Source organism: Aotus nancymaae, unplaced genomic scaffold (assembly GCF_030222135.1).
Source record: "Aotus nancymaae isolate 86718 unplaced genomic scaffold, 86718_ANA_hifiasm-v0.15.2.pri h1tg000033l, whole genome shotgun sequence".
Taxonomy (NCBI): Eukaryota; Metazoa; Chordata; class Mammalia; order Primates; family Aotidae; genus Aotus; species Aotus nancymaae.
The window spans coordinates 1,669,656-1,958,013 of NW_026988447.1; the positions used below are offsets into that span (position 1 = coordinate 1,669,656).

General features: G+C 39.3%; 2 protein-coding genes, 2 long non-coding RNA genes and 1 pseudogene across 11 annotated transcripts; 2 read left to right on the forward strand and 3 right to left on the reverse strand.

Moving 5' to 3' along the window:
• Nucleotides 1–7,829: 7,829 nt before the first annotated feature.
• LOC135277781 (uncharacterized) lies at nucleotides 7,830–231,263 on the forward strand. Of its 2 annotated transcripts, none has more exons than XR_010345351.1 (3): nucleotides 7,830–8,972; nucleotides 9,487–9,604; nucleotides 225,641–231,263. It is a non-coding gene; the product is annotated as an uncharacterized LOC135277781 (long non-coding RNA). The 2 variants fall into 2 exon arrangements; XR_010345352.1 differs by having other exon boundaries at nucleotides 226,551–231,263.
• Nucleotides 17,231–18,491, reverse strand: LOC105704542 (transcriptional enhancer factor TEF-4-like). The gene has a single exon (XM_064383713.1). The coding sequence runs from the start codon at nucleotides 18,203–18,205 to the stop codon at nucleotides 17,246–17,248; it is 960 nt and encodes a 319-aa protein (XP_064239783.1). The 5' UTR covers nucleotides 18,206–18,491; the 3' UTR covers nucleotides 17,231–17,245.
• LOC135268135 (rap guanine nucleotide exchange factor 6-like) lies at nucleotides 61,882–203,085 on the forward strand. 7 transcript variants are annotated; one of them, XM_064383761.1, is made up of 8 exons: nucleotides 61,882–61,962; nucleotides 62,547–62,703; nucleotides 82,343–82,442; nucleotides 139,716–139,786; nucleotides 145,963–146,019; nucleotides 163,640–163,723; nucleotides 192,905–192,980; nucleotides 202,458–203,085. In XM_064383761.1, the coding sequence occupies exons 4-8, from the start codon at nucleotides 139,749–139,751 to the stop codon at nucleotides 202,830–202,832; spliced, it is 630 nt and encodes a 209-aa protein (XP_064239831.1). In that variant the 5' UTR covers nucleotides 61,882–61,962; nucleotides 62,547–62,703; nucleotides 82,343–82,442; nucleotides 139,716–139,748; the 3' UTR covers nucleotides 202,833–203,085. The 7 variants fall into 7 exon arrangements, with proteins under 7 accessions (XP_064239831.1, XP_064239832.1, XP_064239830.1 ...); XM_064383762.1 differs by lacking the exon at nucleotides 82,343–82,442 and adding an exon at nucleotides 159,818–159,866; XM_064383760.1 differs by lacking the exon at nucleotides 82,343–82,442.
• On the reverse strand, nucleotides 165,956–166,733 carry LOC105720461 (transcription initiation factor TFIID subunit 9-like; annotated as a pseudogene).
• LOC135277782 (uncharacterized) lies at nucleotides 196,909–198,722 on the reverse strand. The gene is made up of 4 exons (XR_010345353.1): nucleotides 198,052–198,722; nucleotides 197,420–197,537; nucleotides 197,175–197,310; nucleotides 196,909–196,922 (listed from the first exon to the last, which is right to left on the reverse strand). It is a non-coding gene; the product is annotated as an uncharacterized LOC135277782 (long non-coding RNA).
• Nucleotides 231,264–288,358: the final 57,095 nt, after the last annotated feature.

Below are 288,358 nucleotides of genomic sequence, written 5' to 3' on the forward strand. Positions count from 1 at the left end.
AAACACCAAGCAAATGAATTGGACAATGCAGATCAAGTTATTATCAACACATTGGGATTACGTGTGTTAGAAGCAATTATTTTTATTTCTTTCACCTTTCAAAAGTTGTAATGTAGTTAATGTAATGTATATTGTATTGAAATTTACAGTGTGCAAAAATATTTTACGTTTGCATAAGTGTTTGATAAAATTTAACTGTTCTAATATTTATTTTTATGGCATCTTATTTTTTAATACATGCTGTTTTGATTAAATAAATTTATTACTGTTATCAGTGGAATTCACACACACACACAAATGTAGCACCATGGAAAAGTTTGTTTTCTAGAAATGATTCATCTTTCAGTTTCTCTGCTTTTGGTCAAAAGTCTAAGAAATCTCTTCAGAAATAAGAAGCTGTTTCATTAAGTGTGATATAAACCTCCTCAAACATTTTACTTAGAGGCAAGGATTGTCTGATTTCAATTGTGCAAGACACGTGCCTTATAATTATTTTTAGTTTAAAATTCAACAGATTTTGTAATAATGTAACTTTGTAATGCAGTCAATTTGAACAAAAGTGGCATACACAATATAAATCATATGTCTTCACACGATGCCTATATAATGACAAGCAGCTCTCTGAGGGTTCTGGAATCAGTGTGGTCCCTCTCTTGACCACTAAACAAAGATGGTTGTCTGGGGTTTGGAATTGACACTTGAGACAGATAGTTGCAGAGTTTGTCTAAGTTTCCCTAGCTGCCATTTAGCCTCTAACTATATTAGTATACAAAGAGGTCTTGTGGTTGAGACCAGGTGAATAGTCACCATCAGTGTGGAGATAAGCACAACACACAGACATTTCAGGAAGGAAAGGAACCACAAAATTGTGTGAAAATGGATTGGAACCCATCAGTGACCACATTTTCATTGAAGAGAGTTTGCTTGAGATAGAAAACGGTGGGTCCTTTCTGTCTTATGTCCTAGTTTCTTCAATGCTTGTACCTTGATCTTCTCAAGAGAGAGTTGTAACTGTCTGGTCTTCATATGTCCCTGTGCTCCTTTTAATCAAATAAAGAGTTCTTGTTTCTGAAGAATGATCACTAGTCCTGTCTGAAACTCTTATGTGAAAAAAGTACAGATATGTTTGCATCGATATATAAAGTTGAAAACAAATTACTCTTTAAGTGTGCTAAGAATGGAAGGCATGGTTATGTCTAATATTTTCCCTATGAATTCTTTTCAGTTACATAATAAGGTACTTTCTTTAACACAATTCACAACTAACATTGGTTGGCAAAGCTAGGAGGCAAAAGAGAAATCAATGAGCATTGCCTGTCTTCAGCTGCTCATAGACTGAGAGAATAAGCAGCTGCATTTGAAGCTGAGATCTGCCAACATCTAGCACTCCTCCTTCTTTTCTTGGCTACCTGTCTTTCTGGGTAGAACTGGAGACCAGCTGCTGGGACCTAATCTTTTTCCTCCAAACTACTATCATGGATTTCTCCCTCTTGTGTGGACACCGTGGAGGAAAACCAGGTGTTCCCCCTTGTCTTTGCCGTCATGACTATAACAGTTACAAGAGAAAAACAGCAAATCAATGCAGATACGCCTTGCTTTTGCCCTTGATCTTTATCTAGGTCTGGGTAACTTTTCTGGTATCAACAACTAAACCTATAAGCGACTAGAGGTGAAACAATGTTGCTGACCTCATCTGAGGGGCTGTCCTGCCACTGAGCCCCAGCCAGAGCTCAGTCTTGGTGGGAGCTGAGGAGCAGCAGGAAGAGGGAGGGAAGGGAATCAAGGGATGAACATCTGGTCATTTTTTTTTCATTGAATAAATGTCACTTTTTGAGCCAAAAAAAAAAAAAGAACTCTTTTATTAGAAAATGGTAGTGATGCTGTCTTAACAGTTTCTTAAAATTTTAGCTAATCTTTGAAAAATGAAAAGAAATACATGCTGTATCTGTTTTAAGTGTTAGCATTTCTAGAATATATTTTTGCTATATGTTGGAAATGGAGCAGAAATATGGAACAATCTTCAGGTACTAAAAACAAACACCCTGCTGGTAAGTCTGTCTTCCCCAACTGTTAGAATCAGACCATTGGAAAGGTGAAAAAGAATAGTGTGTTCAGTGGTGATATGGTTTGGCTGTGTCACCACTCAAATCTCACCTTGAATTGTAATAATCCCCATGTGTCAAGGGCAGGGCCAGGTGAAGATAATTCAGTCATGGGGCTGGTTCCCCCATACTGTTCTCATGGTAGTGAGTAAGTCTCAAGAGATCTGATAGTTTTATAAATGGGAGTTCCCCTGCAAATGCTCTCCTGCCTGCCTCCGTGTAAGATGTGACTCTGCTCCTCCTTTCCCTTCCACCATGATTGTGAGGCCTCTTCAACTACATGGAACTGTGAGTCTATTTAACTTCTTTCCTTTATCAATTACCCAGTCTTGGGTATGTCTTTATTAGCAGTATGAAAATGGACTTAAACAAGTGGCTTCTGATTTTTGTCCAAATAATGAATTCTACAATTCCTTAACAGGAATTTACAGTCTTCCATCATCTGGCCACATCTTCATATAACACTTTTTCCCCTTTATCTGACTGTTTGCCAGAGAGAGAGTCTTTTGGTATGACAACACATGGTTCTCTATTGACCCCTTTCCCTTAACTGACTCCCACCTGCACAGTGGGTCCCCAATATCCTCTTCAGTGCCTCTGTAATAATTATTCTTTCCCGGTGAAGTTCAAGTATCCTTTCTTCCATAAGGCCAATCCACACAGATTAGTCCCTTATTTCAACTTCTTTTAACCTTACGCTCTCTTCTATTATATTGTCCATGCAAGAATGTGTGTGTGTGTGCATGTGTGTGTGTTGTTTTGTATTAACTAAGTATGAATTTTTTCTCCCCAAATACATCAACAGACTCTGTATGGTGAGCTAAATTGAAGTCTGCACTTACTCTGGAGATGATCCAACAGATGAAACAAGCGAAGCAAATTCATTTATTACACACATTTGACCTTCTCATGGGCAATTCAGCTGTGTCTAAATAAGTTTTTCACATATTAGAAATATTCACCGGAACACACATAAACCAAGACCAACATTTGCAATAGGTGCATTTCTTTGGTATGTCTGATTATTTTGGGGGGGACTTAAAAATACTAGCTTGAAATAAATAGACACTATACATAATCCAAGTAAAAATTTATCTAATATATAATGACCATATTAATTAATTTATCTTTTATTTAATTTGCTTATTTAAGAGGAAGGTAAAGTCAATTCAGTCCAGGCCTGTGATATAAGCTTACAGTAAATATTTTCAATTAGTGGGGAAAATATTAAGGTTATGCATATGTCAAAATAAGAATGCATTTTGATAGAAAAAAAACAGAAAAGTAATTGAGATGAAAACTATTGAGATTCTGCTAATAGCAAGCTAAACTGGAACTAGAAAATTTATGGCAGTTTATTTCCAACAGTGACATACCATGAGCAAAACATTTTATTTTCATTCTTTTTTAATTACGCTCAAAATTTCTTAAGTATATGGTATATGTTTTAAAATAGCACCCCTTTAAATAACAGTAAATAATAAAAATAATGATTAAGAATTTAAAAAATGAGATCTGTGAAGAAATAACTGTTCACAATGAAATAAAAATGTATTTAATGGTATTTTAAAGTTACTCTCTATTGCCAAGATGAATTCTATTATTTTTAAAATTTTGCTTCCCTGGCCCCCTAGCATTTAATTGGCATAGGTAAGAATACTTCTGGTAACTTTTTAAAAATTTTGTACCAAACACTTAAATTCCATGATTTCTAGAGTAGAATGTGAAAATAACCTGACTTTCACATTTGGTTTAAGAAATGCTCTAATGTAGAAAACTTTGGATCCATTCTGCAGACCTTGAGACTCTGGCGTACGCTCTGGGCGATCAGGCAGGGCACACTGGAATCCAATGAGGTCATGCCAGCCGGGAACCATCAGTTGTTTTCTTGGCACATCAGTGGTCCTCCTGAATCCCCCTAAAGAGTGAATTGCAAAGCAGAATTATAGATATGCGGACAACTGATCTAAACATATAAGATTATTTGTATCAAATACATTTTTTAAAAAATTAAAAATATGATTTAATTGCAAATCATCTGTATACATTTTCGCTTTCAATCTGAGCCAAGAATGAGAACCTCAGTAAGGAGACAGAGAAACGGTAACTAAGAAATAATTTATCATTTTTGTGGTGCACTTTTATAATAAGAGTTTCACCATGTTAATTAGGCACTTTGGTGGATACTAAGAAGTTCTTTAAAGCACAACTATGAAGAGCATGCCAACCAAAATATATATTAACAGCCAATTGTTTTATATAAGGAGATATGCTGTAAGTGTCGCAGAGCACATTGTGGAAAAGACAAATTATTTGACAATAGGCTCTTCAGAAAAATTAAGAACTCACTCATGAAGTTGATTTTGTTCTCTTGGGTAGCAGTATCTTTTTCGTACTCAATAAACACCATCCAATTTGAAAAACATTTTAACTGAAATAAGCAAGCCTGTGATATCATTTTTAATGATAAGAACTCATGTTTTCATCTGAGATTTCAAATGAAGAAATGTTTTTAATTTTTATGAATATTAATTCCAGCAGACCTAGTAAATTATATACATTTTATTTGCAATGGTAATACAAACATATCATTATTTAATGATATAAAATGGACAAGCATTTTTCCTGTATTAATTGGACAAATATTTTTAATTAATTTGTTTTTTATATTTATGAAGACATTTAAACTTTTATGTTTTTTGAAATCACTGGTATAATAGAAGACTTCAATACCAGCTAGATGCTTGAAATATCCTAAGAGACTTTTTGCCTGATCCTTTATCATGTTTGGGCCCTATATTTAAAGGAAAAAATGTAGTCTATCAAATCACCTTTTTTCCCCTCCATACAGAGGGACATATATTTCACTGGCGTCCACAAGTTACCAACATTCTAGTGTAACAGATGTGTTCAAGCTGTTTAAAGCAGGGACTGTGATTTTTATTTTTGATGCTAAGCCCTTAACCTGGAATATAGATTCTGAAATATTTATGGAACAGTATATATTCAAGGATCAAAATACATTTTATATGACTTGGAAGTTATTAAAAATAAACTTCAACTGTTTGGGTATTTTTAAAAGGAGTCATCTGGTTTTTTACATATCTTCTAAAATAATTTAATTTTTTAGTGGGAGGTTCCAGACAAAACAAGGATTTTTAACTTACTCAGTACATACTGGGTTAGTTGCAGTTACTCAAGGATCATGCAGCAGACATGTTGCTTATCTGCTGGGTAGTCTATCTGGTCGGGAGACTTCAGTCAGTTTCCATTACTTCCTGTCATCTAAATATACCACATCAGTTTAGCTATGTAATTTCTCCTTACCTTAATTTTCTTTCTATTTTTAAAAAAATTTTACTTTAAGTTGTGTGATACATGTCTAGAATGTGCAGGTTTGTTACGTAGGTATACATGTGCCATGTTGGTTTGCTGCATCTATTATCCCACCCTCTAAGTTTCTTCCCCTTTGCCCCCCACATACCCAACAGGCCCTGGTGTGTGTTATTCACTATCTTGTGTCCCTGTGTTCTCATTGTTGAACTACCACTCATAAGTAAGAACATGCAGTGTTTGGTTTTCTGTTCCTGTGTTAGTGTGCTGAAGATGATGGCTTCCAGCTTCATCCATGTCCTGCAAAGAACATGATCTCATACCACTGGGTATATAATCAGTAATGGGATTGCTGGGTCAAATGGTATTTCTGGTTCTAGATCCTTGAGGAATCACCATACGGTCTTCCACAATGGTTGAACTAATTTACACTCCCACCAACAGTGTAAAAGCATTGATACTTCTCCACAATCTTGACACATCTATCGTTTCTTGATTTTTTAATAATTGCTATTCTGACAGGTGTGAGATGGTATCACATTGTGGCTTTGATTTGCATTTCTCTAATGATCAGTGATTTTGAGAGTTTTTTCTTCATATGTTTGTTGCCTTACCTTATTATTCTGATTTGTTCAATTAAGGTATTAATATTTCCTTCTTCACTGTCTCAGAGATATATGAGTACTTGAAAAATATGCATGTGACTGGGTGCAATGGCTAAAACCTGTGATCTCAGAACTTTAGGAGGCTGTGAGAGGTGGATCAAATAAGGTCAGAAGTTCGAGATCAGCCTGATCAACATGGTGAACCATCGTTTCTATTAAAAATACAAAAAATTAGTCAGGTGTGGACGAGGGTGGCTGTAATTGTAGCTACTCAGGAGACTGAGGCAGGAAAATCGTTTGAACGTGGGAGGTAGAGGCTGCAGTGAGCCAAGATAGTGACACTGCACTTCAAACTGGGTAATAAGAAAGAAACTGTGTTTCAAATAAATAAATAAATAAATAATTTAAAAGCCATGAATTTCCAGATCACAAAATATTAACTTTAAATTTATGTTTCTAGTGACAGTAATATTTATAAGGAAAAGTAAAAATCAGTACATTCTTGAAGTTTCAGAGTGCAAGGGCTGGTGACCATTTATGTCTACAATATTCTAAATATTTTTCTATCCACAGGACAAGTTGACAAAGAGTCTTTGAGTATAGCCCATTAAAGCAATTTGATCGAAACACCTGGTAGCAAGATGATTCTGTTTTCTGTGAAACCAATAAAGTGACTAAGATCCGTTAGCATGCTGTGCTTGGCTTTCGTGGGGGTCCTCAGCAGAATGCCTGGACATCCGTCTCGGGATTTGGCTTGGCCCCAGAAAGCTTCTGAGACGCTGTCTCCACCCGATCTGCCCCCAGGGGAGGCCCGATCCAGGTGTTGAGTCCTCTGCTGCACGCTGCGCTGCGCTTGCCGCCGCTTTGTCGTTCTTCCCGCCTTCACCGGACAGCAGTGATGAGAAGCAGGGGTCCCTGGGATTGGAGAGCCAGGCAGGGCCCCTTGGTGGGTGGCCCAGGTCGAAAGGGGGGCGGTGAGCTCAGGGAGCTGTGGAACATTCGCCGACACCCTCCCGGAGGGTCTCAGCCATCTTTCTGGGCTCCGGCGACCCCCGCCACACCTCACCAGAGTGAATCTGCAACCCAGTGGGACCCGATCCCTGCCCACGCCGTCCGATCCGGAATGTCCTGGGGAGAGCATTCCCGAGTGCCCACCTCGCGATCTGAAGCGCCCTCCCCTTTCAGCGGACCCGAACAGGAAAGGAGGTTCGGGAGCTACTGAGGTCAGGAGAGTCGGGCTCCTGAGCTGCATGTGGCAGTCAGCCTCTTTCCCAGTGGCCGTCTCGGACACGGCCACCAGCATTTCCCCGTGCCGCTGCGGCCGGCCGGTGGCGGACCCCGGATATTGCGGCTGGCCAGCCGGGCACGCCAATGCGCATGCGCGAGCGGCGCGTCAGAAGAGCGACCTCCCAGCCAGGGCTCGCGTCACAGTGACCGCTCCCGTGGCCTGGGAAACCACCGTGTCAACGGCTTGGCCAAGCAGGGGCCCTCCGTGGCAGTGCCTCGGCGTTGGGCGACGGCACCCCCTCTCCCGGGCGGGGATCCTGGCCACGGTGCTGCGATTTCACGAGTCGGGCAGGGCGGAGCCAGGCTGAGAGAAGCTGCAGCGGAGCTTCAGGGATGCCCAGGGCGATGCCCAGGGCGATGCCCAGGAATCCCCACGATGCTTCCGTCCTGCTCAGACGCCGTGGGCGGTGCGCCTCCTCGAAAGCTCTCTCTGCTGGGATTTCAAGGTACTGCCAGCCTGTGTGCCGCGGGGTTGCTCTCTCCCCGAGGGGCTTCCCGGCAGAGAGCAGAGCTCCGCAGCCTCAGGAGCTGCCTGCGACTGTTGGATGTCTCCATGTGTCTTTTTTCTGTGTGTGTGTGTGTGTGTCTGTGTGTGTCCATGTGTCCGTGTCTGTGTATCTTTCTGTGTGTTTTCATTTGTGTGTGCGAGCCGTGGATGCTGGACAGAAGTGTGGCCAGTGCACTCCAGCGCTGTTTGGAGTCTGTCTAGCTTGTGGTGCACGTGTGTCCTCGGCTAGCTGAGGGGCTGTGGGACCCCGCCTTCTTTGTGTTGCTCCTGGTCTCTGAAGCCTTAGTGTAGTGGGGGTCTGGCTCCCACCCGCAGGCCTCCTAATCACCTGCCCATCCCGAGGGGGGCCAATCCTCCTGAAAGAAGAGGAGCACAGCACACCCAAAAGGAAACTCTTCCATGGGCCCTTGGTCGTGCGACACATGGAGGGCTGGTGCTGTCCTTGGGACCCCTTCGGGGACTACACTCTTGGTAGGTTTCCCACTTAGGATTCTTGTTAGGAAAGCAGATTGTCATTCCTGTGTCAGAGTGAGCCTGAGATTCTGCATTTGGAGTAGGCCCTCAGGGGATGCCAGTGCTTCTGGGACATGATCGATATTTCCAGGAGCAAGTCTCACTATTGCTCTTTGGAAGTCATGATTCTAGAGGTAGGGTGTGCATTTCAAGGTGTCTTCTGGAGACAGTTTTCACTTTTCTTCCTAATTTCTTCGGTAACATGATTCAAACACACTGATTGGCAAGATTGATGGAAACAGAGAGATAGGTCCTAAATTGTCTTTTCTTCAATGACTCATTTAGTGGACTCTTTGCTTTTGTAGGGACAGATGAAATGGTATGCAGTTAGCCATGGGACGAAATCACAGTGGGCTTGGTATCAGGAAGAATTGAAATGACAGTAAGGTAGGAAAACGTTTCTAGATTTCCACTATCATGTCATTGTGTTGAGAATGATTTGGTACCTCCTCTAGCTTGGGAATGATCCTTGATCTCAGCTGTCCAGGTAATTCTGGGGAGCAGTGCCCGCGTTCCCTTCCAGTGTCTAAGGAACAGTGGTCTGCACGTGTTCGTGGCAACATCTACACAGAGGCTGTGCTGTGGTTGGTGGAGATTTCTAACCTATTGGCTGCAAATACTCAGGTACTTATAGTTCCTTTCAACATCTGTATGCCTTCATTGAGATGGTCAATGTCATCTGAACTGTACGATTTGAATTTTAGCTGAATTAGTTTACAGGGATCCTTTCTATGGAATTCTAAGCGGTTTGACCTCAACTAGGACTTAGGAGCTGTGAGGCCTTTTCCTTACATTCTTCTGCTGCTGCTGAAAAACCCTCTCTTTCCGTAAAGACGAACGCACCTGCCTACATGTGGGCAAACAATGTGTGTAGGACGATCCCAGGTTTAGCCTATCAGCTGTAGAAGTCACACCAGACAAGTTAGGAAAACTGACACACTCTGAGTCAATCCTAATCAGGGACATTTATTACACTATCTATAAAGTACATTGAATTGGGTCCCTTTTATTTCCCATGGCATCAATGGTCAGAAAATGTAGTGGTCCCATAAAATGGGAATGAGAACTAGATAATGTTCCAAGAGCCTACCTTAAGCGAGCATGTTTGACAGAGGAAACTTCTTTTTTCCTTAAGCAGTAACTGGATATGGTCTGGAGTTTTGATGTTGCTGTGGCGGTGGTTGCTGTTCCTGTAGTTTTCCCAGAGAAGCAGAGGAGGAAAACAGAGTTTCGTTCCTGAGGGAGGAAAACATGAGGTTGGTAGAATTTACGCAGCTTTCCACAGCCTTACCTTTGAGAAGTTTTCTTTCTGAAAATTGTTTGCCTTCTAACCTTATCCGGTTTTCTTCTGTTTTCTTTGATTAGCCCTTGTATGGTAGGAAATAGTTCCTAGAGAGAGAAGACAAAGATGGTCTGTGTTGCAAAAGAAGCCCCAGGCTGAAGACTGGAGATCGGAATGTGCAACCTGCCAGGGAACTGGAAACAATGAAACTCCCGTCAGGTAAGTTGGATGCTACAAGCTTGTGTGGAGGGGATGAAGGTTCCATGTTTCTGACTTGCTCATCACGGCAAAAATGTCAGACCAAATGGCAGGGTAGGACCTTCGTGAAAAGATGATTAAGTGGAAACGGTCCTTCAGAACCAGATTTCATCCACTGATGAACCTCCGACACCCGGTTACACTCTGGACTCTGGGGTCGGGAAGAGTGAGAATCTGCATTTTTAACAGCGGGAATTCTTTTTCTCTCGACAGGACAAGTTGACAACGGGTCTCTGTGTATGGGCCATCAAGGCAGTCGGATCGAAACACTCGGTAGCAAGATGATTCTGTTTTCTGTGAAACCAATAAAGTGACTAAGATCCGTTAGCATGCTGTGCTTGGCTTTCGTGGGAGTCCTCAGCGGCATGCCTGGACATCCGTCTCGGGATTTGGCTTGGCCCCAGAAAGCTTCTGAGACGCTGTCTCCACCCGATCTGCCCCCAGGCGAGGCCCGATCCAGGTGTTGAGTCCTCTGCTGCACGCTGCGCTGCGCTTGCCGCCGCTTTGTCGTTCTTCCCGCCTTCACCGGACAGCAGTGATGAGAAGCAGGGGTCCCTGGGCTTGGAGAGCCAGGCAGGGCCCCTTGGTGGGTGGCCCAGGTCGAAAGGGGGGCGGTGAGCTCAGGGAGCTGGGGAACGTTCGCCGACACCCTCCCGGAGGGTCTCAGCCATCTTTCTGGGCTCCGGCGACCCCCGCCACACCTCACCAGAGTGAATCTGCAACCCCGTGGGACCCGATCCCTGCCCACGCCGTCCGATCCGGAATCTCCTGGGGAGAGCATTCCCCAGTGCCCACCTCGCGATCTGAAGCGCCCTCCCCGTTCAGCGGACCCGAACAGGAAAGTCGGTTCGGGGAGCCACTGAGGTCAGGACGGTCGGGCTCCTGCGCTGCTTGTGGCAGGCAGCCTCCTTCCCAGTGGCCGCCTCGGACACGGCCGCCGGCATTTTCCCATGCCGCTGCGGCCGGCGGGTGGGGGGCCGCGGACATTGCGGCTGGTCAGCCGGGCACGCCAATGCGCATGCGCGAGCGGCCCGTCAGGAGAGCGACCTCCCAGCCGGGGCTCGCGTCACAGTGACCGCTCCCGTGGCCTGGGAAACCACCGTGTCAACGGCTTGGCCAAGCAGGGGTCCTCCGTGGCAGTGCCTCGGCGTTGGGCGACGGCACCCCCTCTCCCGGGCGGGGATCCTGGCCACGGTGCCGCGATGTCACGAGTCGGGCAGGGCGGAGCCAGGCTGAGAGAAGCTGCAGCGGAGCTTCAGGGATGCCCAAGACGATGCCCAGGGCGATCCCCAGGAATCCCCACGATGCTTCCGGCCTGCTCAGACGCTGTGGGCGGTGCGCCTCCTGGAAAGCTCTCTCTGCTGGGATTTCAAGGTACCGCCAGCCCGTGTGCCGCGGGGCTGCTCTCTCCCCGAGGGGCTTCCCGGCAGAGAGCAGAGCTCCGCAGCCTCAGGAGCTGCCTGCGACTGTTGGATGTCTCCGTGTGTCTTTTTTCTGTTTGTGTGTGTGTGTGTGTGTGTGTGTGTGTGTGTGTGTGTGTCTATGTGTCCGTGTGTGTGTATCTTTCTGTGTGTTTTCATTTGTGTGTGCGAGCCGTGGATGCTGGACAGAAGTGTGGCCAGTGCACTCCAGCGCTGTTTGGAGTCTGTCTAGCTTGTGGTGCACGTGTGTCCTCGGCTAGCTGAGGGGCTGCGGGTCCCCCCTTCTTTGTGTTGCTCCTGGTCTCTGAAGCCTTAGTGTAGTGGGTTCTGGCTCCCACCCGCAGGCCTCCTAATCACCTGCCCATCCCAAGGGGGGCCACTGTTCCTGAAAGAAGAGGAGCACAGCACACCCGAAAGGAAACTCTTCCATGGGGCTTTGGTGTTGTGGTACATTAAGGGCTGGTGCTGTACTTTTTTCTTTTTTTTTAAGTAGCATCATTTACTTTTCTTATACCATAATGATACCTTCCACATTCTGAAAGAGAAAAATGGACACTCCACTTTCTTTCAAATTTGTCCGGACACAGAGTTTTGAATGAAGTACATAACTGATTAACGTCGTTGACATTCAGTATAGCTGAGGATCACAAAGAAATAAAAGACTAGATAAAATAAAAGAGTATACAAAACAACTCCTAGCAGTTTGGGCTCAGGGGGTGAGGATGTAGCTGTGATTCTGCTTCTGTGGGCACAATACTCCCCAAACTCTGAGGAAGAAGGGATTCCTTGTAGATTTGGGTCTGAGAAGCAAGATATGGCTGAATTTGTGAACCAGAGCCAGTAGGTCTCAGCGGTAACTTGAGTACCAGGAAATAAGGCACCATTTTGTAGTGAATCTAGAACCTGGAACTGTAGGACTTGTCAGTATCTCAGAGTCTGAGGCCTGGTGCAGTAGCAGCAAGGAGTCCAGAATCGGTGAACACAGCTGTTGCCTGGACCCTGTGCCAGGGGGCAGGTGAATAATTTTACTTCCTAGAGAGAGGTTATATCAGCAGCTTGGACTCAAGAAGCTAGTTGAGCTTTCGGGAAATGGAGTATCAGCGTTGTTTGACCTATAAGGCAGGGTTTCAGCTCAGCCATTTTTGTTTCCCTGGGGACCTGGGGTACTATGACAGCTCAATCTTGGGATGTGCCACTGTTCTGCTCAGCCAAGCCACCAATTCCCCAGGTTACAAAGTGTTGCTTCAGCTCAGGATCATGGGTGAGTGTGTTATGGTTCTAGGTAGCCCAGGAACTGTTTCTCTGGGATGGAGCGTATCACGTCAGCTTAAGTATTGTCATGCATGACCACTGTGAGTGGCCATAGCCTCATTTCATAGGAGTCAGACTGCCGCTTTAATTTAGGCACTGTTGGGGTGTGACTATTCTGGCCGACCAAGGTACAGTTTGGTTTCCCAGGAGGCATGATGCTGCTTCAGCTCGGGCACAGGTATGTGTTACTTCTCTGAGAGGCCAAGGAACTGTTTCCCTGAGAAGCTATGCATTGCTTCAGCTTTAGCAAAGGGGCAGAGTGCAGCCAAAACTGGGAGTATATGGAGTGGCTCCACCAAAGCATCATTTCTGTGGGAGGCAGTTCACAGTTTAAGCTTGAATACCATGGGACAAGTCTCAGCAGCAACTGGGATGGACTTTTGGTGTCTACCAAGGTACTGTTCCCTCAGAGGGAGTGCTCAACTCCAGCTTAGGCCCCTAGGGATAAGTGCAGCAGTGGCTAGAAGGCATAGATAAAGCAGCTCTGTCCAGGCACTGTTTTTCCAGGAAAGGGTGAGCAACTTTAGCTCCACCCCGTATTTGCTGAGCTCAGCAGTGACTCTTGGTCATATATGGGATGGTTCTGCCAAGGCACTGTTTTCATGAGAAGAAGTGAGCAGCTTCAGCTCAGGCTTCCAGGGGCAGGTCTCAGCTGAAACTGGGAAGGGTAGGGTGGAGCAGCTCCACCACTGCGTGATCCCCTGATGAAGAAGGTAGCAGCTGCTTGTGGCTTGGCTTGTGGATGTCAGGACATTGGCAGGAGTGGTTTGGCAGCAGCTTAGTCTCAGGGATAAAAGAGTGCCATGGCCATTCACCCCTGGAGCCACATACACTCCATCAGTAGTTGCAGTTTCAAAATGTCATAGCAGAGAAGTCATGCAAGGTACAGGGAGTGGGGCACAGGGTCAGTTCCTTCTCTGTGGGAAGCATGGCTGTGTGGACTCCAGGCAGCTCCCTCAGCTGGGCTTGGTGCCCGGGAGGACTGCAGGGGTCCCCAGTGGTGAGGACTGTAGGTGTCCAAGGTGTTAATGGGAACTACTGGGATCCTTTTGCTTACTGTTTCCCCACGGGGAGAAGTTCCTTCTGACTCTCAGCTTATCCTAGTGGAGGTATAAAGTGGTGAAGGCCAGGTGTTTCTTTCAGTTTTCTATGTGGCCATCCTGAGTTTTTCTGCTCACTAGGGCTTCTGTTACTCCTTTGATGCACTCTCGTGCTCTCCTTTAGCTATTTTCATCAAAATGCAGTTGCTTATTTGTTGTTTTGGTTGTTTTTGTATGGGAAATGAGCATTAGGGATTTCTTGTCAACCATCTTGCTGATGCCACACTCCCTTGCTAGTAATTTTAAACTGTGCAGAATTTCAGATGAAAAATATATTTTCTTTATAGGTAAATAGATTGTGATGTAATTTTAAAAAATGTAAATAAGTAAAATTTCCAATATAGTGCGACATCTGGTAAATTTGTGCCATTTTTTATGCAGAATATTAATATAAAAATGAAACATGTTTTCTAAGTGTAAAAATTGAAAAATCTTAAATCCTAATTTTCAAGCATTTTATTACTACATGGATTAAAATATCTGTGGCCAATAATATAATCTTCAAAAAATTATAATTCAGAAAAACAGCATATAAAACAAGTTTCTTATGAGATATATTAATTGTATCCTTTAAATTTTCATGTAAAAGTTTACCAATGTGTGTATATATACAAATAAATATGTAATAAAATAAAATTTATATTATATATCAGTATGTAATAAATAATTAGAGGAACGTGGAGTATATTTGCCATATTCTTTAGGATACTTTTTTTTTCCACTTAGAGCCTAGAGTGAAAAAAATCTGTACTTCTCAATGTGTTTCTATTTTTCCTCTGAAAATTGAAATTAAAAAATCCTAAAGTAATACTGTCTCTTTAGATTGCAGGTAAATCATATCAGTGTTTCTTGAAAAACACACCTTAAAACTATGCAAATAGATCTTTCAGGATATCAATGTTTCTGAATAACATGAGTGGCTTTAAGTTAGGCTAGAATGCTAAAACTCAGTATACCTTAAACTCCTGTACAGATTTAATTTGAAATACTTTTATAACAAAGAGAGCTTCTCAGAGTCTATTTGGTGCCTTGCTTCTTCTGATTTTTAATTAAACTATATGCGTTACAAGAAGTCCTGTAATTCTGCATATATTTGTTTCCCTGTTCAAAAATTTTGCTTTTTAATTGAGGAAAGCCATTGATGACTAGAATAAGAAGATTTCAATTTTTATTCTGTCATGGTTAATCATTTTGGAGGTCAGGAGAATCTCTTAGTATTGAATGTCAAAGAGCTTTAAATGACTTTTTTCTTTAGCATAAAATTTTGTACTGCTTAGGTGAGTATTCATATTTTAATGTTTGCTTTCTGAATTTTATACACAGCAGTATTGAAAATAAACTTGATTAATGTGTGCGGAAAATTCTGATACCATTTAGAAATAACATTTATATATTTGATTAAAATGGTTTTTAATTCTATTAGAAAATCTGAAATCCAAAGATTATCTCTTAGTCTATGTTATTTTATGTGGAAACAATATATATTGCTGAAGTAAATATCTAACGGACTTTTCATTTGCTACCAGTTCTGAAAAATAAGTTAGGAAAAACATTTCAGTTAGGCCACATTACAAATTAGTCAAATAGGAAAATCTTAGTTCAGGAAAACTGAAGGATGTAAGGACAGTTTATCTTGTAATCTGGCATTGTGTTTATCTGATCAAATCTTCTATTACCCAATTTCAATCACATTCAAAGTCATGTATTCTTTGAATAAAATTCTTTTTCAATGAAAGCAAAATGTACTAACTATATATTACTATCACTGGAGAGATAAATTATTGATGCAACAACTAAAAGAGTTTTCTCTCCTTTTTACCCTGTGTACTCCTCCCTCCCATCAGGCTTGCACTTGTGTTAGTAATGGAGAAGCATCAGAATTATGACTGTCAAAAGACAACAGACCATAGGCTTCTATCTGTCTAATTCAATCCATACATCTTTCTCACTTCTGTCTATTTGGTAAAATATGAATAAAGTATGTACTTCTTTATTTAAAAGACATTTGGCCTGGATTAAGCTATAATAAGTAGTCACAATAGCTTTAAAACTCTTCTCAATGTTTTGTTTCGAATGTAATTCCAGATACATTCAATACGGAAAGCAGTACTCTTAGCATTAAAGCATGATTGAATGTCCTATAAAATGTTGGCATGATGAATCAATTTTCTCATGAAATCTATTTGATAAAAAATATTCCATTTTCTGAGTAACACCTTGTTCTGTATGTATAAATCAATAGAATGACACCAGTAGATGGAAAATTGGCTACAATATTAGAAGACAGTAATCTGCTTCCTCAGGCTGAGCTGTACAATTGTGAACTCTCAGACTGCTTTCCATTTCAGATTAGTTTTGCCTCCTAAAGTAATGTTTCATTAAATTTTTTTAAATTATGGCAAGTAAAAGAAAAAGTGTTTATATAACTTGAATTATCTAAACAATAGATGAATAAAATAGAAAATATCAAATTTTATTTAATGGGACTTTTCACTATTAATAATCGATATTATCTCTCCAACTATCACTTTAATAATTTTATTTGAAGCCTTGATTAGACTGTGTCTGTTGTCTCACAGCTCGGGGTGTGTGTGTGTGTGTGTGTGTGTGTGAGATAATCATGGATTCATGGATTAGATATGAGAAATTTGAGTTCTATGTTTAGTTCTGTAACTTAGTGTTTAATATTTAAGAAAACACTTTGAACACAGTTTCTTGGTTTTAAAAATGTGTACCATGTTATGCCCTGGAGTTGTTATTATAAACTAGTAGTAATTTAAGTTCTTTGTCTTACATTTAAATTTTTTTACTTAATTTTACTTTACTTTTTTTTTTTTTTTTTTTTTGGTAAAATAGCTTTATCTTCTGTCAGAACACAAATGAAACTTTGAGAGGGGAGGGAGGAAAGAGTAGCTGCTTGTGCAGCTGAGATAAAGTCAAGCTTCTAGCACCCACTTATAAATATCTCATTATATTAAAAAAAAAATACTTTCAGGGCCCACCTGGCTCTGCTCCTGCACAGAAAGGGTTAATCTTCACTTTGTGATCTCACAGGTCATGAAGTGGGGGTGGGAGGGAGAGGCAGAAATTTCAGGGGGAGGGGTGGCTGGGAAAAAGTAAAGGGGACAAGCAAATGTGTAACTAGGGCCCTCTAAGACATGCAGAGGAGGGCAGGGGGGCCCTGCCAGGGGCTGAGAAGCCAGTGCTGTACCTGGGGGTTGTCTCACTCCTGTCCCCACAATCCCTGATACTCTGGAGTGATCTGTCCTATCAGACACCCACTGTGAGGGCCCAATATCGGGGTTTATCCTTTCCTCAGTCCCAGCCTGTTCAACTCTCCAAGTTTTGGGGGCCCCTCTAACGTATAGGGGCCCCTATTAAGGAAGGACCGCCCCAGTTGCTTAGGCCTCTGAGGTCAACCCCTTCACATCACAGCCCCCTCCCCAAATAAGAAGCCTGAGGTGAGCTGAAGGACTTCCCTGGGAGGAAGGTGTTCTGGGGGTGAGCCAGTTCTGGGGTCCCCCGTCAGTCCCTGACCAGGCGGTAAATGTGGTGCTGGGCCCCACGCTCACTGGTGGAGACCTCGAAGACATAGGCGGTGCACAGCAGCAGTTCCTGGGTGTCTCTGTTTGTCACCACCTGGAGGGTGGTGAAGTTCTCCAGGACGCTGTTCGTCATGTATCGCTCAGGTAGCTGCCGCAACTTGTGCAAGAAATTCACCAGGTACTCGCACATGGGCGAACGTAGCAGGCGGTACACAAATCTCCTGTCCTCCAGCTGGGCCCGTTCCGTCTCCACCTTCTCCACCACCTGCTTGCCAAAGGAGCAGACCTTGGAGGAACAGGTGAGGGTCATGTGTTCCAGGCTCTCATACTGGCTGCTCACTCCGTAGAAGCCACCACTGCTGCTGCTGCCACCGGCCCCCGCCTCCTCGCCACTTGGGCCCCAGTTCAGGTCCGCCCAGAACTTGACCAGGAAGAAGGCGTGGGGGGGCCCACGATCATACAGCTCCCGGAGGCCACCTTTTTTCTCGGGGAATTTGTCGTAGATCTTCTCGACATCCACGCTCTCGAGCGGCGGCGCTCCGGGGCTGGGGCAGTGCTGGCTGATGTGCACGAACAGGTGCCTCTGGTAAGAATAAGCTGCATCTGGCGGTTCCACAAGGGCTGAGAACTCTACCAGCTGCAACTGGGCAGTGCCCAGGGCCCGAGCCTGCCAGGCTGGGGGTGATGGGGCAGGTGGGGGCAGGGGTGAGAGGGTTTGGGGGGGCTCGTACCCTGGGAGGTCAGTAGATGGGGGAGTCAGTGACAAGGAGAACGGTGTCTGTGAGAATGGCTTCACGTCTGGAACATTCCAGGGGGGCCCAGAGCCCCCAGACCAAAACTGGAAAAGCTCAGAGGCCTGGACCACCTGAGGCCCAGTGGGACCCAGTTTGGCCTGCAGGGAAGGTGCAGAGATGAGCTGGGCAGAGGACATGGTCGCCATTGTCTGGAAAGCCTTGTCCTAGGAAACCTGGTCCACATCCAGGGCCTTCAACTTGGACTGTATTTCCCTCAATTTCCTTCGGGCCAAAACCTGGATGTGACTAGAAACCTGTTTTCGAGTTCGGGTCTTCCCCGTTCTCAGCTTGATGTAGCGGGTGATCAGTTCGTTCCGACCATACGTCTTGCCTTCATCGGACAAAATAATTTTCCGGCGGCCGCAGGGTGGGTAGATGGCCAGGGCCTTCTGGAAGCTCTGCTCAATGTCTGGACTCCACACCCACTCTGCATCCGGGCCCCCGTCACCCCCGGCCCCCTCCCTGCCGCCGGTACCCTCCTCACTGCCTTCCTCACTGCCGGTCCAGCCGCTGCCATCATCCAGGGGGGCGCCAGCCCGGGGTTCCCCAATCTAAGCCCCAAAGCAGGATCCCCGACTTACTTTACTTTTTAAATTAAAAAAAAATTCTCAGCTGGGCACAACGGCTCAGGCTCGTAATCCTAGCACTTTGGGAGGGTGAAATGGGCAGATCGCTTGAGACCAGGAGTTTGAGACCAGCCTGGTCAACATGGTGAAATCCTGTCTCTACTAAAAATATAAAAATTGGTGTTTTGGTGCATGCCTTTAATTCCAGCTACTCAGAAGGCTGAGGCAGAAGAATCACTTGAACCCAGGAGACAGAGGTTGCAGTAAGCCAAGATCACTCCACTGCATTCCAGCCTTAGTGGCAGAGCAAGAAAATGTCTCCAAAAAAAAGAAAACAAATAATTATTAATCTAATGTGCCAATCACCCAGCTTTAACACTTCTCAACTTATGGTAAATTTTGTTTGCTAAACAGACCCACCAACGTCTAGTCTTTAGATAATTGTGAAGCAAATCTCAGACAGTAAGACATCGTATCTGTAAACACGTTAGTTTATGATAGTGCATGTTAGTTACACTAAACATGTTGTAACCAAAAATATTGTTTTTATCAGTTATGATTATTGCAAAACCATTATTATATTTTAAAATAATGGTTCCTTAATTTATCAAATATTCAGTCAAAATATTTGCAGTTGTCTTTTAAAAATCATTTTGCATCATAATTTATATAAGATAAAGTCACTAAACTTTTAAAAGTCACTTTGAAAATATATGGAGTCTTATAATCACCACCACCACTAGATATTGTGTTCGCTTTTAGATTTTTTTTGTTTTTTTGATATTCTTTATCAGTTTGAGGAAATTTCCTTTCATTTCTAATTTGCTATATCTTTTTATCATGAATCAGGGTTAAATTTTGTCAAATACTTTTTCTTTTTTAAAACTATTTTTCTGTTTTTTTAATTATACTATAAGTTCTGGGGTACATGTGCAGAATGTGCAGCTTTGTTACATAGGTATGCACTTGCCATAGTGGTTTGCTGCATCCATCACCCTGTCAGCTACATTAGATATTTTTCCTACTGCTATCCCTACCCTATACCCTGACCCCCTACTATCTCTCCCCTAGCCCCCCACCCCTCAACAGGCCCAAGTGTGTGATGTTCCCCTTCCTGTGTCCATGTGTTCTCATTGTTTAACACCCACTTATTAGTGAGAACATGTGGTGTTTGGTTTTCTGTTCTTGTGTCAGTTTGCTGTGAATGATAGTTTCCAGCTTTATCCATGTCCCTGCAAAGGACATGAACTTATCCTTTTTTTGGATGCATAGTATTCCATGGTATATATGTGCCACATTTTCTTTATCCAGTCTGTAATTGATGGGCATTTGAGTTGGTTTCAAGTCTTTGCTATTGTGAACAGTGCCGCAATAAACATTCGCGTGCATGTGTCTTAATAATAGAATGATTTATAATCCTTTTTATATATGCCCAATAATGAGATTGCTGGGTCAAATGGTATTTCTGTTTTTAGATCCTTGAGGAATTGCCACACTGTCTTCTACAATGGTTGAACTAATTTGCATTCCTATCAACAGTGTGTCAAATGCTTTTTCCGCATCTGTTGCAAGGATCACATGTTTTTCTGGTTTATTTTGTTTATATAGTAAATTATATATATTTTTAATATTAAAGCATTCCTGAAATAAATCATACTTAATAATCATGTATTATTGTTTATATAAAGTTACATGAAAATTACTAATACTTTGTTTAACATATTTACATTGATAGCCATAAGATATATTGATATATCATTTCTTTTCTTGTAATGTCTGTTAAATTTAGGTATTAGGTTACCCTAGTTTTATAAATGAATTGGAAAGTATTTCCTCTTCTATTTTATTGAGGAAGTTTATGTAGGTGTTATTTTTTCTTTATTTATATGAATTTATATTAATTATTTGAGACAATTCATCATTGAAGCCATCTCATTCTTTCTTTCCTTCTATGGGGCTAAAAGGGCATGATACCTTTCCTCTTTATACTAGACTCACAGATGACACTTCTATAACAAAAGACAGGCTAACAAGAGAAGAGCATAACAATTTGTTTAATTAAAGCTTTATGTGACATGGGAACCCTCAGAATGAATACCCAAAGACACAAGGGAAATGATTCATTTTTATATTTAAGTTCAATGAAGAATAGAGAGCCATATAGAAATATGATTGGCCAAAAAAGATATGAACTAATGCCAGTGGACTGAGGTGAGAAAATCCGTCCAGGCCTGTGTGGTCAGATTCTTTTTGGATTCTCTGTGTCAGATTCCTTCCTCCTAGGTATGGGGCAGAATTTCCAGGAAATGAGGGACTTATGACCTACTATAGGACAAGGGTAGGATAGCAAATTTCATGACCAGCTCCTAGACAAAAAGATGGGAAAAGTAAGCATTCTAGTTTTTATGGCTGGCTGTGAAGAAAAGGAGTTTTAGTTTTAGCTTTTATGACTTGCCTTGGGGAAGAGGAATTACATTTTTTGTGGTTTGCCTCTGGGAGAATGAGGGGTCAGCAGAAAGTCAGGGAGAAACTTTGTTCTGAGGCTGCTTCTGAGGTCTTCATTTTGGTTATTTTTTTCTGAGCCCCAGTACATTCCCCTGAACTCCATTTCTCTTTCTTTCTGTATGTACACAATCACAAACGAGTATATATATATAGTTGTTCCAACTTCATTTATTGAGGAGAACCTTTTCCTCATGTAACTGCCTTTCCACCTTTGTCAAAAACTAAGTATAATGTGTGAGCTATTTTGGTTTCTTTTCTTTTTTTTTCTTTTTTTTTTTATTGCATTTTAGGTTTTGGGGTACATGTGAAAAACATGCAAGGTTGTTGCATAGGTGCATACGTGGCAGTGTGATTTGCTGCCTTCCTCCCCTTCACCCATATCTGGCATTTCTCCCCATGCTATCCCTCCCCAATTCCCCACCCCCCCGCTGTCCCCCCCACTCCCCCACAACAGACCCCCATGTATAGTGCTCCTGGTTTCTTTTCATTTTCCTATACATTTTAGAATTAGTTTGAGAACTTCAACAAAAACTTCTGCTGAAATTTTGAATGGTATTTTACTGTATTATAGATAAGCCAGGGTAGAATTTGTATCTTAGTTGTAATGAGTTTTATGATTGTTAAATATAGTAAGCATATAATAACTTATTTAGGTCTTCCTTAATTCTGCCATCAATATTTGTTAGTTTTCAGTATAGAGGTCTTGTACATATTTTAGTAAATGTATTTTATATTTATTGTTATGAAATTGTTTTATTTTTAATGATTTAATTTAAAATAATGTTAGGCTTACAAAAAGTTACAAAATAGTAGAGAGAGTTCCTATACAACCTTGTCCAACCTTCCCCAAATGTTAACATTTTAGATACCTATAACACAGTTATAAAAACTGACATTGATACGTTATTAATTAATCTACCAATCATTTTCAAATTTCTACAATTGGATTAATAAACTCTATTCTAAACCAGGCTCCAATCCTGGATTTCACGTTATGTTTGTTGACCAGATTTTCTTGTTGAACGTTAATATTAGACATTGCTCCAGTCCTCCTTTCTCTTTCTTTAACTTGATTAATTTGAGTTGTATTGGCCTCTTGTTTTTTAGCCTGTCCCTCAATTTGGGTTTATTTGATATTGCCATGTGATGAAATTCTGGTCATAAATGTTGGGAGAGAGACTATAATAGTGATGTTTGCCCTTCTCAGTAATGTTAACTTTGATCACTTGGTTAAAGTGACATTTTATTCCACTGTAAAGTTTCTATTTATTCCCTATGAAATTAACTAATATTCTTACAGGAAGTTTTTGAAACTATGTAAATTTTGTAATCCTCATTGTATTTTGCCCACTAATTTTAGCTTTTTTTCATGTTTCTTGCCTGAAACAATGATTTAATTTGAATCTTGCCAAGATAATTTTTTATTTCAATTACTTTATTCTATATTTATTAATCAGAAATCTTCCTTAAGGAAGAACTTTCTCTTGTTTAGTTATTGATTTATTTATTCAATTATTTATGTCAGTGTGGAATCATGGAAATTTATTTTATTTATTCCATGGATTATAATCTAAAACTATTTGTATTTGTTTCTCCAATGTCTCCCATATGGCCATTAACAGGTCCTCCAAAATGTCCTCCCTTGTCCTCTTGACATGCCCCATCAATTTTTCAACAAGTTTTTACTTCCTGGCTCCACAAGATATTCCAGGATGGTATTGGACTTATTTCTGCACAGAGTACTTAATATGTTTCTATTGTTATTACAGTTTGCAGTTGATTTAATTTTAATTTCTAATTTTTCCTTCCTACAAATAAAAAGGCAATCCTCACGTTTCTTCTGAACAACTTCCAACAATGTCAATAAAAGACACTTTGGAAGGTCTAAATTGCTTGATAGATCTTCAGAGTCCTTCGACATTTTGTATTTGTATGTGTTGTTCAGGATATTAGGAGTTATTTCATTCCTTCCATTACCCAAATTTCTCTTATCAAACAGTTACAGATTTTTAAAAATCTACTCTATGTAAACATGGTAGTCACGAAGTGATTCATATAGAACAGAACACCCTCTGACTTAATTTACTTTTCCCATTTTCTTATGAAAATAAGAAAATACAAAAATGAGCCAGGCGTGGTGGCATGCATCTGTGGTCCCATCTACTTGGGAGGCTGAGGTGGGAGGACTTCCTAAGTCCCTCTTCTCAGAATAAGGTAGTTGCCATGAAAACAATGACAATGACTAAATTCAACTAGAAATATTAGCTGTTTATGCCACATATATACAGTTCTTCCTTCCTTCAAAGTAAGAGAGAAGTAATCTGGAGAGTGAGTAACAATCTTAAGACATTGCAATACACTCACATTGATTCCAATAGTCATTGAGATTTTGCTACATGTCAGACCTATTATCCCCATTTTATCAATAAGAAAGTTAAGGTTATGAGAAGTTAAATAACTTTTCCAAGGGTCACATAGCTAGGATTCAAATTGAGACGTGTCTGACATCAGAGTCCTCTCTGCTATGTGGCTGCCAATCATTCGTGGCTATGTATGTATCTTTACTTCCCTCATTGTTCACTTCTTTCTCAATTCTCCTAAATAGTTTCCACATTTATAATTCCACAGATATTGTCTAATTCAAAATTCTCAAATTGTTCTGGCAACATTTTGCAGTTCTCCAAGATTCCACTTACCTTTTACCCAACTTTCAATTCCCAGAAATATGACATATTACCTAACTTGAGAAACATTTTGCCATAAAACACTATGAATGCTGGAAAAATAACTAAAGCATATCTGATTTTCAAAGTGATATCAGCAGGGGACAAAAATGAAGAGTGGTGAGTATAGGAGTTCTGGGTGCTGCAATCCTTTGGAAGATGTGCTGGTGCCACAGGGAAGTATGCTTTGTTAGATATAGAGATGTGGATTTCAATGTCCTCAGAATATGAGACTGTGTGTCCTGGGCTCACATAAGACAGAGAGCTAAAACCAACACCTCTCCATAAATTCAGAGTCTTCAAAAAGCTATGTCCTGAGTGAATGTGTAGAATGTATATATGTGCGTGTATATATATATGTATGTATATATGTATTACATATATACTATATATGTATGAGATTACATACATATGTGTGTGTGTATATATATATAAATGTATATAATCTTGAAGGGTTGAGTTTTATATATCTCAACTCTTCTCACTAACACTTGCAGTCAACAAAGAAACTTGTCAGTTTGGACCCTTTCTGGAAGAAAATTGTTTCCCTCAGAATTTGTAACCTTATATCAGCTCTTATCCTGGTTTAGGATTTGAATTTATACCAGGGGTTGGCAAACATTTTCTGTAAAGGGCCAGAGAATAAATATTATCAGCTTTGAATATGTAGGCTCTGTTGCAGCTATTCAGCCCTGCCTTTGTAGAGTGAAGGGTGCTGTAGGCAATGTGTAAACAAATGGGCATGGTTGTGTATCAGTAGAACTTTTATAAAAGCAGGTGGTGGTTTGTTGATTTATACTATCTGCATAGTCCAGGAACCCTTAAGTCGAAAAACTGATCCCAATAAAAATTGGTCTTTCACATATTTCTGAATATAAAGCATACAAGAAAGCAGTTCAGCATGCCTGGGAGCCAGAATACATAGGAGGAATGGATTCCCAGAACATTCAGATAATAGAATGACTAGATAGGAAATATAAAATAAACATAAATGTGATTGAGGGCACAGAAAGACTCTAAAGCATGAGAACACAATGAAGAACCTATTAAAACAACAACAACATATATTTTTGAAAGAAATAATTAAATAGAACTTTTTTTTTTTTAGATGGAGTCTCGCTCTGTCACCCAGGCTGGAGTGCAATGGTGCCATCTCGGCTCACTGCAACCTCCATCTCCTGGGTTCAAGTGATTCTCCTGCCTCAGCCTCCCGAGTAGCTGGGACTACAGGCGCCCTCCACCATGCCAGCTAATTTTTGTATTTTTTTAGTAGAGATGGGGTTTCATCACGTTGGTCAGGCTGGTCTCGACCTCCTGACCACAGGTGATCCACCCACCTCAGCCTCCCAAAGTGCTGGGATTACATGCATGAGCCACCATGCCTGGCCAATGAAATAGAATTTCTGTAAATGAAAAACAAAAGTAATTGAAATTAAATAGAAATAGAAAATTTAAAGAGCAAAAGTGAGACAATGAGCTAAAACTGACAAAACTACTTGTAACTTGGAGAAAGGAAGAAATGGAACATAGAAAAGGTAAATTGGAATGGAGAAGAAACCAAAAAGACATATTACTTACAAAGGAATGATAATTAGAATTGTAGTCTAACTTGAATCTTCCACTTGAATTAAAGTAGATCCTTTTGGGAGCTACCTGTTTAGGGCTAATAATGCAACATCTTTGAGCACATCTTTCATCTCCTAGATTACCTCTTACATTGGTCCCTTCTAGAATTTATTTTCTTCTAAGAAATAATTAGGCATTAGGCTGGGTGCTGTGGCTCACGCCTATAATTCCAGCACTTTGGGAGGCTGAGGTGGGTGGATCACGAGGTCAGGAGGTCGAGACCAGCCTGACCAACATGATGAAACCCCATCTTTACTAAAAAAATACAAAAATTCATTGGCATGGAGGTGTGCACCTGTAGTCCCAGCTACTCAGGAGGCTGAGGCAGGAGAATCTTTTGAACCCGGGAGGCAAAGGTTGCAGTGAGCCAAGATCACGCCACTGCACTCCAGCCTAGGTGAAAGAGTGAGACTCCGTCTCAAAAACAAACAAGCAACAGACAATTAAATCCTACTTCAGGTCCTTTTCACTTTCTCTTAAAAATGCTTCTGAAATTAAGTAATGCTAAAAGTCTTTAGGAAGTGTGCATTCAGGTTTTTAACTTGTTTTCTTTTTTCTTTTTCTTTTTAGAGACAGGGTCTCACTTGACACCCAGGCTGGAATGCAGTGGCACGATCATGGCTCACTGCAGCCTCAACCTTCCCAGGCTCAAGCAATCCTCCTACCTCAGCTTCCCAAATAGTTGAGACCACAGGCATGTGCCACCACACCTGGGTAATTTAAGAAAAAAAAAATCTTTTGTAGATACCGGGTTTCCCTTTATTGCCCAGGCTGGTACTTATTTTCTGTTAAACATGAATATAACTTGATGCAATATTAGTGTTTTTCTCATACCCTTTAGAAACTCATTTGTACATGATACATATTTCTTTTCCTCAGTTCTTTTTGATTCCTCACGAAGCAAACATCTAGGATGTTTAATACAAAGTGGAACATTCTTGACTAACCATTTAAATATTCTCTCCATTTTGTTAGACTCTGACATTAACAAGAATGGCTTCCACCTGTCTCTCTGTCTATTGGAAGCTTTGGTATCCTAATAGCGAAATTGCATATTCAGTGCCACAGAGAACTAAGCATGTAATATTTTAAGCACATTATTGTAAAAGAAGGGAATGACTAGTAACCTCTCGCAAAGTACAAGCAAGGAGGTGGTACACTTTTTTTTTTTTTTGTAACAATTAATCATGACAGAAGGACTCAGATGGGGAAGAGGACAGATGGTTCTTATTACACTCTGCCCCAACTTGAATTAGCATTCTCTACCATAAACAGAATGTGCCGAAACTGTAACAGAAAAAATCATGAGATAAAAATCTGCAATATTTTGTGCCATGAAATTGTTTAAAACCAGAACGTAATGACAAGTACATTTAATGAATACAGTGATGTCAGAAAATATTTCACTATAATAAACATCAACAGTCATCAACTATTTAATTGATTCAAAAGTAATATATATACTGGCAAGTGATTGCATACAAATATGTTTTAAAGTGAATTTTTAAGTGTCCATCATATTGACTAGTATAATCTTTAAAACTCCACTGTAAGCTTTTGTGGCTTTAATAGTTCACTAAGCTTTGACCTATATAAACTAAACTTTTCTGAGTGGTGATTAAGTTTTAATGCCAGGTGATGCCTAGACATTTTCAAATGTAAAGATACACATATGGTTTGGAAGAGCCTTAAATTATTAATATCAACCAAGTGGTAGCTAAGGGGAATATTTTTCGAACTTTGTAGGTATTTCTTACCTTCTTTACACAGAAATCTTATTAGATTGTCCTCAGTATGGCAATTCATAATGCAATCTTATTAGGGAAGAGTGCTATGAAATGGAGACATGCTTTTTATCACTTACATGTGTGCAGAGCCATATACATAGAATTTTCAGGATTCTGAAAGATATGAGTGAAAACTTTGTGTCAGAGAATATACGATTATGTGGCACTTACTTGATTTTATGAATGTTTTGGAGGGAAAGTTGCCAGGCAAGGACTCATCCTCTAAGGACGCTTGATAGCATGCTGGAAACATTTGTTCTGGATCTGCGCCAGGCCTCAGTGGTCAGCAATGAGGTTGAGCATGATTGGCAACATGATTTTCAGAAAGAGCAATAAAAACAGATACTGTTTGTCACCCCGTGGATTTGTTCCAAGAAACATCTTTGTCTCTGGATGATCAAAGCATTGTCTGATAGGCTAAGAATGTAGTAATTGTTATAATTAGCCAATAATTTTGCAGCAAAAAATTTATTAGTGGCTGCTAACTCTCTTGCATGTTAATGTCTTTGGAGGGAGGGGAGAATCTTTTGAGGCTTAACATTTAAAAAATGGATCTCAGAGTTACTTTTGGCTGTGGTTGTTGTTAGAATAACAGAGAGGAGATTGTATTTAGTTGATGCCTTCAGAGAATCCTCTAGAGTGGCTGGTAGAACCTCTGTGTGGTTTCTGGAATCCCAGGTAAAGTTGCCCAGAGTGAGCTTCCTCTTGAGGACAAAGGTCAAGAGAAAGAACAGGAGGAACCTTGGATTTACATATTCTATCATTTATTCACAAGAAGAATAAAAATTCAAAACACCTGCCATCTCTTAGGATAAAAAAGCAACACAGTGATTTCTTTTAAACAAAAGCAAACACAGGGCAGCAATGAGAAATTCATTATGAAGGAAAATGAAGCAAGTATCTGGACTTGGGCCCTTCGCAAGCCCTGAAAACTAAAGTCTGAACATCCTTGATAGATGAGTCACTGCCTCCTTCCTGCTAACATTTGTACCTGAGAATTTTTTTTCTTTTGTCATCATGAGGGAAGGAATTGTTTTTTCCTGTTGGCTCAGTAGAAGAGACTGGAGGATTCCACTCGCGTGTCTCGAGCTGTGGAGATGTGGTGGATGGTGATGTTGGAAAACAGGGAGATATTCCAGAGTCCTGGGTTGCAGGTTGGCACTTCCATGCTTTCCCACAGGAACAGCAGTGAGCCGGAGTTCTTTGGTTCAGCTGTCTGGGGATTAGTAGACTTGCAAGGCCTTCTAGGAAACTAATTACCATTTTTAGCGTTGTTTCCCTAGGAATATTTTCTTCTAAGTTCCAGATGAATTTACAAATATTTGTTTTGAGAGTAAAAAATAGCAGTTTGAGCCAGGCATCAGTAGCTCACCCCGGAGTCCCAGTACTTTAGTAGCCAAGATGGGTGGATCACTTGAGCCCGGGGAGTTCGAGACCAGCCTGGGCAATATGGCAAAGCCCCCTACTATACAAGAAATACAAAATTTAGCCGGGCATCATGGTGTGTGCCTGTAGTCACAGCCACTCAGCAATCTGAGGTGGAATGATCACCTGAGTCCAGGAAGTAGAGGCTGCAGTGAGCCGTGATTGCACCACCTGCACTCCACCCTGTCTCAGAAAAAGAAAAAATATATATAAATAGAAGTTTGTAGATTGAAGACAACTTGGATTTGAATGCCTCCTTTGTGCTTATTTCTTAATCTTTTCCATATGATGCTCATTGTTAATCTTATGAATTCTTTTTTTTTTTTTTTTTTTTTTGGAGACAGGGTCTCACTTTGTCACCTAGTCTGGAATGTGGAGTGCAGTGGTGCTAACACGGCTCACTGCAGCCTCAACCTCCTGGACTCAAGTGATTCTCCCACCTCAGCTTCCTGAGTAGCTGGGACTACAGACGCGCACCACCATGCCTGTCTAATTTTTGTGTGTTTTGCAGACATGGGGTTTCACCATGTTGCCCAGACTGCTCTTGAACTCCTGGGCTCACGTGATCCACCTGTGTCAGACTCCCAAAGTGCTGGGATTATATTAATCTTAGGATTTCTTTTTCTAGTATCCCAAATACCTCAGAGAAACTACTTCACCAGTAAAAATATAATTGTTCTAAAACTAAATTTAGAATATTAATGAAAAGATGTGCTTTGATTGATAAGTATAACAAAAATGGTAAATTGTGTTGGCTTCCTATGTTTAATTGTAGGAAGGTAAACTATTATTAATATTTATAGACTATTTCCTATCTTTTCAGAGGTTTTGTTAGTCTCACAATGCTGCAGCCAGAGAAGCAGGTGACATGTATTGTTAATGCATATGCAAATTATTCTAATGAAGTGTAATCCCATTTGCCTTTTGTGCTGTGTTTGTGCTTTATTGAATCCACACAATGTCACACCTATGGAGGGAAGCTATTCTGTTTAGGAAGAATACATTTTTTTTCTTTTTTTTGTTTTGTTTTGGAGACAGGGTCTCACTCTGTCACCCAGGCTGGAGTGTAGTGGCGCAAACACGGCTCACTGCAGCCTTGACCTCCCAGGCTCAAGTGTTGCTTCTACCTCAGCTCCCCAAGTAGCTGTGGCTTCAGGCGCACACCACCATGCCCAGCTAATACTTGTATTTTTTGTAGGAACAGAGTTTCACCATGTTGCCCAGGCTGGTCTTAAACTCCTGGATTCAAGTGATCTGCCCACCTCAGCCTCCCAAAGTGCTGGAATTACAGGTGTGAGCAGCCGCACCTGGCTGGAAGAATACATTTTCCTCTATTATTCTACCTACTCTTCATTCAGGCTGTCTTCAACCAAAAAGAATAAATAAGTAAAATTCCACAACAAATAATAAAACCAAAACATCTAACCATGCTTGTACTTTAAAAATAAGAAGAAATGAGGCTGGGCACGGGGGGCTCACACCTGTAATCTCAGCACTTTGGGAGGCCAAGGCAGGCGCATCACCTGAGGTTGGGAGTTCAAAACCAGCTTGACCAACATGGAGAAACCCCATCTCTACTAAAAATACAAAATTAGCCAGGCATGGTGGCACATGCCTGTAATCCCAGCTACTAGGGAGGTTGAGGCAGGAGAATCACTTGAACCTGAGAGGTGGAGGTTGCAGTGAGCTGAGATCCACCATTGCACTCCAGACTGGGCAGAAAGAGCAAAACTCCATCTCAAAAAAAAAAAAAAGAAGAAAAAGAAATGGAAGCTCTCCTCTCTGTCCACCCTGCTGCCATCCTCTCTTTCCCAATCCAGTCATTATTCCCTTCAGGAAATAATTTGGACTAGAAATATGTCCAAAATATGTCCTAAGAAAAACTGAATTCCAGCCGGGCATGGTGGCTCATGCCTGTAATCCCAGCACTTTGGGAGGCAGAGATGGGTGATCACCTGAGGTTGGGAGTTCAAGACCAGCCTGGCCAACATGGTAAAACACCGTCTCTACTAAAAATACAAAAAAATTAGCTGGGCATGGTGGCCGCCATCTGTAATCCCAGCTACTTGAGAGGCTAAGGCAGGAGAATTGCTTGAACCCAGGAGGTGAAGGCTGCAGTGAGCTGAGATCATACCACTGCACTCCAGCCTGAAGGACTGAGTGAGATGGTCTCAAAAAAGGAAAATGAAAAATTGAATTCCAGTGGAGGCTTTCTGAGGACTCTTGGTGATAAGGAGTACTGTTGATTATGGTGAATATGCGGGTCAAGACTTTTCTAGTGCATTTCTTGCCAGCACCACTGAATTCTTCAAAACAACCGGGGTTCAAATATTACAAACATATCGGTTTACACTTTTTACCATTATTTCAACAGCACTTTTTTTTTAGTTGCATATGACAGAATCTTCAACTAGTTAGAGCACAAAGGGCATATACTATAGACGCTGTATGCTCATATAGTGGTGAAGGCAGTCGTAGAAGAAAGCTGCAGGAACAAGGAGCCCAAGGAATGAACTGGGCACAATGACTTCAGGACGCTCTCCTTGGCACCATCTTTCTCTTATTCCTAGTTGTCTGCTTAGCTCCATTCTATAGAAGGCTCTATTTGAGAAGATGAGTTATGGCCACAGAGAACCCCAAGGTTACATTTATCAGTTACTCATTCAAGAAGAGGACAAGCCCTTTCCCTCCAATTTGGGAAGTTCTGGGTGAAGAATTCTTATTAGTCTGGCTTAGACTGCAGCTTCACCTTGTGAAATTATCCTTATTCTAGGGGAGAGTAGGAATACAAGTGACCCACCATGATCCTGGGATGGTTGTTGCAGTGAGTGGGGCAATGTGCAATGGAGCACATATTTTACAATATCAACAGAAGCAGGAGGTTGACCAGAAGAAGGAGTATGTTGAATCTGGGAGGCAGATGAAAATATTAACTATACAGTCCATTATATCATTTCTCTTAAGAATTTGTATCAACCAGAAACCCTAAAAACATGAGGTAAGATGAGACACTCATATTGGGGATTTTCAAGAGACCTTAATAAAGAGACTATATACAAGGATGCAAGGAGGATGTGGAAAAACCACAGTGATGCAGTTTCTTGTGGCTGGTAAGAGCAAGGGCCTTACTAATCCTAAGTCTGGTCAAGGATGCAGCCCTTTCCCTCTCACAGTGACCACCTTAGGGAGGGATATGGGGAATAAATACTTCAAACTCTTTCTGTCCCTCTCTCCCATCTCCTACTGATGTACTCTATTAGCTGAACCTGCCTAGAAGCAAGCAGACAACAGAGTCCATTGATGTAGTGCAAAGGTCAGTCTACCAGTGCAGGGACCACAGTGGAAATGGGTGGTGATCTAGAGGGCCAAAGAGAAAATTCACAGCATGGCCTTATTTACATACAGACAGATACACATGCATATATATGTACATTTCATGTAACTGAATATTCAATATAGCCATATACATAAATATGTCAATGAGATGATATTATCCACGATATTCAAAGATTAACTTGTCATCAAGTATTGGGTAAACAAAATTTAAAGGTTATTATTTTCCTTTAACATTTTTTTCTAATCACACTTTAAAATACCACTGCATTGCATTGGATCATTTTGTAATTATGTTTTTATAATGATGAGAGATTTCTAGTAGATGAGTGTCCTGGAAAAAATTCAAAGAGACAGCATGGCATAATGAGAGCTTTTAGAGGCAGGCCAACTTGGATTTGAATCCTGTGTGATAATCTTGGTCATTTTAACTTCATCTGTGCCAGCAGCATGTAGGACAAAGCAATCATTTCTGGTGACAGGATGTCATAGACCAACACTCAGGGACTTCCATTATGCATAAATCACCAACGTTCATTTTTTTAGATCCAATTAAAATAGTGATGCCATGACTATCAAGCATCAAGAACATAATTTGACTCATCTTTTTTTTTTTTTTTAATTTTGAAAGTTCTTCAGTATTTTGTAATGAGGGCTCACAGTTTATAGTTATAAACATCCATGAAGCACTAGATAATGCTAAAACTTTTGCTTGACTATTGACAGCAGAAAAAAAAAAAAAACCCTGGTTGGTGACACTAATTTTTTTCAAGTTATCAAGAAGATTTTGCCACTAACTAGGCCTCTAAACCAATAGTTGGCTTTCAGTTTCTTTAATGATGAGGATGATGGTGATGATGAGGCTGATGCTGTCATTTATAGGGTACTGTGTACTATGTGTTTCACACGTTAATAATTCTTCCAACAATTGGGTGAGTCAGGAACTATTGTCCCAATTTTACAGGTGAAGAACTTGCAGCTCAAAGGGTTATTAAAACAAGATCACAGTTTTAATAAGCATTAAAGCTTATTCTCAAATTCTGATCTGTGTCATTCTAATGCCTTCCATGATGACTAAAGAATACTGACTCCCAAAAGATTGTTCTTCTGACCTATGGTTTTAATTCTGGGTGACAGGTTTATTCTGTTATTAGTATACAGCATACAGCAAGCTATGATTAATTTCACAGTTACTTCTATTTTTGTAACTGCTGTTTTGATTTCTATTAGTTGAAATACGTATCTATGTAATGTCTCGTTACTAGAATAGTAATGGGACAACCAGCATATTATGAAAAAACCCAGCATATTATGAAAAGCATTTTGTTTTAAGTACTTAATAAAAGCATGTTATTTTTATCTACAGTTTGAATACAAGCTCACAATTTAAAATACGGGAAAAGTAGGGGTAAAGTCCTGATGTCCATTTTTTAAAATGGTAAACAGTAATAAATACTTGAAACAGACTTAAACAATTTTTTCCTTTCTTTTCTTCCTTTCTTTCTTCCTTCCTTCCCTCCCTCCCTCCTCTCTCTCTCTTTTTCTTTTTCCCTCTTTCTTTCTTTGATAGAGTCTTGCTCTGTTTCTCAGGCTGGAATACAGTATTGCAATCATAGCTCACTGCAGCCTCAAACTCCTGGACTCAAAGGATCCTCCCATCTCAGCCTCCAGAGTAGCTGGGATTACAGGCATGCATTACCATTCTTGGCATTAAACAGATTTTTCTTTTTTCTTTTTCTTTTTGAGACTGAGTCTTGCTCTCACCCAGGCTAAAGTGCAGTGGTGCAATCTCAGCTCACTGCAGCCTTCTCCTCCTCCCAGGTTCAAGTGATTCTCCTGCCTCAGCCTCCTGATAGCTGGGATTACAGGCATGCACCACCACGCCTGGCTACTTTTTGTATTAGTAGAGATGGGGTTTCTCCATGCTGGGTAGGCTGGTCTCGAACTCCCAACCTCATGTGATCTGCTCGTCCTCCCAAAGTGCTGGGATTACAGGCGTAAGCCACTGCGCCCAGCCCAGATTTACTTTTAATGTGTTTTTCTTAGGAGGGTTTTTATTGGGAGGAAAGATTAGCTTCTTTGTTTTCTAACCCAAAGTTTGAGGTTTGTAATACTTTCTTATAAATGATTCTCATTATTTAATAAGCTGAAATGGTTTATAAACCCAGCTGTATTTGAAATTCATAATCAAATTTTTCTTTCATACTTTTAAATTTTATTTAAAAATTGCTTTCATTAAAACAGATGTTACTATACTCAGAAGACCAAAGTCCCATTGCTTAATTCATTTCCGACTTAGTGTTCAAGCATGATATAAAGAGATCTTTAATTACCTGGAAAGATCCTCTTAAGTAACAGAGTGATGATGACTAATATACTGAAACAAAATAAAAACAGAGGCCTTCAATTTAATGGAACAAAGTAATATTCTGTCAAATAAACTACTGAAACTGAGATATGTAAACCAATGCTATTATGGTAGCAAACAGGTGGCACTTTCATTTTCTTGTTCAATTACCAAAGAGGGGATGTAATCAAGAGTCTCAAGTTTATGCATAAATAACAAAGAAAAAAAGCAAGCTACCTCTAAAAATCATATTTTAAATGTGAAAGAAAGCAGAGGACTGGGGAGACAGATATTTGGAAGTTAAATCTAAACTTTGATTTTATTTTTGTCTTTGATTTTGCTTCAAAAATTAAATGGAAAGTAAAGGGGGAAAATCGGAATGAACAGCATACAAATAATGTTTATTAAAGAAAGTTTTCAGTGTATTATATATTTTATTTCATGATTCCTGTAGTCAGGAGCACCAGAGTTTGCTCTGAGATCCAGAACAGTGTCTGGCTTTGTAGTAGATCTCCAATAAATATCCCTTAAATAAATAAATGCCCAAGAAATTGGCAGGAATCCAGACTAGAACTTGATAGCCCTAGTTCAACACCAATTTTCTGAATTTTGAAAACATGAGGGTGGGGAGTTCCTACTGGCATGGAAATGGCCCCATCCTAAAGGCAAATAGTGCCCCAGTGGAGAAATACCAGGGGCCTCAAGACTGTCCTACTCAAATGCAAATATTTTTCATAGAAGTACTTCACTAAGTTGGTCAGCACTTTTTATCTTAGGCTGAATAAATTTGAGAGAACCTTCCAAAGCCTGGGTATTTAATGAAGGAGAATGGCTGAGGGTTAGAAGGTGAAGAAAGCTTGAGGATTACATGGGTGGATTGTAAAGAAAGACATAGGATTGTGTGGGTGAATTCTAAGGAAAGGCAGGAAGTAAAAAGACAAATTTCTCACTTTACGTTGGGGATAGAGGTAGTCCTACACAACTCGAACGTTACCTAGTTTCCTAGATCAGTATTTCCAATGGATAAACTAATTTCTCATCTAAAAACCAACTGCAAGCTGGGTGAGGTGGCTTATGCCTGTAATCCCAGCATTTTGGGAGGCTGAGGTGGGTGAATTACTTGAGGTCAGGAGTTCGAGACCAGCCTGGTCAACACGGTGAAAACTCGTCTCTACTAAAAATCCAAAAATTAGCTGGCCATGGTGGTGCAAGCCTGTAATTCCAGTTACTCAGGAGGCTGAGGCAGGAGAATCACTTGAACCTGGGAGGCAGAGATTGCAATGAGCTGAGATTGTGCCACTGCACTCCATCCTGGGCGACAGAGTGAGACTCCGTCTCAAAAAAAATAATAAAAATAAAAAATAACAATAGTAATACAAACTGGAAACTTTAAAGCACTGTAATGGTCTAAATGTTTGTGTCACTCTCAAAATTCATATGTTGACATCCTAACCTCCAAGGTGATGTTTTTTAGAGGTGGGGCCTTTTGGGAGGCAATTAGGTCATGAGGGCTCCACCCACATAAATGGAATTAGTGGCCTAAAAAAGAGACTCCAGAGAGCTTCCTGGCCCCTCCCACCATGTGAGGACACAGCAAGAAGGTGCCATCTAAGAAATCAGGAAACTCATCCTCACCAGACACCAAATCTGCTGGTGCACACCTTGTTCTCAGACTTTCCAGCTTCCTGAACTGTGAAAAATAAATTTCTGTTTTGATAAGCTACCCAGTTTCAGGTATTTTCTTATGGCACCCTGAGCAGACTAAGACAAATATGCTGATTTCTGTTCAAGAAGAGTTCTAGTCAAGGAGACGGGATTTTTGCAGTTGCTGTTTGCACAGTAAGTTATTTGGTTTTACCAAGCCAGAGATCAACCATATATTTAAGGCACAAAAATTTGGAATACTGAATTTCATTTTGATTTCTTCTTTAATTTGGTGTTCTATGTGAGTTCTGTATTTGGCACATGAAAATTGTCACAGGATATTACTTTTTACTTTTAATCACTTTTTGTTTTTGATCATTCTTTCCTGTTTTAAATTAGATTTTTAATAATAGGAAAATGGGTTTGAGAAGAGTATATTTAAAACACAGTAATGCATTCTCAGGCTGAAAAAATAGTGATGCATTTTCATTTTAATTGTATTATTTATGTTGCTTATGAAGCACTTCTCTAGCATTTAAATCCCACCTACAGTCTCAAAATGCTTTTTTTTTTTTTTCTTAAGTTTGAGATGGAGTTTCGCTCTGTCACTCAGTCTGGATGCAGTGGCTTGATCTCTGCTCACTGCAACCTCTGCCTCCCAGGTTCAGGTGATTCTCCTGCCTCAGCCTCCTAAATATCTGGAATTACAGGCATGTGCCACTATGCCCGGCTAATCTTTTGTATTTTTAGTAGAGATGGGGTTTCATCGTGTTAGCCAGGATGGTCTCAATCTCCTGACCTCGTGATCTGTCTGACTCGGCCTCTCAAAGTGCTGGGATTACAGGCGTGAGCCACCACGCCCAGCCTCAAAATGATTTTTGCTTTATTCCATCATCACCCATTATTTTCAAATAATAAAATAATAATAAAAATATCAAATAGTAGTAATGTGAGACGGGAATAATAATGAGAATCCCAGTTGTCTATTGGCATGTCTTGATGTACAAAGTGACAGTATAGACTTTTTCTCTGGCCTCTACAAGCTTACAATCTAGAAAAGATATATGTGTTCTGATACATAGGCAACACAGACTTAATTTTTTTATTTTTATTTTTTGGAGATGGTGTCACTCCATTGCTCATGCTGGAGTGCAATGGCACAATCATGGCTCACTGCAGCCTTGAACTCTTGGGATCAAGTGATCCTCCCACCTCTGCCTCCCAAGTAGCCAGGACTATAAGCACAAGTTACCACACCAGGCTAATTTTAAAATTTGTTTGGGAGAAACAGGGGTCTCCCTATTCTGCCCAGGCTGGTCTTGAACTCCTGAGCTCAAGCAATCCTCCTGCCTTGGGTCCCAAAGTACTGAGATTACAGGCAAAAGCCACCTTGTTGAGCCCCTCAATTGATTCTTGAGCTATTTCATAAACGGGTGGTAACTTAGTGTGACATATAGATTAGCTGTAATAGGAGGTTACTTGGAAAATATTGGTAGATAATAGAGCAACTATGGAGTTCTACAGATCTGAAAGGTTTTCCCAGGTGGTTTTGAGATTGGAGTCTATTAATATCTGATTGAAAAGCCATAAACATACATACACATGCTTACATATAAACATATAAATGTATGTTTGAAACTTCAAATGAGAGAAATAAAGCAGAGATTCCCATCGTTAACACTTTTTGGTATTTCCTTATAGTGGGTGCCCCTCACCATCTATTTCTATACATATATGTATCTATACCTCTTTTATAAAAGCAACAAAATTGGGCTATCATTGTAAATTCAGGTGAGAAATATGATTTTTTTCTTACTAAGTGTATTGTGAGCAATACTCATGTTATTAAGTAATTTTGATAATTTAATTTTAGGCTGGTCATGGTGGCTCATGCTTGGAGTCCCAGCACTGGGGACCCTAGGCAGGAGGATTGCTTGAGCTCAGGAGTTCAAGCCTAGGCAGCATAGGAAGACCATTGTCTCTACAAAAAATACAAAAATTAGTGGGGTGTGGTAGTGCACTTCTATAGTCTCAGCTACTAGGGAGGCTGAGATGAGAAGATCACATGAGTCCAGGAGGCAGAGGCTGCAGTAAGCCATGTTTGCTCTGCACTCTACTGCACTCCAGCCTGGGTGACAGAGTGAGACTCTGTCTCCAGAGAGAGAAAGAGAGAGAAAGAGAAAGAGAGAGAGACAGAGACAGAGACAAAAAGAAAATGTGATTTTAAAGCTGTATTTTATTTTATTGCTTTAACATAATTTAATAAGCCCTTGATTGTTGAATATTAACATTGTAACCACCTTTGCATTATTGTAAACAGTGGTGCAGTTAACTCTTATTTACTTATAACTAATTTTTAGAAGTGAAATAATGAGTCAAGGAGGGCCTGGAATTCCATGTACAAATTATTGGATTCTTGATTTTCTCCTCTTTTCCCATCCAGACTCTGTTGAAACTCAACACATATTCATGTAACGAACCTGGTTTACGTGAGAGTTCTTTAAAAGTTGTGCTTCTAGGCTGGACTCCGTGGCTCATGCCTGTAATCCCAACGCTTTGGGAGGAGGAGGCGGGCAATCACCTGAGGTAAGGAGTCCGAGACCAGCCTGGCCAACATGGCGAAACCCTGTCTCTACTAAGAATACAAAAAAAAAAAATTATCTGGGCATGGTGGCAGGCACCTGTAATGTAAGGCCAGTTACTCTGGAGGCTGAGGCAGGAGAATTGCTTTAACCTGGGAGGCAGAGGTTGCAGTGAGCTGAGATTGCACCATTGCACTCCAGCCTGGGTGAGAGTAATACTCCATCTTGAATAGATAAAAGTTGTGCTTCAACTATGACTAAGGAGATAAAACCATAAAGAAAAAAAAAAGCAGAAAAAAAGAATAAATCTAACAATTCCCCTTTTCTCTCTCTCTCCGTGTGTGTGTGTGTGTGCATGTGCGTGTGTGTGTGTCTGTGTGTGTTTTGAACCTGAAGGGTTTATCAAATATGAGCCTGGGAAAGATGAATGGACTGAAGACTGGGAATCGGAAGTTAAGAAAGACATTTGGTGGCAAGCGGGGAGTGCTGAAATATTATCTTCAAATAAATATTGAGCAATTTTAGAAATAAAAGGTGTTCAGTTATATTTTCACTAACGTAATTAATCTGATAATAATTAAAAATGACACTGCAAAAACCATTCTGGTTATATATTGGCAGGTAAATAATAAATTCAATTCAACTGCTTATGAATTTCCTATTTTTGAAATTAAACTTTTGGGGCCAGGTGTGGTGGCTCATGTCTGTAATCCCAGCAGCACTTTGGGAGGCTGAGGCAGGAGGATGGCTTGAGCCAGACTGGTCTCAAATTCCACAGCAAGACCCTATCTCTACAAAAAAATACACAGATACAAAAAGAAATTTAAGTTTTGGATCTCTCCAGTCTGTTTGGTTTGTCTTAGTGCCTGACAACATAATCAGAGCTGAGTTTATTGGCTCCTAGCATTTTATTAGATTTCTATTTAAATGTAATTTTTGGTGTTTATTAATCATTTGGGAGACAGAGTCACAATGATGCAATTTTCCCATTTAAAATGTATGTTTAACTCTTGGCAATGTTAATACATATTAGGTGTGCACCTCAAGGTAAAACTATTAATAGGCCATGGGAATAGGGAAATTAAATGCTGTCGATGTCTCACTGTCAGAAATTGCCTTATTTCTTTCATATTTCACTAATTCAGTTGAGTCCCCTGTGTATCCTATTCATACATTATTATGTAATTTTTTGGGTAAAAATGCTCTGTTCTTCTAGAAATCATCTTTTCTGAAGATTCATTCAACTTTGTTTAAAACCATAGCCTTGGGGAGCAGTCATATTTTGAAAATATGTCAGTTTTGCCATACTCATCATCCTTTTCACTTCTGGAGAAACTATAAAAACTAGGACAAGTTGATTTTAATTAATATTCTCATAATTCTCTCTAGAGTGAATTTTAATTTCCATTACTTTAAAAGTGCTTCTGGAACCCCAGGAGACAACGTTCCCCAGCTTAACTACAGAGTTACCAGTAAGTATAGTAAATATTAGTATGGTATTGTGATTTAAGGAAATTGTTAGCTAGGCAGGGTAGTTCACGCCTGTAATCCCAGCATTTTGGGAAGCCGAGGTGGAAGGATCACCTGAGCTCAGGACTTTGAGACCAGCCTCAATAAAACCCTGTCTCTACTAAAACTACACACACACACAAAAATTAGCTGGGCATTGTGGCACATGCTTGTAATCCCAGCTACTTGGGAGGCTGAGGCAGGAGAATCACTTCAACCTGGGAGGTGGAGGTTGCAGTGGAGCCGAGATCATGCCACTGAACTCCAGCCTGGGAGAGGGAGGCTGACTCAGTCACAAAAAAAAAAAAAAAAAAGAAAAGAAAGAAAAGAAAATTGTTAAAGTTACTCAAAGCTGTTTGATTAAAAAACTAAGGATTAGGTCCTGTTACATGTTGTGTTTTATGAATTTGTTAGCAATCTACAAATTTAAGAATACGAATGAGGATGTTATTCTTTTGTATGAGATAATAAAGTGTATTTAGAGGAAAGGTATAATTACAAAAGTTACTGGACTACCTCTATAGAGCAGAGAGCAATTGTTTAATTTGGATATATGTATTTGTGTTAAAAAAAAGAAAAAGAAAAATGTCCTGCAATCATAGAAACCAAAATAAGGCTTGATACCTGAGTGTTAAACAGGTTTGCAGTCACCCTGAGGGATCCAGGAGACAATCCACCATCCATCCTATCACATAAGAAATCATATTTAGTTTTTTTTAAAGCATACATTTAAAGTTAGACACTTTTTTGGCTGATGCACTCTTGCAAAGTGGTCCTTGAATAAGAAAAAGTGACTCATGATAGCCACAGCACACAGCGGATGTTCCTGGTTACACACGTTGTTCCAGGCTGGGGCAGGTGCCCCCAAATTCTGCTGGATTGTCTTCCCATGGTCCCCTCACAGCTGAGCAGGCCTGGATACAGACTCTTAGAAATCTTAAACACTGACAAAATTATGGTGCACCACCCCATATTCAATTCTCAATAAAACAATGCCAATTTTTTTTTTTTGAGATGGAGTCTCGCCCTGTCATGCAGTGGTACAATCTTGGCTCACTGCAACCTCTGCCTCCTGTCTGCAACCAATCAAGTGATTTTCCTGCCTCAGCCTCCCAAGTAGCTGGGATTAAAAGCACACACCACCATGTCCGGCTAACTTTTGTATTATTAATAGAGACGGGGTTTCACCATGCTGCCCAGGCTGGTCTCAAACTCCTGACCTCAGGTGATTCACACACATTGGGCTCCCAAAGTGCTGAGATTACAGGTGTGAGCCACTGCATCCAGTCAAACAATGCTAATTTGTATGGTAGAGTTTAACAACTTCTGATTTTTCTTTTAATGGTATTATTTATTTCATTGAATTTCTTAGGAATCATACCGTTATTGTGATTAGATAAAAAATGTTTTCATCAGTAGGAATTACATGCTGAAATATTTTGAAGTTTAGTGTCATGATGTTTGGAACATCCAAATTCTTTAGCAATAAAACCCTGTGTGTACACACACACACACACACACACACACACACACACACACAGGGAGAGAGAGAGAGAGAGAGACAGAGACAGAGACAGAGGGAGAGAGACAGACAGATGGACAAGACAGACAGAGACAGAGATGTGCCCAGAGACAGAGAGACGGACCAAAATATGTTAAAATATGTATGATTTTTTTCAAATTTTCTGTAGGGGGAAAAAACACATAATCACTAAAATTAGAATGCCAACTATCAAAAGAAGCATAGTTGATATTACAGTTAGTTAAGTATTTTGTGGCTTTTTTCACAGTTTGTAAAATATTTGGGAAGCTACAACTTTGATTTATTAGATTTGTCAGAGAAATATTAAAATCTTAAGATCTTTTTTTGTCACTTAAAAAAATTTTTGTTTTTGAGGCAGGGTCCCCCTCTGTTGCCCAGACTAGAGTGCAGTGATGTGACCACTGCATGCTGCTCACCGCAGCCTTGATCTCCCGGGCTCAGGCAATCTCCCACCTCAGTTCCCCAAGTAGCTGGGACTACAGACATGCACCACCATGCCTGGCTAATTTTTTTTTTTAAGTTTTGTAGAGTTGGGGGGTCTCATTATATTGCCCAGGCTGGTCTTGAACTTTTGGGCTCAAGCGATCCTCCTGCCTTGGCCTCCCAAAGTGTTAGGATTATAGGCGTGAGCCACTGTGCCCTGCCAAGTCACTTATTTTAGATAAATGGATTTACAAACACACACACACACACACACACACACATACAAACTCATTTAACCTCAGAAGTCATTGGCCAAATGCCAATTACTTTCTAAAGGAGTCCAGCCTTTAGAAGCAAACTAGTTTCTTTTGATGAATGTTTTCTTCTACAGCATTAGCTTTCCACCAACTCAGAACCTAAGAATCAATAAAGCAATATTTATTACACTATCTTAATCAATAATAACTATTTTCTTTTTTCATCCAATTAGTAAAAACTTAGTGACTGTCTATTCTATGCCAGGGCTAGTGTTGTGCTCTCAACATGCAAAAATAAAAAGACATGGACCCTGTCCTCAAGTTCACAGTCAATTGGAGAGGCAGTTGTTTTTTTTCTTTTTTGAGACAGAGTCTTGCTCTGTTGCCAGGCGCCAGGCTGGAGTGCAGTGACGTGAGCTCGGCTCACTGCAACCTCTGCCTCCTGGGTTTAAGCAATGCTCCTGCCTCAGCCTCCCAAGTAGCTGGGACTACAGGTGCATGCCACCATGCCCAGCTAATTTTTGTATTTTTAGTAGAGACAAGGTTTCACCATGTTGGCCAGGATGGTCTCGATCTTTTGACCTCGTGATCTGCCCACCTTGGCCTCCCAAAGTGCTGGAATTACAGGCATGAGCTACCGCGCCCAGCCGGAGAGGCAGATTTTTGACACATGATTAGAGTCTGAGGTAAAAAGTATTATAATAATGGAATTTATAAACTGCTATGGGATCATGGTTTAAGAAGCCTTAATTTATCTGATGAGAAAGGGAGGAGGTGATGAATCAGGTAATAATGATACAATAATAAGTAATAATGGTAAAAACAACGATAACAATAGTTGTCATACACAAAGCAAGTCCTAAATACAATAGTTATACTTATAGAGGGGTGGGTAAGGGTTGAAAGTTGGCATAAGCCAATACAAATTACCAGGTAGGGAAGAAGCCCAGGATATGGCAATACAAATCTTGGTTAAAAAATGTTAGCAAGTCCACCTGGATAGAACATTTTTGCCATTGCCACAAACTCCCTTCACATGTATTTCTCATATGTCATCTAGCTAATATTGTCTCCACCCAAAAGAGACCTGAGGCTCACAGGAGGCAGGTATGCGGTTTGCCTCTGGACAAACAGCTGGTGTGTGGCAACATAGAATCTAGGTTAGAACTCAGGTGTCTCAGACATTTGCTCCATTTAGTATATAATGCCACCTGCCCGCAGACTTTTGCCTAAGAGAGTCTTTAATAAAAAAGGAGTGGGAAGGCCAGCATCAGGGCTTGTACCTGTAATCCAAGCTACTTGGGAGAGTGAGGCAGGAGGGTCTCTTGAGCTCAGGAGTTTGAGGCCAACCTGGGCAGCGTAGTAAGACTGTCTTAAAAAAAAAAAGTTGGAATTGGAATTGGGAGTAGGAATTTCACAGGTGAACCAAGGAGAAAGGAGAACTGTAATCAGGAGGTGCATATGCAAAGCATTAAGGAATTAGAGAGTTTGGCAAATTCTCCTAGGCTCAGTTAATTAATAGGCATAATTGGGGTAAAAGGCATTGGAAGAAAAAACTAGATAGTACTACCTGGGCCAGAACACAGGGTTCTTGAATATTATGCAAAGAGGATTGTACTTTATGGAGTAAGTGTTGGAAAGCCACTGAAGGACCTTAAGCTTTGGTATTACATGATCAGATTTGCTTACTAGAAAGAGGACTGTGCAAAGGCCAGGCAGACTCTAATAAGAAGGGAGTCAGCCAAGGGTAAGGGCCAGGCAGGAGTTGAGCCTGCAGTGTGACTGGAGGCACCTGGCAGAATAAAGAGGTCTTACTCTTTGCCTGTGTTCTCTATATAATTTACAGTCCTTTCAACATGACAATATGTATCATTTTTCCAACATAACCGTAAAAACCATCATGCCAACATGCTCTTTTAAATCGGTGGTGTCACATGCCTGCAGTCCCAGCTACTCAGGAGGCTGAGGTGGGAGGATTTCTTGAGTCTGGGAGATTGAGATTGCAGTGAGCTGTGATCACACCATTGCATTCCATCCTAGACAACAGAGCTAGACCCTGTCTCCAAAAAATAAAATAAAATAATAAAATAACATAAACTAAATACATTAAAAACATAACATAAAATATATTTAAAAGGTATCATTTTTGCAAATGGTGCCCAGGGGAACAGTGGTTTCCTCTACTACTTCCAGCAATGCGTCTCCTCAAATGGCATTTTGGAGGGATTAAAGACAGAAAATAAGGTTTAGGAGAAAGAGTGCCTGAACTAGGTCAATGAAAGTAGGAATGGTTGTGGGGAGGACTGGCTATGTGACTCAACATAACTTGATAACTGATTGACTATGGGGCTAAAATTGAGAAAGTGTATCAAAGATGACTCCTGGTTTTGCCTGAGCAACTGGGTAGATGGTGGTGTCATTCTCTAAGATATGGGAATATTTGGAGAGAAGATTTTGGAAGACAGATGCTGAGCTTAAATTTGAACAGGTTAATTTTGCATTTGGCTGCCAAAATTGTTTCAGCACCACTTGTTAAAAGATTGTCCTTTCTCTACTGCACTTTTCTAAAAAATCAGCTGACCATATTTTTTTGTGGATCTATTTCTGGCCTTTCTATTCTGTTTCATTGGTCTATGAGTCTATGATTTTGCTAATCATGCACTGTCTTGATGAATGTAGCTTTGTAGTAAATCTTGAAGTAGGGTGATGTGGGTCCTTCAACTTATTCTTTTTTATCAGAATTGTTTTCCTGGGGGAAGCAAAGGAGCAGGGAAGGGCTGAAAAAGTAACTGTTGGGCACTATGCTCAGCACCTGGGTGGTGGGATCGTTCATACCCCAAACCTCAGCATCATGGAGGTAACAAACTGGCACATGCACCCTCTGAATCTAAAATCAAAGTTGAAAAAGAAAGAAAAATGTTTGCCCTTCCATATGAATTTTAGAATTGGCTCGTTAATATCTATAAAGAAACTTGCTAGAAGTTCGATTGAGATTGCACTGATTTGATAAATCAAATTGCAGAAAACTGAAATCTTAATAATATTGAGTCTTCTAACCCATGAACATGATATATTTTTCCATTTACTTAGACATTTTAAATTTCTTTATAAGGGTTTTATAGTCTTCAGAATGCAGATCATGCATTTATTTTGTTATATTTACCCCTAAGTACATCATTTGTTTTTGCTGAACTTTTTGATTTTGAGGTGTCTGTGTACATCTATGTGCAGATGTGGGAAAATAAATACAGAAGTCTGGAGGTCTAGGGTGTCATTTAGGACAAAATTCAGGTTTAGTGTAGTCATACTTCTCAGAATGTATCAGATTTTTCAAGGACAAAAAATAGAGAAGAAGATAGGGCTGAGGACCAGGTCACCTTAATCACCAACAAACAGTTAATTATGACACTTGATGTTCTAAGTTTAAGAAATGTGTCAAGGAAGACTCAAGAAGCTCCTAATGAGATGACACCAAAGAGTATGGGTCTAGATCCTGACTGTGGGAGCTTGGTAAGTCTCTGTTCACATATCTGTAAAACAGGTATAGTAATAGTGCCCCTCTCATAGGGTTGTTGGAATATCAAGTAAGACAATCACGTGGAGGACATGGAACAATTCTTGGCCTACAGTAAGCACTCAATATCTGTCAGCCATTTTTACCAGTTGTATAAATTACTTTCTGGGAGCTTACTGTGAGAATGTCTTGGAAAACACACCGTGGCTTTTATGATTCCTGGTATTTTCTAGTAATGACTGTTGATTTTCACAAGAAAAACTGGGATTCATTACTGAAATAATTTTTCTCACATCAGATATGCCCAGGTCTGGGTACAAAGATAAATTGTATATAATAAAAAAGTTTGTGGCTGGGTTCAGTGTCTCATGTCTTTAATCCTAGCACTTTGGGATGCCAAGGCAGGAAGCTCATTGGAGCCCAGGAATTTGACACAAGCCTGGGCAACATAGTGAGACCTCATGTCTACAAAAATAAAATAAAAATAAAAAATTAGCCACATATGGTACTGCATGCCTGTGGTCCCAGCTACTTGGGAGGCTGAGGCAGGAGGATTGCTTAAGCCCAGGAGGTTGAGGCTGCAGTGATCACACCACTGAATTCCAGCCTGGGCCAGAGTGAGACCCTGTCTCAAAATATAAATAAATAAATTGTAACATCTGAAATTCTCTGCTAAAAGCTCTTCATTTAGAAACTATGCCTGCTTGCATTTTTAAGAAAATTAAGACATAATTATTGTATATATTTATGGGATACAGGTGATATTTTGATACATCCATTCAATGGGTAACAATAAATCAGAGTATTTAGGATCTTCATCATCTCAAACATTATTTCTTTGTGTCAGGAATATTTCAAATCTTCTATTTTGAAATATATAATAAATTGTTATTAACTGTAGTCACTTTACTGTACCATCAAACACTAGAACTTACTTCTTCTAACTGTATGTTTTTTGTTTGTTGTTTATTTATTTGTTTTGAAACAGGGTCTCTCTCTGTCACTCAGGCTGGAGTACAGTGAAGTGCAGTGGTGCCATCTCATCTTACTGTAATCTCCACCTTCTGGGCTCAGGTGATCCTCCCATCCCAGCCTACTGAGTAGCTGGGACTATAGGTACACACCACCACGCCTGGTTAATTTTTGATAGAGATGGGGTTTCACCATGTTGGCCAGGCTGGTCTCAGACTCCTGGGCTCAAGCCATCCACCTGCCTCAGTCTCCCAAAGTGTTGGGATTGCAGGCATGAGCCACCATGCCTGGTCCTAACTGTATGTTTATACCCATTAACCAACCTCTCTCTCCATCTCCTACACTCCCTGCTTGCTATTTTTGATATGTGTTTCAAACATCTCCCAAATGAAGTATGAGAAATGTGACTAGGTATCATCGTGTATTAGATATACCAAGTTTCTCTTCAAAGAATCAGTATGTCAGTATATTCAGCTCTCTTATTTTAATTTTTTTTGAGATGGAGTTTCACTCTTGTTACCCAGGCTGGAGTGCAATGGCGCGATCTCGGCTCACTGCAGCCTCTGCCTCCTGGGTTCAGACAATTCTTCTGCCTCAGCCTCCTGGGTAGCTGGGATTACAGGCACGCGCCACCATGCCCAGCTAATTTTTTGTATTAGTAGAGACGGGGTTTCACCATGTTGACCAGGATGGTCTCGATCTCTTGACCTCGTGATTCACCCGCCTCGGCCTCCCAAAGTGCTGGGATTACAGGCTTGAGCCACCGTGCCCGGCCCAGCTCTCTTATTATTTAATTCTCCATTTTAAAGTTTAACTTCCTTGTAGTTTCAGTAAACAACTTATTCCACCAGTTCTAATCAGTAGTTCACATCTGTTCCCCTGGTCCCCTGCTCTGTCCTGACTCATCCTGGTCACCTGCTCTGGTCATCTGTTCCGGTCACCTGCCCTGGTCACCTGCTTTGATCTTAGTCACCCTTAGTCACCTGCTCTGACCTGTCCAGTAACTGTTCTTCTGGACAAACTACCCACCCTGCCACTCTGGCTCATACCCCTGCTCTCTTTAAAATAGCCAATCGGAATTAGTTTAGACTGTGCAGTCTAACCCTAGCCAATAGGGGAATGACACAGCAGTAGGGGCTACCTGCATCAGGAATAAGAACCCCTTCTCTTCCCTTGTTCACGGGTGCACTTGCCATTGCTCCATCTGTGCGATGCACCCTTCTATAGAAGTAAATTACCTTGCTGAGAGAATTTATATTCAAGTGCTACTTCTTTTGCAGCACTGAAAATTTTACATATAACACATGGTCTCAGAATTCATATTTTTCTTCTCTATCCCTCCTCTTCCCAATGATTGCCTTGCTTTGCTTAGAGAGTTTATTCCAATGGTTTAGTCTGTCTCCAGCTTTGCATGAGACCAGAGTTCTTCAAAATAATCTCACTTTAGGGCAAGGACAGAAATTGGACAATAACAACTAGATGGTCTGGACATTGTTTGGCCCTTTGATGGGGAAAAAGAGATCATTGAAATCCTTTACTAAAGTTATTGTTTCTCCAATTTCAGTCTCACTGTGTTTACAAGAAAAGCCAAAGAAATGTCTCGCTCAGAAAGGGGACCACTCTCTAATATTGGCAGGTACCAGGATAGAGGCCCACAGCTAACTGTGCTTCTGAGATAGTAATAGAAAATATAGATTCTCTAATCAGACAAAAGTGCCTGTACTCCTCTGAGATCTCTTATAGTATATTGTCAGGAAAAAGCCAACTGGTCTAAGACTCAATGCCAATACTCCTGCTACCATTCCTTCCAGAAATTCTTGGGTGATTTTGTCTTCACAAGTTTTCCTAGTTTTTGATGGTTGTGTTAGACTATATAAAGTATGTCTTGCAAGTATTTAAAAAATGGCCATCAAGATAAATCAGTAGCCATTGACATTCTTTACAGAATTAGAAAAAACTTTAAAATTCATATGGAACCAAAAAAGAGCCAAAATAATCCTAAACATAAAGAACAAAGCTGGAGGCATCATGCTACCTGACTTCAAACTATACTACAAGGCTACAGTAACCAAAACAACATGGTACTGGTACAAAAACAGACACATAGACCAATAGAACAGAATAGAGATCTCAGAAATAAAACCACACATTCACAACCATCTGATCTTCAAAAAACTTGACAAAAACAAGCAACAGGGAGAGGATTCCCTATTTATAAATGGTGCTGGGAAAACTGGCTAGCCATATGCAGAAAATTGAAACTGGACTCTTTCTTTACACCTTATACAAAAATCAACTCAAGATGGATTAAAGACTTAGATGTAAAACCCACAACTATAAAAGGCCCTAGAAAAAAATCTAGACAATACCATCCAGGACCTAGGCATGCACAAAAATTTTATGACAAAAATATCAAAAGCAGTTGCAACAAAAGCAAAAATTGACAAATGGGATATAATTAAACTAAAGAGCCTCTGCACAGCAAAAGAAACCATCATCAGAGTGAGCAGACAACCTACAGAATGGGAGAACATTTTTGCAATCTATCCATCTGACAAAGGTCTAATATCCAGAATCTACAAAGAACTTAAACAAATTTACAAGAAAGAAACAAACAACCCCATCAAAAAGTGGGCAAAGGACAGGTGAACAGACACTTTTCAAAAGAAGACATTTATACAGCTAACAAACATATGAAAAACAAAGCTCAACTAACTGACCATTAGAGAAATGCAAGTCAAAACCACAATGACATACCATCTACACCAGTCAGAATGGTGATTATTAAAAAGTCAAGAAACCAGGTTGGTCTGATGGTAGTGGGTTATTAGAACATACTAACATCACTAAAGTTAGTGTACAATCACCCACTGCTAAATTTGACTGGCTTAAAAAAAAAGTCAAGAAACCAACAGATGCTTGTAAGGCTGCAAAGAAACAGGAATTCTTTTACACTGTTGGCAGGAATGTAAATTAGTTCAACCATTGTGAAGACAGTGTGGTGATTCCTCAAAGATCTAGAACCAGAAATACATTTGACCCAGCAATCCCATTACTGGGTATATACCCAAAGAAATATAAATCATTCTATTATAAAGACACATGCATGCATATATGTTCATTGCAGCACTATTCACAATACCAAAGACATGGAATCAACTCAAATGCCCATCAGTTATAGACTAGATAAAGAAAATATGATAAACATATACCATGGAATACTATGCAGCCATAAAAAGGAATGAGATCATGTCCTTTGCAAGGACATGGTTGGAGCTGAAAGTCATTATCCTCAGCAAACTAACACAGGAACAGAAAACCGGATGCCACATGTTCTGACTTATAAGTGGTAGCTGAACAATGAGAACACATGGACATGGGGAGGGGAACACCACATATCAGGGCCTGGTAAGTGGTGAGGGGGAAGAGAGAGCATCAGGATAAATAGCTAACATAAATAGCGGGGCTTAATACCTAGGTGATGATGGGTTGATAGGTGCAGCAAACTACCATGGCGCACATTTACCTATGTAACAAACCTGAATGTCCTGCACATGCATCCCAGAACTTAAAATAAAAAGATAAATTGGTAGAAGAAATGCCTCAGGTCATTTTGCACAGATTCCTCTTGGTTTATCAGATTGTAATGCTACAGCTAACGTTGGATAGAGGGATGAGAAGCTTCTGAAGCATCATTCTTTGTCCTTTGGTGGGCCAGGGTATGGCACAGATTGATTTTAAAATCTTTTGAAAAACTAGGAATTGCAAATGTTACAAGTAGCACTGTGACTATTACCTTTGAATATAATTAAATTGGATCTCTCTAATTCATTTGACTTTATTATATGCTTCTTAGATTTAGCCTTTTGAGTGCTATGTTTAGATTTGTACATGTTAATATCTGAAATAAATAATTTTAAAATGGGACAATAACACAAATTAATAGATGACAACTATCTCACGCTTTATAAAATGAATATAAACCCCGTAACAGATTAGATATTTGTAAGAGTAAATTCTAATTTTTCATTTATTTAATAAACACAGAGATGCCTCCAGAGTCCCGGTTTGACCTGTCTGCAACACAGCTCCTGTTCTGTCCTGTGGAATACTAGAGGATTTCTGGGGACTGCCAGCTCTGTCTACCTGTGCCAGCACACTTAGCACTGCGAAGATGCTGATCACCTGCATCTAGAAATCACTGATCCCGATGGAAATTATTTCTATTTCAGGCTCTGGGTTGTTTACAACAAATCAATTAAAGCTTATTTTAGTTTCCTAAGTTCAAAATTCTGTAAAGTTAATTAGACAAGTTGATAACATTTTTAGCCTAAGTTCTTTCATAGAAACTGGAAGGGCCATATAAATAGCTTACGACTAATGCAATTTCTTTTTGGGAAAAGGAAGAGAAGAAAAAGATTTTTTAGTTTTTATTTAGTCTGTTTTATTTTATTTTATCTTGAAATTAAGCTTAGATCTTGTCACCCAGGCTGGAGTGCAATGGTGCGATCTTGGCTTACTGCAAACTCTGCCTCCCAGTGATTCTCCTGACTCAGCCTCCCGAGTAGCTGGGATTACAGGTGCCCACCACCCCACCCAGCTAATTATTGTACTTTCAGTAGAGATGGGTTTCACTATGTTGGCCAGGCTAGTCTTGAACTCTTGACCTCAGGTGATTCACCCGTCTCATCCTCCCAAAGTGCTGTGATTACAGGCGTGAGCCACTGCGCCCAGCCAAGATATTTTTTTATTAATCCTGCTTTGAGTCAAAGTCATATCAATATAGCAAGGAAGATATTTATTTTTTTGTTGAGACAGAGTCTCTCTCTGTCACCCAGGCTGGAGGTCAGTGGCACGATGTTGGCTCACTGCAACGTCTGCCTCTGGCGTTCACGGGATTCTTCTCAGCCTCCTGAGTAGCTGGGAGTACAGGTGTGCGCACCATGCCCAACTAATTTTTGCTTTTTTTTTTTTAGATGGAATTTCACTCGTTACCCAGGCTGGAGTGCAATGGCGCGATCTCGGCTCACCTCAACCTCCGCCTCCTGGGTTCAGGCAATTTTCCTGCCTCAGCCTCCTGAGTAGCTGGGATTACAGGCACGCACCACCGTGCCCAGCTAATTTTTTGTATTTTTAGTAGAGACGGGGTTTCAACCATGTTGACCAGGATGGTCTCGATCTCTTGACCTCGTGATCCACCTGCCTCGGCCTCCCAATGCATTTTTTTTTGAGATGAAGTTTCAGCATATTGGCCAGGCTAGTCTCGAACTCTTGAGTTCAAGTGATCTGCCTCCATCAGCCTTCCAAAGTGCCAGGATTACAGTTGTGAGCCACCTGCCCAACCACAAGGAAGATAACTTCTAAACTCATTTTACAAAGGTGGAAATTTAGGTTCAGAGAAGTTAAATTCTTTACACAAGGGCACACAGCTAATGTATATCACAATAACCTTTCAAATTCAGGCTATCTTATATTGATCCCAAGGTTTTTCCATTATATCACTTATATCATATATTCTATTATAACCTTATAAAGCTGCATTTATTGCCTCCATTGATAATGTAGATCACGTTTCCCTCCCGGTAGCAGTATGATAAAATTCTGTTACTTCAGTCACTTCTATGCTATTTCTTTTGTGTCAACAGACCCATCTATGAGGCACCTGGCCAGGTTGGGGTGGAGTATTATGGGCTTTCTTTGGTCTATGACTTGGTTTAATTATCACTGGATTCTTACAGAGAGGCTTTGATGACATAGACTCATTCCTTATAGGTGAGATAAACATAAGGTGAAACTGAGCCCTGATTTAAATGCCGTATCAGAATTGATCACTGGTACTATTTATTTTATGTGATAAGTAAAACATTACTAAAAGAAAAACACAGAAGATGTCCAGGACCAATTGTGATATGGCTCTCAAGGGTGTAGGCAGTTCTATTTCCTTCGGAGCCATGGCTCATACATAGTATCCCATCCAATGCTGACAGTTGCTCTTTTTGCCATTTACTTTTGCTTTCTTCCTTTAGGTCTCTAATTTGATACATGTTGCCATTACACATTTAATCCTTCCTCTTTGAACTCCCCAAAGGGCAGTATGCTTTTCTCCTTTGATTTTCCTCCCTAATTTTTGTGTTGCAATATAATGGACTTTCTGATAGTTAAAACTAAAATAACAATCCGGTTGGGCGCAGTGGCTCATACCTGTAATCCCAGCACTTTGGGAGGTTGAGGCAAGAGGATCATGAGGTCAAGAGATGGAGACCACCCTGACCAACACGGTGAAACCCCGTCTCTATAAAAAATCCAAAAATTAGCTGGGAGTGGTGGCGCGCACCTGTGGTCCCAGCTACTTGGGAGGCTGAGGCAGGAGAATTGCTTGAACCCAGGAGGCGGAGGTTGCAGTGAGCCAAGATTGTGTCACTGTACTCCAGCCTAGCGACAGAGCAAGACTCCGTCTCAAACAATAAATAAATAAAATAAAATAATAATAACAAACAATTAAAAAAAAAAGCTTCATTTTCTAAACAGGTCCCCAGTGCGTGTTTCCCACACCCTTGTTTGCCCTTCACTTCCTTTGCCTAATTTAGATTTGTAAGCTCAACACATAAGCACTTTGTCTTTGTTTGTGTACATATGGTGCCTAGCACTCTAGTCTTGGATTTAACAAATATTAAATAACCATGACTTCAGAACGATTATTAGTATTGGCATTTAAAAAATCACAGCTGGCCAAGAATATGGTTTTGGTTTTTTTTTTTCTCAAATGACCTTGTCTGATTTTGACACTGCTATGGTAGACATCTGTACCATAGCACACTTGCATTTACCCTGAATACCACCTGGAGAACAGAGTTGGCAATAAGTGTAGCTGTTTTGCTTTTTTGGAACACTTTTACAAATTCTGCACTGCATACCAGTTTGTGTGTGGATGCAATTTTAGCTGTGTATAATCACCTTAACAGAACTGGGAAAACCCAGATACCATCCTGTACAATGCTCTATTATGACAGAATTATCTCAATGGGTTAACTCTGCATGTTTGAAATAGGTGGGTTTTTTCTCCTTCAATTACTAATGAGCATTCATGATATCAAGTGTAATCTCTAAAAAAAATCTATGCATTAAATACTCTTATGGATTATGTAGTGCCTTTATATTGTTAGATTTTAAAATAAACTTAATTTTACCTGCTTTAAGGCTTAAAAAAACAAAAACCTTAATCTGTATCTCTTACCTAAACTCCTTTACGAGTCCCCTTAAAGCTGGCCAAATGATTTCGGAACGTCATCCCATGGGCCAACTTATAAAAATAAATGCCAAATACATAACAATAGAAGGAATTGATGGTGGATTAGAAGTTTAACATGCATTTCCTTTTAGAAATGTCAGTATCAGCTTTCTCACAATAAGGGAAACACAAAGGTTGTTCTCTGCCACTGGCCCTATATTTCAAGTGCAAACAAATCAATGGAAGAAAGTAGTTATGTCAGTGTGAGGAATACAATAGTGTAACTGAATAGAACAGTTTTGTTTGTGTGTGTATTTTTTATTTAATATTATGTCCAGGGCAGAACCTAGGTAATAATATTGATAAATCCCAGGGAGATGGTTTCCTTTTTCTGAATCAGTTCCAAACTGTCTAAACATCTACCTGACCTCTATGTTAGTGTAGCTCTGTGGCAGCATCCTCAACTCTGAATTTGTTATGTTCCTGTACAACCAAAATGAATAGTCTGATACTCTACCTGTGCTTCTGATACATTTCATCAGGAGGTATATGCTATGAACTCACTGTATCTCTCCCTGAATGTCTGTAATTGTACTCCCCATTAGGGACTCTCTGGAATGCTACTTGCAGGTGAATACAATATTTCCTAGTGGAGTGTGCTCACTGAGAACGATACAGTGTGTAAACGACAACCTTCTACTCTCCTGAGATTCTTACTGACTTGACTACAGAGGTAAAAATAATTGCAAAACAATGCTTTTTAAGAGTTTCTAGGGAAGGGCGAGTGGTGTGAGGAATGTCTTTAACAGAATTCAACTTCTCTCAGTTGGAAATCTTGCCTTGAGAGGGCTGTAACTGGAGAAAGCAGTAACAGAGGAAGCTCTCATCTTGGCGGAGGAGGGCAGCTTCCTGGATCCTTTCTATTATCCTCACCCTCCTTGTAGGAGAGGTGAGTAAATTAAACCAATGCCTGGCACATGGAACAAGCTCCCAGGAGTCCAGGGAAGGAGCCATATTTGTCTTATTCATTATTGGTATTCCAGGCATGGAGATCAGTACCTGGCATACAATAAAACACATAATAAATATTTATTGATGGAGCAGTAAGGGCTCGACGTGTTTTTAAAACAAAATGACTATGTATGCAAAATCACTCTAATCTTGTATATAGCTGGACTAATGGGAATTTAAAACAAATTATTTTGACTCACTTTTAAAGGTGACCCTAAATGCCTAACCCACATGATATATTTAGGGATATATTAGATTTTACAGTTGGAAAGATCAAAGCTTTTTAAGTTACAAGTAGAATGGTATTAAGGCCAGAACTTGAAAAGTATTTCTGAACTTAAAACCCAGTGCTCTCTTTTCCTATCCCCTAATGATTTTCCAGATAATATGATGATAGTAGAAACAGAACAAAGAAACTCTCATTTTTATACTTGCCTTTATGAGGCAGCATAATAGATGGCTTACTTAGATTATGGTTTGTTGACACAATTTGGTTTAGACTAATTGGCAGAGTGGCAGATCTTTATCTAATTCTGTCTTCCTGGTTGTACCTAGCACATTACTGGTGCTCAAATGTTAATAAAACAGCAAGGGATGCCAAGTATCAGATGTCCTCGATGCTGAGTGGTGATAAGCATTATTGACATATGTAGATAAGTAGGTTATACATAGTGTGAAAATTAGCTTTAATTGAAGTTAAATGATAGCTTAGAAGTTGACAGTGAGTTAGTCATTTTGTTGGTGGATAAGACATTCTATTATGCCTTACCTGAGGTGATTGATGTAATTCAGTATCACAGTAGAGCACACAGAGAAAAAAGACCTTGGTTTGCAAGTGGAATTCATAACTCTGGCTGTGAGATCTGGCTGAGAGGCATTCCTATCTGGTGCAGAGGGTCCCCTCTAGTATCCCCACCCCCACCATGGGGCAAGGAGTTTCATACTCTCTGACTTCCTGGAACCCTGGTCCCGACTGCCCTGCCACTTCCAGACCTCATCTTTCAAGGCTGGCCCTTAGCCCGAGGAATCGCCAAGGGGTTTTTTGAGGGGTGTGATGTCACTTAGATGTGCAGGCTGGGTTGCCCTCTTATGGGTGAGCCATTCCATGGGATAGGATAAAGCTGAGATGGAAAGAAAATGGGATTCCAGCTGCAGACCAGACAACAGTACTACCTGCATCAGTGCTCCCTCAGTTAATTTGTAGCTTTTAGTATTTATGATAGGGTATATTGGTTAGCTGGCTCTGGATCTTTCTAAAGTTAAAGGCAGACTGGGAACTAGGGCAAGTCATATAGCCTATGTTAGTGTCAGTTCTTCATCTGTAAACAAGATGATAACACTGTCCCACTAGCCTCAAAGGGTTGCAATGATGAGAATAATCGTGAATATAATTACCATTTGTTGAGTATATATTGGTTAAGCACTATGCAAGGCACTTTGCATGTATTGTATTATATCTTCACAAATCTTCAGGGTATGCAATTTTTTCTTTGCTTATTTTTCTTTTTTTTTTTGTGACAGGGGTCTTGTTCTGTCACCCAGGCTGGAGTGCCATGGTGTGATCATAGCTCACTGCAACTTTGAACTCCTGGGCTCAAGAGATCCTCCCACCTCAGCCTCCTGTGTAGCTGGGACTGCAAGTGAACCCCATCATGCCCAGCTACTTTTTTTTTTTTTTTTAAGTTTTTGTAGAGACAGAGGTCTTGCTATGTTGACCAGGCTGGTCTTGAACTCCTGGCCTCAAGCTTTCCTCCTCTTTCAGCCTCCCAAAGTGCTGGGATTACAGGTGTAGGCCACTTTGCTTGGCCAGACTACTCAATTTTTACTCTCATTTTATAAAACAGAAAATAGGCTCAGAGAGGTTAAGTTTCCTCTCCCAGTAGTTTCCCCCCAACCAGAGACACAAGTGAGATAATGTATGTAACAATCTCATACAAAGTAACATGATAGTTACTCCTTCCTGTAGCCATTTAATACAGGTTTGTTGGTTAACCGGCAACAAACCATGTGTTGAGGATATAGCAGTAAATAAAAGGGACAAACATCCCTGACTTGAGGACCTCACAACACAGTGGAGGGAGAAAACAGTAAATAAAATAAATAAGTATAGATGGTTCTCAATTTATGATGGTCAAGAAATTGACTTTCGATTCTTCCACTTTACAATGGGTTTATCAGGGTATTAAGTGCATTTCTGACTTACAATATTTGAGACTTACAGTGGTTTATCAGGATGTAACCCCATCCTAAGTGGACGAGTACCTGTAAAATATATAGTATGTCAGGCGGTAGGTAAAGTAAGGAAGATAACCAGAGTATATGGTGTTACAGGGAAGGTGACATTCAAATAAAGATATGACGAAGATGAGGTATATTCTATATTTTGGTTGTTGTGTGTGCATTTTTCTTTTTGTTTTTGTGGGTGCAAGTGGGGTGGGGAAAGGTGGAGAGAGAATCCAGGCAGTAGAGGGAACACCAGATGGAAAGGCCACGAGACAGGAATTTGCTTACTGTTTCAGAAACAGCATGGAGGTTAATGTGCTTGGGAATAGAGTAGCAGGAGAAGAGGTCAGAGAGATAAAGGTCCATAGGCCATTCAGGCCGTGGTAAAGACTTTGGCTTTTACCTTGAGTGATATGAGGAGCTAAGCAAAGGAATGATTCGAGCCGGAGTGAAAAGAATTCACACTTTGTCTGTCGTGTTGGAAATGAACTGTAGCAGGCAAGGTCAGAAAGAGGGGGACCAGGTAGGCAGTTATGATAAAGTGCTGGCGAAACATGATGCTGGATTGGACCAGGGTCATGGCAGTAGGGGTGGCAGGTAGAGGTTAGCGCTCAGATATGGTATTTTGGAGGTTGAGCTGATGGTTTTTACCGACACTTTTGAGGTATAACAGAAAGAAAGGAGTCAAGGAAGTCAAGGTTTTCACCTGGGGAATGAGAATGGGGATGGGGAAGACTGGGTGTCTGAGACAGGAGATCTGGAGCTGGTTTGCACATATGAATTCTGAGATGTCTATTAGACACCAGGTGGAGGTGTCAGTGATATTTTTTCACTTCATTGGGTCTGAATTCTTTTATTCCCCCCCTCCTCTTTTCAGAGCTGTATTGGCACTTACTCATGTTCCTTTGCTTTCAAGGTGGTGGCCTATGTCATAGAGAATTTGATGTTGGGGCTCAACTAAGAGGTGAGAAAGAAATACAGAGAAGTAGTTCTAGCAAGAGTAATATAAAAAGGTCTATAGATATAATTTGTAGCTCAGATTCCATTTCACAAGGTTGGGCAGGGACAGTCCCTTCGCTAGAAGTCACACAAGCTGTTTAGTGCACACAGGTGACTTAAGGAACCCCAAAATGTTAGCTGACAATCTAGTCCAAGTGTTTAAAAATGAAGTAGATGTTGAAAGGCATGTTTGGGAGAGAGATCCAAGATGGCTGATGATTAGCAGCTCGGGCACGTACCTCCCAGTGAAAGCGCAAAGAACGAGAGGACGCCACACTTTCAGACGAATATTAGTTGCTCACGGACCAGGAGATTCCCAGTGGAGGAGCCTCACGGGTCGCCAGGGCGACTCTTGTGGCTGGCGTGGCGGTTTTGCTGGTGCCTTAGCACGCCAGTTCTTGGTGCAGAGTCCGGAGATTCCCGGGCAGAAAAGCACCATCAATCTTAACACCGCTGTTTTGGCCGGCTCAGTGGATTGCTCAGATCTCGGCGCAGGGAATCAACAAGTTGGACGTCAGAGACCCAGTTAGAAAGTCGGTAATTATAAAGACGACAGACGGACAAATATATAATGAAGGGAAGAAACCAGCGTAAAAAGGTAGAGAATACTCAAAATCAGAATGCCTCTCCCTCTACAGGGGATTGCAATTCCTCATCAGTAACGGAACAAGGCTTAATAGATTACACGTGTGTTCCAATAACAGAAGCAAGTTTCAAAACGTGGGTGATAAGAAACTTCTGTGAATTAAAAGAACTTGTTCTAACCCAATGCAAAGAAACTAAGAACCTTGAAAAAAGGTTTGACGAACTGTTAACGAGAATGGACAATTTAGAGAAGAATATAAGTGAATTGATGGAGCTGAAAAACACAACACGAGAACTTCACGAAGCATGCACAAGTTTAAACAGTCGAATTGATCAAGCAGAAGGAAGGATATCAGAAGTCGAGGACCAGCTCAGTGAAATGAAACGAGAAGACAAGAATGCAGAAAAAAGGATGAAAAGGAATGAGCAAAGTCTCCAGGAAATATGGGACTATGTGAAAAGACCTAATTTACGTTTGATAGGTGTACCTGAATGTGATGAAGAGGATGAATCCAAGTTGGAAAATACTCTTCAGGATATCATTCAGGAAAATTTTCCCAACCTGGCAAGGCAGGGTAATATTCAACTCCAGGTAATACAGAGAACACCACAAAGATATTCTTCAAGAAGACCAACCCCAAGGCACATAATCGCCAGATTTATTAGGGTTGAAATGAAGGAGAAAATACTAAGGGCAGCCAGAGAGAAAGGTCAGGTTAACCATAAAGGGAAACCTATCAGACTTACAGCAAATCTCTCAGCAGAAACCCTACAAGCCAGAAAAGAGTGGGGACCAATATTTAACATCCTTAAAGAAAAGAACTTTCAACCCAGAATTTCCTATCCAGCCAAACTAAGCTTTATGAGCGAAGGAAAAATTAAATCTTTTGCGAACAAACAAGTACTTAGAGAGTTCACCACCACCAGGCCTGCTTTACAAGAGCTTCTGAAAGAAGCACTATACATATAAAGGAACAACCAATATCAGTCTTTCCAAAAGTATATCAAAAAGCAAAGAACTTTAACACAATAAAAAATTTACATCAACTAATGGGCAAAACAGCCAGCTAGCATCAAACACCGGTATTAAACTTATATATATTTTAATTGGATAAAAAGCCAAAACCCATCGGTATGCTGCATCTGGGCCCATCTTACATGCAACAATACACAAAGACTCAGAGGGAAGGAGGAAGATTTACCAATCAAACAGAGAGTAAAAATAAACTAATAAACAAAAAGCAGGAGATGCAATTCTCGCCTCTGATAAAGTAGACTTTAAAGCAACAAAGATCAAAAGAGGTGAGGAATGACATTACATAATGGCAAAAGGATCAATGCAACAAGAAGAGCTAACGATTCTATAGATCAACGAGATGGAAAATTAACAAGGATATTCAGAACTTGAACTCAGACCCGGAACAAATAAACTTAATAAACATTTATAGAACTCTCCACTTCAAATACACAAAACATACATTACCACCTCACACCTATTCCAAAGGTGACTATATAATTGGAAGTAAATCACTCCTCAGTAATCGCATAGCATTTCATAGGTTTAAATTAAATATTGGTTGGCTGTTTGTTTGTTATCTTCTTCCCTTATTCCTTCCTGACTACATCATTAAGTATAATTATCAGTATAAAAGAGGTTTTCAATACTCATTACTAAATTGCATTCTAGCCTGGGCAAGAAAGCAATACTCCCATTCTCTCTCCCTCTTTCTTTTCCTTCTCCCTCCTCCCCATTCTCTCTCCCTCTTTCTCTTCCTTTTTCCTCCTTCCTATTCTCTCTCTTTCTCTTTAAAAAAAAAAAAAAAAAAAGAAAGGCATGTTTGAAAATTTGATAAAAGTTCAATGTAGTAGCTCATAAATAAAACTAATTGTCTCTATAGATATCAAAATATGAACTTGTCGGGGGTAGGGGTAAACAAAAATAAATCCCTGGGACCAGAACAGCAGAGTGGTCCCAGACGCTTGGATTGACCTTACACATCTCCACGTGGCTGGGGCGAGTGTGTGTGTGGGGGGGGGGGGGGGGCGCTGAGTGAAGCAGCAGGAGCAGTGACATCTTGAAGGACCAGGTATTGTTTCTGGACCAAGTGAATTTGGTTTGGAAATCTGAGCATCTAGAGGAGGCTTGTTCTGCCCAAGGCAAAGCCAGATCTACCAATAAATGTTTCTGATTAATAATCACAGAACTTGCCATCCTGCTCTGTCGCTAAGGAGTGATCAACTTTATATCTGGAGTGTTTGCTGGTCTAGGGGTGGTAGTGGGTCTGGTGTTGAAACCTCTCGCCCTAATTTCGTGGTCATTTTAGTGTCTGAGGTGCCAAAGTGGGCTTGGAAAGCAGGGGAGGGTGCAGCAAATTACAAACAAGCAAAATAAATCCTAAGAGGATTTAACGCCACAGAAGCAACTCGGGGCCAACTCCTGGGCTCAAAAAGAATGCCCAGTATGGCCCGAGCTGGCGGGCCGGTCTTCTGCCCGGGGTTAGCTTTCAGCCCCCAGGCGGCGGCTTGGCGCCAGGAGCGGGCGGGGAGCGGCGACCCGACGCGGCTGGGTCTCCTAGGAGCCAGCGTCGGGTGTGGGGAGGAGGCGCGGCGTGAGACAGCGGGGGACACTGCGAGAGAAAAGCCCTGCGCTTCTCGCCGGTGCACCGGGACTTGCGCCCCCTCCTAGGGTTCAGGCCGCGCGAGGGACCCGCCGGCCCGGCCGACGGCTCCGCGACCCCCTTGCCTACCGAGCGCTGCTCACCTGGGCGCCGCCGAAAGTGCAGCTCAGACGCGAGGGCGCGGCCCGCGGGCGGGCTGGGAGCGGGGAGGCGGGAATCAGCGCGACGGAGCTGCCCCGCCCCCCGATGATGCGGCGGCCGCCGACTGGCCCCCGCGCTGTCACTCACCCCTCACCATGGTTTCGGCACAAAGCAACAAGGCCCGGAGGCCGCTTCCTCCCTGAGGAGCTGCTCGGGCGGCCGGAGGAGGCCGGCCAGGGTGCCGAGCGGCACGGCCCGACCCGCAGCGGGGAGATGGCGTCCTACGTGGATAACAGCTTCCGCCAGGCGGTAATGAAGAATCCCCCCGAGAGGACCCCCCAGGTGAGAACGCGGCGGCCGCCTGCACTTGACCGGATTTCTGCCTCGCAGGCTGCGTCTTCCCCTGTTCCCCCACCCACTTCCTGACACAGTTCGCCCCGAGCACCCCACTTCTCGCATCAGGACCCCTAATTCCAAAGGCATCCCACCTCCGAGTCTTTCACTCCGCCTATGCTGGTTTTAGTTTTCCCTCTCCTTGACGTTCTCCTCAACGCTCCCCTCCCCATGACTGACCTTCCCCCCATGTTGTCCGGCAGTGAGAGAGAGAGTGAGTGTGTGTGTGTGTGTGTGTGTATGTGAATGAATTCTCTAGCTTTCCTTCTCCCCGGCCGCCCTTGGGTGACTGAATCTCAGGGGATGAGGTCCTATCTCGCCTCGTCCAGCGACTCTTGCCCCCCGTGACTGCAGGTCCATTCCTCCCCTTGCAAGTGACCCTTCTACCTTAGAAGTTCGTGATGTTTGAAAGGTACGGTAGGAAACTCGTACGGTTGTGCTAAAGACAAATCCATTTTGACTTTCTAAAGTAAAACATTGAGGTGTTTGTATGTTTACTATTTTTCTTTTCTTTTCTTTTCTTTTTTTGGAAGGATGCTGCTTTCAATTGAAGAGAAACAAAGTTGAATAGCTAGGCTAGTGTTTTTAGTTTAAATTGCAGACCTAGCTGCAGAGCAGGCATGTTCAAATACACCCCCGGGAAGGGCACCCTGCGGATTCTTTGGTGTTGCACAACCTTGTCAAAATTAGGTAAGTTTGTTAACCTTTATACATTTGTTTACCTTCAGGCTTATTCTCTTACTTTTAGCGGCCAATAGGGTTGGATTTGATTGTCTCAAGTTTTACTAGAGAGGGCGAAATTTTATAAAAATGTGGTGGCTTAATTTTCTCCACTTTTAGTTGCTGACCCGATAGTGACGCATATTCCTAAGCATTGGGATGTTGACTACAGGAGCTCCTGCCTGCCTACCCTTTTAAGACAAATAAGCCCTCCTGATTCTTGGGACCATCAAACATTTAGGATCTAATGCTTGAAAGTGTTGCTTCGCTTGTCAGGTGTTGGATGCCGTCTGTTCAAATCCAAATGCTCTCGTTCTCTGATGTCGATTATTATTTAGTGTGGGGAGAACATAATAAAATAGAGTCTTCCCCTGGCTGCCTTTGGACAAGCCCCAAGAATGGCACCTGGTACCGTTTTTTGATTTTTCATTTTCCCTGATGGAACTGTCACATCTGGGAGATCATGGATAGATTGCACATGTTTATCAAACGTGTGGAAGATGGCGGTAGTTTTACAAGAAAATTTGTTTCAGTGTCTCCAGAAAGTTCCCATTCTAAAAGACTATTTTTATCCCAACAAGGAATGTCCTGCTTTGCTCTTTCCCTTCTCTTGGTGTTGCACGCGCGGCCTCTCCTGTGCCTTTTTCATCAATTTAAAATTGTCAGTTGGATCAGTTTTCTGCATCTGAAAATGCACATTCCCTCTCGCAGTGTGAAGTAAAAGCAGATTTCAGTGAAATATTTCCTTTTCTTTCAAGAATATCGTTTTAAGTGCCAAGTGAAATTACGAATGCTGAGAGTGTTAGAACCTAGCAAGGCTGGTCCGAAAATGATGTCAGAGGCCTTTGGTGGAAATTAGAGAGGGGGGAAGTGGTGCATTTGGTTGATTAGTTAGAAGAATAACAATGACTAAAACCTGCTATCAGGTTAGGAGGGTGGGTCACCAAACAAGACTAGAAGAGGCAAAACCTCCACTGTGACTGCGGGGTGACTGTGCCCAATAAATGAACTGTTAAACTTTATTGTTCCCCTGCCAGTTGTGTAGAATAGAGTAAAAACTGACCCAACACAGAATCTTGCCTGAGCCAGAAGTAAGTGGGCCAGCTACTGCTAACCCTACAACATGAGAGCTCCATTGACAGTCGGAAAGCCGCACATTTGCCCCACCAAATCTTCCTAGAAAAACCAAACATCAGGAAACCTAGCAAACATTTCAGACATTCCTAAGTGTCAGCCCTATTGACTTTGATGTTCATTTGGTTATTACTAGAGCAAACTCCCCTGTTTATTTGTTTACAAAAGTTGTTTGAAATGTGAACGTTTTCCATCTTTACTTGACTGGCCAAAGGTAATTGTCTAAAAATTTAAAATGTACTCAGAAGTTATTTTTTAAAAAGCTTTTGTTGTAGAAGGTACTTTTTATATTAAGAATGCTTTGTTAATGGAATGCTGGAAGATTTTCCATAGTCTTGTCTTATAAATGTTTGTGATTAGAGTTTTGTAGTATAAGTAAAGCAATGTTGTTAAATAAGCTTGATATCATGAACAGAAGGACAGGAATTAGGAAAGTTTTGCTGTTGTGCTTCCTTCTGTTTCTGAGGATAGACTTGATAAAGGAGTTTGTGTGATTCTTGTTATAGGCAAAAGGAAAGCGCTTTAAAAGAAAATAATTGGAAAACATGTAATTTAATTTTCCTGCTGTTCAATTCTATTTGTTTTTTAAAGTCTTGCCAGCCTCATTCATTTCCAAGCTCCGTGAAAACATAGGTTTGTATTTAGGTCAATCAATTGCCTAGAATTAATCCTGATGTCATTCGTGTAACCTAAGAAGTTGACCAGAAGAGAATCTTGGGGTGGGAAGAGCACCGGGAACTTTCATAAATTGGAAGCTTTTCATGTCCAGCTGGAAAATGAAAACACATTTCATTTGGGTATGTCTTTAGAGAGGGGGAATAGTAAGGAGAAATACCAAAAAAGTTATCGTCTGAGTTTTAGCCAGGTTATGCATATTCAGTTTCAAGAGACTATCACTATTTCACCTGATATTCTTGAGAAAATGAAAAAAATCTTTAATCCAGTGTGTGTCCTGTATTGTGTGTCTGGAAACCTGGCTGAGTTCTGGTCAATGGGGCATTGTATTCTAAATAACAAACTTCCTTGAAAATAATGAGACCTGAAAACATTATATTGATATTTTTCAGTGCACCTCTGTTGAAAAACAGGACTCTTAAGTAATTGCTTTATTTAAGTATTTGAGTTTCTGTCTTTAATCACTTAAATGAGAAGCTTGGTCACCAAGGCAATTTGGTGAAGTAAAAGATGTAAATAAATTAGACACAGCTTTTATTCCCCAAGGCTTATACAATAAAATGATTTTTCTAAACCATTTTATTAACTTGTTTAGGCCCTTTGAAATTGCTTCTGTAGAGTGTTTAAATGCATCCTGTTATCAGTTTTTCAGGTGAAACATCTATTGCAAAATTGTTTCCTCTACTTAAAAGACCTAATGTAATGCACTTTTAGTTGTAAAAGTTACTTTAAGAAATGTTATATGTAAAATAACCACCACCTCAACTCCTCCTAGTTAATAATCTTACCTCTTTTTTTGGCTATTACAACTTTAGATATAGTTACTAACCCATTACTGTGTCATAAAGAATACAGGACTTAATTTATTACGAAGTCACTCAGTAGAATTCATCTTGAGTCATAATGAGAGGGCTGAAAACAGTAACTTTAGCCCAGAGAACTGTAAATGATGAGAAACGGCACAAAAGAGTATCTCTGACAAATACGTAACTTGCAAATCTAATGGAAGAATTGTATCTGTTAAGTTAAATTTTCCATTTGAGTTTCTTTTTACCATTGTTTATAAGCAGACTCATATTTTCATTTGTCAGCCTATACTTTGATTATATTTTAGCCCATTTTGGGGTTCTAGTAATATTTGCTTCTCAAGTAGTTTTCGTTCATAGAACACAGGTAAACTATCTGTATGCCATTTAAAAAGCGTGTCTCATAAAGAAATGATTGGTCACCAGCAGTTAGATTTCATAACGATGGTATTTTAATTTCTTGGTAAAAGAAATACATTTATAACAAATATTAATGTCAAACTAATAGCATGTGACTTTGAACAAGTGAGAACTTAAGTTTATGGTAAAAAATGTTAACATTACTTGCAATATTGATAGAACCTTAGTCGCCTTCAAATAACCTTTTAAACATTTAGTAATTAATAGTTCCATAATTAGCTTTGCATATCTTGGCTGAGGGTCAAAAATGAAAATCTCTCCAGCTGCAGTGCTGTATGCAGATACTGGTTTAATGCAGTCACAGTCATTCCCAAATGCTGGAACCTTTTTTTTTTTTTTTTTTTTTTTAAGGAGAAGATTACTACCTTGGTTTTTCCATCAAGAAGGGACGTAAGAACAAAACTAGTTTTAATGTTACTGTTTTTAAGAAAGGAAGGATGCACTGTTACTCTAAAGCTCAGTCTTGAAAGAAAATAATGTTTGCTTCATAAGAAAATTTACTGCATTTTTAAATTTAAATTTTACTTTGGACCTGAAAAAAAACTTTTTTGGGTAGATTTTGGATGATTTAAAGTATCACAACAAGGTCTTCTTTTGGTGATATTTGATGAGATGGGGTGCATTCAGGATGGTATGGCCATAGATAACGTTTGGTGATATATATATATGTATTTGGAACAGGATCTTGCTTTGTCTCCTGCCTTGGCCTTGTGAGTAGCTGGGTCTGCTGGCTGATGACAGTGTGCCTGGCTAATTCAAACGATTTTTTGTAGACACTAGGGGTCTCACTTTGTTGCCTAGACTGGTCTTTAAGTCCTGGGCGGAAGTGATCTTCCTGCTTCAGCCTCCCAAAGTACTGGGATTACAGGTGTGACCCGCTGCACCTGGTCCATTGGTGATATTTGAAGTTCAAGTTACATAAAATTGTGATGGGATGTGCCTCAGATGTAAATCGACTATCCGAAATAATGAATTGATAACCTTCTAGAAATAAAAACTCTGATTTTGCTGGACTCATATACTTAATGAAAAAAAATTATTCCTGCTTTTAAAATTTTATATAGAAGTAACTTTGGCCAGGAGTGGTGACACACACCTGTAATCCTAGCGCTTTGGGAGGCTCAGGTGGGAGGATCTCTTGAAGCCCAGATGTTCAAGACCAGCCTGGGCATCATAATGAGGCCTCATTTCTATTTTTAAAAAAGTAAATTTGGTTTAGGCTTAGGAGAAACCACTGAAAATCATTGGTCCTTGATACCTGCATTTTATGGGATATTCCTTCTCTTCACTCCATTTTTGGTAACAATTTTCTTGTCCTGTAAAATGATAATAGCTTTCTGAGGTTTTGTGGATTATGTGAAAGTACATTAACTATTTAGTGCAATGCCTAATGTTAGTCCTCTTTGTAGCACATTTTATAAAATACCTATTATTTAACAGGCCTTGGGAATTCAAAGATGAAATGTGCGTCCCTCAAGTAACTGACTAATCCATTGTTATAAGTAGGTTGTAATTCATTAGTGCTATAACAGCTATCCTATGACAGCACTGAAAAGGATATGGACTTCCTAGATGAATGTATATTAAGTTGTAGGGGAGTAAGAATTCACCCACCAGTGAACTGGGGGACCTGAAGTGCATCCCAGATTGACCTACTGTCATATGATTAACACACATGGTAAGACAACACGTGTAGATCTTTGTTCAGTGTGCTGGGAACCAGGGATGAGGAATGATTACAGGTGTTTGGAAGCTTGTGATTTGTGAGGATAGTGAGAAGAGACCAAGAGTTCTGTTAAAGACTGACCTTCATTCTCCTGGCTTGAGATGTTTGGGAGGCTGAATTACACAATGGAGATGGATTAGAAATATTGCAGGAGTAGAATCTGCTGGACAGGGTGGCTGAATGTGCACATTTTATATCTCATTATATTAAACTATGCTTGAGTTACACCAGTGCAGCCTGAGTATGGCATAGGATGATCATGGATATTTTGTAGTTCATAGGAAAAAATCCAAGTTGTTGAATCCAAGTTGTTGAAAATAGTCTTATACTATTTTTTCCCTTAAACATTAGTGTCTTCTACCATATGTATGTTTTGGGAATCTAGTTTGAAATATCTCGTTAATTGTAAAGTTATACTAGGCCGGGTGCAGTAGCTCACGCCTATAATCCTAGCACAGCATCATTAAGGCTCATTACCTTTTGGTTAAAATGAATTTCTGTTGTTGTTAGTGAGTTTGGCCTTGTTCTTCTAAATACCAACAGTGTCTGAGGATTGGGGGGTTGATGGTAAAAGGTGACATGGATCTAATAGTGATACTTAAGAGAAAGCTCTGTGATAATGTGTATAAAATATAGAGCAAAGAGGATAAAGGTGTTGAATGATCAAGAGTTGTGATGGCGTACCACATTTGGAATGTTTCAATATGTGTGTATTTTTTTGTAATAATTTTTTTGTCATAATGGAAGTAGTAAGGTTAGCCTTAGCCTTCATGATCCCTAATGTAAAGGAATTAGTCAATATTCTCCAATTGAAATTTGAAAAATAAATCAGAAGGAAGTGTAATGACTCTATACAAAAGGGAGTCCCAATGGCCAAATTTGGGACACTATGAGAAGCAAATAGTGACAGTAATGGATTATAACCCCTAGGGAAGAAAATATCCATGAGCCCATACTGATGTAAATAAGTATTTGAATAAATAAGTAAAAGCAGGAGAAGAGACAGCTCTTTGTTACTGTAGAATTCTAATTAGAAAATGAAGGAATGATGGAAATAGAAAATCACCAACAAGCAAACACCACAGTAGTAATTGTTACAGGCAAGAATCATCAATGGATGCCAAAATTAGTAGATGAAGGTATGATGAAAAGTATCATAATAGATCATGTCATCAGGATATTTGCACAGTCTCAAAATATCTCCCTCACAAAATTAACTATAAAGGAAAAATCAGTACTTGATAGTAAAGAAAACTGGTGATACCAAATTAACCAGATCATCAAAGTTAACATCATTAGTAATAAGACATGTCAACATCATGGGTCTCCTGATATAATGTGCTGAGAAAGAGACATTTCTGGTATTCTTAATTAAACATCAACCATATCATCAAAGTTAACATCATTTAGTAGTAAGACATGTCAACATCATGTGTCTCCTGATAATGTACTGAGAAAGAGACATCTCTGGTATTCTTAATTAAAAATATCAGACAGACTCAAATTTAAGGACATTCTACAAAATAACTGGCCAGTGCTCCCTGAAAGTATTGAGGGTGTGGAAGATTAAGAAATGCTCCAAAACTGTCACAGATTGGAAGAAACTAAGGAAATGTGATAACCAAATGCAGGGTGGGATTCTGGAATTGATCTGGACAAGAACAACAAAAAAAAGGTATTAGGATGACTGGTGAAATTTGAATATTTAGATAATTTTACCATGGTTATTTTAGATGCTAAATGACGGGAAGCTGGGTAAACACATAGGGGATCTTTGAACTGTTTTTTTACATAACCATTTTTACTCTAAAATTATTAAAAAAATTCAAAGTTTAAAAAAAGGAAGCATAGCTTTTGAAGTATTTTTTTTTGTGATCCTGAGAAAGGGCTATCAAATTATGATTTAAGAAAAAATCTTTTAGGCTGGGCATGGCAGCTCGTTCCTGCAATCCCAGCACTTTGGAAGACTGAGACGAATGGATCACCTGAAGTCAGAAGTTCGAAATGAGCCTGGCTAACATGGCAAAACCCCATCTCTACTAAAAATACAAAAAATTAGCTGGGCATGGTGGCACATGCTCGTAATTCCAGGTACTTGGGAGGCTGATGCAGGCAATCTCTTGAACCCGAGAGGTGGAGGTTGCAGTGAGCCGAGATCGTGCCATTTCCCTCTAGCCTGGGTGACAGAGTGAGACTCTCAAAAAAAAAAAAAAAATTTTTATTTTTCCTGTTTAAAGATTTACTCTTTATGAAGACCCTCATACCTCTTAAGTGATATTTTGTATGTATTGGATCACTAGTAAAAGTTGAGGCAGTATATTTATTAGTTGGAGAAACTTTAAAGCACACACATACATAATAGCTAACAAATAAATGGATGAGAAGAGATAAAATGGTAACTTTTATTTTGATTTATTTTATTTTTACAACAGGATCTCACTGCGTCACCCAGGCTGGAGTGCAGTGATGTGATCATGGCTCACTGCAGCCTTGTCCTGGGCTCAAGGATCCTCCCACCTTTGGCTCCTGAGTAGCTGGGACTGCAGGCATGCACCCATTATGCCCGCTAATTTTGGTATTTTTTATAGGTCTGGGTCTCGTTGTGTAGCCCAGGCTGGTCTTGAACTCCTGGGCTTGAGTGATCTTCCCCTCTCGGCCTCCCAAAGTTCTGAAATTATAGATAGGAGCCACCTTGTTTGGGCATAATTTTAACAATTTATTCACCTTTATTCCCACCTGAATTTTGTTTATATTCCCAAGATGGAGTGTACTTTATCAGTGTTTAATGTTTCATGATTCTGAATTTAAGTAAATTAGAATTTTTGGTATAAGGAAAGTTGTAGGGAATAGAATATTTCATGTATGTTTAGCAAAATAGAAAAATTGTAGTAGTAGCTTAAGGAAGTTAATCTTTGTGAAATTTAAATTGTAGATTCTCTCTCCCCCACTTTTTTCTTTCCTGTGACCTTAAAAATTCTTTAAATTGTTACTTTTGGTAGGAGTGAGGGGGTGGAAGGGAATGGCAAGGGTGTGTTTAAAAGTCTAGTCAGAGCCACTATTAGAGCTATGGATAATAGTGTTATCTAAGCTGAGTATATTCAATACTTTTGTCTTATCTTAAAAGGAATTTATTAGGATTTAAAAAGAAAATAAGGAATTTAAAAAATCAAATTAAGGCAAAAAATCTCTACACATTTTTCCCTCACATGTGTGCCTTTACATTTAGATTATAAAGTCAGCCCCCCTCTCTACTCCCATGGATTAGCTAACTGTCTTTCCTTTTTTTATTTTTTGATGGTAAATACTGGATAATGAATGCTGTTTTTTATATGTTACGTACTTTTTTCATAATTGAAATTGGTGTTAGAGGATTGGATTAAAAAACAGGAAACTTAACATTTTAGATAATTATAATGTAAGCAGGAAGGTTTTTGCCGTTTTCAATAATAAAGACATAAATCACTTGTTTTCTGTATTTTAAGATACTTTTCCTGGTATTTAATGTTTTCAATAATAAGTTGCATTTAAGGGCCCAAATGAAAAAGAAAAGAGCAGGCAAGGTTTTGAATTACTAATTTTGTAAAATAAAATGAAAAATGTATAAACATACATGTGTGGACTAAACCTAATTGACAGTCATCCATTTCTTTATATAGAAGCTATTTGAATTCTACAAGGCAATAGTTTCTGATTTTTTATTTCTCTAAGCTGCTTCATGCAGTCTTAACAAACTCCATTTCCTTTTAAACACAGTCAAATTTATTAGGGAATATTTTGTCAAATTGATAAAAGTAGTTCTCTGCTACCTGACTTCAAACTGTACTACAAGGCTACAGTAACCAAAACAACATGGTACTGGTACAAAAACAGACACATAGACCAATGGAACAGAATAGTGATCTCAGAAATAAGACTGCATGTCTACAACCATCTGATCTTTGACAAACCTGACACAAAAACAAGCAATGAGGAAGGGATTCCCTATTTAATAAATGATGCTGGGAAAACTGGCTAGCCATATGCAGAAAATTGAAACTGGACCCCTTTCTCACACCTTATACAAAAATCAACTCAAGATGGATTAAAGACTTAAATGTAAAACCCACAACTATAAAAGCCCTAGAACAAAATTTAGGCAATACCATTCAGGACATAGGCACCGGCAAAGATTTTTTGACAAATACATCAAAAGCAATTGCAACAAAAGCAAAAATTGACAAATGGGATCTAATTAAACTAAAGAGCCTCTGCATAGTAAAAGAAACTGTCATCAGAGTGAGCAGACAACCTACAGAATGGGAGAAAATTTTTGCAATCCATCTGACAAAGTAGTCTAATATCCAGAATCTACAAGGAACTCAAACAAATTTGCAAGAAAAAAAACCCATCAAAAAGTAGGCAAAGGACATGAACAGACACTTCTCAGAAGAAGACTATTCATGCAGCCAAGAAACGTGAAAAAAAGCTCAACATGATCATTAGAGAAATGTAAATCAAAACCACAACGAGATACCATCTCACACCAGTCAGATGGCAGTTATTAAAAAGTCAAGAAACAACAGATGCTGGTGAGGCTGTGGAGAAATAGGAATGCTTTTACACTGTTGATGGGAATATAAATTAGTTCAGCCATTGTGGAAGACGGTGTGATGATTCCTCAAAGACCTAGAACCAGAAATACTATTTGACCCAGCAATCCATTACTGGGTCTTTATAATAGAATATAAATCGTTCTATTATAAAGATACATGCATGCATATATTCATTGGAGCACTATTCACAGTAGCAAAGACATGGAATCAACCCAAATGTCCTTCACTAATAGACTAGATAAAGAAAATGTGATACATGTACACCATGGAATAGTCTGCAGGCTGTGAGATCATGTCCTTTGCAGGGACATGGATGGAACTGGAAGCCATTATCCTCAGTAAACTAACAAAGGAACAGAAAACCAAACATTGCATGTTCTCACTTATAAATGGGAAACTGCACAATGAGAACACATGGACACAGAGAAGGGAGGGGAACAACACACACAGTGTGCGGGGAGGGAAGAGCATCAGGAAAAACAGCTAATGTATGCTGGGCTTAATACCTAGTTGATGGGTTGATAGGTGCAGCAAACCACCATGGCACATTTTTACCTATGTAACAAGTCTGTACGTTCTGCACATGTATCCTGGAACTTAAAATAGCAAAAATATTTATCGATCTAAGTTACATCTTTTAGTTTTTGTATTGAAAAACTGCTTCATGAAATGTATACATTTTCTGAATGACTGGAAATGAGTTTTAAAAACTCATGAGTTTAAAAAATCGAAATACAGCATCATAAAATGCCAAGAATTGAATTAAGGAAGAATTTGATAGCATTTCAGTGTTTCTAATCTTCATTCATATCTGATCCCCATCCTGTTTTTGTGGAGCTGTAAGAAATTGAAAAGCTTTAGGGCAAGCACTTTCTGTGTGTCTTGCTTGCATTTGGGGTACCACAAGCTTCAATTAGAATCTGTGTGCTTAGACATATGGGACCTCCTAACCTAATGGTCATCTGAGACTTAAGTTGGAATGGGTGAGAATTCCTATCTTGATTCTGTTTTCTCTGATGTGGTTTAAATCTACATCCCACAGTTAGAGAAAACTCTGTGGGAAGCAACATGCTAAAATCATTTCACTTTAAATGTCATTGTTTCTACTTTATGTATTCTGGGATGTTTGGGGTTTTTTTTTTTTTGTAATTATAAATTCATATCTTTAATTGTATTCATAGAATGCTTGTTTTGAGTTTAGTATATTTCCTTCATATAACCTCATGGTTATAATCTTGGCTTCTGGTGTCAAACAATTGCAGCCGTGGGCAGGTTACTTCACCTTAACCTTAGGCTTTTGGATTTCACAGCCTTAAAATTTCACAACACAGCGGGCATTGACATTTGTTCATCACCTATTTATTATACCAAGTTAGCATGTTAAAATACACATAAACTTGTGAGGCACTAGCTTCATTTAAGAAAGGATATTTTACTGTCATAAAAATAGGAAAGTCATAGAAACAAATAGAACTTTGTTTTGCTATATTCTGGGTTTGTTTTTTCAAGGATTGATGGAAATTTCACATGGGTGGTTATGGTAATATTACCAACCTCCTATAATTGTGAAGATTAAATACATTAATGTAGGGGTACACAATCCTTGGGTCACAGACTGGTAGCAGTCCATGGCCTGTTAGGAACCAGGCTGTACAGCAGGAAGTGAGTGGTAGGTGAGAGAGCCGAAGCTTCATCTGTGTTTACAGCCAGTCCCCATTGGTGGTGGTACTGCCTGAGTTCCGCCTCCTGTCAGATTAGCAGCAGTGTTAGAGTCTCATAGGAGCAAAATCCTATTGTGAGGTGCGTATGCAAGGGATCTAGGTTGTGCACTCCTCATGAGAATCTAATGCCTGATGATCTGTCACTGTTTCCCATCACCCCCAGATGGGACTGTCTAGTCACAGGAGAAGCAGCTCAGGGCTAATGCTGATTCTACATTATGGTAGGTTGTAGAATTATTTCATTATGTATTACGATGTAATAATAGAAATAAAATACATAATAAATGTAATGTTCTTGAATCATCCCGAAGCCCCCACCCTGGGGAAAAATTGTCTTCCATGAAACTGGTCCCTGGTGCCAGAAGGGTTGGGGACCGCTGCATTAATGTATATTAAAGTTCTTAACACAATTTCTGGCATTGAATGTTCGATAAATATTTACTCTTCTTCTTACTGTTTTTCAGTAGTTGATATTCATTACTTTTACTTTTTCCCATAGATAACTTTTCATCATTAGTTTAATGACTAATTCACCAAAGTGATTTTAATAAGTTGATTTGATAGACTTGTTTATAGCATAGATTGTATTAGGTTTGCAGGTTGCCAAGAACTGCACATATAGGGGCTTAACTCTGGGCTTTTTTTAATACAATAAAAAATCTAAAGGGAGACAGTGCAGATGCTCAAGAATGTAATTTAAAGAAACTGGCTGAGTCTTCTATTTAGCAAGCAGTTTTAGTCTTCAAAGTCACAAAATGGTAGGTAGCCCCAACCAACAGGAAAGGAGAGGGGTGGGTGTGAAATCCTTTTCCTGGTGTTTTGTCTTTTTATTTTGAAGGAAAGCCCTCTCTAGATACTTACTATTGGCTAAGACTGTGTCACCTCGTACTACTCTCATCCACAAAGGAGGCTGGAAATTTGAGTATTTTGCTTTTAAGCCTCTGTAATACAGAAAGGCAGGAAAGAAAGAGATTAATGGGTGTACTACAACAGATTTACAAGAAAAAAACAAACCCATTCGAAAGTGGGCAAAGGATGAACAGACACTTTTCAAAAGAAGACTTATATGAGGCCAACAAACATATGAAAAAATGCTGATCATCACTGATTATTAGAGAAATGCAAATCAAAACCACATTGAGATACCACCTCACGCCAGTTAGAATGATGATCATTAAAAAATCTGGAGACAACAGATGCTGGAGAGGATGTGGAGAAATAGGAACACTTTTACACTGTTGGTGGGAGTGTAAACTTATTCAACCATTGTGGAATACCGTGTGGCGCTTCCTCAAGGACCTAGAAATAGAAATTCCATTTGACCCAGCAATCCCATTACTGGGTATATACCCAAAGGATTACAAATCATTCTGTTATAAAGACACATGCACACGTATGTTCATTGTGGCACTGTTTACAATAGCAAAGACCTGGAACCAACCCAAATGCCCATTGACGATAGACTAGACAAGGAAAATGTGGCACATATACACCATGGAATACTATGGAGCCATAAAAAATGATGAGTTTGTGTGCTTTGTAGGGACATGGATGAATCTGGAAACCATCATTCTCAGCAAACTGACACAAGAACAGAAAATCAAACATGTTCTCACTCATAGGTGGGTGATGAACAATGAGAACACATGGACACAGGGAGAGGAGCATCACACACTGGGGTCTGTTGCGGGGGGCAAGGGAGGGACAGTGGGGTGGGGGGAGGTCTGGGAGGGATAACATGGGGAGAAATACTAGATGTAGGTGACGAGGGTCGGGGGGTGGAGGCAGCAAACCACATTGCCATGTGTGTACCTATGCAACAATCCTGCATGATCTGCACATGTACCCCAGAATGTAAAATACAATAAAAAAAAAGATTAATGGGTGCTGTGAGCTGATGTATTTCTTCAATTTACTTTGCATAGAAAATAGATGATTGTAATAAGCTTATGCAGTGATCTCAGGAGACTGCTTTGAAAGTCTTATTGAATTTTAGAGTTATAATACTGTAGCTACAGTTATGGAATACAGATATATTCAACTTCTTGGTTCACTTATTAGGTGTATGATTATTAATTTTTTTAACCTCAGGCTCATTTACAAATAGGGATAAAAATACTAGTGGGTGAACTTTACATATAAATATTATAAAACACTATGTAATGTAAATATTATCATTTCTATGGTAAATGGGTTCTAAACATCACATCTGTTGATTTAAGCATGTTGGCATATGATATATTTTCTAGATTGGTTCCTTTTGTTTCAGATGTACTCTATTTAAAATATTCTGGAAATTTCTTTTTTTTTTTTGGTGCTCCAATTGTATGTACTGATATGTTTACTTGTTGTAATACTTTGTCATTTTTCTAGGACTTCAGTGTTTCATTTGTCATTACTCTCAAAAGCTGAATCATCACTTCTTTTTAGTTTGCTTGCTTGCTTGTTTTTTGAGGCAGAATTTCTGTTGTCTAGGCTGGATTGCAGTGGTGCAGTCTTGACTCACTTTCACCTCTGCTTCCTGGGTTCAGATGATTCTCATGTCTCAGCCTCTGGAGTAGCTGGGATTACAGGTGCCTGCCACCACACCCAGCTGGTTTTTGTATTTTTGGTAGAGATGGGGTTTTACCATGTTGGCCAGGCTGGTCTTAAAGTCCTGGGCTTAGGTGATCCACCCACCTCAGCCTCCCAAAGTTCTGGGATTAGAGGTGTGAGCCACTGTGCCCAGCCAAATCATCACTTCTCATAAATATATATTTTTATATAAAATATATTTATAAAAGCTAGTTAAGTAGGGTTTTGCACTTTGTCAAATTTATACTTCCATCATAACTTTATGTCTTTAGAAAAATAGCTTCATATTGGTTGTTATACAAGACTAACTTTGACTCTAAAACTTTAAGAATGCGTTATGTGCTGTCTATAAGGTAGGACATGTGATGTGTTATGGACTTTTTCTGATAACATTCAAAATTTATATACATAAATTGCTCTTAATATTTTGTAGTGAGATCAGTTAAACAGAAGCTAATGGCCAGAAATGTTGCTGGTAAGAGTCGAGCATTTATCATCTTTAAATAATCTATGTTTCATAAATTGTTTTCGTGGGACTATAACATATGCCTCAATTTGGAGTCTAAGTTAGGACTTGGTATTTCTTTAAAATCAATTAACTTGAACTATATCTGTCAGTCCCACTAAACTGAGAATTTATTGGGCTGGGACTTAGTGTCCATCTTTTTTTTTTTTTTAATTATTTTATTTTATTTTATTTTTGAGAGGGAGTCTTGCTCTGCTGCCCAGGCTAGAGTGCAGTGGTGCAGTCTCAGCTCACTGCACCCTCCTCTCCCAGGTTTGAGCGATTCTGCAGCCTCTGTCTCCCAATGTAGCTGGGACTGCAGGCACCCACCACCACGCCCAGACAATTTTTGTATTTTTAGTAGAGGCGAGGTTTCACCATGTAGGCCAGGTTGATCTTGAACCCCTCATCCCAAACTGTCTGCCAACCTCAGCCTCCCAAAGTGTTGGAAGAATTACAGGCCTGAGCCACTGCGCCCGGCCCATCTTTAAAGCTCAGTACTTGCTTAACCTCTTAGTGTAGAATTGGAGCTGATAAATGTTTGATGGCTTGATCTTGCTTTCCTGAGAGTTTTAGACTTGGTGGTACGGGGAAAAAGGTACAGTTGAACATTGAACAACATGGGCTTGAACTCTGTGGATCCACTCATACATAGACCGCTCCCCTTTTCTCCCCTCCCTCTTCTCGTCTCTTTTTTTCCTTTCCTTTCTGAGATAGGGTCTTGCTCTGTCTGTTGCCCAGGCTGGAGTTTAGTGGTATCATGGTGTGATCACAGCTCATTGCAGCCTCAACCTCTTGGGAGTAAGCTATCCTCTCACCTCAGCCTCTGAATAGCTGGTACTACAGGTGTGTACTACCATTCCTGTAGCTAATTTTTTTTTTTTTTTTTTAGAGATGGGGTCTCGCTATATATACTGTCCAGTCTGGTCTCAAACTACTGGGCTCAAGTCATCCTCCTGCCTTGGCCTCCCAAAGTGTTGGGATAACAAGTATTGGGATTTTAATAAATATATTGAAAAAATTTTTGGAGAATTGCCACAATTTGAAAAAAAGCTTGCAAATGAACTACATAGCCCAGAAATATACGCTATGTAAAAATTATGAAAAATGAAAAAGTAGGTATGTCATGAATGTAAAATTATGTAGGTACTAGTCTATTTTATTATATATGACCATAAGATATATACAAATCTGTTATAAAACGTTAACATTGTTCAAAACTTATGGACACTTACAGATTTTACATAGCTCCATTTGAAATCTAGAGAAATGTAAACAAATGTAAAGATGCAGCATTAAATCATAACTGTATAAGATTATCGTGCTTATGGTACCGTAGTAATTTTGTAGCCACCTCCTGTTGCTGTTGTGTCATGAGTGTGATTACTCATCTCACAATGAGCAGTTTATCCTCAGTAAATTGCATATTGGAGTAAAAAGTGATCTTTTGCGGATCTCCTATATTTTTCACCATTTTTAGTGCAATACTGTAAACCTTGAATAACACCGTGGGACCCATACAAAATGCCACTGGTGATGCTGGAAGTGCTCCCAAGAAGTAAAGAAAACTCATGATATTATAAGGAAAAGTTGAATTGCTTGCTTTGTGCCATATTAAGGTCTGCAACTGTAGTTACCCAAAATTTCAGACAGGCAGTTCATCATGCAAATATTATTTTTATTATTTATTAAACAAATTTAAGATATTGATAAATACAGTACTGTAAATGCATTTTCTCTTCCTTATGATTTTAATGGCATTTTACTTTAGCTTACTATGTTGTAAGAAAACAGAATATAATATACAAAATATGTGTTAATCAGGTGTTTATGTTATCAGTAAGGCTTCTGGTCAGCAGTAGGCTGTTAGTAGTTAGTTTTATGTGAGTCAAAAGTTATATGAAGGTTGGCACCTCTTGTATCTGAGTTGTTCATGGGTCAGAAGTTACCTACTTCATGGATTAAATTTACTCACTGAGTCTTAGCAAGATGGTTTTTGGCTTTTGTGATGGAACACTTAATTGATGTTTATCTTTTCTTATGCTGTAAGTGTTAATTCCCTCATAGTTTGCATATATTCTATAAAAAGGATCTTGTTGCCTGCCTTGGTGGTTACAGAAATTTGTGTTTCACTGCCTTCTGGTTGGTTTACCAGTTTGTAAAAGTTAGTCATGCCAGGTTAAGTATTTTATTTGAGTTTGAACTCTGTGTGTATGTGAGTGGGATATGGGTTTTTATCATTTTACTTTTGTTGTTGTTTTGTTTTGTTTTGTTTTTTTGAGATGGAGTTTTACTCTTCTTGCCCAGGCTGGAGTGCAGTGGTGCGGTATGGGCTCACTGCAACCTCCACCTCCTAGGTTCAATCGATTCTTCTGTCTCAGCCTCCCAAGTAGCTGGGATTACAGGTGCCCACCACCACGTCAGTCTAATTTTTATATCTTTTAGTAGAGATGGCGTTTCACCTTATTGGGCAGGCTGATCTTGAACTCCTGACCTCAGGTAATCTGCCCTCCTGAGTCTTCCAAAGTGCAGGGATTACAGGCCTTTGTTCTTGTCGTTGTTAGTCGTATTAAGTTTTTCTTTCCTGGATTGTGTCTTGGACTCTCGATGAGAACTTCCAATTGATTTCGGGGCACAAGATCTAATAAGTCAGCTGGACGAGGTGGCTTAAGCCTGTAATCCCAGCACTTTGGGAGGCCTAGTTGGGTGGATCACCTGAAGTCAGGAGTATAGGACCAGCCTGGCCAACATGGCAAAACCCTGTCTCTTCTAAAAATACAAAAAATAGCCCTGTGTGGAGGCAGGAGCCTATAATCCCAGTTACTTGGGAGGCTGAGGCAGGAGAATCACTTGAACCTGGGAGGTGGAGGTCACTGTGAGCCGAGATTGCGCCATTGCACTCCAGTCTGGTTGACAGTGAGACCCCATCTTAAAAAAAAAAATTAAAGAAAAATCTAGTAAGTCTTATGTAATTACAAGCCTGTAATCTTTTTGCTGAAGATGTGTCTTTATGCAAAGAAGAATGAAAAGGAAGAGACTCATTCCAGCCTAGTTTCCCTGTTATTTAAAAACAACTAAGACAAAGCTCTTTTGTCTATCTTGGTTATTTTTTCTTCCTAAATATAGCCAAGCAAGGACTAGGACTTGTAGTAACTCTAAGAAAGTATCTCTTGATGATCTTTACAAATATACTCTGAGGGCAAAAAAAAAAAGTTTATTCCACAAATAGTGTTATTAACATAACTTTGTAAAATTTCTTAAAGATACTATGATATAATAGATATTATTTATTGTTTATCTGTTGATGTTCATCGGGAATGGTTTTTCTGGATCATACACTTTTGCTTATGGAAGGACATATTTTTGTCTAGGTTGTCTTCAGCTTTCTAGCCTAACTTTCTTGAAACTGTGTCTGTGGTCTTTATCTAGGTTTATTTTTTTTAGAAATCTAGAGTTAGATGAGAGGTTTTAATACAGTTTTCTTCCTAAATTAGGCTTTTGTTACTAAACCACACACAAACAACTATGAGATTTTAAAGCCCATCAGATATACCACACCCCAATACTTGGCATATATTAGGTGCTCTGCTCAATAAATCTGCATAATCAATCAATCAGTGAATACATTGATTTAGTTTACAATCAAGAAATATTTTCCTACTTCTTTTATTTAAACATGATTGTAGGCATATTATATAAACCTTGAAATTAGATTCAGAGATAAGATTGTTACTCTTTATTAAGTTGTTGACATTTCCTTGTGTCAAAACAGAAACTTGCATGAGTTTATCATCTGTTTTCTTTGTAATGTGCTATGGAATTTTTTTCAGTAGCTGCTACTTCTTGGAAACCACAAAGATAAACAATTAGCTGTTATAATCTGTGCATCTATGGCAATTAATTATATCAATATATGTTAAGAAAAGAGTCTGTTCCAATTGGATTTTGGTTGTTAGATGTGAAGTTACTTGCTTGAGAGCATTTGCTTTCATTCAGGAGAGACACTGACCACTCAGAATTTGGCTACAGTATCTTGCCAGTGATGTTAAGTATAACTTTGTTGAAAAACACTAGTGAAAAACTTAGTGTGTCTGGTATCAGAACTCAGCACTTCCCAGTAGAAGTGTTGCTAGTGTTTATTTTCCTTTAGCTACTTGTCCATAAATAACTGGGGTGATATTTGAAAGTATAAAAATTGATTATCCTCAATTTTTATGTTTTTTATGAAAACATAATTAATGTTTTTTTGGAAAGGATTGAATACTATTTAAGGCTTCCTTCAAACTTACTACGTAGCATTTTACCCATCTGTAGTCGTGATTTTTTTTATTTTTAATTTTTTGAGCCAGAGTCTCACTCTTGTTGCCTAGGCTGGAATGCACTGGTGCAATTTTGGCTCACCCCAACCTCTGCCTGCTGGGTTCAAGTGATTCTCCTGCGTCAGCCTTCCGAGTAGCTGGGATTACAGGCATGCACCACCATGCCTGGCTAATTTTGTATTTTTAGTACACATGGGGTTTCTCCATGTTGGTCAGGTTGGTCTTGAACTCCTGACTTCAAGTGATTAGGCCTCCCACAGTGCTGGGATTACAGGCGCGATAAAGGAAGAGAGTTAAACACAGTCAATTTTCAGGAAAACAACAAAAAAATAACCTATCTCCAAATTGATTGAAACAAAATACAAAATAGCATAGGAGAGAGTGATTCTGGAAATCTTTGAAAGCCCAGTGTAAAGCAATCCATCATTCTTACCAAGCTGGGTGAAATTTTTCAAAATAAATTAGAAAGTCTCACCAACACAACTTAAAATCTTTTTTTTTTTTTCTTACATATTTTTACAGTTTTCTTATATGTGAAACTGGTGAAATGGTTTTGATTGTAAAATGTCGTTTATTCTATTTCCTGTTCAGGTTAAAAAAAAAAACAACCTGATCCCTCCCTATCATCTCACTCAGAAGATTTTAAGACTTTCTCAGAATTTTCTTTTTAACTTACTGGATAAACATTCCTCTCTGCTGATTGTGAAAATGACTGTCTTAAAAGTGTTTACAGGAACCCACACTTATCCTTTTCCCCCTCTGTTTTTAGGTTAGGTCATAATTTCAATTTCCCTTTAGTTTTACTTTTCTCAGTTGATGATAAGATCAAAGCTACAAGAGGAAAAATGCTGTTGTAGACCTGTGTATTTAGGATGATCTTTTAGAGGAAAACACCCGAGCCCTCATTTCTCAATGTCAAGTTGAATCCCATTCATGTGGATGGTAATTGTCAAGAATCATATTTGTAACCACAAAGAACAATAATCTCACACTGTCTTCTGGGTTAAATGCTCCAGTGTTTGAATTGATTTTGTAGAGGTAACTGGTTCGAGGATGAAAACATTTGTCTGTGTGTGTGGTTTTTTTCTTTTTCTTTCTTTCTTTTTTTTGAGACAGAGTTTTGCTTTTGTTGCCCAGGCTGGAGAGCACTGATGTGATCTCGGCTCACTGCAACCTCTGCCTCCCGGATTCAAGTGATTCTCCCACCTTAGCCTTCTGAGTAGCTGGGGGATTATAGGTGCGTACCACCATGCCCAGCTGATTTTTGCATTTTTAGTAGAGATGGGGTTTCAACCACATTGGCCAGGCTGGTCTTGAACTCCTGACCTCAAGTGAGATCCGCCTGCCTTGGCCTCCCAAGTGCTGGGATTACAAGCATGAGCCACCACGCCTGGCCTGTCTATTTGTGTTTTATGGTATTATATGCATTCTCACTGTCACCATTCTCAGGACTTTACCAATGCCCCATAAAAAACACACCTTTTGATTTCCTCCCTTTTTACCTATGTTAGTAACTCATTTAATGCCATGTTCCCCGCTTCTTGAAGCTTCTTCTAGTCACTTCGTCTAAAGGTTGAATTTTTCTTTATCCTGTCACTGCTTTTAGCTTGTGCATTTCTTTCAGGCATTTATTCCTTGGTAATTCATAATTTCATAGTTATTAAGTATACATATCTCATACTTTTTAAACTGCAAAATTTCTCAAAGGTTAAACTACCTTAATGACCTTTATGTCTCCATGGCATTTTATAATACCTTAGCACTTCATAAAATTCAAATGTATAATGGGAAGTGTGTTTGACATTCTCATAGTAATAGAGTAAGCAATACTAATGGGGGATATAGCTCAGTTTGGTACAATTTTAAAAGTTTAATTCTAAGACAATTATTTTTATTATTTGAATGTAACATTGTTCAGGCTTGTCAACTATTTTAGGAGTCAAAATTGATCTTAGAATTGCCTGGTTAGGTGATAGGAATTCAAATTTTACTTAGTCACCATGATTTGTGTAAGTTACAGAAGCAAGTCAAGAGCAAAGCCCTGGATTCTAGGCACGGTGTTCTGAATCTCTATGCCCTAGACTTCAGTTTATTGCCTTGGATTATATTTAGGTATGTATATATATGTTTGCTTTCCTTGGATTTTGAACTCTCTGTTTTATACATGTACTTTATAACCTTTCTTTTGTTAGGATATAAATGCTTTAAATTGTGCATTTGTTTCATCTAGTAAAATCCAAGAAGAAAAAATACTGAGACTAATAATGTGTTAATTTTTACATTACTGTCAATCTAATAGTACATTTTGGGACCTAATTATAATGAGGAAGAGTAGCTGGGTTAGAGGGACTGGTGTACTATTCAATTACTCTCCATGTGACCTTGGCAGTTTTCATTGGATCTTAGTTTTCTCATCTGCAGAATGGGATACAATGCTTTCCATACCTATTTACAGGGTTAAATAAGTTTAATACATGAGAAAGCACTTCACAGTGGAAAAGTCTACATGAATGTAAAGTATTACTATTGCTGACATAATAAACATATTAGTGTCAGTAGAAATTGTGAGTCATTTATAAAGATAATAGTCTGTGATCTTCTTAATATTTGACTAGTAGTGTTTATAGAATTATCTCTCTTTTTGGTCAATACAAAGCAGTAAAACCATGTTTTCAAATTATTATTTGGTTACGCAGGTTAATACTTATGGATTATTTTAGAAGTATAGGCTTCATGTTGAGTTTTGTAAAGAGCTTTTTCTTTGTTAAAACATTTTCAGACTTCAAAGAACCATTGTGTTAAACTCTTTTACACCTTCAAACTTCAAAGAACTATTGTGTAAAAACTCTTTTACACCAATGTATCTTTAATAGTTTTGATCATTTTATTTAAAGAAGCTGATCCAAAAGTTCTTCACTTTCAAGAGCGGCAAAGTCTTTCCATATGTATGTATGTATGTTACACATATGGAAAGACTTTGCCACTCTTGAAAGTGAAGAGTGTGTGTGTGTGTGTATATCTACATATACACACACACACACATATAAGGGTGTGTGTGTGTGTATGTGTGTATACATATATATATAAATGTTCTATTTTAAGTATGTTTTTTGGCATACATATTTGTAGAAGAAAAGATTTGTAATGGTATGATATGAATGGATACATTCTTGAGTATTGAAATCTGTCATCATTCTGTGTTTAGATTTGAGTGCCAATATGTGATCTTAGATGTGGAGCCAGAAACTTGCATAGAAATGTAATAAGAAATCTTATCGCCATTTCTTTGAAGAATTTAAAAAGGAATTAGAATTGCTTTCATATTATAAATTCTCACCATTGAAAGGTGCAATAGTAAATGAATCTTTATATTATGCCTCTAATTATCTTTTAAGAGTCACTTTTTAAAATATATCCCTTTTGAAAAGTGCCACACTGATGATTTCAGGTGGCCTGTCAGTCTAATAATATATAATACTTGTTTATTTTATATTTAGGGAGCACATATCTCAGAACAGTTCAGGAAAGACATAGAAAAGCAATGTCATTTATAAAGTGTCTGTTATGTGCCAGAAACTCAGCTAGATGTTTTCTCATGTTTTATTTAGTTCTAACATCAACCTAATAAAGCAGGAGGTATTATTATCAATTTACCAATGAAGAAACCAAGATGCAGGGATTAAGTAATTTGCTTAAGAACATGTAACTGTCTGATTTCAAAGTCCCCATTCTGTCCACTCTACTCCCTCTATAATAAGAGCAGGTATAAATGCCTATATTGTTGTTAATAAAGACTTTTACAAAATGAAGTTCTAATTTGCTTAGGATGTTTTTCTCTTTTTTGAGACAGTGGAAAGGGGTCCAGATACAGACCCTGAAAAAAGAGGGTTCTTGGATCTTGGGCAAGAAAGAATTTGGGGTGAGTCCACAGAGTAAAACAAAAGCAAGTTTATTAAGGAAGTACAGGAACAGGCCAGGCGTGGTGGCTCATGCTTGTAATTCCAGCAGTTTGGGAGGCCGAGGTGTGTGGATCATAAAGTCAAAAGATTGAGACTATCCTGGCCAATATGGTGAAGCCCTGTCTCTACTAAAAATAGAATAATTAGCTGGGCATGGTGGTGTGCATCTGTAGTTCCAGCTACTTAGGAGGCTGAGGCAGGAGAATCACTAGAACCTGGGAGGTGGAGGTTGCAGTGAGCCAAGATTGCGCCACTGTACTCCAGCCAGGTGACAGATCGACACTCTGTCTCAAAAAAAAAAAAGTACAGGCATAGAAGAATGGCTACTCCATAGAGCAGCCTTGAGGACAGCTGGCTGGCTATTTTTATGGTTACTTATTGATTATATGCTAGACAAGGGGTGAGTTTTCATGAGTTTTCCTGGAAAGGGGTAGGGATTTCCCCTAGAACTGAAATGTTCTTCCCCATTTTAGACCATATAGGGAAACTTCCAGACATTGCCATGGCATTTATAAACTGTCATGGCACTGGTGGAAGTGTCTTTTAGCAATCTAATGCATTATAATTAATGAATAATGAACAGTGAGTACTACCAGAGGGTTTTGGCCTGCTTCTTTACCTTGTCTTGTTATATCAGCAGGGTCTTTTTGACCCGTATCTCCTGCCGACCTCCTGTCTCATCCTGTAACTAAGAATGCCTAACCTCCTGGGAATGCAGCCCGGTAGGTTTCAGCCTTATTTTACGCAGCTCCTATTTAAGATGGAGTTGCTCTGGTTCAAGTGCCTATGACAACAGGGTCTTGCCCTGTCACCTAGGTTGAATTGCAGTGTTGAACTCCTGAGCACAACTGATCCTTCCACCTCAGTCTCCCAAGTAGCTAGGACTACAGGCATGCACATTTTTGTTTATTCAAATTCCTCTGCTAGGCTACTTTTACTTTAGAGATCAATTGTAGGTCTTAAGTCTAATTTTATTAAAATTTTAAATTTTTAAACAATTAGATTTAGTAGAGTAAGACTGGAAGGGCTTCTTTTAAATTAGACCCAGTCTTAGCAAATAGATTACTCTCAATAAAGGGTATTTATTATTGTTTTATTTTATTTAATTTTTTGAGACAGGATCTTACTCTGTTGCCCACACTGGAGTAGTGGCACAATCTTAGCTTACTGCACCCTCTGTCTCCTAGGCTCAAGTGATCCTCCCACCACAGCCTCCCAGGTAGCTGGGACCATAGGCGGGCACCACCACATCTGGCTAATTCTTGTATTTTTTGTAGAGATGGGGTTTCACCATGTTGCCCAGGCTGGTCTCAAACTTTTGGGTTCAAGCAATCCACCCAAAGTGCTGAGATTACAGGTGTGAGCCACTGCACCCGGCAGTCTATTACTATTTTAACTACACCTTTTTAAATAGCCTGTTTTACTCTCCAGGTTTATTTGAAAATAATACAGGGTTTTGCATGGTTTTAATGACATCTAAGATTTATTGACTGCTGATTTTATAGGCATATCTTGATATCTTTGATTAATTACTATTGTTTTTTTGGTTTTTAGATTTTGCTGTTGTTGTTTTTATTCAGTCAGCTATACTATTCGGGATTTTTACTAGTTGAAGAGCAATATAAGTGCTAAGTCCAGTTAAAGTTCTTTGGGCTTTGGGAAACTTGGGCTAGAGAACTTTGGGCTAGATTGATGTCTTTCAGGTTGTTCTGTACTTGGGAAGGTTATCTGGTTTTCTCAACAGTCCTATATCCAGCCATCTCCTTGTTTGTCAGAAACACAGACTTGGCATACTTGTTACTTCCATTCCTTAAGAAGTTTTAACAGAATTTGTTAATACTTAGCCTTTCTTTGTGGGGACATAGCTGGGAACCTTGGTTCTCTATGTTAACTGAAAAAAGCCAGAGGAAATGTTTGGGAAGTTACAGTCTCTCTATCAAGAGGATCCAGATTCGAATCTGGACACTTGGCAACAAAAATCCAGATTTTAATGGGTATATTGTTTGAAACTGGCAAGTTGGAGAGTAAAATATTCCTTGTGTTTTTGCTTATTTAACTGGTGCCATTAGGATAATGTCTTAGCTTGAGAATGAACTTTGTTATTGGACCACACTATTCAGAGAGGGACTGGTTGGTCTAGAATTGATCAAGAATTAGAAACATTTACTCATAAGCTTGTATCTTACACAGAAATACACTAAGTTATCTTGAGGTTATCTACCTCTAACACAATTTTATTATTGTACTTCACAGTCTTAACTGCAGAATGAAAGACAGAATTACTTGGCTAGATTTTGGAATGTGGGCTCTCAGGAAGACTTAAGTGCTTCTGAAATTTGAAAATAATCCATCCAGATCCTTGGTTGTGATGGGTGTGTGTACCTGTGTTTAATTGATGTTTTTGAGTCCTTTGTTTGTAGAGGACAATATCTCCTTGTGCCTGTGGCAAGGAGTCTTGCTTGTTTCCCTTTGGCCCTTACAAGGCGTAGAAAGGACTATGGCTCCTTTAGGGATAGATGAGCACTGAACTCCAGGACAGAAAGGTACAGGGTTTTCAGAGGAGTGGCAAGTTCTTGGCTTTTTAAAATCAGAGTTTTCTCATTTATGCCTCCTTTTTCTAAATTACAGCTTTTTCTTCCAAACCATTCTTTATTCTCTATTTCTCACACTCCTTATTTGTTCTATTTTTGTGGGTGGTGGGTCAGAAAGAAAGGTTAAATACAGTCTTTTACATTGATTGCTCATTTTATTCTGGTACTTCAAAGTTATATGTGTTTTTAGTATGTATGATAATGTTTTTTCTTTCTGGAATGTTTTTAGTGTTCTAGAAATGTTTATAACTTATACCTAAATTAATGTTTTAAATATTATATACTTAGCTTTTGTTTTTGTTTTGCATCATTCACACATCAAAAAACACAAAAAAGTTACACAGTGCAATCTTCCCTCTTCCACACCCGCGTAATTCCCAGTTCCCTTCTGGTAGTAAGTGATTTTAGTTGCTTGTTTATTCTTCCCAAAATTAAAAAATTCATACACAGATTCATTATAACATTTTTCTTGTCAAGTTATATCTACATACTTGTATACTTGTATCTTCCCTTTTATTTATTTAATGTAAAACACAGTTTGAGGATCTTTCTACATCAGTACCTGAAGAGTTCCTGTCTGCGTGATTAACCATTACAGAGTATCATAGGGCTACAGTGAATACCGCTCACATACCAGACCTGGAAAATTTCTGCTGGGCCAAAGGGTGCTTGCATTTCTAATTTTGCTAGTTGTTGTAAAAGTGACTTATGGTACTACCAGCATTGCATTAGTATATTTATTTTCCTTTATTTTTAAAATATAAACTTGTGATTAAGTTGGATACGACTTTTGCAAAAGTCAGATATAATTTATATATGGTAAGACTCAACCTTTTAAAGTGTAAAATTCTGTGAGTTTTAATGTGTGTACAGTCGTGTCACCACTACAACCAAAATAAAAATTAAGACATTTTCATTGCCCTGAAAAGATCCCTTGTGCCTTTTTTTTGTAGTCAGTCCTCTCTGCCTAGCCTGCCTCTGGCAAGCAGTGATCTGATTTCTATCCGTATAGTTTTGCCTTTTTAAGAATGCCTTGTACTGTACATAGAGTCATATAGTGTACAGTCGTTTTGTGTGACTTTTTCCACTAAGCATAAGCTTTTGAGATTCAGCCATACTGTTGTTATGTATCAATGGTTTGCTCCTTTTTGGTACATCGTATAGATGTACTAAAATTTGTTTATTCTTTCTCCAAGTGATGAATGTTTAGGTTGCCTCTAGTTTTTGGCGGTTATGAATGAAGCTGCTATAAATGTTCATGTATAGTATTAATATGGACCTATGTTTTTCTTTTTCTTGATAGATACCTAAATGTGAGATTGTTAGGATATATGATAAACATATGTTCAACTTTATGAGAAACTAACAAACTCCTTCCCAAAGTAGCTATATTACATTTTCTTTTCTTTCTTTTATCTTTTGAGATGGAGTTTTGCTCTTGTTACCCAGGCTGGAGTGCAATGGCACAATCTTGGCTCACCGCAACCTCCGCCTCCTGGGTTCAAGTGATTCTCTTGCCTCAGCCTCCCTAGTAGCTGGGATTACAGCATGTGCCACCATGCCCAGCTAATTTTGTATTTTTAGTAGAGATTGGTTTCTCCATGTTGGTCAGGCTGGTCTCGAACTCCTGACCTCGTGATCCACCTGCCTTGGCTTCCCAAAGTGCTGGGATTACAGGTGTGAACCACCATGCCCAGCAATTGTATTTTATTTCTACCAGCAGTGTACAAAAGTTTAAATTCTGCATCCTAGTCAGCACTTACATGTGTCAGTTTTATTTTGTAAGCCATCTAATAGGCATGTGATGGCATCTAATTCTGTACTTTAGAAACAACTTTATTGAGATGTAATTCACATATCATACAATTCACCCATTTAAAGTATATAATCAGTGGTTTTTAGTATATTCCTAGATATATGCAACCATCACCACAATCAACTTTAGGACATTTTATCAACTTCAAAAAGAAAATTCCTATACCCTCATCCTCCATCCCTTCTGTCCTAAGCAACTACCAGTTTACTGTCTGTCTATATATTTTCCTATTCTGGACATTTCATGTAAATAGTTTATATGTGGTCTTTGGGACTGGCTTCTTTCATTTAGCATAATGTTTTCAAGATTGATCCATGTTGTAGTATGTATCAGCAGTTCATTTTTCTGTTTTTCCTTTTTTTTTTTTTGAGGTAGAGTCTCTCTCTGTTGCCCAGGCTGGAGGGCAGTGGTGTGATTATGGGTTACTGTAGCCTTGACCTCCCAGGCTCAAGTGATCCTCCTGCCTCAGCCTCCTAAGTAGCTGGGACTATAAGTGTGTGCCATCATGCCCAGCTAATTTTTGTACTTTTTGTAGAGATGGTGTTTCACCATGTTGCCCAAGCTGGTCTCTCATTTCTAGACTCAAGCAATCCACCCACCTTGGCCTCCCAAAGTGCTGGGATTACAGGCACGAGTCACCGCGCCTGGCCTAGTTCATTTCTTTTTATAGCCAAGTAATGTTCCATGATGTAGATAATACTAAGTTTTCTGTATCCATTCATCAACATTTGGTTTGTTTCTACCTTTTGGCTATTATGAATGATTCTGTTATTCATGTACAGGATTGCATTTCCTTAATCATTATCAGTGAAAACCTTTCATATACTTACTTTCCACCCATATCTCTTTGGTAAAGGTCTTTTCAAATATTTTGTCTCTATTTTAAATTTCTTTTCTTTTTTTTTTTTTGAGATGGAGTTTTGCATTTTTCACCTAGGCTGGAGTGCAATGGCACGATCTTGGCTCACTGCAACCTCCCTCCCAGGTTCAAGTGATTCTCCAGCCTCAGCCTTCTGAGTAGCTGGGATTACAGGTGCGTATCACCATGCCCAGCCAATTTTTATATTTTTAGTAGAGACAGGGTTTCACCATGTTGGCCAGGTGGTGTCAAACTCTCGATCTTAGGTAATCTCCCCGTCTTGGCCTCCCAAAGTGCTGAGATTACAAGTGTGAGCCACCGTGCCCAATATTTCTTGTTTTGAAATAAATTTAGATTTACAGAAAAATTCCCAAAATAGTACTGAGAGTTTCCATATGTGTGCCTGACACTCAAGTTCTCCTGGTGTTTAATAATTTGTAGTACATTTGTCAAAAGTAAGAAATTAATATTGGATCAATACTATTAACTGCAGACTTTATTTGAATTTTGCCAGATTTCCCACTAATGTTTTATTTTTTCTTCAGGATCCCGTCCAGGTGTATTATAGTGCATTTTAGCATTTTAAAAAATGTGGTTGTTTTTCCTTGAGTTGTGAGAGTTCATTATATGTTCTGGATGCAAGTGGTTTATTTAATGCCACTTTTTCACTTGGTACATTTCTCCAAAATAATTTTATTAGTGGCAGAATCGTTTTTCATATTAGATTTGTGTGTGAAAGAAAGAGGATTTAAGGACGACTTCAAAGTTTCTGGATGGTTGGGAATATTAATTATTGGAGAAAAGGACTTCAGGAAGACGAAATTTGATTAAGAGGGTGAACAGTGGGTGGTGCTGGTGGTGATAGTGATTAGGAGTTTAGTTTTAGAACAAGGAGTGTTTGGGATGCTTATTTGTAATCCAAAGAGGAGTTGTCCAGTAAGTACTGTAGTTTGGACTTCACTGGGTAGGGATTCAAGGCTACTATGCTTTTTTAACACATATTTGACATCTATTTATAGGTAAATGTCTTTATTTTCTCTAAACAATGTGAATGCTAGCACACTGCCTGACATGGTATAGAAGTGTTTAATGTTGAATATGTTGAATTGAATTGAAATGTACATTTCAGTTCTGTTTTCTATTATTACATATTTTACTTTAATAGTTTCTGGTGTTTGAAGTATACATTATTTTCTTTCAACTGAACTTGAATATAATTTTATCAAGTCATGAGAAAGTTTGATAACCTTTCTTAAGTAATAATTTTTGGAAATGTGTAGACATTAAAAAAGTAGAGCCTGCACTTGAACTGGTTACTGTCCCCTGGAGCCTGTATTCCTGACCACTATGAAAAGTGCCATCCTTGATTCTAGGCTTCCTGTCCTTAATGCCTGTTGGTTTCTAATGCTAAAACTGTGTAAGAAGGTAAATTTATAGTCATCATAGGTTATTTATAAACAGAAAAGGTGGGGTTTTGATAGTAACTGTATTTTGGCTCTGTGCAGTGGGCTAGAAATTCATTTGACTATATCTTAAAATTCTTTTGAAACTTGGTTTAAGAAGTTTACTGTGTTAGTCCATTTGGACTTCCATAACAAAATATCATAGACGAGCTGGCTTAAACAACAGAAATTAATTTTTTCACGGTCCTGGAGGCTAGAAATCCAAGGTTAAGGTTCTAGCCAGTTCATTTTCTGGTGAATGCCTATTCCTGGCCTGCAGACTGCTTTCCTGCTATGTCCTCACACAGCCTTTCCTCTGCGTGTAGGAGGGGAAATGGAGGAGGAGCAGAGGGAGAGGAAGAGCAAGTGCTCTGTGTCTCTCCTCTTCTATAAGAACACCAGTCCAACTGGACCAGGGTCCCTCCCTTGCAATCTCATCTAACCTTGAATACCTCACAGAGGCCTCCATCTCCAAGTATTAATTGGGATTAGGGCTTCAATATGTGAATTTTAGGGGAATCAATTTAATCTGTAACATGTAACCATAGTAGCATCTTTAATAATGGAGTTACTTTGCATTTCTTTTGAATGTGAAAGAGAACAAAGAACACAGCTTTTTAGGTATTTATACGGGAGGTATCATTCTAGGAAATGAGAGTGAGTTTGTGAAAAGTAAGTGCCCCCCCCCACAAAAAAAAAGCAAAGATTTAAATTTACTGGGAAGGGAGGTTTAAATTTCTGAAACGTTTACATGGTAGAATATTTTATAAATTAAAATTACATACAACTCATTACCTATAAGCACCAAAAATAATCTGAAATTCTTTATGAAGCATTTCTTTATCCTGTTTGAATTGATTTAATGAGTTAAAAAATTTTTGACTTGTAATAAGCTTTCAACTAATTTGCTAGGGTTCTTAAATTCTTTTCTTGAGTGGGATAAATGTGTCCACATAAAATTTTATTGCATTATTAATTTTCATGGTATAATTGACTTTCGCATAGACCGAATTACTAATTAGTCTAATGTTAATAGACGTGGTTTAATTTTACCACATCATGTGGCCTGAGACACAAGCTTTCTCTAAGAAAGTATTGGATTGCGAGGTAGCTCCATAGAGATTTTACATTGGTATCAGTTTTATACCACCCCTACGATGCTGAAATGAGCTCTGATTTGGAGTGGATGGAGATACATGCACGCACATGCGTGCACGCACACATACACATGCGTATACGATGGGTATCTATACCCAAAACATCTAAAAGCGCTCATATAGACTGTTTCCTTTTTGATAGAAGGTAGAAAAGTTATAAAGTTCATATTTTAGTGTCTCCAAATTATCCAGCTGAAGTTTTTAATACTGATGCCTTTTGTTTGGTGATAGTTTTCACTGCCACATTGAATACAACTTTACCTCTTTCAGCTTTTGAAATTTAAACAGCTGTAGGGAGAGGTAAGAGTAATTTCATACCTTAGGATGTAGGCCAAATTTTGTGAGAATTCTACTCTGTTCATATCTTTTTGGCTTGATGCTACTATATTAATAAGTGAAATGACCCCTTGTGGTGGGTTAATTGACTTATTTGGGAAGTACGAAGATCCATATGAAAGAATATGATTTCTACATTGGGGGAATATTTTTTAAAAAACGATGTAGACAAGATAATTTTGAAATTATACATTGAGTTTGGAATTATATATTGAGTTTGGGTGATTTAAAGAATTAGGAAATGTATAATAATCTTTTTTTTTTTAAATTGACCACAGCATAAGTTTACGAAGGATGAGGGAAATGTATAATAATCTTAAAGCATATTTTTGTCTGTTTGTTTACCTAACTGGTGCGTAAAACTCTTCTGTGACACCATTTGAACCAAAAATAACAGAACAAGGATACCAATCATGTACTCCTAGGTTATAGTTGGTTTATGTGGACTGAAAGGATACCCAGCTTAACTACCACATGAAGGAAATTTCTGGGGACAATAATGAATTGAAATAGGTAGGGCAGAAGAATAATGTAAATAAATTTTTCATGAAATAGAGTCTCAGCCAACTTGGTACATCTCACTAGCTAACATTTTCAGTGAATGGGTGAATATAGCATTAAGTCATAACTGTAAAACTCAGGAAGGGCACATTTGCACACTTGAGGACCTTGGTCACATGCCAGATATTTTTTTTTAGCACATCTACTGTGTGTATATGGCACTGTGATGCCAAGTACATTGGGATACACACAGTGGTAGGCATAGTGCAGGGAGCTCACAGTCCAGTGAGGGCAGTACCCATAGGTGAAGAAGTCATACAACAGCATGCAAGTGCAATAATGAAGCTATGTGGAAAAGAATGAAAGAAACTTGGGTATGTGGGGTCAAATGACGACTTCATAACTGTTTCTATTAAAAGGATTGTGGCTTCCCCCGCAGCCTCTTCTATACAGTTTCTTCAGTCTCAGTTCATATCACTTAAGGCTTGGAGAAGGGCATCCTATACAGTGTAAGACACACATTTAAAGCATAGAATGAAAAAAGAAAAACCTTAGGCATTTTGAGCAGTATTTCCTTTACCTGTCATATATACAGCATGCTCCAAAATACGTTGAGTGTGATGTTGGAGAAATTAAAACATGGAGCACTTTAAATTTTTTTCCTTAAAGGTTTTTTTTGGTAAGTTTAAATCCTGAAATACAATTATTGCAGTGATATTAAGCTCAAAATTATTCTAAAGTTATCTTTTGTTAAATGTCATTTGTTAAAAGATTTCCCATTGTTCAGTATTATTAAGTGGACGGTGAACAAAGAGGACAGATTTTCGTCAAGCATAAACAACTTTTACATCCTATTTATTGAATAGAAAATACCTCAGTGAGGCCGGGCGCGGTGGCTCAAGCCTGTAATCCCAGCACTTTGGGAGGCCGAGGCGGGTGGATCACGAGGTCAAGAGATCGAGACCATCCTGGTCAACATGGTGAAACCCCGTCTCTACTAATACAAAAAACTAGCTGGGCATGGTGGCGCGTGCCTGTAATCCCAGCTACTCAGGAGGCTGAGGCAGGAGAATTGCCTGAACCCAGGAGGCGGAGGTTGCAGTGAGCCGAGATCGCGCCATTGCACTCCAGCATGGGTAACGAGCGAAACTCCGTCTCAAAAAAAAAAAAGAAAAAAAAAAAAAGAAAATACCTCAGTGAATGTCTGTGCTAAAAATAGATTCCTTCAAATTTTTAGTTTTGTCCTATTAGGGTTGGAGTCATTGAACAGGAAGAAAGAAATCCAGTAAACAGGAATTGTGTGCTAAGAGACAGATTTTGAAAGGGAAATGGAGGCTCATGTGCTTAGAATTTGAGTTATACGATGTCACCATTATGAGTACCTTTTTAAGAATTTTAGATTTAATGGAGTGCCAAATGGTCTTTTTCATTATTGCTATGGATGATAAATTATCTTGACTAGGATTGCATGTTGCAGATTGAAGTTTTAAAAGTTGACAGTTGTATTTTCTCAGATTCATTCATTATTATGCTTAGTGTAATGTTCTCAACATTTTATACTGTTAAGATATATTTTTCCATTTTAGTTAGAAATAGTTTTAGTGTAGTTAAATATGGTTAGTAGAGTTCCAGTAGTTTAGTATAGCCATTTGTTTTTACATTTACATTTATTTATTCAAGAAAGTTTGAAAACGGGAGGTATAGTATTAAAAAATTACTCTCCCCTCCTGGAAATCAAATAAATAAACAGCAAATGAACCTTCCTCTTTTAAAAGCAATTGTTATTGGGAGCTATATATTAATTCCAATGATATTGCCATTGCTAAAAAATATATTCTGAGATGTCTGTTTATAATTGCCAAATGTTAGGTTGCATGTGACAGCTTTAAATTGTTAGAATTATCAGAGAATTCAGGATTTGCTGTGGGCTGGAAAAACAGAGGAATGGATAACCAAGGTAATGTAGAAGACTGTTTTAATTATGGGGGAATCAAGATGAGAAAAGGTTCTCAGTGACAACTCTCTATAGACAAAAAAGTAGAAAATGAAATCAAGAAGACCAGCTTGTTTTTTAGCAGTTGGGGCCTGGGAGGACAGCATTTAACATTTGATAATGCCAGTTTAACGTTTCATGAAAGATTATATAAGCAATGATGTTGAATCTTTGTAAGCCAGATTTTTTTTCCTGAAAATTTTTGTTTTGTTTTGTTTTTTGTTTTGAGATGGAATCTTGCTCTGATGCCCAGGCTACAATCTCAGCTCACTGCAACCTCCACCTCCTAAGTTCAAGCAATTCTCCTGCCTCAGTCTCCTGAGTAGCTGGGACTGCAGGTGCCTGCCACCACACCTGGCTAATTTTTGTATTTTTAATAGAGAAGGGTTGAACTCAAGTGATCCACCCACCTCAGCCTCCCAAAGTGCTGGGATTATAGGCATGAGACATCGTATCTGACCTAAAACTATTTTTTTTTTTTTTTTAATGCAAACACTTTGCAACCCAATCTAAAACAGCATAAGAGAAAGTCTCCCTCCTGTATACCACTGCTTTAAATTTCCTAATTTGTTTTTAATATACTTGAAGAATAACTTATTAATTCTACCAGGATATTTAGATATATTTTGTAAGTTAAACAAATGGAATCATTTCATACACATAGTTCTTGCCTTTTCTTTTAAATATTTCCATAAGATGATTCAGAGGTTAGCCTCATTCTGTCCGGCAGCACGGTATTCCGTTGGATACCTCATCATTTATCTTAGCAGTCTCTAAGAATGAACATTTAGGATGTTTCCAGATTCCGTGTCCCCTTACACATAGTGCTGTGGTGAATATCATTATATGTGTGTGTTTGTGTGTTTTTAGATGCTTTTTGTGAGGAGATCCATAGACTAGGTCCCTAGTAGTGGAATTATGGTCTAAGTGTGTGTGTTTGTGTGTCTGTGTCTGTGTCTCTGTGTGTTTGTGTGTGTTATATGTATATATGCATATATTTTAACATTTGGTAGATGTTGCCAAATGGCTCATTGAAAAGGCTGTACCAGTTTATATTTCCACTAACAGTGTATAAAAGTCCATGCCAGTGACGGATGTTCATTAAACTTTTCCACTTTTGCCAATCTGAGAAGTGAAAATTTGTATCAGTGTTTAGATAACATTTCTTTGATTCAGAATGAGGCTGAACATATTTTTTATATGGTTAGTGGCCAGTATTAAAGATAATTTTAACCAGTTTATATTTACTTTAGTTAGAAATAATTAATGTTAAGTGGAGAGACAGGCTCAACAAACAATGGGATCCAGAAAACCTCACCCGTCTGTAACATAAGAGAAGTATCTCAGTGTATCACTGTTGTTGGGGGCATATGTGCAGAGTGAAAGATAGAGCAAATTCCCCTGTACCTTCTGAGTGTGTGTGACCAAATGTCTTTTCCATATTGTATACCTCTAAGGTTGTAGGAATAACAATTTTATCTTTATTTAAATAATGTTATTTAGAACAATTGAAAAAATGATGTAATTTGGATTTTTTTTTTACTTTGAAAGTAAAAAAGAAGTATCCTAATGCCACTCAGACCATTAAAAATGCTGATAATATATTTAATCTTTCTTCCCTTTTTGTTGTAGTCAGAAGTTAATGGATTTATAGCTTTGACAAAATGAGGAACATTCTTCTTGTGTATAATAAACCTCGATTGATTTCTGACAAAACCAATAAGCAATTTATTTGGAGTATTTGCAAATAAATTATAGAATGTAAGAATCCTACTAGTACCTTGGCAAGTGGATCAGACCAGATGATCAAATATTTCATTTCTATGCCTACATTTCATGAGTCAGTTTCACACAACAGCTGCTGTGGGGGAAGGGTTGACTTACCAGAATACTTCATGGTTTGTTTTTTTGAAAAATGAAATTCATTTGGATATGAATGGGTAAACCAAGAAAGTTTATTGCTAATAAATAAAATTAAAAATATAGAAATGAAATGCATATAAAATAAATAAAAATGTTTAACATATAAATCTAAAGAAAGCCTTTAAAAATTTTCTTTTCAGTGTTTTAAAGTATAGAAAGCAATGATTAATTTTTAAATCTAGCTTATAAATAGTACAAGTAGCAAATATTTATTGGATAGTTTCTGTGTGCCAGGCCCTGTGTTAAACATTTCACCTGTATTATGTATTGGTCACATTATTTCCATTTTTCAAGAGGCTTTTTGAAAGTGCATAGATTTGTCAGGGCTGACACAGATGGCATGTGGAAGAACTAGTGTAATCCAGGGACTCTAGTTCTAAAACTTGTGCTCTTAAGCATTGTGTTAGAATGGCTCCAAGTAATCAAGAAGAATAAATATAATTTGTGAATTGAGCTTATCCTGCATATTTTTAAACCTTAATAACTTCCTTGAGTAATTTTAAGGATTAAGAAGAAATTTGTGGTGGGCTTGGTAGCACACACCTGTAGACTTAATTACTTGGGAGGCTGAAAATCACTTGAGCTCAAGAGTTCCAGGCTGTATTGTGTGATGATCATGCCTGTGCATAACCACTGCACTCCAGACTGGGCAATACAGTGAGACATGTCTCTTCAACAATAACAACCACCACCAAAAAAAAAAAAAAAGAAAGAGAAAAAGAACTTCATTTTTTTCTACAGTAAATTTCCTCTAGTTTTGTTTGTGGTTTGGGTCTTAATCTTTCCTAGGTTGAGTTCCAAAGATCTGTGGAAACTCACACAATAGAAACTCACAAAAGTGAGAAGCACATAAAAATATTTATTTGGTATGTTTGTTTTATCAATCTTTTGGTACCTTCAAGGAGAATATATTTTCTCACACAAAATATTCCACTGGGCCCATAACTGGTCAGTTAATAAAAAGGATTTATAATACCATGTGATATAGTTTATTTTGATTGAGAACTTGGATCAAATGTAATTTTTTTCCTTTTTTTTTTTCTTTTAACAGCTGCAGGGATATATTCTTAAGGCTCTGGGTAAGAGCTTGATCAAATGTTACATGGTTGCTTTAAAGTTGATACTTACTGGGGAGTTGGAAGGAATAGGTGTTTCTGGTGTTTTTTTTTTTTTTTTTTTTGAATGGGCAGGGTGCTTTTGAGGAAAAGTATTTTATCTGACTCTGAGCAAAGGCCTGCCTTTTTGACAAATCATGTTGCCATGGAGAAGTATATAGTCTGTAAAGTGTAACTTGCACTAACGGGCAAGAATATGGCATTGGGTTGTCATATGGGGGTGTGACAACAGAGTCCAGATGTGTATAGTCAGTTTGTACAGAGAGGTTGTTTCACAGTAGCCAGGTGCCCACTTATATTTTTATAATCTCCTTTTCTCATATTGTTTTTTCCCTGTCTATGTGTATATATCTGACACAGGAACAGTGAAACCATGTAAAGAACTTTTCTTTCTTTAGTCTCATAGGCCTCCCTTTCACCTGGAGCAAATCACTGTTGAAAATTTGGTGGCTGTCCTTCCAGTCCATGTTTTAAATTCCTTAATTCTCAGTGTAGCTGCATAACCACAGTTTTGTGTTTTTAAAGTTCATCTTAATACTATCATGCTTCATGCATCATTCTGCAACTCTAGTCTTATTTTTTGAGGTCTCTTCATGTTGACATTAATCTGGTTCATTTATTTTAGTTGGTGGATAGTATTCCATTGTACTGCATTTGATCTAGTCCCTTAGTGACAGATGTTTAGATGTTCTCTTGTATTTCTGTGTAACTCTTCAGATCCATTTGTTCCTGTCCTTTCTGTGGTGTTGCGTATAGGAACTCAGTAAATACTTGCCTTTATTTTGATTTGACTAAAGCTAGGTCATGAGCTATGAAGCTATCCTTCATCTGTTTTAGTTCTTTCAAATGGTCTCAGTTCAGTTTATTTATTTTTCATTGTTTTAGGTACTTTCCAGTAATTCCTTCTCATCACATGTTTATACTCTGGTGAACTGTGATATATGTTACCCACATATTTGTAGCCTGGCTAGGTTCTGGGATGTTATTATCTTTTCAAATTATGGATTTTTTTCAGAAGATTATAAGCAAGAAGCTGACTTGTAACATCTTTGGTGGGTCTAGGAGTTATAGAGAAAGCATAGCTCTAACCTTGTAGGTACTTTTGATCATGCTCCATTGATTGTTTTGCTCATTAAACAACTTGCTTTTTAATTCTCTCTCTCTCTCTCTCTCTCTCTCTCTCTCTCTCTCTCTCTCTCTCTCATCCTGTCGCTCAGGCTGGAATGCAGAGGTAACGATTATGGCTCACTGCAGCCTCTACTTCCCCGGGCTCAGGTGATCAGCCCCCCCAAGAAGTTGGGACTGCAGGCATGCACCAGTACACCCTGCTAATTTTTTGTATAGACAGGATTTCACCATGTTGCCCAGGCTGGTCTCGAACTCCTATGTTCAAGTGATCTGCCCGCCACAGCCTCCCAAAACGCTGGAATTACATGCACCAGCCACTGCACCTGACCTGTTTTTCCCTGCTCCCCTTTATTATCGTAATACTATTCGAAAAGTAGTGCTGAGGACTCAGAGTTTGCCCAATACAGTTGTCAAAATACAGGTTATATCAGTGCTTGCTGTCAGATAGAACATGATGCAAGCCACCTGTGTAATTTTTAATTTTCTAGGAACCACACTATAAAAGGTAAAATGAAATGGGTAAAATAAATTTTATTTAACTGATACACCCCAAAACATTGCCATTTCAACATGTGATCTATGTAACAGCCTATTGAGATAATTTACATTCTTCTTTTCTTACCAGTCTTTTAAAATCCTAACATATGTTCACCAGGACCAGCAGCATGTCAAGCATTCCATAGCCAATGTGCTTAGTGGCTACCATGTTAGATAGTGCAGGAATAGAAAATATATGTTTAAGAGGTTTTAGTAAGGATCAGAGTGGTTGGGGTTGAGCGGAGGTTTCAGGGAGGAGCTGGAGGTACCAAGGGCTGAGTAGATCTAAGCCGTCAGGTGCCATGTGGACTGGTTGGAGGAAACCCCAAGTGCATGGCTTAAGCAAAGATGATGTGGTAGGAGCAACTCTGGCTTATCCCAGAAACTAGTAGCTGGCTTGTCACAGAGGACTAGGTTTCAGAAAAATGGGAAGGAAGCGCTGATAGGTAAACTGTCACCACTTGATAAGGAGTTGTGGGTGTCCGAGTCTTATGCTGTCTATATGTAACATCATCATGGAAGAAAGCGTGTCAGGTTTATGAAACTACTCCCTCCGTATTTCATGGTTGTCCTTGCAGAGTGAATTATGATTTTGATAAACTGTGAGGTCATTGTTATTTAATTCTGTGAAATTATATATAAGTTGGATGTTTATCATGGTAAGGAGAATGACTAAGAGGGATGAGAATGAGTTTACAAAAGCAACAAAAAGTGGAATGTTAGTTGGATGTGTATGTTTACTACTTTGGGTGTAATAAATTATGTCATAAAAAATCAGAAGTTTTAAGTTTAAAACTTTAAAAAGCATGCAGTGTGTGTGTGTGTGTGTGTGTGTGTGTGTGCATGTGCACGCGCGTGCTGTGTAGGGATTATTAGGATAATTCCTGGTAAGTTTTAAAGCCTAAAGGTTTAAAGCTTTGAAGAACTCAGCTGGAGATAAATGTCATTTGATGACTGCTTGTTATGTGCCAGTATTTCTAATTACATGTATTAATTTAACCCTCAGAAGAACCTAACGAGTTAGATGCTACTACTGTTATTACTATTATCATATTACAGATGAGGAAACTGTCTGTAATATGATACTGCCCATATATGTAATAATAGTAGCATGAAGAGGTGACCTAACTTGTTCAAGGTTTACCCACATAGAGGAGGAACTGGGATTTGAATCTAGGCTACCTGGTACCAGAACTCCTGCTATTAACTGTGATGCTTCACTGCCTGCTTGTGGGGGCTGACTTACGTTTCTTCCCTCCCAGCTTTTCTTTGATATCTAGTCATTTCTCCCTTGACCCCGTAATTTTTAGTGTGAAACCATTGGTACAACCTGATTGACAGAAGGAAAGACCTCATACTGTCTGTACTATCTTTGCAGCCTTTCTGTACTTCCAAAATAAAGTTTTTTAAAAAAGAGTCACCATTGACAATATTAACCTATAAATTCGTTTTTACTTTTGTCTTTTGTAGAGATGGATTGGTCTCACTTTGTTGCCCTGGCTGGCATTGAGCAATTCCTCCCCTCTGGCCTCCCAAAGTTCTGGGAATATAGGCATGGGTCACAGCACCAGGCCTCTTTTTTTATTTTCCACTTTACTGTTCTTTAACCAGTCTTTTCTTTTTATCTGAAACTAAACATTAATGACTAAACATTAATGGATAAAATTATTTGCAGCATAAATGGTACTATCCTTAAAAAACACAAGGAATTTTTATGACTTGATAAAAAAGGCAAACATCAATATAAAAAATAAAGGGAAAGGAACATACTAAAAGAAAAACAAATGGTTTAAAATGTATGAAAAAATGGTTTTCACCAGAAACTAAACATGCAGTTTGCACAAAATACCATTTTTTACATTTGTTTATGAAATTGAAAAAAGTTTGGAGAAAAAAGAGGATAATACTCAGTTTTCCTAGGGCTTTGAGGAGACAGGTCAGCTGACTACCCAGGGTCACACAACATCAAGTGGCAGAGGTATACTGCAGCATTGCTTAAAGTTGTAGGAAAAAAGCAAGATCTTTAATATTTAAAATGGATGGCTTGATGGAACAAATAAATTTGGAACAAAAGATTATTTTTTAGTTGTTCCTTAAGATATTTATCGTTAGATGTCAGAGGTGAATGCTGATTACAAAACAAAATTCATTCTGTAGTTGAATATTCATTTAAAATTACACTTATATATTCATATACATGTGAGTAGAAATCGTCTCCACAGACAGATTCCAATTTTGCTTTCTCCTTACTAGGTGTGTGACTTTATTCAAGATACCTAATCTCTTAGTGCCTTAAGTTTTCTTTGAAGAGATTCCTTTACAAATTTACAGGTACTTGAAAGGATTAAATTAAACGAAAAGCAAAGAGAGTTTTCTGCAGTGCCTGGCACATGTGCCTAATAAATGGCCCTGACAAATGTTTAAAAAAATCTTATTTCTGGGTAAAGAGATAGCAGATAATGTAAAATTTCTTATTTTGTCCTATTCATATTTAAATTTTTCAAAAATAGACATATTTTATGAACTTTTTAAAAAAGGCTGGGAACTTTTATTTTTAGGTTAAAGAGTAAAGATGGATTCGATGTTATATTAACATCTATTGGATATATATTGAAAATTATTATTATTGCTTACTGAATTGCAAAGTCTGGAGAATCACTCATCTGATGTTGAAAACAGCCCTTCAGCCACATTTACAGTTAATAATATTCATAAAGAAAAAGTAGGTTTTATTGAATCTTAATGCTAGTTATTTTTAAAGTAGGTAGTTAGGTAAGGTTCAATAACTAGAGAATAGATGTTGAAAATGGTAAATGCCAGTTTCTTATATTTGTTTAAAGGAAAGTTTTAAAAATTATTTCTTATATTTTTGAATCAAGAAGTGTTACGATTCTTTAATAAAGAGAAAATCAAACTATCAGATTATTTCCTAATTTGGAGAGTTGATTATAATGTTTCCAATAATTTTTCCTGATTTTATTTTCATTTAGCTTTAAATCCTTTGAAGCATCTACCGTGGTCCATGTTTAATTACTACCTATTGAATGCCAACTTGTCTATTTAAAATGAATTTTCACTGTGTTTGTTTTCGTGGTTTTCTTGGAAATCACTCTTGGGATTGAGTGTACTTAGGCATGGAGTTTCCAAGTGAATTCAGATTTCATATTACATTTTCTGAATAGTACAGTGTATATTAATCTGCTTATTGGTTGCATTCTGGTGCAACTGTCAAGAACAAGTATGAAAGAAACAAAAGTAAACCTGGTTCTTATGAACACATTTGTTTAATGTAATTTCTCTTTGTAGTCTATTTTCTTAAATTTTGATATTTTATAAATGTTTGTTACTTTGTTTATTGCAAAAAGGATGTTGTGGACAAATTATTTTTGGGTCCAAATTAAACTTGGATTAAACAGGTTTGTTATTTACTGCAAGCATTTTTTGAGCCCTTGATTTTCTAATCTGCATCTTGCCTCTCTAAGGCAGGAGAGGGTAGTATATATGTTTCCCAAACATGGTTGACTTGACTAAGCCACCTTTCTGCATAAGTGTCATGAAACATATTCTGTGAAATACTTTTCTAAATAAAAATACAGAACAAGAGCAGAAGGTAAAGCTAAAATATTTATTTATTGAATAAGAAATATAACTGGCACTCGAAACTATATTGCTTTTAAAGTTTTAGTTTTTTTGTTTGTTTTTGAGAGGGAGTCTTGCTCTGTCATCCAGGCTGGAGTGCAGTGACACGATCTTGGCTCTCTGCAACCTCCGCCTTCTGGGTTCAAGCAATTCTCTGCCTCAGCCTCCCAAGTAGCTGGGGTTATAGGCGCCCGCCACTACACCCGGCTCATTTTGTATTTTTAGTAGAGATGGGGTGTCACCATCTTGGCCAGGCTGGTTTTGAACTCCTGACCTTGTAATCCACCTGCCTTGGCCTCCCAAAGTGCTGGGATTACAGGCATGAGCCTAAAGTTTTACCTGCCTGGCCTAAAGTTTTAATTTTTCTTCTTCCTCTTCATCTCTCCTCCCTCATTTCCTCACCCCCTTTTTTAAAATAAGATACTGTTTTTTGTAAACAGTGAAAAAGAATCAGAGAATTACTTTGGGTATGTAGTTTCCTAAATAGATCATTTCTGTGTGTATAGTACTGTGAGTGCTCACAAACTGCATTAAGTATTAGACTATCCAATCTTGTGTAAGCACTTTATAGAGTGGAATTGCTTGGTACTGGGTAATTTTACCCATTGTGTGTTTTAATGCAGCTATAATCAGTTCTGAGGAGACCAGATTGCTATTATAAACAGATGTGGTGGTGAGAATGTAATTTCAAAACTTTATAAAATGTTGTGGTACTAACACTGCTCTAAAAACAGGCGCAGGTAGAGGTTGGATCTAGAAAATTAGCCCTGTAATCTTAGTTGTTTTACTTAGAATGTTTTGCTTTTCTTGCTCTAGACTTTGCAAATCCTAGTAGAAGGTTCATCAAGTAATATTAATTTATGTTGTTATTAGCAGTATTAATTAATTTTATTTGTGGTAGTTACACACTGTAAAGACACCACAACCACTGAATTAGCAAATAATGAACCATTGCTCCTAGGGGAAATACAGGCTTAAGTTTCTGCAAACTTCTGGTCACATTTTCATCAGCTGATTAATACATAACCCTGTATTATGTGTGCTTTTGTTTAAAAACAGCTTATTTAATATATATGGTTGATTTATCAACGTGAAACTCCTGGTCAGGAGCACTATAACTCAGCTTGAATGAAGATTATCAAAACACGTTTTCTCTGTAAGGCACATGACAGGCTTCTTGTGCTTACGGAACACAAGATGGCACTTCAGCATTTTGTTTGGAGGTCATTTTAAACAGTGTAATCGCCAGAGAAAACACAAAAATGAGAAAAACCTGAGACCTAAAGTACCGTGAAGAGAAACTTGTTTACTGTATAAGCACTAAAACAGAAACGTAGACGGCCACTTGTTCAGCCTCAGCTAGAAATATGTTTGTTGGACAAAAATTTTTTGGTGTTCTCTGCATTCCCTTGAATGACCATGGAAGTGCCAGGAGTGACTGTTAGAGTTAAAAACAGATTTAGCAAGTAGGCAAATTCATAAATACAGAATCCATGAATAATGAGGATCCAGCAGTATATGGATTGTTTTGGAATCAGGAGATGACCCAGAAGCTGAGGTTTTGGGTAACTTAGCTCGTGTTCCCCTGACTGCCGTCCTTTTCTGCTTTGCTAGTGCTGATCCCTCCAGCTTCAGTGCGAAGTATGGGTAGGTTGCTGCCGATCTAGTAAAGCAAGAGAATAGAAGGTGACCAAGTAGTGGGATTGGAGGAGTGAATAGAGCTGGGGTTTGGCTGCAGAAATGTTGCTGATTGTGCCCAAAATTGTTGGATAAGTCAGACTTATATTGTACTTTTCTATTCCCTATACTTTGAGTATTAATGTAATTTATGATGGGGAGTATAAATATTGGTTTCAAAGTTGGATTATACCATATGCCACAAGTCAGTGTAGATGCAGGTTCAACTTGTTTCAAGTACTTTAAGTTATACCATACAGTTGTTTGGTTTTATTTTTTTTAACTTTAACGTGAAAAGAGAATTCACATGCATGAATTTCCATATTGGCCTTTGCACTCACAATCTTAATGATTTTTCAGATACAGAGATATTTAACCTGAGCAGTTAATCATCACTTCTAGAGCGATAGGTATCTTGTTTAATGTTTTCCTAAATAACAACAGATTTTTAATTTTCAGAGTAAAGCAGTTTCCTAACAACATAGTAGCATTAGATCTAAGTTTTCAAAAACACTAGTTTTGAAAGTCATTTATTGCTTGTTATTAAAATTAAATTTCTCATCTCGTGACAAAGAAAGGGAAATTACAAATGAGTTCAGTGTCAACTACTTAAAGTACTTTGTAGAGTTTTCCCCATTTTAAATAGTTAAACTACTTGTGTATGTTGTTTTTTTTTAACAGCAGTATGCAAATAGTCCTGTAAATCAGGATTATTGCTATCTTTCTGTTTCTGGTCTTAATTACCAGTTAGTCCTAAAAACAGGCAGTGAAACACCGTTTCTGGTACCTGTGGATTTAATAGAAATATTTTCAGAATTGTGATGTAAAAAAGTAAAGGCAGAATGTAGTGGAAGTGTTACAGCATATTAGGTGCTGATTTATTTGATGTTGCCTGCCTTTTTAAAGACAAGCTCTATCACCCAGGCTGGAGTGCACTGGCTCAATCTCATTTTACTGCAGCCCCTGCCTCCTAGGTTCAGGCCTTCTTTCCACCTCAGCCTCTCATGTAGCTGGGACTATAGCCACACACCACTATATCCAACTGAGTTTTTTTGTATATTTTGTAGAGATGGGATTTTGCCATGTTTCTAAGGCTGGTGTCAAACTCCTGACAAGTGATTCTCCTGCCTCAGCCTCCCAAACTGCCAGGATTACAGGCAAGAGCCACTGTACCTGACTTCTTTAGCTTTTTCTACTCATGGTGACTGAGTAAAGTTGCCTTGACTTTTTAATACACTGTATACTTTGCTTGAATTTTGTGTTAAAAGGAAATTAAGAAGTTAGATTATTCTATCTCCTTTCATTTTTCAGGTTAAAAAACACTGAACTCAGTGTAAGTTAAGTGGGTTGTCCCCTAAATAATTAATAGCAGAATCTAGACTAGAATCCAGATATCCTGTTACTCCAGTCTTTCTTAGGGCAATCATCTGATTTATATTAAATTTTACTAAATACTTGATTTGAACCTGATAGCTACCTTCTCTCTTTTATTGTTGAATTAAAAGTTTAACCTTTTCTTGAACAAATTTTTAGGGACTATTTAGGGACTAAATTTGATGTGTACTTGACACTGTGCTACAAAGTCTTATATAGACTTTACCCCTGAAGACTTATCTGAATATTGTAAACAATGAGGTTAAGAAGCAGAGTTTGAAAACATTTTTTCTTTGTTGGGGAGTCCCAAGTCATATAGACTATCAGATTTCAATTATCCATGAAATGGAGTGTAATGATGGTCCCAGATAATTTCAGTGTGAGTTAACTGTGGCATTTGTGTTTATTGAGTGATCTAGAATTCACAGAATGTTGTACAAAATTTGTATTTGCTCTAATGTACATAAAACTGTTCATATATGTGCATTTTATAATATGTTTATCTTACAATACTAAAATACACTTATGTTTTCTGAGAGGTATTAGTTAAGAGAGACTGGCTTTTATGTGCCTAATGGCTGAAAATTTAGAGTGCTGTGTCATTTTTACATAATTTGGTTGCTGGACTTAATATGTCTCATTTTGTTTAAAAAATAGTATTAAAACTTATGATTAGCATATAATACATTTTATATTTTTTTTCTGACTTAATGCTTAAGAATCAGCCAGAATAATACATATAACCACATCATGGTTTTAATTTTGTTGTTGCTGTTTCTGCTATTATTTTGAGGTGAAGGGGAAAACTGCAGAGTAACATGAATTAAAAATGAAAGTCCATAAAGGTGTTGAGCTTAACACTAGGGTGTTTTCATATAGCTTTCATATTTGTAAAAAGGTAGGAAGTTTTATTTTGAAGGCGTTATTTTCATTGTCAATCCTGATAGGAGAGATTATTTTAGAGAAAGATTGTTTGGTGTATTATTTTAAAGCACAGTGCTCTGTGAGAGCACTGAACAGAGAAAGATGGGGAAACAGAAATTACTTTGTGAATTCATGGATTCATAATTAATTCTAAGTGTTATGTATTTTACAAGTGTTCTTAGCTCAAATTGTCTTCTATTTTAGCTTCTGGTTTTAGTTGTTGCTGTCTTATATCTATTTGGTGTTTAAATACTTGCTATATGCCTTTCGCTTGGGTTGTTTACACTTTTTTATATTGGTCTGTTACGATATTATTCCAATAATTTTTTATTTGCCTTAGTGAAACAACTTAATTACACTACTAGCCTTCATTAGCATGAAAATTCCCTGGTGCAGTGGACTTGAGTTGACTTTGATGTCGAATTTTGGCACTGGGTTAGGTGCAAGAGATTGCCTGATTTAGTGGTTCCCTTGACTATACGTTGAAACATCTGGGGAACTTTAAAAAGAAATCTTGGCCGGGCGCGGTGGCTCAAGCCTGTAATCCCAGCACTTTGGGAGGCCGAGGCGGGTGGATCACGAGGTCAAGAGATCGAGACCATCCTGGTCAACATGGTGAAACCCCGTCTCTACTAATACAAAAAAATTAGCTGGGCACGGTGGCGCGTGCCTGTAATCCCAGCTACTCAGGAGGCTGAGGCAGGAGAATTGCCTGAACCCAGGAGGCGGAGGTTGCGGTGAGCCGAGATCGCGCCATTGCACTCCAGCCTGGGTATCAAGAGCGAAAACTCCGTCTCAAAAAAAAAAAAAAAAAGAAATCTTGCTGGGGTTGCCCCCGCCCCCCGACCTGAGAGGGATTCTGATTTAATGGATTTGGAGTGTGGCCTGGGCACCAGACTTAAAAAGCTTCCATAAGAGATTGTAATGTACAGTGAAGTGTGAGAATCATTGTTACAGTTCCTCACTGTGGAAAAGAAAAATGAGACTCAGACTTATTAATTAAATAATGTCAACTTTGGAGATCCAAAATTATTATTAAAATTGGTAAATTTAGAATGACTCTTAGATGTCCATCTTGGTAGTTTTAATAATTTAGAAATAAAACTAAACACTGTGAGAGTCTCTTATCCTAATCCTTTCAACCGAACTAACTTTTCAAGGTCGAGTACAGAAGTGATTCGATTTTCCCAGGCATGTGTAGTGTTTCTGTCTTGCCTCCTCCGGTTGCCCCCCAACATTTTCCTGAAATTGAATCTTTGCTGTTTCTTTCGGAAAATATCCATCCTTGAAAGTTACTTGTAGAGTTCTTGTAGGCTGATCAGGGAAAAGTATGTGCAAATTTGCAAGTAAAAGGTATTTTAAATAAAACTTAGAATTAGCTAACCTTGCATTAAAAGGACATATACAAGCCTCAGTGCTTGGCATGGTATACAGTCAATGCTTAATAATTACTTGAGTAAACAGAAGAAGGGCCTGTGTTTTAATTTTTAAACACTTCTATCTCTCAGTCCATAAATAGTGTATCCAGCAAGGATCTTTGCAATGATAAACTGAGTGGTTAGATAAGGAATCTGACCTTTTACAAGTTGATTAACTTCTTTTGGCTTTGGTTTCCTTATAAAATTAGGGTTATGTAGATGCTTTTTTTTTTTTTTTTTTTTTTTTTGAGACCGAGTCTCACTCTGTGGCCAGACTGGAGTACAGTGGTGTGATCTTGGCTCACCGCAACCTTTGCCTACTGGGTTCAAGTGATTCTCCTGCCTCAGCCTCCTAAGTAGCTGGGACTATAGATGCATGCCACCACGCCCAGCTGATTTTTGTATTTTTAGTAGAGATGGGGTTTCACCATGTTGGCCAGGATAGTCTCAATCTCTTGACCTTGTGGTCTGCTTGTCTTGGCCTCCCAAAGTGCTAGGATTACAGGCATGAGCCACCGTGCCCGGCCCTGGATAGATGCTTTTTGAGGACTTTTCTAGCTGTAGCATTTTATGATTTTATAACCATTAATATTTGGCAGTATAATTTTAAGTAAATGATATGTTATCACCTAGGAGTCCATAGGAAAGAATGTTCTTAGTCAGCTAACTAGGAGGTTGTTTAACTAGAGAAGCAAATAGAATTCAATATATTGGTGAAATGGCAAGAAAACTAGGTAGATTGGATATAGAAAGGACAGTAATAGTGGTTCCTTCTTTCTCAGCACTTATTATTGCCTGTCTCTTACTGTGTTTACATCTGTTGAAATCCTTTCACTCATAAGGTTGTCCTTGTGTACTATGTTTTGGAGAATGCATACTCTTGGTATTACTGAATTCAGATTACAAACACATTCTTATGTTATCTTTCCTTCCACTCACATTGCCTTTTTTTTTTTAATTGAGATTACCTCCAGAAACCAGTGACTATATTTAGTATTTAAGATCAAATGGTTAGTGATTGATGTTTATCCATGTTATTGTGCTGATAATTTGTAAAATAATATGCTTCTGGGGATAGGTAGCAGGCTGAATTCATGATTGACTAAGGAGATTTTAGAATCAAGGGATCTCTTGAATCAGAGACACAGAGGGAATTGGTGACCTGCTCAGGTTCTCAGATAAGATTTGATTCCATATCTCAGTCAGATCCCTTCCCATGTTACTATACTGCTTCTTATGGATTCTATAATAGGCCAAGTGGGCGAAGACAAATGTTCTGTTTTGATAGAAATGGGTGTGAGAATAATCCATGCACCATAGGTATGATTGTTTGCTTAGAGAGTCAATCAGGTGTATAATCTATTATAAGTATATAGTATGAGCCACTTTTTAGTAGCTTACATAAAAGTGATTTAGATGTGAAGCAGTATTTCAAAAATTTTTGGATATTTGGAATTCAGCACATCCTAAAACTTCCATAATATATTCCAAAATATAATATAAATCTCCCCAGAGATTCACACAGGGAAACTTTTAGTTAGTATGGTTCCTGTGATACTCAAATTGGGAACAGGGGACAACCTTAAACTATAGTGAGGAGACAATGAGATTTTTAAATTTTAAAAGGAAATGTAGGTGAGAAAAAAGGTGGCAAACACAGCATTTAAAGGCAATATGAAATTCCAGCTGAGTAGTTTTAATTTTCCATTTTGATTGACAGCCACCTTTTGCACATTTCCTCTTCCTTGTTTTGACAAGATTTAAGAGGATTAGAAAATTGAATCTTTATGCATTTCACCTTCCTTTTGGCCTTAAACAAAGGTGGGAATGTTCAGTAAATATAATTCTGTTGTGAGAAGAAATACAGTTAATGGAAAGGAGATAATGAGTTTCTTGGTAAGGAGTTTCCAGGTAGGAGAACATATGAGATGTTATCTGTTTCTCTAGTAGGGCCGTAACTGAGCATTGTTTTATTGTTCCACACCTAAACTGATTGTCTATTTAGGACAGGAGAAATTCCTGGAATTAGTTTGAGCAGCTTTATAGAAGACGTGGTAATTCCTAAGTGTGACTTTGGTCTTTCTCAAGGAATAAAACAACACTTTTGTCTGTTGGCAGACCTCTGCCATTTAATTAGTAAATACATCTCATATGTCTCACAATGCACTCCTTGTTAAAAGTACAGTTGGTCTCAGTATTTGTGGGTGCAGTATCCAACTAGCCATGAATGGGAAATATTAAGAAAAATCCTTAAAACTAAAAATGACAACAATAGAAATAAATGTAGTATAACAACCATTTACAGAGTGTTTATATTGTATTGGGTTAAAATAACCTAGGGATTTACCCACTACAGCGTTTACCCAATTTACAGCTAAAGAGGGGCTCAGGACTATGTATTATTTAAGAAGCTCAGTGACTCCAGTGCTCATTTTAGGAACCATTTTCTCCCACTTGGCTGGTTCGTTGGCTCTTCAGTTTATTTGACTGGTCAGGATTCTTGCAGTGTCTGTCCCTTCAAGGTGCAGAAAAGGTATTGCCCAATTGTGCCTTCGTTACATAATACTTCATGATGTATAAACGTCATTAAACTTATGCCAGATTCCAAGCATTGTCCCTTGAAAGGATCTTAGATGGTTATAGCTGAGAAAGCCTGAACGAAGCTGCTCTGTGATAGCAGTAAAAATGCTAGCCTGTAGGGTGTGCTGTTCAGCAGTGATTGAAAATAAAACCACAAAAACAACAAAAAAAGCCCACAAACAGGGCTACTACTAAGCGAGTGGGAGAGAAGGGGCATTACTGTTTTTATCTATTATTGCTAATACTCCCAAATTACGTGTTTATTTTATTTTTACAGTTTGGGAATCATAAATCCATACTCTTTTAAAATGGTTTCTATGGTTTCAGAGCCAGATCTTTGACTTAATTGACTATGTCTGTTAGCCAAAATGGATAATTAATGGCTTTTTAAAGAACATGTTTTACAACACTAGAAGTTTTGTTGCACTTGGTGTCTGTAATCTTGGCATCTAATCTGTCTAAAGGAATTCTTCACCAAGTCGATTCTTTAGGGGCAGGGGAAACCTTATGAGACAGTAACTGTCCATCATAATGTCTGTTTTCTCATTTGGACTTTGAAAAAACACTCCCAACATATTTGTGCTGCTAGAACATGATAAGAAAGGAATGATCCTTTTAGGACAATTATTTGAGTAATTGAAGTTATTCCATTCATTTTCCTTTCCTCCTATGGCAGTGGCAGTGGCATGAAGGTTGAGGTAGGGAAGCTGGGCTTTTAGGAGTTGGGGTATGGACTGAGACTGGCTGCAGCCAAGTGTGATGAATGTCTGTGGTGGGCCTAGCAGAAGGTGCCTGAGGGTGTACTTCTAATTTGGGTTGTTTAAAATACTTGTTTTATTTGACATTTCAAAATTGTAGTAAAAGTTTATAATATTTTCTTCTTAAAGGAGATAAATGTTAACTAGAAGGTTTTACTGATTTTTATTCTTAAGAGTGCCTGCATTGCATTTTTGCCAAAAGAAAATGGAGGCGATATTCCTGCTTCTTCTCCAACCTCAGTCCCCAACCAGCAATAAATTCCAGGAACTGCATGCAGATCAGTGATCCTTTATCTTTCATTGTTCTCCTTATGTGGGAAAGCATTAGTACTTAGGTATAAATATAGATGTAGATTGTAGTTGAACAAAAAGCAAAGGAAGGAGTATGCCTTGCCTTTGGCTCTCCGTTTTGTGTCTTGAGTCTAGAAGGACTTTAAGATTATCTAGTTAATCTCCAGTTTCCTAAGAGACAGTACCTAAACCATCTTTATTGAGAGCACTTATAAGGTTATCACAGGTCATTAAACAATTTCCTACCCAAGTTGCGCTGCTTTTAAATAGATAACACCTGTCATTTACAGAGTTCCTTATTGAACATTTTGTGTAAATATTCTCTTTGTGGGCGGAGAGAAATAGGTAATTACCAAAGCAAGGGAGAAATAGGTAATTACCAAAGAAACCCTTCATGGTTGCAAACAAAAAAAAAAAGTTTAGAGATGACTGTTGTCACTTATTCAGGAGAGCATCCAAAGTATCTTGAACGGCACACAAAAACAAGTCTTTTTAATTTACCCAATTTGCTCAATATTAATTGAATCTACCAAGAAGAATGAAGTTTTACTAGCATTATTTGTCAAGTTGGACCTTGGAACTTGAAGGAACCAGAAATTCACTGGCTGCCTTGTGAGAAGCTCTTACTTAACTGTCACTCTTATTTGGCTTTTTTTGGAGACTGGCTAATCCCCCTTTTCTTTAAAATGGAAACAGTATCAATAGCTGTATAATGGCCAGTGTGTAAGTGTTTTATATACTTCACTTTATTTGGTCTTCAGGGCAACACCATAAAGTGTAAGTATCATCCTTAATTTATATATGGTGAAATTTAAGCTTAGAGATATTTAAGTAACTCTCCCAGAATCTTACAGCAAAATAGCAAAGTTAGGATTTCAACTGGGTCTGATGCCAAAATACTTGCCTCAGTTGTTTTCCTCTGCCACCTCTGTCATTTGCAGCGCCCATCTGCAGTATCTCCCTCAGCCGCTTTCCTGGATAACACAGCTGTTTATTTTGCATCACCCTCCTTCCATTTTACAAACAATAATTTGTAACCTCAGATTCCACTCTTAGGTAAATATGGCTGGGCATCATTATTCTCTTAGGAAAAATGTGTTGCTTGAATCTGTATGGAGAAAATTCTTTTCTTTTGATTTAAGTACATATAGTGGGATTAACCTATAGATGTTTCCAAGAAAACTGAGTGTAGTGTTGTTTTTGTTGTCCAAGAGGTCTCTTAAAAAGAGTATTTCAGAGTCAAGTCTGACCACTGAAAAATTATTCATATACATATTATAGCATATTAAATTTTAGTGACTTTTTTCAGTATTCAAAATTATAACAATTCTACAACTTGACCTCCTCATTAGAAATGTGGAAGTGATTTAAATTGACGGTGTGAACAATAGTGTTCTCAACTCGTTTAGCAGCATTCTATTTATAGATAGAGGCAGCTGCATCCTTTTTCTTTATTTAGAAGAAATACTATTGTTCTCAGATCATCAGGTGAGTGATCCTGTGGGAAAAATATGAGCCAGTTATAACACAGGTATTATTGATCTCCCTCCAATCAAGCTTTTATTCATCTATATGAAAAAAGAAAGCATTTAAACTCTAATAGCTAAATGTGAAATGTGATGCTGAATTGATGTTAATCGGACTCTTACATAGTTTTTTTAGTCTAATGAGATTATTTCATCAATAAATATATAGTATTACAAATAAATAGTATATTATTTGTTCAACGTTTCTAGTTGTGCAGAGGCTTTAAATAGTCTGTTACGTATACTGTAGACACATATCTATTCACATTTAAAATTGTATTTATGAACTGTACCTTTTACTGATTGATTCTCCCCCATTCTTTCCTATTGATAACTGCTAGTTTTGCTTTTATATAAAATGTTAATATCTGATACAGAAAGCCAGGCACTGTGCTTTATATTTTGCCTGTTTTAATCTTCTTTATGCCCCAAACTCAATGAAGACTATGTTGTTTTCTCACATTATGCAGATGAGGACAGTTGATATACTTTGCCTAAGGTCACACAGCTAGTAAATGCTGGAACTGAAGCTTCAAACCCATCTGTTTCTGATTTTAAATTCTCATTCATAACACATGGATATAGTTGGCAGTGTTGGGACTATGGCTAGAAAGTGTTTGTTTCACTTATTTCAATAGCAAACTTCAGTAGCAATTTGAAGAAAGTCAGCTTCTAACCAACTGCCTTGCCTGTGCACAGAGCTTAGACCAGAGTTAGGTACGTTTCTTTAACAAGACATTCAATGTTTCTTTTTCTATATGTAGCAAACTATCTGCTACTTTGCGACTTAAAGTAACGACTTCAAAAGGAAGTGGACTTGATTTAAGTGAATTTATAGTGCATGCTCTAGTCACATATTCCTGTACATCATTCTTTTTCTCTTCCACAATGAAATTTTTTGAGTACAATGTAGGAAATTATATTAAGGTGGAGTGTACTTACCCACATTAGGGTTTAAAAGGTAAAAGCACTATAACAATTTCTTCTATAACTTGGTCTGTATTACATTTTAGCCTTCTGTTTGAAACTAATTAGAAATACTAGTAATCAAGTATTTGAAACTAATTAGAAATTAAAGTTTTTTTAAATTATAGGTTTTGAATTCATAGTATTAAAAAATGCTTCTGATTGAAGATGGGGATTTACATGGGAGAAAAGAAAAGTATGTTAAATGAAGACGTTCCTATGTATGGTTAAAAAAACATTCTGGATATAAACATTAAAAAAATAGGATTTTTGTGTGTCATCCTAAAGATTTTGAGATGTATGTATTAATTTGTTTTCAGAAATTATTCTAAATGGATTACAAATTGTTAGTAAAATTGAACTTCATAGTAATATTTTCTCTGGTATTAGTTTTAGAAAGCCAGCGATTACAAGCGATGTTAACTGTGTTGGGAGGCAGTTTCTTTATGAATAGTTAAATTATATTTTCAGAAGTTTGTATTATATACAATATGTAGTTTCCCTGTGGGTTTTCTTTTTGTGAAAGTGTTCTTTAACTGAAGAAATAATTTAGACTGGTCACCATGGCTCGTGCCCGTAGCCCTAGCACTTTGAGAGGCTGAGGCAGGGGGATTGCTGAGCCCAGGAGTTTGAGACAAGCCTGAGCAACACAGTGAAACCCCGTTTCTACAAAAAATATAATTAGCCAGGTGTGATGATGCGTGTGTGTAGTCCCAGCTACTCAGGAGGCTGAGGCAGTAGGATTGATTGAGCCTGTGAGCGCATGAGGTCAAAGCTGCAATGAGCTGTGATCATGCCACTGCACTCCAGCCTGGGTGACAGAGCGAGGTCCTAGCTCAAAAAAAACAAAATAATTTAGATTGTGATGGCAATTGTGTTAGTTAATCATAGCCAAATAAAATTGCTTATCTTCTTACATACTAAATTTGATTCCTTGTGTGATCAGGTTTGATAAGTAAATCAAGCATGATGATACCTTTCAAGAATCTATTGCTTAATAGACGAAGTTGAGACTTTTTAAAGAGAGCTGTAGTTATTTAGATTATCTTCCAAATATATTCTAAACTTTTATAGTCTTTTAAAGCATGCATTATAACATTCTGGAGAGAAAAATCTGCAGAATGCTGCATGCAAACAACCATAAAGTAAACCATAAATTTTGTTCATTTGTGTGATGTCTCTAACATATTTTTGTTTGTTAAAAATGTAGTATCTTTTCTGGGAGTGGTGGTCATGCTTGTAATGTCAGCACTTTGGAAGGCTGAGGTGGGATGACTGCTTAAAGCCAAGAGTTTAATACTAGCCTGAGCAATATAGTGAGACTGTGTTTCTTCAAAAGAAAAAAAAAGTTAACTGGATGTGGTGGCATGTACTTGTAGTCCCGGCTACTTGGGAGACTGAGGCAAGAGGATTGCTTGAGCCCAGGAGTTTGTGGAAAATTGTGAACTATAATCACAACACCTCACTTTAGCCTAGATGACAGATTGAGATCCTGTATCAAAAGTCTGGGGATCTTTATATAGAAAAAAATTCTTATAATTTTTCTTAGAAAACAATTTTCAACCACCCGGGAAGCTTACTCTTAAATCTTTACACTTAAAATTTAGGTTTGTTGTATACATTAGTGAACCTCAGTTATAGAACCTACTTAAATCATGCCTACTTCTGTGCAGTGTCTCCCAACTACCAGAATAGAACCTAAGGGTTTTGCTGGTGTTCTCTCATTTAACCTCCTAACAACCTTGTGCATTGAGTTTCCAAATGGAATTGATTCTCAGATTATAAGTAACTTGTCCATAGTTAAAAAGCATGCATGTGGCAGAGGTGTAGATTTTATCTCAGCCTGGCTCCAGAGATCAATCTCTTACCCACTGTGCTGGCATGCAAGGTATATTAAAGTACACATTTCAGTTGTCTCTCTTGCTGTTCCTTTATTTATTTTTTTTACCCATAAGATTACCCAGGAAGGGAAGAAATAGGTGAAATGCCAGAGAGTTTAGGCAGTGGGCTATAATCTAGAATCTTCTTTTTATTACCTGGTATCTCCTCACTCCCAAACACCTGTTTCAAAAGGAATCATTTCTGATGATGACTGTGCACCACTTGCTGAGCTTTGTACAGGACTTATTTATTTATTTATTGTGTCTTACTGCTCCAGAAAAGATAGCTAGTAGATATTTATCCCTACCAAAAGATGAGCATGCTTGAAGTAAATGATTCAATTAGAAGAATGGGGTGGTTTTTCTTATTCCAATAATTTTATATATTATTATTTTACCTATTTTACAGATTTGTAAAATGTGGCAACTGTGACAGCATTTTTTCCCTACAGAACCCCCAATAACATCCTGCTAGTCCTTCACATAATGAGTGATGATCATGGAGACATTTTATTATGAGGTATAAATGTTGAGTGTTGGATAAGCACTTTGTCTTGGTGGAGAATTAGGTGTGGTTATTTGTGGATACTTTGTTTTGTGTGGAGGGGGTAAAAATGGTTGTTTATATTGATAGAATAAAGCATATAAGAAAGTTTATAAAAGCTCAATGAAAATGCAAGAGCATTGTAAATATAAGCTTATATTTTTCATATCGTGTATTGCACAAAATAATTTAGGCTTATGTGCAAAAATAAAAGATCTGATAAAATACTTCCTTAAAATGCATTCATGAACCCAGTGGAACTGTCTAAGACATGTCAAGAAAATTTGATGTTAATCTATTTAAATTTTTTGTTAAGCATAAAAATCACTTTTTCTAGTGCATTGGAAGAAAAGTTTTATTTACTGACTCAACACATTTGATCTGAGTTCTTACTATGTGCTAGAGACTGTATAATTTTAAAAAATGCCAAGAAGGAGTTACTGAAAGATGAAAGAGGATCTAAAAAACAAAGGGACTATTACATCGGTAAAAATCACCTCAGGGGTCTCTCTAGATGAGTATGAAGAAATGGTAGTACTATCTCACATATCAGGACTAATTGTGAGGTTTCATAAAATATGACATCAAAGTTTGTTGGGTGGATAATCATAACATAGCAGTAGTACTGGTAGTTTTTGTTTTTTCTTTGTTTATTAAAGGGGAGAGGAAGGAAAGAGGGGGAGAGAATATAGGAATGAATTTGAGTGAATAAAAGGAGCAAAAATGAAAATATCTGTATTTTGGATTTGAAAATTCTGTAGCAGATAAATAATAACCTGGCTTATTATGGAGTTAGTGTATGTATATAGCAGTTTGAAAACTGTCTTTGATATCTTTCCCTTTGGTGATTATTAGATGTAAATTATCTACATGTGAAATTTTGTGGGAGTTAGAGATAATAGATATAGAACATTCAGCACAGTGCTTGGCATGCAGTTGTTATTGTTGATAATCATTTATATGAATATATTCATATAACTTGGGTGATACAACACAATGGTTTAAATAATGTCTTGAAACAGTAAGCTTGAAACTAATACTTCGTCTTGATAGTTTATATTACTAAGCTTTTGAGATGTGACATCTCTACAAAAATAATAAATTTAGCCCAATATCAAAATATAGTAAACCAATACCATTTTGCTATTTTTGTTTAAGTTTTAAGCAAAATTTAAGAAAAACAAAGTTCAAAATATTGCAAGCCCACAGAATGGTATGAAATACCGCAGTGTATTTCTGCTGAAAATCTTTAATAGTGAAATATATTCTGCACACTTAAAAAATCTTACACAAAGAGCCTTTTATGTTTCTTAAAGAATTTGTTTTCTTATTTTAGGGAAGGGGAAAAGGTCTGTGGGATAAATTTATTTAATATGACATCAGTTGAATAAAGCCAGCTGTGAGTAATTATCTCTGATATTTGATTTCCAGCTGTTTTGTTGAACCATTATTGGCTCTCAAGGTTTTTGGATATTAATTAAATGATGACTCATTATGAAGGAGTCTTGTTTTAAATACTAGTTTATCAAATAGAACATTAAAATAGACCAACTGGTATAAAGTTTTAATCCTTTCTGGAGTAACAATTGTTTCCTACCTGGGTCATTCTCGTGTTTATTTTAAAGTCAGTACGTTTTTAACTTGGAGGAAATCATTCAGATCAGATATGTTTTGGTAATGATTTTCCATAATTATATCTACATATCTCTATCCATTTACATAAATAGAATTAAATGTGTCTTCTCTTTGCCTAAAGGTTTTTGAAGTCAGGTTGTCATTAGTGAAGAATTCATATCAGGTTTAATATAGAAGCAGGTATTTTCATTTTAGCATGTTGGATATTGAACTTCAGTCAAATTGTGTAAACAATAGATTTTTTTTTTTTATTTTTTAGAGAGAGGGTCTTAGTCTGTCTGCCAGGCCAGAGTGTAGTGACATAATCACAGCTCACTGTAGTCTTGACTTCCTGGGCCCAAGCAATTCTCCCACCTCAGCCTCCTGAGTAGCTAAGACTACAGAGTGCCCAGCTAATTTGTTTAGTTTTTGTAGAGCTGGGGTCTCGCTATATTGCCCTGGCTGGTCTTGAACTCACAGGCTTAGGCAATCCTCTAACCTCTCTCCCCGAAAGTGCTATGATTACAAGCATGAGCCACTGTGCCTAGCTAACAATGGATATTTTGGAAAATGTGAAAAGAAATCACAGAGGATAAAAGAAAGATATAAAAAACAAAGTCATTGAAGAATGAAATAAGAAATTAGGAAGTAGGACTAGTCAAATGTGGATTAGTGCTCCAAAGATGTAAGGAAAAGGGCAAAGGCATAAATCAAAACTGAGGAAACCCTCAGGGGTCTGGCAATGAGACAGGGTGTGGTGGAGGCCTGTGGGGTGAGGGGTGAGTACTTCTAGATGAAATGCACTGTTTTGCAGATAATAAATAATGAATTGACCGGACATGGATTTTTACCTCTGCTGTGGGATTTTAGTCTCACTACTTTGTTGATCTACTTTGTCTTAACCTGGAGAAGTTAACATAGTCATTGCTACAGAGCTTTCTGCCACTCGAGTTCCAGATTTCAGTTTTAGATGTTTGTGGAAAGTAAAAAGAGGTACAGGATTATGGTCCCTGTATGGGAGCAATACAGTCTTTTATTGACTAGTGTCTATATTATCTTGTTTCCACAGGTATTTCATATGTACATTATAAAACCAACAATAAAAATGAACATATGATAAGTTCCTTATGAATGATACATGAAAAATGTTGAGGTTAGAGGATGGGAGAACGTGATAGAGTGGTCCAAAAAGGTTTCTCAGAGGATTTGAGTTGAGTTGCCCATCAGGATTGATTGGGCAGTGGATACTGATGTGGGCAAGGACTGGAATAGACCTCAGATGCTGCGTGGAGTGCCTGTGTAACACAGTTGAAATCTGGTGATCAATGGATATATTCCGGCAGGGTAAGGGCAACCACCTAAAAAACGACTTGGGGTCTCTTAGGTGGTTTGTGTTGTACATGGTGAAAGAAGAGACGGCCCCAAAAATGACCATGGCATTGAAAATAGAAATGAAAAGTATGACAGGAGACTTAACAGGATTAAAAAAAAAAGACTAATTGAATGTGTGAAAGAAAAAGAAATAATTACTACAAGTAGCAGCTATGTTGAAGATAACTCCTACATGGTTTTCAGTGGAATAGCTGGGACACTGGTGCGGGCATCAGAAGTAGAGAAATCTAAACGTGTGGCTAGATTTTTTTTTTGGGGGGGGGGAAATTTAGTGTGACATTTAGTTACCATTTGAAGTGATGCTTCTGCAGCTTCAAATGGTAACTAATCAGTGGGGGATTGTGGTGGTTTTTAAGAAAAGTCAGAGTCCAGGAGTCGGTTGTAAAGATAGACTGAGAATAAATGGGATTTCTCAGGGAATGGCGGTTAAAAGACCAGTCCTGGGAATACCCAGCATGGAGAGACTGCAGAGCCTGGTGCGACCTGCAGAGCCCTGTGGGGCCGGGAAGACCCAGGGGAAGGATGGCCACACAGCACTGGCTGCCTTCCTGAAGTTTCATACCCTTGCTTTTTGTGATTTTTTTTTTTTTCTTTTTGCTTGTCACTGTCCATTTTTAAAATATACTTTACTTAATGTGGGTTGTCTTACTGGAAAGGACAGTGATTTTGTCTGTTCTGTATGCTAGTGAAGCATCTAGAATAGAGCTTGGCACTATTCTTGGCACAAGAAGAAAAAGGATTTCTTTAAAGAGATCACTGGTGATTTTGGAGAAACAAATTTTGGTAACTTTAGGGGCAAAGATCAGATTCCCAAAAGTTACGCAATAACTGGATAGTTGAGAAAATGGACAAAAGGAGTATACCTGTTTAATGTAGTAGATTTACTTCCATAAATATTGTTGACTTTGATTTAGTAACATTTTTCTGTTACAATAAAAATGAGGATCAGATATGATGAAATGAAATTTAAAATAAGGTGATAAGACTCATATGTATAAATATGCATTATCTTTAATATTTGTTATGTTGACAAGTGATGAAGTTTTTATAAAAACCCTTGTGCCACTACTCAAAACCATTTTAAAATTTATGTTGGAGTTATTATCAGAGTTGCTTAGTGAATTACACAAGGAAGTTACCTCTTTACTTCATACAACAGTTTGTTGTTTTTGAGCCTGATTGAACTTAAATATATTCAACCCCTTTACCAAGCTTAGTTCTGGGTGAGTGTTGAATGTTTTCACAAGCCAGATCTCCCCAGAAAGGCTGAAGAATTACTACTAATGATAATATTCAAAGGAATCTATTTCCAGGTATTCTTGAAACACACATACCTATGCATGCATTTAATAGCCAGAACATTACTACCGTGAATGACCAGTGAACAGATAGGAAACAAATTCATCCATTTTATTTTTATTTTCCCTCTCCACCTCATTGCAAAGGAGGCAGACTGGATGCCGGGCGATGAAGGCCAGGCCCCACACATGTTCAGCATAGCTGGTAGTTCTGCCAAGTTGGGTTTCATCCCCAGGACGTGTAAATTTATTAGTACTTTTTGGCAGAAGACATCACTCTATATTAAATTATTATTGAACTGTCATAAATTTAAATAACTCAGTAAAAAGTATAGTTTGAAAATGACACCACTTTTCTAATGATAAAAGAACCCGATGCTAAATGTAGGATATAGTCACATTTAATTATGCATAAGAGGTACTTAGTAACAGTTCATCAATGAAAAGAATTAGAAGTTACAGGTATTTATTTATTTATTTATTTATTTATATAATTGCTTTGTAGGTAGCTTGAGGATCAAAGGCTAGAAGAGAGTAATATATGTGATAGGATACAGAAGTTTTGATATCAGCTGGCAGCAGTGGTAGAGTGGAAGAAAGCATTTGTGAATTTGGGAGTAAGAAAACTTCTCTTCTGATAACCGTTATTCATAATTGAATTTCTACCTTGTATTGTGGCCATTTTTGAGGATCTTTTATCTATTCCAGCAAACTAAGTTTCTTGGAGGGCCAGAGTATATTGTGTGAACCTTTCTATCTCCAAGGCAACATCCCAGCACAGTGCTTTGCACAGAGCAAGTATTCATTACCTTGAATTTACCAGTGAACTGCGAATGAAAGGAAAGGATAACATCTCAACAGATTTTAGATCCCCCCAACTCTGAATCTATGTGGAAATTTGAGACTACATAGAAGTTGTTATTTGTATTAGAAAAAAATATGTGTGTTTAATTAAATATTCTTGATTACATGTCAAATTCTGCTCTCTTTTTAAAAGTTTATTTTTAAAATTGATACATAAAAATTGTAGGTTATTTATGGTGTACAACGTGATTTGGAATATGTATACATTGTGGAATAGCCAAATTGAGCTAATTAACATACATATATATATATATATATATATTACCTCAACTTATTTTTTGTTGTTAGAACACTTAAAATTTACTTAGTGATTTGCAAGAATACAATATATTGTTGTTAACTATAGTTACCATTGTTGTACGTTAGAACTCTTGAACTTAATTATCCTAGTAAATTTTGTTTCATTTGATCAACATCTCCTCAAACAGCCCCCTCCTCTCCAGCCCCTGGTAACCACTGTTCTACTCTACAGTGAATTTGACTTCTCTAGATTCTACGTAGAAGTGAACTCATACAGTATTTGTCTCTGTATTCCTGGCTTATTTCACTTAACATATCATCCAGGTTCATTGGTTCATTTATATTGTCATATTATATTATAGGATTTATATTATAGGATTTCTTTCTTTTTTAAGGCTGAATATATATACACATACACATATATACGTATATATCACACTTTCTTCATATACTGAGGGACATTTAGGTTGATTCCATATCTTGGCTATTGTGAATAGTGCTGCAGTGAACATGGGAGTGCAGACATCTCTTCAACATGGTGATTTTATTTCCTTGAATATATAGCCAGTAGTGGGACCACTTGATCATATGGTAGTTCTATTTTAAATTTTTTTGAAGTAACCTCCATACTGTTTTCCATAATGGATATACTAATTTGCATTCTCACCAACAGTGAGAATTTCTCTTTTCTTCACATCCTCTTCAGTGCTCATATCCACCCCCTGCCTTTTTTTTTAGCAGCCATTGAAACAGGTGTGAGGTTTTATCATTGTGGTTTTAATTTGCATTTCTCTGACAGTTAGTGATGTTGAACATTTTTTCATATACCTGTTGGCTATTTGTAGTCTTGAGATATGTCTATTCAGGTCCTTTTTCTGTTTTTTAATTGGGTTGCTTTTGTTTTTGCTATTGAGTTGTTTTTCTTATGTATTTTGAATAGTAACCCCCTATCAGATGGTTTGCACATCCAGTCAACACTCCATATACTTAGGTTGCACCTGCAGATTCAACCAACCATGGATCAAAGATATTTTTAAAAACCCATAAAAAACATGATAGCAGTAAAAACTAAAACAATAAAAAGGATAATACAGTATAATAACAACTATTTACATAGTATTTATATGGCATTAGATATGATAAGTAATCTAGAGATAATTTAAAGTATATGGAAGGGTGTTCATAGGCTATATGCAAACACTATGCCATTTTATATAAGGAAAATTTTGGGGGGTGGGTTCTGGAAGCAACCCTTCATGGAACTGAGGGTCAACTTTATTTTCTCCCATTCTGTAGGTTGTCTCTTTAGCCCAACTGTTTTCTTGGCTGTGTAGAAAGTTTTTAGTTTGATGTGATCCCATTGGTCTGTGTTTTATTTTGTTGCCTGTACTTTTGGGGTCATTTCCAGAACATTATTGCCTAAACCAATGTCATAGAGCTTTTCAGATGTTTTTTTCTATTAGTTTTATAGTTCCATGTCTTAAGTCTTTATTTTGAGTTCATTTCGTGGATGGTGTGAATAAGGGTTCTAATTTTATTCTTCTGCATGTAGATACCCAGTTTTCTCAACACCATTATTAAAGAGACTGTTCTTTTTCCCGTTGTGTGCTCTTGGTACCTTTGTTGAGAATCAGTTGACTATAAATGGTGGATTTATTTCTGATCTCTCTGTTCCCTTGTCTACTTCTTAAGCTGTCAACTATTCGAGTGTTGTATCATTGTATTTTACTTTAAGACCAGAAGTTATCCAAGTAAGAAATCAAAAAAGAAAGACTAAAATGCTATTTTGAGTATGTTGTAGGAGATCTCTGCCGCCTGACATATTTAGGCAGAAGCCAAAGAGTTACTGATACCCTCCTTCACCTGAGGCACCCCTCTCCTTAGATTTTTATAATTAACTTGAAAGTGAACAGTAATAATGTTCCACATGCCAATGTTTGCAAAAGAAAGTGCTTACTACGTGTCAAGGCACTGAGAATTCACTTTGCAAATCTTAGATACTGTTATTATTCCTGTTTTACAGGTGAAGAGACTGAGCTAGAAAGGGGTTGAGTGACTTGTTGAGGGATACCAGGCTGGTAAATGGCAGTCAGATATTGAACTCAGTCAGTGTTGCTCAAGTGACTCATCTTAGCCTAGTGGCCTGGCAAGCAGAGAGTGTGCAGGGGAATTGCCCGGCAAGGTGCACTCTGATTACCTATCCTGTCCACAGCATCTTCCTACATAATTCTGCAAATTTTTTGTTCTATTCCAAGGCCCAGAGTTCTACTAGTAGTTTTAGAGATATCTTTAATGTAAAAGGAATGTCTCTTAAATTTTTTTTTTTTAAGAGTCTTTCTTGGGAGAGAGTCAGAACACCTAGAATACTTTTTTTCCTGGAAATTTTCATAGCGAATAAGAGCTGGGAGTAAAAGGTAAATAATTCTGCAGCTTTGCAGTCACTTCACTCACTAAGATTGCTTAGTCCCAAGTTTTGTGGATTTTCATCAAGCAAGCATTGCCCTTCATTCTACCATTCAAGACTTAGAGGCTCTAAATAAGGTAGGCAGCTTAAAAAGTTTCTTTTATGAGGGATATCAGATAAAACAGTGAACTACTATCTAGTAGTAATATAATTTCAAGTAATGATGAGAAAAAAAGGGAAGATTACAATCCCATAATAAAGGAGAACTCTTAAGTGGAGTACATTAGTTTATCAAAGAACTCATTGCCTTTACTCTCTCATTTTGCCGCACACTAGTGAGAATTTTCCTGCGGACCTGCCTTTGGAACCTTTGCATGAGCCTTCTTTGAAATCTTTTACCAAGAAAGTATTTTATAGCTTCCTTTTCCTTCTTCCTGAATGGATCTTGTAGTTCTTGTATGCAGTAGCTGATAAACAAAGCCAGCCACCCTTTATAACACTGGCTCTGATGCAACACACATTTTAAGTTACACACAGGTATTTTAAGAAATGTGAAGTTGTGAACCATTTTCCTACCTTTCCTTTTCATCTTCCTTTCTGATTGTGATGGCTGCTCTGCAGTAATTGACTTCATAGGATGTTCACTCTCACCACCCCAAGGGCTCTTTGCCTCCTTCTGAATTCTGGAGAATCTTGGTAATGATGAGAGGACTTTAGATGTTGGGGGTGGGGTGTTAGAGTATTGATGTTACGAAGGTAAAGGTCTATTTATGAATGTGATGGAGTCTGTCATAAAATCACATGTACAATTTTAAGCCATAATGCATGCATGCTATATCCTCTGTAAGTGGGGTTGGTAAAACAGTTATCACTAGGGTAAGTAGAGTGAGAGTCTTAGCTTCAAAGGAGCATTTAAAACATGTATTGAAAGGTGAGATACTTCAGAAACTATGACTAACTTGCTGTCCCTTCTAGTGGAGCACTTGATCAGAAAATATATATATTTACATATTTTTAAGTCTCTGATTCTTCTTCAGAATTCAGTAACGCACATTTTCTATAACTGCTCTCCTCTGCACCCTTTCCCTAAATGTTTATCTGATTGGATAAACTGTTCTTCTTTGCCCTTTCACCTTTTATGATGGTTCTAAAAGAGATCAATTTTGAACAGACCTAAAATTTCTTTAGCATTTTAGCTCTTTTCTGACCAATAAAGGTGAAAGGCTTTAATTACGTATGTGGATTATTCTCATTTGCTTCTCCTGTCCTCTTGAGAAATAAAAAATTTGAGAATAAGTAATGCTATTGGTGGTTGACTCCTTGGTAAAACATTCAAGATAGGAAAAACAGATGTCAAATTATTTTTGTCTTTTGTCCTAGAAAAATGGCTGCAGTGAAATTTTCTGTATTTAAAACCTGCTTCCATTCAGAGAGTACTTCCTTTTTGCTAAGAGGCAATAAAGAACTGGTGTCCTCAGTGACCTATTCTGTTTTGCTTTTATTAAGACTGTCTAAACTTACTACTGTAGGACTATTGAGATATGTACAGTGAGTGTTCAAAATGAGTGCTGTTGATAGTGCCTCTGGAATTAGGTTGGTATTGGAAACTTGAGGTTTCCCAAGGGTGATTTGTGCAGACTCTGTGGCCCCGTGTTGCAGAGATAGTTCAGTGGAGTGATGTATAGCAGCCCCTGTCTGTCCACCCCGAACTCAGCAAGGTTTCTATGAGGTTTAACTGGAGCCAGACTGTATTTGGGAAATAAATTGAACACCAAGCTGAAGGTTTTAACTATCGTTAGAGGAGAATTTAGGGGGAGGGTGTTTGGTTGATGTTATTTTTTAATTGAAATTGAAGATAGTTCAGGAATCATTTTATTAGAGAGTGTATGTCTGTGTGTCTGTTTTCTGTGTGTATGTGCAACTGATTTATGTTTTTGGTTGTTTTAATCAAATGTTAATTTAAAATGTAATCATTCACAGCCTGTTAACTTAATGATGGAGAAAACCAATGGAAATAATTTTTTAGTGTGTTAATCTATACCTGTAAATTAAAATTTGACTACAAATATTACAGTCTGAGAGTCTATTAAAATAGGATACATTTAAAACGAAGTATCTTTTGTTAAGTTTATTTTTGCTGCCTAAGAGATGTGAATTCTGGGAAGCTGTAGTCTTGGTGCTGTTGTAATACATTGTTCTGAAAGGGAAATATTTACACGGATTCTTGAAAACAGGAATTGCAGACTGATTTTGGACACTTTCTATTTTCTTATTTGTTAACAAAATGAGTTTTAGGTGAAAACTAAATTGTTGCTTCTTCTAATGAAAAATTGTAATCTTCACAAATGAAACTTGCTTACATGATCATTTTCTCCAGAGACATGACAGTGAACATGGTACAGAGTATGCATTTTAAGTTGCTAAACATAACACTTGTTTAGTAATCATAAAAACTGTCTTGTGACTTCTGTTGTGACTGTATCATTTAACTCTTGTGTTTTCTTCAATGAGAGATAAACTTTTTGAGAATGCAGATTATAGATGATACTTCATCTGTCCCTTAAAATTTATGAAGTACTTTGTACCTTCTTCAGCTCTTGTCCCTTGACACATGACTGCTCTGCGGCTCCCTGACACCAATTTGAATTAGAGGAGGAATGGGATAAGAGAGTGTTTTGTTGTAATTTACAAGTCCATTTGTAATTTTCATGGCCAATTAATGAGGTAATTATTTATCATCTTTGTCTCAAGTTTAGGAATTGTTCAAAAACTCAGTTTAAAATAGAAAGACTGCCTTTTTCAGTGGAAAACAGCGGAGGAAATTTTATTTTTGATTGATTTGTTAATTTTTTTCTTATAGAAAAACCAGAAAAGAAACCTGAAGAAGTTTTAGACAAACAGGGAATAACTTGAGTCTTTATCTTGTACTTCTAGAATTCTTCGTACAATGTTTTTTTTTTTTTTGAGGGGAGGAACAGGGTCTTGCTCTGTTGTCCAGACTGGAGTGCATTGGCATAGTGACAGCTCACTGTAGCCTTAACTTCCTGGACTCAAGTGATTCTCCTACCTCAGCCTCTCCAGTAGCTGGGACCACAGGTGTGTGTCACTATGCCTGGCTAATTTTTTTTTTTTCTTTTTTCTCTATAGAGATGGGGTTTCCCTGTGTTTCTCAGGCTGCTTTCAAATGCTTGGACTGAAGCAAGCCATTCGTAGGATTACTTGTATGGCTGCACTCAGCCATATGTTTGTCTTATAAAGTTATAATACTTAAGAATCTTAGCCTGGAGAAATATACAAGGGCCTTATCAGCCATGACCAGTAATGTCATTATCAGGTTTTCCTGGGCTTTGACATGTTAATTTGAATGAAATAACAATCCTAGGAGATGTTCTTTCTGGTGTAAATTAACAGTATTTTGCCTCCATATGATTTAGGGTTAAATTAATTATTTTAACCCTTAAGAATTTTTTTTTTTTAACCATACACTCTGCTGCAGATTTTTTTTCTTACATTGTTCAAAACAATGTGATGATGTAACTCTGAGCTATGAGTGACTGAGATGCACAGAGCACCTCAGCAGGCTGGTGATCTGACATTTTTGTTTTATTTGCTCTGGTGCTTTACAAAGATGTGGGCTGGGGAGGCTGGTTTAAAATAAACATTTCCCTGCTAAGGATGATAGAAGTTAAACAGTTTTAATAGGAGTGCTGATGGACTTGTTCCCTCATCCTGCCCCTTTTCTTTAGGGACACAAAGAGAAAGGAATCATCATATTCTTTGAGATGATCTTCAGGAATGCTTTAAACCCCTATCTCTGGGTAAGGGAAGTGCGCTTGTGAGACCAGTGACTGCTTTTGAGTTCTAGGAAGGTTGGTTGGTCCTGTCTGCCACCTTGTGGTTATTTACAGAATTGTTTCAACCAGTGTAGGTATGAGTTTTCTGAAGCTGGAACACCCAGATTGAAAACACATTTCCTCCTTTTCTTTCTCTTCTCTGTCCTCAGGGAGTGCTTAAAGTCATGCATACCACCTCCACTGCAGGAATGTTGCCTTTTTCTCTCTTTTCACCCAGGGCTTTCACTGTCCATTGCTAGATGCGGAGCTGAGAAAGAAGATGTAAGAGAAGACAGAGTGTCGGTGTTCAAGGTGCTTCTTTGATCGAGGACATAAAATACAAACTTATTAAAGTGACCACACAGAGCATGTGTGAAGGGCTTAATGTGAATGGTCAAGGTGGTAAGAACTTTAGAGGCTTAGAAAGGAAGTGTTCACTGCCAGCGTTAAATGGAGTCTTGGAGCAGTGCTTTGTACCTGGGAGAGAGGAGGAGGGAAGAGTGTATGGAGGGACTTAGTGTTAGGCTGGACCCAAAGACTGCTGGTCATCATGGGGGAAGGGTGCAAGAGATTGTTGGTGTTTGGCTTTCATTCCTGTGTGGGGAGCCTTGGGATGAGTTGGTCTGAACATAGTATGCTTGAAACAGTGTTAACAGTTATGTGCTCTGGAGGTAATAAGCACCCTCTGCCCCCACCCCAAATGAAGACAGCATTAGCCTTGTTTGGCAAGTTTGTGGGTAAAATTATTAGTCTTGCTCCTGCATGACCTTTAATGTAGTTTGTGAACCTACCAGAATTACATGCTGTACAATACTGTACAGGACAAGGTTCTGTGGGGCATATTTTGGGAAATACTGCAAAAAAGTGTTGAAAAGGATTAACCTGACAATATGCTACTGATATGTTATATTGAATTACTTCAATATAACAGGATTTCTTCAAATGATACTTTAGTTGTGTGGAAGTATCATTTGATACTATTTAACTATATTTTAGAAGATATATACAACACTTTAATTTGTTTTCTAATACCATCCACAGGTGAAAAAAATATCCAGGAATGGTGCTAAAATAAATTAGGTTTTCAAAGACAGTTTCAGGAACTCCATTACGACTTGAAACTTGTGGGAAACCTCTTATAATTTTAAACATTTTAAGGAGTGAAGTATAAATATTATAAAAAATGTTTCAAAGGTAGAAAGTCTGTGGGACCAAATGTTAATGGAATGCATGCAGAAATTTTTCTAACGACTTCATTTTAAGTGTTGTAAAACAATCTTGAGCTATGGAAGGTAAACTTACATTAGTGAGTAAAATACTTGCAGTTTGTTGTCCAGCTCTGCCAATGTTAAAGTGTGTTCCTAGCCAGTCTTTCTTGGAGGAAAAATTAAGTGGCTGTTTTCAAATTGGAAAATTTTTCCATTCTCCTCATTCTCAATCTTAAGGATATGAGATTTCATAACAATGTCATTTGGAAAGTATATTTATAACAGATGTGATAAAATATGTGTCAGGTACACTTCTCTTTAAACCTAATATAAAAATCCGGATTTATAAAACAATTTAGGGGCCCTTTATAAGTTTTGTAAGAATTCATTTGACTTTCTTTTGGCATACAGATACATAATAAAAGGATACATTAGTCTGTAAAAATTCTGATATATATAGTAAATATCTCAGGAATATTTTACATTTTATATTATTAGGATTACTTTGCGTACATTCAGATCTCATGGTCAGTAAACTCAATCACCCTTTTTTCCAGGATCTGATGGTACCATATGTTGTACTGAAACTACGTGTAATTTTAGCCACACAGCCTAGTTGCATAGATACTATTCACCTTGTTTTGCAAATAGGGTCTCACTAACAAACCCAGGATCATACAGCTAGGGAGTGGCAGGGGTCAGAATTTGAACTCTGCCCCACCTGACTCCAAAGCCTGTATTCCTTATTACATCCCTCTCCTTCTTAGGATAGTTCTTTTATATGTTTTAGTATAGAAGTATTTGAGAGCTCCTAAATAAAACATTGCAACTTAATCATAACATATCAATATACAGAATGAAACTTGCGGAACTTCGCCCTTTCTGCCCCTCCCCCTTTTGGCTATAGATGTGAGTTTGAGCATTGGATAATCTAGCTTTTAACCCCCTTATTAATAATGTTCGAGATGTAACTCTCTAATTCATTGCTAGTAATCTTGTGCCCAAAAGGATAAATTACTTTTTTAATCTTTGCAAGTCCCTCTCTCTGATGGATCCACAAAGAAGAATATTTGCTGGCATCAGTACAGTTCTGGTCCTGTGACCAGTGTCACTTTAAGCAAGATGTTCCTTTCTCTTCCTCCTTACGTTTAAGTCCATAGGCATTTACCAGTGAGGCTTCAACCACCACAGGCCTGCTAATTATCACACAGTCTTGGCCTTAGTTTCTCTGACCATTAAAACAGGCTTTTTAAAGGAATCAACCCACTTCCAAATACAGTTAAATATATAGCTTCATATATGAAATAAAACCCCTTTTAAAGGAAAAAGATATGTCTTTTGTCTTATGGTGCAGTGTAACATAATCCCCCACCCCATTATTTTTTTGTTGTGTCCAAGCAGCAAAGAGTCCAGAGGATAGGAGGGAATTTACCAGCATATGGTATGGGCGGGCAGTCGGGAGAGCGAGGTGGAGAAATAGTAATCTGCTCTCAGTTCTCCAAATGTCACATTAAGACATACTGTACATTTTTAGTGAGCTCTTGATGCTGGCAAACAAATGAAATTAAAAGCTAGTTGTACGTGAAATGTAAGTTTGCTACAAAGCCCATTGTGTATTCTGAATGCACCTCTAAGGAGAAATTAGAGAGCCCAGGGTATGAGGTACTTTCCCTCTGACTTCTTTCCATTAGCATGTATAATTTTTTTTTTTTTTTTGGTGACTGAGTCTTGCTCTGTCGCCCAAGCTTGAGTGCAGTGGTGGAATCTTGGCACACTGCAACCTCCTCTTCTCGGGTTCAAACAATTCTCCTGCCTCAGTCCCCCAAGTAGCTGGCCTTACAGGCACACACTACCACGCCTGGCTAATTTTTGTATTTTTAGTAGAGACGGGGTTTCACTGTGTTGGCCAGGGTGGTCTCGAACTCCTGTTCTCATCTGCCCGCCTCAGCCTCCTGAAGTGTTGGGATTACAGGCATGAGCCACCACACTCGGCCTAATGTGTATTATGTTAACAGACTTTGAGCAAGAAGATTGACTTTGGCTAGGTTGTCAACAGTCACTCTCCTAAAGTACTTTAAGGATGCTTTTGGGTTTTGAATCTGGTTTACATTTGGGACAAAAAAAGGGAGTCTGTTTTTCATGGGAAAGCTTTATTCCTATAGGTCTATCAATATCTTTGTTCACTGTGCTACTGTGGTTTTATAACTTCAATCTCCTTTTAAGTAGCAACTATTTTTGAAAAAAGGATGTCCTTCCTATGGTAAGACGAAAGGCTTATTGTTTTTAAAAAAATGCAGTTTCCTGGGTAGAGCAACATGTTCCTGTTTGTTCTCAATGACTAGAGAATTTGGGGAAAAAAATAGCTTACATTTTTTTTTTCAGAGTCCTTTAAAATAGTAATAGTCATGTGGATTTCGTTTGTCTTGGGAAGTGCAGTGGGAAGGCTAGAAATTTTTCAGTTTGTGTGTCATAGTTTTTTGACCAAAATGGAAATTGAAGCACTCTAGGTAATTTAACTCTCCAGCATTTTTTTTTCTTTGTATAGTTGTTGGCTGAAATGTCATTCTATGATTGTTTCTTGTTTGTATAGAGAAGAAAAGAATCTAAGAGTGTAACTCCCTGAAGGCCATACATTTCTTTGTACATCTTAAGAGAAAAGTCTTGCTCTGTGATGCTACATATTTGGTTGTCACTGATGGTTGCAAATTTCAGGTTGGTTTGAGGAGCAGGACTTCCTCAGCACCCCATTCTTACTCACTTGCCTTTTTGAAGCTTTTTTTTTCTTTTTTTTAGCTGGTAAAGGCAATTCCATGCCAACTAATAGATTATTTTAAAAAAAGCGAATGACTAAGGGGAAATAAAGGTCGAAACTTCTGTGCGAGAAGTGAAGGAGGAGAAATAGGAGTGACCACTATGGGCAGGAAAGGAGTAGAGGTAGTTCTGGGGCAGGGCAGAGCTGGATTGTTTTGCAGTGGCCTTTCATGCCCCTAAATCTCCTCCCTTACACTCCTGAGTTCATTTCTGTTGGTTGTGCTGCCTGAAATCTCATACCACTTAGAGGTTTGTTTGTTCTCTGGAAGTACAAATGCTGACAGACAGTTCTTGTGCAAGTTTCAAGGGTTTCTACTGATTGTGTTCAGATTGCCTGCCTTTAGTTTTTAGATTAGGGCATAGTGAGCTGATACGGGGCTTGGGTAACATGAGGTCTCTGGACATCTGGTAAGAAGGTAGGAAAAGTTGATAGGAAGATTCAAGCTGAAAGGTGATGTTGTGCCTATTTCAAGACATTGCTTAGTCCTGCTTGCTTTTGGGAAAGGACAAGAAAACTTGTTTTCCTTTTTGCTTTTTGTTGTTTATGCAATCTATGGTAACTAATATTTGGCTGTTGAGCTCTTGATTGAAGAAAAGCTTAAACATAGATTCCTCCTCCCTTCGGTTTGAGTTTCTTTTGCTTATTTCTAGTCAATTTTCTTTCATTTTTCAGGGTCTGAGAGCAGAGATTTCTTGATGTCTTTGCCATAGTTTCTCTGTTTTTTTCTGCATACCCAAATCCACGTTGGTCATGTTCATATTACATAGTGAAACATTATGTGTTGCCTGCTGCTCCTGTTAATGCAACTAAGAACTCTTAAGTTTAGATGGAATCTATCTGTAAAGCCATCTAGTTGAAGCTTCCATTTATCAGAATAATGGAGTCTGTTCCCCTAGATTATAAGCTCCTTGTGGCACAGATCATTTAAAACAAGTTTCTTTTGGGATGGTATACTGTAAGAGCAATAGAAGAAACTCTGAATGTAATTGAATTCATTTAAGAAGTTTATAGTCTGGTTTGAGATACAAAATACAAAATGAAGCATTTACTACACAGGGTCTTCTGGTTCTGTATTCCTTGAATGACACATTTTAAAGCACCCTTTAAAAATCATGATTATATGAGGTAGGAATGTTTTATTTATGCAGGTACATATAGAAGGAAAAACTACTTTTTAAATTTGTTCATGCAGTAATGGTGTAATGTCTGTCTCTCAGTTTTATGATACAGGCTCAGCAACGACTTCCTGATTCATTCACTTATGTCAGTTACAGGTGATAATGCTCCATTCATCTGTACATTTTTATTAACCAATCTAATTTGTATGTTATGATACACATATTAAGTTAGAGAAATAATGGTTATTATTCATAGATATATTCTATAATCATACAAAGTATACATTCATACTTAAAATTGTTAAATCCATGTATATCATACTAACACACATAATGTGTATGACATAACTTATTCAGGAGCGTGGCCCTTACACAACTGTGAAACTCCTTAATGTTAAAAAGGAACAGATTAATAAAGTGCTGCTTGATCAGTGAACCAGCTTTTTAACTTTGATTTTTTTTTGGGTTAGTTGAAGGAGTAGAAACTTTGTTATTTCAAGGCCTGTTGTTCTCTATTAACGCCTTAAGGCTGTTCTTTCTTTGATTCTGTTTTCCGGCCTCAAAATTCTTGCTTCTACTGTGTTTCTTAGATTTCTCTGTCCTTTCCAGAAATAGCTTTTAAAAATCTCATTTCTTTCTAATACTCCTCCAAATATACTTTTTTGGTCAGTGAATTTATTTGCTGGATGGTTAAATGAATGTAAATAGTCTTTTTTTCTTAGATAAAAGCAGCTTTAGGCCTTGGACAGATTATAACAGGTTGACAGGTAATTTAGGGAAAACAATGTAAGGCTTTAATATTAGAATCAGAATATAAGCTCCTCAGAAATGGGAAGACAGTCTTTCTGTACTATTTAACAACTTCAAGTAATATACAAATTCTTAATATTTAAACTAGAATGGTGAACTTTAGGATTATCCAGAAGGATATTTTATTATAAATATCTCATTGGGACGTTTTTATTGGCTCTCCTTGAATGCAAATAGAACATTATGATTGGAGCCTGACTGCTTTTCTAAAGAAGAGGTTTATTAGATTTAGGAATGTACACTTTGTTAACTGGATAGAGGAAACAGTTTCGTTTCAGTTTTCTTATTTGTATTGAACTTATGGGATCTATTTTTACATTTCAGTCTTTAAATAGCTTTTTTATTTTTATTTTTTGTGAGACGGAGTTTCTCTCTTGTCACCCAGGCTAGAGTGCAATGGCAAGATCTCAGCTCACTGCAACCTCCGCCTCCCGGGTTCAAGCGATTCTCCTGCCTCAGCCTCACGAGTACCTGGGATTACAGGCCTGTGCCACCATGCCTGATGAATTTTTGTGTTTTTAATGGAGACGGGGTTTCACCTTGTTGGCTGAGCTGGTCTCAAACTCCTGACCTCAGGTGATCCACTTGCCTTGGCCTCCCAAAGTACTGGGATTACGGGAGTGAGCCACTGCACCTGGCCTCTTTAAATAGCTCTTAAAAGGCTTCTTGGAAATACCAGACACAGATGGATAAAATGAGAGGCCATCAATTTATTTGAAAGTTGTCTGAGGATGACATTTAAAATTCTTAATATTGATATAAAATTTAAATTGGAATGACTTAAAATTATAAATCGTGTCTTAACATACCATAACATTGTTTTAAAGTCTAAAACAGGCTAAAATATTTTAGAGTGAAAACTTTCTTCATCTTGTCTCTTTTCTTTTCATTTCTTTCTTTCTTTCTTTTCTTTTCTTTTCTTTTTTCTTTTCTTTTCTTTTCTTTTCTTTTCTTTTCTTTTCTTTTCTTTTCTTTCTTCTTTCTTTCTTTTTTTTTTTTTTGACAGAATACCACTCTGTTGCCCAGGCTGGAGTGCAGTGGTGCAATCTTGGCTCACTGCAACCTCCTTCTCCTGGGTTCAAGTGATTCTTCTGCCTTAGCCTCCTGAGTAGCTGGGATCACAGGCATGTGCCACCAAACCCAGCGAATTTTTGTGTTTTGAGTAGAGATGGGGTATCACCCATGTTGGCCGGGCTGGTCTCGAACTCCTAACCTCAAATGATCTGTCAACCTTGGTCTCACAAAATGCTGAGATTACACACGTGTACCACCATGCCTGGCCTTAGTACTTCCTTTAAAAGGTTTCTAATTCCTTATCTAGTTAATCTGTGAATTATTGTCATCTGTGTCCTTGTTATATAAAATTCAGTTGCACACAGAGTTCTAATTGTTCCTAAGTGTTCTCCTAAAGCTACAAAAAAAATTTTTTTTCTTAATTAAAAGCATCAAAATTTAACCAAGAGAGTATGGCCTGTACACTGAAAAGTACAAAAACAATGTTGAAAGAAATCACAGAAGACCTAAAAAAATGTATAGACATCACATATTATGGATTAATTAGGAGACTTAGTATTTTTAAGATGGCAATACTACTCTAATTGGTCTGCAGATTCAGTGCAACCCTGCTAAAATCCCAGCTGGCTTATTTGCATATACTGACAAACTAATCAAAAAAATTGATTAAAAATGCAAGGCAACTAAAGAGCCAGAAAAATCTCCTGTGAAAGGTGGAACAAGGTTAGAACACTCACAATTCACAATCTCAGAACTTAACTACCAAAGCTGCCTACTCAAGATAGTGTAGTACTGGCATAAGAATAGACACATAAACCAGTGGAATAGAATTGAGAGTCCTGAAATAAACCCTTTTATTTATGGTCATTTTATTTTTTCAGTAAGCATACCGTTACAGTTCAATGTGGTAAAGAATAGTCTTTTCAACAGAGAATTCCAGTACAACTGATGCACATGTAAAAATAATGTTGGACCCCTACTTCACATTTTATACAAAAATTAAAATGGATCATAGACCTAAATGTAAGAGCTAAAACCATACAACTTTTAGAAAAAAATATAGTAGTAAGTCACTGGGATCTTGGATTAGGTAATGGTTTCTTAAATATTACTCTAGAAGCTCATGCAACAAAAGAAAATAAATTGGACTTCAAAATTAAAATTTGTGCTTCAGAAGACACCAAAGTAAAAAGATGGTCCATGGAATGGGAGAAGATATTTACAAATTATACATTTGAATAAGGACCTTCCATCTAGAATGTATAAAGGACTCTTAAAATTTAATGATAAAAAAGACAGATAAACCAATTAAAATATGAACAAAGAATTTGAATAGACACTTATCCAAGAAGTTATATAAATGGACAAAAAAGCACATGAAAAGAGGCTCAGCATTCTTAGTAATTAGGGAAATGCCAATCAATATTATTCCACACTTAGAAGATGATTAAAATAAAAAGAGAGAGAATAACAAGTGTTGGTAAGGATGTAGAGAGCTTGGAATCCTCATACATTGCCTATGGGATTATAAAATGGTGCGATGACTTAGGAAAGCAGTTTGGCAGGTCCTTAAAGAGTCAAACATAGAGTTATCACGTGAACCAGCAGTTTCACTCATAGGTGTATACCCATGAGAATTCAAAATGGTGTTCAAACACATACTTAAACGTGAGTTTACAGCAGCATTATTCATAATAGCCAAAAAGAAGGGAGATCCTAAATGTCCACCAATTGATAAATGAGTAAACAAAATGTAGTATATTTCTACAGTGAAATAATATTTGACAATAAAAAGAAAAGTACTGATACATGCTAAAACATAAATGAACCTTGCAAACATTGTGCCTAAGTGATAGAAGCTGTCCCGGAAGATCATATATTCCATTGTGGGATTTCATTTACACAAAATGTCCAGAATAGGCAAACCCAAAGAAACAGAAAGTAGATTAATGGTTATCAGGAGCTTGGAGTAAGCGGGAATGGAGAATGACTGCTAACGAGTATGGAGGGTTTTTTTGGGATGGTTAAAATACTCAGAAATTAGTGATTGATTGATTGTACAACAAAACCACTGAATTGTTCACTTTAAAAGGATACATTTTATAGTATATGAATTATCAGTAAATAAAGCTATTAACACTTGAAAAAGAAGAGGATTATTTTACAAATTTCTTAAAATAAATTTGTTGTAGATTTTGGCTAAGATTTAAGAGAGGATTAAATATCCACTCATATTCTTGACATCACAAACTATGTGTAATCTTAGACTCCTAGATATTAGAGTCTTAAAATACTAAATCCTTTCTGGCTTGTCACATATGAATATTAACAGGACTTTGAATTTTTACTTCTGAACTTTTGTAAATAAGTTTTTTTTGTTGTTGTTGTTGTTGTTGTTGTTTTTTTTTTTTTTCAAAAAAAGACTTAGAGTCTTTTTTTTAAATTACTGCAATGTGGTCTGAAACACAAAGCATGTTTCCTTTTGTAAAAGAAAATATTTAAACTTAAATATTTCTACGTAAGATGTCATTTTGGTAAGAATTGAAAAAAATGGAATTTATATCCATTTTTAAGTGTAGACAGGAAATAACAAGCATTCATTTTATATTGACTAAGAAAATAATTTAACTATGGTATTGGCAAATGTACTTTGAAATTAAAACTTTGTATTTGCTATTTTGATGTAAAAGACAGAAACAGGTGATAATGATTTATGAGGAATTTATTTTTATAAGTTTTTCATTTTATTTTATATTTTAGTAAGTTTTGTGCCTATCCCAGAAGCTGTTGTAATGGATGACATTTGTACAATTGAGCTTTTAATAATGTTTATTTTTAATGTCTTAAGAAAACGTGTATTTTTTAGAAAAGCTATCCATAGTCTAATTTGGTCTGTAGATATAGTGACTTATTTTAGAAACCCCTTTTCCTGACAAATCTAGTAATTTCTCTCCTTTTCTTTGAAACAGGATCTGGAAATAGTATATTCCTATTTACATGGTATGGAAGCCTTATCAAACTTGAGAGAGCATCAACTTAGGTATGTCATTTTAATATTAAGTTAATCATAGAATGCTGAAAATGTGAAGTGTAACAATTTAACATTTTAATTTTTTACTTTTATTCTTACTTGACACAATAATTGTACATATTATGGGGTACACTGTGATATTTTAATACATGTATACAATGTGTTGTAATAAAATGAGGATTATTAGCATGTCCATTACTTCAAACATTTATCGTTTCTTTGTGTTAGAGCATTTAAAATCCACTCATTGAGCTATTTGAAAACCCACCATAAATTGTTGTTAATGTTAGTTACCCTAAGTGCTGTAGAACACTGGGACTTACTTCTCTTACCTAGAAAGCAAGAATTTTATAGATCACTTACTGTAGTTAACAAGTAGGTTTAAAGAAATCTTATCATGAAAGCTCTGCTTCTTCTAGCTTCTATACTAAGGAGCTTAAACTTACACTAATAATACATCCTTAAACAGTGTATGCAGTTAAACTTAGTTAAACTTATACAGCTTAACCTTATACTTTTACAAGGTTGAATTCAATTGTATCCAATAATAGAATAATATTTTGACATTTCTGTCATAGTAATATTGTTCTACTTCCACCCCAGTGTCTGTCTCTCTCTTTCTTATTCTTCCTTCCCTTCTTTTCTCTCTCTGTCCCCATCTCCCTCTATTTTCCTCCCTTCCTCTCTCACCAAAAGTAGTAAACACCACTTAGTGAATATATCAGTAGGGGCAATATTTGCCATCTTGGCAAACAAAACCTACTACTTAATGCTCAGATATATTGGAAACCAGTAGCTTTTAAATTAATCATTTAAAGAATTATTAGGTCTATTATTTTCATATGTTCTAGATCTTTGTTTAAATATTTTATTGCATTAAGTAGGCTGCCTTTTTCAGAGAAACACAGTTTATACCATATTTGTTTTAGTGAGATCTGCCCATATAGAAATCTCATCACTTCTATTGTACAGTAATTCAGCAACTGTAGTTATTTATCTGGGCTTCATATTAAAAAACAAAAATGATTTTACCTTTGCACTTACTTAAGTGGGATATAAAATAAAGGACTTTGAGAAGATGGATAATATATAAACACCAACTGGGACATAATGGGAAAGTTTTGTTTCCTCCAGGTCTAGCTGTTTCTGATACCAGGAGGTTTTAATTATGAAAGAGCTGCTCTTTCTATATATTTCCCCTTTACTCTTTCAACACTAATTAATTTGTGAGCCTGTCAATTCCATATTTAGTTGTTAATTGAAAAGAATATCAAGAGGATAGAGTACTCTTAAAATTAAATTTTTAATGAAAATCATTTAGATTAAAGTAGATTGTAGATTAAGTGTTTAAAAATTAAGTCAAGTTTTACTAGAAAGGGCAAAACCACTGGGATTTTAGACGATGGCTCAAATTAGAGCAAGAATAATTTTTAAAGTGTGTAACTTTCATTTTATGTTTTGTGATGACAACTTTGCTAAGAAAAAAATTATAGTGACAATTGTTTATTTAATTGCATGTAGTTAATTCATAAATGCAAATGCAACTAATTAGTATGTAAATAAAAATGTCATATTCCCACTGTGCAGATATAAAACCATACACATATAATATTTAGATATATTGATTATGTAATGCATTTGTGTAATATCTGTGGTGATAAAATTATTTAGATAACAGGAATTCTTTGTAATGGAAAAAGGAATTTTTATACTTAGAGAAATTTTCTGGATTACAAAAGTATAAATAGGCTGGGCATAGTGGGCTCATGCCTGTAATCCCAGCATTTTAGGTGACCAAGGCCAGGTGGATTGCTTGAGGTCAGGAGTTCAAGACTAGGCTGGCCAACATGATGAAACCCCATCTCTACTAAAAGTATAAAAATTAGCGGGTGTGGTTGGCACATGCTTATAATTCCAGCTACTCTGGAGGCTGAGGCAAGAGAGTTGCTTGCACCTGGGAGGCAGAGGTTGCAGTGAGTGGAGATTGTGCCACCACACTCCAGCCTGGGTGACAGAATGAGACTCCATCTCAGAAAAAAAAGAAAGAAAAAAGTATAAAAATGCTAATGAAGTTCCACATACCCATCAGCCAGTTTCTGTCAACTACCTGCAGCTGCGGAGGTAATTTTTGGTTATAAATAATAAGTTCAAGGGTGTAGTTGAGTATATTTACACCTTAGAATGTCTATTTTGGAGCCTACACAGATTTGTTTGTTGGCATGAACTTAAAACAGGGCGAGGCCTTTAAGATGTTTATCTTATTGTGCTTGTGTTGAAGTCACATTAATGGAAAACATCAGCTTAAACTAATTTAAGTCTTTCTTTAGAACAAGTTCAGGATGCCACATACATAATAACAAAAATAGAGGTACAGATAAACCCAACAACTTAGATAAATTGCTTTATAATACTACAATTTCTGGGAAAACTATCTCTCCTTTAGATAAATCATTTTCCTTGAATTTTATAAAGATAGATGTTACCCTGGGATTAATAGAAAACAGTTAAGACTTCCACATGATACGGTTTTCCAATTTTAGAAAAAAAGTGCTCATAAGCAAGATTTTCAGTCTATTAAGTATCGGGCAGCAGAGCAGCAACATTCATGTTCTTCTCTGAAGGAGAGGAAGTGACTTTTATTTATTTGAAAGCTTCAGCTCCCTGTATTGTTACAGAGCAGTTAAAATAGAGGATGTTACTGTGTTTCTGTAAGATCACACACTCTGTGCAGTGTAAAAGGTTTTGAGATCTTCACCAAAAACCGTGTTTCTTCAATATCATTTTAACTATTTTTCTAATGTTTTATCCCTTTAGTTTAGGAGCAGAGACCAAAAATTTATTTAAAAAAAGAGTAATTAGGGCTATTTAGTTTTAGAAATTAAATAGGAAAGAGCCTGCTGAAATATATATTTTCTGCAGCATCATGGATGAGTGTAATTGTTATTATATAGACACCTTTAGATCATTGAGCAGTAAGTGAATTATGGTTATTATATACACATTAAGAATTCAGGGAAGGTCAGTATGCTTTTGCTAAAACATTGCCTAATAGTGTTTAAAAACAAAAAGCATTTTGATACTTGTTTCCTTCATTTATGACATTTTCATATAAGAGATTTTACCATGACTTTCTGATAGCACTATTTAAATGTGTTTATTTTATAAACAGTTATTGATTGATTGCATGCTTACTCTGATATTGATGTAGACTCTGGAGATACTGCATTGAAGTAAATCAAACCCGTGACATCACGGAACTGAGGTTCCTAGTAGAGGAGAAAAGATTGAGATAATGGATCAGTGTTATTTTATTTAGTATGTTGGACATGATAAGGATGGGTGCTGGGCTACTCTGGCTTTGGAGTCAAAAGGAGGTGACATTAGAGTCAGGACAGCCTGCAAAGATTTCTTCAGTTTACAGGTACCCCAGATGCTCTGTCATGGGCACAGGTTTGGTGCAGGGGAAGGAAGACAGGGCCGCAGTGTAGTAAGGTACAGTAAGTGAGTAAAACACAGTATAGTGTAGAGGTATAGCAAATAGTGTAGGACTTTGTATTGAAGGATAAGGAGTTTGGATTTTCTTTTAGAGGTTGTGGAGATAAAGAGTAGAGCTGTGAGATCATCTGACTTAGTGTTTGGAAAGATTTCTCTGGAAGCTTTGTGGGGAATGGACATTAGGCACGTAAAGGTGGAAGCAGACGTCCCTGTGCTTGTGGTCTTGGTAAGAGATAATGGTGGGATAATGATAGCTCGTGCTAGATTCAACAGGGGAGATGGTGAATTTGGTCAGTTCTAGAGAATGTGTTTTGGAAATAGGTGATGGCAGAAAGATGTATGTGAAGAAGAGAGCGGAGTCAAGAATGATGACTCTGAGGTTACTATATTATTCTGTTCTCTGCTATAAGGCCATAACTGACACTGGGTCATTTTTAAAGAAAAGAAGTTTAATTGACTCACAGTTCCACATGGCTCAGGAGGCCTCAGAAAATTTACAGTCATGGCAGAAGGGGAGGCAGAGACATCTTTTTTCACAGGGTGGCAGGAGAGAGAAGAATGAGTAACCAGCGAAAGGGGAAGCCCCTTATAAAACCATCAGATCTTTGAGAACTCACACCAGAACAGGACTTGGGACCTGCCCTGTGATTCAGTTATCTCCACTGATCCCTCCCATGACCTGTGGGGATTATGGGAACTGCAATTCAAGATGAAATTTGGGTAGAGAGACAGCCAAACTGTAATCAGGATACTAATTCTGGGGAAGCAGATTTTTGGGAGAGAATTTCATGTTCTGTCTTGGACATTTTAAGCATGCGGAAGCTTTTACATAATCTAGTGGCAACACAGAGTAGGTGTTTAGACGAGTGGCTGACGTGATGAGAGATTAGATCTGGGGCATTGCTTTGGAAGTCATCAGTGTATAGATTAGAATCATGAACTGGGTGAGATTATTTGAGTATAGAGAAGAGGGCTAAGGACAGGACCCTGGAGATGATAATGTTTAGAGGTCAGGTAGAAGATGAAGTGAGGGAGCATCCAAAGGAGACAGAAAAAAAATGACTAGTAAGTTAAGCTGAAACAGCAGAAGACCAAGAACAGGAAGCTGAAAGAAGATAATGCTGTAAAGAAAAAGGAGCAATCAAAACTACAGAGTCGTGGAATTGCTAAGGACAGGTGGGATTCTGGTAACAAGGTGGATGCTGAGTATTTATAGAGCTTTTTCTTTGGAGTTTCAGGGACCAAATGATGGAGAAGTGGGGAAAAGGATTTGAAAATGGAGATTGAACATGTAGACAATTCTAAAAGATTTTCTGTGATTGGGAAAAAAGCAAAATACAGATAATAGCTGGAAGGAGATGTGAGTCCAAGAGAGGAGTACCACTCACACAACAGGTGATATACTGAGTTATGTTTACATATTAGTGGACGTGATTCAGGACAGAGAAACATAGAGAAGGCAGTGAGCTTTCAAGAGCACAGGGTCTTATGCAGGAGTGCAGGGTCTTCTGTGGAAGCAGGAACGAGATTCGGGGTGGAAGTAAAGAGGCTGAGGCAAGGACCCTTCTATTCTGACAGGAAACAAGGCAGAGCCCGTTATCTAATTTAAGACCAGATATTTTTAGACTTAACGCTTTTGGCTTTCCTATGAAAAATTGTGATTCAACTCATTGAAGAGGAAATGTATGCTCAATGAGATGTATTCAAGACTCACTGCTGCCTCCTGGAGTTAAGTGCGAATTAGCTGGAATGTTTCCTGGAAGGGATTGAGGGTAAGGACCTCTGAAGTACAGTGGTGGGAGTGAGAAGAACAAGGAAAAAAAGTACCGAAGAGAGCAGTTTCTTTGATTTAGCAAATAGGAAAGAAAGGTGGATGTGGGTTGATTCTAGTGTTTGACAGGTTAGAGAATAGTAGCCCGATTGACCAAAATAGATGTACTGTTGAAATAAACACTTTTAATAGCCAGGTTTTTCTATTTCTAGTTCCTTCATAAGATGGAATAGTAATTCTCTGATTTGCATTTTTGTATTTTGGGAAAAATGTAATTAATATAATAGGATGCTTCTTGAAGATGCTATTCTAAGGATAATTTTGAATATTTAAGAATTATTCATGATTTTCATAATTTTTATAATTTCACAATTTTTTCAAAAACTCTGGGATAAATCAGCTGAAGTAACAAATCTTTAAGGTTCTAAAGCCTCCAGTTAGTCAGTCAGTGGTCATAAAAATATCGAGTTAATAAAAGCCTACTTTTGTCTGAAATTCCATACTGTTGAGTAACATTCTTGTTGAACCGTGACTGATGTTATCATTTTTAAAATCAACAGATTTTCCTTTTAAACTTTTAAATTCCTTCTCATTTTTTATTTATCTTGGGAACATTAATTTGTCCACATGCCATTTACAAATATAAAATACACACAATGTTCTCTGCCATAAAATAAACATGGTGAAGTTGACATCATATTAGATGTTTTCTTTTCTAGCATATTTTTATCAGATTTAATTTAATATAACTTTGTTAACCCAGGTACTAAAAATATTCATTTTGAGGCTAATAAATGATTATGACAAACTATATAAAATAATCTTAACTTTCTAGACTCTATGTCTCATTCAAGGATTTAAAATACTAGTCTGTATTTTAGTGACAGATGTTGAACTCATGTGTTTATCTCTTTTACAGGTTAATGTGTGAAACTGTGAGACATGAGAGACACGAAGCAAACGAAGTTTTATACTAGTAGGTGTTTCCTTTTTGTTTGTACAATGTGTGTAATCCAGGGACTGAATTTTCTTAAAATATCAAAGGAGTGTTAGTAACAGCTGGCTAAGTCAGTACTAACTTATTTTTCTTAGTTGAGAAACGGGAAACATTTTATCTGTTTCCTGTCATAAAATAGAAGTTTACAGTTCTTTCCTAAGTTCACATTTGTGTCTGTACTTGTATCCTTCACATGTGAGTCAAAGATACTAGTTCGTACTATAGAGTATTTTGACATTTTTATTATGAATTAAGAAATAGTACACAGTTTTTCCAAGAGAACAAAACATATTTTCCCATAGCCACACTAGATGAGATGTGAAGATAGCATAAAGGCCATATCTTAGTTTATACTTCTTTCAGAAACAGGAAAATAAGCTGCCCACATCTCTTTGGGTACAATTTCATCCTTGGATAATATTTGTTTTGAAATGTGCAAGATATTCCTTAAGAAAAGACAACTAATTTTTAAAGAATATATAGTAGGGCCCGGCGCGGTAGCTCATGCCTGTAATCCCAGCACTTTGGGAGGCCGAGGTGGGCAGATCATGAGGTCAGGAGTTCAAGACCAGCCTGGGCAACACCGTGAAACCCCGTCTTTACTAAAATACAAAAAATTAGCTGGGTGTGGTGGCAGACATCTGTAATCCCAGCTACTCAGGAGGCTGAGGCAGGAGAATCACTTGAACCCTGGAGGCAGAGGTTGCAGTGAGCTGAGATTACACCACTGCACTCCAGCCTGGGCGACAGGGTGGGACTCCATCTCCAAAAAAAAGAATATGTAGTAGATAAATATTGACATATTAAGGATACATAAATTATGATAGGCTGGGCGCGGTGGCTCACGCCTGTAATCCCAGCACTTTGGGAGGCCGAGGCGGGTGGATCACGAGGTCATGAGATCGAGACCATCCTGGTCAACATGGTGAAACCCCGTCTCTACTAAAAATACAAAAAATTAGCTGGGCGCGGTGGCGCATGCCTGTAATCCCAGCTACTCAGGAGGCTGAGGCAGGAGAATTGCCTGAACCCAGGAGGCAGAGGTTGTGGTGAGCCGAGGTCGCGCCATTGCACTCCAGCCTGGGTAACAAGAGCGAAACTCCGTCTCAAAAAAAAAAAAGAAAAAAAAAAAAAAACATAAATTATGATATACTAGACATATTATTTTGTTTAAATAATGTTTGCCATAACTGTTGTTATGTTGACTTTCTGTTTTTCAAAGCGCTTATTAAAAAATTACTACCTTCCAGATTTATTATAGGGAATATTTATTGAAATAAATAAATCACAGCTTCTGCCCTTAAGGAGTTTGTAAACTGGTGAGGGAGGTAGAAATAAAATACAAGGAAAACAACAACAGAAACAAACCAAAATAATTGTGCTAGTGTAGGTATGTACTAAGGGTGGAAGAAGTGCAAGGGAGCGTATGAAGAACATGGGGAGAGCCTCAGTGAAGGGGCTGTGGAACTAGGTCTCAAAGGTGAGTCCAGGAGGCTGCAGAGACTTTTTAGGCAGAAAGAACAGTATGTGCCGGGACACAGAGAGGTGGAGGGCCTGGCCTGATGTTTTGAACCTCGTGGCAAGTTTAGTCCAACTGGCCTGTGGTGTGGGTCAGGGTAGTGAGTCGAGAGAAGACGCAGGCTACAGTCATACTTGGTCAAGAATGTGTTGCATAAAAACTGGTCTGGATTATTCTGGCAATTCAGGTCCTGGTTTCTTCAGGAGATTTTTTTCCCTCCTAAATAACATGTTATGGAAAATTAGAGACACTCACAATATTTGACACAGTGGTATCACAGACTCCCAAATACTTATGGCAAACTCATGGCCAATTGTGTTTCATTTCTTACTCTCCCCTCCCAGCTCCAACTGGATGATTTTGAAGTAAGTTCCAGATAGCTTATCAGTCCACCCATATTATTATGATATGTATCTCTAAAAGATAATGGCTTTAAAAAACCTTAAACACAATATTATCAAGTCTTTAATATCATGAAAATATTCAAAGTTTTTGTCTCAATTTTTTTTTAAACAACTTATTTATTTGAATCAAAATCTAGAGTTTATTCATTGTGATTGTTGATTTTCTTTAATCCTCTCTTAATAATAGCTTGGAGTCTGGTCTTCAGGCAGCAAAATGATGTGATCACATGTTTCCAACTCTGCCTGTCTACCTGTCCCCTTGAAGATAATACCTGTGATTGTATGGAAACATGAAGGGTAGGTTAGATAGATTGTCTGGACAAAGAGATCAGTAAGGAAATAGTTACAGCAATAGGGGGTGGTAGGTACTTAATCTGAGGCAAAGACTGAAGGAATGGAGGAGTCAGGGATGATGGATTTTAGAAGGAGATACAGGTAGATAGAATCTAGGATGAATCTGAGGTTGATAGAATCTAGGATGATTCTGAGGTTGCAACATATGAAACTGTGACATCTAGGACCTCTTCAGCAGGCAATCGTAAATATCCATTTCAAGCTTAAAAGAACCTACACCAAATACAGAGTCATAAATAATCAAGACATATTTGATAATGATAAAATTAACAGCAGAGGCAAGTGCTCTTAACATACTTATTCTTGAAGAAATGAAGATGTAAATAAAGTTATTTTGGAAACAATAAAAAGCTGTCAGTGGAATGGATATACGAATAACAGGGATGGAGATGTCTGAATTATATTACTGGCATTTATCGAAGCAGTCTAGTGATAATAAACATCAGCTTTCTAATATTTTGTCTTCTTCTGAAACATGGTTTGGGCAGTGTCAGTGATGATGAGGTGATAGCCGACATTTAACAAGCACGTCCTATGCCCCATTTACTCTAGTAAGTGATTTATGTGCATTGATTTAGTTATTCCTCATGGGTATGTTGTGAGGTACTTCTTGTTGTCATCCCAGCTGTACACACAGACTGAGGCTTTGAGATGATGAAGAACTTGCCCAAACTCCCACTGCCTAACGTGGGACAAAGATTTGAGGCCCGACTTTGTGATTCTGCAGCCATAGCTCTTATCCTAGTCACCAGCATTTTCTGACCCTTTTCATGCATTGTCATTATGAAAAATGATAATGCTTATGTACATGCTGGGTGGGGTAAACTTAACACACTCTCCCTGCCCCAACCTGTTCTCCTAAAGTGGCAACTGAAACCCACTGGCAGCTCATGCTACATTATGACTGCCTAACAATTATTATTTACTTATTTAAATTGAAGGTAGATTACAGTGTCTTCAAACATACCTTTTTTTTTTTTTTTTTTTTTTTTTTTTTTAAGGTAGAGGTTTAGAAAATGCATGTGAGCTGTGCCAGTAATGTAAAGCCAGGTTTTAGGTAACTCTAAATTTGAATGTATTCCACTCTGTAGAGTTGATTGTAGCAACTGCCCATATTTGACTAGTTAGAAGTAGGCAACAGTGTTAGTAAGTGATGAGAAGTCTTCGGATATTCGACAAATCATGATCATAGGACCAAAAATTCAGAGACTAATTGTAGATTTACATAATCAGATTTCTAGCATTTGGCCAATCTTGTGATGAAATGTAATTGAATTATTTTTTTCATGATCCTTAAACAGGCATGTTTCTGCACTTACAATTTGTGTGAGTTCAGTCTTGAAAATTAAAAAATTGTTGTATTTGTGTTATATATAAATCTGTGATCAACTTAATAATAGTACTCCTCTTTTTGGGACCTGTTCTTATAACTTGTGGGGAAATGATTTGTTTGTTCTTGTTCTTCCTTGAACTTAAAGAGCACAATGCAGTCAGAAATATCAAAGCCTTTCAGACTTTGGTTTTATGACCAAGAGATGAGCAGAGTAGTCATTTTCCTTATTATGTTTGTGTGCTGGTGCCTTCTAAGTTTATGGTTTTAATAATTTCACCAGGTAAATATAACACTCTTTTGATCTATCTCTGTACCTAATTTTTCTCACCTATAATGTGGAACCGATAATAATAGCTCCTACTCATCAGAGTTGGCATGAGGATGAGATGCAGTAACCTGTACCGAGTGCTTAGAGCAATATATCAGAATAAGTGCACAAGCACATTAGTGCCGGCATCATTGTCATTCTCATCACTGTTTTGATGATTTACATTTTCGTTTTCCAATATTTTAGTTGCTCTAAATGTTTGTTAGGAAGGAATTATGATAGTGATGCTCTAGCTCCAGTGGTGTTACTGCTTTAACATGAACGACCAAGATGACAAAAATGCCATTTTAAATTGTATTGAGATGGGGGGAACGTTGTGATTCTGATAAGATTGCATTTTTAAAATTGAGAGTTGCCCATTTAGAATCAAATTGTATTTGTTTTCATTAGAAAGTTAGAGAAAATTAGCTCAGCTTTACAAAATGGAAAAGACTGTCAGGTAATTTCTGCCTCCTTTTCCTTTATTATCTACCCTGTTAAGTATTTTGCTAGTTGTGGGAGTACTGAGGTGGATAATACATATTCCTCACCAGAGGGACCTCAACTTACATTTGTCTTTATTGAAGAATTTAATCTGAAATGAGAAACATACATGTAAAAACATTGGATAAATAGTAAAAGTTGCATCACCAGTAAGAAGTTGGGAATTTGTTCTCTGGAAAAATTATTTGAACCTGGGTCTTTCGCATAGTACAGCCTAGAAACTGTCTGATCTACTTTATTTTTTTTGTTTTTGTTTTTAAATTGCCAGCCATCTTCACAAATAGTGAAGTGAAACAGAAATATCGTTTAGTATATAATTACGTTTAACGTGCTCAGTACTTTTGGCTTAGAAATTCAACCATTGCAGAAGTTTAAGTGTCCACACACACACATGCCCATACTATAAATAAGTGTAACTCTGCATCTCACTGCCTGTTTTCCACATACATATCTGACTGAATGCTTTGGTTTACAAAAGAGTGTTCATAGCACTTTGTAAAGGGGTTTATCTTTATTCCAGGAGAGGAAATTGTTCTCCATAAAAGAGCTGCATTGAGGCCTATTGGGTCTTTTAAAGCATTTTCATTTAAATCTGTAAGTGTGCAATTTAAAACTGCAAGCCTCAGCTGAGCTCTTGTTGCTGTTAGCAGTCTGCAGTTGTTGACTTGGCTTTCTGTTTTCACAGCAACTATTCCCACTGCTCTGTGAGGCTGCTCATCCATCTCTGTCCCCTTTCTGCTTTCCCACACCTCCTCCAGTGAACTCTGCCTCAAGTTTGCTCTTGGTCTCAAATACCCTAATTTATCTATATCTGCATTTACCTGTTGTCCCACTCCTGCCTCTAAGAGGAAGGGATGTCTTCTTGCCTGTATGATGTAGTTATTTTTGTTCTTGTTTGTATCTTCCGGCTCTTCTTCCTGCCCTGTGTCTAAGACCTTAAACCGGACCCTAAGTGTGCCACAATGCCTTCCATCCTGAAGTTGTTCCTTTGCCTCTCTTACTTATATCCAATTATTAAACTATTTTTTTCCTTCCTGATGTGACCAAGATTTTGTTTTATTTTACATCACGGTAAATTGTTTTAAAATTATTACAAAAGCTCTAATCTACTACTTAGGTCATTTTTATAGTCCCCCAACCCCTACTCCAGGAAGCAAAATATTGCAAATCTTACTATTTTTTTTTTTCTTGAGACAGAGTCTAGCTCTGTTGCCCAGGCTGGAGTGCAGTGGCGTGATCTTGGCTCACTGCAGTCCTCACTTTGCTGGTTCAAGCCATTCTTGTGCCTCAGCCTCCCGAGTTGCTGGGATTACAGGCATGTACCACCATGCCCGGCTAAATTTTGTAGTTGTAGTACATATTGGCCAGAATGGTCTCAAACTCCTCACCTCAAGTGATCCACCCACCTTGGCCTACCAAAGTGTTGGGATTACGGGTGTGAGCCACCGTAAAGAGCCAGCCTCTTCTGTTTTTACCCAGCAAGATGTAACCACCATTTGGAAGTATTTTTCTATCCATAATTTTATTATGCTTGTATGTGGACATAAAAAATGGTGGCTGGGCGTGGTGGCTTACACGTGTAATCCCAGCACTTTGGGAGGCCAAGGCAGGTGGATCACTTGAGGCCAGGAGTTCAAGATCAGTCTGGGCAACATGGTGAAACCCCATCTCTACTAAAAATATGAAAATTAGCCTGGCATGGTGGCATGTGCCTGTAATCCCAGATACTCAGGAGGCTGAGCCATGAGTATCGCTTGAGCCCCAGAAGCGGAGTTTGCAGTGAGCTGAGGTTGAGCCTGGGCAACTGAGACCCTGTCTCAAAAAAAAAAAAAAAGATGAAACCAAAGATTTTAATTTATTTGAAAAATGGCCTCTTTAAAGACTTAGCCTTTGCATGGAATGTATGTAAGTATGAAAATGCAAGCCCTCGCACATGCACACTCATGCCCATACAGATACTTAAGAAGGACTGTTTTATGTATGTATGGAGATCCTTTAAGGCTTCTTGACAATGATATTTTTATATTACTGTATTTAAATGAAAATGTTTTATTTTTATGTTGAACAGAAGAGTATTTAAATGAAAACATTGTTAAAAATACAGTTAATCTGTAATCTCCATGAGGGTAGGGACTATGCTTATGTTTGAGTTTGCATTCTCATGCCTACCATGAAAATTTGCATTTAGTCTGTTCCCAGTGATTTTTTTTTTCCAATTTTCTATTCAAAAGAAGGAACTCCTTTGATCTGTAGATAAAGACCTTCATTATGGTCTAACTTCCTAATAAAATGGCTGGTTACACATCAGCAAGTGTCGGATTCTTTGTATCAATTTTCTATGAAACTGCTTAGTGAATAAAAGTGAATAAAAACCTGTTTAGGATGTAAGATATAGGGGAAAATACAGCTTGCTTTTTAGATCCTTTCTGATATAAGGGTTAGTGGTGCTGTAAAGTGTTTTGCAGAGGCGTTCCAGTTTCTTGCTGTAGGGACTCCTATGTTCTGAAGTGAGGCAGATTTAGCTTTGAATTTGACTCTGCCTCTGAGTGTGTATAAGTTACCTTTAATTTTTCTGAGACCCAGGTTACTCTAGGTAAAGAACAGGTTTCTTATGAAGATGAAATTACAGCATATGAATCTAAAAGACGCATTTCATAACCCGTCAGTAGTTTCCAAAAGAGTCAAATTTTCAGCTTGGTTCTTTTATAACGTGTGATAAATTGTTCCTTGAGCCCTTGGATCTATTTCTTTACCCTCAGTATAGCCGAATTGTTGATTTGATGTATTATTTTATACACACACACATATAACACATAGTTTGTATTGGTATTTTTCCTTTCATTTAATGTTTATTGAATAACTTCATAACTCCCAGTGTTTTACTCCTTTTCATTGTAAAAATGAATTTTATAAATTTAAGAATGATTGGGCCAGGCAGAGTGGCTCATGCCTGTAATCCCAGCACTTGGGAGGCTGAGGTGGGTGGCTTGCTTGAGCCCAGGAGTTTGACACCAGTCTGGGCAAAATGGCACAACCCCATCTTTAAAAAAATACAAAAATTATCCAGTGTGGTGGCGCATTCCTGTAGTCCCAGCGCTACTCAGGAGGTTGAGGTGGGAAGGTCACTTGAGCCTAGGAGGCGGAGGTTGCAATGAGCCAAGAGTGCACCACCACACTCCAGCCTGGGCGACAGTGAGACCTTGTCTTAAAAACAATAAAAATAATAAATAATGAAAAAAATGATGACATTATTGAGCCTATAGAATATCTGGCTATATTGATTCTTTAGTAGTTTAAATTGGTTACCCTGCTAGTTAAAAAAAAAAGGATGTCTGCAGTGTCCCCTTTATTTTCATATAGAGGAAATGTCTTTAATATTTTCATCAGTTTTCAGAGTTCTTATTGATCTTACTGACTTTTCCTGTTTGTTGTTTGCAATTCCTTGTAATTGCTATTGATTGGAAAATAAGGATATTTTAAAAATCTTAAAATGTTGTTTTCTTTCTTCAGAGTTTTTAATTATAAATGAAGTAATTTCCTCACAATTTATAACTTTTAAGAAATAGAACAAAAATTACCCTCTACTTAAAAAATGTCATTTGTTTTCATATTGTGGGAATTTATATATAATTGATACATTTGCACATAACTATTATTAATGATACCATTTTATAATAAAATCTCGCTATTCCAATAGTAGAAAATGTAAATGCCTCAGCCCTTAACTCTGGTTAGGGCTTCTTCTAAAATTTGGCATATACTTCATGTTTTAGTACATGCACTTCATATTTCTTTTGTCATGATATCATTGTTAGGGTCGTTTACTGTGATGTTTTGCATTAATTTATCTAGTGAGCTTGCTTCGTGCCATTTGGCTATACAGAAATAAATAATACAGACTTTGTCTTTCAGCTTGTAGCTTAGCACTCCATCAGAGGAGTAAAAATATACAAATAATTTTTAAATTGTAATAAATCTAGTAACAGAAATGATGTAATGTATTTGTGAGAAAGATTAAAATTATTGTGTATCTGGAAAGCCATCTGTGTATTGGAAGGGGGCCATTGTTAGAACTTATTTTTTTGAAGCTGTGGAACACTTTGTTCATAGAAAATCCTGTTCAGCCCAACAGCGGTAGCTATTATGGTTGAAAGAGGTTTGGACACCTTGAAATCCCAAGGGCTCTTGATATTGAAAACCTCTGATCTCAACTGTCTGCTGGACGCCTATAGAGGGATAGAGGATAATTTGTTGTAAATAAGTAATTTTCACTGTGGTTTTTTGGCATAATCATATATTTGAGCGCACAAGTCTAAGCTGGCCAAAAGCCTGTATAATAACAGCAATGTAGGTGAGCAAAAATGGAACCCTGAGCTTTAGCAAAGGGCTTCGATAGAGACTTGGGAGGGGAACCCACAGAACGTGATGATAGACTGTGAAGAGGGAGAAGCTTGGGAAGATGTCTCTTTATCTTTTGGTTGGCTGGTATTGGTGAGACAGCAGATACAGGAAAATAAAGGTGTTTTTCTATTTTTTTGTCATGGGCGGCTGGCCCTCTGGAATTCCTTTTTGTCCCCAAGTAGTTATTGGAACCTTTATTAGTCTTCATTTTATTTCCCTTTCTTGTTTTATAGACATGGGACCAATAGCCTTAGGTGATGATTCCTGTCACCTTTTCTCCAGTTGCCAACAGCTTTGTCATTTGAATGTGATACTCTGTGGTATTACATCCTGGATAGTATAAAGTGACCTTTCCAAAATAACACCAAAATTGGTATTTGATGCTATACGTGGTTCTCAGTTGTGCCGAACCCGTCTGTGATAGCCGTGTCATGTGCTCATCTCAGCCACTATTTCTGGACATTTTGCCTGTGCTCATCTTACCTATTCTTATTCACAAAGCAGTTGCCGTCCTTTTGCTTCTCTGTTTTAATGACCTTGTTAATGCTGCCCATATGAAACATTTAGAGGAGCTTCCTCACTCCCTGGGCCACTTCAGGCTTGGCCGATGCCATATTGCACTTGCTCTGCTAAAGAGGGAGGAAGTCTCCTCTTGTAGCCCATACATCCTCCCTGTTCCATATTTTGTCAGGATTATCTGGGAAAGCACTAACTTCTGGTTCCAGATTGCTTAGATTCTGCATGGGTACCATTCTTTCTGTTTCTATTTGTTGCTTCTCCACCCTCCAAAACCCCCCCAAAACTTAGATGCCCATGTTTGTGGCTGTTGGGAGCCTTGTTTTGAGCTGATGGCCATGCTAGGCTCAGCATCCTTTGCCCACAGCCACCTCCCCAGAACCTGCCACTCTGTTTTGTCAGTCCCTCTTGGCGTTTTTTTTTTTTGAGATGGAGTTTTGCTGTTGTTGCCCAGGCTGGAGTGCAGTGGTGCAATCTTGGCTTAATGCAACCTCTGCCTCCTGGGTTTAAACTATTCTCCTGCCTCAGCCCTGCAAGTAGCTGGGACTACAGACGCCCGCCACCATGCCCTGCTAATTTTTGTATTTGTAGTATAGACGAGGGTTTCACCCTGTCGGCCAGGCTGGTCTCGAACTCCTGACCTCAGGTGAGCCACTGTGCCAGGCTACCATGAGCAATCTTTTTGGCTGACTGGGCCCCCCTTTAGTTTTCACATTGTATTAACAGCTGAATGAAGTAGCATTTTCACAGTCACTTTCTTGCCCTCTAATAATTGTCTTTGCTGATTTAATCAGTTGTCTTTGGACTTAGTAGGTCTTTGAATCCCCTTGTCAGCTTCAACTTGATAACTTACTGGCTGCCTCCTTAAATGAGAATGTGGAAGCGGCACACACAGCTCTTTCCCATGGAGAGAGTGCCACCTTGTGGATCTCTAGGATATTGCCAAGGAGGCTCTTAGATCCTGGCTCCATTTTTCCATTTACTGGTAAACTGAAGTTCACATCTTTGACTTCAGACACTTTAATACCTTACCTGGGTTCCTGTCTATTCAGTTCATTAATTTACTTACTAAGGAAATATCTGAATGCCAGTCAAGCATTATGTAGTGTATATATTGGGGGTACTTAAGAGTTAGAGGAGTTGAATAACTATTGGGGAGAAACTCCTAATGTAAATAATTATGACACCCTGGCACCTGCTTCACATGAGCATGTACACAGAGTTCTGGGAAGCTGGAAGAAAACGACTCACTTTCCTTGGAATGTACCAAAACACTTCTCAGAGGAGGTGATAGTTAACCTGGAGCTAGAAGGATGAGTAATATATTTACAAGAGAATATATACTATTTAGAAGCTAGACAGCAGGTTTGTTCAAAACCTTTATGGCATAGGTGGAAAAAAGTGTGTGGCCTGGCTGAACAGGATAAGTTTACAGCATAAGGAATGTTGGGGTTGGGAGCAGAAAGCAAAGCTGAAGGTTGTTCTTTTCAGAGACAGTTACAAAAGAGGAAAGGAGATGAAGAGAACTAGTATTTTTTTCTAACAGTCATGCAAGGTTCTTTATATATAGTTTCATCAAATAAAAGGAGCTCTGTGAACAAGATACCAATGTCTTCCATTTTGCAGTTGAGGAACTAGAATCTCAGAATTTGACTTTACCAGGATCACATGGCTAGTGTGAAAGAAGGAATCTGTGCTCCAGAACCTGCACTCTGGAACCTGCACTCTTTGCACAGCCTTTTCCTCCTTCCCTCATGGGCTGTGCCAGGGGTCTGCACTTTTTCCTCTGAAGGACCATGGGGGTTCAGCAGAAGGATGTCATCTGATCTGATTTACCTGAGCAAATGATTACTGAAATGTCGCCCAGTTTCTGCTAGGCATGATGCCAGGTGGCTGATGTCTACCTTAAAAGGATAGTTCATTGTAGTTGGAGGAAGATACTTAGGAGTAAGAAGTTGTTAGAGAAAAACATAAAACAATGAAATTAGATGGGATAAGTTTTTTAGAGTTTGGAAAACAGTGAGTGAGAAGATTTTCTTAAAATAGTGTTTGAGCCATATCTTAAGGTACAGTGGATGGAGAGAGTTAAACATCTTGAACAGCATGGCAGAGTTGGAAGGAACAGAAGGAAAGCAGCCAGTCAGGAGCAGTGGGTTATGTTGAGGGGTAGTAAGAAGAAAGGTGGGAGAGGAGGGGGTCAGATCAAATATTTCCCTGTTTCCCATTATTCTTGGTTTAGACTTGGGATAATGCTGAGCGGGGATCATGCAGTTCTGATTGCCTCAGAGGCTTTCTATCTGTTTACACTGAAAGGTGAACTGATCATTTTATAAGGTCTGTTTGTATTTTGTTTTGTTTGGCATTATTAATTTCCTTCCTGTTGATGAAAAACAGAAACAGGAAACTTTTAAAGTGCCTTGTTATATACCAGGACTTTTGTGACTTTTGTTTTGTCGATTGTAGGATTTGATTTCATTGTATTGAAATCAAATCAGTTGTCTATTGTGGTTCCTAACTCATGATCCTTTGGTCAAATTCTGAGATTCTAAGAATAATTATGTCTTCTCTAAGCATACATTTGGCTGATTAGAGAGACTTTCAAGTACTGTGTTCCTGTATGAACCTCTTTAGTCTGGATTTCTCTTTTCTGCCCAGTACTGGTGGTGTCAGACAGATTATTTAGAAGTCAGTCAGGATTCTTTCAAGATTAAGCATTACTATTTCAGCAAACCTTGAAGGGGCTCCTTTGCTCATAATTAAAAGAAAAAAAAGCAATTATTTGAGAAAAATTAAAATAGCACTTTTTAATACAATGCACATACCTAATTGCATGGACATTGATAAAGTTGTACTTTTTTTTCCTTCCATTTGTTCCTTTTGGAACTTCATATCAAGACCATTTTTCTGAAACTTTTTCAAAGTTGGCAAGCCCCATACATAAGAATCATCCAGGACATTTGTTTAAAAGTCACTTTGATGGATCTCCCATCTAATGATCAGAAACTGGGGAAATGGGTGGGATAGATGCATTTTAAATTACCATCTTAGGTGATTCGTTTGCCTATCAAAGCTTGAGAACTACTGGATAGAATAGAATCTTAGTGTTAATCATAGATACTTCTTATTATTACTACCACTACACCTACTCCTTGAATTGCAATGTGATTTCATCCCAATAAACCGACTATATGTTGAAAATGCCCTAAGTGAAAATGCAGTTAATGCATATAGCTTACTGAACATCATTGCTTAGCCTAATGATAAGATTTGGCTCTGTGTCCCCACCCAAATCTTGTGTCGAATTGTTGTCCTTAGTGTTGAGGGAGGGACCTGGTGGGAGGTAATTGGATTGTGGGGCAGATTTCCCCTTGCTGCTCTCGTGATAGTGGATGAGTACTCATGAGTTCTGGTTGTTTAAGTATGTGTAGCACTTCTCTCTCCGCTCTCTTTCCTGCTCCGCCATGGTAAGAAGTGCTTGCTTCCCCTTTGCCTTCCCCCATGATTGTAAGTTTCCTGAGGCCTCCCCAGCCGTGCTTCTTACAGCCTGCGGAACTGTGAGCCAATTAAACCTCTTTTCAAGTTACCCAATCCCAGGCAGTTATTTATGGCAGAGAGAGAACTGACACATACACTTAGCCTAATGTAAACATGCTCAGAACACTTAAATTAGCCTACAGTTGGGCGGGATCTTTTAACACAAAGCCTATTTTATAACAGACTGTGGAGTACCTCGTGTAATATTTTGAATATTGTACTGAAAGTGAAAAGCAGAATCATTTGGTACTTGGGTTGAGTGCGTCGTAAAGAGGAGAAAGCTTGTTGGACCATTGGAAGTTGGGCACTGCCTGTGCTATTATTACTATTGTCAGTCTTCTCTTAACCAGCTTTATTACCTGGAAGTGAGCTCTCAATTTGCATACTCTCTAAGTATTGAAAAATTTACTGCTGTTACTACTAAGTACTATTTTTATAATTTCAGTTTCATTTTTCTTAAAAAAAAAAAGCCATCACTTTTCCATTTTTACATACACATGTAAAAATGCTGTAAAAACCCCTCCAGTAACAGCTGCACTGTGGAAAGGAAGTGTTTGCAGATCTTGAAGGGGAAGCACATTGTACCCCACACTGAAACACTGCCTGCCTGAGGCATAATTGTAAGTGAAAAGAGTAAGCATGATTAGTACAGTGCTTTCTACTAAAGTAAGGGGAATTTTCTGGACTAGTAAGACTAAATAAAACAGATTTTGATGGAGACACCTCACAGAAAGGAATTCTTCATAACAGGAACTAAACATAAATTTTGTGGGGGATGGTTAGGAGGGAGGAGAGAAGGATTTTTCTAGCTTACAACTATTTCCAGTACATCTGTAAAATAAGATTCACTGTTTTTTGTATTCTTAGTTCTAATTAACTTATTTTTACAAAATCTGAATCCTTAGAAGAGACAACTCGAAGAAATTTTGGTTATCATATGTGGCCTGGCATATGGTAAGTGCTCACTGAATTTAGTAAATGATGATTGAATGGTCATTCTCTGCAAATGCCTACTGAAACAAATATAGCTCGTGTGTGTTAACTTTGGATTCTTTTGAGAATGTAGAGAAACAGCCTATCTATCAGATAAACAAAATTATAATAAGTGGTAGAGATTACCACTTACCTTCACATCCTCAAATCTTTCTCATGGATTTCCTGATATAAAGAGTCAACCCTAAATATAGGCTGATCAATGGGTGTTAAGGATATCAGAGCATTCACTGCCACAGTATTTTATCGACTTTGAACCTTGGTTGCCTTTCACTTCATGTGTGTTTTATTATCAGTGCCAGGAGAGCTGAGTTTATAAGCCTTGTCCTTAATTTGTCTCTGTTATTTTTGCCTTCAGAGTTGACAGACATGAAATAATTGAAAAGCCAGCTAATGTTTGTTATGTTCTCTGTCACAATTAATCTAGATCGTGGTGCCATTTTTTGTACTTTTAACATGTTAATGCTCTTCGTTGTTACTGAATAATTATTTGCATTTAATGATCATTTTTTCATTTAATCCTTGCAGCTGCTCTAGTAACTTGCCCAAGGCCACATAGTTAGGAAGTGGTGATCTACCTTAATTTTCTATTTTTCTAGATTTTACTTCCTTGGGCCAACCTTTTTTTGTGTGTGTGTGATAAAGGGAACAATATAAAAACAGATTTTTAAAAGTTTACAGAATTTTTTTTCCTATTTTAATGTTTTACCATTTGTTATTTAAAAATTATTAAACTAGTTTTGAGTCTGGAATAACATTCTTACTTGGCCTAAATGAGAATTTAAGAATAATGCTGTCATATCAATAAAGACAAATAAGTTTTTTTCTTTTCACAAACCATTTCACAAATGATTGCTGGTTGCAAGAGGTAATGATTAAAAATCGAGGAGACAAAAATATGAATTATTCTTTGAAGTACTTTGCATTTTCACTTGAGAAATCATTTTATTTTTATGGTTCTGCATTCAAACGAAACTCTTATTTAACAATGCTTTTCCTTTGTATTTCTTGAGGCATTGCTATTGAGCTAAGTAGTCATGAATTTGGTGAAGAATGGACTTGCAGGGAAAGATATTCAACTGCTGATTCACTTTGGAAGCAGTTAGCACAGTGAAAGTGATTAGGTGATAGTAATTGACATTATTAAGTAATGTAATTATTCAGAGTTGTAAATATAATTTAATGTCGTCTGAAAACTTTTTAATGACACAATCCAGAAACCAAACAAAACAAAGACTTGGCAAAAATTGCTGAAGATAACCTTATAACCTGCATATGGGTCATTGGCATCTGAGAGGAACATGGTATGCACCATCCATGTTGTTACTCTTGAAAGAAAGGGGTGTGCTCTGTGTTTCTTTTCTACTCCTCCCATTGACTGGAACGTGGATGTGGTGGTGAGATTTGGACCAGCCACCCTAGAATATAAATGGAAGCCATGGTTGAGGACGGCTGAGCCACAAAATAGAGTGTGGCTTCCCAATGTCATGGAAACACCTTATCAGTCTTGTACTTCTAGTGTTCAGACTAGTGTATGTGTGAGAGAGAAATGAACTTCCTCCTTGGTTATACCACTGTTATGTTTAGATTTTTGTTTTAATAGTAGCTGAGTTTGTATGCTAACTAATAAATTTGATGCAATTGACTATACACGATAAAATAACTTACACATGGCAGAAAGCACCATAAACCAAGTCCAAGGGTAAGCCGCACACTTGGGGAAAAGGTATTCACAGCCCATGTTTTCAGAAGGCCAGTTTTTATAAAGTGCCTGAGAAAATTTTAAAAACTCTTTTAGAGACAGAGTCTCTCACCCATGTCAGACTAGAGTGCAGTAGCGCAACCTCAGCTCACTGCAACCTCCACCTCCTGGGTTCAAGCATTTCTTCTGCCTCAGGCTCCCAAGTAGCTGGGATTACAGGAATGAGCCACCATGCTGGCTAATTTTTTTGTAATTTTAGTAGAGACGGGGTTTCACCATGTTTGCCAGTCTAGTCTTAAACTCCTGACCTCATGTGATCCGCCTGCCTGGGCCTCCCAAAGTGTTGGGATTACAGGTGTGAGCCACTGTGCCCAGCCCAAAAAAAACCCTCACAATTAATAGAGACTTAGTTAAAAGTTATGAAGTGATTTTTACAAAACAGAAATAGAAATGACTCATGAACATAAAAAAGATGGTCTTATAAGAAAAACAAATGAAAAAAAAATTAAGTTGAGATATTATTTTAACCAAGCAGATTGGCAAAAAATCCAGAAGCACCTCAGTTACCCTGACCTTGTGAGGCAGTGGCAGCACATGGCCTTTGCACCACACTCCTGATCCTTCCTGCCTTTTGCCTGGAATGCTGATCCCTTCAGGATCCCCGTGGCTAACTCATCTCCTTTGTTCAAATGGCTTCTCAATGAGACTTGAATATAATCTCCATGAGGGCAGGGATGTTTCTGTTCCCTGACATATCCTAAACATCCAGAAAAGCCTTCCATATAAAAATTTTTCAGTGTTTGTTAAATTATAACAAACTTATATTAGTAAGGTTGTGGGGAAGTAGGCTAGCATATAAATCGCTAACTACCTGTGGAAGACATTTTGACAGTATCTAACAAGATTACTGTGTATGTGCTCCTAGACCCAACAGTTGCCCTCCTGGGGCTTTATCTTTCAGCTACTACTGTATGTACAAAATACTATTGCAGTTTTTATTTGTGTTTATATAATTACCCAATAATTGAAAACAGTGAGAAATGACTGTCAGTAGGGGGTTGCTTAAGTCAAATATGGCACATTCATACAATGGAAAGGAATGCTCTACAGCAGTAAGAAAGAATGCTCAAGAAAGCCATCTTTTGAAGAAAAGATCTCTAAGAGTTATCACAAAAGAAAGAATTGTGTAGAGGGTGCTCCTAAAAGAGAGCATACTCTACACAATTATTTCCTTTGTGACAAGATAAGGGATAAGAATATATGTTTGTTACTGTGTGCATATGCATAAAGAAGTTCTAAAAGAATACTGAAGAAATAGTGGAGAAATGTGAGAACTTGCTAGACAGGGAAAATGATTAGGAATAGTAAGTTTCACTGATAGCTCTTGGTATTTTTTCATATTATGAAGTAAGTGAATGTATTTCATGTTCAAAAAAGGTTAAAAATAAAACTTAGAATGAAAAGTACTGCCGGTCTAAGGAACATTTAAAACATTTAAAAATACTGATAAAGGCCGGGCGCGGTGGCTCAAGCCTGTAATCCCAGCACTTTGGGAGGCCGAGGCGGGTGGATCACGAGGTCAAGAGATCGAGACCATCTTGGTCAACATGGTGAAACCCCGTCTCTACTAATACAAAAAATTAGCTGGGCACGGTGGCGCGTGCCTGTAATCCCAGCTACTCAGGAGGCTGAGGCAGGAGAATTGCCTGAACCCAGGAGGCGGAGGTTGCGGTGAGCCGAGATCGCGCCATTGCACTCCAGCCTGGGTATCAAGAGCGAAACTCCGTCTCAAAAAAAAAAAAAAAAAAAAAAAAAAAAAAATACTGATAAATATCTTTTGTGTATTTCAGGGATAGAAAATAATTTGTAAAAATGATTCCAGTAGTTGAATAATGGTATTTTTATGAATATGTTTTATGCTGTTGTTCTTTATGATTTTAAAATGCAGGTGCTTCACTTTGTGCTATATGTTTTAATTTTTTGTTGTTGTTGTTACAGGTAACAATCTGATTCTATTACCTTTTCTTTTCAGTCCTGATGATATTGGTACCTGCTGGTATATCTTTCTTTCTGGTTCTGTGTTCATCAAGGAATCCATGTTTCTTCCAAGAAGCAGGTATGGTAAAGACATTCTATAATAGATTATCCGTGAGACTTAAAATTCTTTTGCAGAATTGATTCTTTCCTAAATTTATTTCTCTTCCTATATCCTCTTCTGTGGATACAAAGCAAGACAGTACTTTGGGGTGTTGATGCTTGAATCTTTATGAAATAACTTTGTTTTATATACACTGTTTTAATCTATTTAACAAAGGGCAAGAACAGAAAACATGCTGATGACGTGTGCATTTGTTACATCATCATGTCAGCTGTGGTGAGGGCACATTTGCTCCTAGGGAATAAAATCGGCTCAAGATAGCTTAGATAAAGGGGAAGTAACTTGAGTACAGTAGGCAGTCTCATAAACATTTGAAGAGAGGCAAAGAAAGTTCCTTAAGACCGCATGGGACTAGAAATGGAAAGCCAGGGACTTTCATTGACTTTTTTTGCTTCTCAAGACCATATGGCCTTTCATTTTTGCATTTGTCTGTGGATTGACTTCCTGCTCTGTAAGGCTGTCAATTTCTTCCTCCCTGTGTCTTTGGCTTGTATGTGCTGAAGACTCAGTTATGGCCTATGTCCGTCATGTTTACATTGTTTGACTGCAGTGCTGGTACTGTCTTTAGATTCTTCAGGATACAATCTGACTGGCCTGGGTTGGGGTGGATGTATTCCTCTGTTCCAACCAGTTGTGGCCAGAAAGGGTTAGGGCTCATCTGTTACATACATAATTACCTAGGTTCAGGTTCCCCAGGGATATCAGCCACTGAGTTTCAGTAGTTATGTTTCTATGTACTTTTCGCAAGTAAATATTTTCACTAAAGGTTTTAAAATTTTAAGTATTTTTATTTTAAATTAGTAAAAAAATATTTTATTTGAATTGACTAAGTCTATTAAAGTATAGGGATTGCCACTTTCTGCTACTTAGCGCTTCTATAAAAATATTCAAATGTCCTATTGATAAATATTCTGAATGAGTCAGGGTCATATTAAGAATCTATTTTTAAGATGTGAACAAATTTTTATAAAAGGTCAGAGTCTGAAACAAGGAGAGGTAATTTTACACTATAGAGAAAGATCAGCCTGGGTGTGGTAGTTGACGCGAGTAGGGTGAGCCTTTGGTGGCCAGAACGCTGGTGAAGGAGTGCCAGAGGCACGTTGCATCCAATTAAAAATAATCTCGGGTGCAATTCTCATGCCTCTTTGCCCTTCTACTTCTTTGAGGTTAAATTGGCAAGCATATTCTCATTGGAAAATGGTCCCATGAGGGAGGGAAGCTCTATTGCCTCTTTGTTCCTGTAGTAGCAATAGTCTTAGAAATGAGGCTAGCATTGGTGGTGGTGATAGTAGTAATAGAGATAGTGATAATTGTAGTGGTAAAAATAATAGTAATAAAAGAATGATAACAAAATAACTAAGCTTTTACAGTATTTCCCATTTACCAGGTACCATTTTAAATGCTTTGTCTATATTAAATAATTTAATTTCATAACTCTCCTTTGAAGTAGGTACAGATATTACCTGTATTTTATGAGTGAAGAAACTCTGGTAATACAGGATGGAAGGTGGTTGTACCTCCTGGAAATCTGCCTAGAAAGCCTGGAGTGACCCTGTGAGCCAGCTTCAATAATTCTAGGAATTCTGTTTCAGGGACGTCTCCATTGGAATTGTAATACTGTTCCACTCCTTCAGACTCAGGACCTACTTTTTGGTCCCTTTTTGGAGGTTCTGTCTGACTCTATTTCAGAACTTAAAAGAAGGTGCTGGCAAACAGTATTTAAACATTGGCATATTTTTAAAATTACATATAATTTAATATAAAAAGTAATAATTACTACATACATTTTCAAAAATAAAGAGAAGAAAAAATATCAGCTAAAATCCTCTCATCCAAGATAATCATTCTTTAATAGTATTTTTTCTCTAGACTTATTTGCATGTATTTAAGATCACGCTTTAAATACAATTTAATGTCTTGCTTATTCCAGTTAAAGAATATATGTGTTGCCTTGTAATATTAAAAACTCTTCATAAAAAGGTTTACTCTTTATAACTTTTTTTTTTCAAATTAATGAATGACAGCTTTATTTTTCTTAGACTTTTAATTGAAAAGTATGGTAATTGTATTTACTCATTAAATATTATTAAAGTTTTCTAAAACACAACTTGAAAACATCCAGCATGCATGTTTAATATCAGTACGATGCATTCAAGACCAACTATACACGTTACATGCACCAAGGCTAGATTATAAATTATCATTGTCATCATCTTCATGTTTTCTTTTCAATACATTTGATGATTCATTGGCAGTATTTTGTGATGACACCATATTAGTGGTAATAAGAATGTTTTTGGACCCAATTAATGATAGATTCATCAGAACATTCTGAACTGCTGAATGTTGCAGGAATTGAAGCTTTTACAGATGGAGACTGTGAAGTGTAGGCATCTGTACTGTAAACCTTTGCCCCCATGAGGGACATGGGAGTCCCTACTTTAGTTGAAACAGACATGGTCTGTGGGGTTGGTGTGCCTAGTGTGGGAGTACTTGGTCTGCTAGTAACCGAACCAACACTTAACCGCGGGACTGTTACTCTTCCCACAGAAGTTGATGCCTTTTTTTGTAAAGATTGCAGCCTATAGTTTGGAGCTGTTAAGCAATACCTATCAGGTGTCAATCTAGGATCTGAATATGGCTTGATTAATGGCAAAGGGGTTTGATTTCTTTGCCTTGTGGTATCTAATAAGGAATCTCTTGGGGGAGGAGAGGTAAAAGACTGGTGGGTGCAGCACTAGATTGCCAATCGCACATCATCTGCATCAACAGTAGCTTTCTTACAGCATGGCTTGAAGAAATTTTTGCATCATCTAGAATTGTGGTCACATATAGGAAGGCAAACTCCAACAACTGATTTATAACTGCTGGCTCATGTTCTGTAATCCCCCTCATCCTTCAGGATTTGTGCCATCATCTGTGCATCTTTCGGTATGCTCTTGGGAGAAGCCATCTTGCCAGACTCCATGATACCTGATAATCAGACTTCTCGAGCTGAGTCACTCACGTTAATGTATTTCAGTCCCGATTTTGACGCAAGTTCTTTCCTAGTGTGGTTTTTCCAACCCCTGGGGTACCTAGTTTTCCCTGACACGTTTCCATCGCAAAATTGGCAGGTGGACATAACTTGGGTCGGTGCTTCCTCTTTATAACTTTTAATGCCTATTTAACATTCAGTTATGTGAATGTCCACAATGTAGTTAATAATTTTAAAGGATACATTTTTGATACTTTTTATTACAAATAATGCTGTAGCAAATGTAATTTGAAATTTATGTCTTAAAAAGATCACTGATTGTGACTGCATTATCATCTTAATACAGAGTCTGTTGTACAAACTAACTCCATAAGATTGAAGCCCTAGAACAGTGAAGAAGCCAGTAATGGTCATCTTTGACTACCAGCCATTATCAGCTAGTTAAGTAACAGCTTGTTCTAACTTCTGGAAAGGGAACTTAATGTTCAGAAAACTCCTAGAAAAAAGAGGACTTGCAGTTCAGACTTATTTCTTGAGAACATTGGACTCTATGTCTGATTATTTTAAAAGATGACATAAGTTATCTCTTTTTCTGGCTGCATGTCAAATGCTTGCCAGTTAGTACTTTAATAGGGTGAAAAAGGGAATGGCGGTTCAGACTGAATGACAAGCTAGTGCTTGTACTATATATAGGTTATTCCTTCATGTTGCACCTGCTGACATTTGCACTGTCCAAGTTGTTTGTTTCCTTTGGGGATGTTGCCTTAGGAATAGTACTAAGATTGTTTTAATGAGAAAGATGTTAGTGGTATTATGCTAAAGATTGGCATTAGTGATTCAATATCTATTTCTCTTCCTCAATAGAAAATGTGGAGGTTCCATATAGGTTAGATATTACTGACAGTCCAGTTTCATAAAACAACTAGTTCACAGATGATTCTTCACCCTATGTTTTTTATCATGTAAGCCTGGAAATTGGTTATTAGTGTATAATAATTCAACTGAGCATTCTCTTGAAAGTGCCAGCTTGTTTTGATGGGTAATTCACCTTGAAAGTACCAAAGTATCTTGAACAACATTTTTTATATTTTTAACTAATTCTTCTGAAATTGTTTCAACACATGATTTCATCCGGTGAAAAGGATGATATAAATGGCAGAAAACCTGTCATTTGGCTTCCAGATTTAATTAGCCTTATGAAATCCTCAGTTGACATTTAAGTCAGCATTTCATGTTTTTCTAGTTTTTTTCTTTCATTTTTGTTACCATTCTAGATAGATGAGAGTTGTTTGGGTATGTACCTTTACTTTGGTTGTTCTAACATGAGTATTGTTCCTTGGTAAGATTTGTAAGCCTATGAATTCCTATGTGACTGTCAGTGATAGCTTGCTCACTCTTCTTCCCCACTTTAAGCAGTTTCAGTGATTATGAATGTTGTTTTTGTGAGTTTTATTTTTAATCTATTAGAAATTTGTCAAGTTTTGAAACATTAATATTTATACAGTGCCTCTAAGACCGTGTATTTTATATTGTTACATATATTGTTGCCTTAAGATAGAGCTAAACTCTTATTTGAATAACAGTTTGTATTGAAGCAAGGTACAATTTATAGTTATTGTTTTCTTAAAAGTCTTACTTAAAATGAATTCCGTTTCTTTGTATCAACAGAAGATTGCTAGCAAAGGTAATTTAAAAATGGAGTGTGCGGGATCAGAGAGAATATTTGGCATAGGTGAATATAGAAACAGCACAAACTGTGATGTGTTTTTTCAAGTCTATGAAGCGGTCATGGCCACTGTGTTGTAAGGTTGTGTGCTATATAACTTTACGAGGTGCTGCTTACACTCTTGGTTATTGTAGGATGATTTATTAAAATAGTTGACAGGCAGAGGGTAGTAAGAAGAAGGAGATTTTCCTACATAATATTTTCAAAGGCATCATTTGCAACAGCTGTGGGGCTGGAAAGCAACAGATGAAAATTATCTAAAGGTGCAGTTTTAGAAATGGTTTTCTAATGTACCTTTGCTTTACGCTGTTGTACATAATGGGAAGGAAAACATTGACCATCTTCATTGCCCCTAAGTGCCCTAAATCAGTATGTTTAAAAAATTGTAATTTTTTATATTACAATTTTGGAATTTAAAATTTGAAATTGTGGAATTTAAAATTTTGCCTAAAATTACCCCATTCTATGAATGATGAAGCCTACATTTTCTAATAAAGTCACAATATAATAATGAACCAGTATATTATTTTTTGGCTGCTGACTTCTGGAAGGCTAGGAATTTATTAAAGATAGGATCAGACTGTATTTCTAAATGTGCATCTAGCTCTTTAAATTATTTGTTAGAGAAGGAGGTAGTTTACCTAGGTTTTACGTTAACTCATAGAGTCTTTTTCTCCTAATTTATCAGTGATTTAAAAATCTATTTGAAAAAATAAAAGAGTATGCAATGTTTATCTTGTGGGGAGGGGTTTCGGAGTCTTGCTCTGTTGTCCAGGCTGGAGTGAAGTGGCGCGATCTCAGCTCATTGCAACCTCTGCCTTCCATGTTCAAGCAATTCTCGTGCCTCAGCCTCCCAAGTAGTTGGTATGACAGGTGCCTACCACCACATTCTGCAAAGTTTTGTATTTTTAGTGGAGATGAGGTTTCACCTTGTTGGCTGCGCTGGTCTCAAACTCCTGACCTCAAGTAATCCTCCCACCTTGGCCTCCCAAAATACTGGGCTCACAGGTGTGAGCCACCACCAGTTTTTTGTTGTTGTTTGGTTGGTTTTTAAAGAGACAGGGTCTCAGTGTGTCATCTAGGCTTGAGTGCAATGGTGCAATCTTAGCTCACTGTGGCCTCAAGCCCAGAGCCTCCTGGACTTAAGCCATCCTGTCTCTTCAGCCTCTCAAGTGACTGGGACTGCAGGCACATGCCAGTACGCCCTGCTGATTTGAAAAAAAAAAAAATTTTGTGAGGGCGAAAGATGGGGTCTTGCTGTGTTGCTCAGGCTAGTCTTAAACTCCTGACCTCAAGCACTCCTCACACCTTGACATCTCAAAGTTCTGGGATTATAGGCATGGGCCACTGCATCTGGCCTATGCTAGATATTTAAGACATGAACCGTTATTGTTATGCTGAGACTCTTCTTTGAATTTATGTTGGTCACAGTCTTAAAAATCACTGCTATTGAAATGCTTAACTTGATTTTCTTAATAAAATCAATTTTATCATAGAAGTCCCAAAGGAAGGGCCTTTTAATAGAAATAATCATGTGTACCGTATTTAATCATAAACAGCATCGTTATTGCTCTGACAGTTTAAAACCTTCTACATCTTTTATGTAGAGCATTTCCAGAGGAATCTCCTCATTTTTTTTTTTTTTTTAATGTGGTGGCCAGGTAGAGACTGTAAGGTTGAAGGGAAATTAAGCCCAGGGTAGCTATTAGTCTAGGAACTTTCAAGATGCCAATAGGGGGATGATAATTAAGGCTGGAAATCGGAGAGATTAGGACAAACACTCTATGGAGAGTGGAGGCTTCTGATGCATGAACTTTAGGGTCTGATTATTTGGGCATACAAGTGTGTTAAGATACTGTATCTACAACAGAAAATGTACTGGCAGTGGGAACTGCCGTACAGTGAAGTGCCATTAAAATTGAGTTTTGCTTCATGGGCCCTTTCCATGCTTATTTATGGCTTATTCTGCTTATTTTATAGGTTTCAGTGTTTTTTCAGACATTAATTGAAACTTGCATTGACCACACTCCTACTGTGTGGTCTCTGCAATAAGTCCTAGAGTATTCAAAATAGGTAAGGTAATCTACCTCTGCTGTCATGTAACTTAGTATCTGCTTGGGGCGATGAGGCCGTTGCATATGAAATATAAAAAAATTCCCTGGGTGTCACTGAACAGGTAAGTAGTACAGTGTAAATTGACATGGCGAAGACTATACAGAATGCAAAATCATTTCAAAGACGGGTATTTTAATGTATGTGGAAGATGATCAAAAGTGGTTCTTAAGGGGATACTTCTTGAGTTGGGTTTATAATTTAGATTGTTGGAAAGCAGTCAGAGAAAATGCGGACATGATAAAGAACATGAGTGATAGCACAGAGATAGGATTGAGTGAAGATAATCCAAACATAACCAACAGCTCGAGTGAGGGCAAAAGAATGAAATCGGTTTATCTAGAATGCAAGTGTAGTTTAGGGAAGGAAATAGTTACAGAAGCATTGGTAATGGTGGCATTAGTGAGAGCTTTACTTTACAAAGCTGTATAACTTGGTTGGAGAGCCGGGACTGTTGGTAAGTTAGGTCTCTAGTAACATTTGCAGAAGGTTGAAAGAAATGTGCATATTATGGATTTGCACCATGTTGACTGTGTCCATTTACAATTAGTGCTTCTTCTTCATTGATACCAACTATGCCCATAATTTAAAAATTAAAATTGTGCTGTGGTACTTTTAATAATCACATTTTAAATTAGAGCTGGCAGCTATGAGAATAAGTGGAGAAACAAGACATTCAACTAATCAGTTTGGAGAGGCTGAAATACTATTCTCATTATGATTCACATGACTAACAATGAGCTACTCGAGTTTAAAAATTGCAGACCTACTTTCTGCTTGCCGGTGCTACATGATAAGTTAACTGACTGCTCTGAGAGCTTGCAAGTTTTTTAGTAATGAAAGGGGGTACAACAATGGATGAGTGGTTCTATATGTGGCAGAGACTAAAGACAAATTTATTTACTTATTTTCCAATGGGATTATTTATTTTAATTTCAACTTTTATTTTAGCTTCAGGGGGGTGCATGTACAGGTTTATTACCAGGGTATATTGCGTGATGCTAAAGCTTGGGTTTGATTGAACCCATCATCCAGATAGTGAGCTACAATAGGTAGCTTTTCAATTCTCGCCCCCTTCCTTCCTCCCCGCTCTTGTAGTCCCCAGTGTTTGTGGTTGCCATGTTTATGTCCATGAGTACCTAATGTTTAGCTCCCACTTATAAGTGAGAACATTTGATACTTGGTTTTCTGTTTCTGTATTGCCCCCTCCAGCTCCATGTTGCTGCAGAGGACATGATTCCATTCTTTTTTATGGCTGTGTAGTATTCATGGTGTATATGTACCACATTTTCTTTATCTAGTCCGCCACTGATGGGCCCCTAGGTTGATTCCATGTCTTTGCTGTTGTGAATAGTGCTGAGATGGATGTGCAAGTGCAGGTTTCTTTTTGGTGGAATGATTTCTTTTCCTTTTGTTGGATACCCAGTAATGGGATGGCTGGGTCAAATGGTAGTTCTATTTTTATTTCTTTGCGAAATCTCCAACCTGTTCTTCACAGTGTCTGAACTAATTTACATTCTCACTAATAGTGTTTGAACATTTGCTTTTCTCCACAGCCTGACCAGCATCTGTTGTTTTTTGATGTGTTAGTAATAGCCATTCTGACTAGTGTGAGATGGTTATCTCATTGTGGCTTTGATTTGCATTTCTCTCATAAGTATTGATGTTGGGCATTCATATGTTTGTTGGCCACTTGCATGTGAAGACAAATTTAAGTGTTTCTTATTTCATACAAAGAGCTGTATAGAATCAGAAAATCATATTCTTGAAAGAGTACACATTTGTTATAAGTCATGCAATGACTTATTGGAGATGCCTTAAGGAATATGGCATTTTAAAAATAACTCACTAGTGAATTATGTTACCGAAGGGTAACTTTATTGGACATTAAACGTATCCAAAAGGCATATAGATAAGTGAGGGGTAGAGTTCTGGAAGTTGTGCATTCACGTAAGATTTACTTTCCAGTATTGGCAAAAGTCACAGCTGAAGTACAGACTAGGCATAGTAGGACCACGGTGATTGGAGAAGGAATGGAGGGGAAAAAGGAAAAACTACAGATCATGAAAACTGTCCTCATTGAGTTTTACAAGTAATATATCCTTTCCTCCTACCGTGGGAAGATACTACTAACTTATAATTGGATTAAATGAGGCGTCACATAAGATTTTTAGACATTTTCTTTATAGAGAAGATTACTAGAAGTTGTTGGCTGGATGCAGTGGCTCACGCCTGTAATCCCAGCACTTTGGGAGGCTGAGGCAGGCGGATCACCTGAGGTCAGGAGTTCGAGAACAGCCTGGCCAACGTGGCAAAACCCCATCTCTACTAAACATACAAAAAAGTTAGCCAGGTGTGGTGGCACAAGCCTGTAGTCCCAGCTACTCTGGAAGCTGAGGCACGAGACTTACTTGAACCTGGGCAGCAGAGGTTGCAGTGAGCTGAGATCGTGCCATTGCATTCCAGCCTGGGCCACAGACTGAGACTCCGTCTCAATTAAAAAAAAAAAAAAAAAGAAGAAGAAGTTATTTTCTTTAATGGAAAACCATAAGACTTTATTTAATTCATATTTGGAATGGCCTAAAGTTAGATGATGGGAGAATTAGTAACAGCTTCTAAGTGTATAAGAACTGCTTATCTATCTCAGGCTTTGCCTTATACTACCCATTATCATGTTATTTTTGCAGAAGCAGGTGATTGGGCCCTGTAGTTGGTCAGTTAATGAAAGTACTAGGTTAGGAAGGGAGCCATCTGTTTTAACCTTAAAATGTTCAGTTTGATCTATGCATATAAATATATGTATAACTGAATCTACAGTTGAGTTAAAATATACACACGTGCATAGATACTTGTGTATCAGTTCATCCTCCAGGACTTGACTCTGTTCCCCTAAGTGTTCTGCACTTATTTACCCTGCATCTTTGAAGAATTGTTTACCAAAAGGATTCTCAAAAGTTATGAGTAAAAATGACCAGAACTGATTTCCAAAATCAAACATTACTCCAGGTTATTGGTTATGTCTTTTCAAGAGATTCCTCACCTTGGTGCTTTATCAGTACTAATGAGCTTTTTTATCCTGACTTCTGTCCTAAACTGCTCACCTGCAATTCTTGATATGCTTGTATTTCTGTCTTATTCATTCTACTAACATTATTGATTGCTTTCTTATGTGTTTGCTTAGAATGTGGTGCTGACCTAAAGAGAGATCCTCCTCATGTGTGATCAAAGCTAAGAGATAAAAAGTGTTTTGAGAAGAGAGAAGGGTCCCTTTGTCCAGTGCTACAGGGACATTCAATAATGAGAGACATAACCTTTGGATTTAGCAACGTGGGAGTCCTATGTGACCTAACAGAACTAGTGTCAGTGGAGTGGTGGAGCTGGTTGAGAAGACAATGGGGAGACAAGACTTGGTGAAACAGAAAATTTCACCATATCAAGAAATTTTGTTGTGAAGAAGAGCAGGAAAATGGGGTGGTGGCTAGAGTTGTAAAGTCAAGAGGGGTTTGTTTCTTGAAGAGATGCTAACATGTGTTTGTGTGTTGACTGAAATGATCCAGTTGAGAGAGGTACAAAGATGATACAGGAAAGAGGGGAGGTACTTGCAGAAGTGGATGAAATTCCCACAGTGGGGCAGGATGGGGTGAGGGAGGTGTTAGTTTTTGAGAGAGCAAAAGCACTTCATGGTCTTTTATAAACTTAGGGTAAGGGATGTAGGTCAGTTTGGGAATTCTGTGATTTCCTGCTGCCAGACATAAATCCAGATTCCTTGGTGAGACATGCAGGGCAGCTTAAAAATGCTTCCAGCTTGCATTGCTTCCAACACACTCTACAGTTACTGATCTCTGTGGTCTGGACATGCTTTTGCCTAGGCTGTTCTCTCTGTCTGGGATATCCTCCACCTTGTTGTCACCTTCCTCCTACCCTGTGAATTTCTTTGGGAAGTCTACCCTTGTATTCCTGTTAGGATTAATCATTCCACATCCATATTAAGCTGTGAGATTTTCAAAGGCATGGGCTCTTTATTCATCTTTGTGCCCCCAGTGCCTAGGACATAGCAGGCATTTAATAAATGTTGGCTGAATTCTGTTGTGTTAGGATTATATTTTTAACTTGCCCTTTAAAAAAATCACTTTAAAAAGTTTGACAATATTATGATAATATATTCCCTTTTAGAAATAACTTTTCAATAGCCAACAATTTATTTAATGTCAGGTTGATATAGAAGAGAAGAACCAGGGAAAAGAATGAGGTTGCAAGGTAATGCAAGGAGGAGTCTGGGGAAAGTGTGTGAGAAATTGATACTGTTTGACCCATGCAGGAGTGTAGAAGAGGAAAAAGGCAAATGGTGTTTTCTGGATATTGATTTTTTTTACTGTGTGTGTTGTAATTAGTTTTGGTTACAAAAACCAATTGCAGCAACACAGTAGGACCCAGTTTTTCTCTCATGGAAAAGGACCCTGGGAGTGGATGGTCTTGGATGGTTTGGCGGTGGCTCCAAGTGTGAAAGGTTGCAGGCTTCCATCCTTCTCTGCTTGTGCCCCCATGTGGCTTGCATTTTCAGGATCCGTTCATAGCACAGATGGCTGTTGAACCCCAGCTATGATGTATGCATTGAAAGCTAGAAGCAGAAGGAAAGGCAACAGAGCAGAAAAGTTACCTTTTCCATCCAAGACAGATTCCTTGAAGCATCATTTCTATTTATATCTCATTGTCCAGAATGTTGTCATGTGGCACCTTCAGGCTAGGCAGGATCCTGGGACATGTAGTCTTTTATTCTGCAATGTGATATGCCCTGCTAAAAATAATAATATAAAAATATCCTTCTAAGGAGAAAGAGGAAAATGGATATTGAAGCAGGGAACCAGCAGTCTCTTAAACCTGCTCTTCAGTTTTCCCCCTCACTCTCGGAGTGCATTAATTACCTGTGCTCACATTCTGTATCAGCTTAGCCACACTTCTTTAGCTCTTGCATCATCTGTAATTCCTGTTTGTCCTACTGAAAGTTGACTCAAGTCCTTATATTCCCATGACACATACAAGGCAAAAGCTTATATTAAAGATTTTAAGGAAATGCTGGGAGAGAACTCCAAATAAGGGAAAGAAAAGTATGAAACAAATATCAACTTGGTTCACTAGAGTGGATGATATTGAAGGAAAACTTTAGTGACACTGCTTTAAATGTAAAGTAAGGTAGGTCTCTAAATTAAAGTAGTAAACTGAAATATGTAAATAGTCAGTTATATATATTAAAATGTTTTCCCTTTGGATATTAGTCATACTTTCTGCTTCAGAATGAAATATCTTTATCCTGGAACACTAACATGATTTTTAGCATCATTTAGAACCCTCTTTCCTCTTGTAAATCATGCTCTGATGTGACACCTGATGCACAGAGCAAAACTGTTCTCTAGAGAGAAAGGGTTCAATTGCTGGATCAAGTTGGGAATTTGGTTGCTGTAACTACAAAGTCACAGATGTGCCTTACATATAAATGCAGGCTTATGTGGCCTTTGGAATACTGGCATTGGTAGTGTCTTAACACAGTAAGTAGCCTTAAAGAGAAGGACTCTGATATTTTTTGTGTGTATAGTTGATGGAGTTCCACAGGTCACCTGATGCTTAAAGTCTTCAGTTAGGACATTGTTTATGATCCTTGGTATAAATGAGTGTATGATAGTTCATCCTAGAAGTCCTATTTTCAGTGATGTTTGTATTTCTCTGAAAAAATAAATAATATTTCATAAAGATTTTAGAGTCTGATATTTGTGTCAGTGAAATACAATATTGTTTTTTTCTGGAAAATATTTCAGTTGGTTACCCACTGCTAAGTGCTAAGGCTCTCATAACCCTTGTTTGTGCCCCGGTTGTTTTTGGAGAAGGGATGGAGGGATGTGTGAGTTACTGTTTCACTTGTGTGAATTCACGATGTATCTTAAATTATATAGCAACTAAATTTGTTTTTGTTTAAGAAAGCGTACTTTCTGTATTGGGGTCACTCACAAAATAACAAGAGTAAGAATATGGTTAAAAGAAGGATTGATATATGAAGCAAATTATTCTGAGAAATTGAAATGTCATTATTAAGATAAAAATATCCAATTAATCATAGTTCAGGGACCCTCTTATTATGAGTTGAATTACATATATATTTTGAAGACAACAAAATCCCATTTTGAAATGTTAAAGGTGACTTTATTCTGTATTATGTACCCAATTTAATTTTTTCCATGTATTATAAATTGACAGTACTAACTGAAATAATAAAGCGAAGGAATAGTTTAGCTATGTATATTATTGCTTTTTAAATGTAAGAATTTAAATGTCATGTGGTTTTCAAAACTATCTGTGGTTATGATTTATTGCCAATTAGTATTTTGAATTGTGAGTTCAAAATATTTAAAATATTATCTTAGATGTTTCTTTTACCACACATTTATGGCTTTATAGGGATTACATATTTTTGCTATTTTATAGAAAACAGAATTTCTGGTATTGAGTGTTCAGGTATTAAGAGAGCTACACAAACATTAAATCACTATTTTCTTAGTTACACTTTTAACTAGTTTTTTTGAGTCAGATATTTGAAGATAATTTCACCTTATCTTTTCTTGATAGCTTACCTTTTCATGTTTTATAACTAGAAATTGCTTAGGATGTAAGTATAATTTCCTTAAGATAAGTTTGGTATTTCTTAATTAAACATTTTCAGAAAGTTATAAAAATTAGGGCAATGGGGCCGGACGCAGTGGCTCACACCTGTAATCCCAGAACTTTGGGAGGCCAAGGCAAGCGGATCACAAGGTCAAGAGATTGAGACCATCCTTGCCAACATGATGAAACCCCATCTCTACTAAAAATACAAAAAATTAGCCAGGCATGGTGGTGCATTCCTGCAGTCCTAGCTACACGGGAGGCTGAGGCAGGAGAACTGCTTGAAATCAGAAAACAGAAGTTGCAGTGAGCCCGGATCACGCCACTGCACTCAGCCTGGCGATAGAGCAAGACTTCATCTCGGAAAAAAAAAAAAAAAAAAAAAAAAATAGGGCAATGGTTAAAATTTGTCAAACATGTTCCTGTTTATTATTATTATTATTTTATATTTCATTAAGGTGAATTTAGAAAACAGTCATTAGGTACTCAAGCTGAGTTTAGTTTTACACATAGAAAAACCTCAAGTTAAGAAATTCCATTTCATTAGGCTAAATCAGATATATTCCAGGAGGGACATGTATATATTCTAGCGTGTATGTATCAGAGACCTATATGAGTGTTTCCTTCTTTTCTTGCCATGATGGTTCATATAGTCCAAGATAATAATTAATTATTATTCAGAATCTTGAGACCATTTCCATTTACTTCTTTTCATCTGATCTTGAATTTTAACTTACACAATTTTGGGAACACAAACTAAAGAGTTGTGTTTGAATAAGGTATTCCAGGTTTTATAGCCATTATCCCACTTAAGTGAACTTTTAAAAGTTTATTTTATTTATTTATTTTTGAGACAGAGTCTCACTCTGCCACCCAGGCTGGAGTGCAGTGGCGTGATCTTGTCTCACTGCAACCTCTGCCTCCCAGGCTCAAGTGATTCTTGTGGCTCAGCCTCCCGAGTAGCTGGGATAACAGTCATGTGCCACCACTCCTGGCTAATTTTTGTGTGTTTTTGTAGAGATGGAGTTTCGCCATGTTAGCCAGGCTGGTCTTGAAGTCCTGGCCTGAAGTGGTCTGCCTGCCTTGGCTTCCCAAAGTGCTAGGATTACAGGCATGAGCCACCACATCCAGCCCCATTTAAGTGAACTTCTAAAGTCCTTTGTGTATAGGGAATTTTGTGTTTGAAAGCATCATTGTGGCTGAAACAGATTTTTTCATGGATTATCTGTGTTAGAACATAAAGTAATTTTAGTCTTTCAAATATAGTAGAGGAGAGCTGCTTGATTACCACTCAAGCCCAAGAAGCATGAATTTTAATTTTTCTAAGAATGTGCTTGTGGGACAGTGTATAGAAAAGACTTTAGAGTCCTTGTGTTTGGCATTAAACATGGTTAGAAGATGATATGGGGCAAGACTATCAAAGTAATTGCCTAAGGTAGAGGTTTTCAAACCAGGCAGTTATTAGATTTGCCTAGCTTAGGAGGGGCAAAGTAGTACGTCCCATGCCCTAGAGATTTTGGTTTGCCACATCTGGTTTGGACCTTAGACTCTCTTATTTTAAAAGTGCACCAGCAGGTGGTTAATCAGATTTGAACAGAGAGGCTGTAGGTGAATGACTTTAAAATCAGTATTGTATAACTGTTTTGAAGGTAGATCAATAGAAGGAGACAATCCCTGGAAGATTTGGTAAAGCTGAAACCAGAGACAGGAACCTTATCTTAATGGTCTCTGTGTGCCAAAGCAAAGGGCCTGACTGGTATTTCCATGGAAAAAGAAGCTGATGGAGACTAATTTAAAAGGGCTAATTGATGGTATGTAGTGACTGAAGGTTACAGACAAGGGAAGAAAAAGAAGTAAAAGATGGCTTCAGTGCTTTGAATTTGGATGTCTATAGAGTGATTACTTTGACAGCTCTAACCAAATCTGGAGGGAATGGGGTAGATGGATATCAGAGTTGTAATGGTAATGAAGATACTTGATTTTAGGCATGTTTAATTAATGCATTAACAAATAGGTGGGAGCTACAGGGGATATAAAGAGATAACCTGGGTCAACTGAGAAAGGTTGGAGATACAAGGTAGGGTAGGTGGAGAGTTGGGTAAATACAATACTGAAGGAAAAGAGGAGTATTTATAGCTATGTCAGAAGGTAACAAACAGGGACAGAATTTTAAAACTTTAAAATTTTGCTGTACTGCTCCTCCCAGTGCAGAAATGTCTCATGGTCTATTTTAGTAAGCCATGCAGTATGTTGTCAGTCCTTATATAAAGTGTCAATCCTTATATAAAGTGGATGCCAGATTTATAAATGTTACTGAATTTTGTAAATGAGGCAGTATTAATCTTTCACAAAACATTAATTTGAAAATGATTGAGTTGCTTTCATTTTTTGGCTTCTACGAACATTCACAAATGTCTGTTTGGGTGGGTGTATGCTTTCCTTAATTTCTTGGAGAGGTACCTAGGGGTGAAATTGAAGGATAACATGGTACATGTATGTTTAATTATATAAGGAACTCCCACACTGTTTTCCACAGTGGCTATAACATTTTGCATTCACACTAGCAGTTTATGAGATTTCTGTTTGCCTCATATCCTCACCAACACTTGGTATTGTCAGTCTTTTTCATCTTAGCTGTTCTAGTATATATGTCCTAGTAGATATGTGGCAGTATTATTACTGTGGTTTTTATTATGCATTTCTCTGAAGATTAATGTTAATAATTTTTTCATGTGTTTCTTGGCCATTTATATATCTTTGCAGAATGTCAGTTTGCCTCTTTTGCCTGTTTAAAAAAATGAGATTGTTTGTCTTATTTTTGAGTTGTAAGCATTCTTTACGTGTTTTGAAGACAATTATTTTGTTGACTGTATTTTGCAAAAATTTCCTTCTAATCTATAATGTGCCTTAAAAAAAACCGTTATCTTTTTTAAAAGCTAAGGCTTTTAATCTTAATGAAGTCCATGTTGTCAACTATTTTTTTTTAATACTTTGTACTTTTCGTGTCCTCATTAACAAATCTTTTCTTCACCTGATGCCATAAAGGTTTTCTCATGTTTTTCTTCTAGAAATGTAATAGTTTTACTTCTTCCCTTTAGGTCTGAGATCTATTTTGATTTAATTTTTGTGTATGGTGTGAGGTAAGGGTTGAGGTTTACATTTCTTCATACATTCAGTTGTTCTGGAAGAGTTTATTGAAACGAGTATTTTTAATCCATCTAATTCCTTGGCACGTTTGTTTAAAATCAATTATTTAATTGTAAAAATAAAAATATTTAACTATAAAATATTTGTTTAGATCTATTTCTGGAATCTCTCTTCTGTTCCATTGCTTCACATGTCCATTCTTCCACCAATACCACACTGTCTTCATTTGTGTAATTTGGTAGTCACTTTTGAAGTCATGTAGCATAATCCCTGACTTTGTTATTGTTTTTATTCTGTTCTTGCCTTTTTTTTTTTTTTTTTTTTTTTTTTTTTTTGAGGCGAAGTTTCACTCGTTACCCAGGCTGGAGTGCAATGGCGCGATCACGGCTCACCGCAACCTCCGCCTCCTGGGTTCAGGCAATTCTCCTGCCTCAGCCTCCTGAGTAGCTGGGATTACAGGCACGCGCCACCATGCCCAGCTAATTTTTTGTATTAGTAGAGACGGGGTTTCACCATGTTGACCAGAACGGTCTCGATCTCTTGACCTCGTGATCCACCCGTCTCGGCCTCCCAAAGTGCTGGGATTACAGGCTTGAGCCACCGCGCCCGGCCTGTTCTTGCCTTTTTATATACATTTTAAAACCAGCTTGTCAGTGCTAAATAATGTTTGTTAGAATTTGGTTGGAATTGCACTGAGTCTATAGATCAACTTGGGAAATACTACTATGTTAACAATAATATTGAGCTTTCCAAACTGTGAACTCTCTCTTCATTTAAGTTTTCTAGAATTTCCCTTTACAAGGTAAGTTCCCTTTGGTAGTTTTTAGCATGCAGATCATACACATTCTTCATTATATTTATACCTAAGTATTTTATATTTTGATGATAAGTAATAGGTTTTACCATTTCATTCTATAAGGGAAGCTTTGAAACAGAGGTTAAGCAGTATTTCTAGTGTTAGTTATTGGTAGAATTAGAACAGTCTTTTACTTACAAAACAAGTGTGAGCTCATGAGAAAATCCACTTAATTCAGATGAATTAAATCAATTCCATTTTATTACTTGATGTCTTTGTAAAAGATTATATATGTGTATGAGTTTATGATTTTCCTTTCTTGGACATGTCTTATTTTAACTTCTAAGAACTAGGAATACAGTATTATTCAAGTGACATGAATTTTTGTTGAGGTTCAGTCTTACAAAGACATACCATTTCAGCTCTGTTACGATATGTGCCAAATTTTGGGGAGCTTGCTGGCTAGATTTTGATGCCATTAACATAGGACTTTAAAGAATATCAGATGTTTGGTTGTTATTCTTGAGATCTTATTTGATTCTTGAGATCTGTTCAGGTTCTTACTGGCTTAGGGCCAATCTGAATCTTTCATTGTATTCATCTGCCATCTCATTAATATGTTACATATATCTGTTTGATTATTTCTTAATAATGTAATTGTTGATTTCACTTCTGGAATGAATTTTATAAAAAGAGAATTTGAAGATAAGATGTTAGAGCTGAGCTTCCTTGTCTATCCAACTCTTACACGGCCGGCTTTGCACGATGAAATGGTGAATGTTTAACAGAAGTATTTTGGATGGGCATGTGTCTACATGCTGAAAGGAAAAGCTGTTATGGACCATAACCTTTATACAAACTGATCAGCTGCCATCTGTGTACAAAGCACTGTGATCAGCAGAGACCTGTTTGTGCCACTGTGTATACTGATAGCAGCAGATTAATTTAGCTGAGCCTGTTCTCTAGCAGTTTGGTCATGAGGACATAGACACTACCAAAGTGTAGTCATCACACCACTCATCTTTGCTGATTTAGATTGTGGCAAGAGAGAAAAACTGCTTGCTCTCTTCACCCCAGTACAGCTGAGGTAAGAGCCACCTTTTTTTCTCTGGAAGGGAAAAATGAGAGCAAAAGCAGCCTCTTTTTAACTTTTCCCATACTGTTTTGATTTAAATTTATTCTAGTATTTTCCATAATAATCCCTCAGGCCAGGTATACAGTTCAGCATCCCTTTGGCAGAGAGCAACTAGTTTGTAGTACAGCTTGGGTAAATTTTAGTAACAAAATTATATTGCTAGAACAAAGCATTTGACCTTGAAGACTCAGAGGAGACAGACATTGCAGATTTCCCTACTTGCCCTTGACTTACAAGAGAGAAGATAATGAATTAATAGAAATTGATAAAGAGTGTCTGTCAGGCAGCCGCTGAGGTCATGAGGTTGGTATGCAGAAAGAGTGCCCATACAACATGTGAAACACATAGCTGCAGCCAGGAGAGGTGGGTGGGTCATCGAAGCAGGAAATTAGCCGTCAGATGGAATGTTGGCCTCTGTACAAGCTATGCCGTGGGCACGGACTCACTGGGAGAAAACACACAGGGAAATGGGGAGTGCTCAGTGCTGCAGAGAAAAGAGCTCCTATAGAAGATGACAGCATTATTGCTGTTAGTGGTGCTTCAAAGATAACGAAGACAGTGCAGGTTAGATTTTTTTTAAAGGAATTAAAGTGTTAGTAGCTTAAATATCTGATGTTTAGTACTTCTGTAGTAAAATAGACAACAAACTACTGAGGAATGAACGGGGGAACGGTACAGGTATAAGGCCTTCATATTGTATAATAATTTGTATCTTTTACTCTATTTTTATAACTAGAGGGTAAATGTTAAGATTCACTCTGCAGAGGAGCAAACTTCTGTTAATTTGTATGGGGGTGATGGTTGTTAGAATGTTTCTAAGTGAGCCTTGGAAGAAATTTAGAGATGCATAGTGTGTGTTCAGTTTTCCCAATACTTCTGAAATAGAAGCTGGTTAAAGTCCATGCTTTAGAAGCAGTTTGCAATTTACATACATACATGTAATCTACATATGCACTTGGTGTGTGTGAGATTTGTAAAATAGCTGTTACTTTTTTTGGGTCTAAACTAATGAATATATGGGATCAACTTATTAAGAAAAGATTATATGTATATTATGGAAAGCCTTTCCACCCACTTTCCTTTTATACTGACATTAAAATTTATTTTTATATATTATGCCAATTTTGGAGAATGGAATTGATGGCATCAGCAGTTACTTTTTAACTTTTCCTCCCTAATTTAATTGCCACTCTGCTGTCTGAAGACAATGTTATGTGATTGTTTTTTTGTTAAGTCCTAAACAAATGAATTGGTTTTGGTTTAGGAACATCAGTCCAGTCAGTTACTTCGATTTTTTAAGGAAGAAAATAAAATTTAGTAACTGCGTATCATTTTCTGGAAACAGGGATGTGAAAAATTGATATATTGGAGTATTATGTTTTTAGTCATTTTGTAAATTAAAATTGCCCACCAGTATAGTATCTCTTTGACTCCCATGTATTCCCTCACTGGATGTAGGCTGACTTGAATAAGTTTACATTCCAATACTGAGACTTGCATTCCACTGGGTAGTTCTGACGTACAAGAAGAATGTGGAGGCCCATACAAAGGGCAAGCTTAGGGACACTGATAGAAGAGGCTTCTGTGCTCTGTGACTGCCTTTCGTGGAAAGCTCACACTGGCAGAAAGTGCTCTTGACCCAACTTAGGAGAGGAAAATGTGGTCACAGAAACTTCGGACAATTTGGCCTTACAACACCTGCAACACCCTGTCTGGTGTTTCATTGCCTATGGGTATTTACAAAAACTAGGTGAGACTTTATTTTCTCAAACTTCATGTTGTGTGGGAGTCTTGAAGGAAAGTTTGATTTTCTCTATTTTATATTATATGGGAGACTACTTAGTAATTTTTTGTCTTCATATTTTTGGTATTACAAAGTCATACCATTTGCATCTGAAGAAATATTTAACTTGGTTTCAATTTTGCCGCAATTTTAATTCTTAATTTTTAAATTGTTCTGTATAAAAACTTTAGCAGAAAATTTAATGGGAATGAAAGTCTGGATTGTTATACTGTTTTTAGAGCCATCATTCCGTAGTCATACTGAGGGAGTACTAGCATTTAGGAATAATCTGTTTCATATGCTGCAGGTGGTCTTTTCAATAATCATTTGCCTGTGGGCTTAATTTTTCGTTTTTTAATGGCAGGAAACTCACAGATTGACCAGAAGTGAACATGTATCACTTTTAGTTGTCATCTTGTGGTTGTTTAATACAAGATTATAAGGACATGCTGAAATTACATTAAGATTGAATAGTCAAAAGGCAAGATGTACAGTATATTTATGCAGAACAATTTAGAAGGGTTTAAAATAGACCATAACGATAACATTTTCATTCTGTGTAGAAGAAGATTATCAGCATTCTTAAAACACATGTACCATACTTATCCCTTCTACCACCCTCTTTTCCTACTTTATGGCCTCTAACTAGACACTTCATGTCAAATGCTGGTGTCTAGTTAGAAAGAGCTAACATGTTTTTAAAATATTCAGGCTAACTCTCATTGATAATTGTTAACCTACATCTTTCTTGTTTCTGAAAGAAAGCGATTCATATATATATGTGTGTGTGTGTGTGTGTGTGTTTAATAGCGTGTCTTATATACAAATACAGGTATACACACAAAGACTGAAAGTACTAAAAGACCAGAAATAACTTTTGAAAGATATTTTAATTCATAGTAGAAAAAATAAGCTTTGTATCTTTAAAAATTAAGGAGTCTGAAATTTTTAAATATCTTGTTTATCTTGGTATGTGGTATTATGAGTTCCATTTCATAGAAGCAGATGGCCTACTAGTTGAAATTCTGGCAGTAGCTCCCTGAAGAGATTTGGTCTTTATAGATTTGACATTCAGATCTTTGCCAGGATAACCCTAAAGCTCTTTATGGTCATTTGCAATTTTGCTGAATTTGAATTGCCTTCTGAATTACAGTGCTGATTTGTGTTTTTCACTCAGTTAGCCAGTGAGTGAGCCTGGCCATTGAGAATTCACCTCTCAATGAAACTCACTTCTTGACTTGTCATTGGGTTATAGCTGTTTGTGTACTTGTCATTCATGGAATATAAACTATTTAAAAAGAGGTACTGTATTTAGGGAGTTTTTGGTAAACTCTGTATTGATTACCAAGTTTATATTGGTAATAATTGATTTTATTATATGTCCATTGAACATTTGGAAGAGGAATAGATAGCACAGTAATATATATATGTGAGAAATAATATTAGGTAGTCATGCACTGTATAATGATGTTTTGATCAATAATGGACTGCATATACAATGGTCATCCCAGAAGATTATAATATGATATTTTTACTGTACCTTTCCTATGGTTAGATGTTTGGATACACAAATACCATTGTGTTATAATTGCCTACAATATTCAGTACAGTAACATTCTGTATGGGCTTGTAGCCTACAAGCAATAGGCTGTATCACCTAGCCTAGGTTTATAGTAGGCTATACCATCTGGGTTTGTGTGTGTATACTCTGTGATGGTCAGACAACAGTAAAATTGCCAAACAACATATTTCCCAGAACATATCTCCATCCTTAAGCAATGCATGATTGTATGTTAACATATATTATTACTCACACATACTATTTTGCTATGTGTTATATGTTGTATAATATATTCTCACAAATATTTATATGTTAAATTTAAACAAAGGTTTCTCACATGAATCATACAATATGTGAGAAATAATAGATGTTTTATATAGAGAAAAAATAATGAACCTCAAATATAGGGTCATGTGTAAAAAATGAGATTAATGTTAGGGGAAAGAAAAATGTTCATGTAATTGACTTTTCCAAATTCTGATTTAAAATAAAGATTAAGGATCCTTAATCCAAAACTTTCAAATCCAGAATGCTCCAAAACTTGAAATTTTTTGAGCACTGGCATGGTACTAAAAGGAAATGCTCATTGGAGCATCTTAGATTTCATATTCCCAGAGCAGGGATGCTCCACCTGTACATGTAAATATTCCGAAATCCAAAATAATTCAAAATCCAAAGCAGTTCTGGTTCTAAGCATTTTGGATAATGGATACTTGACCTGTATTTCAGTCATGTTTGTTTACCTTCTGCCCATCTCTAACTAGTTCTTTGACACACTGTTTATCACTTCATTGTTCAATTATCATATAAAAGAGATAGGTTTCCAGTTTTTCTGTCATCAAACATAACTTTTCCTTTGTTCCCAAGATTTGCTGTTTGTTCAAAGTAGAGATTCTACTTTTTCTTATTCAAGTCCCGAGTTTTTGCCAAGAAACCCAAATGTCCTCTTTTTTATGGTATCTCTTCTAAGTTTTTTTATTGTGGTAAAAAAAATGTATAAAATGCATTTTAACTATTTTTAAATGTATGGTTACTTTTAAGTGTGTGTTCCAGTGGCATTAATTACATTCACACAGTTGTGCAACCAGCAGCACTACCTTTTCTAAAACTTTTCTGTAACTCTGCACAGAAACCCTGAAACCATTACACTTTCCAAACCGCTTTCTCCAACCCTTGGCAACCTTGAATTGACTTTCTGTCTCTCTGAATTTGCCTATTCTAGATATTTCATGTAAGTCGAATCATGTGGTAGCTGTACTTTTGTGACTGGCTTGTTGTCTTTAATTTATGATTTCAAGGTTCATCCGTGTTGTAGCAGTTATCTGAACTTTATTCCTTTATACGGCTGAATAATATTACATCATGTGCATATGCCACAGCCTGTTTATCCATCATCCATTGTTGGACACTTGGGTTGTTTCCACATTTTGACTACTGTGAATAATGTTCAAGTGAACATTGGTGTACAAATATCTGTGTGAGTCCCTGCTCTCAGTTCTTTTTGATATTTGTCTAGGGCTAGAATTGCTGTGTCATGTGTTAATTCTAAGTTTAGATTTTTCGGAAATCACCAAACTGTTTTCTACGGTGGCTGTATCGTTTTACATGCCCACCAGCAATGCATAGCGTTCCCAGTTCTCCACATTTTTTTTCTTTCTTTTTTCTTTCTTAAAAAAGGGAAATAGTATAAAATTGTAGCCATCCTGGTATCTCATTCGCATCTGGCTTCAGGTGTGAAATGGTAACTTATTGTGGTTTTGATTTGCTTTTCTCTAATGACTAGATGCTAAGCACCTTTTCATGTGTGTATTGGCTCTTTGTATATCTTCTCTGGAGAAATGTTAAGTCCTTTGTCAAGTTTACATTGGGTTGTCTTTTTGTTGTTTGGGAATTTTTAATGTATTCTCAATATTCGATCTTTATCAGATCTGTGATTTGCAAATACTATCTTTTATTCTGCAGGTTGCCTTTTCAGTTAATTAAGATCCTTTGATGCAGAGTTTTTAATTTTGATGAAATTCAGTTTATCTGTTTTCATTCTCTTTTACTCATGCTTTTGGTGTGTACCTAAGAATCTATTGCCAAATCCAAAGTCATGAGGATTTATTCCTATGCTTTTACTAAGAGTTATATAGTTTTAGCTCTTATATTTAGCTTGTTGATTCATTTTGAGTTAAGTTTTATGTATGGCATGAGGTAGGGGTCCAGTTTCATTCTTTTTCATGTGAAATCCAGTAATCTCACCACCATTTGTTGAAGACTCTGCTCTTCTCCCATTGAACAGATATGGCATCATTGTCAAAAACCAACTGGTCAGTTATTTGCAGCAACCTGGATGAGACTGGAGACTGTTATTTTAAGTAAAGTAATTCAGGAATGGAAAACCAAACATCATTTAAGTGGGAGCTAAGCTATGAGGATGCAAAGGCATAAGAATGACAGTGGACTTTAGGGATTTGGGAGAAGGGTGGGAAGAGGGTGAGGGATAAAAGACTACAAATTGGGTGCAGTGTATACTGCGTGGGCAATGGGTACACCAAAATCTCACAAATCACCGCTGAAGAACTTACTCATGTAGCCAAGTGCCACCTGTTCCCCAATAACCTATGGAAATAAAAAACTTTTTAAAAAAGAAAACATAAGGGAAAAAAAAAGGCCTGTTAATTTAACACTCAAACACAAAAAAATCAATTGGCCATTGAGGTACGAGTTTATTTCTGGACTCCCAATTTTGTCCTTTTGACCTAAGTGTCACACTGTTTTGATTACTGTAGCATTGTTGTAGTAAGTTTTGAAATTGGGAAGTGTGAGTCCTCTGACTTTGTTCTTTTTCAAGTTTTTTTTTTTTTTTTTTTTTTGGCAAATTAGTTCTCCTTGAATTTTCATATAAATTTTAGGATCAGCTTTTCCATTTCTGTAAAAAAGACCGGTAGAATTTTGATAGAGAGTATGTTGAATCTGTAGATCACCTTATGTAGTTTATTATAAGACTTACAAAAAACAGTGCTGTATTTGATAGTGTTAAGTGTCCATTTCTGACAGTGGCATCAAGGAATAGGATACAATCACATTTGGATCAGAATGTAGTCAATGGTTTAAAGCAATTCTAACCTGTTTCCGATTTTTTAATCAAGGATTTTAGGTGTACATTTAAGTTATCCAAGTTCTTCTTTAATTGTATTATTTCTAAGTTTAAAAAATGATTATTTTAGAAAGAAGTGATGCTGGCTTTCAGCTGGTGTTAGTAGGACTTAATGAAATGTTATCATTATTATTATTTTTATTTTTGAGACAGAGTCTTGCTCTGTTACCCAGGCTGGAGTGCAGTAGCACAATCTCAATTCACTGCAACGTCTGTCTCCTGAGTTCAAATTCTCCTGTCTCAGCCTCTTGAGTAGCTAGGATTACAGGTGCCTGCCACCATGCCTAGCTAATTTTTGTCTTTTTAGTAGAGATGAGGTTTCATCATGTTGGCTAGGCTGGTCTTGAACTCCTGACCTCAAGTGATCTGCCCACCTCAGCCTCTCAAAGTGCTGGGATTACAGGCATGAGCCACCGAGCCCAGCCTATGAAATACTATCTGAACTTATGCATCTCGTCTTTTGGAAAGCCCTTTGGATTCCCTGAATTTTTTGTGAGAAACTTTTTAGTTCTGTGTTTTTCCCCTAAACTCTTCCACGGTAATATCCTTTTACAGATTTGATTTTCTATAAGGGTATATATTGCCATTATTGTTTTTAATTCTTTCCTTGTGTGTGTATCATTTCAAAGTTTGTCTTTGTTTATAATTTTGTGTAAAAATTTTGTTTATAATTTTATAAACTTTTTTTGTTAAATTTTTTTTTCTTTAAACAAATTTTATAAACAAATTCTTTCCTTGTGTATCATTTCAAAGTTTGTCTTTGTTTATAATTTTATTTGTGTAAGCATCTTGCTGTGCTAATCCATTCAAAGACTTCATTTTTGTTAATGACTTTTAACTGACAGGTGAAAACCTCTTGTTTAACATAATATTAAATACCTTGTGCATTTGATCACTTTTTCAATGTAGAGCATTGCATTGTGCACACTGGTTCTTCTATGGCTTTCCTGCACTCACGGTCTTTATCAAATGTCTTGTTCTTTATTCTTACTGCTTTGGTTTTGTGTTTTACTATCTCAAAGTGTATGTGTTATTTGCAATCCTGAAGATTTAGCACCATTTTTTCCCTTCTAAGTAATCTAAAATACTTAAAAGGATTGTTCTTGATACCGTCTATGAGATACTTTATGTTCTGTGCATCTTCATCTAGTTGTCATTTTTAAGTCTCTGTACTTACTTTCCAGAGCTGAATTTTTTTAACAGTATTTGTATAGAACTTGGCCAAAGATTTTTGAAAATGTAAGTAATTACATTTACTTACTTTTGTTTATGTATTTATTGTTTCAGAGAATCAGAGAGCAGAAGCAGATGTAACTTGTGGACTTTCTAGCTAACATTTTTCTTTTTTTCTATTGCTTTGTCTGTTTCTTCCAACCTTATAGCTTCTGGTTTGTGAGCTAAGCACATCATCTCTGTGAGAGAGGTCAGAGGCTTTGTCACTGATCAAGCCTAGTGTGCATGCTCATGACTTACCCTTTGGCTCCTTTGAGGCTGCTCTTCCTTTCTGCATTCCTGGCTGTGTTTGAAATAAATTGATTGTTGAATAAATGAAGTAATATATTCTCCCTTGCTCACATGTGTTCTGTGTGCATCGCTTTTTCCATTCACCTTATTCAGTAAATTTATCTGATGAGGAGTCTGCAGTTTCTCTGGTTCACATCTTCGTGATGGTTTGTAGAACTTGAGTCTTTTTGTAGTTGAAAGAGTTTCATCAGGCTCTAGTGCAACTGATTTTCTGAAAAACTCTCATGGATATATTTTTCTATAGCACATTTTAGGAAATGTAGACTTTTCATCCCCAAAGTAATAGTGTGCTAGTACAATAGAAGTGTGACTTCCTAGCCATAAAGTTCTGTTGAACAAATGACTAATTGGTAAGAGGATTTACATCCTAAGTTCTGGAGTGGGGAAGATGGTACTAGATTTGGATACAAAATAAGTAACAGTCATATAGTTTATTTATGTCAACATTAACACCTTTTGTTGCTAAAATTTGTAAACAATTCTAACTTTTTAAATCAAGTATTATATGAACAGTGCATGCATTACAAACATTTATGGTTTTTTACTCTATTACATTTTTAAAAGGATAAATATTAGATCCCTATATTTATAAACTTACATAAGTCTGTAACCTGCCACATATTTTACTAACACATTGAGATTTTTAATTTGTAGTGTTTAATTATAAGCTTCATTTTAAAAAATTAAATGGCAAATAGGTAGATTCAGAAACTCAAATTTTTGTGTATATTGAAGTGTTATGGAATTTCAGTTGTATTTAATTGTAAGCTAAAAGAAATGTTTAAAAATTCAGGTCATTTTAATTCCATGAGAAGTAACATGACAATAGATATATTATGTTGGTTCTGGCAAATGTTTTCATTTATAAAAAGTACTCTAATGTGTATGCTCATGTGGGCATATGCGTGTGTGTTTATATATATATATATGAATATTTTAAAAAGTTTTTCAAATATGTTAAACATGATGCTAATTTTGATTTTCATAGAAACTTTTTTTTTCTTTTTTTCGAGACAGGGTTTTACTCTGTTGTCCAGGCTAAAGTGCAGTGGCACGTTCTGAGCTCACTGCAACCTCTGCTTCCCATGTTTAAGTGCTCCTCCCATCTCAGCTTCCTGAGTAGCTGGGACTACAGACTTGTGCCACCATGCCTGGCTAATTTTTGTATTTTTAGTAGAGACAGGGTTTCACCATGTTGCCCAAGCTGGTTTCGAACTCTTGGGCTCAAGAGATCAGCCCTCCTCAGGCTCCCAAAATGCTGGGATTGCAAGCATGAGCCATTGTGCCTGGCCAGAAATGATTTGGAAAAGGACTTAATTATCTTTAGCAATCAGATAATTATTATTAAGGAAAAGGACTTAAGTGATGGTCTAGTCTAACCTGATAATCTATAAACAAATAAAATTTGTCATATGATGTGGTCAAGATAGTTTGCTAGAGATTGCAGATGATAGAATGAGAACGTTGGCTTTTCTGTTTTCTTCCTCTTACATGACTAGGCTCCTAATACATGAATCATTGTGTATTACTATGATATAAAGAGGATTATAAACAGAACAAAAATTTCCATAGGAGTCCCTCACAGTGCCTAATTAACTTGGAAAAACTTGTTCAGTGAAATATTTTTTTGGTAGAATTTTAAAACTTTTTTTCTTAAAGTTTACTAAATATGATTACCAAAAATTTTAATATTAGGCCAGTGGTGGTTCACACCTATAATCCCAGAACTTTGGGAGGCTGAGGAGGAAAGACTAATTGTGGCCCTAAATTCAAGACCAAGCTGGGCAACATAGCCGGACTTCGTCTTTACAAATATTAAAAAGAAAAGAAAAGAAAAAAAAAAAAAAAAGTAGCCAGATATAGTGGTACGCACCTGTAGTCCCAGGTACTTGGGAGTCTGAGGCAGGAGGATTGCTTGAGTCCAGGAGTTCAAGGCTACAGTGAGCTGTGATTGTGTCACTGTACTCTGGCTTGGGTGGCAGAGTGAGACCCTGTCTCTTTAAAAAAAAAAAAAAAGAAGTAATGTTAACTGGAGGGAAAGATTTTTGGAGAAGTGAATGAGTGAGTGAAGTTTTAGGTTAACTGAGAGAGCTTCACCCAAATTCTCTGTTCTTGATTCTAGTTTGCATATCCCTATGTCAGAAATAATAATTCTTCTCCACTGTTAATGTGAGAATTCACCACAGACAAGGCAAAGGTGCTATGTCTCTGTTCACTCATGCAGAGTTCTCGGGAGGAATGAGCTTTTTAGTCATCTATCAACTGAAATCACTTTACCATAAAAATTAAGTCTTAAGTTGATTATCTTTTTCTGAAAACATTTAGAATAAGTTGATTTGAAAATTCAGGAAAATAAATGCACTTTTTAGGTGAAAAAAATGTTTAACCTAAGCAAGTTAAGTTATAAAGAGAATTACATGTGCTTTCTTGTCATTCTGTGTAAATTATTAAAGATAGTTCACTTTCTCCAATGTGTACTTTTTCTAATTGTTTTTAATTTTTATTTATCTGGAAGTTTGGCTTATGTTCACAATTCACCTGAGATTGTCCTCATTGAATTTTTTTTATTTTTATTTTCTTTCTAGTTTTGGCAAGCGTTCTGCAGGAAGTTTTAGGCGTGGCTGTGAATGCATTGTTTTAGAGCCTTCTGAAATGATTGTGGTAAGAATATTTCTGTGAGGACTATTTTTCCCCTAATAAATTGTATGAAATAAAGGCATTTTTACAGACTGCTTGAATACTGTATTTTTGTTGAATAGAAGATATTGCATATTTTCTATAACATTAAGTATATTTCACAACTTTTTATTATGAATTTGAGTTCATAATCATAATTTATTATTTACAGGATTCAATTAAATACAAAACAATTTTAAAAGGTACAAGTAGCTAAGTCTTTGTTTTTTGTACTTTGTAATTCACTCTATAGTAATGCCATTTAATTGAAATTTGGGGAGAATCTCTTGATTGCAGGATTTTAGCTCCCCAAGTGTTGATTGGAATGAGTGAGTTACTTTAAATGAATTACTAGGTTTGCTGGTGTGAGAACAATTTTGGAATGTAAACATGCCTCCATTGTGAATAATTGTGAGGACTAACCAAATGGAACTTGTGTTCACTGTTAATTCATTTGTCAAAGTTTCTCAGATTTTTTAAATGAGAAATTATTTTTTAAACAACACTTTATTTTTAAAAATAAAAGAACATCATTTGAATTATTTCAAGTAATTAAAAGGAAATTTTGGAGACTATTATTCTAAACACTGTTGACATCTTTTCTCTTTTGTAATGGAATTTTGTGACCTAAAACATGTTAAGAGATTATACATAGAACATATTATTAAAATAGATGCTAGCAACATAACTATTTTCCTTGAAGCTAAAAACCAAACCTATCATATTTTTTTCTTACTGTATAAGAATGATATTAAGACAGGATAATATGTACCCTATAAAAAAATTAGTAACAAAAATAAGTTGAGGTAAAAGAGTTTCCCAGCTTAGACATTCAGTTGATAGTCTACTGTCCCCATCCAGCATTGTAGTTGGGAAGGAAGATCTTGTAAAGTAAATGATGACCAAATAACGATGATGATGGAAACTTGTATTCACATTTAGTAAAGTATTTGGTAAACAATTCTAGGTCTCTTTTCAGAGAAGATGTTGGGATTTTCCCTATGATGTAGGAGAGGAATTCTGTCAGAAATGAGAACTTCCTCATCAAAGCTACCAAACTTTTTGTAGAAGTAACTAAAATAATTGGTAAAATTTTACAAAATGTACTCAAGTGAGAAAGTAGCATAGTTATGAGTAAGGATTTAGGATTGGGAAGAATGTAGGCAGATACATAGCACTTTGTAACAGTAGATAGTCTAGATATTTCCTTGAGATTTTATCCTCTATTGATGCTATTTTTAGATTTCTCTGAAGGACTTTTAGTCTTTAAAATTGGGTATTTTATGCTTCCTGATTATACACAAACTACTAGGTTTGCTGGCATGAGAACAGTCTTGTAACCTAAACATGCCTTCATTACAAGCAGTTGCGTGAGGAATAACCTAATGTAACTTTTGTTCTGTGTTATCAGCATTTCTAAAAAAAAAATTTTGTTTTTTGAGATGGAGTCTAGGCCTGACACCCAGTCTTGGCCTGATACCCAGTGCAATAGCACAATCTCAGCTCACTGCAACCTCTGCCTCCAGGGTTCAAGCAATTCTCCTGCCTCAGCCTCTCGAGTAGGTGGGATTACAGGCACGTTCCACCACGCCCAGCTAATTTTTTGTATCTTTAGTAGAGATGGGGTTTCACCATGTTGGCCAGGCTGATCTCAAGCTCCTGACCTCATGATCTGCCTGCCTTGGCCTCCCAAAGTGCTGGCCAAAAATTTTTTTAAATGAGGAATTACTTTAAACAACACTATTAGTAAAAAAAGAAACTAAAGCTACGGGATGAAAGTAGAAAGAGAAACCCTTGCATAACCTACCAAAGCCATTCTGTTAGCAGTCCTGTTTGAGTCATTCAGGATTTGGAGGTTTTACAGATGTCCATCAGGGTTTTTTTTTTTTTCTTTTTTTTTTTTTTTTTGAATTTGCTTAAGACAGTGTGGCAGTTGCCTTCACAATATGTGGTAATGTATCCTGTGAGATCTTTCACTAATAAATCAGTACAAAGACTGCTGAAAATATCCTTCCCTTTGAAACTACAGGAAATTCAAGAGTTACCCATATTGTCCTAAGTGGAACTGAAAATGCTTTCTCATAAAAGAAATGTTACTCAAAACCAATTAGTTCCAGAGAAGTTGAAAGACATTTGAAGTTTTAGTTTGTCCACAGATGTCTTTCCAAGATGATTGAATATGAGTTATCTGTACGTTTCTTTCTATATATAGTATTAATATGGAATGTTGTGTTTGGAGAAATGAAATTTTGGGGGATTTTATTTCAGGTGAATTATATGGATGAAAATGAAGGGGTCCCAAGGACAGCACCAACCCTACATGCGCCGCACGACCAAGGGCCCATGGAAGAGTTTCCTTTTGGGTGTGCTGTGCTCCTCTTCTTTCAGGAGGATTGGCCCCCCTCGGGATGGGCAGGTGATTAGGAGGCCTGCGGGTGGGAGTCAGACCGCCACTACACTAAGGCTTCAGAAACCAGGAGCAACACAAAGAAGGCGGGGTCCCACAGCCCCTCAGCTAGCCGAGGACACGTGCACCACAAGCTAGACAGACTCCAAAAAGCGGGGGAGTGCACTGGCCACACTTCCGTCCAGCATCCACGGCTCGCACACACAAATGAAAACACACAGAAAGATACAGACACACACACAAACAAACAGAAAAAAGACACACGGAGACATCAAACAGTCGCAGGCAGCTCCTGAGGCTGCGGAGGTCTGCTCTCTGCCGTGAAGCCCCTCGGGGAGAGAGCAGCCCCGCGGCACACAGGCTGGCGGTACCTTGAAATCCCAGCAGAGAGAGCTTTCAAAGAGGTGCACCGCCCACAGGGTCTGAGCAGGCCGGAAGCATCGTGGGGATTCCTGGGCATCGCCCTGGGCATCCCTGAAGCTCTGCTGCAGCTTCTCTCAGCCTGGCTCCGCCCTGCCCGACTCGTGAAATCGCGGCACCGTGGCCACGATCCCCGCCCGGGAGAGGGGGTGCCGTCGCCCAACGCCGAGGCACTGCCACGGAGTGCCCCTGCTTTGCCAAGCGGTTGACACGGTGGTTTCCCAGGCCACGGGAGCGGTCACTGTGACGCGAGCACCGGGTGGGAGGTCGCTCTCCTGACGCGCCGCTCGCGCATGCGAATTGGCGTACCCGGCTGACCAGCCGCAATGTCCGCGGCCCCCCACCGGCCGGCCGCAGCGGCACGGGAAAATGCCGGCGGCCGTGTCCGAGGCGGCCACTGGGAAGGAGGCTGCCTGCCACAAGCAGCGCAGGAGCCCGACCGTCCTGACCTCAGTGGCTCCCCGAACCGACTTTCCTGTTCGGGTCCGCTGAACAGGGAGGGCGCTTCAGATCGCGAGGTGGGCACTCGGGAATGCTCTTCCCAGGACATTCCAGATCGGACGGCGTGGGCAGGGATCGGGTCCCACGGGGTTGCAGATTCACTCTGGTGAGGTGTGGCGGGGGTCGCCGGAGCCCAGAAAGATGGCTGAGACCCTCCGGGAGGGTGTCGGCGAACGTTCCCCAGCTCCCTGAGCTCACCGCCCCCCTTTCGACCTGGGCCACCCACCAAGGGGCCCTGCCTTGCTCTCCAAGCCCAGGGACCCCTGCTTCTCATCACTGCTGTCCGGTGAAGGCGGGAAGAACGACAAAGCGGCGGCAAGCGCAGCGCAGCGTGCAGCAGAGGACTCAACACCTGGATCGGGCCTCCCCTGGGGGCAGATCGGGTGGAGACAGCGTCTCAGAAGCTTTCTGGGGCCAAGCCAAATCCCGAGACGGATGTCCAGGCATGCCGCTGAGGACTCCCACGAAAGCCAAGCACAGCATGCTAACGGATCTTAGTCACTTTATTGGTTTCACAGAAAACAGAATCATCTTGCTACCGAGTGTTTTGATCCGATTGCCGTGATGGCCTATACAGAGAGACCGGTTGTCAACTTGTCCTGTCGAGAGAAAAAGAATTCCCGCTGTTAAAAATGCAGATTCTCACTCTTACCGACCCCAGAGTCCAGAGTGTTACCGGGTGTGGGAGGTTCATCAGTGGATGAAATCTGGTTCTGAAGGACCGTTTCCACTTAATCATCTTTTCACGAAGGTCCTACCCTGCCATTTGGTTTGACATTTTTGCTGTGATGAGCAAGTCAGAAACATGGAACCTTCATCCCCTCCACACAAGCTTTTAGCATCCAACTTACCTGACGGGAGTTTCATTGTCTCCAGTTCCCTTGCAGGTTGCACATTCCGATCTCCAGTCTTCAGCCTGGGGCTTCTTTTGCAACACAGACCATCTTTGTCTTCTCTCTCTAGGAACTATTTCCTACCATACAAAGGCTAATCAAAGAAAACAGAAGAAAACCAGATAAGGTTAGAAGGCAAACAATTTTCAGAAAGAAAACTTCTCAAAGGTAAGGCTGTGGAAAGGTGCGTAAATTCTACCAACCTCATGTTTTCCTCCCTCAGGAACGAAACTCTGTTTTCCTCCTCTGCTTCTCTGGGAAAACTACAAGAATAGCAACCACCGCCACAGCAACATCAAAACTCCAGAACATATCCAGTTACTGCTTAAGGAAAAAAGAAGTTTCCTCCGTCAAACATGCTCGTTTAAGGTAGGCTCTTGGAACATTATCTAGTTCTCATTCCCATTTTATGGGACCACTACATTTTCTGACCATTGATGCCATGGGAAATAAAAGGGACCCAATTCAATGTACTTTATAGATAGTGTAATAAATGTCCCTGATTAGGATTGACTCAGAGTGTGTCAGTTTTCCTAACTTGTCTGGTGTGACTTCTACAGCTGATAGGCTAAACCTGGGATCGTCCTACACACATGGTTTGCCCACATGTAGGCAGGTGCGTTCGTCTTTACGGAAAGAGAGAGTTTTTCAGCAGCAGCAGAAGAACGGAAGAAAAAGGCCTCACAACTCCTAGGTCCTAGTTGAGGTCAAACCGCTTAGAATTCCATAGAAAGGATCCCTGTAAACTAATTCAGCTAAAATTCAAATCGTACAGTTCAGATGACATTGACCATCTCAATGAAGGCATACAGATGTTGAAAGGAACTGTAAGTACCTGAGTATTTGCAGCCAATAGGTTAGAAATCTCCACCAACCACAGCACAGCCTCTGTGTAGATGTTGCCACGAACACGTGCAGACCACTGTTCCTTAGACACTGGAAGGGAACGCGGGCACTGCTCCCCAGAATTACCTGGACAGCTGAGATCAAGGATCATTCCCAAGCTAGAGGAGGTACCAAATCATTCTCAACACAATGACATGATAGTGGAATTCTATAAACGTTTTCCTACCTTACTGTCATTTCAATTCTTCCTGATACCAAGCCCACTGTGATTTCATCCCATGGCTAACTGCATACCATTTCATCTGTCCCTACAAAAGCAAAGAGTCCACTAAATGAGTCATTGAAGAAAAGACAATTTAGGACCTATCTCTCTGTTTCCATCAATCTTGCCAATCAGTGTGTTTCAATCATGTTACCGAAGAAATTAGGAAGAAAAGTGAAAAGTGTCTCGAGAAGACACCTTGAAATGCACACCCTACCTCTAGAATCATGACTTCCAAAGAGCAATAGTGAGACTTGCTCCTGGAAATATCGATCATGTCCCAGAAGCACTGGCATCCCCTGAGGGCCTACTCCAAATGCAGAATCTCAGGCTCACTCTGACACAGGAATGACAATCTGCTTTCCTAACAAGAATCCTAAGTGGGAAACCTACCAAGAGTGTAGTCCCTAAAGCGGTCCCAAGGACAGCACCAGCCCTCCATGGGTCACACGACCAAGGGCCCATGGAAGAGTTTCCTTTTGGGTGTGCTGTGCTCCTCTTCTTTCAGGAGGATTGGCCCCCCTCGGGATGGGCAGGTGATTAGGAGGCCTGCGGGTGGGAGCCAGACCCCCACTACACTAAGGCTTCAGAGACCAGGAGCAACACAAAGAAGGCGGGGTCCCACAGCCCCTCAGCTAGCCGAGGACACACGTGCACCACAAGCTAGACAGACTCCAAACAGCGCTGGAGTGCACTGGCCACACTTCTGTCCAGCATCCACGGCTCGCACACACAAATGAAAACACACAGAAAGATACACAGACACGGACACATAGACACACACCCACACACACACAAACAGAAAAAAGACACATGCAGACATCCAACAGTCGCAGGCAGCTCCTGAGGCTGCGGGGCTCTGCTCTCTGCCGGGAAGCCCCTCGGGGAGAGAGCAGCCCCGCGGCACACAGGGTGGCGGTACCTTGAAATCCCAGCAGAGAGAGCTTTCGAGGAGGCGCACCGCCCACGGCGTCTGAGCAGGCCGGAAGCATCGTGGGGATTCCTGGGCATCGCCCTGGGCATCCCTGAAGCTCCGCTGCAGCTTCTCTCAGCCTGGCTCGGCCCTGCCCGACTCGTGACATCGCGGCACCGTGGCCACGATCCCCGCCCGGGAGAGGGGGTGCCGTCGCCCAACGCCGAGGCACTGCCACGGAGGGCCCCTGCTTGGCCAAGCCGTTGACACGGTGGTTTCCCAGGCCACGGGAGCGGTCACTGTGACGCGAGCCCCGGCTGGGAGGTCGCTCTTCTGACGGGCCGCTCGCGCATGCGCATTGGCGTGCCCGGCTGACCGGCCGCAATGTCCGCGGCCCCCCACCGGCCGGCCGCAGCGGCACGGGAAAATGCCGGCGGCCGTGTCCGAGGCGGCCACTGGGAAGGAGGCTGCCTGCCACAAGCAGCGCAGGAGCCCGACCGTCCTGACCTCAGTGGCTCCCCGAACCGACTTTCCTGTTCGGGTCCGCTGAACGGGGAGGGCGCTTCAGATCGCGAGGTGGGCACTGGGGAATGCTCTCCCCAGGAGATTCCGGATCGGACGGCGTGGGCAGGGATCGGGTCCCACGGGGTTGCAGATTCACTCTGGTGAGGTGTGGCGGGGGTCGCCGGAGCCCAGAAAGTTGGCTGAGACCCTCCGGGAGGGTGTCGGCGAACGTTCCCCAGCTCCCTGAGCTCACCGCCCCCCTTTCGACCTGGGCCACCCACCAAGGGGCCCTGCCTTGCTCTCCAAGCCCAGGGACCCCTGCTTCTCATCACTGCTGTCCGGTGAAGGCGGGAAGAACGACAAAGTGGCGGCAAGCGCAGCGCAGCGTGCAGCAGAGGACTCAACACCTGGATCGGGCCTCCCCTGGGGGCAGATCGGGTGGAGACAGCGTCTCAGAAGCTTTCTGGGGCCAAGCCAAATCCCGAGACGGATGTCCAGGCATGCCGCTGAGGACTCCCACGAAAGCCAAGCACAGCATGCTAACGGATCTTAGTCACTTTATTGGTTTCACAGAAGACAGAATCATCTTGCTACCAAGTGTTTCGATCCAATTGCCCTGATGGCCTATACGCAGAGACCCGTTGTCAACTTGTCCTGTCACTTACATAAGTGACAAACCAACTTGTACATATCTGAGTGAAAACAGTCATTTAATACGTGAGTAAAAGAATTTCAGAACATTTTAATGTACATTGCATTCTCCAACATTAAGATTTTAGTTAAAATAAGATTATAATTTAAAAAGTTTACTATTTAGAAAAAAATACTATCATTGGTAAATACTATCATTGATGGTAATGCCAGGTTCATATTTGAGATGCCTGTCCAACACATCCTTATCCATATGTTTTGTTTGGTTTTATTCTTATTACATTCATGTAATTTTAACAGACACACACAGAATTACTTAGTTTTTTTAATGAAAATCGCAGAGAAAGCTGCTGACAACATTCAGTTGAAGGTTTGAAATTGAGTTTTATAATTCTGGCCGCATAGCAAAAGCTGAAACATCGTATGAAAATGTAGCTGTTGAAATAATGAAGAAAGTAAGGAAACCAACAAAACCAAGGAAAAAGTATACAAAGAAACACGGTAATAAGTTAACACAGTAATAAGTTAACACAGTAATAAGTGATTTAATCTTATTTAATATTTCTCCGTTTCTCTTTTGATAAATGTTTACTTGTTAATTCTTTGTCTGACTCTAATTTTATTCCAATGTTACCAATATCATTAACATCATTTTTCTTCACTTCTTTTATAGAGACTTCTGAACTTCCTAGTTTAAGTACAAACTTATTAATCATAAATGAAGTATCTGATGATCTCAATATGTTGTCACCTCTGAATATTTACATCTTCAACCATATATTCCTTTGCTAAAATTCCTCTTATTTTATTTCTCTTTTATGTTAAACTTTTTAACTTCAAGTTTTATGAATCTAAATAAGTATCAAATATTTTTTATGAATGTTTCACATTTGAGTTGAGATGTACTAAAACACAAAACACACAATGAATTTCAAAGATTTCATATTAAAAAATGGAAAGTATAATCATTTTAATGTTGACACAGTATTTTGATTGATTACTTGTTGACACAATTTTTGAATATATTGGCTTAAATGAAATAAATTTTTTAAAAATGTCATACTACATTTAAAAATTAAATAAATTATATGTGAATTACTTCTTGGGATTTAAAAAGGTACATGATTAAATCTTTACTTAATTTTTTTTTCAAAAATGTATCTTTAACTAAAATATATTTTCAAACAAAACGAATGTATTTTAATTTTGAATAGGTAAAATAAAATTACTCCTGAAATTCAATCATGATATCATTTTTTAAAATGTATTTGAGGACTCTGTTTAAAAACCAGATAAAACATCAAACTTATGAAATCCTTCTAAGAATCTCTAGTACAAATTACCTGTATAGATACCCGTATAAGTATGTAAGTGTGTATGTGTTTATATTTATATATATGTATGTGCAAATATATGGAATTTTCATTCTAGATAAATATATCTGTTCTTCCTTATAAGAAAAGTATATTCCAATCATGAAAATATTCTTAATTTATTTTAAAAGATCACTTTTTGTAGGATGCACACTGATTAATCTGAGAAGGGAGATTTTAGATTTTTAGAAATTGTTGAGAAACACATTCATTTTCTTATCAAGTTACTTTTGAATATTTCTTTACTTTTAACTTAGTTCTTTTGTTTCGTTATTCCTGCTTTTACAAGATATCCATGCTCTTTCATCATTTAATGCTCCATCTACAAGAGATTGACTGGCACCAAGTAACCCTCCTTTACTTCTATTCCATTTTTTTCAGATACTTTCCAATGTTCATAGTTTATAGTTAAATGTCCACAGGAGCACATTTAATGAAAGTTTATCTGAAGAGAAGCAATACAACTTGAGTCAAAAATAAATTATTACATTGTTTTACATTATGTAGTGACCTAAGAAGTAAACATTTACCGTGACATTCAGTGTTCTCAGAATGCAATTCTTCTTTTTAGCAAGATAGTATGTATAAACCAAATCGTATAATTGTTCTGGCATTGGCACTGAAAAGCCAAACGCTGCACTGTTTCTTCCCAGCTGCACAGTCTTACCATTTGTCATCTCCTTTTAAACTAGGCTGTCCACAGTCTTCAACAAAAATCCTGGAACACTTATCCAATTGTGTCAACAATTACTTCCCTGTTTTCAAGGCTATTCCGTTCTTGCTTTCAAATAAACAAAGCGGGTTTATCGTGTTCTTACATCCCCGAGAATAACATCTGGGTAACCTCCAGCGGAAACTCATCGCTCATGGATCCATCTTCCCTGTCCAAGGGCATCCAAAGCAAGTGGAGGCTGCTTCACTTTCCTGTCAGTTACAGTACAGCCTCTGTCATCCAGGACATCTGCGCCTCCCGAGGAAACCTCCCTTTGGAAGCAAGCAGTCTCCTCAAGCAGGCTCTTGATGCAGCCAGGCTCTTGAGCGGAAGACTTTGGACCGCAAACTCCTGAGTTTCTGCCGGGAGTTCAGTTTGTCCCCAAGTCTCCTGAGTAGAGTGCGCACTCAGCTTCCAGCTGATCCAGGCTGGCCCTGGCCAGCGTGGAACTCGGTTGTGGGTTCTTCGGCGCCTTCTTCCCAGGCACCTCCGCCGGTGGCTCAGCCAACTCTGCTGCAAACCCGGGAAAAGTCGGTCCCGCAACCCAGCACTCGGGCGTCTGCGAACCGCGAGCTGCAAGCGGCGGACCGGCAGGGGCGAAATGGCTTGGTGGGAGCGGCTGGCGGGGGCGGGGTGGTGGGAATGGGTGGCGGTGGATCCGGTGGTGGATCGGGTGGCGGGATCAGAGTGGGGAGAACGGGTGGCGGTGGATCCAGTGGGGGATCCAGGTGGTGGGAACCGGTGGCGGGAACAAGGTGATGGGAACCGGTGGCGGGGTTGGAGTGGGGGGAATGGGCTGTGGTGGATCCGGTGGAGGATTGGGTGTCAAGGGGTGGCATGCAGCTGCCAGGGAACTCAGTGTGTGCTTGGGAACCTCTAAGGTCACACTATCAAGTTTTGTTTTATTGAGAAATGGTTTTGTTTTTATTTAATAATGCATTCCCAATCTTTTAAGAATATTTGGCTGCAAACATTTACCCCTAATTTACAAAGAGGAATGTGCCTACCGTTCACCGTTAATTTAGTCCACACGCAACCACATTGCGTGAAATCGTGTCTTGGTAACTGGAGTAAAACAGTATCATCATAAACAGATCATGACCTGGCGCGGTGGCTCACGCCTGCAATCCCAGGACTTTGGGAGGCCAAGGCAGGCAGATCACTTAAGGCCAAGAGTTCGAGAGCAGCCTGGCCAATATGGAGACATCCCATCTCTACTAAAAATACAAAAATTAGGTGGGCGTGGTGGCGGGCGCCTGTAATCCCAGCTACTCGGGAGGCTGAGACTGGAGTAGTGCCTGAACCTGGGTAGTGGATTCGAAGGCTGCAGCGCACTGTAGCCTGCTCAATGGAGTGAGACTCTGTCTCAGAAAAAGAAAGAAACCAAAAGCAAAACTAAACAAGCAGATCAGAGCATACCTGTGGAGGAACATTTCAGCTCTCATCTGCAGGCTAAGTAGTGGATTACAAGTTAATCATGTTCTAAGTATGAAAAAGGGTTCATGGTCAGGCGCTGGAACCCTCAAGGTAGTTTCCATTCTGTTAGGCGCTGAAGAAAATACTTGAGGCTTGAAACGGTGAAATACGGTGAACGGAAGGAGTCAGGAAGAAAGAAGTGATGCAGCATCTTCTTCTTTACCTCCAGTATGCATTAAACAGGCCAGTCTCGAGTCACTTTATCACACCTCTTGTTTATATATAGACAAATAGAACTATTGGCAGGAAAATGTTATTAAACTACACAGTAACAAAAACTATTCTAGGAATTGGTGGAGGTGTTTTTCATTATTTAATTTTGTCTTAAAATATAATATGTTAAAAAAAATCACTAGTAAACGTTTAAGTTTGACAAATTCAATGGTAATGCTGCCATTTTGTAATGGTAAAGTGCATTCAATTATAGTCCTTACGTGCTTTACAAACGGAACTTGCCTGGGGGCCGACTGTCTCCAGATTAGAAGGTAGTTAGTGCATTCTCTTGGCTGCTTAACAGTCACGACAAGTCCCTGGACTTTTCTCTCGAAAATAATGTGAGAGTTGGCTTAGCATAATTTTACTTTACTGATGTCACTGAATATAAACATTCTTCCAAGTGTGTGACACTCATAGTTTCCAAAACTAATGAAAGTTTTGTTCTCTATTAATTGATATGTCTTTGGTAATTTCAAGTTTTCCTTTGTTGTTGTTGTTTTTTGGAGAGGGGAGGGCATGGGCAGAGGGCCTGGGCAGAGGGCATGGGCAGAGGTACAGTTTGAAAAGAAGGTCTTCTTTTCTTTTTCTGGTTTTATTTAATTTAGGGTACTTCTTTGGTAGAGAGATACTGTGTCTCTGTCCATTTTTTTTTAAATTATACTTTAAGTTCTAGGATACATGTGCAAGATGTGTACGTTTGTTACATAGGTACACATGTGCCATGGTGGTTTGCTGCACCCCTCAACCCATCATCTATATTAGATGTTTCTCCTAATGCTATCTATCCCTCCCTTAGCCCTCCAACCCCCAACAGGCCCCAGTGTGAGATATTCCCTTCCCTGTGTCCATATATTCTCATTGTTCAAATCCCACTTATGAGTGAGAACATGCAGTGTTTGGTTTTCTGTTCCTGTGTTAGTTTGCTGAGAATGATGGTTTCCAGCTTCATGCATGTCCCTGCAAAGGACATGAACTCATCCTTTTTTATGGCTGCAGAGTATTCCATGGTGTATATGTGCCACATTTTCTTTATTCAGTCTATCATTGATGGGCATTTGGGTTGGTTCTAAGTCTGTGCTATTGTGAATAGTGCTATGTGTGCATGTGTCTTTACATGCACATGATTTATAATCCTTTGGGTATAATCCCATTATTAATAGATGGCATTTTCCCAACACCATTTATTAAATAGGAATCCTTTCCCTATTGCTTGTTTCTGTAAGGTTTGTCAAAGATCAGATGGTTGTGGATGTGTGGTGTTATTTCTGAGGCCTCTGTTCTGTTCCATTGGTCTAAATCCCATTGCTGGGTCAAATGGGATTTCTGGTTCTAGGTCCTTGAGGAATCGCCACACTGTCTTTCACAATGGTTGAACTAATTTACACTCCTAACAGTGTAAACTCTACGTACTCTCCAGCATCTGTTTCCTGACATTTTAATGATCGCCTTTCTAACTGGCGTGAGATGATATCACATTGTAGTTTTGATTTCCATTTCTCTAATGACCAGTGATGATAAGATTTTTTTCATATATTTGTTGGCTGCATAAATGTCTTCTTTTGAGAAATGTCTGTTCATATCCTTCACCCACTTTTTGATGGAGTTGTTTGTTTTCTTCTTCTAAATTTGTTTAAGTTCCTTGTAGATTCTGGATATTAGCCCTTTGTCAGATGAATATGTTGCAAAAATGTTCTCCCATTCTGTAGGGTGCCTGTTCACTCTGATGATAGTTTATTTTGCTGTGCAGAAGCTCGTTAGATTAATTAGATCCCATTTGTCAATTTTGGTTCCTCTTGCCATTGCTTTTGGTGTTTTAGTCATAAAGGCTTTGTCCACGCCTATGTCCTGAATGGTATTGCCTAGGTTTTCTTCTAGTGTTTTCATGGTTTTAGGTCTTACGTTTAAGTCTAATCCATCTTGAGTTAATTTTTTTTTATTGCATTTTAGGTTTTGGGGTACATGTGAAGATAATTTTTATATAAGGTATAAGGAAGGAGTCAAGTTTCATTTTTGGCATATGTCTAGCCAGTTTTTCCAACATCATTTATTAAATAAGAAATCCTTTCCCCTTTGCTTGTTTTTGTCGGGTTTGTCAAAGATCAGATGGTTGTAGATGTGTGATGTTATTTCTGAGGCCTCTGTTCTGTTCCATTGGTCTATATCTCTGTTTTGGTACTGGTACCATGCTATTTTGGTTACTGTAGCCTTGTAGCTTAGTTTGAAGTTAGGTAGTGTGATGCCTCCAGCTTTGTTCTTTTTGCTCAGGATTGCCTTGGCTATACGGGCTCTTTTTTGGTTCCATGTGAAATTTAAAGTGTTTTTTTCTAATTCTGTGAAGAAAGTCAATGGTAGCTGATGGGGATAGCATTGAATCTGTAATTACTTTGGGCAGTATGGCCATTTTCACAATATTGATTCTTTTTATCCATAAGCATGGCATGTTTTTCCATTTGTTTGTGTCCTCTCTTATTTCCTTGAGCAGTGGTTTGTAGTTCTTGAAGAGGTCCTTGACATCCCTTGTAAGTTGTATTCCTAAGTATTTTATTCTCTTTGTAGCAATTGTGAATGGGAGTTCACTCATTATTTGGTTCCCTGTTTGTCTGTTATTGGTGTATAGGAATGCTTGTGATTTTTGCACACTGATTTTGTATTCTGAGACTTTGCTGAAGTTGCTTATCAGCTTAAGGAGGGGGTTTTGCTGAAGTTGCCTATCAGCTTTTGGGCTGAGAGGATGGGGTTTTCTAAATATACAATCAGGTCATCCACAAATAAAGGCAATTTTAGTTCCTCTCTTCCTATTCAAGTACCATTTATTTCTTTCTCTTGCCTGATTGTTCTGGCCAAAACTTCCAATACTATGTTAAATAGGAGTGGTGACAGAGGGCATCCTTGTTTTGTGCCGATTTTCAAAGGGAATGCTTCCAGCTTTTGCCCATTCAGTATGACATTGGCTGTGTATTTGTCATAAATTGCTTTTATTATTTTTAGATATGTTCCATCAATACTTAGTTTATTGAGTGTTTTTAGCATGAAGAGGTGTTAAATTTTATTGAAGGCCTCTTCTGCATTTATTGAGATAATCTTGTCATTTTTGTCATTGGTTCTGTTTATGTGATGGATTGACTTTACTGATTTGCATATGTTGAACCAGCTTTGCATCCCAGGGTTGAAGCCGACTTGATTGTGGTGAATAAGCTTTTTGATGAATAAGCTTTTTGATGTGCTGCTGGATTCAGTTTGCCAGTATTTTATTGAAGATATTAGCATCAATGTCTCTGTCCACATTATGCAGAAATTGCAAACTGGGAGACAGAAGCAATTCAGCTAAGTCTGTGAGTCCAAGCATTCTAATTCTTATCCGTAAAATGAGCTAGAAATCTAAACCTCATAGTTAATCAAAAAGTATAATTTTGAGAGAATTTCTTGTAACTTTGAAATAACTTTGAAAGAACTATACAGTTTTACCCAAATGAGACTTACCTCTTTTGCCTCCTAACTTCAGAGGGGGAAGAACGTGAATAAGGACCCTGAGCTTGCCATCTAGTTAGGTACAATCTGTTGTAAAACAAATATAGAAAACAATCTCTAGTGCATCAACGTACACTAAAAGGAGATCTGATCTCACCTTCTGATTTTGTTATTTACTAATTGTGCATGTTTCACAATTTATTCAGTACACATTAACTCTGCTTATTCATTTATAAAATTAGAATAATAAACTTTATCGTTTTTGATATTAAGTTAAATACTATCCACTGTACCTAGACCATTGTATATTTTAGTTTTATGAGCAAAACTTAGTTGTTTGGGTCAGGATTGTGAGGACAATATTTTAAATAATGAGTAAAAAAGAATCAGTGTTGTTCTACATAGAATTTAAATGCAGTACAATGACTTAACAGCCAATTTTGCTTTTAAATCCTGCTTTATGAATTAGACAACAACAAAAAAATCTATATTAAAGAGCACGCATATCACAGGAAAACTCTCAATAATTAAATTTGTATTTACTTGGGAAATCTGTGTGTGTGTGTGTGTGTGTGTGTGTGAGCATGTGCATATGTTTGTCTGTGTGTGTATTTTATAAGAAATTATACCCCAAATTTTACTTTAACTTCCTCTGTTTCATCTTAAGGTTTAGCCATTTATCAATTCACATGTAATGTAAATGTTGACAACCACATTTTTACAAATAAAATAGTTCTACCTAAAGAGAAAAGAGAAATAAATTAGTTTTTGAATTTTATTATTGTTGTAGGACACAGAAATATATTTCTATGGCTATAGGATTCCATTATAAATAATTGGAAAGACTTGATTGAAAAATGAAGAATTTACTAAGCAGCGTATGCGGTTTTAGGAAAAAAATTGTTAATCTCCTATACGGCCTAAATATTTCACTTCAGAGCTATATTTTCATCATCTTGAAGATACTGACATGCACAATGTAATGAAATATTTTATAACACAATTCAAAGCAGAGTTGATTTTTGACTTTAACACTTTTATTCAAGGCCCAATATGAAAAATGAACATCAATGTAAAAATTAAAATTAATCTTTAATCAGTTATTTTTGTCCGAGGCTTCCGATATTTCAAGTTAACAAAAGCTATACTTTTACTTCTTCTTCCTGAGGATGATAGAATAAATACACATTTTTGTTATTATTATACATTAAACATTGTTTGTGGAAAAACACATGAATTACTAGTAAAATAAAATCTTTAAAGCACCATGTAATAACTAAATAATTTTCATTTCCCTAATGAATGCTTTTTATTTTAAACAACTTCCTGAAACTCTGAATCTTTACTCTTTTACTTCTAGCACTTTCTACCTTATTTGCCAATACTGTACATCTGGCAGCTTTACAAAATTTTACCTCTGCTTCTTCCATAGTGCTGTTCCTTTCTTATTCTCCTGCCTTGTAAACCCAACTCTACCAGGTTTCTAAAACATTAGTATATACAGCAATTATATCACTATTCCCTTCTCATCTGTCCCTTTTGTAGTTTTTTTGTTTTTTCACTTTTCTTTTTAATGTAATAATCGTACATTATGCATATATGTGATATTTTGATACATGCATATAATGTGTAATGATCAAATCAGGTTATTTAGGATATTCATTACCTTGAACATTTCTGATTTCTTTGTACTGGGGACATTTAAAATCTTCCCTTCTAACTATTTTGAAATATACTTTAAGTAAGTGTTAACTGTAGCCACCCTACTGTGCTATCAGCCTCTAGGACTTATTTCTTCTCTCTAATTTTATGTTTGTACCCATTAACCCATCTCTCTTCATCTTCCCACCCTCCCAGCCTATAGTAACCATCATTCTACTCTCTACCTCCATGAAATCAATTTTTAAGCTCCCACAAAGGAGTGAAAACATGTAATATCTGTCATTCTGTGTCTGGCTTATTTCAGTTAAAACAATGTCCTCTTGTTCCATACAAGTTGCTGTAAATTGTAGGACTTTATTATTCTTAATGGCTGAGTAGTATTCTGCTGTTTATGTACACCATATTTTCTTTATGCATTCATCTGTTGATGAACACTTGCTGATTCCATATCTGGCTATTGTGAATAGTGCTGCAGTAAACCCGAGGATCTACCGATTTTGTTTCTCTTGGATAAATATTGAGTAGTGGAATTGCTGATGGTATGGTGATTCTATTTTTAGGTTTTATTGAGAAACCTTTATACTGTTTTTAATGATATCTGTATTAGTTTACATTCACAACAACAACGCATTTCTTTGCATCCACATCTTTCCAGCATTTTTCGTATTTTGCCTTTTTCATAGTAGTCATTCTAACTGGGGTGAGATGATATCTCATTGTGGTTCTGATATACATTTCCATGATGATTACTGTTGTTGAGCATTTTTGTATATACCTATTGGCCATGCGTATATCTTTTTTTAAAAGAAATATCTGGTTAAGTACTTTTTCCACTTTTTAGTGCAATTGTTTATTTATTTTTGCTTTTTGTTTGTTTGGGTACCTTATATTTTCTGGATACTGGTCTCTTTTCAAATGAATAGTTTGCAAATATTTTCTTTCACTCTACAGCTGTCCTTTTACTCTGTTGATTGCTTCCTTTCCTGTGTAGAAGCTTTTTCATTTAAATAGTACCATATCTTAATGTTTATTTTGGTTACCTGTGCTTTTGAAGTCTTATCCATAAAATCTTTGCCAATATCCCAAAGCATTTTTGCTATATTTTCTTCTAGCAGTTTTATAGTTTCAGGTCTTGCATTTAAGTATTCAATCCATTATGAGCTATTTTTTATATATGGTGAGAGATAGGGGTCTAGTTTCATTCTTTTGCATATGAATATCCAGTTTTCCCACAAGAGTTTATTAAAGAAGGTGTTCTTTCACTAATGTATGTTTTTAGTGTCTTTGTAGAAAATCAGTTGGCTTTACATATGTACATTTACTTCTAGGTTCTTTATACTGTCCTATTAGACGGTTTGTTTTTGTACAAGTTCAGTGCTGTTTTGGTTACTATAGCTTTGTACTATATGCTGAGTCAGTAGTGTGATGCTTTCAACTTTTTTTTTCTCAATATTGCTTTGGTTATTCAGGTTGTTTGTTTGTTTGTTTGTTTTTTTGTGGCTGCATACAAATTTAATGACTGATATTCTATTTCTATGAAGAATGTCATTGGCATATTGATAGTGATTACATTCAATCTCTAGATTGCTTTGAGTGGTATGTCATTTTAATAATGTTGATTGTTGTAATTCATGAGCATCCATTTGTTTGTGACCTCTTCAGTTTCTTTCATTAATGTTTCATAGATTTTATCATAGAGACATTTTCCCTCTTTGGTCAAATTTACTCTTAGATATTTCACTTTTATTTTTGTAGCTGTTGTAAATGAGTTTACTTTCTTGACTTCTTTTTCATGTTGTTCACAGCTGGCAAATATAAATGCTACTAAATTTTGTATGTTGAATTTGTATTCTGCAACTTTCTTGACTTTATCATTTATAACAGAATTTTTGGTGAAGTCTTTAGGGATTTTTTATTTTTTTTGGACTTCCCAGCTTCCAGAACTATAAGAAATTTATTCCTGTTATTTTATTTTATTTTTGAGACATGGATCTCACTCTTCAGTCCAGGCTAAAGGGCAGTGGCATAATCACAGCTCACTGTAGCCTCTACCTTCTGGGGTCAAGCAATCCTCCCACCTCAGCCTCCTGAGTAACTGGGATCATCGGCATGCACCACCACACCTGGCCAATTTTTTAATTTTTTTTTTTTTTTTTTTTTTTTGGTAGTGACGGGATCTCTCCATGATGCCCAGGCTGGTCTCAAACTCCTGGGTTCAAGTGAACCTCCCACATCGGCCTCCCAAAGTCCTGGGATTACAAGCATGAGGCCAGCGCTCTGTTGTTGATAAGCCCCCCAGTTTGTGGTCTTTTGCTATAGTACCCAGAATGGACTAAGACATATTCCAAAGAGGGCCTGGACATGTTGAGCCTGGACTCATGACTTCACGGGCCATTCACAGAACGAATGACAGGCCTGGCCTTGGATTTGGGGTCTGAAGAAAGAGAGTTACTCCTTGTGCCTAGGAGGGATGGAGCCCTCAAGGTAATGGCAGTGAGCACTTACTATGTGCCAGATCGTATGCTCCACCTGCACTGTGTGGCAGATACTAACCTTGTGGCTATTGATTACTTGAAATATGCTCAGGCCCAGGCATGGTGGCTCATGCCTGTAATCTCAGCACTGTGGGAGGCTGAAGTGGGCGGATCCCTGGAGGTCAGGAGTTTGAGCCCAGCCTGGCCAACATGGCAAAACCCCATCTCTACTAAAAATACAAAAATTAGCCGGACATGGTGGTGCAAGCCTGTAATTCCAGCTACCTGGGAGGCTGAGGCATGAGAATCACCTGAACCCAGGAGATGGAGGCTGCAGTGAGCCGAGATCATGCCACTGAACTCCAGCCTGGGTGGCAGAGTGAGTGAGACTCCATCTAAATAAAAAAAAAAAAAAAAAAAAAAAGAAAAAGAAAAAAGAAAGAAAGAAATATGCTCAGTGCAACTGAAAAACTGAATTTTTAATTTAAATTTAAAAACAGATACTCTATTCAGTTATTAGAAAATATTTAAGAAAGTTTGGAACTAAATGGGTATGTGAATTTAGTTTTTAAACTATTGTATAAATTTTATGAAATGTAAATGAGAAGCAAGTATTTCTGATGAAAATTTAGCATCTGAATTGAGATGCATTGGAAATATAGAATACACATCAGATTTTGAAGATTTAGCATGAATAGAAGAATGTTAAACTTTTCATTAATATGCATATATGTTTTGAGATGGGGTCTGGCTCTGTCACCCAGGCTGGAGTGCAGTGGTGTGATCATAGCTCACTGCATCCTCAAACTCCTGGGCCCAAGTGATGCTTCCACTTCAGCCTCCTGAGTAGCTGGGACCACAGGTGTACCCCACCATGTCCTTTTTGGTTAAATGTATTGGGTTACATAAAATACATGATTAAAATTAATGTCACATGTTTCTTTTTTACTTTTTTTTTTTCAATTTCTTTTGTATTGCATTTTAGGTTTTCGGGTACATGTGAAGAACATGCAAGATTGTTGCATAGGTACACACATGGCAGTGTGATTTGCTGCCTTCCTTCCCATCACCTATATCTGCCATTTCTCCCATGCTATCTCTCCCCAACTCCCCACCCTCTGCTGTCCCCCCCCATTTCCCCTTAACAGACCCCAGTGTGTGATGCTCCCCTCCCTGTGTCCATGTGTTCTCGTTGTTCAACATCCACCTATGAGTGAGAACACGTGGTGTTTGATTTTCTGTTCTTGTGTGGCACATATACACCATGGAATACTATGCAGTCATAAAAAATGATGAGTTTGTGTCATTTTTGGGGACATGGATGAACCTGGAAACCATCATTCTCAGCAAACTGACACAAGAACAGAAAACCTATCCTTATCATTCTAGGGCTGTTCCAGAAAACATAGTTCCAGAGCCCACTGTCTTTTAATACCTGGACATGTACAAATGCCACATATTTTTAAGAATTATTTTTCAATAATAGTCCAGTTTTGGAAACCTGTTGTTCCTTTCATTGTCATTGCTTTTAAAGAGACATTATTCTCTTGAAAATAGAGACATTATTTTCTTTGCAAATGAGTGTACAGATTTATAAATATAATTTTACTACCTTTGCTGGTTGTTTAACTGAAAGAAACTAAAGGCAGAAACAGCACCTGAAAATTCTACTCATGTCACATTGCCTATAATTGGAAGTGGATAATCAATCTGAGCTTCCAAATATTTGGAAGATGCTTAAGGTGATCCTCAAGCTTGGAAATCTTCCCATCTCTGTTATATTCCCAACTGTTAATCAATCTCGAGTAAGTGCCGGAGGCAAATGCCACTAGTATTACATTCTTCAGGTAATTGATACTACATTTCAGAATCTGTGCCGTAGCTGCCAAGTTTCTGGGAAATTATTAGAAATGACAAGAATCAAGAAGCAGGATCTTGGACTTTCTGTGTAACCAGAAATAGAGTTAAGGTTTGCTCTTACCCCCACTTTTAATCAACATTATTCAAATTTACTACTTGTTCACAATTTCAAACATTAGCCAAAGAGAAGCATTACATTTTTTTTGTGGTGTGATGCTTTAAATGGTAATTTCTAACTATAAGAGTAGGAAGAATTCTGAGAAAATATTAATACATACAGTTTACAGATTATGAGGAAACTTTGTAGCTATAGAAACACGTATCATGCTTGTTATTTGTGAGACTTCAATATTAGCAATATGCGCTAATTCTTAAATTTGCTTTCTGTGTTTCCCATATCCAACACAACACTGATTGTTCTTCCACGAGCTTCTTGGAAAGCCAGTTCCAAAGGATAAATCATGATGCCAAATTCTATACCAGTTGTCTGAACATATATTTTCAGAAATGGAACAGAAAGTAAATATTTTAGGCTGTGTAGGCCAGGCTGTTCCCATCACAATTAGTTAAATCTGCCACTGCAGTTCGTCAGCAGTCATATAAGATATGTAAATAGGTGATGGCTGTTTTATTTATATTAGTTTTCTAGGACTGCCTGAACGAATTTTGACATCTGGCAGCTGTAAGTAAAAGAAATGTATTCTCTCAGACTTTTGAAGGCCGGGAGACTGAAATCAAGGTGCTAGAATGTCTCTCTTTCTTGCAAGGCTCTAGAGAAGGATTCCTCTCTGCCTCTGTCCTACCTTCTGGTGGTTTCCTGTGATTCTGGCATGTTTTTCCTGGCTTGTAGCTATGTCACCACAGTCTCCGCCTCTATCTTTGCATTGCTTTCTTCTCTCTGTGTGTCTCTTCAAGTGTCTCTCTTCTTAAAACTACAAGAGCCACTTGAACTTGTGACAAGGTATCTAACAGTAACTATAATTGTGTGAAATAGTTTACTTAATTTCATGATTGAGACAGGGAAAAAAGTAATTTTGGAAATGAATATAGCCTGTAAAGCTAAAGGCAAATGGAACTGTACATAGCATTTTACTCCAATTGATAAAGCCATACCACAAGGATGCAAAGGGATAAGCCTAGGATGGTATTTGTGATAATAAGTTAGTATTGAAGACATCAGTATAAACCCATGATTAGCTTCATATAGATACAGATAGTTACCTATACAAACAAGTGTATATTATTATGCACACAGATCTTTTCCTGCTCTGTAAGTTGAGAAGCCTAAATGCAATGGCACCACAGTAACAGCGAGCACATCTAGCCTCAGATCCCGGTTTCTAACACCATTATGCAATAAAATCAGAGCTGTTTGCAGAAATGGCTAAAGCTAGGCTAGATTGGGGCAAGAAATCTACAAGAAGAATAAGGAGCATCTTGTGGTACCAAGAAGTAAGGATATATTCAAATAAACATTGGTGAGGTTATGTCAAAGGGACGAAAGAGTGAAACGAAGTGTTCCCAATGGCCAAAGCTGGGGAAAATAAATGACAAAATAAATTATCATTGGACTATAACTCAAAGTAAAACAAATATACACAAGTTCGTACTTATGTAAATAAATTATTGAATAAAGACAGACATGTAAGGGGGCATAGGCAAACTTTTTCTTGCAAAATAATTATAAATACATTCTATAGAGACTCTTGTCAAGGAGGCAAAAGTAATTCCGACTCCTTAGGTGTTGGCTGAAAATAGTGACTTCGTTCCAAAGAATACATCATAAAAAATAGGGATAAGGAGTAACATTACAGTGGTGAACCCTGCAGCACTACCTCAGCCCGGTGATCAGAGTCAATAGCAACCTCTGATATGATTTGATGAAGACGGCACTTAACCTCTGTAGTCTTTCTCCCCGAAACCCACAACTCCAGTCCAATCATAAGAAAAATATTAGATACATCTCAATAGACTTACAAAACAGCTGAATGGTGCTTCTCAAAACTGTCAAGGTCATCAAAAAAAAGACAATCCTGAGAAACTCTCAGACAAGAGGAGTCTCAAAAGACATGAGGAGTAAATGTAGCATGATATCCCGCATAAAATCTTAGAAAAGGATTTAAAAAGACATTTTGCAGAGATGGGTATAATGAGGAGGATTTTAATTTTTAAGAAATTACTTTGCAAAAATTTCCTTTCTGCTTGGAAACCCTACTCAAACCTTTGTCTTCCACTGAAAAATAGCTCAGTGTTCACTTTTGTTTACTGACAAGGACACAGAAATTGAAGCCAAAAAATACAGGTTCTAATTATAATGCTTTCCCCTCTTGAATAGTGCATCCCCTGAAAATCAGCTTCCTCCTTGTTATCAGAAAAATTGTCCAAATCCTAGAAATAGACCAAATAGGTGAGCAACATATTCTTTCAATATCACATGTGATATGCAGCAAGATTTTCTAGGATTCTTGGTGTATTTTCTTTTAGTAAAATTTATTGTTAAATCTTGATTCAAAGTCCTGGATTTGGAAATGTTGCATGCTAATGTAGATTTTGTCCATTAGAGCTGTAAATAGTTGCTTTTTGGTGGATATACAAATTTATGGTCCAAATGGGCTCAACTGGTTTTTGTTTTTTATCAAAGCTGGCAGTGGTATCACCTTATATATACACAAGTTTCTAAAATGGTCTTTGAACTGTTCATCACATCCTACTGCTTTACTTATTAATTAATAAATTAAATAAAATATTTGACATGTTTATTTCCTATTACTATGAGATTCATGATATTGTTTCTTCTTTAGGACCTGTAAAATGAGATAGAAAGAAACCTCAAAATTTAGTTTGAAGAACTGTGGTCACTGATCCAAATACCAGTAGAGATTAGGAAAACAATTTAAGTGAGTTACTTTCTTTTCTTTCTTTCTTTTTTTTTTTTTTTTTTTTTTTGAGACAGTCTTGCTCTGTTGCCAGGTTCCAGGCTCAAGTGCAGTGGCATGACCTTGGCTCCCTGCAACCTCTGCCTTCCAGGTTAAAACAATTCTCCTGCTTCAGCCTCCCAAGTAGCTGGAACTACAGATGTGCACCACCACACCCAGCTAATTTTTGTATTTTAGTAGAGACAGTGTTTCACTATGTTGGCCAGGATGGTCTCTATCTCTTGACCTCGTGATCTGCCCCCCTCAGCCTCCCAAAGTGCTGGGATTACAGGCATGAACCACCACACCTGGCCTAAATGAGTTACTTTCTAAGTGAGAAGTATTCTAATATGGAATGAATAGGAAATGATGGGCCCAGAGATGTTTGGAGAGCAGGTGGGAGTATCTTTGAAAAATTATCCAGAGAAAGTGATGTCAACAGTCTTCAAATAATGCAAACATTTGTTTTTCTTTGCAATGTTGTAAACTCTTTCTAATCACATTTGGATTATATCCCTGTCTTAAGGTTTAAAAACATGAAAAACTATTAAATATGAAAGTCCGAAGCCACAATGAATTCTCAGGTCAAGTTAAAGTGTATTTTAGTGTTAAAGTTTTTAAAATATGTTGAGATAATCCTGCTTATATAATACTTAAATTTCTCTAAATACAATGTTCCATTTCAGAAAAGGTAGTTTTACCATTATAAGCAAAATCCATCACATGAGAAACAGCATCTCACACATGCTCCATTAATATCTTATTCGCCAAAGGTACACTGACCAGAATGCTACATAAACATATACAACAGTGTTGGACAATTTCGTGTTGAAATGTTGCTGATTTCCCTTTCCAAGTTTCTGAGCAGTTGACAGAAGAGAAATGCAGTTTACAGTTTCAATCCCCTTGGTAACTGGAAATGAACACTTGGTCGCTCTTGTCATTGGAGCAAGCAGTTTTGGAGTCATTTGGGACCTCACATCTATACATTTGACAACAAATTGCTGGATGGAAATTCCAAACAGTGTTACTCCTGAACTTCTTCCCTGTTGCCCTAGGCTGTAGTCAAGTTTCTCAGAACATGACAGATAGAAACTTTCCCAGTATTGACATTTGTGATGGCATCAATTATTTGTATGAAGTGAGAACCAATTTCTTTGAATTGCTCAGATAAAATGAGCAAGTCAAATGTTACATCCTTCCTTTACATTACATGGAATGATGTGAGTGACATTACATGTTCTGTATTTACGTAATACACACCCAAAATTTTTGCACAATTGCATCTCTGTTCACCTGTTCTGCATGACATACCTCTAAGACTTTCAGCATGAATGTGTTGTATGAACAGTGACTTCGAGAAGAGTTGATCTAGAAACTCTTTGACTAGCAGAAGGAAATATGGTTTTCAAAAATATTTATATTTTTTTCTTTTTAAATCCTCCCAAACTCATTGCAGAAACACTTAGAAAGATAGCCATTCAATCAGAGTAATGGAATAACATTTAGTTCAGTTGTTTCAAGTTAATGTGCTACAGTACTGATTGGAGAAAAATCTCTTGTGATGTGTTATTCTTATCCTCACCTAATGCAGCATCCTTATAAATGGAATTGCTGCAGATTTCATCAAATCTGCATATTACACAAAGGTGGAAGGAGAAGTAATTGGTTAAATAACTGAAGTAGGCACTGAACTGTCTTGTTCAGCTAGAATAATAACCTGAATTTGACAAGACAACATGTAAAGGAGATACAAATATTTATATATTTATTGAAATATAAATAAAAATTCCATAAATACATATATGTATACACATATTTCATAATTCATATTTCATACATATATGTAAGAATGGAAATGTGTATATATGTGTTTACATATATGTATATAAGATAGTCTAAGGTAGCAAAAGTAGATATTAGTAATAATAGATGGCATTTCTTGGTAAGTATGAATGAGGCATAATGTAAATACATTTATGTTAATTTTAAAATTTGTTTTATCAAATATCTTGTGAGACAGTTCACTTATACTAATAAATCTAATCTGAGGGTCTTTATGCTATGGGGAATTTAACCAATATAAGTAAACTGAAATTATTATTTTATAAGTTAAAATGTCCCCCCAAATTAGTTTTGACCATATGCCAACTTTTTAGTTTTAAGATTCTTTGAAAGAAATTTCTAGCATGCCAGTTAAGTAGTTTATTTTTATAGTTTTTTCTGTGAAAAGAGAATTGATGTATAATCATTTATACAAACAGAAAGGATGCTGGCTAAAAATTATTAGAATATTAACTACATTAAGTTAAGTAGGTGAGTAGTTTCCTAGAGAAGGTCTTAATTTCCTTAAGAATTATGAAAAAATTGCTTAAGCATTTTATCATAAATGCCAATTTCTTCCTAAAAGGAGGTTATGAACTGCATCACTAAGAATCTGTTCATGACCATGTTTTTAATGACATTGTAATAATATTTCTTGACTATTTGATATTTGAGATTCTTATTTTCTGATTTCTCTTTTCTAACAATTAAAAAATAATTTTACATATGAATTTTTCATTTTCTCTGTTCACCTTTCACATTTCCTGCCCAGTGAGTGATACAAATTTTCTTTTGCTAATTTTAACATCAAGTATTATATATGCATAAAATTTTCTTGTGCTAATTTAAATATCAAGCATTACATATCAAGTATTATATATGTATGTATATAGATACACACATATATAGTTATGATGTTAATATGAAATTAAATACATATTTATGTTGCAGCTATATTATCTTTCTGGAAAAGAAAGAATTACTTAGAATTTTCTATGACTCCTCCTCTACTACCCATGACTTTGTAATATCCTGTAAGACTGTTCGTATGGGCATAATGAACCCAAATTGATTAGAGAGTAGTTGTGACTTCAAGTTTAGAAAACCTTTACTATGTCTCCTGGTGGAAGCATATTCCTAAGGGTTTTTTTTTTTTTTTTTATCAGTGTCTTTTGTAACCAGTGGACAATTAAGTAGTGTCAATTTGTAGATCAAATTGGAGATAGAAAACCTGGGCCATTATGCCCATGGATAGCCTCTACCCATTCCACCACGGCCATGCTAACAGTCATGTGTATGGAGGCTGATAACTGTAGGAGGAACAGCTGGACTGTTAATTGTTGAGTGCTTCTTCTGATTTCTGTAGGCTTGGTGGTAATACCCATCAGCCCGTCTACATATCTGTTTCCCAGACTCTGTTTCCAGCCTTAAACTGGGTTCATTATAGATTCCCTAACAGTTATCCAAACAATTTGTGGTCTCATGTTTGTGCATATCTATAACTCAGGTAATTACTGCCTCCATACAAAATAAATAATCAAGTGTACTACTCCAACTTCAGATTCCCGGTAAAATATCTCTTTGACTCCTGGGACAATTTATAAGCCATTGCTGAATATGCCAATAGCATGGTAATAATTTATTTGTACATAATACCAACATACAGTGTAACACATTTGTGAACTAGACCTGACATAGTTTTCCTTGTTTATCAATGTTGCCATAGATGCAAGAAGACAGTTTTCAGTGCAAACGTAATAGGTGCCAAGAGAGGCTGCACATTTTTCACCATGTGAGAAAGAGCTGCACCATTGTCTGAATGTCTGGCTCTAGTTCTTGCTCAATAGGAAGACCCTTGCTTGCAGTGTTCTCACAGTCAGGATCTCAGACTCTACTTGATCATATAACGGGAACTTTGCTTGTTGTTGTTTTAAAATAAAGTAGTTTTCTGCTGCAGAAGACCTTGATCCAGAACCCAAGCTGTGAGCTCTGGGATTTTCTAGTTGGGACTTACCAGTTATATTACAGCTATGTTACAGAGATACATTACATATATTTCTTACCAGATATATTACATAGAATTCTTATTCATCATGAATACTGGGTCAACATTTACTGGGTCACATGGTCAAAGTATCAATTTGCTACAGCACTCTTACATGCCCTGGACCCCACTTAAAACTCAAAATTTTCAAATTTTTTTGAATCACTAATGAAAATGTCTTAAAAAAATTGTTGTCCTATACAGAATATGGTGTTATAAATTCCAAAGAGGTACACTACGTGTTGTATCTCTTTCTAAGTGGTAGGAGGTAAAAACTGTATACCCCAATGGTGTTGGACATTCTAGAATGCTCCATGCTGATGGACTCCTAAACACTCTCCCCAGAAGGAAAACCCTGAAACTCCATTGAGGTCTATCCCATCATCGGACATGCATTCATCTTACTTGACCATCTAGGACACCTATTTTGTATTTTCAACAAGTTGAATTAGCATAATATTGCTAGTATAAATAAAATTTGGCTAACCTATTTCATTCTTTTATTTGTGGGGTAGGGGGAGGTTAAATCAGGTAATAAAGACCAACAATCTCCATACTGCTTCTATTAATCATTGTGTTTTTATTATTTAAGTGCTACAGTATTCTTCCATCAGAGCTCATAGTGATGATTTGCATATCAGGAGTTATCACTGCTCTCACTTATTAATGGCATGGGGGACATTGTTGCCATCTGTATAGTATACATTTCCTACATTTCATTCTGTAGGTCAGTTTTGTGGTGACGTTTGGAACCTCCCCAAAAGCAACCCCTGAGACAAAGAGCTGCAAGCGGGCCATTTATTTGGGCAGTGATTCCAGGGAGTAAAAGCCCACAGTAGCGGAACAGGAATGGAGAAAAAAAAGCAATACAATAACGCATTTGCCATATACTCTGTGTTATGGACAACTAAAGTTGGAACTCCCAAAACATTCTGAAAAACCTTACAGAACGTGTTTCAGAACTATGTATCTGGGGAATCAAAGAGGTTAACTGTAAGGGTTATTGGGTTCTTGCCAAGTTTAAAATGAAGAAACTGAGGCCAGCACAAGAAGATCCAATGAGAATTTATTCCGCTCCTGGGCGAGGTTCTGCGGTCCAACAGGAGGGGCCGGAGAAGTCTCATGGACTCCTGTCAGACGTGGGATTTTATAGGGAGTGGAGGCGTTTGATTGGTTTTGGAAGAGCAGGGCGTGGACAAGGCAAGCTTGCTATTGGCAGGTAGGCAGGGTTTGAATGCTATTGGGTAGATTTACAAGACTCGACTGCTATTGGGTAGATTTACAAGACTTCTTTTGCATTTTGGTGGAGTTCTTTAAGGGAGGGCTAGGTGCTGTGTGAGGGGTGTGGGCGTGTCCGAGATCCCAGAGAGGAAGGGGGTGTGGGCGTGTCAGAGCTCCTGGAGAGGGAGGGGATGTGGGCGTGTCTGAGATCCCAGAGAAGGAGGGGAGTGTGGGCGTGTCTGAGCTCCCGGAGAGGGAGGGGGGTGTGTGTCCGAGCTCCCAGAGGGCAACGGCCTTACATTAACATTGATTTCTTTCCTCCCCATCTCCACTAGATCAGGTTAATACAATGAGCACTAACTTCTCCACATTTCAAGGTTAAATATAGGTGAGTGCCCTCTGAGCTTCCTCCAGGCATTCCATGCTACAGAATCTGAGAAGTCATGAAGAGAAGTAAAACATTTGTGGTGAAGGCTCAGGGTGAAGCATTGTTTGATCCTGTACTGAGATGGTTGAAACCTAATCAGGACTTCTGTCTGAGTTTGGTACAGAGCTTGGTACGGTGGTACAGAACTTGGTACAATTTGAGTATTATTTCAGCAATAAAAAAAGACGTGTTTTTAAAAAACTTTCTACTGATCTTTTATGTTTTCTACTTTTATTATAAATTTTATCTTCTTTTTTCTCTAAGTTTTTGAGTATTTCTTAGGTTTATTTCTTCACAAATTTATTTTTGAGGGTGGAATGTAAACTGCCTTTAACTGCCTCCATCATGCTTTGAAATACTCTCCATTTTGTCTCAGATGCTTTCATTCTTATGATTATCTCTGCATGCTTAGATACAAAGCTATCTAAGCATGCTTTTAACTGCCTCAAAAAGTGTCTAAGCATGCTTTTAACTGCCTCTAAAAGTATCTAAGCATGCTTTTTTTCTTTTTTGAAGAGAGAAAGAAAAAAAAGAATGAAGGAGAGGAAGAAAAAGGAAGAGAAAGAGGGAGAGAGAACGGGAGTATTGCTTTATTGCCCAGGCTAGAATGCAGTCTAAAAATGGGAATTGAAAACCTCTTTTATGCCAATAATTGTGCTTAACAATGGAGACAGGAAGGAATAAGGGAAGAAAATAACAAACAAGCAGCCAACCAATATTTCATTTAAACCTATGAAATGCTATGCAATTATTGAGGAGTGATTTACTTCCAATTATGTAGTCACTTTTAGAATAGGTGTGATATGATACTGATAAGAATGTATGTTTTATGTATTTGAAGTGGAGAGTTCTATAAATGTTTATTAAGTTTGCTTGTTCCGGGTCTGAATTCAAGTCCTGGGTATCCTCGTTAATTTTCTGTCTCGTTGATCTAAGCATGCTTTTAACTGCCTCTAAAAGTATCTATGAATGCTTTTAACTGCTTCTAAAAGTATCTAAGCATGCTTTGCTTTTAATTGCTTTAAAAGTATCTAAACATGATTTTCACTGCCTCCTTAGCCTTCTAGTACTCTGTATTTTGTCTCAGGTGATTTCATTCTTCTTACCTCTGCATGCTTAGATACAAAACTAAATAGCTTATATTTGATTAGAATGTAAGTGAGAAATTTTCTAAAATATTCTGCACTGCATACGTTGAGTTGTATGAGAATTTCCCATCTTTTGCATTGTAGCATCTTTTATTTTTAATTTGTGTGGGTATATAATACTTGTATGTATTTATGGGGTAAATGAGATGTCACACAGGCATGCAATGTGAAATAATAACATCATGGAGAATGGGCTATACATACCCTCAAGCATTTATTCTTTGTGTTATGAACAATCCAACTGCACACTTCGAATTATTTTAAAATGTTCAATTAAGTTATTATTGCCTATACTCACCCTGTTGTGTTATGCATTATCAGGTCTTATTCATTCTTTCTAACATTTATTTTTTACACATTAGCCATCCTACCTTCCCTTCACCTCCCTGCCTACTGCTCTTGCCAACCTCTGGTAACCATCCTTCCAATTTTTTATGTCCATGAGTTCATTGTAGCATATTTTAAAATTCTTACAATGTTTGCAGAAATAATTTCTCATATTTACTTATTTTTATAAGGACAATATTACAGGCAGTAATCTATTTGTCTACTATTGGCTCATAGGTCATAAAAGTTTGTGTTTGAGATTGTTGCCTGGCACCCCATGAGTTCTGTTTTCCCAAATAAAGGGGGACTGGAAGAAAATAAAAATGTGTATACAGCTTGTTGACATAAATGGATATCCTGATTCAACTGCTTAGCAGAGAGGGTCAGAAAATGTGGAAGTATAGGAATTTTAACTGCTATTTTTAAATGCTGTGGGTGAAATCAACATTGAAGAAAGCATATAATTAAAGTATGATTTTAGTTTTATGAATTATAATTTTTTTCCTGCCCTAAGCTGTAGAAGGTGTTAGTTGGAATCTGTCTAGAAAATATCTATTTGTTTATAGTGTTTATTTTCCTATAGAATTGAAGGAGTCTCCCCTTTCAGATTATCTTCAAAATGTCCCCATCTGTAGGGTGTGTTAGATAAATGTCTTGATATTTTGGGCGTGTAGTTGATATGCTTCCCTAGGTTTCTGTTAGTAGCAAGGGTTCTTGCCTGTTTTATATTTCATTAGTCGCAACAATAGTAATCCTAGGATTACCAGTTGTTTAAGGCTGCTCTCTCAATCGATTTATTTTTTAAGAAAATGTGATTCTTTTGGCAATCAAAGAAATAATAGCTAAGTTCATGTTTGCCAACATGACAGACATGATTGTTAGTACTTGCATATATTTTTAATCATTTAATTTTGATCTGTAATCAAACTGAAAAAAATTCTCAAAGTTTAGAATTTTCTTAAATGAATATGACATTTTTAATATAATTAATTAATTTATGTATTTATTTATTTTGAGATGGAGTGTTGCTGTGTCACCCAGGCTGGAATGCAGTGGCTCCATCTTGGCTCACTGCAACCTCCATCTCCTGGGTTCAAACAATTCTCCTGCCTCAGCCTCCCAGGTAGCTGGGACTACAGGTGCTTGCCACCGTGCCCAGCTAATTTTTTTGTATTTTTAGTAGAGATGAGTTTTCACTGTGTTAGCCAGAATGATCTCTATCTTTTTCTGATCTCGTGATCTGCCTGCCTCAGCCTTCCAAAGTGCTGGGATTATAGCCACAATTGGCCAAATATGATGTTTTTTAAAAAGGACTCAAGAAAATGGTGGTCTAACCAACTCACAGAGAAAAACTGCAAAAATACATTCATATTCATAAATGCTTCTCTTAGGATAAGATAATTTGACTTTATGAAAAGTTTCATTTATTGCATCTGCTTCAGGTTTAGGAGAGATTTTTTTCATCTATACAATGATGTATTTAAATTTCATGCACTTTTCCTAAAACCAAGCCCTGCAGGAGAGGAGGTACCATTTGTTCTTCTTTACAAATAAAGTACCTTTGCACTCTTCTTTAGTGCATTTAGACTCATGAGTCTAAATATTTAAAAATTAGGCCGGGTGTGATGTCTCATGCCTGTAATCCCAGCACTTTGGGAGGCCAAAATAGGTGGATCACTTGAGTCCAGGAGTTTGAGGTCAGCCAGGGCAGCATAGTGAGACACCATCACTGAAAATGAAAGAATATGTAAATTTAACATAAAACAAAAAAATAAATAAATATTTGAAGATTGCAAATCAAGCTAACAAAATATTAAACAATGTGTATTTTCTATCCCACATAGACAAATATATTTCGATAACAACCTGGAAGGCCAGGATTAAATCTCAAATTCTCTATATCCCGGAACAGAGTGTAACAGAGATTTAGCCACTGTTTTGCCCTTTAGCCAGATCTTGTCTCTGAATGTTCAAATATGATTTCATCATACACAAGAAGTGTTTTATGCCTGTCAGCTTTTCAATACCTCAGGATATTATTTGACCAACTTTTACTCAAACTCCCTGAATACACTTATTCTCTCTTTTTTTTTTCTGATAGAGTCTTGCTCTGTCGCCAGGCTGGAGTGCAGTGGCACGATCTCAGTTTACTGCAACCTCCATCTCCCAGGTTCAAGTGATTCTCCTCCTTCAGCCTCCCAAGTAACTGGGACTACAGGCACATGCCACCACACCCAGCAAATTTTTTTTTCTCTTCTGATTGTGGCAGGGTGAATATTTTACTATCAAGAAACCAGCATTTTTGTACTGATATGGTCACATATCATTATGATGAAAAAATATTATTTCCTTATTAATCTATGAGAAAATACATTGAATAGAATCATTCAAGACTCCTTAATTTAGGGTCAATATTCATGCCAAATTAATGTCTATCTCTGCAAATATTTAAGCATAACAAGTATATTCAATGATATGAAAAAATAATCCGGTTCTAATTATAATAAATTTATTATAATAAATTGCATTTTAGGTTTTGGAGTACATTTGAAGAACATGTAAGATTGTTGCACAGGTACACACATGGCAGTGTGGTTTGCTGCCTTCCTCCCCATCACCTATATCTAGTATTTCTTCAGCATTTGATGTTCTTTAATCAATCAACAAATATTTATTAACCATTGCATTTCACTTTCATTACTACATTCTGAGCACTTTAGAACAATCCTGGTTGGATGTCCTGTGCTCCCAGCTCACATCCCTGGATTTCATAGTCCTCACAGTTATTTCCATGGAACCAAAGTTATTTTCATTAGCTACCTACTGACAGATATATAGTCAAGGAGTTTGGAGTCCAAAGAGGGGAGCCAACTATCTTGTATCTATTCCCAGGAAAATTCAATTCATTTTCCTCTTTGACAAAAGAAGGAAAAAGAACATGTACGTGTACACAAGCAAAGTGAAAAACAAACAAAATGAAAGTAATTGGTTGGGTCATTTAAATTTCAAAGGTTCTGCCAATCCTCTTCATCTCGACTTCATGGATATTAGAGTTCTACACAGAGCTGAAAGCAGCTCAGCGGTCACCTTGTCTTTGTCCTTCATTTGTCCACTTAATCAAGTCTACAGATATTATTGCTGAGCACATCCTGTGAACCAGAGGCTTAGTACATGCAAGATGAGAAGATCAAAGTCCAGCCAAATGAGGGCAGCTGCCCACAACCCCAGGCTTATCCAGAGGGCCCTGAAATCATGGTCGTAGAATTTCTGAATTTCCGTCTACAGCAACGTCTCCACATTTCTCCACAGCCTCCAGAGTTCATAGAATCCTGGTCTCTTCTCTCCATGAAGCAGTCCCAGCCCCATTACTGATTGTAGTACCTATGTGTCTTTCAGTGCCACAAAGTAAACTCTAATTTTCACGGAAGTGGATTTGGGAAATGAAGCTGATTTGAGAAACGAGTTTTAAAAGTTTTGAAAGGGAGAATTGTGATTTAGAGGATAAGGTAACTAGAAAGACCAGGGAGTGAGGTCTGGAAAGGGAGACTAAAGAAAGGAGATTATGATTTAGGGACTTTTTCAGAGGAGGGTCTAGAGTTATTGAGTGGGGACTAGGAGAAAGGAGGCTGTGGTTTGGACTAAGGGATAAAAAGAAAAGTTAGAACAAAGAAAAGGAGTTTGAAGAAACGACCTATGGATTTGGGTCACAATTTACTTGTCTTGGATACAGGTCACATATTAAACAGATATACTTCAAAAATGTACCCAAAAGATCAAGCACAGTTTTGATTATACAGTGAGTAATTTTAAACAATAACTCTGAATGTTCTTTCCTTTAAAATAAATACTTAGGTAACATTCTGATGCATTGATGGTTTAAGATTACCCAGAGTTTAGAGTTTTTTTCTCTTCTGATTGTGGCAGGGTGAAAATCCCACCTCTTTCAAGACAGCCCTGAGCATAGATAGCAGTGCACGTGTGAGACCTGGAATCCCCCCTGTAAAATAATTCCCAGCCTGAGACATGCAGATGGCAGATGAATCTTGTTTGTACAAGGAATGAGGGGGGCAATGCCTTCTCTTAGGTTAAAAAAACTACAAAACAGGAACTCAAGACCAGCCTGGCCAAGATGTTGAAACCCCATCTCTACTAAAAATACAAAAATTAGCTGGATGTGGTGGCAGGCACCACATCCCCACTACTCAGCAGGCTGAAGCAAGAGAATCACTTGAGCCTGGGGAGGTGGAGGTTGCAGTGAGCCGAGATTGTGCCACCACACTCCAGCCTGGGTGACAGAGTGAGACTCCATCAAAAAAAAAAAAAAAAAAAAAGAGCTGAGACAGAGAGAATCCCTAGAAGGACTTCCACATTCATTGGTAGAGAAGAAATATTTGAAACTTAATTCATTCAGGTGGGTACTCCTGTGTATTTATTTAAGATGCCTATGGGTAAATAAATGCTTTTAGCATCTTTATTCATAATAGCCAGAAGGTGGAACAACTCAAATGTGCGTCAACTGATGAACAATCAATAAAATGTGGTATATCCATACATTGAAACATAATTTGATCATAAAAGGGAATGAAGTTCTGATATGTGCTACAATATGGATGAACCTTGAAATCATTTTGCTAAGTGAAAGAAGCCGGACACAAAAGACCACATATTGCATAATTCCGTTTATATAAAATGTCCAGAATTGGAAAGTCTGTAGAGTCAGGAAGTAGATTAGTGGTTGCCAGGGTCTAGGAGAGAGGAGACTGTTAATGAGTATGGAGTTTCTTTTAGGAGTGATTTAAAAAAGTTCTGGAACTAGATAGCAGTGATTGTTGCTCTGATTGTGCACTTTTAAAATACAAACTTAAAAAAAAACCTGTGGATATATATCTCTTTCCATAGCTAAAACAAACAAACCCTGTTAGTTCTGCAGCTGGCACTTTCCTGAACAGGTACAGATGGGGTTGCCAGGCTCCTATCTCTATCCTGCCCTCCAACCAGACAGGAGCAGGTAATGTCTCCCAGCTCCACACTCCTGTTTAAGTTAATACATGCCCTGATATCCCCCTCCCCTTTCCTACATCTCAAAGTCTTTGACCCTCTGAAATGCCACCTACTTCAGGAAATATTTTCCTCCTCTAAGTCCCCTCTGTATGCTCAGACTTTCTGCGGACACTTCTCCCACAACCCACAGCTAACCCCTTCCAATGTTACGGGATTTGTGACCTATGTAAGCCTTACTTTGCCTTGCCCTGTAAGCCAACTGAGGGTCACAACAGTTGTATCTTCCATGCTAGTGCATAGCCTGGTACATGATAGGAACTGAATGGAGTGGATTCAAGTGCACATACAAAGCCTCACTAGTCCTGGCCCAACTCACCTTCTCTGTTGTCCCTGGTTGTAGGCAGATCCTTGTTTCCATCTCTCAACTCCTTACAGTTTCAGTCCCCACAGGAGCAATGAGGGATCTCAGCACCAGCTACACCCCTCACTCTACCCAAGGCTTCCTCAGCCTCTTGAATCACATATAACTCCTTTGGATAGATACTCAAGTTCTGTGGTTAGCTCTGAAAATAATGAAGCCTGTTTCATTCTGTTCTTTAAGCACTAACACTAAGCTATGCACCAGGCTGCAGAGCATCACTCCCCTTTTCTGACACGCCTCACTGTCCACTGGCCCCATCACAGACAAGGCACTTATGAATGAGAGAAGCAACAAGGCTGGTTGAAGAGGGAGAAGGTGTGAGGTTGGGGACAGGAGCATTCCATCAGCATAGTTTACTTTTCTCATTTATTGGTTCCAACCTGGATTAAAAAGCTAAACCAAAAGGCATGTAAATAACTTTATCCTAACTTACAAAGTTTAAATGTACATTTCCCTTGTTATCAAGGCAAATTATTGAAAACTGTATCAGATATGGAGGGCAAGGAGTACTCTATTTAAAATAACCATGTGGTGAATCTAGTTGTAAAATGAATGATCACATCATAGTTTATTTGTTTTTAAGTTTAGGATTTTTGTGTATTGGATTATCTTCCAAAGAGGTAAAAGTTTTTATAAGAGATATGAGGTAGTCTTTGAAAAATAGCTCTTTTCTTATTACAAGAGAAACAGAGGTTCACATAGCATCTGTGTTTTAAAATACAACAGAAAATACTTGTTGAGAATCTGTTATGCCTCAGTCATGGAAACCACACAAATGATAGCTGAATGAAGAGTAAAATGAAAGAGAAACTCCCCATATTCCCACCATCTAGAGATAACCACTGTTAACTTGGTGTTATCTATCCTGTGCATACTTCAAGTGTACTGCTGATTTATATGCTGCTGTTTTCGCTTGACAAGGTGTCATAAATGCTTTCCAGATCACTAGCTGGCTGCAAGGTACTCCCTGCTCAGCTGGATCAAATCCATCTGTATCTCAAATGCTGAACCACAGGCGTCCTAGCCCAAAGAACGGGAGAGAGCATTCAAACTAAGCTCCTTTAAAATGGATCTAAAATTACCCTACATTAACACTTTTCTGTCCCACCCAAAAGTATTAAGCTGTGAAAGAAAAATTCACAGCCCCCAGCAAAAGGACTGCTGGAGCCGGCCTGCGCCCAGTCCCAGCAGCAGGGCATGTAGCCTGTCACCTGCCATGCTCTACCTGTTGGGCGACCTAGCATATTTTTTTTTTTTTTGACTCAAGTTCCTTTAAGCCTCTGGCCATGGGAGAAGCTGATGGCAGCTCTATTGGGCCTCTGCCAACAATAAGGAAAGGAAAGGTCCCACTCATACTGTACATTATCACTGGAGGCTGAGCCCCATACATAAATCCTGGTGTATTTATAAATGCCTTCCTCACCCTGTGTCATGGATTACATACTCAGTGTTCAAACTGAACTCTGTCATTGAGTAGGGACAGTGCTTTCCCAGAAGCACTAAATCTGCTTTTGGGGTCCCACAAGGAGACTCAGAGACTGCAGTATGCCAAGAGGCTGCTGGGCCCAGTCTCTCAGATTATTCTGTTACTAGATGTGTGCAGTTTAATGTGTACACCATATGCACAGGAGACATGCAACTCAAAGCTATCCCTCCAGATGTTCAGAAATTACGTTCATGGATAAAGAGAAGAAAAAGAAACTACAATAACTAAGCAGATCTAGCCTGCTCCTTCAGCATATTAACGGTTAGGGTTTTCTTGGGTTTGGAAATGCAATATTCCTTATGGGAGCCAAAACATCTTGGTGACTGCCATTTACTAGCGATGTGACAATAGGCAAGCTCCTTAACTTCTTTATCACTCAGGTTCCTCAACTTTATAATAGGGATAATAAATACTAGTCTATATTCCAAAGTGCATGTTGTCTGTATTGAATTATGAAATGGGTACACACACTCAGCTCCGCAGTTAACCATCAGCACTCTATGAATGTTAACTGCTATTATTGTCACTGTAATTGAGGTCTTTATCTTCTTATAAAGGCAAATTATGGGTGTCTTATGATTTGGGATTTGACCTCAGGATATATATCTTCTAGTTAAAAACATATAGACTACATTCAGTTAACCAAGGAATCATCCTAGACAGATGGGAAGGCATACACTAGTTTGTATTACATAAACTAGCAAGGAATTAATGAGGTAGTTGAGTCCAGTCCAATGTTATTTGTAAACTGACCCAGTTTAGCAGTTTGATGAGAAAGAGGCTTGATTCTGAGGCTTAAATAAAATTTAAGAACCATTTGTGGCTTTTCTTTACCGGCCTGATGCCTGTTCCCTCGTAACTCAGAATGATTTGCTCCAGAGCTGTTGCCAGCCTCAGAGGATTTGGTGGATAGTTGCTGCTGACGTGCATATCCTCCCCTCTCCTCTTTCTAGCACACACATCTCATGCTGCCCACCCACCTGATACTCTGTTCTTACCAGTCCTACCAGTCGTCATTTTGCCTGAGACCTTCATGGACTCAACAGCTCGGCCCAGCCTGAATTTGATATCATGGTGACTTCACAACTTCACGTTAGTAAATCCAAACTCCCCAAGCAGTCAAGGGCAGGCACGGTCCTAGAGTCTGATGGTTTTTGAGCTTCCAGAAGAAGCACGAGACTGTGGTCCATATTCATCCTGTCCTCACATTCCTTCTGAGTGAATCCAAAGTCACAGAAAGCAAAGCAAAAATAATTCTCATTGTTAAATACCGATCACTACATTTGTTGCAGCCTGTCCAGAATATACCTGCCAATTGTCAGTCAAGAATTATTTAGTGGAATTTTAGAATCCCTAACAAGAGCTAGTCTCTCATTCTCTCCTAAAATTTACATTCCTGCCATCAGCAGAAATGAAAATCAAAAACAAAACAAAGAAGCCATAGCCAAGCATGGTGGTGTGTGCTTGTAGCCCCAGCTACCCTGAACACTGAGGTGGGAGGATCGCGTTAGCCCAGGAGTTTGAAACCAGCCTGGTCAACATAGTGAGACCCTATCTCTCCAAAAAAAAAAAAAGTTTAAAGCCCACATTCATGAACTCATGTGTCGTACTATAAAGGTATCCCCAAAAGATAATTTTGTTACCCTGGAAACTTCAGGTAACGATACTTCCCTTGGCAAGTCTGTCCTTTTCTTTTCCTTCCTACCTTTGGATGTCACTTAAACCTTTCCTGATGTTATTTATGCCCGTAGAATCAGCTCATGTTAAGATTTTATGAGATCCTTGCCCAGTCTGTGTATATCAGTCCATCATCTCTACGCTCAGTATTTTTATCTAAACTGTTCACTGCTGACTGCTGTAACAGGCACACTGTTTGTGTTCTAGCTTAAACATTATAAAGGGGAGTGAGGATGTCTTCTTACATTGGAATATGATCTATAACTTATCAAGTGCTCACCATGGAAATTGCTATTTACTCATGCCTCATTACAGATAACATGAAATATCTTGTTTAGCATCTATGTAATAGCAATAATTATATCTGCTATTATATTATAATTATATTCAAATATATCTTATATATTGATATAAATATATATATTTATATATATAAAGATATAAGATATAAATATATCATATATATATTATATTATAATTATATTCAAATATATCTCAATTAGGGCTTGCCAAAAAAGAAGGTATTTAGCAGTGGAACAATATTCAACAGCTATAATAATTATAAACTAGATGTATCCCAGCCCTATTCTATTTTATTATTTGGCAGTATATGCATGAGTTCATTTTATGATTTTCCAAAATCTGTCAGTGATAAGGAAATTATTAGACTGCTTTCGAATTTCCAACTAGAGTTCTTTTTCTGCTGAAGTATATTCTCATTGGGCTTCTTCACTCACCAAAACTTCTTTCCATCATATCCAAATTTTTACAGAACTATGTTTGAACTATACTTACCCTTTACATTCTAAGGTTAATTGTAAATTTTTCATCATCCTTTTAATATGGCAAACTTTACTAAGAGGTGAAGAATCAGTTAAACTTAAAATTTTTTTAATTAGGAATCATCAGGGCAGCTGAGACCTGAATAAGCCATTTTTTATATTATTTTGCAAAAAAAGTATTTGCTCCGAGCAGACTGCCCTCGCCTGCCTGCACCCAGGGTACAGGGCTTAGTGAGTGGAGCACAGACAGGATGTAAATGCCCCCGAGGCCCCTTTGGTGGAGCACAACTGCACAAGAATGCCCAGCGGCTCTAGGGTGTAGAAATTAGCTTTATTTACAAAGTTACTCATCTTTATTTACTAAGTTGACCTAAGCAATTCAAACACATTTCTAGGAAAAAAACCTAGAAATCAGCATTCTGACCAGAATGTCAAAGTCAAGTCAAAGTAAAAAAATGAATGAGGGGTATGGTAGAATCATGAGTTAGCCAAATTTATGAAAATAATTGAAAGAGTGAGACCAAAATTAAATTATCTGCCTCTGGTGTGGAAATCAATAGGGTATAGACACTTTTGCTTATCTCTTATGTTCATTTCATGGGTCTTCTGGTTTTGATTATTTTCTTTAAAAAAAAATCATGAACATAAAAATTCATAAAGTCTTCTCACAGTGTGGTTTGAAAGCAATTCTTAGAAATCTGAATGGGGAAAACTTTGGCCGAGCAATTTCATTCTGAAAATACATTCTAAAGAAATACACATATTAACAAAGAGTACAAGTGTGGTAACATTATTTCCATAGCAAAAAATTGAAAACTGAACAAACATTCATTAATAATGTGTTGATAAAACAAATTGTGTGCTCGTATTGTGAATGTAATAATCATATGATTCTATTTGAACTGACAAGGAATAAGACCAAAGAAAATACATTAATGAAGCAAAAAAGGCAAATGGCAGAATAGTAGAAATCCCATGAATGTAAGAAAAATGTGTGTTGTAAATGTGCAGATGTATGCGTGATTGTGTGAACACATAGAGAGGTGTTTATGAGGACATGTTCCTAAGTGGTCATTGCTAAGGAAGGGTGTGAGATTTGAAGAGCTGGAATAGAGATGGGAGGGTAGAAAATTGGGAGGGGGATTCATAAGGGACATTTAGTTTCTGCTCTCTATGCCTCTGCATTTTTTAGCAATAAGCACGCATCACTTTTGTAATTTAAAAGTAATTTTAAAAAATTTTAGAGACAAATTAAAAAAAAAGATTACTCATAATTGCATCACCCAAACATAACAATTTTCATTTATATGTATTGCCTCCCAAACTTTTAATATGGGCTTAAGCATAGGGAAAATATATAAAATTTCAAAATTACATAATAAGAATGTAGCTGTATGGTCATTATAACTTTGAATTTTATAGTTTTAATATAAACTACGTAACTACAGTATATGAATTGCCATTTTGTTGCAAATAGCTATCATGTGGTATTAATGCATATACATATAATTATTGTACCAGAATGTAATCAACCATTTTATAGGTGCATATGTTAGCTGCTTTGGATTTTATGCTGTTCTCATAAACAATACAGAAAAAAAATTAGTTTATAATGTGTACTCTCTTTGGATTATATCTTTAAGGAAAATTATATGTAGCAAAGTTATTAAATTAAACAAGAATTTAAACATTGCATGACTCTTAATATACATTGCCAATTTTCTTTTCAAAAGTAGAGTTTTAACCTTATTGCCACAAAAAGTGTATTAGCTTTACTTCATCGTAACTAGCATTGGGTTTTAATTTTCTGACTACTCTGGCCAAAATAGAACAATATATTTCTTGAATAAATTATAAATTTGAACATGAGGTAACCTAACTTGTACTAACCTAACTGACTCCATGTTAGCTGCAAACCTAACAAGCTCTCTCTAACCTGTCCCTCCCTGCCTCGGCCTCCTCAGGTCCATTACTGGGTCACGCTGCACTCAAAGCTTTGAACCATTAAGAGTGGTTCACACTGTTCACATCACCTGTAACCATGGTAACTGCATCCGTTGAGTCGTTCACACTATTCTCAGTTCCTGTAACCACTGTAGTCGCATCCGTTAAGAGTGGCTCACACTGTTCACATCACCTGTAACCACGGTAACTGCATCCGTTAAGAGTGGTTCACACTGTTCACATCACCTGTAACCATTGTAACCGCATCCGTTAAGAGTGGTTCACACTGTTCACATCACCTGTAACCACTGTAACCGCATCCGTTAAGAGTGGTTCACACTGTTCACATCACCTGTAACCACTGTAACCGCATCCGTTAAGAGTGGTTCACACTGTTCACATCACCTGTAACCACGGTAACCGCATCCGTTAAGAGTGGTTCACACTGTTCACATCACCTGTAACCACTGTAACCGCATCCGTTAAGAGTGGTTCACACTGTTCACATCACCTGTAACCACGGTAACTGCATCCGTTGAGTCATTCACACTATTCTCAGTTCCTGTAACCACTGTAGTCGCATCCGTTAAGAGTGGTTCACACTGTTCACTGTACCTGTAACCATCGTAACCACATCCTACTTGGCACATCAACCTGCTACTGTGAATACCCTCCTTGGTGATTAATTGTATGAAAAGTTCCCCCGCTACCCCCCTTGATGATTGTATGGAAATACCCGTAGCAACCAACAGTCCTGGGAACCTCCTGCTCCCGCTGACCAGCTTCCTTATCTAACTTGCTTGTTATGCTTCTGTAAAATTCCACTTCAGCTAGGCTCCTCCTCCCCTACCTACATCAAGGCATAAAGGGAAATCAAGCTCCTTCCTCAGGGCTGAGAGAAATTTGAGCATTAGTCATCTCTCAGTTGCTGGCAAATAAAGGACTCTTAATTTGGAACTCAGAGAGTGGCGCTTTCCTTCTAACTCACTCAATTACAACAAACATTTCCCTTATATTGCAATTTATTAACTGCAGTTGACTGTTCGGGTCATTTTTTATTTATTTGTTTATTAATTTTGCTTTTACTAATAAGAATAATAGGTAACTCCTATTGAATGTTTATCAAGTGCCAGGCACTGTTCTAAGTATTTTACATATATATCATATTTAAACCTCACAAAACTTCAAAAAGTATTACTATTATAACCATTTTACAGATGGAAAAACTGGGGACCCAGATAAGTTCATATCATAGGAAGTCTACCATCAAAGCTGAGGCTCTTACTGTCACCTCAGTATACAGTACCTCAGTATACGGCCATATATGAATGTATTAAATAATTAAGATGTCATCTTTTTATCTGTCATACTTATCAAAAGTGTTTTCCCAGTATTTTGTATTTTTATTGTTCTTGTGTTTTTATGCACAGAACACACTGATGTTCTTATAATCAACTCAGCTTTTTCTTATTGTGTAATTATTTTTATGATTTCTAAGCTTATAAAGGTGACTCTCTCTGCTCCAGAGACATGAGAAATTTTCAAATCTGTTTTCTTCCCATGTGTACATACGTGTGTAGTATGTACAAATATATGTATTGAATATATGTATGTATTTGTATGTGTGCATATACACACAGAAACACATATATACATACACTTTTTAACCCATGAAGACATTGTCTTGCTGTACAATAATACAAGGTATTTGGAGCTGCTTTTCTGACCCTGACACTGTTGCTGGGCTGAGAATTACTCTACCAGTGTTCAGATGAGATACTGAGCCACGAGGATTTAAATCTTCAACTTACCTTTCCTCCAAGTGATATGATTAAGCCGAGATTATTTAACCCAAGCCCCAGTGAGTCATTCCAAACCCTTGAATCATTCTGACAAATCCATAAAGCTTCTGTTGAATTAGTGCTTTGGAAAATTCTTTGCCTGGCTGGTTGAACACTGGATGACTGAGAGTCTTAAGATTTAGAGACAGGCACATGTCTGTCCCAATGGGCATACCTATTGTATTTCTACAGAGAAGAAATATCTTTGGAGTTAAATTGGTAGGTCCCAGATGAATCAGTAGAGCAGCACATGTGGTATGCTATTACTTGTGGAAGAGAAACTGTGTGTCTTCTGAATATAGAAAAAAGGACATAGAATAAGATATGCATATATAGATATAATATAGCTATATGGGAGGGCAAGGACTGGCTGAGACTTTTCATTAACCTTTCATAACTTTTAAAAATTTATTTTTTAATTTCAACTTTTATTTTAGATATGGGGATATATGTGCAGATATATTACATGATACTGAGGTTTGGAGAATCCTGTCACCCTGGTAGTGAGCATAACACCTGATAGGTAGTTTTTTTTTTTTTTAAAGATGAGGTTTCTCCATTATGGCCAGGCTGGTCTTGAACTCCTGACCTCAAGTGATCCACCCACCTCAGCCTCCCAAAGTGCTAGGATTACAGGCGTGAGCCACCGCACCTGGCCTTAGTTTTTTAACCTCACCATGCCCCTCTAGTAGTCTACAGTCTCTCACTTATAAGTGAGAACATGCAGTATTTAGTTTTCTGTTCCTGCATTTATTTGCTTACAATTATAGCCTCCAGCTCCATCCATGTTACTGTAAAGGACATGACTTTATTTTTCTGATGGCTGCATAGTATTCCATGGTATATATATGCCACATTTCCTTTATCTAATCTACAACTGATGGGCACCTGGGTTGATTCAATGTCTTTACTGTTGTGAGCAGCATAATGATGAACATATGACTGCATGTGTAGTTTTGGTGGAATGATTTACTTCCTTCTGGGTATATACCCAGTAATGAGATTGCTGGGTTGAAATGTCCCTCTGTTTTAAGATCTTTGAGAAATCTCCAGACTGCTTTTCACAGTGGCTGGACTAATTTATATACCCACCAGCAGTGTATAAGCTTTCCCTTTTCTCCACAACCTCTCCCACATCTGTTGTTTTTTGACTTTTTAATAACAGCCATTCTGATTGAAATGGCATTTCACTGTGGTTTTGATTGGTCTTTCTCTGATGATTAGTGATGCTGAGCATTTCTTTCTGCTTCTTAGTGATGTGTATGCCTCCTTTTGAGATGTGTCTGTTCAGGTCATTTGCCCATTTTTCAGTGAAGTTATTTGTTCATTGCCTGTTGACTTAAGTTCCCCATAGATTCTGGATATTAAGTCTTTGTCAGATGTATACTTTACAAATATCTTTTCATATTATACAGGTTGCCTGTTTGCTCTGTTGATAGTTTCTTTTGCTGAGCAGAAGCTCCTTTGTTTAATTAGGTCTGACTTTTCTATTTCTGTTTTTGTTGAAACTACTTTTAGAAACTTAGCCAAAAATTCCTTGCCAAGGCTGATGTTGAATAGGGTATTTCCTGGGTTGGTTTCCAAGATTTTTATAGTTTGAGGCCTTACATTTAAAGCTTTAATCCATTTTAAGTTATTTTTGGATATGGTGAAAGTTCAGGGTCCAACCTCAATCTTCTGCATATAGCTAGCCAGTTATCCCAGCACCAATTATTGAAAAGGGAGTTCTTTCTCTATTGTTTTTGTTAGCCTTGTTGAAGGTCAGATGGTTGTAGGTGTGTGGCTTTATTTCTGAGATTTCTATTCTCTTCAATTGATCTATGTGTATGTTTTTGTACCAGTACCAAACTGTTTGGTTACTGTGGCTTTATAAGAGCCATCTATGAAAAACTCACAGCCATCATTATGCTGAATGGGCAAAAGCTGGAACCATCCCCTTTGAGAACTAGAACAAGACAAGGATGCCCATTCTTACCAATCCTATTCAACATAGTACTGGAATTCTTTTATTTTTTATTTATTTATTTTTGAAGAAAAAAAAAAGAAGAAAGAAAGAGAGAAAGAAAAAAAAGAATGAAGAAGAGGAAGAAAAAGGAAGAGAAAGAGGGAGAGAGAACGGGAGTATTGCTTTATTGCCCAGTCTAGAATGCAGTCTAAAAATGGGAATTGAAAACCTCTTTTATGCCAATAATTGTGCTTAACAATGGAGACAGGAAGGAATAAGGGAAGAAAATAACAAACAAGCAGTCAACCAATATTTCATTTAAACCTATGAAATACTATGCAATTACTGATGAGTGATTTACTTCCAATTATGTAGTCACTTTTGGAGTAGGTGTGATATGGTACTGATAAGAATGTGTGTTTTGTGTATTTGAAGTGGAGAGTTCTATAAATGTTTATTAAGTTTACTTGTTCCAGGTCTGAGTTCAAGTCCTGGATATCCTTGTTAATTTTCTATCTCATTGATCTGTCTAGTATTGATAATGTGATGTTACAGTCTCCCACTATTATTGTGTGAGAGGCTAAGTCTCTTTATAAGTCATTAAGAACCTGTCTTATGTATCTGGGTGCTCCTGTATTGGGTATGTGTATATATAGGATCATTAGCTCTTCTTGTTGCATTGATCCTTTTACCATTATGTAATGTCCTTCTTTGCCTCTTTTGATCTTTGTTGCCTTAAAGTCTATTTTATCGGAGATGAGAATTGCAACTCCTGCTTTTTATTTATTTATTTATGTTTGCTCTCCGTTTGGTTGGTAAATCTTCCTCTGTCCCTTTGTTTTGAGTCTTTGTGTATCGTTGCATGTGAGATGGGTCTGGATACAGCGTACCAATGGGTTTTGGCTTTTTATCCAGTTAATAATATATATGAGTTTAATACTGCCATTTGATGCTAGCTGGATATATTTTTGGAAAGGCTGATACTGGTTGCTCCTTTATATGTATAGTGCTTCTTTCAGAAGCTCCTGCAAAGCAGGCCTGGTGATGGTGAAATCTCTAAGTACTTGCTTGTTTGAAAAAGATTTTATTTTTCCTTTGCTTGTGAAGCTCAGTTTGGCTGGATATGAAATTCTGGGTTGAAAGTTCTTTTCTTTAAGGATGTTGAATATTGGCCCCCCACTCTTTTCTGGCTTGTAGGGTTTCTGCTGAGAGATCTGCTGTAAGTCTGATAGGCTTCCCTTTGTGGGTAACCTGACCTTTCTCTCTAGCTGCTCTTAGTATTTTCTCCTTCATTTCAACTCTAGTGAATCTGACGATTATGTGCCTTGGGGTTGGTCTTCTTGAGGAATATCTTTGTGGTGTTCTCTGTATTACCTGGAGTTGAATATTGTCCTGTCTTACTAGGTTGGGAAAGTTTTCCTGAATAATCTCCTGAAGAGTATTTCCAACTTGGATTCATTCTCTTATTTTCCAACTTGGATTCATTCTCTTCATCACATTCAGGTACACCTATCAAATGTACATTAGGTCTTTTCACATAATCCCATATTTCTTGGAGACTTTGCTCATTCTTTTTTATACTGTTTTCTCTAATCTTGACTTCTCATTTTATTTCGTTAAGTTGGTCTTTGACCTCTGATATCCTTTCTTCTGCTTGATCAATTCGACTGTTAAAACTTGTGCATACTTCATGAAGTTCTCGTGTTGTGTTTTTCAGCTCCATTAATTCACCTATATTCCTCTCCAAATTGTCTATTCTTGTTAGCATTTCATCAAACCTTTTTTCAAAGTTCTTAGTTTCTTTGCATTGGGTTAGAACAAGTTCTTTTAATTCACAGAAGTTTCTTATCATCCACCTTCCGAAGCCTACTTCTGTTAATGGAACACACTCGTTCTCCATCAGGGCTTGTTTCATTGCTGATGAGGAACTGTGATCCCCTGCAGAGGGAGAGGCATTCTGATTTTTGGTATTCTCAGCCTTTTTATGCTGGTTTCTTCCCATCATTGTAGATTTATCCACCTGTCGTCTTTGTGATTTCCGACTTTCAAATTAGGTTTCTGAGTGGACGTCCAACTTGTTGATTCCCAGCACCGAAATCTGAGCAATCCACTGCCCCGGCCAAAACAGCAGTGTTAAGATTAATGGTGCTTTTCTGCCTGGGAATCGGCCAAAAGGGGACCCAGTCCCGCTCACTCTGCACCAAGAACTGCCACGCCAAGGCACCGGCAAAACTGCCATGCTGGCCACAAGAGTTGTGCTGGTGACCCTTTGGGCTCCTCTGCTGGGAATCTCCTGGTCCATGAGCAACAAAAATTCATCTGAAAGTGTGGCGTCCTCTCATTCTCTGCACTTTCACTGGGAGCTACAATCCTGAGCTGGTAGTGGTCAGCCATCTTGGATCTCTCTCAGTAATGGAATTCTTAGAAATAGAAGTCGGGCAAGAGAAAGAAATAAAAGGCATCCAAATAGAACAGAAAGAAGTCAAACTACCTCTCTTCACTGACGATAGGATTCTATTCCTAGAAAATCCTAAGACTCCATGAAAGCCTTGTAGAATTGATGAATGACTTGAGCAAAGTTCCAGGATACAAAATCAATACTGAGGTTTGGAGTACAAATCCTCTCACCCTGGTAGTGAGCATAGTACCTGATAGGTAGTTCTACAAATCAGTAGAATTTGTATACATCAACAACATCCAGGCTGAGAGTGAAATCAGGAATACAATCCCACTCACAATAGCCACAAAGAAAATAAAATACCTAGGAATACAGCTAACCAAGGAAGTGAAAGATTCCTACAAGGAGAGCTACAGCACACTGCTGAAAGAAATCAGAGATGAAACAAATAAATGGAAAAACATTCCATATTCATGGATTAGAAGAATCAATACTGTAAAAATGACCATACTGTCCAAAATAATTTACAGACTCAATTCTATTCCTATCAAACTATTAATATCATTCTTCACAGAACTAGAAAAAAGTATTCTAAAATTCATAAAGAACTGAAAAAGAGAACAAATAGCCAAGCGAATTCTAAGCAAAAACAAAACAAAGCAAAAGAAAAAGAAACAAACAAAGCTGCAAAGCTGGAGGCATTACACTTTCATAATTTTGAATTTCGTTTTATGTGCCTGCAATACCTATTCATTAAAAATTTTATATCAAAAATAATGAAGGTCAAGTTCAAGAATTTCACTAATAATACAGTAATATTTTCTAGTCACCTTATGACATTATTACAAGGTTGATGTTTGGCAACATTCATTACACAAAACTTAAATTTGTTGTGCTGTGCAGTCCACCTGCAGTTTGTTCTCATAGGAATCCAGTACTCTGCTTTGCCTGAAAGAAACTACATTTCCCAGGCTGCTCAGACCTCTGATTGAGCTAGCTACAGCCAATGGAAGTCATGAACACTAGAATGAGGGACAAAAGGAAGAAAGAGGCTATAGTATTTTTCTGTGTTCCCTGTGGTATTTCAAGCACCAGTAATGTCACCTCTGTGGTCTCAGCTCCAACAGAGGTCTCTACTATGGTTCTAGTCCCCACTGAATGGCCCTGGGCTCTGATAATGTCATTTCCTGCTATTGTTGTTCCAGTCTTAAAGTGAGAAAGGGTGGGACAGGTGGGGTGGCTCATGCCTGTAATCCCAGCACTTTAGGAGGCTGAGGTGGATCACAAGGTCAAGAGATAGAGACCATCCTGGCCAACGTGGTGAAACCCCATCTCTACTGAAAATACGAAAATTAGCCAGTCATGGTGCCACACACCTGTAATCCCAGCTACGCAGGAGGCTGAGGCAGGAGAATGGTTTGAACCCAGGAGGCGGAGGTTGCAGTGAGCCAAGATCATGCCACTGCACTCCAACCTGGGCAACAGAGTGAGACTCCATCTCAAAAAACAAAACAAAAACAAAAAGAAATACTTACTAGAAAATGATATTTTAACTATAAGAATTCTTCTCTGATGGAATTTAACAATACTAAGGTTATAATTCAAGAACTGGATACTATAAAAAAGGAATAACCCAAAATAAGAAAAACCTTTTAGAAATTAAAAATATGGTAATTTAAGCAAAGTTTTAATAAATGGATTGAAGTATAAAATCAAGGAAATCTCCAAGAAAGTAGAAAATACAAGTAGATTAAAAATGTGAAAGAAAGTCTAAATTGTAATGTACAAATCCAGAAGGCTAATGTTCAGTGAATAGCAGCTCCAAAAAGTACAAACAAAATGAGAGAATACACATGGACTCAGGGAAAGGAGCATCACACACTGGGGGCAGTTGGGAGGGCGGCTAGCAGAGAGACAGCGGGGTGTGGGGAGGGATAACATGGGGAGAAATACCAGATATAGTCAAAGGGCAAATAGAGGCAGCAAACCACCTGGTTATGTATGTACCTATGCAAGAACCCTGCATGACCTGCCCATGTATAGAACCTAAAGTAAAATAAATAAAAATAAATAGAAAGTAAATAAATTTTTTAAAAAGTATCTGGAAAAAAATGAGAGAATACAAACAAATTTTTAAAGGGGAATTTATCAGAACTGAAAGACAAGAGTCTCTAGACTGAAGAAATGAAAGAAAGATTAAAAAGTAGAATACTAGACAAAATGCATGAAAAATGACCCGTATTCTGTCACAGAATGGTGAAATTTAAGAATATTAAAGATTTTTTCAAAGAAAAGCAAAATAAATAAATAAATAAATAAACGAATTGCCTCTGTTTCCAAAAACTCAGATTGTCATCTAATTGCTCAGAAATAATGGATGATAGAAGACAATGGAATATTGCCTTTAAAGTTCTGAGGAAAAATGATTTTAAATGAAAAAGTCAACATTCAATCGAATTATCAATATAATTGGAGAGTAGAATAAAGTTATTCTAAGTCACGGAAAGACTCAGTAAGTTTACCTTCTTATAGAAGTGGTTCAAGGATATGTTCCCACAAAACAAGACAGTAAATCAAAAAAGAGAAAAATATGGAGTTGAAGAACAAACAAGAGAAAAACGGAAGGAAGACATGGCTTATTTGTCTCTTCCATTTTAGCTTTTCAATAAATCTAGAGAAAAAAAAAGTCCAGTTTGGAGCTGGTGAGATAAGAGCTTTACAAGGCAGGTGTCTGGAAAAAAACTGTGTATGAACTGAAGTGATCCACATATTTGATGCTATCTTTAAAAAACTGGAATATCAAGCTGTAAAAAAATCACATAATACAAAAGATGGGAATGGAGAGGAGGAAATAATTAGAAATTCCGAGAAAATTGCAAAGCTATGTAAAAAAAAAAAGATACAAAATCATAGTATCTTATGCAGCTAAGTGGTGAACAATCTTTACATAGTCATAATGTTAAAATCTTTGCTGATCAATTTTCAACTCTTTTTTTTTTTTTTTTTTTTTTTTTTTGAGATGGAGTTTCGCTCTTGTTACCCAGGCTAGAGTGCAATCGCGCGATCTCGGCTCACCACAACCTCCGCCTCCTGGGTTCAGGCAATTCTCCTGCCTCAGCCTCCTGAGTAGCTGGGATTACAGGCGTGCACCACAATGCCCAGCTAATTTTTTGTATTTGTAGTAGAAACGGGGTTTCACTATGTTGACCAGGATGGTCTCGATCTCTTGACCTCGTGATCCACCCGCCTCGGCCTCCCAAAGTGCTGAGATTACAGGCGTGAGCCCCCGTGTCCGACCAATTTTCAACTCTTAGAATCGACCCATGGGGTCAGCCTAAAATGGAAGATTTAGGGGTAGCTCCAGAATGAAGTTCATGTTTTTTGTTTTCTTTTTTCTTGACATCATAAGCTAAAATTAAGCATTTGATTTCAATCAGGAGGAATCAAGAAATGAAGAAAAGGGTTGGGGCTTTCATACTTTCACCTCACAAAGCAAAGAATTAAGAGGTCCTGTGAAACGGTTGATGGAATTAGAAGTAAGGATGTGAGCATATTTTTTGTTATTACAAAGCTAACTGTTAATAGTGGGAAGTGGAGAAAAGAAAGGGCAGATTTGAAAGATAAAGGTAAGAGAGTAAAATCCACAGCTACCATTGTAGAAATCAGCAGATACTCTCTAAACTTGTTGACTAAAGAAATAGGAAAGTAATAATAATGTATTGAAGAGTTTATAACAAGTGAAAGCAAAATGTATGCCAAACAAAGCACAAAGGCTGGGAGAACAAAATAGGTATGTTGGGGGTTGATACACTACACATGAGGTGGCATTGGATCACTCAGAGGGAGATAATGATCAGCTAGAGAGGTGTGTGACAGTTCCACTTCCAGTCGAATGGAGTAAGGATAAGATTTACCATCGTGCCTGAAACAACTAAAATACCAGATAAAATATACGAAACAATGGCACTCAAGACATTGGACACCTCATGATAAAGAACAATGATTTCTGAGAAAGGAAAGAGAAAAAAATGTTAATCCATACAAACACTTGTGTAAAAATGTTCATAGCAACTTTATGTGTGACAGTCCCATGCTGGAAACGACCCAAATATCCACCAAAAGATGAACGAATAAATAAATCACGCTGTATCTATACAATGAGATGTATTACTTAGTAACAAAAAAGAATGAATTAGGTACATGTAACCACAAGATTGAATCTCAAATTAATTGTGCTGAGTGAGAGAAGCCAGAAAAAAATAGCACATACTGTAAGGTTTCATTTATTTAAAATTCTAGAAAAATGAAAACTAAGCTATAGTGACAGAAAACAGACGATAGAGTGTGGAGAAGGTGGTAGGGGCACTAAAAGGAGCATGGGGAAACTTTGAGAGGTGATGGATATGCTCACCCCTGACAGTTTCCCCTTGCCCCTTTTAAAAGCTTGATTGTGGTATATATAAATGTCAAAATTCATCAGACAGCCCACATTAAATATAAGCAGTTTATCGTGCGTCAATTACACTTCAATGATTAAAAAAGAAAAGAAAGACATGGCATAAATATATTATTGAAAATATATATATTACATATATTTATATATAAAACAAATATATAAAACGTATATCAAATAAATAATAAACATGGCATAAACTTATTATTTTAGGGGTATTAAAGTAACTGCCAAAGAGCTGTAAGGGGAACTGTTCCCCATGTGAGGAAATGTGGGGAAGGAGGGAATGAGGGGCGGAGCTGTAGCTTCTTCATAGAAGCCCTTCCGGATTTGCTCATTTTTACCAGTGAGTATGTATGTCAGTTCAGATGCTCAGAGAAGAGATGCTTAGATGGGACTTGATGTTTAATGCTTTGCCTGTGAAGAATAAAGGGAGGAGGAAGCAGGAGTAGACAGGGAGAGAGTTGGGATTGAGATCAGGGCTGCCACCTGTGAAGAGAGGGGGCCGGGAAAGCCTGGATAGGAAGAGCCTTGGAACTCAGCAGTTCTGAGAAAGATTTGCTGGGCTGATAGGCAGTGTCTAAGCAAAAGTTGCCCATTAGCAGAGTCCTGTGTCCGGCAGGATGGGCCAGCACTCATCCTAGCACCTCTGCAGTGTTCAGTCACTGGCTGGGAACGGGGGGCTGTGGCTCAGCATGAATGCCACAGTAAATCCAAACGTATGGCAGCTGGGGGCTGTCATTCTGCTGTGTCCCCACAGCAGGTCTTCTTCTTCTTCTTCTTCTTTTTTTTTTGAGACAGAGTCTTGCTCCATCGCCAGGCACCAGGCTGGAGTGCAGTGGTGTGATCTCAGCTCACTGCAACCTCTGCCTCACAGGTTCAAGCAATTCTCCTACCTCAGCCTCCCAAGTAGCTCGGATTACAGGCACGCATCACCACGCCCAGAGAATTTTTGTATTTTTTAGTGGAGACGGGGTTTCACCATGTTGGCCAGGATGGTCTTGATCTCTTGACCTCATTATCCGCCTGCTTTGGCCTCCCAAAGTGCTGGGATTACAGGCGTGAGCCACCGTGCCCGGCCCACAGCAGGTCTTCTTAAAGGGCCATCTGAAGAGCATATCTTCCTGGCTGCTACAGCAGACATTGATTTGATTTTAAAATTTCAATAGTTTTTTTAGAAGAAGAATAAATTCCTCTAATCAACAAGTACAATGAGGCCCCACAGCGGCTAACACCTGTAATCCCAGCACTTTGGGAGGCTGAGGAGGGTGGATCACTTGAGGTCAGGAGTTCCAGACCAACCTGACCAATGGTGAAACCCTGGCTCTACTAAAAATACAAAATCAGCTGGGTGTGGTGGCACACACCTGTAATCTCAGCTATTCAGGAGGCTGAGGCAGGAGAATCGCTTGAGCCCAGGAGACAGAAGTTGCAGTGGGCTGAGATCATGCCATTGCACTCCAGCCTGGGCAACAAGAGTGAAACTCTGTCTCAAAAACAAACACAAAAAAAGCAAAATGAATAAACATTCAGAGTGTAGCAGTTTTTTACAGGGTTGAACATTCACCTCATTGGTGCTATATATTCTGCATTCTTTTTTGTTCAAAGGTGTCAAGTTGAGTAGGCTAAATCTCTTTGGTTCTTTCCTAGTTGAAGGATCACTGTGGACAACCAAAGAGGCAGTTATTTTCTGCAAAAACTATCTATAGAGTCAATAAGCGGGGTTCTGTGAGCACAGGGAGGAGAGCCTCTTGAGAACCTATGGATTCTGATGAAACAACCCTGGGAATCACATAAAACCACTTAGGACACCTTGAGCTCATTAGAATTCCTCTCTGTAACACTCATGGCTCTGAAATTTCCTCTGACTTATCAAATAAGGCTTGCAAGTCTGGGCGCGGTGGCTCACGCCTGTAATCCCAGCACTTTGGGAGGTCGAGGCGGGTGGATCACGAGGTCAAGAGATCGAGACCATCCTGGTCAACATGGTGAAACCCCATCTCTACTAATACAAAAAATTAGCTGGGCATGGTGGCGCGTGCCTATAATCCCAGCTACTCAGGAGGCTGAGGCAGGAGAATTGCCTGAACCCAGGAGGCGGAGGTTGCAGCGAGCCGAGATCGCGCCATTGCACTCCAGCCTGGGTAACAAGAGCGAAACTCCGTCTCAAAAAAAAAAAGGCTTGCAAATAATAAATAAATAATATTTACAGTACAAAGCAATTCAAAAAGCTGTTTATATATATATATATATAAATGCACACAGATATATATTTATATTTAGAAATATATTACATACCTATTGCAATTCAGAGACAAAGAGGTATATCCAGGATTTTAGATCCTGGAGCTTACACAATTTTTCAGGCTCTGTTAAAAAATACCTTATAACAATAAAATGCCCTCACATGACCACCCACCACCACCCTGCATAAAGGAAATGCGTGTTGGGGTAGGGGGTGGGGCAGGTGGAAAGATGTAGCAGCCTTAACCAATTGTGATTCAAGTTTTTTTATTTTATTAAATTTTGAAAAAACGTATGACCATCTGAACATTTTGTAGAACCCTTCTCAGGGCCTTGGAGAGGGGCCTGATGCCTCCACTTTGCCAGGATTGCAGCCCTATCTGAAGATCAGAGAACAAAGGAATGTTGATTCCCTTAAGAAATTGTGGATATAAATGTAAGTTATCAGGGGACAGAGGTTGGCCCTTCACACACATGTTAGTACTGAAAATAAAAAGGATATGCACAGAGGGAACTGCCTGTTGTGTGTCTGGCACCCCCAGGCACTGGTCACTCCCTGCAGGGCCTGGCCCCAACCACACGACACTCTCACAAGCCTTCTGCACGCTCAGGACATAGTTGCATCTGATTTCTCTGAGAACCTGTCACTCGGAGCAGGGAGAATGACAACAATGAGCAAGGCACATTATTTTTGTCATTAAAGGAAATGGATTTGACTTAGTGAAACTATGATTATACAGCACATGATCACAGCTACTTTTTTAAACACCCTGAAAGAAACTATAAGGAAGTACACTCAAGTGTGCTAAGTATGATGCCTTTGGGTGTTAGAACTATGGGCAATTGTTTTTAACTTCTCCCTCACATTTTCTTTAATTAGCATATGTCTTTAAAATGGAAATTGAATTTCAAAAAAAGTTTAGAAAAAATGCATTAACTTCATATATGTAGATAGACACAGGTATATGTATTAATTAATGCAAGCAATGTGTGGGAATCTAGGGAGATTTAAAACTTCTCAAGGCTTCCAGTCAGAATATTTCACATGGCAGCTATTACCAGTGTGGTACGAGAATCAGAGAATCAATTAATCCTGCTTTTGAAAGGGGCTTTGTACTAGTTATCTATTGCTGCATCACAAATTACCCCAAACTTTTGCAGCTTAAAACAGTAAACTACACATATCCAAGGCGGGGATCATTAGAGGCCCTTCAACACCATCGTGTCCAATCCTCATGGGAGCCAGGAGAAACAAAAGTTTTTCCATAAAGCAAGAAATATTGAGATTGTTAGTCAAAGTCATTTAACCCTATCAAGGAAATAGGTATTTGAATCCTGTTTTATATTCTGAGTCAGCAGAAATATCTTTTCTGAAAACAATGTTTTAAAGATTATGAGTGTAATGTGACTTTAAAATGTTAATTGGTTTTTACTTCTTGGAAAGTTACACAATTTTATTTCTTGTTGCCCAGGCTAGAGTGCAATGGTGTGATCTCAGCTCACTGCAACCACTGCCTCCCAGGTTCGAGTGATTCTTCTGCCTCAGCTTCCCAAGTAGCTGGTATTACAGGTGTGTGCCACCACACTCAGCTAATTTTTGTATTTTTAGTAGAGACAGGATTTCACCATATTGGCCAGGCTGGTCTCGAACTCCTGACCTTGTGATCCACCCACTCTGGCTTCCCAGGTGCTGGGCCTACAGGTGTGAGCCACCGTGCCCAGCCTGATGTTCTTTAAACAGTCAGCATTCCTCTACTTATTTTAACATTTCAACTAATAAGTTAAAAATTAAGAATTTATAAAATTAGATATGTCCACTCCTTTAAATATTCACTTCTGATATAAATAGATCTTAATGTTTCATTATATCCAAACCTAAACTGTCAGATTCTATTAAATGCTTTAAACATTTTAGGAAACAGAAGATACACCCAGAATGTCACAATCATTATATCAAACCAGTTATAAAAATGTTAACTTCACTGGGTGTGGTGGCTCACACCTGTAATCCCAGCACTTCCGGAGGTCTAGGTGGGCAGATCACTAGGTCAGGAGATCGAGACCATCCTGGCTAACACCGTGAAACCCTGCCTCTACTAAAAATACAAACAATTAGCAGGGCATGGTAGCACCCAGCTACTCGGGAGGCTGAGGCAGGAGAATCGCTTGACCTGGGATATTGGAGGTTGCGGTGAGCCTAGATCACACCACTGCACTCTAGCCTGGGCCACAGAGTGAGACCTCATCTCAAAAAAAAAAAAAGGTTAACTGCACGGATTTAATTTTTTTCTTATACTGATTTGAACACTCTCCCTGGATTCTGATTTTCCATATGTTCTGGGTTTATGTTCTTCTTTTTTTTTTTTTTTTTTAAGAGAGTCTCACATTATTGCCAAGGCTGGAGTGAAATGGCATAATCTCAGCTCACTGCAACCTCTGCTTCCTGGATTCAAGTGACTCTTGTGCCTCAGCCTCTTGAGTAGCTAGGATTACAAGCATGCACCACCAAGTCCAGATAATTATCATATTTTCAGTAGAAATGGGATTTCACCATGTGGACCAGGCTGGTCTCAAACTCCTGACCTCAAGTGATCTGCCCACCTCAGCCTCCCAAAGTGCTGGGATAACAGGCATGAGTCACTGCGCCTGGCTGAATTTATGTTATTCTACCATGTACTCTTTTTTTTTTTTTGAGACAGAGTGTCACTCTGTCACCAAGCTGGAGTGCAGTGGTGCTATCTCGGCTCACTACAACCTCCGACCCCCTGGTTCAAGAGAGTCTCCTGCATCAGCCGCCTGAGTAGCTGGGACTACAGGCCTGAGCCAGCTAATTTTTGTATTTTTAGTAGAGATGGGGTTTCATCATGTTGGCCAGGTTGGTCTCGATCTCCTGACCTCATGATCTGTCCGTCTCGGCCTCCCAAAGTGCTGGGATTACAGTCATGAGCCACCACATCTGGCCTTAAAGTTTTAATTTTTGAATGATTTTAATGACTTATATGTTCAAAAAAATAAGATTGAAAGGATAGGGTTTTTTCTATCCTCAAACACAAAATTATATACAAACATAAAAATGAATCTAATTGTGCAGAATATTGATATAACCATACAGAAGAAGAAAAAAGAATACAAGAAATGTTTAACGCAGTGCTGTCATTGTACACTCTAAGGACAAAAAGAACCACAGAAAACAATCTCACGCATCACTTAGGAAGTTTGTTTTTAGTTGGGATATTGTTACTACAATTCCAAAAGCATTTAATGTCTATCGTAGGATTTAGCATTCATCATTGATGTTGCTCGGGTAGGGACCAGCGATCTAACTCTGGAAGAAAGGAGATAAAAATACAGAACTGGTAAAGGAAAAGAAGAAACCCACTGGTGGTGTTTAAAAGTAGGGTGTGTGTGTGTGTGTGTGTGTGTGTGTGTGTGTGTGTGTTTCAGTAGAGCTTTGTTGCTAAGTACTACTTCCCACTGAAATTTTTCCTTTGAGAAACTTCTGATCCAATGATGGGCAGGGCAAGTATAGGTAAACCTGGACCATCAGGGAGCAGTGGCTCATGCCTGTAATCCCCAAAGGTGGGTGGAACACTAGAGGCCAGGAGTTCAAGACCAGCCTGGCCAACATGGTGAAATCCCATCTCTACTAAAAATTCAAAAATTAGCTGGGTGTGGTGCCAGGCACCTGTAGTCCCAGCTAAAAGGGAGGCTGAGGCAGGAGAATCCCTTGAACCCAGGAAGCAGAGGTTGCAGTGAACCGAGACCTCAACACTGCACTCCAGGCTGGGTGACAGCATGAGACCCCGTCTCAAAAAAAAAAAAAAAAAAAAAAAGACACATTTAGGCCAGGCACAGTGGCTGATGCCTGTAATTCCAGCACTTTGGCAGGCTGAGGTGGTTTTATCACTTGAGGCCAGGAGTTCGAGACCAACCTGGCCAACATGCTGAAACTCCATCTCTTCTAAAAATACAAAAATTAGCTGGGCATGGTGGCACATGCCTCTAATCCCAGCTACTTGGGAGGTTGAGGCAAGAGAATTGCTTGAACTCAGGAGGCAGAGTCTGCAGTGAGCCAAGATCATGCCCCTGCACTCCAGCCTGGGTAACAGAGAGAGACCCTGTCTCAGAAAGAAAGAAAAAAGGAAAGAAAGAAAAGAAAAGAAGGAGGGAGGAAGGAAGGAAGAAAGAAGGAAGGAAGGAAAAGAGAGAAAAAGGAGAAAGAAAGAAAGAGAGAAAGAAAAGAGAGCGGAGAAAGGAAAAGAAAGAAAGAGAGAGAGAAAGGAACTTGGATCATACGTCTGTGCCAGAAAGTAAGAAAGAAAAGAAAGAAGAAAAGAAGCAAATAAATAAAAAGAAAAAAAAGATGGAAAGAGAGAAAGAAAGAAGGAAATATGGAAAGAGAAAGAAAGAAGGAAAGAAAAAAGGAGAGAGAAAGAAAATCAGAGTGAAGAGAAAGAAAGAGAGAAGAGAAAGGGAGGAACTTAGATCATACCTTTGTGCCAGAAGTAAGGAAATGCACAGAAACTGATGGATACAAGAGAACAGGATGTAAGCTTCAGCTTTAAGAGGCTCCCACTGGACAACTTTAGAACAATGTTTCTTTTCTTTATCCCAAATACACTAGTAGAATTAGAGAACAGTTTGAATTCAAAATCAGTAACAGGACTGAAAGCTTATATTTAAAATTCCGTTAAGTTAGTACAGATAACAAAAAGGTTAAATTTTTAAAAGGTGTGAGTGCAACAGCCTGAAAAGCTCAGAAATATTATACTGAAGGAAGGAAGCCACACTTAATAGATACTGCATGATTCCGTGTATAGGAAACTCTAGAGTAGGCAATATTGGTGACCGGTGGTAGAAATTAGACCAGTGGCTGCTTCTGTAGAAGATGGGTTGACCAGGAAGGAGCAAGAGAGAACTTTAGAATTTATCTTCACATGGGGTCAGAATCACATGTATGTTCGCATTCACCAAAAATTGATTAGACAAACAATATATGGACCAGGTGCAGTGGCTCACACCTGTAATCTCAGCACATTGGGAGGCCAAGGCCAGGGATTGCTTGAGCCCAGGAGTTCAAGATCAGCCTAGACAACAGAAGGAGACCCTGTCTCTACTTAAATCAAAAAAAAATGATATAAGCATGGTGCTGAATGCCTGTAGTCCCAGCTACTCAGGAGGCTGAGGCAGGAGGATCGCTGAAGCCCAGGAGGTCAAGGCTACATTGAGCTATGATCACACCACTGCACTCCAGCCTCAGTGACAGCATGATCCAGTCACAGAAAAAAAAAAAAGAGAGAAGGAGCCTGGCGTGATGGCTCATGTCTGTAATCCCAGCTCTTCTGGATGCTGAGGTAGGTGGATTGCTTGAGTCCAGGTTCAAGATCAGCCTGGGCAACATGGCAAAACCCCATCTCTACAAAAACTAGCTGGGCATTGTAAGGCTGGCTGCGTCGCGGAGAGCTCGGACACACCCCCTCCCCTCGTCGGGAGTTCGGACACGCCTCCTTCCCTTGCTGGGAGTTCGGACACGCCTCCTTCCCTTGCTGGGAGTTCGGACAGGCCTCCTTCCCTTGCCAGGAGCTCGGACACACCTCCTCCCCCAGGGAGCTCAGGAAAAAAGCCCCATCAGGACCTACCTGATGCCATTTTGTCCCATCCAGGCCCCACTCCCTACCTACCATTTTGTCCCATCCAGGCCCCACTCCCTACCTATCATTTTGTCCCATCCAGGCCCCACTCCGTGCCTGCCATTTTGTCTTCTCCAGGCCCCACCCTGTGCCTGCCATTTTGTTTTCCTGCCTACTATTTTGACCTATATGGGCCCCACTCCCTGCCTACTATTTTGTCCTATCTGGGCCCCACTTCCCTCCATTTTGTTCCATCCAGGTCCCACTCCCCTCCATTTTGTCCCACTCACCTTGGGCACAGCCAATCAAACGCCTCCACTCCCTATAAAACCCCCGTGCCTGAGAGGAGTCCGCAACTTCTCCGGCCCCTCCTGTCGGACTGCAGAACCTCACCCGGGAGCCTGAATAAATTCCCTTGCATTGGATTATTTTCGTGCTGGCCTCAGTTTCTTCATTTTATCCTCAGCGAGAACAGACCTTACAGGCATGTGGGTGCATGCCTGTAGTCCCAGATGCTTAGGTGGCTGAGCTGGAAAGATTTCTTGAACCCAGGAGGAGGTTGCAGTGAGCTAAGATCAAGCCACTGCACTCCAGCCTGGGTGACAGATCAAGACCTTGTATTTAAAAAAAAGTATGCATTTTTAAAATTTATTTATTTTGGGGTGACTTAATCTCACTCTGCTGCCCAGGCTGGAGTGCAGTGGTACAATCCCACCTCACAGCAACCTCTGCCTCCTGGTTCAATCGATTATCCTGCCTCAGCCTCCCGAATAGCTGGGATTACAGGCAAGCATGCCCAGCTAATTTTTGTACTTTTAGTAGAGACAGGGTTTGACCATGTTGGCCACGCTCACTGGTCTTCAACTCCTGACCTTAGGCAATCCACCCAGCTCAGCCTCTCAAAGTGCTGGACTACAGGCATGAACCACCATTCCTGGCCTATATACGCATTTGATATCACAACTTTTTTTCTGAGATGGAGTGCAGGGGCATGATCTCAGCTAACCATAACCTCCACCTGTCTGGTTCAAGTGATTCTCCTGCCTCATCCTCCCAAGTAGCTGAGATTACCAGCATGTGCCATCATGCCCGGCTGATTTTTATATGTTTAGTAAAAACGCGGCTTCACCATGTTGGCCAGGCTGGTTTCGAACTCCTGACCTCTAGTGATCCACCTGCCTTGGCCTCACAAACTGAATTAAATTTTTTAATGATATGCAGGGAAAACAGAAAGCTACTTTTCACAAAAAAATGCCAACTAAAAATGTAATAGTGTAGAAAATAACCTATATGTGATGGTTTATTTTCAATTCTAAGTGCCTTAGTTTTAAGCCAGCTCCTTGGAAATAAAGAGATAAAGAAGCAGAATATACTGAGTCTGCCCCCTCCTTCCTGTCTTCCCATTCCCCCAGCAGCCAGGCACCTATCAGTAAGGCCCCTCTCAACTACCTGCTCCCCACCCCATGAAGAGTTTAGTTTAGGCTAGCTTGCAACATAGATAATTGTACCCTTTCTTTTTTTTTGAAGATGGAGTATCACTCTGTCACCCAGGCTGGAGTGCAATGGCGTGGCCTTGGCTCACTGCAACCTCCGCCTCCTGGGTTCAAGCACACCATTGCAGTCTGGCCTGGGCAACAGAGCAAAAAATTCATTTAAAAATAATAATATGTAATCCCAGCACTTTGGGAGGCCGAGGCGGGTGGATCACGAGGTCAAGAGATCGAGACCATCCTGGTCAACATTGTGAAACCCCGTCTCTACTAATACAAAAAAATTAGCTGGGCATGGTGGCGCGTGCCTGTAATCCCAGCTACTCAGGAAGCTGAGGTAGGAGAATCGCCTGAACCCAGGAGGCGGAGGTTGCGGTGAGCCGAGATCGCGCCATTGCACTCCAGCCTGGGTAACGAGAGTGAAACTCCGTCTCAAAAAAAAAAAAAAAAAAAAAAAAAAAATAATAATAATAATAATAATAATAGGCCAGGCATTGTGGCTCTCACCTGTAATCGCAGCATTTTGGGAGGCCAAGGTGGGTGGATCACTTGAGATGAGGAGTTCGAGACCATCCTGGCCAAAATTGGCCGAATCCCATCTCTACTATAAATACAAAATCAGTTAGGTGTGGTGGTGAGCACCTGTAATTGCAGCTAGTCGGGGGGCTGAGACAGGAAAATTGCCTGAGCCTGTATGGTGGAGGTTGCGGTGAGCCAGGATCACACCACTGCACTCCAGCCTGGGTGTCAGAGTGAGACTCCATCTCAAAAAAAAAATAAATCAACCAATAAAAAGAATAATATCTGCCAATGAGTGCCAAAATGTCTCCAGATAGATCTCAACTTCCCAGTATCCTAAGAAAGATGGATATATCTTGGGTCCTTGTGTGTTACTTTTATATTCAGGATCAGATAATTACACGAACACCTACATTATATAATTCTAACATTTCAGCTAGGAGAAATGTGAAAGCAAAACTTTTTTTAATTTTTTGAGACAAAGTCTCACTCTGTCACCCAGGCTGGAGTGCAGTGGCACGAGCATGGCTCACTGCAGCCTCAACCTTCTGGGTCCAGATCCTCCCACCTCAGCCTCCTGAGTAGCTAGAACTACAGGCATGTGCCACCACTAACCTGGATAATTTTGGTATTTTTGTTGTTGTTGAAATGGAGTCTCACTGTGTCGCCCAGGCTGGAGTGCAGTGGTGCAATCTTGGCTCACTGCAACCTCCACTTCCTGGTTCAAGAGATTCTCCTGCCTCAGTCTCCTGAGTAGCTGGGATTACAGGCACCCACCACCATGCCCACCTAATTTTTGCATTTTTTTTTTAGTAGAGAAAGGGTCTCGCCATGTTGGCCAGGCTGGTCTCAAGCTGCTGGTCTCAAGTGATCTGCCCACCTCAGCCTCCCAAAGTGTTAGGATTACAGACATCAGCAACTGTGCCCGGTCTGATTGTTATTTATTTATTTTTTAATGTTTTACCATGTTGCCCAGGTTGGTATTGAACTCCTTGGCTCAAGCAATCCACTCACCTCACCCTCCCAAAGTAAAGCTAAACATTTTAATACAAAATGGAACAAAATTTTTTTTCCACAGAATCTCACTCTGTGCCCCAGGCTGGAGTGCACTGGTGTGATCTCAGCTCCCTGCTACCTTCACCTTCCAGGTTCAAGTGAATCTCCTGCCTCAGCCTCCTGACTAGCTGGGATTACAGGCGCTCACCACCATGCCCAGCTAATTTTGTATTTTTAGTAGAGTCAGGTTTGGCCAATGTTGGCCAAGTTGGTCTCGAACTCCTGACTTCAAGTGATCAACCTGCCTTGGCCTCCCAAAGTGCTGGGATTACAGGTATGAGCCACCGCACTTGGCCTAAAAATTTTTATTCAAAGACACTATCCATGGAAAATGAAACAGCCGGGCACAGTGGCTAAGAAGCTGGGACTACAGGCATGCATCCTGATAATTTTTAATTTTTCATAGAGGTGAGGTCTTGCTATGTTGCCAAGGCTGTCTCAAACTCCTGGAGTCAAGCAATCCTCCCAACTCCATCTCCCAAAGTGGTGGGAATGAGAGGCATAAGCCAGTGTAGCCGGAGGAAATCACTTTTTTTTATTTTTCTTCCTTTTTTGAGATAGTTTTGCTCTTGTCGTCCAGGCTGGAGTGCAGTGCCATGATCGTGGCTCACTGCAACCTCTGCCTCCTGGGTTCAAACAATTCTTGTGCTTCAGCCTCCCGAGTAGCTGTGATTACAGGCACCCACCACCACGCCTGGCTAATTTTTGTATTTTTAGTAGAGACGGGTTTCACCATGTTGGGCAGGCTGGTCTTGAACTCCTGACCTCAGGTGACCCACCCGCCTTGGCCTCCCAAAGTGCTGGGATTAAAGATGTGAGCCACTGCACCTGGCCAGGAAGTCACTTTTTAATATATAAAACCATTTTAAGATTTGTTCCCCTAAACCCTAATTTTTATTAAAATGTATAATTTTTGTTCAGAGCACTGTGAAAGTTGCCACAATCATAACGGATCCACTAATATCAAGAAACCCTCTCACAAATAGAACCAGGGAAGGTCATGAAGAGAGGTCTCTCACATTTATATGCTTAGTAATAAAAAACACTCTACAAAAACTACAGGCTTACACACAAAAATACTTTTACAGAGACACTCAGACTGGTAAAACCCCATATATACAAAAAATACAAAAATTAGCTGGGAATAATAGTGTATGCCTATGGTCCCAGCGCCTTGGAGGCTGAAGCAGGAGGATTACTTGAGCCCAGGCGGTCAAGGCTGACCCTTGTTACTGATCTTTGAGGATGAGGATAATTATTTCTGATCAATTATGTAATCCTCACTTTTTTTTTTCCTTTAAAAACCTTTTTCGGCCATGTGCAGTGGCTCATGCTTGTAATCCCAACACTTTGGGAGGCCAAGGTGGGTGGATCATGAGGTCAGGTGTTGGAGACCAGCCTGGCCAATATGGTGAAACCCCGTCTCTACTAAAAATACAAAAATTAGCCAGATGTGGTGGTGCACACCTGTAATACCAGCTACTCAGGAGGCTGAGGCACGAGAATCACTTGACCCTAGGAGGCGGAGGTTGCGGTGAGCCAAGATTGCACCACTGCACTCCAGCCTGGGCAACAGTGAGACTTGTCTTAAAAAAAATGCTGAAATTTGTAGCTGCAGTTGAGCCTTCAGCTAGAGCGTTGAGCTTATTCCCCATGTAACAAGGCAGACAGTGCTGAAAATAGACCCATTCAGTGAAATTGGTGAATATGTGATCAAAATAATCACTAAATACCATTAATAAATGGCCAGATTGGTCTCGATCCTGACCTCAGGTGATCTGCCTGCCTCGCCTTCCAGAGTGCTAGGATTACAGATGTGAGCCACCACACCTGGCTTTTTTTTTTTTTTTTTATGGAGTTTCACCCTTTTACCCAGGCTGGAGTGAAGTGGTACAATCTCAGCTCACTGCAACCTCCATCCCTTGGGTTCAAGCGATTCTCCTGCCTCAGACTCCTGAGTAGCTGGAATTAGAGGCACCTGCTACTATGCCCAGCTAAGTTTTGTATCTTTAGTAGCAATGGGGTTTCAATATGTTGGCCAGGCTGGTCTTGAACTCTTGACCTCAGGTGATCTACCTTCCTCTCCTACTAGAGTGATAGGATTATAGGTGTGAGCCACCACACCTGGCCTTTTTTTTTTTTTCCTGAGACAGAGTCTCACTCTGTTGCTTAAGCTGGAGTGCAGTGGTGCCATCATAACTTACAGCAGCCTCGACCTCCTGGGCTCAAACAATCCCCCCCAACTCAGCCTACTGAGTAGCGGGGAATATACAGGTATGTACCAGTATGCTGGGTAATTAATTTTTGACAATTTTTAGTAGAGATGGGGTCTCGCTGTGTTACCCAGGCTGGTCTTGAACCCCTGGGCTCAAGTGGTCCTTGACTTTGGCCTCCCAAAGTGCTGGGATTACAGGCATGAGCCACCATGACCCACCCTCATTCTGCCCTTTAACAGCTGAGCTACCTTGGGGCAATTACTTTGTCTCTCTATGCCTCCTTCAGGAAAGGGGGTGACAGTCACATGGACTAATGGTGAGTAGGTGAGTGAATACATGAAAGATCTTAGAACGAGCTCCTGGCAGGATGGAGCTAAGGGTCTTGGAAGGGACATTGGGATATGCCTGGCTGCAGCAGAGAGGGACGTTCTGGGTGCTGGCTGGCTCCACACTTGGAGAGGACCCTCCCCCTTACTCCTCCCAGTCTGTGAGGCTGGCAAGAGTGACCCGCATGTTCCAGATCAGAAAACAGAGGCCCTGGGATAATGTCCTGGGCCCAGGGTCTCATGATAGGTGACACACAGCGGCCAGCACAGTCCTCTGGCTCCTGGGCCATATTCCACAGCTGCTCGGCATTCTTTCACCAGTGCCCTGACTCATGCAGCAAGCATTTGTGAGCACCGGATCAGTTTCCTCCTGCCACTGTAACAGATCACTGCAAATCTAGTGGCTGAAAACAACAGTTATTTGTTTTGTTTTTTGAGACAGAGTTTCACTTCTGTTGCACAGGCTGGAGTGCAGTGGTGCAATCTTGGCTTATGGCAACACTCCACCTCCCAGGATCAAGTGATTCTCCTGCCTCAAACTCCTGAGTAACTAGGATTACAGTCACCCGCCCCACGTCCGGCTAACTTTGTATTTTTAGTAGAGACGGGGTTTATCCTTGTTGGTCATGCTGGTCTCAAACTCCCAGCCTCAGGTGATCGGCCTGCCTTAGCCTCCCAATGTGCTGGGATTACAGACATGAGCCACCGTCCCCAGCCATAACAACACAAAATTGTTATCTGACAAGTCTGGAGTACAGGAAAATCAGTCTCGCTGGGCTAAAAATCAAGCTGTGGGCAGGGCTGGGCCCTACTGGAGGATCCAGGGGAGAACTCAGTTCCCGCCTTTCCCAGCGTCTAGAAGCACCTTCGTCCCTCAGCTTGAGGCCGCTTTCTCTACCTTCACAGCTGGCAGTTCAGCCTCTTCCAGTCTCTGACTCTCATCCCCCATCTCCTCTTATTATTTATTATTTATGTTTTGAGACAGTCTCACTCTGTCACCAGGCTGGAGTGTAGTGATCTCGGCTCACTACAATCTCACTTATGATCTTGGCTCAATGCAATAAGACGAGGGTCTGAGAAGGCCTGGGATGGGTTTGGTGATGGAAGAATATTTTTGACCTAGGATTTGTCTTTTTTTTTTTTTTTTTTTGGTGAGACAGAGTCTTGCTCTGTTGCCCAGGCTGGAGTGCAGTGGTGCAATCACAGTTTACTGCAACCTTCACCTCCTGGGTTTAAGCTATTCCCCTGCCTCAGCCTCCTGAGCAGCTGGGACTACAGGCATGCACTACCATGCCCTGCTAAATTTTTTGTATTTTAGTAGAGACAGGATTTCTTCATGTTGGCCAGGCTGGTCTCAAACTCCTGACCTCAGGTGATCTGCCCACCTTGGCCTCCCAAAGTGCTGGGATTACAGGCATGAACAACTGTGCCCTGCCTGGCTAATTTTTTGAAATTATTTTTTTGTAGAGTGAGGGTCTTGCTATGTTGCCTAGGCTGGTCTCCAAATCCTGAGCTCAAGTGATCCTCATGTCTTGGCTTCCCAAAGTGCTGGGATTACAGGCGTGAGCCACCACGCACAGCCTGCAAGTTGATTTTTTATGAGTATATTGCTTCTCTCCAAGGGCAGATGGTGTGACTGGGATAAGGCCCATGAACAGATAGTAAATGTGGGCTTGGCCTTTGGCGGGAAGTGCTTGTGGAATTCAGGAGACAGCTATCATTTATCTGTCCCATATGCCAACTGGATATTGAGTACATTTCAGGATCTTAAGACCACCAGCCGGTTTTATTTATTTAATGCTTATTAAGTACTTTATGCCTATTAAATATCTTCACAGCCACCTTCATGCTAATAATCATTCACCCCTTACAGACTAGGGTGCTGACAGGGAGCCATGAGTTGTTGAAAGTCCCTCAGCCAGGCCAGATGTGGGCTCACGCTTGTAATCCCAGCACTTTGGGAGGCCCAGGCGGGCAGACCACCTGAGGTCAGGAGTTCAAGACCAGCCTGGCCAACATGGTAAAACCCTGTCTCGCAGGAGAATCGCTTGAACCTGGGAGGCGAAGGTTGCCCCGAGCCAAGATCACACCACTGCACTCCGGTCTGGGCTACAGAGTGAGACTCTGTCTCAAATTAAAAAAAAAAGAGAGAGAAAGTCCCTCAGCCAGGCCAGATGTGGGCTCATGCTTGTAATCCCAGCACTTTGGGAGGCCCAGGTGGGCGGACCACCTGAGGTCAGGAGTTCAAGATCAGCCCGGCCAACATGGTAAAACTCTGTCTCTACTAGAAAAAGAAAAAAAAAATTAGCCAAGTGTGGTGGTGATGGGTGCCTGTAGTTCCAGCTACTCAAGAGGCTGAGGCAGGAGAATCGCTTGAACCTGGGAGGCGGAGGTTGCCCCGAGCCAAGATCACACCACTGCACTCCAGTCTGGGCTACAGAGTGAGACTCTGTCTCAAATTAAAAAAAGAAAGAAAGAGAGTCCCTCAGCCGTGTTGGTGGCAGAAGCTCCCCAGCCTGCGCTGTTGCCATTTAGCCTTGCTGCTCCCTCTTGCTCGAATGCCTTCAGGGGTCACTCGTGCCCCATCCCCTCATTCCAGTCCTCCAGCAACAGTCCTGGGAAGTTAGTGGGTTCCACAATCCTGGGTCCAAGCTCAGGGCAGCTCTCCCAACCTCAGATTTCTTCTGAAAACCAAGAACCTCCCAGAGCCCATGGAGGGAGCATTTGGAAAGTGCGTTGGCCAGGAAGACCAGATGTGAATGGTGCTTCCTGCCTCCCTCTGCTCCAGATGGCTGCTCCAGAGGTGGTCAGGATGAGGCTGCCAGATAGATAAGACAGTAGGAGTGTCGGGAAAGGGCAGCTCCCACAGCTCCTCCCAGTGTGGGGATGTTACTGGGAGAACAGACCCATGACCCAAGGATGGGACTTTGGCTTCCTTTCATCACGAAGCTAGTCTGTGACATCACTTCTGCTAGATGGCTGATTGCAGCTCTGACCCTGCAGCCCAGATTGTCTGTCTCATAAAACGTTTAGACTCTGGCCTGAGAATTCCTCCTTTCTTTGTTTTTTGGTTTTTTTGAGACAGAGTCTCACTCTGTCTCCCAGGCAGGAGCACAGTGGTGTGATCTTGGCTCACTGTAACCTCCACCTCCTGGATTCAAGCAATTCTTCTGCCTCAACCTCCTGTGTAGTAAGGATTGCAGGTGTCCACCACCAAACCCAGCTGAGTTTTGTAGTTTTAGTAGAGACAGGTTTCACCATGTTGGTCAGACTGGTCTCGAACTCCTGACCTTGTGATCTGCCTGCCTCGGCCTCCCAAAGTGCTGGAATTACAGACGTGAGCCACCGCACCCAGCTAGGATTTGAGGCTTTAGAATGGAGAATAGTCACTGTAAGCTTTGTTCTCACTGAGTTTAACATGAAGAAACTGAGGCCAGCACAAGAAGATCCAATGTGAAGGAATTTATTCAGGCTCCTGGGTGAGGTTCTGTGGTCCGACAGGAGGGGCCGGAGAAGTTGCACAGACTCCTCTGACATGGGGTTTTATAGGGAGTGGAGGTGTTCGATTCGTTGTGGAAGAGCAGGACTGCTATTGGGTAAGTTACAAGCCTTTATCTAGGACTTGGCTTGTTGTTGGTTGGAATTACTCAGCTGCTATTGGTTGTTAAGACTCGGCTGCTATTGGTTGTTAGAACTCAACTGCTATTGGTCAATAAGGCTTGACTGCTATTGGTTGGCAAGAGGCTAGGGTTACAAGACCTTGTTTGCATACTGGGTTCTTTAAGGGAAGGCCAGGCTGTGTGAGCATGGGAGAAGGGAACATGCCTGAGCATATCTGAGCTTGCCCGAGCTTGTCCGGGCTTGTTCGAGCTTTCAGAAAAAAAGGGGGGTGTGCGTCCGAGCTCCCAACGAGGCAACCGGCCTTACAGTCACTACTCCTTGCTTCAGAATCCCAGTGCTGCTCTGTTTGTAATTCCTCATTTGACTAATCATAGGCAGATGCAGTTGGAAGACCTGGGATTACCCATGGAAGTCAGGGACGAGAGAGAATGTTGTCACCAAAGCTCCTATAAGTGAGAGGTGGAGCCAGGGTCAAGGCTGGACACCTGTCAGCTAGCTCATTTCCCACCTCATCCTGGCCTGCCTTGGGGTAAGCTGACAGTTTGTGTTCTGAACAGAGGAAACCTTTCTTTCTCAACCTTAGCTTTGAGTTCTTCCCAGACTGATAAATTTTGGAGAGAAAGAGTGGCACATTCTTAGGGCCATCTCCCTAGTGAGGCCCTACCACACTCCTTCAGCTGTAAACCCTGTGGGGCTTCTACGAATCAGCCACAAGTTCACTGCAGAAAGAGCTGAACCTCACGCATCTCCAACTCCTGACCTCAGGTGATCTGCTTGCCTCAGCCTCCCAAAGTGCTGGAATGACAGGCATGAGTCACCTCACCCAGTCTAGGGATTATTTTCTCTTTTCTTTGGATCCCTGGCAGGGGTTGGGGGTGCAGAATGAATGCTGCGCCTGCCTCATTGGCTGCCTGGGCTCCAGAGCCTGGTCATTGCTTGTGGAGTACTTTCTGGGAGTCACTTGGACTGGCTGGAGGGCTGGGAACTGGAAAGCAGGCAAGGATTCCAGACAAGAGCAGATCCCAGTGGGAGGGATTGGAGGCTGGCAATGGGTCAGAGACAGAAGTCCAGATAGACAGGTTTAAAGTTTCTGCTTATGGCCCAGCACGGTGGCTCATGCCGGTAATCCCAGCATTTTGGCAGGCCAGAGCGGGAGGATCACCTGAGGTCAGGAGTTTAAGACCAGTCTGGCAACAGAATGAAACTCTGTCTCTACTAAAATTACAAAAATTAGGGTTGGCCGAGGTGGCTCACACCTGTAGTCCAGCACTTTGGGAGGCCGAGGCGGGCCGATCACCTGAGGCTGGGAGTTTGAGACCAGACTGACCAACATGGATAAACTTCTTCTCTACCAGAAATACAAAATTAGCCAGTCATGGTGTCAAATACCTGTAGTCCCAGCTACTTGGGAGGCTGAGGCAGGAGAATCACTTGAACCTTGGAGGTGGAGGTTGTGGTGAGCTGAGATTGTGCCATTGCACTCCAGCCTGGTCAACAAGAGTGAAAATTCATCTCAAAAAAAAAATTAGCCTGGGTATGGTAGTGCATGCCTGTAATCCCAGCTACTCAGGAGGCTGAGGCAGAATTACTTGAACATGGGAGGTGGAGGTTAAAGTGAGCTGAGATCCCACCACTACACTCCAGCCTGGGTGACAGAGTGAGACTCTGTCTCAAAAATAAATAAATAAACAAATACAGTCTCTGCTTAGATAAGCACTGTGTCTGCTGCCTGTAAAGGGCTCTTTTACCCTTTCTTTAGTATGGAAAGACACTTTCTAATTGTTATGAAAGAAATGTGTCCACCTTGGAGGTGGGTTGTTGGTGTTCATTATCCTCTTGCTTGACATCAAGAGAAGGATATGTTGTTGCCTCCGGCCCTATCCTTCCCATCACCTAAGAGGAGGCACACCACTGAGTGCATCTCTTTAGATTTGGGAGGCAGCGTATGCTTAAGTTGGGTGAGCTTCTTCCAGCCAAGTTGGGGAGGCCCTCATGCCCTTCCTCCATCAACCTGCACTCTGGTATGGACCCTTCTCTGCTTTTCAGGGGCAGGATGTTTGCATTCTCTGTTGTGCACAGCCCAGTCCATAGCCCACATTAGGGTATACCTTCTGCGGGTTTTACCCAATGCATGAGGTTACGTATCCACCATGACAGTGTCAAGCAGAGTAGTTTCACTGCCCCGAAAATCCTCTGTGCACCACCTTTGCATCCTTATGCCCTCTTCTTTCAACCCAGGTAACCACTGATTTTTTATTTATTTTTTTGAGACACGGTGTCACTCCTGTCGTCCAGGCTGGAACCTCTGCCTCCTGGGTTTAAGCAATTCTCAGCCTCACGAGTAGCTGGTACTACAGGTGTGTGCCACCACGCAGGCTAATTTTGTGTTTTTAGTGGAGATGGGGATTCTCCATGTTGGTCAGGCTGGTCTCGAACTCCTGACCTCAGGTGATCTGCCCACCTTGGTCTCCCAAAGTACCAAAGTGCTGGGATGACAGGCATGACCCACCTCACCCAGCCACAAGATCTTTAATGTAGTCACATCTGCCAAGTTCCTCTTACTCATGTAAACAACATATTAGGCCTGGTGCAGAGGCTCATGCCTGTCATCCCAGCACTTTGGGAGGCCAAGGCGGGCAGATCATGAGGTCAAGAGCTCAAGACCATCCTGGCCAACATGGTGAAACCCGCTCTCTACTAAAAATGCAAAAGTTAGCTGGGCGTGGTGGTGTGCCCCTGTGGTCCCAACTACTAGGGAGGCTGAGGCAGGAAAATTGCTTGAACCCGGGAGGAGGAGGCTCCAGTGAACTGAGATTCCACCACTGCACTCCAGTCTGGGCAACAGAGCAAGACTCCATCTCAAAGAAAAAGAAAAGAAGAAAAAAAAAACATATTCACAGATTCTGGGATTAGGACACAGGAATCTCTGGGGGCTGTGACTCTTCCAACCACACAGCCTGTGTACAAGGCTTGCCTGTTCTAGAGTTTCATGTAAATGGAATCACACCGCCTGTCTTCTTGTGGAAGGCTTATTTCACTCGGGGTAAAGTTTCTGAGGGTCATCCATGATGGCACTTAGCAGTTCCTTTTTCTTGCTGAGTGGTAATCCGTGGTATGAATGATCACAGCTTGTTTATCCACTCGCCGGCGGTGGAATGCCTAAGATGTTTCCAGCTTTTTACTTTTTACTCTGATGAGAAGATGAGAAGAGCTGCTCCGAACGTTTCTTTTTTTTGTTGAGATGGAATCTCACTCTGTCGCCCAGGCTGGAGTGCAGTGGTGCAGTCTTGGCTCACTGCAACTTCCCCGTCGTGGGTTCAAGCGATTCCCATGCCTCAGCTTCCTGAGTAGCCAGTATTATGGGAATGCACCACCACACTCAGCTGATTTTGAATGTCAAGTAGAGACAGGGTTTCACCATGTTGGCCAGGCTGGTCTTGAACTCCTGACCTCAGGTAATCTGCCCACCTCGGCCTCCCAAAGTGCTAAGATTTCAGGCATGAGCCACCACAGCCAGACAGGTAAGTTTTATATGTTTAATGACTTCAATCTGTTGTGACTTTTTTTCTGTCCCAAGAGCTTAAGCAAACCCTTTTTGAATATCTGAAAAATATTTTAGCAGGTATGTGAGACCAGGCCAACCTCATGTGTGTGTGATTTGTGAGTCACCCGGGACCTGGTGATTGGAAGGACCCTGTGGTCGAAGGGCCACACACTTGGTTTAATGCTGGGTCATTGTCTTGAAATTCTTAAACATTTTTGAAAAAGGGCCCCATGTTTTCTCTCTCTCTCTCTTTTTTTTTTTCCATTATTAGTATTTTTTGAGATGGAGTCTCACTCTTACCCACACTGAAGTGCAGTGGTGTGATCTCAGCTAATTGCAACCTCCGCCTCCCAGGTTCAAATGATTCTCCAGCCTCAGCCTCCCAAGTAACCGGGACTACAGGTGCCCACCACCACTCCTGGCTAATTTTTGTATTTTTAGTTGAGATGGGGTTTTACCATGTTGGCCAGGCTGGTCTCGAACTTCTGGCCTAAGGTGATCCACCTGCCTTGGACTCCCAAAGTGCTGAGATTACAGGTGTGAGCCACCACACTCAGCCGGTAATTTCATGTTCTACTGAGCCCTGCAAATTACGTGGCTGGTCCTGGTATGAGACCCTTTTATGAACCCCTGCAGAGCCTCTCGACCTCACCCACTCTCAGGCTAGCTCTGTCGGGTGTGGACAGATGTCACACAGGTGTGAGCTCTGCACCTGGGCTTCCCCCCTCCACGGGGGTAGCCACAACCAGGAAGTGCAGAGGTGAGCCCGTGGCCAGTGAGGAGCCAGTGAGTCAGCCTCCTCTGCCTACTGGGCCCTGAGACACCACCTCCATGAGCATGCCGGGACAAGGGCACCTACATGAAGCCAAGGCAGGTAGGGACACACCCTCTTATGGGGCTGCAATCACCTCCTGCTTCACTATTGCTTTTTATTTATTTATTTATTTTGAGATGGAGTCCCGCTGTCACCCAGGCTAGAGTGCAATGATGGGATCTCGGCTCACTGCAACCTCTGACTCCCAGGTACAAGCAATTGTCATCTCAGCCTCCCTAGTAGCTGGGATTACAGGAGACCACCACCACACCTAGCTAATTTTTATTTATTTATTTATTTTATTTTTAGTAGAGATGACATTTCCCCATGTTGGCCAGGCTGGTCTTGAACTCCTGACCTCAGGTGATCCACTTGCTTCGGCCTCCCAAAGTGCTGGTATGACAGGTGTGAGCCACCATGCTCAGCCTTGCTTCATTGCCCTTATCCCTTCCTCTTGTAAGGAGGATGAGACTGCATTCCCCCAGAACACAACAGCATGTGAACCTTCTGTCCCAGGCTCTGCCTCTGGGGAACCCAAGTGGTAGTGGGCTGAAGAATGGCTCCCAAAGATGTCCTTGTTCTAATTCCCCAAATACAGGGGTATGTCACCTTCCATGTCAAAGGAGACTGCAGGCATGATTGAGTGAGGGACTCTGAAATGGGAGGGTGTCCTGGATGATCTGGGGATCCAGTATCCTCACAGCATCCCTCATAAGAGAGACCAGAAGAGGCTGTGCTGATTGGCTGTGAAGGTGGGGGGAGGGGCCCTGAGCCAAGGAATATGGGTGCCTCGATGCTGGGGACAAGGAGGAGATGGATTCTTCTTTTTTTTTTTTTTTTAAATTAAAGACCAGCAGTGGTTCACACCTGTAATCCCAGCACTTTGGGAGGCTGAGGCTGGGGGATCACCTGAGGTGAGGAGTTTAAGACAAGCCTGGTCAGCATGGAGAAACCCCATCTCTACTAAAGATACAAAAAATAGCTGGGTGTGGTGGCACAGGCCTGTAATCCCAGCTAGTCAGGAGGCTGAGGTGAGAATCACTTGAACCTGGGAGGCAGAGGTTGCAGTGAGCCGAGAGCATGCCACTGCACTCCAGCCTGGGCAAGAAGAGCAAAACTCCATCTCAAAAAGAAAAAATTAAATTAAATTAAAATTAGTTTAATTTAATTTAATTAAGTCCAGGATACACATGCAGGATGTGCAGGTTTGTTACATGGCAAACGTGTGCCATGGCGGTTTGCTGCACCTATCAACCCTTCACCTAGGTATTACCCATGTGATTACAGCCATGATTACAGCCATGCCCATGCCTGTAATCCCAGCAATTTGGGAGGCTAAGGTGGGAGGATCACTTGAGCCCAGGAGTTTGAGCCCAGCCTGGGCAACACAATGAGACACCATGTCTACAAAACATTTTAAAAATTAGCTGAGTCTGGTGATGTTTCCCTGTAGTCCCAGCTACTTGGAAGGCAGAGGTGGGAGGATGGCTTGAACTCAGGAGATCAAGGTTGCAGTGAGCTATGACAGCACCACTGCACTCCAGCCCAGGGAACGGAGCCAGACCCTGTCTCAGAGAAAAAAAGAAAAGAAAAGAAACAAAAAGTATGAATAGACATTTTCCATGTGAGGAAATACAAATGTGTAATAATTCTAGGGACAGGTACACACACATATGCTTGAATGCACACACACATACAAGAGTGTGTTTAGAAATAAACGTGTTCAGAAGGCAATTCATTCAGACAGTGTGCAAAAGTAGCAAAACTCAGAAATCATCTAAATGTCCATCAATAGTATATACTTTTTTCTTTTTTGAGATGGCATCTCACTGTGTCGTTCAGGCTGCAGTGCAGTGGCACGATCTCGGCTCACTGCAACCTCTGCCTCCCAGGTTCAAGCGATTCTCCTGCCTCAGCATCCTGAGTAGCTGGGGTTACAGGTGCCTGCCACCACACCTGGCTAATTCTTTTTTTCTCAGAGAACAAGTCTCACTCTGTTGACCAGGCTGGAGTGTAGTGGTGCTATCTTGGCTCACTGCAACCTCTGCCTCCCGGGTTCAAGCAATTCTCCTGCCTCAGCATCCTGAGTAGCTGGGATTACAGGTGCCTGCCACCACACCTGGCTAATTTTTTTTTTCTTGGAGAACAAGTCTCACTCTGTTGACCAGGCTGGAATGTAGTGGTGCTATCCTGGCTCACTGCAACCTCCACCTCCCATGCTCAAGCAATTCTCATGCCTCAGCCTCTCCAGTAGCTGGGATTATAGTTGCATGCCACCAAGCATGGCTAATTTTTGTATTTTTAATAGAGACAGGGTTTCACTATGTTGGCCAAGCTGGTCTGGAACTCCTGACCTCAGGTGATCCTCCCACCTCTGCCACCCAAAGTGCTGGGATTACAAGCGTGAGCCACCATGCCCCAGTAATTATATAAATTAAATTATTCAGTGGGGCGCAGTGGCTCATGCCTGTAATCCCAGCACTTTGGGAGGTCGAGGCGGGTGGATTACCTGAGGTCGGAAGCTCAAGACCAGCTTGACGAACAAGGAGAAACCCTGTCTCTACTAAAAATATAAAATTAGCTGGGCGTGGTGGCACATGCCTGTAATCCCAGCTACTCCGGAGGCTGAGGCAGGAGAATCTGTTCAACCTGGAAGGTGGAGGTTGAGGTGAGTGGAGATTGTGCCATTGCACTCCAGCCTGGGCAACAAGAGCGAAATGCCATCTGAAAAAAAAAAAGAAATTAGCCTGAGTGTGGTGGCGCATGCCTGTAATCCCAGCTACTCAGGAGGCTGAGGCAGGACAATTGCTTGAACCCAGGAGGCAGAAGTTAAAGTGAGCTGAGATCCCACCACTACACTCCAGCATGGGTGACAGAGTGAGACTCTGTCTCAAAGATAAATATATAAATAATAAATGAATAAATAAATACAGTCTCTGCTTAGATAAGCACTATGTGTCTGCTGCCTGTAAACGGCTCTTTTACCCTATCTTTAGTATGGAAAGACACTTTTTTTTTTTTTTTTTGAGACGGAGTTTCGCTCTTGTTACCCAGGCTGGAGTGCAAGGGCGCGATCTCGGCTCACTGCAACCTCCCCCTCCTGGGTTTAGGCAATTCTCCTGCCTCAGCCTCCTGAGTAGCTGGGATTACAGGCACGCGCCACCGTGCCCAGCTAATTTTTTGTATTTTTAGTAGAGACGGGGTTTCACCATGTTGACCAGGATGGTCTCAATGTCTTGACCTCGTGATCCACCCGCCTCGGCCTCCCAAAGTGCTGGGATTACAGGTGTGAGCCACCGCGCCTAGCCCGGAAAGACACTTTCTAATTGTTATAAATGAAATGTGTGCGCCCTGAAGGCCGGTTGTTGGTGTTCATTATCCTCTTGATTGACATCAAGAGAAGGATACATTGTTGCCTCCGGCCCTGTCGTTCCCATCACCTAAGAGGAGGCCTACTACTGAATGCATCTCTTTGGATTTGGGAGGCAGCGTATGTTTAAGTTGAGTGACCTTCTTCCGTCTTAAAAAAAAAATTACTCTGGAGTTGTTAAAATGCACTGATTTTTTTTTTTTAAATACTGTTTTTATATCTTTTTTGTTTTTCTTCATAAAAATGCATTGATTTAGCAAGTTGTGGGTCATAGGAACTTAAGTGAAAAAAAAAAAAGCTAAACCAGTATCAGCGCAATCTGTGTTGTGTGTGTCCAGTTTTGGAAAACAAATTGCAGGTGTGGATACAAAGTAGTGCCTATCTCCATTAGAGAGCCCTGTGGTCTGGCTGAAAATTTTGGCCAGTTCAGGCCACACCATTTTCTAGCTGTGGGCTTGAGAGGGTTGCTTACCTTCTCTGAACCTGTGATTATCCATCTGCACAATCAGTGCATATGACCGCAGCACTTACCTCACAGCGTTTCCAGGAGGCTCAGATGACACAATCCAAGGAAATGAACCATTAATGCTACTTACTGTCACTGCTTTCTTGTGATCCGTAACGTTTGCATATACCTAGAAGTTTGAAGGATTCGCCTCAGCTGTGAATGAACGGCAGCTACAGGTGCCAAGAATGGGTCTGAGGAAGGAGCATGGAGGGATATTTTCTTTTCTTTTTTTGAGATGGAGTTTCACTCTTGTCACCCAGGCTGGAGTGCAATGGTGTGATCTCGGCTCAGTGCAACCTCCATCTCCCGGGTTCAAGCAATTCTCCTGCCTCAGCCTCCTGAGTAGCTGAGATTACAGGTGTGCACAACCACGCCCAGATAATTTTTGTATTTTTAGTAGAGAGAAGTTTTCTCCATGTTGGCCAGGCTGGTCTTGAACTCTGGACCTCAAGTGATCCACCTGCCTTGGCCTTCCAAAGTGCTGGGATTATAGGCATGACCCATGAGGCATGGTTAGAGATATTCATTTTTTGTATTTTACTTGCAAAGAAAATAGAGATGAAAATAAGGATGAGTTTTTTTTTTTTTTTTTTTTTTGAGACAAACTTTTGTGCTTGTCTCCCAGGCTGGAGTGTAGTGGCATGATCTCTGCCTCCCGGGTTCAATCAATTCTCCTGCCTCAGCCTCCTGAGTAGCTGGGATTACAGGCATGTGCCACCATGCCTAGCTAATTTTTGTATTTTTAGTAGAGATGGGGTTTTACCATATTGGCCAGGCTGGTCTCAAACTCCTGACCTTGTGATCCACCCGCCTCAGCTTCCCAAAGTGCTGGGATTACAGGCATGAGCCACCGCACCAGGCCTAAGGATGACTTTTAAATACTGTATTATTTTATATAACTACTCTAAGGACTATATTTTGTTTTAGGGACCAGGAAAAGAAGTGGTAAACCCTTTTGACTTATTTCCCGTGTCTTTTTCTCAGTGCATTAAAAACAAAAACAAAAACAAAAAAAAAACAGTTGATAGTAATGTGCTCAATTTTGCATGTAGGTTTTTTAATGGCCATTATTTAAGCATCTTCCATGTCCTTTTTGTTTGTTTGTTTTGGAGACAAGAGTCTTACTCTGTTGCCCACGCTGGAATGCAGTGGCATGATCTCAGCTCACTGCCACCTCTGCCTCCCAGAGGTTAATCCACAGAGACAGGTTCAAGTGATTCTCCTGCCTCAGCCTTCTGGGTAGCTGGGATTCTAGGTGCCTGCCATCATACCCAGTTAATTGGTCTATTTTTAGTGTAAACGGGGTTTCACCATGTTGTCCAGGCTGGTCTCAAACTCCTGACCTCAGGTGATCCACTTGCCTTGGCCTCCCAAAGTGCTGGGATTACAGGCATGAGCCACTGCACCCAGCCTGGATGATTTTGAATACTGTATTATTTTATGTAACTTCTGTAGTTACTATATTTTGTTTCGGGGACCAGGAAAAGAAGTGGTAAACCTTTTTGGCTTATTGCCCATGTCTTTTTTCTGTGCATTAAAAACAAAAACAAAAAATAGGACAGGCACGGTGGCTCATGCCTTTAATACCAGCTCTTAGGGAGGCAGAGACAGGAAAATAGCTTGACCCCAGGAGTTTGAGACCTCTCTGGGCAATACAGTGAGACACCATTCCCCACAGAAAGGGAAAAAAAAGATATAAAAGTGTAGGCCAGGCACGGTGGTTCATGCCTGTAATCTCAGCACTTTGGGAGGCTGAGGTGGGTGGATCACAAGGTCAGGAGTTCCAGATCAGCCTGACCAATATGGTGAAACCCTGTCTCTACTAAAATACAAAAAAATTACCCTGGTGTGGTGGCACATGCCTATAACCTCAGCTACTCAGGAGGCTAAGGCAGGAGAATTGCTCGAACCTGGGAGGCAGAGGTTGCAGTGAGTCAACATTGCACCACTGCACTCTAGCTTAGGCAACAGAGCAAGACTCCATCTCAAAAAAACAAAAAAGTGTAAAAAAGAAAACCAACCAGTGCTAGTAATGTATATGATTTTGCATGTAGATTTTTCAATGACTACATTATTAGGTTGGTGCAAAAGCAATTGCAGTTTTGCTATTAAAAAGTGAAAACCACAGTTACTTTTGCACCAATATCATATTTAAGCATCTTCCATGTCCTTAAAAACCAGTCATGATGGATAAATAACAAGGTGGTCTGTCCAGAAAAAGAAATATTGCTCAGCCATGAAAAGGAATGAGGCTCTAACATAGGCTACAACCTGGATGAACTCTGAGGACTTCATGGCCAGGGAGAGACACCAGATATAAAAGGCCACACAGTGCACGATCCCATTTTTGTGAACTGCAAAGGACAGGCTAATCCACAGAGACAGGAAAGGGATTCGTAGTGGCCTGTGACCAGGGAGGGGTGGGGAGTGACTGCTGATGGGGATGGGACTTCTTTGTGGTGATGACTGTTCTGGAATTACATAGAGGGGATGGTTGCACAACTCCTAAATTTTACGTGCTATTTTATTTTATTCTGAGATGGATTCTTGCTCTGTCACCCAGGCTGGAGTACAGTGGCGTGATCTTGGCTCACTGCAACCTCTGCCTCCCAGGTTCAAGTGATTCTCCTGCCTCAACCTCCTGAGTAGCTGGGATTACAGGTACATAACACCATGCCCGGCTAATTTTTATATTTTTTGTTGAGACAGGGTTTTACTATGTTGGCCAGGCTGGTCTTGAATTCCTGACCTCAGGTGGTCTGCCTGCCTCAGCCGCCCAAAGTGCTGGGATTACAAGCATGAGCCACTGTGCCTGATCTAAATTTTACATTTCATTCATTCATTCATTCATTCATTCATTTATTTATTTATTTTGAGACGGAGTTTCACTCTTGTTACCCAGGCTGGAGTGCAATGGCGCGATCTCAGCTCACCGCAACCTCCGCCTCCTGGGTTCAGGCAATTCTCCTGCCTCAGCCTCCTGAGTAGCTGGGATTACAGGCATGCGCCACCATGCCCAGCTAATTTTTTGTATTTTTAGTAGAGACGGGGTTTCACCATGTTGACCAGGATGGTCTTGATCTCTTGACCTCGTGATCCACCCGCCTCGGCCTCCCAAAGTGCTGGGATTACAGGCATGAGTCACCACGCCCAGCCTACATTTCATTTATTTAGAGACAGAGTCTCACTCTGTTGCCCAGGCTGGAGTGCACTGGTATGATCTCAGCTTACTGCAACTTCACCTCCCAATTTCAAGCAATTCTCCTGCCTCAGCTTCCCTAGTAGCTGGAATTACAGGTGTGCCCATGATGCTTGGCTAATGTTTGTGTTTTTAGTAGAGATGGGGTTTCAGCAGGTTGGCCAAGCTGGTCTCGAACTCCTGACCTTGTGATCTGCCCGCCTCAACTTCCGAGTGCTGGAACTTCAGGTGTAAGCCATGCACCTGGCCTAAATTTTACATTCTAAAGGGCAACTTTTATGGTATGTGAATTACTCCTCATCGTTAAAAATAATAACTATTGTGAAGGCTACAAATATATAAGTGTGTGACTGTATCATAACAAGGAATTAACCACCGTGGTTGTATATTACCTGCATTTCAGATTACTTGTGTAGATTCTCTGAAATGAATGTACCATTGGGAAACATTGGCAAAGCATTTTCTTTTTTTTTTCTTTTTTCTTTCTTTCTTTTTTTTTTTTTAGATGGAGTCTCATCTGTCACCCAGGCTGGAGTGCAGTGGTGCAATCTTGGCTCACTGCAACCTCCGCCTCCCAGTTCAAGCAATTCTCCTGCCTCAGCCTCCCAAGTAGCTGGAAGGCCGTGACCACACCTGACTAATTTTTGTATTTTTAATGGAGATGGGGGTTTGCCATGTTGGTCAGACTTGTCTCGAGCTGTTGATCTCAGGTGATCCATCCTCATTGGCCTCCCAAAGTGCTGGGATTACAGGCATGATCCACCACACCTGATCAGCTTTTCTTAATGAGACAAAAGAAAAATTTTGTCATCAAAATAAATGATCAGTAAACACTTTTTCCTATATTCCCTGTGCATATCCCAAGTGCATTTGTCTATTGGGATGTGAGTGTTTTCCTTCCTTTTATTTATCTTTTTGTTGAGGTGGGATCTTGCTGTGTTGTCCAGGCTGGAGTGCAGTGGTGCAATCATAGCTCACTGCAGCACTGACCTCCCAGGCTTAGGTGATCCTCCTGCCTCAGCCTCCTGAGTAGCTGTGATTACAGGTGCACACCACCATGCCTGGCTAATTTTTGTATTTTTAGTAGAGATGGGGTTTCTCCAAGTTGGTCAGGCTGGTCTTGAACTCCTGAACTCAGGTGATCCTCCCGCCTCAGCCTCCCAAAGTGCTGGGATTACAAGTGTGAGCCACAGTGATCAGCCAGTGATCCCATTTCTATGAATTGCACAGGACAGGCCCATCCACAGAGACAGGAAGGGGATGCATGGGTGCTGGGTTCTGGGGAGGGGATGGGGTGTGATGGCTGAGGGGGACAGGGTTTCCTTTTGGGGTAATGGAATGTCCTGGAATAAACGTGGTTGAGTGCACAACATTGTGAATGTATTAAATATTGCTAGTGGTAAACTTCATATGTGTCTTGGTCAGGGGGTGTGGTAGCTCATGTCTGTCATCCCAACATATTGGGAGGCTGAGGCTGGAGGATTGCTTGAGCCCAGGAGTTTGAGACCATCCTAGGCAACAGAGTGAGGCCGTATCTCTACAAAAAATACAAAAATGAGCCAGGAATAGTGATGCATGCCTGCAGTCCCAGCTACTTGGGGGGCTGAGGTTAGAGGATTACTTGAGCCTGGGAGTTTGAGGCTGCAGTGAGCCAAGATTACATTACTACACTCCAGCCTGGGTGACAGAGTGAGACACTGTCTCAATTAAGAAAAATAGGTAAATAAGGCCGGGCACAGTGGCTCACACCATTAATCCCAGCACTTTGGGAGGTCAGGAGTTCAAGACCAGCCTGGCCAACATGGTGAAACTCCATCTCTACTAAAAATATAAAAATTAGCTGGGCGTGGTGGTGTACACCTATAATCCCAATTACTTGGGAGGCTGAGGCAAGAGAATCCCTTGAACCTGGGAGGTGGAGGTTGCAGTGAGCCGAGACTGCACCATTGCACTCCAGCCTGGGTGACTGGGGAGTGAGATATCATCTAAAAAAGAAAAGAAAAGAAAAGAAAAGAAAAATAGGTAAATTAGATAAATTTATAAATGTCTTTTCTCAAAATGGTAAAAAGATTTTTTTCCTTTTATTATTTTTTTTGAAACAGAGTCTCCCTCTGTCACTCAGGCTGGGTGGAGTGCAGTGATGCCATCTCAGCTCACTGCAGCCTCCACCTCCTGAGTTCAATTGATTCCCCTTCCTCAGCCTCCCGAGTAGCTGGGACTATAGGTGTACGCCACCATACTCGGCTAATTTTTTGTATTTTTAGTAGAGATGGGGTTTCACTGTGTTAGCCAGAACCTGACCTCAGGTGATCTGCCCACCTTGGCCTCCCAAAGTGCGAGGATTACAGGCATGAGCCACCGTGCCGGGCCGACTGTGGCTCTTAATGAGGGGTGATTCAGCCCCACCAGGAAGCCCTGGAGGATACCTGGGACATCTGTTGTTGTGGGGATTTGGGGAGCTCCTGGCACGCCTCCCTGGGTGGAGGCAAGGGACACTGCTCAGCACCCTGCACTGCCCGAGACAGCCCCACCCCAGGGAACAATCCGGCCCTCATGTCTACAGTGCCTAGGGAACCCTTGCTTAGACTCTGTGCAGAAAGGTGCACATGTAGGCCGGGCACAGCGGCTCATGCCTGTAATCCCATCACTTTGGGAGACTGAGGCATGTGGATCACTTGACAGGAGTTCAAGACCAGCCTGGCCAACATGGCGAAACCATCTCTACTGGGAAAAAAAAGGCCTGGTAGTGCATGTCTGTAATCCCAGCTACTTGGCAGGCTGAGGCAGGAGAATCCTTGAACCTGGGAGGTAGAGATTGCAGTGAGCCAAGATTGTGCCATTGCACTTCAGCCTGGGAAACAAGAACAAAGCTCTCTCAAAAAAATAAAATTAAATCTAAAAAAGGGCCAGGCACAGTGGCTCATGCCTGTAATCCCAGCACTTTGGGAGGCTGAGGTGGGTGGATTACCTGAGGTCAGGAGTTTAAGACCAGCCTGGCTAACATGCAGAAACCCTGTCTCTACTAAAAGTACAAAAAAAACTAGCCAGACATGGTGGTGGGCACCTGTAATCCCAGCTACTCAGGAGGTTGAGGCAGGAAAATTGCTTGAACCTGGCAGGTGGAGGTTGCAGTGAGCCGAGATCGCAGCACTGCACTCCAGCCTGGGCAACACAGCGAGACTCTGACTCAGAAACAAACCAAACAAACAAACAAACAAAGGTGTACACAGCTTCAAGAGCAGACGCAGGGCAGCGGGGTGAGAAGCCACAGGGCGAGGTTCAGGCCTTGGTGCGTCCCCTGGCAGCTGGGATGCAGACCCCCCCATGCCCCAGCTCTGGCCCTGAGAAGGGTCACACATCCTCACGAGGACACCAAAGAGGGCACCCACGCAGAGCCCCCAAATGCCAGATTGACATGGGAACTTCCATACAAGAGACATGTCAGAGAGTGGCCACGCCTGCTGCTCACTCCACAGAACCTCTGGCTCCCATAGTGAAACCCTGTCTCCACTAAAAATACCAAAAATTAGCCAAGCATGGTGGTGTGTGGCTCTAATTCCAGCTACTCGGGAGGCTGAGGTAGGAGAATCACTTGAACCTGGGAGGTGGAGGTTGCAGTGAGCCCAGATCGTACAACTGCATTCCAGTCTGGTGACAGAGCAAGACTATCTCTCAAAAAAAAAAAAGAAAGGAAGGATGGAAGGATGGAGGGAGGGAGGGAGGGATGGAGGGAGGGAGAAAGGAAGGAAGGAAAGAAAGAAAAGAAAAAGGGCCGGGTGTGGTGGTTCACGCCTGTAATCCCAGCACTTTGGGAGGCCGAGGTGGGGGGATCACTTGAGTTCAGGAGTTCAAGACCAGCCTGGCCAACATGGTGAAACCCTGTCTCCACTAAAAATAAAAAAATTAGCCAGGCATGGTGGTGGCAGGTTCCTGTAATCCCAGTTACTGGCAGGCTGGGGCGGGAGAATCATTTGACTCCAGGAGGCAGATGTTGCAGTGAGCCGAGATCACACCACTGCACTCAAGCCTGAGTGACAGAGTGAGACTCCATCTCAAAAAAAGAAAAAAACCCAATAGCAAATAACAAGATGAATTTAGTTTTAGAGACTTGCTGGCGTGAAGAGCTAGTCTCATCTAGGGGGCACTGTGACTCCCTCCCAGGGAACACTGGGTGATGTCTGGGGACCTTCGTGGTTGTTATGACTTGGGGGTGCTCCTGGCATGGGGTGGGTGAAGGAATGTTGCTCGGTGCCCAGGACAGCCAGCACAGTGGCTCATGCTTGTAATCCCAGCACTTTGGGAGGCTGAGGCAGACAAATCATTTGAGGTCAGTGGTTTGAGACCAGCCTGGCCAACATGGTGAAACCCATCTCCACTAAAAATATGAAAATTAGCCATGTGTGGTGGCACTCATCTGAAATTCCAGATACTCAGGAGACTGAGGCAGAAGAATCGCTTGAACCCAGGAGGCAGAGGTTGCAGTGAGCAGAGAGGCGGCAACTGTACTCTAGCCTGGGTGACAGGAGGAGACTCCATCTCTAAAAATAAAAAAAAAAAAGATGACCCCTTCTCGAGGACAGTCTGACCCTAATGGCAGTGGTGCTGAGACTGAGAGACCCTTCTCTAAGGGATGTTCTGGCCAGGAGCAAGCTTTCTTGTAAAATGTGCATGTTGCTTGCATCCTGACAGGTTCAAATGACAAAGCTGGGCAGGCTGAGACCACCGGAGGGTTTCCTGGGCCCCTGTTCCTGCCACACATCTTGAATCCTCAATGCCAAAGCAGCTCCAAACCCGAGGGGCCCCAGGGGGGCACGAGGTCTGGACATCAAGGTTTGGCAGGAAAGTGCCAGGACCCCTGGAGAGAACCCTGCCTCTGGCACTGACCCCGCTATGTCTGGCTCAATGCTTGACACTCAAACACTGCAAAGGGCAAGAAAGCAAGTTTCTTTTCTTTTCTTTTTTTTTTTTTGAGACAGAGTCTCTCTCTTCTTGCCTAGGCTGGAGTGCAATGGCGGGATCTAGGCTCACTGCAACCTCCGCCTCCCAGGTTCAAGCGATTCTCTTGCCTCAGCCTGCTGAGAAGCTGGGAGTACAGGTGAGTGCCACCACACCTGGCTAATTTTGTATTTTTAGTAGAGTCGGGGGTCCTCCATGTTGGTCAGGATGATCTCAAACTCCCGACTTCAGGTGATCTGCCTGTCTTGGCCTCCCAAAGTGCTGGTAATGCAGGCATGAGCCACCGCACCTGGCCCCCAAATGCTTTTGAATTTGTTTCAATAGGAAATGGTTCTGAGGCTTTGCCTTTTTTTGTTTTGTTTTTTTGTTTGTTTGTTTATTTGTTTTTTTAGAGGTGGGGTTTCAACTTATTGGCCAGGATGGTCTCAGTCTCATACCTTGTGATCTGCCTGCCTCAACCTCCCAAAGAGCTGGGATTACAGCCGTGAGCCACCGTGCCCAGTGGGCTTTGCCTTTTTTTAGATCCTGTTGGTCTGAGGCTGGATTGGCCCCTGGGGTGGCATGTTTCCTGGCACATGGGCACAGTTCTGGGGTGTGGGATGGGGGATCGGGGCAGAGGTTTGTGAGGGGGGCAGTGCCTGTAGAGAGAGGAGGCGGGGTGGTGTCCTGTAGCGAGTGCAGGGGAGTCCACCTTTCATTCTGAAGTTGTTTTTTTCTTAAATAGCTTTATTGAGATATAATTTACACACCAACTTGGCTGGGTGTGATGGCTCACCCCTGTAATCCCAGCACTTTGGGAGGCTCAGTCAGGCAGATAGCCTGAGGTCAGGAGTTTGAGACCAGCCTGGCCAATGTGGTGAAACCCATTGGCTCTACTAAAAATGCAAAAATTAGCCAGGCGTGGTGACAGGTGCTTGTAATCACAGCTACTCCAGAGGCTGAGGTAGGAGATTTGCTTGCATTCAGGAGACAGACATTGCAGTGAGCTGAGATTGCACTACTGCACTCCAACCTGGGTGACAGAGCAGGATTCTGTCTCAAAAAAAAAAAAAAAAAAGCAACTCAGTGGTTTTTAGCACATCCACAAAATTGTGCAACCATCACCTTTATCTAATTCTAGAACATCCTATCATCCCCAAAAGAAGCCCTGTGTCACCCATAAGCAGTCACTGCCCATCTCCCTCCTGCAGCCCTGCTACCCATGCATCCCCTTCTGTGTATGGGCCTGTCTCGGACATTTCATAGAGATGGGATCACACACTGCGTGGCCTTCTGTGCTTGTGTCCTTTCACAGAGTGTGACGCCCTCAAGGTGCATCCACGCTGTGTCCCGTGGCAGAACCTCATTCCTTTTCACGGCTGAGTCATGCTCCATGGTGGCGTTTGCTGTAAAAGATGGGACAGGATGGACATTTCAATGATCCTCTGATGTCTGACGATGCTCTTCACCCTGATTCGGGCTCAGCCTAATTATTAACAAATGCTTGCTGTGGACTTGCTCTGTGCGAGGCCTGGGGTAGCAAACTTCTCTGCAGAGATCCAGAGAGCAAATGTTTTAGCCTTTGCAGGCCAGACAGTCTGACATTGTGGAGGGAAAACCACCATAGGCAACATATAAACAAGTGGATGTGGCTGTGTGACAATAAAACGTTACTTACAAAAACACACAGCCAGCTACGTGTGACCCAGGGGCCATAGTTTGCTAACCCCTGGCTTAGGATAAAAGTTTGCAAACTCTCTGGTCCTGATGATTATTCCAAAGAGCTTTGGTTTATATGCCTTATATTTATCAACAAATATTGTTGAATTTGATATCGAAACTGAGAAAATGTCAAGTAGGTATTCATTCATTTTAAAATAGCAATAATAAGGCCAGGCATGGCAGCTCATGCCTGTAATCCCAGCACTTTGGGAGGCCGAGGCAGGTGATCACATGAGGTCAGGAGGTCAAGACCAGTCTGACCAACATGGAGAAATCCCATCTCTGCTAAAATTATAAAATTAGCTGGGCGTGGTATCGCATGCCTGTAATTCCAGCCACTCAGGAGGCTAAGGCAGGAGAATCACTTGAATCTGGGAGGCGAAGGTTTTGGTGAGCAGAGATCATGCCATTGCACTCCAACCTGGGCAACAAGAGTGAAACTGCACCTGAAAAATAATAAAATAAAATAAAATAGCAATAATAAACCCTCAGGGTAGCCAGAATGACTTTTTTTTTTTCATGGATAGTAACCATTTTCTAAACAGACAAACAAAAATGTTCATGGAAATGCCAAGGAGAGACCAAGAAACTGTCAGGGCCTGGAGGAACCCAGGGAGATGTAACGGTCAAATGCCATGTGGGCTCCTGGATGGAGTCATGATGGGGTGGGAAAGGCCATGAGGGGAGAACTGGGGGATCCTGACTCGAGTGTGGTGGCATTTGGTGAATAGGAAGGTCCCAGTGTTACCCAGCTGTGAGCAATGCCCTGGGTTTATAGAGGTTGGCCCCCTTCAGAGGAAGCTGGTGAGGTGTGGGTGTTGACTCTCTTTGCACCTTTCCTGTAGATCTGACATTACTCCAGATAAAATTGTTTATTAAAAAAAAAAGATAGAACAGGCTGGGGATGGTGGTTCATGCCTGTCATTCTAGCACTTTGGGTGGCTGAGGCAGGAGGATCATTTGAGGTCTGGAGTTCAAGACCATCCTGGCCAACATGGTGAAACCCCCATCTCTACTAAAAATTCAAAAAATTAGGTGGGTGTGGTGGTACATGCCTGTAATTCCAGCTACTTCAGAGGCTGAGGCAGGAGAATAGCTTGAACCCAGGAGGTGGAGGTTGCAGTGAGCTGAGATCGCACCACTGCACTCCAGCCTGGGTACAAAGGAAGATCCTGCCCTGCCCCCACCCCAACACATACACACACACACACAGACACAACAGAAAAAAATGTGGCTGAGAGCTTTGCAAGTGGGAAGCAGTGAGGAGTGACCAGCGTCCTCAGTGTGCTGGGGTCAGCAAGGATTTGGGTAAGATGGAGAAGCTGGTGGGCAGAAGAGTGGATGGGAGGCCAGCCCATCGGCCAGTCAGCAACTATTGACCTAACATTCACTATGTGCCAGGGACAGGCTGAGGCAAGTGGAATCAGGTCCTGTCCTCAGGTAGCATCTGTCACGCAGAGCCAGCACACGCCCAGACACACAAACAAACAAAACAGAGGGTCTTAGAAGATAGCAAAATGGTCATGCTGGTCATCCCAGCACTTTGGGAGGCTGAGGCAGGAGGATCTCTTGAGGCCAGGAGTATGAGACTAGCCTGGGCAACATAGCAAGACCCCATCTCCACAAAAAATTTAAAAAATCAGTCTGGCATGGTTGTGCACACCTATAGTTCCAGTTACTCAGGAGGCTGAGGCAGGAGGATCCCTTGAGACCAGGAGGCTGAGGCTGCAGGGAGCTGTGATTGCACAACTGCACTCCAGCCTGGGCAATAGAGCAGGACCCTGTCTCAAAAAGAAAAAAAAAAGGAAAAGAAAAGAAAATAGAATGAGGTGACACCAAGAGGAGAGAGAGACTGTGCCACGTGGTGTCTGGGAAGGTCTCTAAGGAAGGGACATCCTTGCTGACCACTGCAGGATAGGAAGGAGCATTGAAGGCAGGAGGAAGGGCATTCTGGAGGTCTCCCTGGAGGCAGAGGTCTGGGAGCCACAGAAGGGGGCCCAGGCTAGGCCTTTCAGGGCTGGAGGTGGAGAGGAGGACAAGGAGGACAGTCATGAAGCATCATGACCCGGTGTCCTGTAGAATGTCCTCGGTCTGAGGTGACCTAGTGTGGCTTCTTGTTCAGACTGACGGGGTCCTCAGGGCTCACAGCCCAAGGCAGGGTCAGAGCTGCAGGGCTGGGCCAGGCTCCATGCCTGGACAGTTTGTGAGCTCTGCCTCCCTGAAAGGCCCAGTTTCTTGTCCAGCCCAGTGGTTCTCAACCGGGACAGGTCTGCCTCCAGGAGACTCTGGGTCATGTCTGGGACATCTGTGGTTGTCACCACTGGAGATGCTCCTGGCTTGGAGTAGGTGGGGGACAGGGATGCTCTTCAGCACCCTGCAGTGCCCAGGACGGCCCCATTCCAGAGAACAATCCAGCCCCGGACGTCAGAGGCCTTGGGTTAACAGAATGTAACTAGGCTGAACTAAGCTGAAGTTTTTCTGAAAGTCATGTGCTGGGCAGCATACTTAAGGAAGGTTGGTGCAAAGCTTTCATGCCAGAACCTTCTGGCTCCAAGACACTTTCATTGACAGTCACCTGCATGACCAGGGAGGCAGGGCTGCACTTATCCCATGTCCCCAGATGAGAAAAGTCACAGGAAGAGGCTGGGAGAACCCAAGCCCACTGCACTCCAGCCTGGGTGACAGAGCAAGACTTCATCTCAAAAAAATAAAAAAGATTTTATTTTTATTTATTTTACATTTTATTTTTTAATTTTTTAGTCACCCAGGCCCGAGTGTAGTGGTGAGATCCTGGCTCATTACAACCTCTGCCTCCCAGGTTCAAGCAATTCTGCCTCAGCTTCCTGAGTAGCATGAATTACAGGTTCCTGCCACCACGCTCAGCTAATTTTTAATTTTTTGTAACTGGAATTACAGGCACAGGCCACCAGGCCCAGCTAATTTTTAACTTTTTGTAGCTGAGATTGCAGGTGCCCGTCACCACACCCAACGAATTTTTGATTTTTTGTAGACACCTGGTGTTGCTCTATTGGCCAGACTGGTCTTGACCTTCTGAGCCGAAGTGATCCTCCCGCCTCCGCCTCCCTAGGTGCTGGGATTACAGGCCCCTGGCCTAAGAAAGATTTTTAAGTGCTTTTTTTTTTTTTTCAAATGGAATCTTGCTCTGTTGCCCAGGATGGAGTGCAGTGACGCGATCTTGGCTCACTGCAACCTCCATCTCCCTGGTTCAAGCAATTCTCTGCCTCAGCCTCCTGAGTAGCTGGGATTACAGGTGCACACCACGCCCAGCTAATTTTTGTATTTTTCATAGAGACAGCGTTGCACCATGTTGGCCAGGCTGGTCTTGAACTCCTGACCTCAGGTGATCCACCCACCTCGGCCTCCCAGAGTGCTGGGATTACAGGCGTGAGCCACTGCACCCAGCCTGTTTTGTTTTAATAATTGGATTGACTTTGGTCTATGGTCACTGGATGCCTGGGTTGATTGGCTTAGTAAAGGTCTGGGTGGCGGGGAACCCTGGGCCCCACACCCAGGGGCGTGTGGGGGTGTGGTCATCACTTCTTACTCCACGACGCTGCGTTCTCTTCTGGCCACGGAGGGGATCGGGGGTGGGCGGAGTAGGCGCGGGGCGCGGGGCGCGGGGCGTCTCCCGGCTCCCGAGGGCGGGCTGCAGGTCGGGCTGGCCCCGGACGCCCGCGTCTCGGCGGAACTCCAGGCGTTCTGGCCTCGCTTTGTGACGCCGCGCGCTCCCGCCGCCCTCCCCCGCCGCGCCGGGCCAGCTGCGGCGTAGCGAGCAGAGGCGAGCGGGGCTGGGCCCGGGCGAGCGAGGCAGCCTAGCGCGGCTGGCAAAGTCCTCCTGGGCGGCGTCCCGGGAGACCCTGAGCCGCCGGCAGCCGCGGGACCTGTGGTCTTCCGTCCTGAGACGCCTGTATGTGAGCTGGGGCAAAACACACAAAAGCCGGCCTCCATGTTTACAGGGTGTCGGGCACGGCGTGTCGCGCTGCTTGCAGTGTGCCCGAGAGAAGCGTTCCGAGGCCGTCGGGGTTCGGCGCGGTCGGGAGGGCGGGGTGCCGGTCCCCTTACTTAGCAGTCGTAGACAGTAAGGTCACAAGAGGACCCGGCTCCGTGTTGCCGTGAGGCTTGCAGCCTTTGAGGCTGTCCCTGGCCCCGCAGCGGACGCGCTCGTTCTCGCAGTTTCTAGGTCTCTAGTTAACGCGGGCATTGCCTTCCTGTTTTGGTCAGTAGCAGAACGACTCCACTCCGACAACGTTCTGTCTCTGGGATTTCCTAACATCAACAACTTTACCTCCAACGGCAGATGTCCGGAGGTGGAGTGGAAATGTGCCTATTTATCTGTAGGGCCCCAAACGTCTCCCTCTTCGAGCTATTTTTCCCTTCTATGTTTATTTTTAACGCTATACATTTCCCACAGTTATGTACTCTTACTGCTGGCTTGCTTATTGTTACGTTTTCTATTCCGGGTATACATGCGCTCTAAGATTAATTTTAATACATTAAGTGATATAAATTATGAAATTTTTCTTTCGATAAAAGTAGACTCTGATGTAAAAATGCTTGAATCAGAATAATCAAGCCAAAAAAACTGTCACTTTAGGTAAGATCAGAGAAGATTAACCGGGTAATTTATGTGCATACTGGAACAATCAAAATACAGATATTCTAAGAAAACAATAGTCTCTTTTCCTGTCATACCAAAAGAAAATGCCTAAAAATGGACACAAAGAAATTTTGAAGCTTTTGATTTTTGCCTGTAGTTTGCTTTCTTTCCTCCTTTTCACAGATAATTGCTGCAAATCTAGAGGGGTTGCAGAAATCTGGCTGTTTAAAAGATGGAGAAATCATGGTTTCTCCTTTCATGAATTCATTTGCAAGGGGACCATAGCAAGTAAAGAAGCTATGATCACATACCTACATGATATATGTGAGTTTTAAATCAAGGACGTTCTCACGGCTGGGCACCGTGGCTCATGCCTGTAATCCCAGCACTTGGGGAGGCTGAAGCGGATCACGAGGTCAGGAGTTCGAGACCAGCCTGGCCAACGTAGTGAAACCCCATCTCTACTAAAAAAAAATACTAGCCGGGTGTGGTGGCATGTGCCTGTAGTTCCAGCTACTAAGGAGGCTGAGGTGGGAGAATCGCTTGAACCTGGGAGGCGGCGGTTGCAGTGAGCCCAGACCATGCCATTGCACTCTAGCCTGGGTGACAGAGACTCTGTCTCAAAAAAAAAAAAAGAATGTTCTCACGTTTTTTCTTGTTGCCCTATAGTCTTCCTCCCACTCATGGGCTTCATTGCCTTCATTGCCTTGAAGGGAGAGCAAATAGAGCCTGAATTTCAAAATATTTTTTAAATTATAATAAAAGCAATAGAGTCTGAAAGGTGGCATACTCGTTTGCAAAAGCCAGGTGCTTGGCAGAAAAATATACAGGTATTTTTCTTTTTTGATTTTTAAAAAGTTGACTTTCTGTGTAAAGATTCAGAGACTCTGAACCACAAGTAGCTGGGACTGCAGGCAGGCACCACCACGATGGGCTAATTTTTTATTTTTTTGTAGAGACAAGGTTTCACTATGTTGCCCAGGCTGGTTTTGAACTCCTAATCTCAAGCAATCCTCCTGCCTCAGCTTCTGTTTTTTTTTTTGTTTTTTTTTAAATAAAATAGAGACGGCTTTTCACTATGTTGGTCAGGCTGGTCTCGAACTCCTGACCTCATGATCCACCCACCTCTGCCTCCCAAAGTGCTGGGATTACAGGCGTGAGCCACCATGCCCTGTCCTCAGCTTCTTAAAGTGCTGGGATTATAGGCATGAGCCACTGTGCCCAGCCTCATTTATTTGGCCTCTTTTTTTTTTTTTTAAAGACCTTCCGGGCCAGACGTGGTGGCTCACGCCTGTAATCCCAGCACTTTGGGAGGCTGAGGTGGGCAGATCACGAGGTCAGGAGTTTGAGACCAGCCTAACCAATATGGTGAAACTTCATCTATGTTAAAAAAAAAAACAAAAAACAAAAAAAGCTTCCCACCTACAGAAACAAAGTCCTCTCTAAGCTGGGGGAGACATTCAGGGAGAAAAGGTGAGAAGAGAACTTAGATTATAACTAGGAAAATCTATGGAAGCAGGGAATAAGATGCAGGGAGGGAAGTGTTGGCTGTTATAAATTGCTGGATAGATTTTGGTCTAAGAGCAGAAGGACTTGGCTCTGCCTGAGTTTCTGAGAGAAGACAGCCCAATAGTGCTCTGAGCCTGTATGCTCAGGCCTTTAGGAATGAGCATGGAGAGGGCATTTAATAGCTTGGATAGCCAACTATACGCCTCCCTTTTCTGCCCTTAACACACAGTGTGTATATATATATACACATATACACACACACACACACACACACACACACACAGACACATGCAGATATATCTCACAGGGCCTAGAGGAGATCCAAAAAGTTCCCAAAAGAGAGTTGAATGGTGAAGTGCCTACCAAGCACCAGGGTCAAAGGTGAATGAGGCTGGGGGTGGTCAGCCTGTCAGCAAAGGAAGATGCAATGAGTTTTCAGCAAGTCATCAGACCAATGCCCATCAGGCCACATCTGTAGGAGAGGACCCCCAGCCTCTCCTGAAATGATCAGTGTGCATTGCTTGTTCTGGGAGATCAGGCAGTTACACTCTCAGCAGAGCCCACAGGGAAGAAAGCACAAGACAGTGCTAGAATGATAACCAAGCCTCACCCCACCACTACCCTCACTGGAAATCTGCCCAGAGGAGAAAAGGGAGAGAATTCTAATGAACTGAGAGAGATCCACTATCATCCCAAATTGAGTTTCAACCACAAGTGACTGAGTTCACAAGATTAAATTTCCTGCTGTAAGCAGAAGCCCATTCATTGAAACTGGTGCTGTAGCATGTCTCTCTCTCTGAAGACGTCTGATAAAAATTCTAGCGGCAAGCTGGCCTTTCTGCAGATGGATTTCTGGTGGAGCAACGTGAAGGGATTGCCCCTGTTCCTGGAGGTGATTATGGAAGCCAGAAAGCCTTTGGCAGGAAGGTCTGCATGTGGAGTGCAGAGGCTTGTGAGGAGCAAATACTCCAGTCATGGCCAAGGTTATGACTTGATGTGAGACACACTTCATGGTGAGGGGAAATCCTTTACACAAATGATGTGTGAGGGCAAAATCTGCCAAATTACAGTGATAAGGTGTGATGTCCTGAAAGTTAAAGCAAGATAATGTTTTAAAAGTGTGATCCCCTGTGCCAGAAGCTTCGGGAAATCAAGTAGGAGGAAGATTGGTAGTAGCAATCTGATTAGGGATTGGAGCCACCTGTGAGCTTAGCAAAAGCAGTTTTACTGCAGTGATGAGGACAGACTCCATATCAGTGAGTTCAGGAGTTGGAAATGGAGATATTTGGCTGTAAAAGGGAGAAAGAGGAAGCCGGACAGGGTCATGGGGTCAAGGTGGCTTTTCAATTTCAGATGGGAATAGCTTCAACATGTGCCCCACTGCTTGAGGGCAGCTCACAGAGAAGGGGAGTTTGAGGATCCTGAAGAGAAAGAAGGTAATTAGCAATTTCTGAAGACATAGGTGTCAGATCAGCGGTGGCCTTAAGAGTCTCATAGCAGCCAGAATCCTCTTGTGAACTGCGAATGTGAGGGATCTAGGCTGTGTGCTG

Bases quoted from the DNA above. Each gene is read 5' to 3' on its own strand.
- LOC105704542 (XM_064383713.1), bottom strand. From the start codon at position 18,205: ATGGCGACCATGTCCTCTGCCCAGCTCATCTCTGCACCTTCCCTGCAG.
- LOC135268135 (XM_064383759.1), top strand. From the start codon at position 61,933: ATGAAGAATCCCCCCGAGAGGACCCCCCAG. The intron at 163,724-192,904 runs GTATGGTAAAGA...TTTTCTTTCTAG, and splicing joins ATGTTTCTTCCAAGAAGCAG to TTTTGGCAAGCGTTCTGCAG. The intron at 192,981-202,457 runs GTAAGAATATTT...CTTTTAAACTAG, and splicing joins AGCCTTCTGAAATGATTGTG to GCTGTCCACAGTCTTCAACA.